The sequence below is a fragment of the Mus caroli genome, unplaced genomic scaffold (genome assembly GCF_978045245.1).
Source record: "Mus caroli unplaced genomic scaffold, Mus_caroli_1 scaffold_7, whole genome shotgun sequence".
Classification (NCBI taxonomy): domain Eukaryota; kingdom Metazoa; phylum Chordata; class Mammalia; order Rodentia; family Muridae; genus Mus; species Mus caroli.
Genome location: NW_028227262.1, coordinates 4995 through 293352, shown reverse-complemented (window position 1 = coordinate 293352; position 288358 = coordinate 4995). Strand labels below are relative to the sequence as shown.

General features: G+C 39.2%; 2 protein-coding genes and 3 pseudogenes across 10 annotated transcripts; all 5 read left to right on the top strand.

The window, feature by feature from the left end:
- Positions 1 to 10591: 10591 nt before the first annotated feature.
- On the top strand, positions 10592 to 11450 carry LOC147003761 (large ribosomal subunit protein eL8 pseudogene; annotated as a pseudogene).
- A 16147-nt stretch (positions 11451 to 27597) lies between these two features.
- Positions 27598 to 54683, top strand: Resf1 (retroelement silencing factor 1). Of its 4 annotated transcripts, XM_085839750.1 has the most exons (6): positions 27599 to 28150; positions 28569 to 28628; positions 38642 to 38676; positions 44189 to 48535; positions 50149 to 50229; positions 53592 to 54683. In XM_085839750.1, exons 4-6 carry the CDS (start codon positions 44242 to 44244, stop codon positions 53747 to 53749), a joined length of 4533 nt encoding a protein of 1510 aa, XP_085695876.1. In that variant the 5' UTR covers positions 27599 to 28150; positions 28569 to 28628; positions 38642 to 38676; positions 44189 to 44241; the 3' UTR covers positions 53750 to 54683. The 4 variants fall into 4 exon arrangements, with proteins under 4 accessions (XP_029334437.1, XP_085695876.1, XP_021021112.1 ...); XM_029478577.2 differs by lacking the exon at positions 38642 to 38676 and having other exon boundaries at positions 27598 to 28150; positions 53596 to 54683; XM_021165453.3 differs by lacking the exon at positions 38642 to 38676 and having other exon boundaries at positions 28569 to 28610.
- Positions 54684 to 115096: 60413 nt separating this feature from the next.
- LOC110297080 (AP-1 complex subunit sigma-3-like) lies at positions 115097 to 115949 on the top strand (annotated as a pseudogene).
- Positions 115950 to 122988: 7039 nt separating this feature from the next.
- On the top strand, positions 122989 to 254917 carry Bicd1 (BICD cargo adaptor 1). 5 transcript variants are annotated; one of them, XM_021165153.3, is made up of 10 exons: positions 122989 to 123731; positions 182683 to 182895; positions 192785 to 192937; positions 210148 to 210573; positions 211240 to 212334; positions 215338 to 215489; positions 217309 to 217626; positions 218544 to 218737; positions 241940 to 242015; positions 248233 to 254917. In XM_021165153.3, the coding sequence occupies exons 1-10, from the start codon at positions 123519 to 123521 to the stop codon at positions 248318 to 248320; spliced, it is 2928 nt and encodes a 975-aa protein (XP_021020812.1). In that variant the 5' UTR covers positions 122989 to 123518; the 3' UTR covers positions 248321 to 254917. The 5 variants fall into 5 exon arrangements, with proteins under 5 accessions (XP_021020812.1, XP_021020809.1, XP_029334443.1 ...); XM_021165150.3 differs by lacking the exon at positions 218544 to 218737 and having other exon boundaries at positions 217309 to 217516; XM_029478583.2 differs by lacking the exon at positions 218544 to 218737 and having other exon boundaries at positions 217309 to 217516; positions 241930 to 242015.
- Positions 254918 to 273623: 18706 nt separating this feature from the next.
- Positions 273624 to 277878, top strand: LOC110295842 (uncharacterized; annotated as a pseudogene). Its single transcript, XR_015047536.1, has 4 exons — positions 273624 to 273786; positions 273978 to 274059; positions 275177 to 275741; positions 276135 to 277878. The product of XR_015047536.1 is annotated as an uncharacterized LOC110295842 (transcript).
- The last annotated feature ends 10480 nt before the right edge of the window (positions 277879 to 288358 follow it).

Here is a 288358-nt window from a genome sequence, read left to right as displayed (position 1 = left end):
TTTAAACATTAACAGAAAGATTACATGTCAGCAAAAGGGCATCAGGACTTTGTTCCTGTGGGCTGGGGGCTTATCTTTGTTCACATAGCAACCAGTTGATGTATGACTTTACCCAGCATCAAGGGGCAATAGACAAAGGGGAGGTTCCGGCCAGATGGTGTTGACTCAGACAAGATAGCCCTGCTTGTGTCCTTGCATTCCTTTTCATCTTTAAGGTCAAGCTTTTCTTAGGAATGTCTTAACAACAGCTCTGCCCTGGCATGCATGACTGGGCCTGTTCTGCTTTGTTCTCAGCTCCAGGCCATGGGATCATAGACAACTTTTTTACATGAATCACAAGTTACAAAATCTCATTTTCCTTCAGTGGTAGTCAAGATTTTAATAGGATTATGCAGAAATTTACTTGTAGATTCAGCTTCCATATTGTCACCAATCTTCTAGGAAACACCTACTTAATAGCTTTTTTTATGCACTATTAAGGAATATATACAGTTATATGAAAATACTGGTGCATTTTTTTTCTATGAAAAAACACTATGTGACTGGAAGGCTGAGACAGGAAGATTGTTGCTACTTCAAAAATAGCCTGGGCTAGGGTGTAACTTCCTGCCCCAATCAAAAGAAAAACTAGAGATGTATATGAAGCCAGATGCAGTCAGCCTGGTTCTGGCTAACTCAGTCTTGTCATTCCCACCTCTGATTAGTAGCTGAATCAAATAATTGATTTGTCTTTTCTTATTTATTTATTTATTTATTTTGGTTTTTCGAGACAGGGTTTCTCTGTGTAGCCTTGGCTGTCCTGGAACTCACTTTGTAGACCAGGCTGGCCTTGAACTCAGAAATCCTCTGCCTCCCAAGTGCGGGGATTAAAGGCGTGCACCACCACACCCAGCTCTTTTTTAATTTTTTAATGTGTTAAGAAATATTAATGTTATTTACCAAGTTTTCACAGCTGAATATTTATTCTATAAAAACTTTACAGAGTATAAAGTTCATATATAGTTCAAGGTACTGAACAAAAGAGTAGGTTCCACAGATACAAAAGTACTGTACCAATTCATCCAAGGTAAAGAGAGATTTACACACTGCACAGCACTCCACATGGCCGGCAAGGCGTCAATTCTGAGTATAAACTTCAAAACTGTTCAAAAATAAGGTTTTGATTTTGTTTCAGTCTTCATACATTCAATATGATTGAAAGCCTACAAGCCTTAGTTGTAATAGGGGTCTGTAGTTAGTCCACACACCATGGAGTACTCATGAACACAAAACCATGAGCAGTACATGGCAGACATAAAAGTAGAGACCATGGAAAATAAATGTCAAATGTAAGATAGTTCTTTCCTGTTTTGAAATGAGTTTATGTACTTCATAGAATGCTAAGGGAATTTTAAATTAAATAAAATATATTCTAAGTGAGCCTAAAAATTATACTTTATAAACATAAAACATACTTTTGTTGTAATACATCATTCACATCTGCAGATAGACAAACAAAGCTATCCAAAGTAGTATTTCTTACCCAGCCACAAGAAGTACTTATATATTTATTTTTCAAAAGGTAAGAAAAACTATTAAAGTATTTAAATCCACTAATGCTAATTCATAATTTAGCAAGTAACACTCAAGCTGTGAAGTGACTCACAGACACTGGACTCTTTCCTCCAGAGACAACTGGGTTCCTCGAAGTGGCTGCGACATTTAAAAAGGTAGAGTTGGTGGGCATCTCAGCACAAAGCCATAGCCATGTGGGATTTCCTACAAGGTTGGTCTTAATTTTGATCAGAACTGTTTTCAGCATTGAGGTACTTGCACCTTCCTTTTCTCCCTAGAGGCATGAGCATGTTTCAAATGTTTCTATATGTTTCAGTAGAGGGAGAAGGTCAAGGCTGGCTCGTATTCTTTAGGGTCCATGATTTAGATTTAAGAAAACAAAAAGGAGTAAAGCAGTCATTATTCCAAACTCTTAAGTCATGATTTGAATCAAGGATCTGTCCTTGTGTGCTGCAATATGAAAATGGAGCTGGAGCAGGTCAATGAGAGAGAATATGACGTGATGAAGAAGATCTAGGGCTCAGCTCGGTGCATGGACTCCATGTTAAAGAAATCAATGAATTTTGATTGGCAGGCTGAGCAGGACACCAGTGACTCCCACTTGCTACAGTCATTCTTAACAGTAGCTTGTGCTTAGAGTCAGAACTAGAAACATCCAAGCTATTTATTGCAGTGGAGTTTTTAAGTACTGTAACTTTAAAATAACTACAAAGCTTCTTTGTCTAAGTGTCTTTATTTTATACACATGTATACACAAGTATAAAAATGTAATTGAGCACTGCTTTTGGAAGCTCTAATTTTCTTGTAAGCTAGTTGTGGATTTTTTTGTTTTTTGTTTTTTTGGTTTTTGTTTTTCGAGACAGGGTTTCTCTGTATAGCCTTGGCTGTCCTCACTCACTTTGTACACCAGGCTGGCCTCAAACTCAGAAATCTGCCTGCCTCTGCCTCCTGAGTGCTGGGATTAAAGGCATGTGCCACCACGCCCACCCCTGTATTTGTTTTTAAAAGGAATTATGTTTTGATTTTTGGTAACAGAAGAGTTTAACTTGTCATTTCTTTTTCCCAAGGTTTGAGTCATTGGCCAGCAGGTCAATTGGGCCCTTACAATTTTAAGTTAATGCCGAATTAGGAGCCTTTTTGACTTAGCATCATATTCTATAAGGTGGGGTAATGGACATTGTATTTTTCTTCTGTAACTGCTTCCTGTTGGCATTAGGACATTGTCAAAGAGGCCCGAGAAAGATGAAATGCTAGTCAAAGGCTAAGGAATGGGGCATTTATTAGAAGCATCTAATTAGGTGATCCAGCTGAAAGACCGGGAAACTCATTTTGATTGTGCTGCTTAATCATCAGCTTTCAGTAATCAGCATTCAGCAGTTTTCAGTCCTCAGGTGGTCCCTGGATATTAGCCAGGTGAAAATCTAAATAAATATAAGCTAGGGTCAGAAGTTAAATTTTGTCTAATAATTGGCAAATGTAAAAAAAAAACTCTTAAGACCAAGGGAAAAAATCTCACTCTCAAGAATAAGACACACCGATTTGAAATCCATCTGGTTTACTGTACATAGATCCAAACCCTAGGACTTCTTGATTACCTGAAGATTATGTGATCTTTAGTTACAAGAAGACATACATTAATATTTATCATTGCACTGAAGTCTGTATATTAGAAAAAGCAGATACCAGGTGTCTGTAAGACATTAGGAGTAGAGTCATGTCTTTGAGACCTAGAAAAAGCAATAGATTTGAGTTAAAAGACACAGAATATTTTGTCTTTTAGTCCAGAGGGCTAGATACAGAGATTGAACTGAGATCTTTTTTCCCTATTTATTTGTTTGCTTTATTTTGTTTTTGTTTTGTTTTTGCATGATAAGAAACACCTTTAAGTCTACATTTAGAAGTCAACTAAAGGGGATTTTATCACACAACTCCTTCCTTTCATTCATCATTTTTTCCCCAGATACTAAGAGCAGCCAGCCAGTAAAATCATTTTCTGATTTTTTCCCCATCTTGTAGAAAGCTTTGTGCACTGAATCACCTAATTCATTAAGAAAATCAAGGGCATTAGCTTCTTTAAGTTTGAAATATAGTTTCAACCATGGGTCTTCAAAATTCTCTGAGCTCCCAGGAGGGAGAGAATCTGGAGAGGTTTCAGTAGTTGAAAGTGCTGGTGGCTCAACAAGCCAATTCCAATATTTTAAAAGATTCATCCTTGTACTTCTGTTACTCTAGAACCACTCCTGGTACCAAATTCTGTATTAGTCAGGGTTCTCTAGAGTCACAGAACTTATGGATAGTCTCTATATAGTAAAAGAATTTATTGATGACTTACAGTCGGCAGCCCAATTCCCAACAATGGTTCAGTCACAGCTGTGAATGGAAGTTCAAGGATCTAGCAGTTACTCAGTCTCACATGGCCAGCAGGCGAAGGAGCAAGAGCTAGACTCCCTTCTTCCAATGTCCTTATATTGTCTCCAGCAGAAGGTGTAGCCCAGATTAAAGGTGTGTTCCACCACACCTTTAATTCCAGATGAAAGGTGTAGCCCAGATTAAATCTCCTTAAACTTGGAGATTTAATCTTCTGGAATCCATAGCCACTATGGCTCAAGATCTCCATACCAAGATCCAGATAAGGATCTCCAAGCCTCCAGATAAGAGTCACTGGTGAGCCTTCCAATTCTGGATTGTAGTTCATTCCAAATATAGTCAAGTTGACAACCAAAAATAGCCACTACAAGTAGACAGCAGGAAATTATCAAACTCAGGGGCAAAATCAACCAAGTGGAAACAAGAAGAACTATTCAAAGAATCAACCAAACGAGGAACTGGTTCTTTGAGAAAATCAACAAGATAGACAAACCCTTAGCCAGACTCATTAGAGGGCACAGGGACAGCATCCTAATTAACAAAATCAGAAATGAAAAGGGAGACATAACAACAGATCCTGAAGAAATCCAAAACACCATCAGATCCTTCTACAAAAGGCTATACTCAACAAAACTGGAAAACCTGGATGAAATGGACTAATTTCTAGACAGATACCAGGTACCAAAGTTAAATCAGGATCAGATTAATGACCTAAACAGTCCCATATCCCCTAAAGAAATAGAAGCAGTCATCAATAGTCTCCCAGCAAAAAAAAAAAAAAAAAAAAAAAAAAAGCCCAGGACCAGATGGGTTTAGTGCAGAGTTCTATCAGACCTTCAAAGAAGATCTAATTCCAGTTCTTCTCAAACATTCCACAAAACAGAAGCAGAAGGTACTCTACCCAATTCACTCTATGAAGCCACAATTACTCTGATACCTAAACCACAGAAAGACCCAACAAAGATAGAGAACTTCAGACCAATTTCCCTTATGAATATCAATGCAAAAATACTCAATAAAATTCTCGCTAACTGAATTCAAGAACACAACAAAACAATCCATCCTGACCAAATAGGTCTCATTCCAGAGATGCAGGGATGGTTTAATATACGGAAAGACATCAATGAAATCCACTATATAAACAATCTCAAAGACAAAAACCACATGGTCATCTCATTAGATGCTGAGAAAGCATTTGACAAAATTCAACACCTATTCATGATAAAAAGTCTTGGAAAGATCAGGAATTCAAGGCCCATACCTAAACATGATAAAAGCAATATACAGCAAACCAGTAGCCAACATCAAACTAAATGGAGAGAAACTTGAAGCAATCCCACTAAAATCAGGGACTAGACAAGGCTGCCCACTTTCTCCCTACCTATTCAATATAGTACTTGAAGTCGTAGCCAGAGCAATTCGACAATAAAAGGAGATCAAGGGGATACAAATTGGAAAGGAAGAAGTCAAAATATCACTATTTGCAGATGATATGATAGTATATATATATAAGTGACCCTAAAAATTCCACCAGAGAACTCCTAAACCTGATAAACAGCTTTGGTGAAGTAGCTGGACATAAAATTAACTCAAACAAGTCAATGGCCTTTCTCTACACAAAGGATAAACAGGTTGAGAAAGAAATTAGGGAAACAATACCCTTCACCATAGTCACAAATATTATAAAATATCTTGGTGTGACTCTAACTAAGGAAGTCAAAGACCTGTATGATAAGAACTTCAAGTCTCTGAAGAAAGAAATTAAAGAAGATCTCAGAAGATAGAAAGATCTCCCATGCTCATGGATTGGCAGGATCAATATAGTAAAAATGGCTATCTTGCCAAAAGCAATCTACAGATTCAATGCAATCCCCATCAAAATTCCAACTCAATTCTTCAACAAATTAGAAAAGGCAATTTGCAAATTCATCTGGAATAACAAAAAACCTAGGATAGCAAAAACTCTTCTCAAGGATAAAAGCACCTCTGGTGGAATTATCATGCCTGATCTAAAGCTGTACTACAGAGCAATTGTGATAAAAACTGCATGGTACTGGTATAGTGACAGACAAGTAGACCAATGGAATAGAATTGAAGACCCAGAAATGAACCCACACACACACACCTATGGTCACTTGATCTTTGGCAAGGGAGCTAAAACCATCCAGTGGAAAAAACAGCATTTTCAACAAATGGTGCTGGCACAACTGGCAGTTATCATGTAGAAGAATGCGAATAGATCCATTCTTATCTCCTTGTACTAAGGTCAAATCTAAGTGGATCCAAGGAACTTCACATAAAACCAGAGACACTGACACTTATAGAGGAGAAAGTGGGGAAAAGCCTCGAAGATATGGGCACAGGGGAAAAATTCCTGAATAGAACAGCAATGGCTTGTCCTGTAAGATCAAGAATCGACAAATGGGATCTCATAAAATTGCAAAGCTTCTGTAAGGCAAAAGACACTGTCAATAAGACAAAAAGGCCACCAACAAATTGGGAAAGGATCTTTACCGAACCTAAATCATATAGGGGACTAATATCCAATATATATAAAGAACTCAAGAAGGTGAACTCCAGAAAATCAAATAACCCCATTAAAAAATGGGGCTCAGAGCTAAACAAAGAATTCTCACCTGAGGAATACCGAATAGCTGAGAAGCACCTGAAAAAATGTTCAGCATCCTTAATCATCAGGGAAATGCAAATCAAAATAACCCTGAGAATCCACCTCACACCAGTCAGAATGGCTAAGATCAAAAATTCAGGTGACAGCAGATGCTGGCGAGGATGTGGAGAAAGAGGAACATTCCTCCATTGTTGGTGGGATTGCAATCTTGGACAACCACTCTGGAAATCAGTCTGGCGATTCCTCAGAAAATTGGACATAGTACTACTGGAGGATCCCGAAATACCTCTCCTGAGCATATATCCAGAAGATGTTCCAACTGGTAATAAGGAAAGATGCTCCACTATGTTCATAGCAGCCTTATTTATAATAGCCAGAAAATGGAAAGAACCCAGATGTCCCTCAACAGAGGAATGGATACAGAAAATGTGGTACATTTACACAATGGAGTACTACTCAGCTATTAAAAAGAATGAATTTATGAAATTCCTAGGCAAATGGATGGAACTGGAGGGTATCATCCTGAGTGAGGTAACCCAATCACAAAAGAACTCACATGATATGTACTCACTGATAAGTGGATATTAACCCAGAAACTTAGAATACCCAAGCTACAAGTTGCAAAACACATGAAACTCAAGAAGAACGAAGACCAAAGTGTCCCTTCTTAGAATTGGGAACAAAACACTCATGGAAGGAGTTACAGAGACAAAGTTTGGAGCTGAGACAAAAGGATGGACCATCTAGAGACTGCCGCACCTGAGGATCCATCCCATAATCAGCCTCCAATCCCAGACACCATAGCATATGCCAGCAAGATTTTGCTGAAAGGACCTTGATATAGCTCTCTCTTGTGAGGCTATGCCAGTGCCTGGCAAACACAGAAGTGGATGCTCACAGTCAGCTACTGGATGGAACACAGGGCCCCCAATGGAGGAGCTAGAGAAAGTACTCAAGGAGCTAAAGGGATCTGCAACCCTATGGTGGAACAACAATATGAACTAACCAGTACCCCCCCCCCCCCCGGAGCTCGTGTCTCTAGATGCATATGTAGCAGAAGATGGCCTAATCAACCATCTTTGGGAAGAGAGGCCCCTTGGTATTGCAAAGTTTATATGCCCCAGTACAGGGGAATGCCAGGGCCAAGAAGTGGGAGTGGGTGGGTAGTTGAGTGTGGCAGGGAGGGTCGGGGGGGGGTACTTTTGGGATAGCATTTGAAATGTAAATGGAGAATATACCTAAATATATATATATATGGTCTTCATCAGAAATCTGAAAGCTTCTTTCAGGGAAAGGGGAGTTAAGAGTTAAGAAGAAAGATTTGATAAAAATTTTTATTTATATAGATCAGACATGCCCCTGGTTTATCATTGATTGGCCAGAGATACACCATAAAAAAATGGCAAAGATTAGGTCGAGAATTAAATGAAAAATTGACCAGTCAGGGCCCCGATGCTGTCCCTGCAATTGTTTTTTCTTACTGGGGACTCATTCATGATGTAGTGGAAGGCACAACTGAAGACCCTGATAAACAGCAACTTTTGTAGGTCACTGAATATTGTCTCTGTCCCTTGTCTCGGGCGGCCTCAGTGACCTCTTTTTCTTCCAAAAGGAACCCTTCAAAACCTTTCTCAGTCATTATAGACATATCTGAGGCCCCACCACTCAATCCCTCAGCTTCTCTTTAACCTCCCCTCCTGATGGGCCCATGCCCTTCTGATATGCCATTAATTAATATGGTCTTTAAGAGATCCCCAGTCAAAGAGCCCTTAGATCCCAGGACACAGCCACCTTGGAGGAAGAGGCATCTCGTTACCATAATCCCGACTGGCTGCCACTTGCTTCAGCCCTTTCATATGTCCCCCCTCCCTATGTGCCACAAATTTGTGCACCCACCTTTCTGCCTCCATCCTTGCCTGCCGCAATTTGTGGGGAACACATCTAGAGTCAACTTTGGCTGACTTCTTGCTTATGATTAATCATGAATAAGTCTGCTGACATCTCTGTTTTTAGGTAAAGCATGTGTTATATCCTGCCAAGTTCCTCCACTTATGCATATGTCCTTGAGAGACTGTCCAAGTCTCAAGGAAATGGCCTTGGTCAAACATAGATACCTTGTACCATAAGCTTGCCATGTAAGCATTTGTGATCATTGTTTAAATTCCATGGAATTGGTCATGTTTTGTGTTGCTTGCCTTTAAAAGTGTGGGAAGCCATTCCGGACTCCCTGGACAGCCAGATGGAAATCTATTCCAGGCAGTAAACAAGCCCATATTTGGTGGATGGCACGCCCCTAATCCCTGATTGGCTGAGCAAGCCTGCCTGGTGAGGTGATGTGACCTGTGGTGATTGGTGGGGGCGTGGTTGTGGCTGGAGTGGAAAAAAACACTTGTAACCAGAGAGGCTGGGGGATTTGAAGAGAGAAGCTGCCTGAGTAAACTGCTTTAAGAAGAACCGGTGGTTGCGTTTTTTTCTTTGCTGGTCGAGTTGGAGGCAACAAGAAGACACTGAGAGAAAAAACTCAGAGCACAGTACTTACTGTTAGCCTTCCCAACTTCTAATCTCTCTGATTCTTCTTTCAAATCCTCACTCCCCCAGTTGTGGATTACCCATTGTCTAACTGGCAGGCTCAGGCACCAGTTGGTCCCCAGAACCTGTGCTAGAGATTGAATTAACTGAGAGATGAAGGCTGGTACATTGTCAGACCCAAGTAGTGTGGGCAAACCATATTTAGGTATAATGTCTTCCAGAAGCATCTTTGCTACTATACTGGCAGTCTCCTTCGTTGTAGGGTAGGCTTCTACCAATTCTGGAAAGGTATTTATAAAAACAAGCAGTTATTTGGTAACCATATATGCCTGGTTTTACCTCTGTGTAGTCTATTTCCCAGTTGGCTCCTGGTGGTTGGCTTCTGATTCTGGTTTTTGAAATTTTGATTGGTGTCAGAGGGGTTCATTGGCCTGACAGGTAGGGCAATTTGAGATTACCTAGTCTATTAATTGACCCATATTAATTATTTTGTATCATGCCTCTCAGAACAGTTCCTTTAGTTTTTAGTGACCCAGGTGTGACACTTGATGAATCTGATAGGTGGGTTGTTTAGCAAACTCCTAGGTAAGTTGGGACAGCCCTTTGCAGTGTGTAGCCATCTATTTCCCTTATCAATCCCTTGACATTTGGCCTGATCCTATTTGTCCTCTGCAGTATATTCAGGGATTGCTGAGAGCACTGTGGATGGTAAAGCTACCAGAATGTTGGCAGTGAATGCTTGCTTGGCCTTCCATGCTGCTTTATCAGCTTGTCTGTTCCATTGAGCTTTATCTGATATTCTTTTTTGATGCCCAGAGAAATAGATTATGGCCACTTTGAAATTAGGCCATAATGTCTCCAGCAAAGCAAGTATGATGATCTTTTCTTCAGCAGTCGATAATTTTCTCTCTTGTAATATGGGCCCCTGTACATGGGCAAAGCTATATCTGTTGTCAGTTTTAATGCTGATTATAGTCCCCTCTGCCAACTTCAAAGCCTAAGTTAAAGCTGTCAACTCAGCCTTTTTGGCTGATATTTCTGGCAGCACAGCAGTTGTCCAAACAACAGAATCCCAATCCACCACCACTCCTGCATACTTGGTTCTGTTCTTGATGAAGCTACTCCCATTGGTGAAGTAGTTGCTGTTCTGTATCTGGCTTTGGTTTAAAAAGCATGAACATTTTTCCTCCGTTCAGAGATCTGAACATACAGATTGAATGGAGATATTTTAGCATGATGAGAAGCACATTTTTGTCTATGTCTCGAAGACAGAGGAAATTTAAAATTGAGCTTGTGACAGAAATAGTAGTTAGTGTGTTATCAGTTTAACATAATTCCATTGATATGGCAGGATTTTCCCTGTCCAATTAATTTAAATATTAGTCCAGCAGGAGGCCTATGATTGGACAGGGAAAAGGGAGGCAGAGCTAAGATAGAGAGGTGGAGCCGGAGGAGACCAGAAGAAGGAGGAAGAAAGTTGGAGCAAGAAGAGGATGATTGCTCTCTCCAGCAGCCGAGCAAGATGCCCAAAGGGAAGAAGGCCAAGGGGAAGAAGGTGGCCCCGGCCCCTGCCGTCGTCAAGAAGCAGGAGGCCAAGAAGGTGGTCAACCCTCTGTTCGAGAAGAGGCCCAAGAACTTCGGCATTGGACAGGACATCCAGCCCAAATGAGATTTAACGCGCTTCGTCAAATGGCCCCGCTACATCAGGCTGCAGCGGCAAAGAGCCATCCTCTACAAGCGGCTCAAAGTCCCTCCTGCCATTAACCAGTTCACCCAGGCGCTGGACAGGCAGACAGCTACTCAGCTGCTTAAGCTTGCCCACAAGTACAGGCCAGAGACAAAGCAAGAGAAGAAGCAAAGGCTACTGGCCCGTGCCGAGAAGAAAGCTGCTGGCAAAGGCGATGTCCCAACTAAGAGACCACCTGTCCTCCGAGCAGGAGTCAATACAGTCACCACCTTGGTGGAGAACAAGAAGGCTCAGCTGGTGGTGATTGCCCATGACGTAGACCCCATTGAGCTGGTGGTTTTCCTACCTGCCCTGTGTCGAAAGATGGGGGTGCCCTACTGCATCATCAAGGGAAAGGCCAGGCTGGGGCACCTGGTCCACAGGAAGACATGCACCACTGTTGCCTTCACGCAGGTTAACTCGGAAGACAAGAGTGCTCTGGCTAAGCTGGTGGAAACTATTAGGACCAATTATAATGACAGATATGACGAGATCCGTCGCCACTGGGGAGGCAACGTCCTGGGTCCTAAGTCTGTGGCTCGCATTGCCAAGATGGAAAAAGCAAAGGCTAAAGAACTCGCCACTAAATTGGGTTAAATGTACACTAAATTTTCTGTACCTAAATATAATTACAAAACTAAAAAAAAAAAAAAAAGAAGAAGAAGAGGATGATTCAGATTCCACGTGGCTGTAAATAGCCACAGGTAGCTATAAATATCATAAAGGACAGAATAATTGGAATAACTTGTCTATTCTAGGTGGGCAGCTTGTATCATTGTCTATTGGCTCTGAAATTATTGTGTGGTAATCTTATGAATTGAGAATTTATAGCCGGGCGTGGTGGTGCACGCCTTTAATCCCAGTACTCAGGAGGCAGAGGCTGGCGGATTTCTGAGATCAAGGCCAGCCTGGTCTACAAAGAGAGTTCCAGGACAGCCAGGGCTATACAGAGAAACCCTGTCTCGAAAAACAAACAAACAAACAAACAAACAAACAAAAATTTAAAAAGAGAATTTATTGATATGTAAATTTGACTGATTAATTATAAGCTTCTAGAGTTTTAATTTACTGGTTTAAGGGGAACTGTGACAACTAGCCACTGGAAGTAAATGGCTGAGAAGGTACCGGTGGCACTGAGACCAGCAAACCTGAGCTGGGAGGACCACAATCAGTTGCTGCTGGGGCTATATAAAGACAGTGGTGGCAAGACTGCCACCGGGCAGAGACTAGCTGGGTGTAGAGTGGGAACTTGCCTTTCTTTTTAATATTTTCCACAACACATTGATCAATATTAAAACTCCAAACCTTCAAAATAGCAGGGTAAGAAATCTGAAACATTTTTCTTACCTTAGATTGCTTTCTTATACCTTTATAACTTGCATTTACATACCTTCAAACACCAAGGTTCACATCCTCAGACACTTTTTTCAGACCCTAAGAACTTACTTAAGCTTACACATTTTTCATCTAACCATTTGCCAGAGATATGAGTAGCTGTTACTGAAATCAGTCATTGCAAAATACATTCCTTTAAATCCTTTTGTTTTGTTTATCCCTTTGTTCTCTATCATAGTCAGGTGGCCCTCCAAATGCAGGACAGATTTTGGAGAAAACCTTTAAACAAATATGTTTGGGTCTAGAGGAGAGGGGGCTGTAACCCAACTCCAGAACCAGCTTCCAAATAAAAAGGAACAGCATAAACCAACTTTAATATTATTTATACTCAAAGACATTTGAATTCTTGCTAAATATAATCCAGAATCCAGTAACCAGAAAGCCCAGAAATAAATTCTGAGTACTGGCCATCAAAGCAGCCAAAGCAAGTGGCATTGGCATTAATGACTGGTCCAGCAGCATCAGACAAAGCAGAAACAAAACCAATAAACAGAGAACCCAGAAAGCTCACACACCCAGAAACCAAACATGTGATGGCTACCATCATTTATACATTCAACTGAGTTTGACCCATTTCTATCTCGAGTCCCATGTTTGCCACAAGAAAAAACAACTTATGTCAGAAAACAAGGACACACCAGAAAATACAGACCCATCTCCACACCCAAAACAGACAGATAAAATTTTCCAAACAACAAGAGCCAGGTGGGTGGGAGACATATCACCATTTTGCTTTCAATAAGAATAAAAGGGTTTTGTAGTTGGATAAGACGGGGATGACATTTGGCCACAGAGGGCTTTTGAGTGCTCCATACTCAGGGATGTACTTGGGAGGGTGGTGTAGTAGTTATTCCTGGTTGTCAACTTGACTATATCTGAAATGAACTACAATCTAGAATTGGAAGGCTCACCAGTGATCCTAATCTGGAGGCTGGGGGATACAAGTTTCAGACCTGGATCTTGGTATGGAGATCTTGAGGCATAGTGGCTATGAATTCCAGAAGATTAAGTCAGGGAGATCTCTGAGTGTGGCACACACCTTTAATCTGGGCTACACCTTCTGCTAGAGACCTAAATAAGGACATTGGAAGAAGACTCTCCTTGGCCTGCTTGCTACTGACCATTTTTGGGAGTTGGACTGCAGACTGTAAGTCATCAATAAATTCCTTTACTATATAGAGACTACCCATAAGTTCTGTGACTCTAGAGAACCCTGACTAATACAGTTGACAAGGAAAAAGATATGTAAGATTGTGTGATTTGGAGGAAAAAGAGGAAGGGAATGGCTGCTGATCCAGAGGTCAAGCTGATGGGGAAAGTAAAACAAATAGAGGCTCCTGCTTTGGCTAGGAGGTCCATCCCCAGCAAGAGGATGGTACAGGTTCGTACCACTAGGAAGAAGTAAGTAATGGAGATACCCTTAAAGAAACAAATAAGTGGTAGAGTTTGGTAAAGTTGATAGGGCTGTCTTTACCATATGTCCTTACATACATCCTTATACAACATAGGAGGGGTAGGTCCATAAAACTCCACAAGGACTGAGTAGGTAGCCCCTCAGAAGGACAGAGGTGGGTTGCCCTGATTCTGTTATAACTATCCAGATTTCTTTGTCAGAGATAATGATGGTTGGGCAAGGGAGCCTATGTCCTCTCAGTTACCCATGGCCATGCCTAAGAGGGTAGCTAGAGGGCAATCTGGGCACCTGGGCCTGCTATGCCTACACTGTGAGCGGCATGGGTGCAGTCAATGCCCAATGTCCCTTTTGATGTCATTTTAGACATTATGGTCTGAATGAAAATAACCCCATAGACTCACAGATGTGGCATTATTAGAGGTGTGGCCTTGGAGTAGATGTGACCTTGTTAGAGGGAATGTGTTACTGGGGGTGAATTTTGAGGTTTCAGATGTTCAAGCTAGTCTCAGAGTCACTCTCATTTCTCAGCTACCTTTCTAGCACCATATCTGCCTACATGCCATCATGTGTCACACCATGATAATTGACAAAACTTCTTAACTAAAAGCCAACCACAATTACATATTTCTTCATAAAAGTTGTTATGGGCTGGGCGTGGTGGCGCACGCCTTTAATCCCAGCAGTTGGGGGGCAGAGGCAGGCGAATTTCTGAGTTTGAGGCCAGTCTGGTCTACAGAGTAAGTTCCAGGACAGCCAGGGCTACACAGAGAAACCCTGTCTCAAAAAACAAAAACAAAAACAAAAAAAGTTGTTATGGTCATGGTGTCTCTTCACAGCAATTGAAACCCTAAGTAAGAAAGACATAGTAGAGGTGGTTTGTAAAAGTAACTTTTATTCACTAAATGTAATTGTCTTAGAGGCTTACTGCTGAATAAGCTCATCCTTTCAAGCTCTTTCTGAACTTTGGCTGACTGTTTAACTCAACTGTTCTGGCTCAAACTTTTCTCCATGCTAACAGATTCAAACTGGCACCTGTCAGCTTCTGACTGAATTGCTCTGCTTGGCCTCAAACTAACTCTAGCAATTTGTTCTAATCTTCTGGCTCCTTCTCATTCTCTGACTCATTCTGTCTTCACCTGTGTTTAGCTTGTTCTTTCTACAACCTGTCTCTATAAAACGGTTCTGGTAAAAACTGCCTTTGAACTCCATGAACTGAAATGCCACCAAATCAACTCCACTGCACTACCTCTCAGCTGAATTCCAACTGACTGATTCAACTGACAAACTGACTTCAACTCCACTGCTCCTCCCTGTGCTCTCTTAAGTAGCCTCCCTTTCCTGTGCTGTTCTTGTGGAAGTTGAGTATATCTTATTCTGTCAAAGCGTTCTCTGATTTGTCACCTTATCTGTCCCTCAATTAGACAATATTGTTTGGGATTGAAGGTGTGTACTAAGGGCAGCTCTGTATTCAAACCAGAGGGATTCAAGGTGTGTGGCATGTGTGCATTCCAGCCAGAGCACACAGACCTAGAAAATCTTTGAATGTGGTTGGAGCAGCTATGTTGCTGGATTAAAATTCCTCTACAGTGGTTTAAAGGGGCTCAGGCCTGCCTAAGCACAGTGACTAGGCCCAGGGTCCTTCAGCTTTGGGAGGCAAGAGAGCCTGGGCAGTTGCTATAGCCAGTTGAAAGGCCTTAGCCAACATCAGGGATTTTTGTTTGGTGGCTTTTTAGTCTCTCCCATGGTACACCTTGAAGGCCACCTCTTTCAGGCTTCTTCTTCATTTAAGTTGGGCTCTAATGTCGGGGAAACTCTGGGAGAAGTAGGTCATGAGGTATTGTTTTCCATCAGGGTTCTTGGGATCCAGATTGCTATTGTTGAGGTTCAAGATATGCTCCATAAACTACTCAGATACTGATGTCACTTAAACAGAGATAGTTTATTGAAAGCATAGCAGGAATTGATTGGTCATGAGTTTCCTTTACTATGAAGAACACAATAACCAAGGCAACTTTTATAAAGGACAACTTTTAATTGGGGCTGGTTTACAGGTTCAGAGGTTACAGGTTCAGTCCATTATCATCATGGCAGGAATCCTGGCAGCATCCAGGCAGGCATGGTGCTGGAGGAACTGAAGGTTCTACATCTTGTTCTTAAGGTAAAGAGGAAAAGACTTGCTTCCAGGCAGCCAGGAGGAGGGTCTCAAAGCCTACTCCACCGTGACACACTTCCTCCAACAAGTCCACATCAACTTAAACAAGCTCACATCTCCAAATAATGCCCCTCAATGGGCCAAGCATATTCAAACCACCACAGAGTGGTCACAGGAACTGAAACTGCAACCCTACGCCAGAATACTACTTATCTTTTAAGCCTGAAATCCACAAACTTCTGTGTCAAATTATCCTGCCAATCAGGATTTAGGGATAGGAGACTTACTTAGGGACAGGTCATTGTGGTATACTTATCCTGCTCCCATTGGTTGGGTTATTCAATTGTGGCAGGGCAACTTGCCTCGAATTCATGTCTTAACTTGCCAAACAGGATGTCAGTTTCCCAGGGAGGTCTTAAGACTTAAACTTTGCCGGGCGTGGTGGCGCACGCCTTTAATCCCAGCACTCGGGAGGCAGAGGCAGGCGGATTTCTGAGTTCGAGGCCAGCCTGGTCTACAAAGTGAGTTCCAGGACAGCCCGGGCTATACAGAGAAACCCTGTCTCGAAAAACCAAAAAAAAAAAAAAAAAAAAAAAAAAAAGACTTAAACTTTACTGTGATTGGTTCTTGTCTTAGTCAGGGTTTCTATTCCTGCACAAACATCATGACCAAGAGAAGGAAAGGGTTTGTTTGGTTTACATTTCTATACTGCTGTTCATCACCAAAGGAAGTCAGGACTGGAACTCAAGCAGGTCAGGAAGCAGGAGCTGATGCAGAGGCTATGGAGAGATGTTCTTTACTGACTTGCTTCCCCTGGCTTGCTCAGCCTGCTCTCTTATAGAACCCAAGACTACTGGCCCGGTGATGGTCCCACCCATAAGGGGCCTTTCCCCCTTGATCACTAATGAGAAAACGCCTTACAGTTGGATCTCATGGAGGCATTTCCTCAACTGAAGCTCCGTTTTCTGTGTCAAGTTGTGTCAAGTTGACACAAATCTAGCCAGTACAATTGACCCCTTGTCAATTTGACATACAAACACATCACTAGTAAGCCTCAACCCTTAATTTCTTATTCATCCCCAAGATCTAAACAACTTTAAAAGTCTCACAGTCTTTACATATTAAATGTCAATCCCTTTAGAATGTCTAATATCTTTTAAAATCCAAAGTCTTTTTTACAATTAAAAGTCTCTTAACTGTGTGATCCACTAAAATAGTTTCTTTCTTCAAGAGGGAAAATATCAGGGCACAGTCACAATCAAAAGCAAAAATCAATCTCCAACTGTCCAATGTCTGGGATCCAACTCACGATCTTCTGGGCTCCTCCACAAGCTTGGGTCACTTCTCCAGCCATGCCCTTTGTAGCACATGCATCATCCTCTAGGCTACAGATGCCTGTACTCCACTGCTGCTGCTGCTCTTGGTGGTCACCTCATGGTACTGGCATCTCCAAAACACTGCATGACCCCTTCAGTCTTGGGCCGTCAATTGCAACTGAGGCTGCACCTTCATCAATGGCCTTCCATGCCCTCTCACAGTGCCGAGCCTCAGCTGCTCTGCATGACCCCTTCATGCCTTCAAAACCAGTACCGCCGGGCGTGGTGGCGCATGCCTTTAATCCCAGCACTCGAGAGGCAGAGGCAGGCGGATTTCTGAGTTCGAGGCCAGCCTGGTCTACAAAGTGAGTTCCAGGACAGCCAGGGCTACACAGAGAAACCCTGTCTCGAAAAACCAAAAAAAAAAAAACCAAAAAAAAAAAAAAAAAAAAAAACAGTACCACCTGGGTGACCCTTACATATTACCAAGTCCCACTGCAGCAGGAGTACAACCTTGGCTATCTCTGGAACACAGCCTCTTTGAGCTTTCAGAAAACACTTCCCAGAAGATGTCACCTCAATGATGCTGGTCTCTTCTTAATCATCGTTAATTTCTTAGCTCCAGCTAACCAGCATCAATAGTCCCAGTAATGCAAAGTTTTTGCTTTAGTAGTTCTGGTATCTTGTTAATCACAGCTGATTCTTCAGCCCCAGCTAACCAGAACCACAGAATAATCAAACTCCAAAATAGCAATGGCCCTGAAAAGAGTCTTTAATTTTCCCTCTGAAATTTCACAAGTCAGGCCTCCATCTTCTGCACTGTTCTCAACATTATCTTCCAAGCTCCTACACAACATCTGACAGAGCTCTTAACACCAAATGGATCTTCTAGCCCAAAGTTCCAAAACCCTTCCACAGTCCTCCCCAAAACATGGTCAGGTTGTCAGAGGAAAACCCCACTTCTGGTACCAATTTGTCTTAGTCAGGGTTTCTATTCCTGCACAAACATCATGACCAAGAAGCAAGTTGGGGAAGGAAAGGGTTTATTTGGTTTACACTTCCATATTGCTGTTCATCACCAAAGGAAGTCAGGACTGGAACTCAAGCAGGTCAGGAAGCAGGAGCTGATGCAGAGGCTATGGAGAGATGTTCTTTACTGACTTGCTTCCCTGGCTTGCTCAGCCTGCTCTCTTATAGAACCCAAGACTACCAGCCCAGGGATGGTCCCACCCATAAGGGGCCTTTCCCCCTTGATCACTAATGAGAAAACGCCTTACAGTTGGATCTCATGGAGGCAGTTCCTCAACTGAAGCTCCTTTCTCTGTGATAACTCCAGCTGTGTCAAGTTGACACAAAAATAGCCGGTACAGTAGCCTACAGTAAAGTAGGACAAGGGTCTGGGGCAGTTTCCAAGATCACCAAAGCATAGAACATAACAGAATGTACAATCAACTCAAGCATGAGAAAGTTTCCTAACAACAGTACATAAGACAGTTCCTCATAACAGCATAAGATGGCTGGCTGCAGACATAAGACAAAATGGGTACAGTAATAACAGATGGCAGCAGTTTCCCAGGCCTTAACAGCATATTAGAAAAGAGCCTTTATAAAGGGGCCTAGGGTTTTTATGATTTGTCCTGGAGGACTTCTTGTATTTTTTCATAATTTACTGCTTTAATCATAGCCTTAGGGAGACCAGCCAAGTGGAAAGTTATACATTGATCCCTAATACCCACACTACCTCCCAGAGTATTGTAGGTCCTTCCAAGGGGACTAAGGGAATGGTTCTGATATCTAGATCAGGAATCTGTATGTGAAAACTGAAGGTCCTGTTCCCTGATTGGTTCAATAAAGATGCTAGCCAATGAGCTGGGCTGAATATGAGGGACTTCCAGTTTTCCTGGAGGCAGGCCAGCAGATGCAGGAAGGAAAAAAATAGTTACTATGCTTCAGAGGAAAAAACAGCCACCAGCCATGTGAGATCTAGGGTGGAGTGGCCATTAGGAACATAACTAAAGCTGAGGGTAGGTTTAGGGTGTTGAACTAGGAGTGAAAAGGGTATGATATCCAAGGAAGGCTTAGAAGAACCCAGCCATTGAGCTAAAGCATATAAAAAATAAGCTAATGTATGTGTGACTTTCATCTGTGGATCCGAGGGAACCTGGGTGGGGCTGGTGGTGAGGTCTGCCTGGAGCTCAAAGCAGGTAGTAAGAAAACTACATTCCAGGGCTGGCGAAATGGCTCAGCAGGTAAGAGAACTGACTGCTCTACTGAAGGTTCTGAGTTCAAATCCCAGCAACCACATGGTGGCTCAAAACCATCTGTAAGCCGGGCGTGGTGGCGCACGCCTTTAATCCCAGCACTCGGGAGGCAGAGGCAGGCGGACTTCTGAGTTCGAGGCCAGCCTGGTCTACAAAGTGAGCGCCAGGACAGCCAGGGCTACACAGAGAAACCCTGTCTGGAAAAACAAAAACAAACAAACAAACAAACAAACAAAAATCTGTAATGAGACCTGATGCCCTCTTCTGGTGTATCTGAAGTCAGCTACAGTGTACTTATTTATAATAATAAATAAATCTTTGGGCTGGAGCAAGTGGGGCCGACCAGAGCAAACAGGGTTGATCAGGGTTAATTGGAGCAACAGAGGTCCTAAAAAAAATTCAATTCCCAACAACTACATAAAGCTACAGTGTACTCATATACATAAAATAAATAAATCTAAAAAAACCAAAAAAACTACATTCTGGAGGGGGTGGGGGGAGGTGAACTGCCTCAGCCCTGATTGGGTGAACAGCATTAGTTTGATGAATTTCATTTGCATATGCCCTAGGCTGGTAGCTGGCTTGCCTTTGAGAAGAAAGTTGTTGGTGAGAATGGCTTAAATGTCATGGAGAATGAGGTTCTAAGATTGAATGATATATTGGAACAGTGTAAGATCACCACCTCTTCCCCCCACCCCCCCTTTTTTTTAGAGAGAGAGATTGAGAGAGAGAGAGAGAGAGAGAGAGAGAGAGAGAGATCAGTAAGAAAGTGCCTGTCCCAGCAACCTCTTGCAAAGGGAAAACTGAGGCTGGGTTAGTCCAGGTAGAGGGAGGCTGAGGGTGGAAGTAGCAGAAGGATTGAAGCATGTCGGTGGGCTAAAAGTGGGTGCCAGAGAGCAATGATTAGGGTGGCCTGTGTCTGGAGAGGGAGGAGGGGCTGGAGGGAGAAAAGGAGCTGAGGGTTGAGGTCAAATATGATTGCAAAAGTGAATAATTTTGGGACCCTTCAGTTGGGTGCCAAGTAGAGAGGCTGGAGGTTTTCTAAGAGGCATTTCAAGGGGTAACAAGAAGGTATAGATGATACAGTTCCCATGGCTGGGGGTGGTGTCGAAGCAGCTATAGGTGGTGGTGTCCTCAGGGAGGACCAAGTCATTCAGTGGGTTGTCACAGCACTCAACAGGGTCAGGTCTAAGAGCCTGAGGAGACTCAGCACCTGGTACCAGGGCTTTTGATGGGGCCGGAAGTCTCTACAGAAGGCAATGAATTGAACTCAGGAAAGAGGTCTCATCCATGAGAAAATAACTGGGAGCAGGATCTCATAGTATCATGAAAGCTGAGGGTATAGAGAAGTTATGGGATTACAGGCAATTCTTGAAGGGGAGAGAGGAGAGGTGGGGCATGAAAGGCTCACAATAATCCTATCAGGTCTAAGGAACCTGTAGAATTTCATCTCTGAGGTTGTATATGTGTGTGTGGTGGTGGGGGGAGTATTGGTTAAGAGGGTCAGCAGTAGCCATAAAGACCTTTGTTGGGGATATCCTTACTTCCAAGAGTACCAGAGGAATTCCAGACACTCAATGGTCATTTCCTCTGACTTAGGGGAAACTTACCAAATGACCCCTGGTGGATGAGGTGCTAACAGAGTGATAGGTGAGCCAGATGGTGCATCTTTCGCATGGTCTGAAGATGAGCGATAGGGTCCTAGGGTGGCTCACACCCTGAGAGGGAGCACAGGCACCCGGAGAGCCTATGACACCAATGTAAGGGCTTTTCTGGAACAAGAGCATCTTGGCAGTCCAAAGGCAATGAATACCACAAATTCACCCCATGGAACAAACCTCACACAAGAGATTTATTCAGGGGAAAAACAGCATGGTGACTGTTGAAAGACCCCCGAAGGGAGACCCTCACTCAAGTCTCGGGACAGCCGCGAACCCAAGAAGACACTGAGACCGAACTCAGAGTATAGGAAGGAAGATTTAATAAAGCAACAACAAGCAAGCACATGAACCAGAGCTCTGGGGCCGAAACTCATACACCAAGCATGGTGTAGAGGAGATTCGACCCCGGCCCAAGTTTTTCTCAGGCTTTTATAGGAAACAGCCAAGGGGGGAGCAGGGCAGGGAAAGTACAAGTTTACGTCACCAAGGGGTTTTGCCAAGAGTTTTTCCAAGGGGCTTTCCATAACCTAGGGGTCGTGTCCTATATTTTGGCAATGTATTCTGAGGTTTGTTCAAACCCTTATCTCAAGAATGTTCCTGGCACAGTCTTCAGTTGGGAGGGGTTGGACTGGGTTTGTTCCAGGAGACCCTTATCTAAAAAATGTTCTCGGAACAGTTTTCATTTGGGAGGGGGTCGGGCTCTGGGGTGAAGAGTTCAGGAATGTACTCTGGGGTGAAAAGTTCAGGGGTGTTCCGGGAACAATCTCCAGATGGGAGGGGTAGCACTCTGAGTTGAAGAGTTCAGGAAGAGTTCAGCAATTTTCCTCTTTCACTGTTTCTGAACAAGAAGAGAAACAGCAGTGTTGGAGTGAGGGGAAGGCTTTTATACTTTGGAGCATACTCAGAAAGTTATATTAAGCCCCTCTGAGCCGCCGCCTCAGCCAGCCGCCGCCCCCGGGCCTGTCCCGCCGGGTGCTCCGGGAGCCCCGAGCCCGGCCCCGAGCCAGGCCCGCGGGCGGCTGCGGGCCGGCGTGAGGCGGCGGTGCGGGCGGGTGCTCTACTGGATCCCGGTGGTGTTCATCAGCTTGCTGCTGGGCTGGTCCTACTACGCCTACGCCATCCAGCTGTGCATAGTGTCCATGGAAAACATTGGTGAACAAGTTGTGTGCCTCATGGCTTATCATCTACTTTTTGCAATGTTTGTCTGGTCATACTGGAAAACCATTTTTACATTGCCCATGAATCCTTCAAAAGAATTCCATCTCTCTATGCAGAGAAAGAATTGCTGGAGAGAGAGCCAAGAGGAGAAGCCCATCAGGAAGTTCTGAGGCGAGCAGCCAAAGACCTTCCCATCTACACCAGGACCATGTCCAGCGGTAAGCCCTGATAATGAGGGCCTTGGAAGAGCACCCAAATGGGGCGTAATGACACTTAGAAAGCATCTTCCTACTCATGAGCTGCCAACCACTCATCTGACAATGCGGTTGCTGTTGCTTAGGTTGCGATTAAATCTTCCCTGCACAGTTCCATAAGACAGAATGGAAACATGAGTCACGCACACAGAGATCCCAGAATCGACTCTCATTCCGTCCCTCCTACTTGGTCGTGACTTGGTGACGACATAAAGGGCTGCTGAAGTCTGCGTCCGTCGTAGAAAATTTACTTTTAACTATAAACCTTCCTATTTGTATTTAAGGAAGCAATATCTCTAGGTGATGTAAAACTAATAGTTTTGCAAATATTTTAATAAGAGTAAAGCAGTAATTGTATGAATTATATAAAACATAATTTAGGCATTGCTCTCTGTCTTTAAAATAGGAACTATTATACAAATAACTTTAGCCTGCTTAACTTATATTTTAAGGTAATTTAACATCTAACTAAGTCATTGTCTTTAAAACAAAAACAAAAAACAAACAACACACATGAACTACAGATAATCACCCAGACATGTTTTGTGGCTTTAAGCTTCTGTATGCATCTTATGACTCATTAGCCCATTTTTCTGTTGAGTACTTAAAATATGGCTAGACGAAGGTGAGAATTCTTAAAGATAAGATACACAATGTCTTAAAAGATTTAGTATAAAAATGTAAAATGCCTCATTAATACTATGTAAATCGCATTTGCTTTTAGCTCACATTAGAACCACACCGAGTCTACCTCTTACACAATTTCCACTGCAATCTGCTGCACGCTGTGAGATTTGTGCAAAGAAATCTCATCTCAGACTCAGCCATTCCAGATAGACTGTGCTCCCTGTGCTATTGAAGAAAAGATGCCGGCATTACCTGCAAGAACTCAAATCCATAACTGGAAATACCTCTTCCAGGACCTGCTTATACTCTTGTATCACAATTAACAGAGATGTGAGGTCATTTCCAATTGTTGCAACCAATAGCATATATTTACACACTCTAGAGAATGTCTCTGTGGTATATCCTCACCCAGTTAGTCACAGGAATAAGTTGATTTAGGTGAGGGAGCCTTTCTGTTGACGAGTAGAAATGAACACATTTTCCCTTTGAGCTGTAGCTACTGAGGATGGAGAACTCCTGAAACAAATTTACCCAGGAGGTCTCCTGCTCTTGGAAAATCTCTCCAGAGAAGTCTGACTCTAGGCAAGCTCATGCTCTGTGTTTAAAATTGGTTGACTATCTTTTTTATTTTTCTCCTTTGAGTCAAATTTAAATCCAGAATGCGTTTTAGAGTTTAAATGTGGGATGATGATAAAAAGCCATTTCATTGTATTTTCAGTGACTTGTTAAGCTTAAGACTAAGTGAACTCTTTGTTCCTAGCCATCCGATACTGTGACAGATGCCAACTTATAAAACCAGACCGCTGTCATTACTGCTCTGTCTGTGATAAGTAAGAAAACCTTTGCATCTCGAGCATCGCCATGATCGTGGGCATGTTGTTTAGGACCGCGCTTCTGCTTTTCAGATTATCACCACAGTCCACACGCAGGCCTTTTATGCCTCTGTTTAGAAACATGAGTGGGGGTGTTCTTTGTATTAGCCGCAGTGTAGACGCAATTAACGCTGTTTCCCCTTGATCCGCTTCACATACTACTGTATATTTAATATGTAACAGAAACAGTAAATCTTGTCCTAAAGATGGATAGTAAAAAAAAAAAAAGAAAAAGAAAGTTATATTAAGATAGAAACATTGTTTGGCGGTTAAGAAGGAGTAACAGGGGATTGGGAATTTCCAAGTCTCTGAGCTTGTGGTCAAACCAGGGGCAGGTGGTTTTTCCTTTGGCTTACTTCTTGGGCTTGGGGTAAAGTCAGGGTTAAGATGTTATTTCCCTGTGTTTTACCCTACAGTTATATCTCTGGCTAGTGGGCTACACTGTGTTGCAGCAGCTGGTCCAAAAGAGGTATATGTGTTTAATTCATTTGGCTAACACATAATTTTGTAGAACTGAAGAGACAAAAAGCAGCCAGCATACCAGGGCCCCCCAACTCCCGCCTCGAAAGCCTGGGCGCTGAAAATTAATGTCCTTGAAGTGATAAGACCCATTGCCCCAAGCTATAGGAAAGAGACAACCAAGCTGTGGAAAAGAGACGTAACAGCTGTGGCCAGCTTGTAACAACAGGAAAGAATGCACTGGTCACTGATAACAGGGCAAGTTATTCCTTCCCAGGTCAAAGAGGTCCTTTTCCAGTTGTATGGTTCCTCCTTGCAGTCTGAACAAATGTTATCAGTTTGAAGGATAACATTCCTTAACCCCTTTACCCAATTATGTAACACCAAGGCTTCAAAGCCCCAGCTTTTTGATTTTCATAGCTGGACCTTGGTGGTCAGCCTCAGGATAAGTCAGACACAAGAAAGTCAATAAGGAAGTCTAGCAGGGGAGTCTAGTGATTTAGCAAAAGGAGAAATGGAAAGGGGCATGACTCATGCTATGTTTGGGCCTGTCAGAATCCCTCAGCATTTTCTAATTTTTTATTTTTCGTTTCTTTGGTTGAGATAGGGTCTCTTTGTTTAACCCTATGTAGGCCAAGATGGAATCATTCACTCACAGAGATCTATCTGCCTGTTTCTCCTTCCCAGATTCTGGGATTAAAGGTGTATGCCACTAAACCCAGCAGAGGGTGCGGTTTTTCTTTCAAGTACTTTGTAGAAGATTTTGCCATTTCATTTGCAGATTGATAATGAGGTCATCAACAGCTTATCTTTGTTGAAGCCTGCTCCCACTAGTTGTAGCCCTTTTTTTCCATGCCTATCAGCAATTTCATATTGTTGCTAATAATATTCCTGCCAGTCATTAACACAAAAAAATAACTTGACTCAGAGCAAGGTCATGCTGAGCACACATCCTGTTATGTTTGTTAATCTTAAGAAATTCCACAAAGCTTTAGGTAGGACCTGCTAAATCAAAGGTCAATATGAACTGTCATGTCTAAAATGGCTTGTCAGAGATGATCACCAAGCAGTGCACCTTCGTGCACCTGAGTTGGAGCTCACTGTGGTTTTTGTGGCTGACATTGAAGAATGCTACTAATAATCCAAAAAGTTATGATTAAAATACTCATCTCAAATTTCACCCGTTTGTAAGACCCCCACCCTCGGTCAGTGGTACTTACCTCAAGACAACTCCAACACTGAGACAGATTGATGCAAAAAGCAAGAGGTTTATTTTCTGGTGCAATGGGATAGACCTTCAATTAGTTTCTCAAGGAGAGTGACTAGAAGGTGACTCTGAACAGCTATTGCAGTTTTTATACTTTTAAGGGGCACAGGTTACATCAGAAAGGTTACAGTTCAAACTTATTGGCTAACCATATTGACCTTTAAATCTATTGGCTAGTAAGCATGGGTAGATCATGACATGCATTTGAACTCTATCTGGGACTTTCCAGAGGGTCAGGTGACTATCAGTCAGTACATTCTGTGGTTTTTCTGAGAATTGTTTACTCAAGAAAGTTCCTGTGGGTGGAGAATGGAATTTGACTTGGTCTTGACCTCTGATGGGAGGGAGAAGCAGAAGTGGGGAGAGGGAGTGTAAGACTGGCAAAAGCCCTTAGGGTCCTTCATGTTCACCACCCATGTACCACCCTCTGTAGAAATATAGTTTTAGGGGTCAAAATGAACCGATTAAGTCTACAGCTGCCGAAACAAGATTAGCAGTTCTCAGAAAAATAACCATAACAAAAAATAACAGTTCTCGGAAAAATTCTCCTGCCCCACCTCGCACTAAATTCCGAGAAAAAATACAAACTGACCTTCTTGCCAGAATTCCCCGAAACATTAGTAGCTGACCAATGAGTTTAAAAATATATTGCTGCTTTGCTGACCCATCATAATATGACTGTTCAACCCTCCACAGAAAGTATAAAAGGACTGTGCTTTCTGAGCTCTGGGGTTGACTCTCCCTGAGAGGTTGAGCAGCAATCGGTTGTCAAGTTGTGTTTTTGGGGTCGCACACTCTTGCGCGTGCCCGACTGGCCAGGAAGAACGATGCTGCAACAGGATCCTTCTGCACACGTTTATTGGGAGAGCTTGATTGCAGAGCGAAGTGACCCCAAGCCCAGAACTGGTGCTGCTTATATAGGCCTAGGAGAGGCGTTCTCTCTCATCTGATTGGTTAACTTGTCTCTCATCTGATTGGTTAACTTGTCTCTCATCTGATTGGTTAACTTTGGTTAATTCTCAAAACCTCATCTTGGAAAAAGAACCTTTACTGCCTATGTATGTGTGGTGGCCAGCAGTAGCCAACTGCCACTCTGCAACTGCCACTCTGCAACTGCCACTCTGTAACTGCCACTCTGCAACGGCTTCCCACAGCACACCCAGGGTAAAGCCTGTGTGTGGGGGGGTCTTACACCTCCATACCTTACCTAGGACCAATCAGCTTAAAGGTTAGCTGATAATACTTTGCCTAGTAAGCCTACTGCTTCCCTTCTTGCCCATAAAATTTTTGTGCCTGTTATTTTCCCTATAAAAAGCCTACCCTGAGAGCAGACTAGGAATATAATTATGTTTCCGAGTTCTTTTTGCATTCCTGAAGGTTCATTAATAGGGTAAGTGTTCAGTAAGTTGTTTAACTGAGATCACTGTTCATATACTTTTGTTAGGGTCCATGAATCTCTTAAGAATGATACCCCAGACTCAAATACTATGCAACAGCAAAGAGCATTTATTGAACAAATTCCTGCACTCAGGAGCCCAATTCCATCAGGCCAATTCACTCTTTTCAGTTTGTGTGGCGATTCCTGAACCCCAACAGTAAATTTCCACTGGCCCTTGACGTTTCACTCCAGAAGCCCTTGTAGAAATATAGTTTTAGCGGTCAAAATGACCAGACCAAGTCTAAAGCTGCGAAAACAAGATTAGCAGTTCTCGAAGAAATAACCATAACAAATAACAGTTCTCCTGCCCCGCCTCCCACTAAATTCCAAGAAAAACCACAAATTGCTCTGACCTTGCTGCCAGAATTCCCCGCGACATTAGTAGTTGACCAATGAGTTTAAAAATATTCTGCTGATTTGCTGACCCATCATAATATGATTGTAAGGCCTGGGGGTCTTACACCCTCAGGTGATTCTCATATAAATTCTAGGTGCAAGGCTGAGCTTTTTTTTCTCCCCTCAGACTGCAGAAGGCACACCTGCCCGGCACTAGGACCGCGGCCCTGTTTGCAAGCGCTCGGGGGCGGAGTGGGGACCCAGCTGGTCCCGCCCCAACGAAAGCTGCCACCAAACCTCTGCGCGCTCTGCGCTTGGCAGAGGCCTCGTCCCTTGCTATTGGCGTGTAAGCGCTTCGGATCGGGCTTTTGTTCGGCCCCCTGGGCTCGGGGCTGGGTTTTCGCCACCTCTGTCCCGGCGGAGGGGCGCCGCCCGGGTCCTCGCTGTACCGCGGGGTCGCTGCGCGCCGGGCGGGCGCAGGCCCGAGGAGCAGGCGGGCTTGTTGCAGCTAAGCGTCCCTTCCGGTTTCGGAAGGAGAAGCAGAGCTTTGTTTTGTTTTTCGGTTTCTTTCTGTCTCGGTCTTCCGCTCCTTGGCCCCCCTGCGACCCAGCGGAATTGCCTCGCGCTCCGCCTTCGAGCGCCCAGGCCTGTGTGAGCGCCGCGGCCCGCAGCATCTCCGAATCTGTTTGCATTTGTGGTACTTAAGAGTGCCTTCCTAGAAAAATGGAAAAACAGGTAAAGTGGGTGAGCTGGCGTGCATTTCAGTAGGCCAGCTACAGAACTTGCGTGGGGATTTAAATTGTCTGCTGGATGTGTTACAGTTAAGGGGAATCTTAAGTTTGTTTCTTGTTACCATGCAGATATACTAAGGTCTTAGTTATTGCTCCACTCAGCCCCAATCAGGTTCTCTTTTATCAGTCCACTAAAATTACCTAAGAAGTATTTTTGCTTTGGTATTACAGGGCAGTAGTGGACTTGGAGAAGCCCGCTTGAATTATAGTGGCAGGGAATATTTTTCAGAGTAGCCTAATTAAGTAGTTTTGTTTTTAGCACACTTGAAATCAATTCAGTAAACTTAGTATGGTCTCAGTGACACTGTAAGGGAAATGTACTAGACCTTAACTCTTGCTTTCTTGTTTCTTGCTTTTCATAGAATTAGAGGCGTGAATATACTCCTTGTGGAAGAGACTAAAAGGTAAAATTGTATTTACAGGTAAGTCTGCCTTTTATAAAGCCTATCCTGGTTCTACTGGATGACTGTTTACATTGTACTGTGGACTAACTTATTTTAGAATAAAGAGTATCATTGAATCAACACTAGTTAAACCTACAGAACTTGGCCTGGCATGTGCTTGCCTTTAATTTTTGCATTTGGGAGACCAAGTCAGGCAGATCTTTGAGTTAAAGGCTAGCCTAGTCTACATACCAAATTTCAGTTTAGCTAGGACTGCATAGTGAAAGACTCAAAAAACTATCACCAAACAAAACTGTCACAGATCCAATGGGACACAGTAGATTGGATGGCAAAGCTTAAGAAATAATCTTGTTGGTATGGTACTTAACAATTTTATTTTTTGCCTTAATGAGATAGAGGAGAGATGATTTTTGCATTTTTTGTTTTGTTTTGAATTTTGGCAGTGTTTGAGATAGAACTCTGAGCCAGATTGCTACCCTGGAAAAGATTATGGTAGCTGGTGAATTAAAGTTACCTAGGCAGAGGCTAGCTCTTACTTTTGGTGGGAATGTAGTACCAGGGATTGTTTCTTATTTATTTTTAACTTGTTTTATTTTATGTGCATAAGTGTTTTGCCCACATGTAAGTGTAGTTTGTGCTTGGTGTGTAGAGCTCAGAAGAAGGCCTGGATCCTCTAGAACTGGAGTTACAGGCAGTTATAGCCACATGTTAGTGCTGGGACCACTTTTAGGGCCACAACTATTGAGTCATGTCTTTAAGCACTTAAACTCAGTGATCTCTAGGGTTCCAGTCCATGACCATAAAACCTGTTAGAAAACCTTTTCTGCCTACGGGGGCTATGGTTCCTACAGTGTAAGGAACAAGATAAGGAAATGATACCATGGATGAATGTAGCCATGGAAACCAAGCCTAGAGTGTGTGCATGAGTATGATAAAGTTGAAGTAAGGTAAACTCCCAATGGAGTACTGTGTGAATGCTTTAATTATTATTGGTTAAGTGTTCCTTAAATACTCCTGTCTGGCCACTGCAACCCACTCTAGGTTTGGTTTCCATGGTTACATTCATCCATTGTATTGATTCCTTATCTTGTTCCTTATATACAGTTATGTTACTTGGATTCAGGTCTTGCTTGACCCCTCCAACTTGGGTCTACCACTTACTGTAAAATCTCAGAAGAATTTTACTTTACTGCTTAGCTTCTCATCTGTAAATGGGATAACAGTAGTACCTACATTATGGAACTGTGGTAAGTTACAAGGGGGAAGCAGAGGCAGGCAAATCTCTTAGTTCCAGGCCAGCCTACTCTACATATTGTGATCCTGTCTAAAAAATCATTCCCAAACAAAACCAGCCAGTCAACCAACCTCTTAGATACTCTTTTTTTTTTTTTTTTTTTTTTAAAGACTTAGTTATATATAAGTACACTGTAGCTGTCTTCAGACACACCAGAAGAGGGCATCAAATCTCATTACAGATGAGCCACCATGTGGTTGCTGGGATTTGAACTAAGGACCTCTGGAAGAGCAGTCAGTGCTCTTAACCGCTGAGTCATCTCTCCAGCCCAGAACCCTCTTAAAATAGCTCCCGGCACATAGTCTATTTTTCACAGCCTTAGACATTTCACAGCTAGGCTGGCCTTGAACTTCTGATGCAGCAAGGATGACCTTCAACTGATTCTTCTGTTCTTCCTCCTGAATTCTGGGATTAGATTTGCAATTCCAAGCTGTCCTCTCTACGGGGTGTTTGTGGCCAAAACCAACCAGTGGCTATCTTGTCCTACCTTTTTCTTTTCCTCTTACCTGTTTGATTAGTTCTGATATCTTGTACATTATCAGTGCTTTGATTTTAGGAATTTAGCTGTTTAGGGAATTGCAATCTTGTTAAACTTTATAATAAAGGTGAATTTCAAGAAGTTTTGGTTTAACACCCTTTCTTTACAATTTCTTTGGAAACTAATCCATGCAAAAACAGTAGTAGGAAGTATTCAGGTTGAGGTAAAGCAAGAGTTTGCACCGACCCTGGCTATAGAAATGCAAACTAAGTGCAAATGGAAAGAAACTTTAGGACCGGGAATTCTGGTTTTTGTTTTTGGAGGCAGGGTACTTAAAATTCTTAGTATGCTAAATTAACTAGTAAATGAAGGGTGTAGTTACTGTGGGCCTAGTGAGGTTGGAACTACCAACAAACAACCCTGAAGATGTGAAAGCTATCTTTGAGCTGTGCTATTTTCTGCCTTGGGTTCTTAGGCAGTCTTAGAGGAGGTTGAGGTTTTTATTTTCATACATACTAAAATGTGCAAATTGGGAAGCTTTTCAATTAGAAATTAAACAAAGGTTGCTTTAAAAGAACTTTTTTTTAAAGACGAACAATGACTTAAAATCACTTGTTTTAAACAATTTTGATTTGCCTTGCTAGTTGCTTAGAATTAATGTATATTGGTGCAAGCAGTCTGCTTATATACTTAGGACTGACCTAACCCTATCCCTAACTCCATCTCCATTCTACAAATACAGTTAGAGTGCTGTACTAGCTGGTTTTGTGTGTCAATTTGACACAAGCTGGAGTTATCACAGAGAAAGGAGTTTCATTTGGGGAAATGCCTCCATGAGATCCAGCTGTGGGGTATTTTCTCAATTAGTGATCAAGTGAGGAGGAACCCTTGTGGGTGGTACCATCTCTATCTAGGCTGGTAGTCTTGGGTTCTATAAGAAAGCAAGCTGGGGGCTGGCAAGATGGCTCGGTGGTTAAGAGCGCCAACTGCTCTTCTGAAGGTTCCCGAGTTCAAATCCCAGCAACCACATGGTGGCTCACAACCATCCGTAACGAAATCTGATGCCCTCTTCTGGAGTATCTGAGGACAGCTACAGTGTACTTACATATAATAAATAAATAGATCTTTAAAAAAAAAAAAAAGAAAAAGAAAGCAAGCTGAGCAAGCCAGGAGAAGCAAGCCAGTAAAGAACATCCCTCCATGGCCTCTGCATCAGCTTCTGCTTCCTGACCTGCTTGAGTTCCAGTCCTGACTTCCTTGTTGATGAACAGCAATATGGAAGTATAAGCTGAATAAACCCTTTCCTCCCCAACTTGCTTCTTGGTCACGATGTTTTGTCCAGGAATGGAAACCCTGAGTAAGACAAGTGCTGAGAAAGAATACTTCTTAAAGCCCCTTCCTGCGAGTGAATGTTAATGCTATGTTACCCTTAGATCACTACTTCAGTTGCTGGCAGAATGAATGACCCTTCTTTTTCCTATCACCCCTTTTTCCTGGTGTCATTCTCTTGGGCCCAAGTTGGAAAGGGAGTTGGGATATTTTAAATAAGCTTTGTCTGTATCTATTGAGATCATCTGATTTTCATCCTTTTTGAATCTTTTTTTTTTTTTTGCATTAGTTTGTGATGTTGCACTATCCTTGAATTACTGGAATATATCTCAGAGTCATGGCATAGAATTTTAGTATGCACTTGGAGTTTACTTGCATTAATATTTCATGAGGGGATTTTTATGTCTGTATTTTGAGAGATTATCTTCATATTGTACAGGATGATATTAGGTTCAAAGAATTCAGTTGAGGTTTTTTTTTTCCTTATCTTGGAACATTCTGTTTAGAGTTGATTTTAAACTTTCAGGGTTTAATGTGACTACTGAAGCCATCTGAGCCCAAACATTTCTTTATGGGTAGTTTTTTGGCTAATTGTTATGGCTTGAATGGGAAATGTTCCCCATGTGATGGTGTATGCCTCTAGTCTCAATACTTGGGAGGCAGAGTTAGGTAGACCTCTGAGTTTGAGAACAATCATACAGTGATATTACTAAGAGAACATCTTTATTCTTTTGACCCAGGGAGTTTTATTGAGCATGGTATCAATGTATAACCCAGAGTCCCTATCTCCTTTATGGCAAATACCGGGTCTGGACAAACAGAGCAATGTAGTAAGGTTCTTCTGTCTCAAACACGTACACACACAGAGGTTTTTGTTTTTGTTGTTTTAGCTGACCATGTTAGCATAGGTCAATAGTATCAGGACTATTAGACTGAGGCTTGTAGGTCACAAATATGAGGTCAACCTCTACTGTGTAATGAGTTCTAAGCCAGCTTGTGCATCATGACTGGAATTTACTGTTTACTATGCCATTAAAAACTAAGTCGTATAAATCCTGACAAGTCTGTGTATTTAAATTTTGCACGACTGACTTGGATCAGCATGTCTTTCTAAAGTGGCAGGTTTCTGAGAGGAGGGAGGATAAGGAGATGAGAAGTAAAGAAGGTAGGAAAGCTAAGGTTTGGAAGTTTATGCTAAGCAAGTTTATTAAGAATAGCATCTTAGGATTTATAGGGGGACAGTGGGACAGAGTCAGCAGAAAGCTATCATACAATGTGATGAAGACATCTGGAAGGTAATCAAACAATGGTACACAAAGAGACACAGGATATCTCAAGTGCATCACAGACTGAGCACCCAACATCCTTGAGACAGATAGCGCCAGTCTTCTTCAGGGGAAAAAGGCATGTTCCCAGAAACTGAAACATCTAACTCCATTGAGGCCCTGGCTCTAACCTGGACCAGACTTTATAATGTCTGCCCCTGGGCAAGGATATAGAACTAGTTAGTTCCCTTTGTCTTTTCATCAGGGCTTATGGTACAGAACACATACCAGTGGACAAATACTGTGATTAGGGTAGCTTAAATTTTGGAGTTCGTTAGTAACTAAGTGAATGAAGTAATTCTGCTTAGTTGGCAGCAAACTTCTTTGCCTCCTGAGACATTTTACCACCTCCAGTTCTGCAAATCTTAAAAAGTGAAACATGGAAATTCTGGGGCTATTACTGTCACTCATTAGCTGCTCCAAGTTCTTCTTGCTGATTACCAAACCCTTGGTAACCTACTAATGAATGGAAATAATCAACTCTGCTTTATTAGTCATGGTTTCCCATGGTCTTCTGGTGCCAAGAAAGTACGCTGTATGACTTTTGGATTGCAGTGTGACTCTGATGGTAGCATCTGTCATACCCTGTTTATTGTGCTGACAAGAAGATAGACTGGCTAATGGGACCATTGGGATGTTTTAAGTCTCTTTTCATCGTTAACTCCAGCCTTCAGTTTGTAAGATCTAGGTTTTACTTCTGAGGCTCATAAAAGCCTGTGTTGAAGTTCTTGTAAACAGCTAACTGAACAGAATCTGAATAATCAGACAGAGTAGACCCTTGAGTGTAGCCTGCATGACCTATAAATAACAGGGAAACAATTCCATCAGGCATCTTAACAGGAATTATTCAGTTGTTCACAAGGAGGTCTCTGTACCCCAAGGGGCATATTCGACTTTTAAGGACTGATACTTAAAATTTTTGTATGTCTAACTCGGTTTTGTATTTTATCAGTCAGTTAACTGCTTGCTTGTATCTGTCTCTCTTATTTTTTATAGAGGGGAACTCAGGGTTTCTTTGAACTTTGATCCTCCTGCCTCCCTCTCCCAAGTTCTGGGATTACATGTGGTAGTTCTTGCAGAAATGTTTCTGAAGGCTTATACTTCCTTACCACACATCAACTTAATATGTATACTTAAAGGTAATTGTTAGGACTTTATAGATATTTAAGACCACTAGCTTATTAGGCATGGTGGTACATGTCTTGATCTCAGCACTCTAGGGAGGTTTCTACTACTTGGATAAGAGGATTTCTTTGAGTTTTAGGCTAGCCTCAGCTACAGATTGAGACCCTCTTTCTAAAGAAAAAAGATCTTCAGGGCTAGAAAAATGGGCTCAGCAGTTAAGGGCAGTTGTTGTACTTTCAGAACCTGAGTTGGTTCCCAACATCCGTATTGTGAAGCTCTGCAACTCCAGTTGCAGAGCTTTCACACCTCCCTCTGACCTGAGGCCACCTGCTCATATATTGCATATGCACAAACACAAATAAATAGTAAATAATCTGTGTAAATAGTCTATCTCTCTAGTGAGTCATATTCCTTGGGATAAATACTAAAACAAGACACTGAGCAAAATTCAAGGAATGATATTTTACTTCTGTAAAATTTAATTCTAGTGATAGAGTAGTAATATAGCCATAAGGGATAGGTTCAACATTGAGTAAAACCACACAGCCTTGTATATATGTAGTCTGCTGTTAACTGAGATGTTGTCTAGTCTGTGGCATTAAGTTATCTGATTGATTGGCCCATGCTTCTGTTTGTTCTTTTTGTTTTGTTTTGTTTTGTTTTTTGTTTTCTGGGGTTTTTTTGTTTGTTTGTTTTTGTTTTTGTTTTTTTGTTTTTTTGTTTTTTTTAGTTTTTCGAGACAGGGTTTCTCTGTATAGCCCTGGCTGTCCTGGAACTCACTTTGTACACCAGGCTGGCCTCGAACTCAGAAATCCTCCTGCCTCTGCCTCCCGAGTGCTGGGATTAAAGGCATGTGTCACCATACCCGGCTCCTTTTGTTTGTTTGTTTGTTTTTTGGCTCATGCTTCTGAATAGAATTTGTATTGTAGTTGAATTCATTAAAAAAAAATAATAGCAATTGCCACGGGGGCTGGCGAGATGGCTCAGTGGTTAAGAGCGCCTACTGCTCTTCTGAAGGTCCCGAGTTCAAATCCCAGCAACTACATGGTGGCCCCCAACTATCCGTAACGAAATCTGATGCCTTCTGGAGTGTGTGAAGACAGCTACAGTGTACTTACATATAATAAATAAATAAATAGATAAATAAATAAATAAATCTTAAAAACAAAACAAACAAACAAACAAAAACAATTGCCACAGTGATTTACTCTTATTAATGATCAACCCAGCTTAGGTCACTTCTTGCATACCTTTTGGGAACTGGAGGCACTGAACTCACTTAGAACCACAAGAATCAGACTTACACAGCCACAGATTGTTCTTCTGTGTCCTAGTTCCCATCAACAGGACCTTTACAGCCTTCCCCTTCATCCGGGTGTAAGAATGACCCACTTCCAAGCTGGCTTTTCAGTAGCCCATGTTTTGACTGATTAATATAATCCTTTCCTCCTTTTCTGGACTATTGTGGAACTATGCCTTCTGTGTTCTACCATTGAGCCCCATTCTCAGTTCTGTATCTAAAAAACTCCTTGAGGTACCAAAACCAGAGTATGCTTACATTTGTAGGTTCTGCTTATTCTCCTGTGTACTTCACGTCATTTCTAGGTTATTTAAAATGCTTAATACAAAGTAAGTGCTATGTAGACCGTTGTTATGCAGTAGTCTTTAGAGAATAGAAACATGACAGAATCAGTACCAACATAATTTCTCTTGTCTTTTGTTTTGGTTTTTCGAAACACGGTTTCTCTGTATAGCCCTGGCTGTTCTGGAGCTTACTTTGTAGACCAGGCTGGCCTTGAACTCAGAAATCCACCGGCCTCTGCCTCCGCCTCCGGAGTACTGGGATTGAAGGTGTGCGCCACCATACCTGGCTCATTTCTCTTGTTTTTAATCTTTGATTAAATTTAGTTTGTATTGTTCTTTGTTCATCTGGTTTTTTTATTAACTTTTATATATTTTGTTTATATGAGTATGCTGTAGCTGTCTTCAGACACAGCAAATAAAGGGCATCTGATCCTATTACAGATGGTTGTGAGCCACCATGTGGTTGCTGGGAATTGACCTCAGGACCTGTGGAAAAGCAGTCATTGCTCTAAACCACTGAGCCATCTCTCCAGCCCCCTCATCTGTTTTTCTTGACAGGATCTTGCTGCATAGGCAAAGCTGGCCTCAAAGCTGTGACCCTCTTTCTCCAGCCTCTGATGCTGGGGTTACACCCACCTTTGTTTTTGCCCACCTATAGTTGTTGGCACATATACATTTCTGATAGGTTAACTTATTTATTATAGACTTGAGTTGTATTATAATGTAAAATTTGGGGAAATTGATTATATAAAACCTATCAGACTAGGAAGCCTATGACTGACCTTTCCCCCACTGTGGTTAAGGATATAGAAGGCTAGAGATACTATAGATGGACTAAATCATACTTTTGGAATTCCTTGAATTGTTGGCATTTGTAATTTTGCAGAGTTTTAGTGGATTTTTTTTTTTTTTGGTGCTTTATTGTAAATTAGAAATACTGGTTTTCACTTTAATCACTTTAGTGTACTGTTTGTACAAACTTCATTTTGTAATGTGAAAGCTTGTTAAGAAGCAGGCTGGCAAGTATATATATATATATATATATATATATATATGTACAGGAAAAGTTTAATATCCTGTGGTAGGAGTTAAGGCAGCATGTGCAAGGGCCACTGAATGGCACTAGCAGGAGGATTTCAGGATTTGTCCCAGGGCAGACAGCAGGAAAGTGCTGTACCTAGACAAGGAATGAAAACAAAATCCCTCACAATGTGAGGTAATACTATGGTCTGTTAACTAATTCTTTCCTACTGTCAGCCTTCCTGGGGACTCAGGACCCAGCTTCAAGTATAGCTCTTTGGCCAGCAGAGTCCTTTGAACGAAAGGAGAAAAGGGACCTCTAATGTCAGTCTCTCTCCACTCTTATCATCTTCCTGTCTCTAAACTCCTTTTCATGAAGCCAACCACAGATGGGGAAAGGCTATTCTGCCCTCTACCCTCTGCTTCTTTGTAAGAACTGGCTATAAGGGTTCCTCTGACCTGACTATAGGATTGCCAGCCTCACTCACAGAGGTTCTTGCCCCAAACCCAGAGGAAAGTACCACAAGGAGACCAAGAAAAAGCAGACAGATAAGTGTGGTTGGATTTTCCATATGTCCACTCACTATTATCTTTTTATCTCATCATTTTTTTAAAAGATGTATTTATTTATTATATGTATGTACACTGTAGCTGTCTTCAGACACTCCAGAAGAGGGCATCAGATCTCATTACGGATGGTTGTGAGCTGCCATGTGGTTGCTGGGATTTGAACTCAGGACCTTCAGAAAAGCAGTCAGTGCTCTTAACTGCTGAGCCATCTCTCCAGCCCCTTATCTCATCATTTTTAAAGTTAAATTAATTTACCCTATGTAGATGGGTGTTTTGTCCACATGCACCATGTGAGGCCAGAAAAATACATTGGATCTCTTGGGACTGGAATAACAGATGGTTTCTGGGAATTGAACTTAGGTACTCTAGAAGACCACCTAGTTCTTAACTGCTGTGCCATCTCTCCAGCCCTCTCTCTAATCACATGTCTACATAACTGCTTATTCTTTAAATCTAAACTTGAAAATGGATAGTTTCCATTAATCTTCGTTCTTTAGAGTCTTCATTTCTGAAGTTTCCTGTCACATAAAAATGTTGGTTACATTTATTATTATTACTATTTTTTTAAATGTTTTTCTTAGTGTTCTGAGATTTCTGATAATATTCACTCAGCAAACATTGACTGGACATTCTTTTACCCTCCTTCAACTCAGCTTGCCATACTTTTATATATTTATTTTTGATAAGTATCTTCTCAGGTTTCTCATGGGAAATGGTGACAGTAGTAATACCCTATAAGATTAAATCCCCTGCAAAACTAAATGGCAGACATTGTCTACTTCTAGGTAGCAGACACTACCCTCACTTCTAGTGTCCACTACCTAGAAGTAGGTACTTTTGGATATTGATGTGTAGTTTGGGCTCCCTAAGATGGACCTTTTATGTCTTTCATATGACTGTTAATAGCACCTGCCCTAGTTTCCTTCCTATTGTTGTGATAATGTGGTGGTATTCAAATCCATGGGAAAGACCAAACATTTCGACTCAATTCAGATTTAGATGAAATGAGTTTATCCTTACAGCTAGCAGAAGGACAATAGCCTTATTGCTGAACAGCATGACGTACAGAAGGTGGGGTAAGGTGAGTTTCAAGGGTGGACATCAGAAAAGTGTGTATTGCAACAATCCATGGAATCCATAGCTGAGCAGAATTGTTTTACTACCCTCAGTTGATTCTTACTTTCCCACTATACAGTAATAAAAAGACCATTTCATCCCTTTTCCGCAGCAATAATCAGGTTTTACAGAAGCAAAGGCAGCTGTTAATACCTCAGGGCCCATTATCCTATTCTTATCTCCCCTGCAGGCCACTAGGACCTCCCAGGCATTCCAGAGAAAAAGGTCAGTGGCCCTTAAGGATTGGATGTCTGGTTCCGTATTAAGTTCCTTTAGTCATCCTGGGGACCTGTGTAAATTATTACACAGATCTGGGCACTCTAATGACTGGAATAGAGAAGTTCATTTTTGGGCAGGCAGAAACACAGTGCCATCGGATTAGGGCTGGCTGTCATCTCTTTACAATCAAATAACTCAACAAAACATGTTTTAAGAGAAAGAAAATTTATAAGACATACAATTCTAGCGTACACTCTATCATTGTGGGGAAGTTGAAGCAGGAATTTGAAGCACCCTGTTCCATCCCCACAGTTAAGAGCAAGAATGAGAGCGTGATGCTGTGTTCAGTTTACTTTCTTAGGAAGTTTCAGACTCAGAACCACCTTAATTAGCATAATCAGGTCACCCACTGGTTAGTTTAATATAGGTAATCCCTCATTTGGCTTATTTTAGGCGATGGATTCTAGGTTGTATGAAGTTGATTGTTAAAACTAACAAGCATCATAGAGTCTTAGTAAAATCTTCATAAAATTTTTGAGTTAAAAATCTTTACCTATTCATCCCCATCCTCTCCACCCTCCTTCAACTCAGCTTTATAACTTCCTACACTTTTTTAAATAATCATCTTCTCATGTTTCTGGTAGGAAATAGTACTAATACCATATAAGATTAAATCTCCTGCAAAACTAAATGGTAGACTTTGTCTGCTTCTAGGTAGTAAGTTTTGTTACTATGTAGTAAGCTATCTGAATACCTCTTTCCTTAGCCTTCCAACTCCAAGTGCAAACTATCATACCTGGTTATTATAAGGGTCCGAAAATCGCTGAAGGAAGACCTGAGATTCAGATAATATGCAAAGACAAAGAGCATTTATTCTGCAGAAACAGGTAGCATGCAAAGGTTACCATTGTTTCCAAAAGGCACACCCTCTAGTCCCCAGACATTTGAGTTCCTTTTATTCAGAGATAAAGCAGACTTCTAAAACTTAGGGCACATTCCAAGGGATCACAGAAACCATTAACTGAAGGTCATAAAGAAGATATATACCTCAGGACCCCAGGTGCAAAACAGGAGATAAGATATTACAGTTAAAGTGTGTTATTGCAAGAGATTAAGGCAAGGACTTTTGAAGTATTCCTGAGAGAATGTATGCATGTGTGCTGATTTCTTTTTTTTTTTTTAAAGATTTATTTATTATGTAAGTACACTGTAGCTGTCTTCAGACACTCCAGAAGAGGGCATCAGATTTTGTTATGGATGGTTGTGAGCCACCATGTGGTTGCTGGGATTTGAACTCTGGACCTTCGGAAGAGCAGTCGGCGCTCTTAACCACTGAGCCATCTCGCCAGACACCCCCCCCCCCCCCCCCCCACACACACACCTTTTTTTTTTTTCCTTGAGACAGGGCTTCTCTGTATATCCTGCCTGTCCTGGAACTCATTCTGTAGACCAGGCTGACCTCAAACTGCCTCTGCTCCCTAAAGGCATGTGCCACCACTGCCCAGCTCTAATTTCTTTTATACTGCTCAGGGTCCAAACTTTTGGAATGGTGCTGCATATAGTAGACTGAGTGGTCACAGTAACAGTTAACATAATGAAAGCAGTCTTACATTGACATGTCCACAGGGCATCCTAATCTAGACAGTTCTTCATTGAGACTAGTTGACCAATACAGCTAACCCTAGCACCCATTGAGCCATCTCCCTAGCTCTTGTGTTTTTGAGACAGGGCCTTGCTGTGCAGTCCACACTGGCCTGGAATTTATGACACACCTGCTTTAGCCTTCCTTCCAGGTGCTATGAATTCAAGCAGTTCCACTATACCCAGCTTATTTCTGATTTGGGCATAGCATAGTAGAGTCATTTAAGTAAAACAGTATTTGATAAACTTAAGCTTTTAGAAATTTTTATGAATGTTTAAAAATAACAAGAAAGTCTTGGGGGCCGGAGAGATGTCTCAGCGCTTAAGAGCACTGACTGCTCTTCCAGAGGTCCTGAGTTCAAATCCCAGCAATTACATGGTGGCTCACAAACATCTGTTAATGGGATCTGATGCTCTCTTCTGGTGCATCTGAAGACAGTGACAGTGTACTCATATAAATAAAATTAATTAATTAATTTAAAAAAAGTTGGCCTCCAAGATTTAAAAAAAAGAAGTCTCTCTCCAAAATAATGATTAAAATTTAAACAGGTGGAAGTGCTTACTGCCTCATTTAACCTTTAACCATTGTGCATTGAGAACATGTATCAAATTATATTATGCCCCTCAATATGTAAAATATACTTCAGTAGATAAATTTTAAGAAAATCCTATATTTTGGCTCCAAAAACCAATTTATGCTCTTAGTAATTTTCTATTGCTGTGTAGACAAGACACCATGACTAAGACAATTTAAGCAGTAGCTGAGAGCTTTTATCTTGGTCCATCAACATGAGGCATAGAGAGCTAACTTGGAACGGTGTGGCTTTAAAAACCACTTCTATTAATAATACCCCCATTTTTAAAACCTCAAAAGTCCATCCCCATTAACATCACCCCCAAAAAGCCACATTTCCTCATCCCATTCAAATAGTACCACCAAATGGTGGGAACTAAGTACTCATATATATGAGCCTACATTGAACCATTCTCATCCAAATCACTAAATGCTCCTATGAAATAACCAAAATATATAGGATGTAAGAGTGTTTACTATTTAACCAAGTAGACCCAAATTTAAGTTCCCAACACCCATGTAAGAGCCAGGAATGGACATTTCATATAGGCTAGCTGGCCAAAGAATTCCCAGATCCAGTGGTTTCTATTCTCCAACCTCTATCATGGGGTTACCTGTATAGCTGTTTTCAGTTGGTCATGGTTGAACATACTTTGTAATTACAGCACTTGAGAAGTAGAGAGGCAGGAGGATTACCTCAAGTTAATAGTCAGATAAGACAAAATAGTGAGACCCAGTCTCAAATCTGTTGGTATTTGGGGAGCTTTGTCCAGAACTGGAACAGTGGTAAAGTACTGATAACATTTTGTACTGTGTACACACACACACAAATACGCACACATAAAACATAGCAAAATGTTCTGCCAACGTTCTTGATTCTGCAGCCTTGAAGTCCAGAATTTTTGTGTATCTTAAAGTTTATCTTCAGGGTATGCTCCTTGCAGGTTCCTTTGGTTTGCCAGCAACTCTAGTGTGTCTTAACATAATCCACATGGTTTTAATGCCTTTTTCTCATATTCATATAACACTTGTGACAACAGGGAGTTTTCTTCCTGCCAACTTATTCTCTAGTGTTTTTTGTGTGTGTATACATTCTGGGTATCCTGCCCTCCCATCCAATCCTGTATCATCAAATTCTACTAGTTAAATGGCTCAGTTCCACAAGACAGTCCCAGTTCCCATTCCTGGGAGTCTTGCATTTCTGATGACAATTGTAAAATTAAGGGGTATCTTCCCCCCCCACCCCCAACACAGGGTTTCTCTGTATAGTCCTGGTTGTCCTGGAACTCACTCTGTAGACCAGGCTGGCCTCGAACTGAGAAATCCTCCTGCCTCTGCCTCCCAAGTGCTGGGATTAAAGGCGTGCGCCACCACTGCCCGGCAAGGGGTGTCTTATGACAGTCCTTTCCTTTTATACTCAATAAAACTGAAGGATGAGGTGGCTATGGCAAGCCTTTTTTTTTAATGGCTTAGGTGGGGTTTTCATTTCTAGTCAGAACACACTACCCTCTCAATACTACCTTGCATCACATCTCACTCAATAGTGGTGTTTGTAGAGTTAAGCTCTGCTGCTCTTTCTTTCTAAAGCTATGGGTGGGGTTGAAAGTTCTATCCTTTTGGTGCTGACTGCCTCCTGGGTGGTTCTTCCTCTTACCTCAGTAGTGTACACTCAGATATGTAAGCAAAAGAAGGTCTTGACAAAAGGAAGGAAAAGAAGGTGCTCCTGTCAGCCAGTGCATTGCAAGTGATGTAGTTTTGCACTAGGAATCAAATATGTTTTTCCTTTTTTGTCTTTATGACTAGGCTAGTACAGCCCCAGACAGCACAGGGTCCTGGAAGCGGGGCAGTGCTAGACAGACCTCTGGCTTCACTTCAAGAATGATTAGGTTTTCTTTTTCCACAGCTGTTCCTACAGCAGTTTAGCTATCTACTAAAGATAGAATTGAATGTAAGGCTTCTTTGCCCTGTTCTCTGAGTTCCTCTTCCATACTTCTCTAGTCTTGTGGTCTTGTTTGTGCTAGAGGATATTTCTACTTAGACATCATCTCATGCCTGCAGTGTTCTGAAGTCATGTAGTCACACTTTAGTCAGAGTTTGTGCTTAAGAAAGAAACTGCAGACCATCTGGACCCCCATAGTTTTAACTTTTTACTTTGAGATTGGGAGGGGGGTTCACTGAGTTGCCCAGGTAAGCTTCCTTAAACTTGCTGTCTGCCTGCTTTAGCTTCTTAATTATAGACATGTACAACCAGTGCTGTCTCAAGTACACTTCTTGGTATGTCAGGAGTGATATAGCCACAAGTAGAATGTTATGTAAGTAGATAACATTTTTAGTGAAATAAAATAAAATAACCTGCCTGTGTATGATAATGAAATACAAACAGTAGATTGAGTTTGGTACGATTCCATTTGTCTTAAAAGATGTTTTAGGCTGGGCAGTGGTGGCGCATGCCTTTAATCCCAGCACTTGGGAGGCAGAGGCAGCCGGATTTCTGAGTTCAAGGCCAATCCTGGTCTACAGAGTAAGTTCCAGGACAGCCAGGGCTACACAGAGAAACCCTGTCTTGGGGGGGGGGGGTGTTTTAGATTTTGTTTGATTTTTTTTTTTTTTTCCAGATAGGGTCTCTCCACATTATCCAGACATTTTCACAATCTTGTTTAGCTTCTTCAGTAGCTGAGAGTAAGGTGGGAAGTTTTATTTATTAATTTTTGTTTATGCTTAGAAATTTTATGAGAAGATAGTATTGTGTACTTCAATATAATTATGTGTTGGGGATGTTCAGTAAGAAATTTTTATGTAAGCTTTGCTTTACAACTAGCATGGATTGCATGGACTAAAGAAATTATCAAAATAAGTGGAAACAGGTTAACATACCTAGTTAGTGTTAGAATGAATGTTTAGCATGCCTGAGACTCTAGTCCATCACCTACACCTCAAAAATAATAAAAGTAGAAAAGTACCACTTAAATGTAACGGAGTGATAGCATCTTTCTTCAGAGTGGATCTTTATCATTGATCTTGACATTTTTCTCAATTATTGTTGCAGCTCGCTATACTAATTCTCTTTCTAGATTAAGTGTACAGCTTATTAATTTGAGGTCCTTCTTTAGTTACCATAGACATGGTTTACTTCTATTTTTTTTTCCCCAAATTTTGTCTAGGCAGTGTGATTATTATAAGTTTGAAGCCAATCTGGTCTACAGAAGAAGTTCTAGGCCAGAAAGGTTGTCTGGGGGGCGGGGGAGGGGGGGGAGGTGGAGAGAAAAGTTTTTAATAAAAGATCTTTATTTGTATTTCTTGCAGATCTATGACATTCAAAACCACAGACTTTACAATACTGCTAAGTCAGATCAACTATGAATTGGAATACAAAACAAGAGAATGTTGCCAAACCCCCACCATATTCTAAAACCCAGTCATCTATCTTGCAGCATTTTTTAATGACTTCTACAACATCTCAAAGTTCTTTCAACTATTCTCCCCATAACCAAGAAGCATCTCAAAGTTCTTTCAACTATTCTCCCCATAACCAAGAAGCATGCATGTATTCTGGGAATTCAAATTCAGTTTCACAGCCACTTCTGAGTGGCAGAAATTATATAACTCCTCAGACTCAGATCTCTGTTTCTAATATGCCTAGCAGAACAATTGTGGCCTCGCAGTCTTCAATGGAAAGAGTTGTATCTACAAATGGTAAAGGACCACAACAACCAAACCACAATTTGCAAACAGTGTCTTCAGGAGTGATGCAGAATGTCTGGTTGCCTTCCCATACAGAAGCAACCATATCTCATAATCCCAACGGGGGGACTAATATGCCTTACGTGCATCCACCACAGAATCAGCTTGTCACATCAGATACCTATTCTGTGCAACTACAAATGACTCCTTTACATTCTGGAAAAGTACCTATGACACATCAAGGAAGTCAGGGACTTAATCACTTTATACCAGATCAGCTCGTTGACTGGACACAGTATACATCCAACGAACTTACTTATCCTGAATACAGGCCACCTCCAAAGCAATACTCCTACATACTGCCAGCTACTACATCATTACAAGTTAAAAATAATCAGCTCCCAACTTATACACAGAGCTTACAGTCAAAGCATTCTGTACCTTTGTCATCACATCAGTATGCTGCAGAAGCCAGCAAAAGACTCTCTGCCCTTCCTTACAGCTGTAGATATGGAAACCAACATGTGCAGAATGCTCAGCCTGGTTCTAAACACTTGCCTATGGAAGTTCCTCAGAGTTCAGAAGTGCACTCATCTGAAAAAAAGAAAGATACTTATAGAGGCTTTAAGCAGCAGTGGCAGAACCCTAATGAGAAAGTCAGCATTGGACAATTCTCTGAGGTGAAAATAAATACCAAGCAGCCTTACAGTGAATCTGTTAGACCTTCTGGGGATGGTGTTCAGGCACTTGTTCAAAATAATCAAGAAAAAAGAAAATATACCTACAATCCAAATACAAATCAAGTAATAGATACAAATGCCACAAAAGAAAAGCTGGCGAGGGATATTAAAACTCTAGTAGAAATCAAAAAGAAGTTTTCAGAACTTGCAAGAAAAATTAAAATTAATAAAAGTCTTTTGATGGCAGCTGGTTGTAGTAAAACAGCTAATACTTCTTATACTGAACCAATTCAGCATTCTGAATTTTCAGCAAAAGAAATGTCTGCTAAAAATGGCAATGACTGTTCCATGGAATTGCTAGCAACATGTCTTTCTCTTTGGAAAAACCAACCTTCAAAAACCACAGAAGAAAATGTTCCAAAACCTTTAGAAGAAAAACAGTGTAACACATCAAGAATCAGTACAACAGTAGTGGGCAGTTCCAATCCCACAAATGAAGTTCATGTTGAGAGTTTTTGTTCCGGTGCTGGAAATTCTCAGAAAATGAGCTCATCACAAACAGTATTGCCAGTTCTCACACCGAGCTGTGAGTCTTCCTGTGTAGCTGTTGGAAAAGGAACAGAGCTTCAGATTGCTGTGGTGTCGCCTTTAGTTCTTTTAGATACTAATACCTTACCTGGAAAAGAGTCAGTGCCTGAAGTTTTACCTGAAACACTGTATCCAGTTGTTAAGGAAGGTAGTGTTTGTAGCTTACAAACCCAACAGACAGAAGCTGTTGCTTTACCTTTTGATGTTATAGGAGCTGTAGCAGGTAATAACATATCAGCAGAGATTCCTCTGCCTGTTCATAAGGAAAAGCAGCACAAACCAATACAGGGTGATTCAGACATAGCTGATAGCAACTTAGGAAAACACTCTCCCCTGGGCACTGAAGTTCTGCCTAAGCCTATGGACAGCACCATTGTGAGTGGACCTATGTTACAAATTGAAAGTATCTGTTCTCTTGCAGAAGGGGATGTATCTTACAATTCCCAGATAGCTAAGATATTCAACTCTGTACAAACTGAGCCCCAGAAACCTTCACCTAATCAGGTAATTAATAGTCAACAAGAACAAGTATATGATACCACTGAAAATAAAGACTTTAGCTTACAGAAAGATAAGTGTGTACAGTGCACAGATGTTCCTCATGAGGTCCTTGAGCAGCCAGAGCCTCTGCAGCCTGAAGAGCCAGCATCTAGTGAGTATGTGGAAGCAAACAGAGAAGCCATAGAGGAAAGCAGTAGGGAGTACACTGGTAGAAAAGAAAGTACAGCTGCTATTCAGCAGGATCCTCACCCTCGGGAAACTGATATGTTCAATAAGTCAGACCATGGTCTTCCTGCAATAAATGAGATTAATGATGAAAGTGAACCTATCTCATACCTACATGACCAACTGTCAGAGCTTTTAAAAGAGTTCCCTTATGGCATTGAAACTTTTAACAGACATGAAGTGTCTTTGGACCAACAAAAGACACATAAAATCTTAGAAAATCAAACTGGTGGTAAAACTAGTAATATGTCTGGGGATAGCACAGACCAAATAAAAATTACAGTATTAAACTCTGAACAAATCAAAGAACTATTTCCTGAAGATGGTCAGCCCTGTGACAAGTTGGCAGAACCTGAGAATAAAGAAATTGTTGAGGAAGTAAAGAGCCCATCTGACTCACAGGTCCCTAGAGAAGAAAGTCATGACCTTGGAATGTTGGACCCAGAGAAAGACAAAATCCATTGCTGTGCCTTGGGTTGGCTCTCAATGGTTTATGAAGGCGTGCCACAGTGTCATTGCAGTTCCACAGAAAAGAAGGGGAAAGACCAGTGTTTGGACATCAACAGCAGCAAACAAGGAGAGCAGCCCTGCAATAGTGGAATCACTATTTTTGAAATTAACCCTGTTTCTGATAACTCAAAAACTCCTTTGACACAAGCAACTGAGGAAGGCCATTTTTCTGCAGTGCATGGTGAAAAGACCAAAGCATCTAAAACAAAAGACAGCAGGGAGGGACAGGAATTAGCCTGTCATTTTTCAGCTAAATGTTACAAAAAAGATAAAAAAGGTAATTTTAAAATAAGGCATGATAGCTCACTGAAAATGGAGCAAAAACTAAAAAATATTTCATCTAAACATGACATACCAAACCCCTCAAAAAGCAATAAGATAGCAGCCCCTGAAATACTTCACGTAACAACTTCTAACTCTGCTAAAAATATGCCATTTTCTAAACAAGCCTCTCAGGAAAGCCTACAGAGAAAACACACATCCCAAGACTTGGGTCCAGTAAAAGCACCTATAGAACTTTCGTCAAACACAGATCCGTGCAGGAGTAATACCTCTTCAGTACAGTCAGTATCACCAGAAAAGAAAAAACTAAAATTCAAAGCAGGTGGCTCCAGGTTGAAATATTTTGAAAAAAGAAAGACGGACCACGTGATTATTCCAGATGTAGAAGTAAAAAAGAAGAAATATGAAAAGCAAGAACAGAACAAAAATGCTGGAGACACACTCAAATTGTGCAGTATTCTTACAGAGTCAAATGAAAGAGCCAGTGTTCAAGAAAAGACTGTCCCAAGTCCTGAGTCCTCAGACCCAAAGGGTAGCTCCTCTAAGAGTACTAGAGTTATAACAGTGCAGGAATATTTACAACGGCAGAAAGACAAACATGTAACTGGGAATAATGCTTCCAGAAACCTCTGTGTAGAAAGTGTGTTATGTGACTCAGGGCACACGAAGATCAGTAAGCATTCTGCAGCAGTAAGCTGGAGAAAGTTAGTTGAGGGGCAGAGTATCAGTGCAGAGACCGCAAAAGAACTGGAACATAATTCTAGCAGCAATGGTAAAGACTTCAAGATCCAGCACTCTGAGGCGTCTAGAACACACAGTGTGTCAGATAATAATAAAGGAAAGTTTGATGGGAAGCAGCCTGACAAAATGTTTAATAAGACCAGAAAGAGTAATGAGTCCAACCAGATGCCTCTCCAGCTAAAAGAACAAAGGAAACAGTACCTGAATCGAGTTGCATTTAAATGCACAGAACGGGAAAGCATATGTCTCACCAAATTGGATAGTGCATCCAAGAAGCTTAGTACAGAGAAAAAGAGTGGGGAATATACACCCAAGACAAAAGACATAGACAAACCTAGTATGCTGGAGTTTAAATTATGTCCAGATGTGCTATTGAAGAATACAAGCACTGTTGACAAGCAGGATGATCCTGGTCCTGAGAAAGAGCAAGCACCTGTGCAAGGTCCAGTATAATTTTTTTCTCTCCCTTTTTTTCATGGAGGAATGGGGGAAGTTCCACATAGTTCAAACTGGTATTAAACCATCATCAAGGTTGGTTTAATTCTGGTCATTTTGTTTTCATCTCCCAAGTGTGTAAGCCACGTGCCCAACTATTGGATTACAGTAGAAGTGTAATCCTAGGAGTGACTGAGTAAATAGGGCAGTATTTTTTTTAATGTTTGTTGCTTTTTATTTTAAATTATAGTAAGTTAGTGCTGACAATATTTTCAACTTTAACATTTACTGAATACAAATATTTAGTCCCAAAGAGACTACACTATGAAAAGCATTTTATTTATTTATTTATTTTTGTGGTGAAAGTTTTAAAAGTATCAAGTGTACATTTATTTCAAGAAGTTTTGAGTCTTGATGTATTGGTGGTCAAACCACTGGTATTAGACCCTGAACCACAGCCAGAGTCTAGGTTTTAGTTTCCTTTTGTACTTGTAATTTCAAAGAGGCTCCTGTGTGAAACTTTGTTCCAAATATTGGAAGGTACTGTACTTGTTAATAGTGGGTCAGTTTGTTACTTTTGTTACTTTGACACTGAGGATGAAGTTATCCCCAAAGTTAAAAGGTAGCATCTATTTTACCTATTAAATAGAAGGCCTGAGAGCTGTATGTGCTTGGAACAAGTTAATCTCAAATTAGTCACAAAGGTCTAAATGGTGACTGGGCAGAGTAGCACATGTGGAATGCTGGTGGCAGAAGAATCTAGGGAATTTAAGTCCAGCTTTGGCTATAAGACTTTGTTTTAAAAACTAAAAACAATGAAACCAAAATAGCAATTATGAGTCATAGGTAGCATCTCTGTGAAAGGCAGAACTAAAGGGGTATATGGATGAGTAGTTGTGATCATAAGAGGTTGTGAAATTGTAGGTATTATAGCTAATACGTTGTATAATAAAACTCTAGATTGGAAAAATATGGGATTTTAGTTGAAGTTTTAATCTGGTATTTTTTTCCCCTCTGGTTATGTCTGTTGGGGTGAATAAAACTATAGCATAAATGGTATTTTTTGTGGAAGGTTATAGGTATAGAATACAAAAATAATTTTGTTTAAAATAGCTGATTTCAAGGCCAGGCAAGATGACACATACCAACACTTAGGAGGCAAAGGCAGGTGGATCTCTGTGTAGTTGAGACGAGCTTGGTTTACATCAAGAGATACATAATGGGATCCTGTCAACAACAAATAAAACTAAAACCAAAAAAGGTTGATTTCAGTAGGCATTTTGTATTAGGTTTTTAGAATCTGAGAACTTGGGTGTAAATAGAAATTTGGAATTGAGCAGGGGCAGTAGCTTCCTCTCTCATACCTGTAAATGCCCTGAGAAATGTTGATGATTCAGCCAAGAAAATGTTTTCTTAATGTGACAATTAAAAACTTCATTTTCTTATAAAATACACACACGGGGAAAATGATTTTCAAGCCCTTTAAAGTTTGAATTACCTATGGAATATAGGTATGGCATATCATCAGTATTATATACATTTAGGTGAGGTTTTGATTGTTTTCATTAAGCTAAAATGGAGGAGTAAAAGTTATATATCTGAAAACAAGTATTTAAACAGTTTCAGGAATAAAAAGTACAAAAGAAGACTGGTTAAAATGCATCCCTACAAGGACAAAGATGCCTGAATCAAGTCAAAGAGGTAAGCCATCATCTGTTTCCTTTTTTTGTTTTGTTTTTAAGTTGCTAGACTGTGTATGAATAACATGGGTATAATTACAATATTATCACAATGCACAGTTTTATTGATAATCATTTTTTAGTCATTTGGTTTGTTTTTGTTTTGTTTAGTTTTGTTTTTTTGTTTTGAGACAGGGTTTCTCTGTGTAGCTCTGGCTGTCCTGAAACTCACTCTGTAGACCAGGCTGGCCTTGAACTCAGAAATTCGCTTGCCTCTGTCTCCCAAGTGCTGACAGGTATTTTTTTCTGAAGGTAAAATAGCATTGTTTTCTCTGTCAGGATGGAGCAGGAAGCCAGGATCTAGTTCCTTTTAACAGGAAAATAATACTATCACACTGAATTAGGTAAGGGAGTTTTGAATCTTTTCCCTGAGTAGGGCTAGAATTAATGATTTTCTAAATCTGATCTGACCTCAATTCTGACATTGTATCAAGTGATATCTAAATAAGAATATTGTAATGATTAAACTCTTCACTAAGATCTGGGGCAAGCTGGATTGGCCTCCATTTAATTTTTTGCAGGCTCATTCATTCAGTTCCCTGAACAAGGTAGGCAAGTACATTCCCATTTGTCGTTTGGCTTATTACATTGCTAGAATAGGGACTTGGACCTGGACTCTTTCTTCAAAATTTATTGAGGATAATGGTGTAAGTATTTAAAGTACAGAAAGTTAGTTATCATGGTAGCTTTTATTCGTTTGTTGGAGATTAGGCTTAACAACTATCTGGTAGGCTAGCCTTGTACTCACCATGAACTGATCCTCTTGCCTCTACCTCCCACATATTGAAGGTTTATGTGCTGCTGGGAGTAGAGTCCAGGGCTCTGTGCATGCTAAACAAAAACTGTATTAACTGAATCCTCATTATCTGTTTAGCTAAAAGTGGAATGAATGTACTGTCTTTGGTTTGTGCATTGAGAATTAGAAGGTAGAACTGAGGAGTTGTGTCTGAAATTTTGCTTAGTTTAAAAGTGTTTCAGAGTCTTAAAATTGGAAACAAACAATTTTACTAGGAACAATGATATAATGTTTTTAGAAGATACTTAAATTTAAAAGATTTTTAATAAGTAGGTCTATGGGTCTGTGCACATGAGTGCCATTAAGGTGTAAGGTCCCCTGGGGCTGGATTTATAACAGTTTCGAGCCACCAACATGGGTGCTGGGATTACATCTTGTGTCCACTCCAAGAGGGATATGCACTCTTAATCACTGAGTCATCTCTCTCTAGCTCCAAATTTAACAAAGATGAGAATAGAGATTCAAATGTGTATAAGTAAGTATGTACAGATTGAGTCATAGAAATATCAAGATAATGCTTATATGAAAGAGTTTAGCTAGTGATGCTGTTTGATGCTTGTCAACCCTGTACTTGAGGGGATGAGGCAGGAGGATTACAGAGCCAGAGACTAACCTGGGTTATAGAATTTAGTACTATCTCAAGGAATAAAAGATGAGCTGGGATATAGCTCAGTAGGTTGAGTGCTTGCTTTGCATTCATGAGGCTCTGGGTTCACACTCAGTGCTGAAGGGATTAAAGTATAAATTCCAGTTTGGTTTTTCAGACTCCGTTTTTTTTTTTTTTTTTTTTTTTTTTTTAATGTTTTTCCTATCTTTTTTTTTTTTTTTTTAAGATTTATTTATTTATTATATGTAAGTACACTGTAGCTGTCTTCAGACACTCCAGAAGAGGGCGCCAGATCTCGTTATGGATGGTTGTGAGCCACCATGTGGTTGCTGGGATTTGAACTCTGGACCTTCGGAAGAGCAGTCGGGTGCTCTTACCCACTGAGCCATCTCACCAGCCCCCAGACTCCGTTTTAAATTAACTTGTCCTCAGAGTGTCTTGACCCCCACCCTTGAGTTCTGAGAAAAAAACACGATATTCTTGGCAGTTACAAAATAGACATAACAGGTGTGGCTAGCCAATAATAACAGGGTAGGCTAAGAAAACATGAGTTGTTCCCAAGTCAAGATGTTCCCTTTAGGTGTGTGGTCCCTCCTTGTGGTTTGACCAGATGCTGTGAACCAATCAGCTTAAAGGCCAACATTCTTTTACCCTCTTACCCAATCATGTAACGCCAAGGCTTGGAAATCCCTGCTTCCAGGTTTTTTTACCTTTATAAACCCCATTTCCTTTGACCTTGAGCTGTTCTCAATCCTGTTATATCAGAAGGGTTTGTGGTCCAGGCTCAAGCCTGAATAAAGACTATCTTGTGCTTGCATCGGAGTTGTGGTCTCTTTGGGGCTCCCGTGATGTGGGCATAGCAGGATCGAAAGTGTGCAGGTATAGTGACTAGGATAATGAGGCCCCTGAGGTGAGAGAGTTCCATCTAAATGTTTAGAAGGTAGAGAAGCAAAGCTAGAATATCAAAATTACACCCTTTCCATTCACTGTTTGGAAATGGCCACACTTTTTATTGCTCATTTTTCTGCTTTTTTCTTAAAGATGGTGTCTTATATAGCCCAGGCTGGACTTGAACTTTGTATATAGTTGATACTATGAGCTTGCACTCTGATCATCTTACCTCCACCTTCTAAGTTCTGGGTCACAGTCCTGTGCCTGGCTACCTTTCTATATTTTCTCCATTTTGTTTGGCCATTTGTTTGTTTTTGAGATAGGGTTTCTCTGTGTAGACCTAGCTGTCTTAGAACTTGCTCTGTAGACTAGGCTGGCTTGAACTCACAGAGGCCCATCTACCTCTGCCTCCCAAGTGCTGGGATTAAAGGTGTGCACCACCACTGCCCAGCTTGTTTTTATTTTTAATTATGTGTATATATGGCAGGGGAGGGGGTGATGTGCATGTGGATGTTAGCCCTTAGAATCCAGAAGAGGACATTGAATTCCGTAGCGCTAATAGGCAGTTGTGTGCCCTTAGGATGTAAGTACTGGAAAACAAAACCAAATAGCTTGCTTTTTGTTTTTTTTTTTTCTTTTTTTTTTTTTTTTTTTTTTTTGAGACAAGTTTTCACTATGTTGTCTTAGCTGGCTTGGAACTCTCCTTTTAGATAGACCAGGCTGGCCTCAAACTCAGATCTAAATGCCTCTGTTTCCCAAGTGCTGAGGCTAAAGATAGCCACCACTAAACTATCTCTCTAGGTCCTCCTTTGGTTTTTTGAGGCAAATTTTTGCTGTGAAACTCAGACTGGCCTTGAGTTGAAGATTCTCCTTCCCCAACCTTGAAAATGCTGAGATTATAGGCATGCACTGCCATTTCAGCTATCTGGCTTTGTTTTCTGTTCCCACACAGATACTGTACATTTTGTCTCACTTCTGATTGTTGTATATTTGTTGTACTGAACATTAAGTATCATTTTTGTTTTCTCAGATAGTGCTGACTCAAGACTTTCTAAGAGAAGCCTCAGTGCGGATGAATTTGAAATACTACAAAACCCAGTAAAAGAATCAAATATCATGTTCCGGACCTACAAAAAGATGTATCTTGAGAAGAGAAGCAGAAGCCTCGGGAGTAGTCCAGTTAAATAGTCCCAGGAAGTCGTGGTTTTGTTTTTACCAACAGAACACCCCTAGTCTTTTCTTTTCAGGCTCCCTTGCAGAAAATACCTCAGGACGGTCACATTGGGATTTCTCAGCCAAGGAAGTTCCTGTATAGCTTTTCACTGATGCTATGTGACTGAAATGTTGGAGGATTAGCTGCTGGTGAGCAGGCAAAAAGAAAGATTGCATTTGTCTGGGAACTACAAAGTGTATGCTAATGATGCAGTGATCTGCATTGTTGAACTGTGTTTACTGGGTTTTTTGTTTTGTTTTGCTTTCGTTTTTTTTTTTGTTTGTTTTTTTGTTTGTTTTTTCCGAGACAGGGTTTCTCTGTAGCCCTTGCTGTCCTGGAACTCACTCTGTAGTCCAAGCTGGCCTTGAACTCAGAGATTCACCTGCCTCTGCCTCCCGAGTGCTGGGATTAAAGGCCTGCACCACCACACCTAGCTCACGTTTACTGTTTTAAATCTTGCTGGCACAGTGGTGCATACCTATGACCCTAACATTTGACTCGTGGACACAAGAGGATCAAGAATTCAGGGTCATTCTCAACAGAATAGTGAGTCTGGTGAAGTCAGCTTAGGCTACATGGGAGCCTCTCTCTAAAAGCAAAACAACAGCAACCAAAAAAGGGGAATGAGGGTGGCTTATACAAACCTTATTTTGAAATGCTGTCATCCTGAGGTAACTTGGTTGTTTGACTGGGGCTGTAAATAGATTCTTGTTTCTAAGCACATTAGCAAATTTATTTTTCAGAAAGTGCCCATTGTGAATGTCAAAGTATATTCCAAGTATTTTGTACCTCATTGTAAAGGTTTTTTCAGAAGTCTTGTTTTATACTTTTGTTAAACTGAATGGAGTTTTTGGAAGATGTCTTAACATTACTTTTCATACTTGAAATAAACTTTTATTTTTTAAATGAGTTTAAGTCTTCATGGTTCTGTAAGGGCCTGTGATTCCTGAAGAATGATACCCTAGATTCAAACAGTATGCAACAACAAAGAGCATTTATTCTGCAGAGAGCCAGCATGGAAGGGTCTACCACACGTCGGGATGAAAGACAGATATGGACCTTGCAGGATCAATTTAAAGCCTGTTAGGGTAGTAGTGGTGATGGTTATCTTTCTTCCCCTTGATCGGTTAGATATATCTCCAGGGATATGGTTGCCTTTGTGATTGGTTTAAGCTCTGGGAGATTTGGGGGACTTTTGCTGATTAACTATCAGCTCAGGCTAGGTAGTGGGGCAGCTTCTGACTACTCGATTGGCTGTGCATGAGGGGTGGGTTTTTCTGGAGTTGACTTGTTTTGGACTTTTCCAGTTCTGGGAAACAGAAACTTAGGCCTAGTCTCCCAAACTGCCAGTTTGCAGCCTGTCATGGAGTCAGCCTGACTCAGGCTAACTCAGTCCTCTCAGTTCCATTTCTCTATGGTTTTGTATCCTCACTAATAGACACATGTGGATAAGTCAGATATGATGGCACACCCCCTGGGAGACTAAGGCAGCCTGTGCTACACTGGGCACAGAATGTTTGCTTCTAGGAGAGCATTGGTTAGTTTTAGAAAACTCTTGCCTCTGCAGTAGTGGAAATGGAATAATACCTTAACATGTAGGACCCAAAGAGCCTTATGTCCGGGATGTCCCACTCACAGAAACACAGAGACAGAGATTAATGCAACAAGAGGTTTTGTAAGACTCCGGGAGCCTTAGCTTACTGGGGACCCCCTGAGTGAACCACGTGGAACTGTGATCTATGCAAAAAGCAAGAGGAATTTATTGTACCAGTGCACTGGGGTTGCCCCAGACTAGAAGGAGAGGTGGCGACCCCTAGCACCCCTTCGGTGAGTTTTTATATGGTTTCTAGGGGCAGAATAGAGCATCAGCAACTAGGCACAATATGATTGGCAGAACAGTGCACCCTTTAAACTGATTGGTCTTTAGGGAATGAGGTGACAAGGACTTCCCTTGTCTGAAAGTGGGCAATAGTCCTATGGAATGTGTCCCCAACCACAGGTTGGTTCCTGCCCTGTGATCTGAGAATTGTTAATTAGCCTCTTCCGAGGGGCAAGTGTTTCATGACCTTCCCAAAGTTCCTAAGCTGACCTTTTCATTACTATCTTATATGTCAAAAAGAAAATAATTTTTTTCACCATTATATGTTCATTTCCACCTCTTGTTTTCTTTTTCCTCCCTGCCTCCCTTAAGGGTTTCACTCAGACCTTGCTGACTTGGAATTAACTATATAGCCCAACTTGGCTTCAACTCAGTGCTATGTTCCTCCCCTCTCCCCCCAACACACACACACCATTGTTTGTTTGCCTTAAAAAGATATGTGTGTGTGTGTGTGTGTGTGTGTGTGTGTGTGTGTGTGTACCCACCTATATGATGGCCTGCAGAGTTCAGAGCACAGTTTTAGGGAGATGGTTCCCTCCTTCTACCATTGTAGATTCTGGGGAGTTGAACTCAGGTTTTCAGACATGGCTTCAAGTGCTGTTACCCACTGAGTCATGGCTCTTGTTTATGTGATTTTTATTTGGTTGGGCTTTTGGTTGGTTGGTTGGTTTTGGGTTTTTTTTGAAACATGGTCACTCTATGTAGTTCATTCAGTCCTTCAGCATCCTGAGTGCTGGTATCACAGGTGGATATCATAGCACCTGGCCTTTCCCCATGATCTGCTAGTCATTTCTATTGCCTTTTTGCACTGCGCCAGTTTGTAGCTGTTGAAAGATGAACAACCAAGGTAGATATGATACTGTGTAGTACTCAGGAGGCTGAAACAAGATCTTGAGTTTGAGGTTAACTTCGGTCATGTGGTATATTCCTGACTTTAAAACATAGAAGAAAGTGGCTGAGGAAATGGCTTAATGGGAAGAGGAGAGCTTGGTATGAAAGCAAGAAGATTTGAGCTCAAAACTGCCAGTGCCCAAATAAAAGAATGGCAGCATGTATATCTAACCCCAGTGTTGAAGGGTAGCGATAGCATACATATTCTGATAGTTCCAGGCCAAGATGTCTGAACTTTAGGTTCAGTGAGTGGCCTTGTCTCAACCAAAAATGTGGAGACTGATAAAAATACCAACTGCCTCTGGCCTACATATACACAGATGTGGGCACCTAAATGCACGTGCACAAGGAATACACCCTGACAGAAAAAAAGCTAAAACCCAAACAACTAAAACCACACTGGAGAAAGAAGTAAGTTTTTTAAAAGGAGAGTATGTGTTAGAAATTTGACAGCTCTTGAGAAACTTTGTTGGCTACTCAAAATCTGGCTTGGGCTACTCCAATTTTGCTTAAACTCTACTTCTATAGCACTATAAGGCCCTTTCCTCTGGGTTGAGGAGGATTATTGCCATCTTGCAGCAATGCATTTGTTATTTCCAAGCCATTTTCATGACAGTGGGCCTATTAACATTTCCATTTGGAGCCAGAGGCAGGTTCATGAGGCTGCTCCCCTCCAAGGTTATATAAATGTTAAACAGTTCCTAGAAGACTCTTATGTATAGCTAGCTATTGAGTTGCCTGTATTCCTGTAAGTAACCCCAATAAGCTCATGTATAGTTCTAGGTCAGTACTGGCTATTGCTATAAATGAGGCTAAAGAGTCTAAAGGAGTTTTGACAAGGCCCAGAGGCAGCTGGGAAACTAAGAGACATGTAAAAGAATCAATGTTTTATTTTGTGTGTATGTGGGTAGATAACTAACTCTGCTGGAGGTTTGAAGAGAGGCATGTCATGTGTTAATACCCAACTGAAAGGTTGGGAGATTTTCAGAGGAATTTGGCAACCTAAGAACTTGGTAAGTGCCAGGCAGTGGTGGTGCACGCCTTTAATCCCAGCTCTTGGGAGGCAGAGGCAGGTGGATTTCTGAGTTCGAGGCCAGCCTGGTCTACAAAGTGAGTTCCAGGACAGCCAGGACTACACAGAGAAACCCTGTCTCAAAAAACCAAAAATGAAGAAAAAAAAAAAAAAAAGGACTTGGTAAGTAAAAATATAGAAGCTGATAGCAATTTAGGATTTCTTTGCAGAACATCTTATCTCATAAGAATAGAGGCCAGTATAAGGTAGAATGTGAGTCAAATTCCGAAGGGTGTAGAATATGTCAAATTTCAAAATGGGTCTAATGCTAGTGTGGTGGTTTGAATGAAATGCTTGTCATGTGATTATTAGTGTTCACTCTTTTTTCTTTTTTTTTTTTTTTTTTTTGGTTTTACGAGACAGGGTTTCTCTGTATAGCCCTGGCTGTCCTGGAGCTCACTTTGTAGACCAGGCTGGCCTCGAACTCAGAAATCCGCCTGCCTCTGCCTCCCGAGTGCTGGGATTAAAGGCGTGCACCACCACGCCCGGCTTAGTGTTCACTCTTATGCAGATCTGTAATGAAAAGAAGCAGGTTGGGCAAGAAAAAATAGGAAATGTATAGTTTGAGGAGAAGGGGGTGCACCAGGAAGTGAAATTTAAGTCAAGGAGATAGATTTAAGAAATGCCTGATGTTAAGTGCAACAAAGGGAGTGGTGATCTGAAGACGAGATCCCACCCAGCTAAGCTTCCAACTTGTGAAAGGAGGCTTTTTTTTTTTGGTGGGGGGGGGGGTAGCTGAGGTGTGGTGGTAGGTATGTGCCTTTAATCCCAGCACTCAGGAGGTAGAGGTAGGTATATCTCTGAGTTCGTGACAACTTGGTCTACAGAGCAAGTTACAGGACAGCCAAGTTTAGGAAGCAAAGGAAACCATCAAAACCAGAAAGCTGATGTAAATGTATTTCAATGAGGGGGCATGTTTGAGTTCAAGCAAGCATCAGAACTTGGCAGCTTCGGCAATGTGGTTCTGGCTTTAGAGTCAAGGATAGAAGAAAGGGGTTAAGAAATCTCTCTTCATGACTAAGAAAAGCTGCTGAGATGTCCCTGCATGGAGGCCTACAGAAGCCATCATGTACAACTGTGAAGGCGAAGCCTGGATTGTGTTGGAGACAAGATGTTGGAGATGCCAGAGCCAACGTCTACCTGAAGAGGAAAACTGCTAACAGAAGGGAACTGGTCCAAGAGAAGTGTGGTGCAGTCAACAAGGCTGAAAGGAATTGGAGATCTGAGGAGTGTTTTGACATCCAACATGGAGATGCAGAGTTTGCCTAATAGGTTTTGGGACTTGTTTCAGTCTGGTATTTCCTCACTGTGCTTTTTTTTTTTTATTATTATTTTATTTTATGATTTTTCGAGACAGGGTTTCTCTGTATAGCCCTAGCTGTCCTGGAACTCACTTTGTAGACCAGACTGGCCTTGAACTCAGAAATCTGCCTGCCTCTGCCTCCCCAGTGCTGGGATTAAAGTTGTGTGCCACCACGCCCAGCCTCTTTATGCTTTCTTTTCTCCCTTTTGGAATGGTTATATATATTCTATGCTGTTGTATGTTGGAAGTATGTGATCTGCTTTAGTTTGATTTTACAGGGGTTACAGTTAAGAAATTGCTACAAGTCTCTGAAGAAACTTGGACTTTTAAACAAGGTTGAAACTGTTAAAGACTATGGGTCTTTTGAAGTACTAAATGCATTTTGCATTATGGTATGGCTTTAATTTTGACAGCCAGGGAGTGGAATGCCATTGTTTGAGTGAAAATGGCCCCCATAGACTCATAGGGAGTGGCATTATTGGAGGTTTAACCTTGTTGGTATGGGTGTAGCCTTGTTGGAAGAAGTGTGTCACAGGGTGAGGTATTAGAAGCTCAAGCCAGACTCAGTGTCACTCTCTTTCTGCTACCTACTGATTTAAATGTAGAACTTGCCGGGTGGTGGTGGCATACACCTTTAATGCACTTGGGAGGCAGAGGCAGCCGGATTTCTGAGTTCCAGGCCAGCCTGGTCTACAGAGTGAATTCCAGGACAGCCAGGGCTACACAGAGAAACCCTGTCTCGAAACCCCCCGCCCCCCCCCCAAAAAAGATAAATGTAGAACTTTCAGATACCTCTCAAGAATCATGTCTGCTTGCATGACACCATGCTTCCCTCCTTGGTGATAATGACATCTAAATGAAGGGCAGAAAATGTGATGAATCAAAGATTTGACAGAACAAGTCAAAGATAGGATATGCCCAGCTCACATGAGACCAGCAGAGGAAGATAGGCTACTTAGCATTGAGAGAGAAAAAGCACGTGGTAGTGTGGTTTGTGCTTATGGCAGTTTTACTGGGACAGTTTTACAGAGAGAGGTGAAGACAAATGAGCCAAAGAATGAAAAAGCCAGAAGATTAGAACATTATTGCCAAAGTCAGTATGAGGCCAGGCAGAGCAATTCAGTCAGAAGCAGAGAGAAACTGGGTTGTGTAATTGTAAAAAAAAAAATATGTAATTTTCAGTAGCAGCGTATTCCTTGCTACCAGCTCCTGTGTTCTGGGTTTCCAAATGAAAGACAGATAAAGAGCCTTTATATTTTTTTTTTAGACTTTTTTTTTTATATTGTTTTGTTTTGTTTGTTTTTTCGAGACAGGGTTTCTCTGTGCAACCCTGGCTGTCCTGGAACTCACTTTGTAGACCAGGCTGGCCTCGAACTCAGAAATCCGCCTGCCTCTGCCTCCCGAGTGCTGGGATTAAAGGCGTGCGCCACCACGCCCGGCGAGCCTTTATATTTTGATATGCCTTAATCATCTCAATGGCTGGGCTACTTCCTAAACTCCATGGGGTTAATCTGCCTTCAGCCTTCTGGCTCAGAACTCTGATAGACCATAAGTGAAGCAGGAATTATAAAGGACTAGCTTATACTGTCTTGGTAGAGCTTAGCAGTCTGTGCCCTTTCCTGGTCAGTATTGTTTTTGTCTGCAGATGAATTAGAACAATTCATGCCCAACTTCTTCCTTGCCATAATTGGAGCAACTCTATATGGAGGTAATGATGCTCAGTATCTTCTTTGAAGTAGGAAGGGGGTACAGTCAGGAGCAGACATCTCTCCTAGTCAAAATTCTATTAATAATGAAGTGATTTTAAAAGCCACATTCTGTGATCTCTGATGCTTTTATAGACTATCTATATATAATATATCTGAATTGTTAAACCTTGACTACTCTTAGATATTTGCTATTTGAATAATGTTGAAAACACTTTATTATAATTAGATCAAAAGCTAATATTACCAGAGTTTACTATCCGACCTTTGTATTTATCATCCTAAAGAGTTTGTAATAGTAGCAATTAGAAGGGCTGGGTCTAAACCTTGTATTCTTAAATGAGTTGCATAGGTACAATGTCTATCTAAGAGTAACAAAATTAATTTTAAAATTTGTATCAATATACAACAATTTATCTCAATGAAAACCTTAAATCTGTATCAGTATATAAATTCTGTACCAATATAAGAATAAATAACTTTAATTCTGCAACAAAATGTAAAGATTTCTACCAATGTAAGATTATAGCTATAAAATGTTTTATTTAAGAATAAATTTAGTAATCCATTCCCATATATCTAATTTCTTATATTATTCTATCCCCCTTTTTCTTTATTTTCTAACCCCTCTCCCTTTACCTAGGAAAGAAAGGATATAGAAGAAAAAGGAAAAAACAAAAACAAAACAAAACACCAAGTCTAAGCTCTCTATTTAGATTCTTCTCTGTTCAAAATTATGACCATTTCCAAATTATCCCTTAAAATGACAGTCGATCTATAATTTATAAAATAACCTTAACCCAAACCCAAAGAATCAGGATGACAACTCTCCATAGCTTCTTCCTGTTGATTGGAGTGATGATTTTTTTTTGTTGTTGTTTTTGGTTTTTTTTTTTGTTTTTGTTTTTTTCAAGACAGGGTTTCTCTGTGCAACCCTGGCTGTCCTGGAACTCACTTTGTAGACCAGGCTGGCCTCGAACTCAGAAATCCGCCTGCCTCTGCCTCCCGAGTGCTGGGATTAAAGGCGTGCGCCACCACGCCCAGCTGATTTTTTTTTTTTTTAAGAGGAAGAGAGGGATAGGAAATTTGGAAAATTTTGTTTATACTTTAAAAAGCTAGCTTTAAAGCTGGGCGTGGTGGCACATGCTTTTAATCCCAGCACTCCGGAGGCAGAGGCAGGCGGATTTCTGAGTTCGAGGCCAGCCTGGTCTACAAGGTGAGTTCCAGGACAGCCAGAGCTACACAGAAAAATCCTGTCTCGAAAAACCAAAAAAAAAAAAAAAAAAAAAAAAAAAAAAAAAAAGCTAGCTTTAGTATTTGTTATCTAGTCTCTGTACATTTAGAAAGTTTAGGGCTTAACTGAAATTTTGATTGGATCTGTCTGAAAGGCTGGATTAAACCAAGGTCATTGTGAATCAGCAGTTATTTCTGATGCTGTTCTGGGAGCAGGTCTCTGGAAATAGCTTCAGGTGAGGCAGGAAGCTGGAACAGCAGGTCATTTTAGTATTCCCAGGATGAACCTTGTGAGAGCTGCATCTTGTTTTTTTTGTTTTTGTTTTCTGTCTGTCATATATGGATCTTATAATCATGCTTCATGCCTGGCCTCAGAGGCTTTCCTTAATTTCAGAGAGATATTCCATAACCCCTTTATTTTTAGAACTCTATTCTGGGACACCCCTGCCACACACCTTGCCTCAGTGACTTTCATTAGTCACAGAGGGAATTTCCATAACCCCTTTTTTATACTCTTGACTCTAAATCCAGAACCAAGTGGCTGAAGCTGCCAAGTTCTGCTGCTTGCTGGGGATGGAACATGGCCCCTTTATTCTATTACATCTGTACCAGTTTTTTGTTTTTGATTTTCTTCACTGCCTAAGCTTAGCTTTCATGGAGCTTGCTTTATAGACTGATCTTGAACTTGTAGATCTGCATGTCTTTGTCTCTAGAGTGCTGGGATCAAAGGCATATACCACTATGCCTGGACCTAAGATTTTCTTTAATTCAGTTTTACAAGATGGAAGCTTAGCTGGATGGGATCTTGCCCCAAATTCACCATTCCCTTAATTCCATTTAATATCTTTAATCTGTTTATCTCCTTGAATACAGGATTTAGTTCCATTCCACTTTTTTGGTGCTTCTTTAATCTTGAACCATACATTTTGTATTTTTAATTTCTCAGCTTGCTCTGTTTTATCAAAGTGCTCTTTATAATAATGAACCACAGGATAATGTCTATGAGAGGCTGTTTTGAGATTTCCTTTGCCAGTGTAACTAATCTAAGTCTCTTCACCTTAGCCTCAGGCAGACTCTTTAGATAGGGGCAAAAAGCAGCTGTGTTCTTCTCTGAAACCTCTTTAATCAGGCTCCCATATTTCAAATCACCCTCAGCACTACTACTGTCTTCCATGCTTCTACTAGTATGGCTACTAAGCAGAGCTTAAAGCATTCAACTGCTTTCCTAACCTAAAGTCTCAAAATCCACATATCTCAAACAAAAGCATAGTTAGGCCTATCACAGCAATATCTCAGTCCCTGGTTTGTTTCTAGTGACCAGCATTACAGCAGGGTTGTGGAACTATGGAGGATGTATGGCAACAGCGAGAAAGAAGATTGACTATCAGTTGACATTCAAGCAAGTGGCCCTAGTAGCTTGAACCATCTTTATTTATACAATCATAAGTCTGCTAACCTGAGCAATGTTGTTATTGTTTGTTTGTGTTCAAAGAAATCATAACATCAGCACTACAAAGCCTCTTATGTTCCCCTAATACTTTCACTTCCTCCTCCCCCTTCCCCCTGTGCCAATCACCCCCTAACCTTATTTTGTACTACAAAGTACAGTTGGAGCAGACCAAAAATAGATGTGTCTAGCCAAGCATATCCTGTGGACGTGAGCACATGCCCAGCTGGCAGCAAATGCGGCTACACAGTTATGCAAGGTGAGAGACATATTAACCTTTGTGGGTATAAGCCCATTCCCCTCCATCCTTGAAATTACAAAATAAAGTTAGTCTTTTTTTTTTTTTTTTGAGACAGGGTTTCTCTGTGTAGCCCTGGCTGTCCTGGAACTCACTTTGTAGACCAGGCTGGCCTCGAACTCAGAGACCTGCCTGCCTCTGCCTCCTGAGTGCTGGGATTAAAGGTATGCGCCACCATGCCCAGCCTTAAAGTTAGTCTTTTCTGGCCTGGAGAGATGGTTCAGGGGTTAAAAGCAATGGCTGCTTTTCTAGATGTCCTGAGTTCAATTCCCAGCAACCACATGGTAGCTCATAACCACCTGTAATGACATCTGATGCCTTTTTCTGGTATGTCAGAAGATAGCAACAGGGTACTCACATACATAAAATAAATAAATCTTTAAAAAAAAAAAAAGTTAGTCTTTCCCCCAGCAATCAAATAGCATTCCTCTGTCATAATAGTTTTTAATTGCAAACAGAGACATGCTCATTGTACCAAACAACCTTTCCTAATATGCATCCATCAATTCCTGATACTGTCTTTCCAAGAACCATTTTTTAGGTGTCTGTTTGTCAGATACAACTTCCCTTGAACAATTATGCAAGCAGAACCCATTGCTCTCCACAACTATTACATGCTTACTCAGCCTGACTGTAGCTGTTTCTCTAGGGACATGGTCATGTGTCCCAAAATGCCCAGGATTAATGGCCACATCTGGAGGATTGATAGAAGTAGAGGAAAGAGAGGAGGGTTTTACCTCTTGAAACAGTTTTGAGCCGGGCAGTGGTGGCACACGCCTTTAATCCCAGTACTTGGGAGGCAGAGGCAGGCAGATTTATGAGTTCCAGGACAGCCAGGGCTACACAGAGAAACCCTGTCTAGAAAAAAAAAACCCAACCAAACAAACAAAAAACAAACAAAAACCAAACAGAAAGGAAAGGAAAGAAGGAAAGGAAAGGAAAGGAAAGGAAAGGAAAGGAAAGGAAAGGAAAGGAAAGGAAAGGAAAGGAAAGGAAAAAGGAAAGGAAAAAGGAAAGGAAAAAGGAAAGGAAAAAGGAAAGGAAAAAGGAAAGGAAAAAGGAAAGGAAAAAGGAAAGGAAAAAGGAAAGGAAAAAGGAAAGGAAAAAGGAAAGAAAAAGGAAAGGAAAAAGGAAAGAGGAAAGGAAAGGAAAGGAAAGGAAACAGAACCATCCACCAGGCTTTCAGCTTACATGATCCTTGCCTTGCCCACGACTGACAAAATGAAACTAAATATTTCTATAAGTATAAATAGCATAGCAAAAGCAAGGAGCATAGCACACATGATCTAGGTAGTAAGCATAGAGGGTACCAAAATTCACCCACAGATCCTTGCTTTGTGGGGAGGGGTTTCCATGGATCTTGCTGAATGGAGTGAGTACCATCATCAAAGCCCTCATATGCTGTTCCCTGCAGATGCTACATAGCCACTGCCACTTGGTACCAACCTCTGTCTTAGGGTTTCATTGTGAAGGAAGAAAATTACTGAACTCTTCCTGAACTCTTCAACTCAGAGTCCTCCTACCCCTCCCATCTAGAGATTGTTCCCGGAACACTCCTGAACTCTTCACCCCAAAGTCCAACCCCCTCCCAAATGAAAACTGTTCCAAGAACATTTTTTAGATAAGGGTCTCCTGGAACAAACCTAGTCCACCCCTCCCAACTGAGGACTGTGCCAGGAACATTCTTGAGATAAGGGTTTGAACAAACCTCAGAATGTTCCAATAGATTGGGTACATTGCCAAAATATAGGACACGACCCCTTGGTTACGGAAAGCCCCTTAGAAAGCCCCTTGGAAAAACCCTTGGCAAAACCCCTTAATGACGTAAACTTGTACTTTCCCTGCCCTGCTCCCCCCCTGGCTTTTTCTTATATAAGCCTGTGAAAAATTTAGGTCGGGGTCGAATCTCCTCTTCACCATGCTTGGTGTATGAGTTTCGGCCCCAGAGCTCTGGTTTATGTGCTTGCTTATTGTTGCTTTATTAAATCTTGCTCTCTACATCTTAAAGTTCGGTCTCAGTGTCTTCTTGGGTTCACGGCTGTCCTGAGACTTGAGTAAAGGTCTCCCTTCGGGGGTCTTTCAATTGCTATGACCAAGGAAAAGTTTTATAAAGAAAAATATTCAATTGAGGCTGGATTACAGTTTCAGATCTAAACTTACTTTTCATTTCTGTTTCCTGATGACCACTTATCTAAGTCAGATTAAAGTGACAGTGTAGTATGGATCTAGAGAGCCAAGAAGAAAAACAAAAAAACAGCTAGTGTCTTTGAATGTACATATAACTTGATCAAATTTCTCAGTAACTTAAAGTACCCAATCCATATGTAATTTACCCAATACAGGAGATAAAGAAGACAAAGATGTATAAAAAGTTCGCTTTGGGATATTCATATCTCTGCCTTTGAAGAAAAATCCCTTAGGGAAGGTGCTGGCACACAAAAGACACTGCATCCTATAAAAAGAGCCTTGGGTTCCATTTCTCTGGTTAGAAAGTCTGTAACAGCAAAATTAACTTTGTGTCTATGTGGTGGTTGTTGGGTGTGGGGACAAATGGACTAAAGTTAGAGCCTTGTTGCATGACAGGCATGTGCTGTTCTATTATTGAACTACATCTTTTCACTTTAACATTTTAAAAATCGATTGATTTATTTATATTTCTCAGGCTTTGGTGACCCTTGCCTTTAATTCAGCACTTGGGAGGCAACGGCAGAGGCAAGTTGGGAAGGTTATGGAATCTTTAGGAGGTGAAACCTTGCTGGATGTGTATAGATGCCATGTCAGCCTCTTGATCTTCCTGTCATGCCTTCCTTGACCTGTCAGACTATACCTCTCAGAACTGTAAGCCAAAGTAAGCTCTTTCTCCTTTCTAAATGCTTTTGGTCATATTATTGTATCACAGCAATAGAAAAGTTAACAAATACATATAGCCTTGCCCAGGGGTTCAGAACAAAAACAGATATGAATTGAGTCATCTTGTAAGAGATGTTTTCTTTTCTTAAAAAAAGATTTTATTTATTTTTTTATTTTTATGAGTACACTGCAGCTGTCTTCAGACACACCAGAAGAGAGAATCAGATCCCATTACAGATGGTTGTGAGTTACTATGTGGTTGCTGGGAAATGAACTTAGGACCTCTGAAAGAGCAGTCAGTGCTCTTAACTGCTAAGTCATCTCTCTAGCCCAGAAGTTGACCTTTTAAAAATGTCTGTGTTAATAAATTAAAGTGACTATGTCGTTCACATAGCTTCTTCCAATGTGGACTACCTCATTCCAAGTAACTTGAATATGAAATCCTGGGCTATGGTCACTTATTTTTGCCTCAGCACATGTTATCATTTATTGTCGTTGAAAATATTCTTTTAATTAGACAATTAAAAATTGTAATCATTATGAAAAAAATGTAATTATCTCTTACTTAAAATCAACAATCTAGGGCTGGTGAGATGGCTCAGTGGGTAAGAACACCCGACTGCTCTTCCGAAGGTCCGGAGTTCAAATCCCAGCAACCACATGGTGGCTCACAAACCATCCGTAACGAGATCTGACTCCCTCTTCTAGAGTGTCTGAAGACAGCTACAGTGTACTTACATATAATCAATAAATAAATTTAAAAAAAAATCAACAATCTATGACTGAAAATTTGTTCTGCAATAAAATACTAACCTTAAATCCTCTCTCTCTCTCTCTCTCTCTCTCACACACACACACACACACACACACACACACACACACCTGTGTGACACCTGTGTGTGTGTGTGTGTGTGTGTGTGTGTGTGTGTGTGTATGTGTAGTCTTCACTGTCCTGGAACTAGCTCTGGCCTCTAAGAATTCACAGAGATCTGCTTGCCTCTACCTCCCAAGTGCTGGGATTAAAGGTGTGTACCACCAACACCTGGGCCTATTTTTCATCTTATTTGATTTTTTTTTAATTTTAATGTTCAACAGTAAGAATTGTACTGTTGTCAAATGTCAATACAAAGTACTCAGACAATTCTTTTTTAAAAATATATTAAAGATTTTTTTAAAAGATTTATTTATTTATTTATATGAGTACTACAGTGTGCTGTACAGATGGTTGTAAGCCTTCATGTGGTTGTTGGGAATTGAATTTTAGGATCTCTGCTCGCTCAGTCCCTGCTCCCTCTGGCCCAAAGATTTATTTATTATTATACATAAGAACTCTGTATCTGTCTTCAGATACACCAGAAGAGGGAGTCAGATCTCATTACGGGTGGTTGTGAGCCACCATGTGGTTGCTGGGGTTTGAACTCAAGACCTTTGGAAGAGCAGTCAGTGCACTTACCCGCTGAGCCATCTCACCAGTCCCAAAGATTTATTTTTAATTGTGTGTGTGTGTGTCTGTCTGTGCGCGCGTGTGTGCTGTAGCAGCACTGTGATGGTTTGTATATACTTAGCACAGGGAATGGCACTATTGGGAGGTGTGGCCTTGTTGGAATAGATGTGGCCTTGTGAGTGTGGGCTTTAATACCCTTTTCCTAGCTGCCTGGAAGTCAGTATCCTGCTAGCAGCCTTTAGAAGAAGGCTCGGCTCCTGTAGTATGCCTGCCTGGATGCTGCCATGTTCCTGCCTTGATGAAAAGGACTGAACTTCTGAACCTGTAAGCCAGCCCCAATTACATGTTGTCTTTTAAAACTTGCCTTGATCATGGTGTCTGTTTAGAGCAGTAAAACTCTAAGACAATGTCTGTCTCATTATTTACATTATAATAATCTCTGCAAACCCTTTTTTTATTTAAACAAGTGCACTTTCACAGCTGCTAGGGTTATCATAGAGGATACATGGTCCTGTGCTCACAGATAAACACCAGGGAAACAGGAATATTAAACAGGCAGGTGTGTCTTTCCAACAAAAAGGATGTATACCTGTTTCCACAGATGGGAATGGATTTAATTAAAAACTGGTGATCTTTGCAATCTGTAGGCCATGCCACCCTTGAATCCCCCTGACTATTACGCTTAGCCCAGACTCTTTCTCCCTAGACTTTATCCTGAGCATTGTTTCTGTCAGTAGAACCCATTCTTATGGATGAGGTCACATGTATTTTGCAAAAGTCATGTACTTTGTAAAGGAGTTTTGATATTTTAAGCATTATTGTGATAATTGTCACCAAGAAACTTTTCCCCAAAGTTGTACTATACTTAAATATATGTAAACTAAACTGCCCAGGGTCAGTCTCGAGAAGTTTGAACCAACACTGGTTAAGTAAGTCATGTTGAATGATTTCCTTTTTCCAGTATATGGATCATTACTCTGCTGCATTTGAAGGGACCCCCATAGATTATGACCTCAACATGTCTGCAGAGAGATACAGTGCAACTAAAGAAATTTCAGTAGTGCTCGGAAAAATTCTCCTCCCATTTTATACTTTATTTTATTAAAAACACTGTCTTGGGATATCACGTGTTCTCTCTCATTGGAGGAGGCTAGCTCCAAATCTTCAGTTGTGAATACACAGCCTGTAGTAGCTATAAAATCTAAGCAATAAAAATGGGACTGTTGCTAGGATGTGGGTGAGTGGGAGAAAGACTAGCAGGGTACAAGTGATATAACCAGGAAAATGGGAAAGGGAAGGAAGGTAAATACAGAAGAAGGCGGAAAGAGGACAAAGGGAAATAACAAGATACAAGTTATCTGATAGGGGAAATGGGAAAGGTAGGGCTCTATTTAGAGAGAGGGAGGGAGGTAAATATAGAAGAAAGAGAGGGATGGGTGAAGTAACTATAAGGATATCTGAAAAAGACACAAGAAATTATACTATTAACTATTTACCTAAGAAACCCTATAATACATTATAATCCTGTATATTTAAATTAACTTTTCTCATCTAGGTTGAAGGTGCTCACCTAACAAACTTTAATACTAGACAATAGACACTCTTTTATGAGTTGCTGGCCAGGACTGCTCAAGAATTGCTGAATGATACCCAAGACTCAAATAGTATGCAAAAGCAAAGAACATTTATTGAACAAGTTCCTGAATACAGGGACCCAATTCTACTGAGATGAAAAGACCCTGACTGAATCCACAGATTCAATTTTAAAGCCAAAAGGAGGGCCATTAAGGAGGGGTAGGATCTATATCTTGATTGGTGGAATCTATCTCTGGGGGTCTGGGTAATGCTATGATTGGTTAGGGTCTTGCTCCAAGCATACTTGACTATTCTTGCTTCATGTCAAGGAGGGGTAGTTCTTGACCTCTTGGTCATATAGTATACACACCATTTCTGTATGTGCATATTTACTGGAAGCATTATACTCAAAGGTATACGTCTTCTGTGAAGTTAGGTATTAAAAATAAGGAGGTATTTACTAGTGGGGAAGAGGACTTTGCTGTGAGATACTGTGCAGGATGAGTAGCAACCCATTTATCTCAATAGATCTCAACCTTCCTAATTCTGAGACCCTTTAGTACAGTTCCTCATGTTGTGGTGATCACCCAACCATGAAATTATTTCTTTGCTACTTCATTACTATGATTTTGCTACTGTTTTGAATTGTAGTATAAATATTTGACATGCAGGATATCTGTCTGATATGTGACCCCCCCAAAGGGGTCATGACCTATAGGTTAGAACCACTGATATCTGAACAGCACACTTGGGTTTTCGTGAAGGTGAAGCTTCCTCAAAAAAAGAATCAAGGAATGTGTTAAAAACAAACATAAAAGCATAAGGTGTATCTTAGTGATGTAGCATCAAGTTTTGGCTATACTGCTTTGGATCCTGGAAGATTACATGTGTACACCTGTGAATGAAAAAATAAATACACACATTAGCTTCTCTTTAAAATGCCTTGACTGCCTCAAAGGCTGGGCACTCCTAAACCTTCCCCTGCTACCCTAGGCCACTGGCCACTTCCCCAAAGTCTCACATGACTGGTTGGCTTTATTTTCTGCCACTCCTTTGTCCCATCCTTCTACCCCAAGTCATCATGATTCTCTCTGGATCCTCTCTCTTGTAATGCTAATGGTTCCACTCCATGCCTAGCTATTGGCTGCTGGCATTTTATTGATCAATCAAAAACCAATTGGGGACAAAGATTTTTAACATTTGGACAAGCAAATTCCAGATTGAATCAAAGCATTAGAACCAATATCCAACACCTCACCTTTTCTGTCCAAATTAAAAACAACCAAAACCAAAACCAAAACCAAAACCCAAAAACCAAAACCAAACCAAACCAAACCAACCAACCAACCAACCAAAAAACAAAAAGCAAAACCCCCCCTCTTCTCTCAGACATAAATTTAGAAAACCCACAATTATATAAATCAAAGAGTATGATATACAATTAACATTCAGTTCATCATATTCGCTCGTCAGTTAGATAAAGTACTCTACCATCGTTCCTAACTTAAAGAGTTTATGATTCTATACCTGAACTATGTTTTGATTTCAACCTGTAACACCATATGAAAACTATGTTTTTAGTAAATCTTTTTTTTTTAAAGATTTATTTATTGATTATAAGCTGTCTTCAGACATTCCAGAAGAGGGAGTCAGATCTCGTTACGGATGGTTGTGAGCCACCATGTGGTTGCTGGGATTTGAACTCTGGACCTTTAGGAAGAGCAGTCGGGTGCTCTTACCCACTGAGCCATCTCACCAGCCCGAAAACTATGTTTTTAATTCTGTATCATATCTTTTAATGTTAAACAACTTAAGTTTGCTCATGGACTAATTTCTTAACGTCATCAGAAACCTGAGAACAAATTAAATATTAACTGAGCATATAGGAAGCACCAACCTCAAACTTAAATAATTGTAGAGAAAGCTGACTACCTGGACAGTCCCCTAATTTCTTATAACATTGGAGCATCTGTCTTCAGCCTTTTGGACCAGAGCCATCTGGCAGACCCAGCAACGAAGTAGGAATATAAAGGACTAGATTACCTTGTCTTGGAAGAGATTAGTAGTCGACTATCCCACATCTGTTTGTCCTTTTTGACAGTATTTTAGCATCTGTTATCCAGCCTCTGTATGCTTAGAATGCTCAAGAATTGACTAAAGTTCTGACTGGTTTCATCTGAAAGGTTGGATGAGGCAAGATCATCTGGAATCAGTAGCATTTCCTGAAGCTGCTCTGGAAGCAAGTTTCTGGACAGCATTAGGAAGCAGGGCCTTGGAACAGCAGGTCAGTGCAGCATCTCTGAAGATGAATCTTGTCAAAGCTGTATATTCTGTAATATATGAATCTCACAACCAAAATTTTAGTACCATTAAGATGTTGTATGGAGCCAGGTGTGGTGGTGCACGCCTTTAATCCCAGCACTCGGGAGGCAGAGGCAGGTGGATTTCTGAGTTCCAGGACAGCCTGGTCTACAAAGTGAGTTCCAGAACAGCCAGGGCTACACAGAGAAACCCTGTCTTGAATAACAAAACAAAACAAAACAAAACAAAACAAAACAAAACAAAACAAAACAAAACAAAACAAAACAAAAGATATTGTATGGGTTGTGCAGAGTGCACAGATAAATTAAGGATGAAATTTTGCTCCTTGTTTAAGCAGGTGCTCCTTGTTTAAGCAGGTGAAAGACACCTTTTTTTTTTTTTTGATGTGTTATTTTTTTTCAATAACCAATTGTAATACATCTTCATTCATGTCATATAAAGGAGGACACAAAGAATCTTAAGGATTATTGTTCCATTTTAGCTGAAGTTTTGGCTAGAGACATTTTTATGTCTAAACCAGTCACTGTACTGTTCCCGTATTGAGGAATCAAAATATCAATTTACCTGTCTTGTTTGATTTTCTTAAACTTTTCAAGATTTTCAGGTGGTCTTCCCCTGTCATATCTGATCCATATCACTTTGGAAGGGGTTCAATGCCTTTTCTCCTTTCCTGTAAAAACACAAATACAGAGCCTCTCTCCCAAAATAGCATGTCCTTGGTCCAGTAACCAGAAATCATTAAAAGTATAGCTTAACTTCTCTCCCATGGCAATTTTAATATAACCACCAATCTCATAACCATACACATTTTAATAATTAAAACAATTCAAAGCAATTGAAGCAATCTAAACAAATATTCTCTGTCGAGACAGTGCTTCTTTGCTGTCTCCTGCCCTGACCTACATGAGATCAAGGCCTAAATTATCTATACATCTATATGTACTTAAATCCTCCCTACTATGGAGATTAATATCTCCGTGGATACATATTATAGTATGCCCCTTTCTCAGGGTTTCTCAAGGCCAAAGCTTCTACTGTCTGAGATCGGTTAGTCTGAGATCGGTTAGGCTTCTTATTCCCTGTTTTCGGTCTTTTTTTTTTTTTTTTTTTTAAAGGTTGAATGCCTCAATATTTATACATCTCTGTATTTAACTTTAATTAAATTCTTTTTAGTTGCTGTATAAGCCTATTTACAGGCTCTATTTTTGTCGTACCATGGTAGGCAATCCCAGAAATCCCATATGGTCTCATTTGAGAATTTGCCCTGGCAAGACTTTTAAATATCTTTAAAGCATTTATTCATTCATTCTCCCTACCTTCTCCCTTCTGTGGAGCTTAATATCTGCTGTGCCTACCATCTGGCTTTCTGCCTCTCCTTGAATTCCTTCTAGCAGCTGGCCTGGCTCTTTGCACAGCAGGGGCTTCCAGCTTCTCAGCTTACACTCTTAGTATCAGTTTCAAAAGGCAGAAAGAAATCCCCACATGACTGGGGCAAAATCTATATAAAACCTTCTATCATTAAAAACAATTAAATCACACTTAAAAATCTCTATCCTTTATTTATCTGCTGTCTGGAGGCAGGCAGTTTTTACTGTCTGCTTCTTACTGTCTTCCTCCTGTTAGGTGGCCCAGGGTAAATCCCTGCTGGTGGCTGTGTTCCTTTATTCTAGTTTCATGTGACTCAGCTCTGCTCACTGAGAAACCAGTTCTCCCCCCTCCTAGACTTATATAATTTGCATGTGTTTATTCCACCCTGGATTGCTTGAATTATTTTTAATAGTGGGTTCTCAACCATAGTGGTAGACACTTCTGAACAGGAACATACCTTATATAAGAACACCAGCTCTCTGTAAAACAAATTTAAAAAATGTAGACAAGCAAGAATGTTGATTTTTATCTGATCTACAATGACAGGACTCTATCCCAGGTCTGAAGATCAGATATCCTCTTCAGAATGCTTTTGCCATAGATGTATAGAGAGAAATTCATAAACTAGAGATAAGATAATGAATAGTGGAGTTGGTTTACAAGTAGAAATCTTAGTCAGCTGAACAAGTACTATATATTGTAGTTAGCTAGTTTGGAGAGTACAAATAGTTTTAATTTTAGCTAGTCAACTATAACAATGAATAGAGAGTTGGGTGTCCCATGTTTGACTTTGTCATAATAGGGGGGGAATGTTTTCATGATTGATGGAATTTACCTAAATCCCATGGAGAAGAACGATTCATCGAGTAAGCTGTTTCTTAAAATATAAAATAATAGAGGATTTTAAACTGTGGGCTTTCCTTTAGCATCTGGGTTAAATCTCACTGCTTTTACTCATTACAGTACTGCAAGTTTTAGCCAGAGGAAGCATTCAGGTCAAAGAAATAAAAGGTACAGAACTGTGAAGAAAGGATGGACCATCTAAAGACTGCCATATCCAGGGATCCATCCCATAATCAGCTTCCAAACGCTGACACCATTGCATACACTAGCAAGATTTTGCTGAAAGGACCCAGATATAGCTGTCTCTTGTGAGACATTGCCGGGGCCTAGCAAACACAGAAGTGGATACTCACAGTCAGCTATTGGATGGATCACAGGGCCCCCAATGGAGGAGCTAGAGAAAGTACCCAAGGAGCTAAAGGGAACTGCAACCCCATAGGTGGATCATTATTATGAACTAACCAGTACCCCAGAGCTCTTGTCTCTAGCTGCATTTGTATCAAAAGATGGCCTAGTAGGCCATCACTGGAAAGAGAGGCCCATTGGACTTGCCAACTTTATATGCCCCAGTACAGGGGAATGCCAGGGCCAAGGGGTGGGGGTGGGTGGGTGGGGGACTGGGGGGCGGGGAGTGTATTGGGGACTTTTTGGATAGCATTGGAAATGTAATTGAGGAAATTACCTAATTAAAAAAAAAAAGGAAAAAAAAAAGGTACAGAAATAGGGAGAAAGGAAGTCAAATTTCCTTATTTATAAATATGATTCTTGATTCTTATTTGTGTATTTGTGTGTGTGTGTGTGTGTTTGTACGTATTTGTGTGTTTGTGAGTATATGTATGTATGTGTGTGTGAGTGTATGTGTATGTTTGTATGTTTATGTATGTGTGTGTGTGTGTAAGTGACAAAGCTTGCTCAGTCAGTCAACAGGTTCTCCAGCCCAGGAGTGAGGATTAAAAAGAAATCAGACAGACAACATTGTAGCATGACCCCAGTCAATTCTGAGACTGAAGGCAAATTTAATTTTCCCAATCCACTTTTTAATACCATTTTAATTACATGCAAGTATTTAGGGTGAGTAGTACAATGAGGAACTAGCAAGACAATAGTCAGGAACAAGCTAGACAATAAACACAAAGCCCCATGATCACTCCAGTGATAACTGTTTCTAAGGATGATCAAGATATCTGAGCCTACTTCCTTGTTCTACCCTAAAACCAGATTCTTACTTCCTTGTCCTTGGCCAATGTCAGGTTCCTGCCTAAGCTTACTTCTTTGTCATGCTCTAGTGTCAAATTCCTGCCAAAACCATTGGCCCATTTCCTTGTCCTTGGCCAATGTCAACATTCCAAAGGGCTCTCTGCATGTATGTTTGTGCATGTGTATGTTGAGTCAGGGTTTCTTATGTAAAAGCTCTGGCTGTCCTGAAACTTGCTTTGTAGACCAAGATGGCCTTGAATTCACAGAGATCCACCTGTTTATGCCTGGGATTAAAAAATGTGTGCCTGCCGGGAGTGGTGGCACACTCCTTTAATCCGAGCACTCCTCGGGAGGCAGAGGCAGACGGATTTCTGAGTTCGAGGCCAGCCAGGTCTACAAAGTGAGCTCCAGGACAGCCAGGGCTACACAGAGAAACCCTGTCTCGAAAAACCAAAAAAAAAAAAAACCTGTGCCATCATGCCTGGCCCTAAATATGATTCTACACATTGAAACTATAAAGAATCCATCAAAAGACCATTAGTATTGACAAAAAGATTCAGTAAAGTTGCAAGATAAAAAAAAAAATTCCACATACCAAAAATCATTATTTTGTTTCTCACACCTTTCTCTTTCTGGCTCCCCCCCCCATGCCCCCAAAAACAGGATCTCTAGCATAGGTTGTAGCTGAAGAAGACCTTTCTGATTTTTCAGCTTCCATTCCACAAGAGCTATGATTACAGTGGTGCATAACTGTTTTATGAAGTGCTGGAGACTGAACTCAGGGCCTCCTACATGCTAGACATGCACGCATACCAATTGAGATATGCTCCCAGCTAGAGTAGTTATGTTTTTATGTACTAATTATTTAATTGCTGAGAGATTTTAATAAACCCATTCATAATAGCTACAAAAAATTAAATTTCAAAGAATAAATTTAACCAGGAAACTGAAAACCTTTATAATGCAAAGTATACCCTGATGAAAGGAATTGAAGATATACACTCACACACACACACACACACACACACACACACACAAATATGAAGACCTAATAGGATTTATAGCGTCAATATAAACAATGCCTTATAGAACTAGAAAAAATAATTCTAAAATTTCCAAAGCAATATTTAATTGAAAAAGAATGGGGAAGTGTCTGGAGAGATGGCTCAGTGGTCAAAAGTGTTAACTGCTATTGACTTTTGTTGACTTGTGCAGATCTTGTGTGTGGGACTTGGATCTGAGAACTTCTGAGAAGTGGGCAGACTAGTTTAATGCTTTAGACAACCCTATTTCAGTGTGTGTGAATGTACATGATATGTATATGAACGTAACAAAGAAAGCAACGATCCAATGAAGGTTGTTTGAGTTCAGAAAAACATGTAAATAAATGTCAGTAAGCACAAACTAAATATTATCAAAATTTTCCAGAACTTTCTCAGGACAGACCAATTTAAACACAGTTGCATGTATTATAGATTATGTTTGAGAAAGGTCAAAAGCGAGGCAGAAGGCCATATCTAGATTCAGCTTAAACTGGCCAGATTGAATTCTATAGCTATGTTGTGACATCCAACAAGAATAAACATATTTTATAAATTGAATGTAAATGTTTGTTATGTGAAGCATGAAATCACATCCAAGAACAATCTAGCGAACACAATGTACCTGAGGTAAAAGGCCCTCAGCCTTTTTTCCTAGAGGCTCTCACAGTTCCCCAAGCCATTGTTTACCATGCATCATTCTTCTGACCATGTTCTAACAACTGTTCTTCCAGAGGACAGGAGTTCTATACCAACATCCAAGTCATATGACTCACAGCTGCCTATAACTCCAGATCCAGAGTAATCCAATGTCCTTTTCTGGCTTTCATGGACACACACACACACACACACACACACACACACACACACACACAAATGTAAAAAAAGAAAAGAAAACAAAAAGAATGAAGTTGGAGTTATCATAATACTTGATTTGGAGAGCCATAGTAACCAAACCAATATGGTATTTGTTGTGGGGTATATACCAGAGAAGACTATCCAGACATGGATTTAAGACAATAGAAAGTTTTTAATAGCCATTTGGTGACTACACTGGATATTTAAGATTCCAGTGTAGCCCTGAGCCTTTCTCAGGGGAGTTTTTAAGCACAAGACCAATGTTCTGGGTTGACATACTTAAAGAATCAACTCTAAGTAAATAAAAAACTTATATGACACTAGGTGTGGTGGTATATGCCTTTGATCCAAACACTTGAATTTTAGAGACAGGTGGATCTCTGTGAGTTCAAGGTCTTCCAAGGCTACACAGTGAGACTTTATTTCAAAAAACAAAACAATAAATAAAAAAATCTTATATGTAAGCAATGAAACTACAATCCAACTAGAAATCACAGCAGAAACACCTCAGACATCAGTATAGAAAATACTTTTTTAGATTAAGACCTCAGAGACACAAATAACAAAGACAAAACAGAAAACTAGCATTATATTAAATTAAGAAGTATCTGTACAGCAAAAATAATCGACAGAGTGAAACAACAGCAATTAGAATTAGAGACAATATTTACACTCTATTTATTTGAGAGAGGATTCGTACATATGTCGGGAACTCAAAAATCAGCAATAACAAAATAAATAATCCAATTTTAAATGGACACATGATCTGGATAGATATCTCTTTAAAAAAAAAAAGAAAAGAAAAAACAGATGTGAGAAAATGTTCAACACCATTAGTCATCAAAGGAATTCAAAGAAAACCACAATAGGCAGAGTAGTAGAACACATCCTTAGCATGTGTACAAACCTAGGTTCAGTTCTCAACACCAAACCAAACCACAGTGAGATACCATCTCACCTACTCAGAATGGCTGTTCTAAGAACAAGGCAGAACAAAAACAAAAGCATTTTGGTGAAGAGGTTGAGAAAATGGAACTCTCATACCTTGTTGGTGTGAATAAAAATTAATCATAGCTGTTGTAGATTATGGCATTTCCTCAAAGTACAGATATTCTTCAAAGAACTAAAAATAAGTGATATGACCAGTTCTCCCACCGCTGGATGTATCTATCCAAATAAAACAAAATTAACACATTGAAGAGACTCATGTTAATTAGCAGCACTATTCACAACAGCCACAATTTGGAACTAATCCAGGTGCCTCCTAACAGGTGGCTGGGTAAAGATATGTGATATAGATACACAATGAAATATTATTCAGATATAAAATCAATAAAATTCTTTTACTTGAAGCAAAATGGAATTGGAGATATTAAGTTTGGTGATGTAGCTGGCTACTAAACGATTATTATGCAATCTTGTGAAGTATTTTGTTTTATTTATTTATTTATTTATTTCACCCCAATCACTGCCCCTTCCCAGTCGCCCCTCACAGAGTCTCCCCACTTCTCCTCTGAGAGGGTGAGGCCCCTGAATATTCCCCGTGAATTAAGTCTCTGCAGGGTTTAGGCACAACACTCCCAATGAGGCCAGGCATGTCGGGTGGGACATAGTTTTGAACATGTCTGCATGACACCGTTTTGGCTGCAGGAGCACCATCAAGCTGAATCTTTGGCTTTTTGGTATAGACATGGAGTTGCTCTTTCTTGTATGCTTGTCTGTTTTGCCTTTTTCTATACAGTATTTGTCCTTAAATACAACTTTGGTAAAAATTTCTGGGAATGGGATTGAGGGCATTACTAGAGAAGGGAATGACTCTGATGTCTACTAGGAACAAACTGTTCTGGTTATTCAAGCAGCCAACCCAGGCATGTTGGGACAAGGATTTTGCATGTGGAAGCTGACTGCCTTAATTTTTCTCTGGGAAATTTTAGTCAACTCATGATGATTAAGTTATATCAGGAAATATTTAAAGCAGAAAATGTTTCTGAGAAACCTGAAGTTTTAGTAGTTAAGAAAAGTAAAGACCCCAAGGAAAAGAAACACTGGGCCTGGATCACTAAGGACAAGGATGTCCATAGAAAACACAGGGACAAGATAAAGGAAATAATAGCTGCATCTACTGGATTAATTAGTGAGCAATGGTGAGAGCCCCTGTGAGGAGGGATCTCTAATAATAAAAAGATTGACCCAGGAATGTTATTGGAGAAAACTGGAATATATAAGTATAATAAAAAAGATAAAAGAATGGATAGAAGAGTTTGGACCCCACAAGGGGGCCATTAGATTAGTGAGCTGACCTTCCTGAAAAGACTAGAACATACTGATTTGACCCCCTAGCATCACCTGCCTAAGGAAATTAGGGTACACATTCTAAGAGATAGAATTCGAGCTTGTGAAGGAGCGCCCTGGGGAAGCTGCAAAGGCAATTAATACTGCGTATAGAAAAGAGTTTGAAAAGCACTGGAGAAATAGATATTCAGATGAGCTTAATAAACTGGAGAAAGAGATTCTGCAAATTTAGACAAGCTAAGATATTAACATTATTCTGACCTGCTCAGCACCTTTATGTTTTCATGGGGCCTGTTCTCAGTCCCAGGCTTCAAAGCTCACAAACAACTCTTTGGGCTATTACATGAATCACAGGTCTCAAGTTTTATTTTCTTTCACTATCTCTTGAATTTTTGATCTTTATAGAAAAGAGTCTGGGGCTGGAGGAGGAATTGGCGCGGTTTCACACGATTGGTTCATTTAAACATCAGCAGACTGTATGTGCAGATCGAGGTAACAGCAGAGCATCTGGTTAACATTTAACCCATGGGAGGCGCTGGGCCAGTCTGGACATGTCTTTGCATTCGCTTTATCTTTATGGCCAAACAGCCTCAGGAATGTCTGAACGACGGGCCTGCCCCGGCATGTCCTGGCCTGTTTTGCCATGTTCTCAGTCTCAGGCTTCAAAGCTCACAAACAACTCTTTGGGCTACTTATTACATGAGTCACAGGTCTCAAGTTTTTTTTTTTTTTTTTTTTTTTTGTTTTGTTTTTGGTTTTTCGAGACAGGGTTTCTCTTTATAGCTCTGGCTGTCCTGGAGCTCACTTTGTAGACCAGGCTGGCCTCGAACTCAGAAATCCGCCTGCCTCTGCCTCCCGAGTGCTGGGACTAAAGGCGTGCGCCACCACGCCCGGCTAGGTCTCAAGTTTTATTTTCTTTCACTATCACTTGAATTTTTGACCTTAGCTATTCTGACAGATGTAAGATGGAATTTCAGAGTTGTTTTGATTTGCATTTCCCTGATGGCTAAGGATGTTAAACATTTCTTTAGGTGCTTCATGGCCATTTGAGATTCTTCTGTTGAGACTTCTTTGTTTAGATCTGTACCCCATTTTGTAATGCAATTATTTGGTTTGTCAATGTCTAGTTTCTTGAGTTCTTTATATATTTTTGCATATCAACTGTCTGCTAGAAGTGGGGTTGGTTGGGGAGGACCTGCCCCATCAGGTTAACAGATTCCAGACAGGAGGTAAGGAGAAGGTGAGGAAGAATTGAATCAGGCACAGTGATCAAGAGAATCTTGCAGCCTTGACTGACTAGTAGTCTGGATGCTTCTTTATTTATACAGAATTTAGTAAGCAGGGATAAATTTATGCTGTTCCAAGAAATATAGATCATATCATTTCTGTCCCCATACACATGTTTAATTTCCTCTTACATGTCTGGGATCATAAGTTTAGTCATCATTAATAAACCATGATAAAGTTAGCTTGTATAATCATTTTCACTCATCAACCCCATAACTCAATGGTCCTGCTTTTTTTTTTAAGATTTTTGTTTATTTATTATTATAAGTAAGTACACTGTAGCTGTCTTCAGACGCACCAGAAGAGGACATCAGATTCCATTATGAGTGGTTGTGAGCCACCATGTGGTTGTTGGGATTTGAACTCAGGACCTCTCGAAGAGCAGTCAGTGCTCTTACCCGCTGAGCCATCTCACCTGCCCCCATAACTCAAGTTTTAAGAATCCGGAGGCATATTTTGCTAAAGCATGGATATATGTTAAATAACAGCCTGTTCTCAGGCTGGCAACTCTTGCAGTTTCAAAGGTGCTAAATAGAAAGAAAATCTCCAAGCCAGCCCAGGCAGATCACCATGTCCTGAGCAGTGCATTATTAACTTTTAGTGATCAGAGTACCAGTTGTCAATAGGCCCAAGAAAAATCTTCAGACTGAAGCTGCTGCAGTTATTATTCACTTTCTGACATAATACAATGTTTATATTTTATATCTTTGTAAGACATATATGTCTAATCTTGGTATTCTTTTGTTCCTTGGTTATATGATACCACAGTGGTCCTGTGCAAGCTAACTCTTCGAAGAAAGGGAGGTCATTATACTTCATTCTTTTGCCAATTTTTCACACCATTCTTTATACATCAATATAAGCCCCCAATGTATGAGGTAACTCCAGCCAATCTAACGTTGTTGCTGTATTTTTTTCTTGAGGGTCCTACCATTCGTGGCCCACAATCTTATATGCCATATGTCTTAGTCAGGGTTTCTATTCCTGCACAAACATCATGACCAAGAAGCAAGTTGGGGAGGAAAGGGTTTATTCAGCTTACACTTCCACACTGCTGTTCATCACCAAGGGAAGTCAGGACTAGAACTCAAGCAGGTCAGAAAGCAGGACCTAATGCAGAGGCCATGGAAGGATGTTCCTTATTGGCTTACTTCCCCTGGCTTGTTCAGCTTGCTTTCTTATAGAACCCAAGACCACCAGCCCAGAGATGGTACCACCCACAAGGAGCCCTCCCCATGATCGCTAATTGAGAAAATGCCTTACCGCTGGATCTTATGGAGGTACTTCCCCAACTGAAGCTCCTTTCTCTGTGATAACTCCAGCCTGTGTCAAGTTGACACATAAAACCAGCCAGTATACTACATAGTCACCTGAGTCTAAATAGTAGGAACTCCTCTAGTCCTCTGAGTCTGGTTGACCATTTTAAATTTATTTTGTTCTGATTATTTTGTTCCAGAGTAAGTACAGGAGCAGATGTTCCAAGAGTATCTTGGAGCCAGGGCCTCATAAAGAGATCTGACATGTTTGTGTGCATCACAATCTCCAGAACATAAGGAAGACCTTTTAAAAAAAATTAGATATTTTCTTTATTTACATTTCAAATGTTATCCCCTTTCCTAGTTTCCCCTCCGAAAACCCCTATCCTCTCTCCCTGCTTATCTATCCACCCACTCCCACTTCCTGGCCCTGGCATTCCCCTACACTGGGGCATAGAGCTTTCACAGGACCAAGGACCTCTCCCCCATTGATGATTGACAAGGCCATCCTCTGCTACATATGCAGCTAGAGCCATGAGTCCCACCATGTGTATGCTTTGGTTGGTGGTTTAGTCCCTGGGAGTTCTGGCGGTACTGGTTAGTTCATATTTTTGTTTCTCCTAGGGGGCTGCAAACCCCTTTGGCTCCTTGGGTCCTTTCTCTAACTCCTCCATTGGGGACCTTGTGCTCAGTCCAATGGTTGGCTGCGAGCATCCACCTCTGCATTTGTCAGGCACTGGTAGAGTCTCTCATGAGACAGCTATAACAGGCTTCTGTCAGCAAGCACTTGTTGGCATCCACAATAGTGTCTGGGTTTGGTGACTGTATATGGGATGGATACCCAGGTGGGGTAGTCTATGGATGGTCATTCCTTCAGTCTCTGTTCCACACTTTGTCTCTGTAACTCCTTCCATGGGTATTTTGTTCCCTCTTATAAGAAGGAATGAAGTATCCATACTTTGGTCTTCCTTCTTCTTGAGTTTCATGTGTTTTGTGAATTAGGTATTCCAAGCTTCTGGGCTAATATCCACTTATCAGTAAGTTCATACCATGTGTGTTCTTTTGTGATTGGGTTACCTCACCCAGGATGATATTTTCTAGTTCCATCCATTTGCCTAAGAATTTCATTAAGTCATTGTTTTTAATAGCTGAGTAGTACTCCATTGTGTAAATGTACCACATTTTCTGTATCCATTCCTCTGTTGAGGGACATCTGGGTTCTTTCCAGCCTCTTGCTATTATAATGAGGCTGCTATGAACATAATGGAGCATGTGTCCTTGTTAAATGTTGGCGCATCTTCTGGGTATATGCCCAGGAGTGGTATTGCTGAGTCCTCAGGTAGTACTATGTTTAATTTTCTGAGGAACTGTCAAACTGATTTCCAGAGTGGTTGTACCAGCTTGCAATCCCACCAAGAATGGAGGAGTGTTCTTCCTCGCCAGTATCTACTGTTGAAAGAAGAAAAGCTGAACTCTTCATGAACTCTTCAGCTCAGGGTCTTCTTACCCCTCCCATCTGGAGATTGTTCCCGGAACACACCTGAACTTTTTACCTCAGAGTACATTCTTGAACTCTTCACCCCAGGGTCCGACCCCTCCCAAGTGAGAACGGTTCCAGGAGCATTTCTGAGATAAGGGTCTCCTGGAGCGAACTCAGTCCAACCCCTCCCAACTAAAGACTATGCCAAGAACATTTTTGAGATAGGGGCCTCCTGGTACTACCCCAGAATGTTCCAATAGATCGAGTACATTGCCAAAATATAGGACACGACCCCTTAGTGACGTAAAACTTGTACTTTTCCCCTTACCCTTCTCCTATAAAGGCCTGTGACAAGTCTGGGCCAATTGTCGATTCTCCTCTGCACCTTGCTGGCTGCATGAGTTTCGACCCCAGATATCTGGTATATGTGCTTTTTATGTGCTTTCTTGTCATTGCTGTATTAAATCTTACTCTCTATACATCTTAAGTTCGGTCTCAGTGTCTTCTTGGGTGCGCGGCTGCCCCGAGGCTTGAGTGAGTGTCTCCCTTTGGGAGTCTTAGAGTCTTTCACTGTCACCTGAGTTTTTTAACTTAGCCATTATGACTGGTGTGAGGTAGAATCTCAGGGTTATTTTGATTTGGATTTTGCTGATGACTAAGGATGTTGAACATTTCTTTAGGTGCTTCTCAGCCATTCAGTATTCCTCAGTTAAGAATTCTTTGTTTAGCTCTGTACCCCATTTTTAATAGGGTTATTTGGTTCTTTGGAGTCTAACTTTTAGAGTTCTTTGTATATATTGCATATTAGGCCTCTATCAGATGTAGGATTGGTAAAGATCTTTTCCCAATCTGTTGGTTGCTGCTTTGTCCTATTGACAGTGTCCTTTGCCTTACAATTTATTGCTTTGCAATTTTATGAGGTCCCATTTGTCAATTCTTGATCTTAGAGCTTAAGCTAATGGTGTTTTGTCCAGGAAATTTTCCCCTGTGCCCATGTGTTCAAGGCTCTTCCCCACTTTCTCTCCTATTAGTTTCAGTGTATTTATGTGGAGGTCCTTGATCCACTTGAACTTGAGCTTTGTACAGGGAGATAAGAATGGATCGATTTGCATTGTTCTATATGCTAACTGCAAGTTGAGCCAGCACCATTTGTTGAAAATGCTGTCTTTTTTCCACTGAATGGTTTTAGCTCCTTTGTCAAAAATCAAGTGTCCATAGGTGTGTGGGTTCATTTCTGGATCTTCAATTCTAGTCCATTGATCTACCTGTCACAGTACCAATACCATGCAGTTTGTTTTTGTTTGTTTGTTTGTTTGTTTGTTTGCTTTTTTGTTGTTGTTGTTTTTGGCTTTGAGACACAGTTTCTCTGTGCAGCTCTGGCTGTCCTGGAACTCACTCTGTAGAGCAGGCTGGCCTCGAACTCAGAAATCTGCCTGCCTCTGCCTCTTGAGTGCTTTTTTAAAGGTGTGCGCCACCATGCCTGGCTTTTTTTTTTTTTTTTTTTTTATCACAATTGCTCTGTAGAAAACATTGAAGTCAAGCCGGGCAGTGGTGGCGCATGCCTGTAATCCCAGCAGGTGGGAAACAGAGGCAGGCGTATTTCTGAGTTCAAGGCCAGCCTGGTCTGCAGAGTGAGCTCCAGGACAGCCAGGACTGCACAGAGAAACCCTGTCTTGAAATAAATTAAAAAAAAAAAAAAAAGAAAAGAAAAGCTTGAAGTCGGGGATGGAGATTCCCCCAGAAGTTCTTTTATTGTTGAGAATAGTTTTCTCTATCCTAGGTTTTTTGTTTTTCCAGATGAATTTGCAAATTGCTCTTTCTACCTCTGTCAAGAATTAGTTGGAATTTTGATGGGGATTGGATTGAATTTGTAGATTGCTTTTGGCAAGATGGCCATTTTTACTATATTAATCCTGCCAATCCCTGAGCAAGGGAGATTTTCCATCTTCTGAGATCTTTGACTTCTTTCTTCAGAGACTTGAAGTTCTTGTCATACAGATCTTTGACACAGTTGATTAGAGTAACGCCAAGGTATGTAATATTATTTGTGACTATTGTGAAGGGTGTTGTTTCCCTAATTTCTCTTTCAGCCTGTTTATCCTTTGTGTAGAGGAAGGCCACTGATTTGTTTGAGTTAATTTTATATCCAGCTACTTTGCTGAAGTTGTTTATCAGGTTTAGGAGTTCTCTGGTGGAATTTTTGGGGTCACTTAAGTATACTATCATATCATCTGCAAATAGTGATATTTTGACTTCTTTCTTTCCAATTTGTATCCCTTTGATCTCCTTGTGTTGTCTAACTGCTCTGGCTAGGATTTTGAGTACTATATTGAATAGATAGGGACAGAGTGGGCAGCCTTGTCTAGTCCCTAATTTTAGTGGGGTTGCTTCAAGTTTCTCTCCATTTAGTTTGGTGTTGTCTACTGGTTTGCTGTATATTGCTTTTACTATTTTTATGTATGGGCCTTGAATTCCTGATCTTTCCAAGACTTTTATCATGAAGGGGTGTTGGATTTTGTCAAATGCTTTCTCAACATCTAATGAAATGATCATATGATTTTTTTCCTTGAGTTTGTTTATGTAGTGGTTTATGTTGATGGATTTCTGTATATTAAATCATCCCTGAATCCCTGGGATGAAGCCTTCTAGTATTTTTTTTGAGTATTTTTGCATCAATGCTTATGATGGAATTTGATCTGTAATTCTTTTGCTTTGTTGAGTCTTTGTGTGGTTTGAGTATCAGAGTGGCTGTGGCCTCATAAAATACAATTGGCAGTGTTCCTTCTGTTTCTATTTTGTGGAATAATTTGAGGAGTATTGGTACTAGCTCTTCTTTGAACCTCATATGGCCTTGGGCTTTTTTTGCTTGAGAGACTTTTCATTACTATTTCTATTTCCTTAGTAGTTATAGGTCTATTTAAATTATTTATCCAATCTTGGTTTAATTTTGGTAAGTGGTATATATCTAGAAAATTGACAATTTCTTTTAGATTTTCTAATTTTGTGGAGTACAGGGTATGACCTAATGATTCTTTAGATGTCTTTGGTATCTGTTGTTATGTCCTCCTTTTTATTTCTGCTTTTGTTAATTTAGATATTCTTTCTCTGCCTTTTAATTAGTTTGGTTAAGAGTGGCACACACCTTTAATCCTAGCACTTGGGAGGCAGAGTCAGGTGGATTTCTGAGTTCGAGGCCAGCCTGGTCTACAGAGTGAGTTCCAGGACAGCCAGGGCTACACACAGGAACCCTGTCTCGAAAACCAAAACCAAAATCAAAACCAAAACCAGAACCAAAACAAACAAAGTTTGTCTATCTTGTTGATTTTGTCAAAGAATTAATTCTTTGTTTCATTGATTTTTTTTTTCCCGAATTGTTCCGTTTCTATTTTATTGACTTCAGTTTGATTATTTTTTGCCTTCTACTCCTCTTAGGTATGTTTGCTTCTTTTTGTTCTAGAGCTTTCTGGTGTGCTTTAAGTTGCTAGTATGAGATCTCTCTAATTTCTATATGAAGGCGCTTAGTGCTTTGAACTTTCCATTTAGCACTTTTTTCATTGTGTCCCATAAGTTTCAGAATGTTGTGCTTTCATTTTCCATTGAATTCTAGGAAGTCATTAATTTCTTCCTTTATTTTGTTCTTGAACTAATGGTCATTCAGTAGAGAGCTGTTGGGAGCTATTAAGACAACACTATTGTCCTGATTGTTGCGGCCTGCCCGCAGTCCACAACACGAACGGTTCAACTGAGAATGGCAGTTCGAGCTGAAAAGAGAGGAATCTAGACGGGGCAGAAGAAAGAATGGGGCTAAGACGATTTCATGTTCAAAGCCCGCCTTTTTAATTCCAACATTCAGTTATAAAGGAAGGGGGAGGGAACCCAATTTCCCGCCAAGTAACTCGGGATCCAGTAGCAGGACGAACATGTGTGTGCCTCCAGGCAGCAAAGCCGACAGGGTCCAGCAGTGGGCGTGGCAGAACGAATGAGCGGGAAACTCCACCCTTGAGCAAGCAGGTTCAAGCAGGTGGGGGAAGGGAGACCACACTGATCTCTAAATTGGGCCTCTCCCCCCCCCAGAAGAAAAGGGGGTCAAAAGTGGGCCACCGACACACCGATTCCAAGAATGTTCCAGCCCTAAGTCATGTCCTGACCACACCCTGATACCACCAAGTTCCTGCTTCCCCATGTAGCTGCCAAAAGAAAGAATTTCTATTGCCCCCCCTCCCATAAGTACTTCTTTTGCTTGTATTGCCCCACCCCTCCCACTGATAAGTATCTGTACTTCCGCTTTTGCTTGTGCATTTAAGCCTTGGACCTTTTCAATAGATTTGGGGCCTTGATACAACCTCAGAACGGTTTCCGTGTCATTATTCGTACAAGGCCCTCATCTCTCTCTACCCCCCATTTCGTTCTTAGGAGGAGGTCCCCTCGTGACCCTCGAATAACTGGACCTGCTGGACGGGTCAGAGAGCTGTTTAGTTTCCATGAATTTGTAGGCTTTCTGTTGTTTCTTCTGTTGTTGAAGTTCAGCTTTCTATAGATCCTGTTCACTTAACTAAATTTTCCATCTCTAGGAATTGCTCAGTTTGTGTTTTCTTTATTGCTTCCATTTGCATTTTCAAGTCTTGAACAGAACAGCCAAGTGTTTGGGCTGTTATTAGAACAGCCCAAACACTTGGTTGCTATTTTTCTGCTTCTGTAAACATGCTTGCTTCCTTCATATGGCCACAACTGCCTTTCTGTATGTGTCACTCAATTGTAGTTTTTACTTTAAAAGCTGAAGCAAATTGGAGATTGGGCTTCTCCTCATTACTCTGAATGGAATATTCCTGTCAGTGGAGAATAAAGACTCCATATCATTTGCCTTATTCAGGCCTCTCAGGTGCTCTCTTCAGACATCTCATAACAGTGAAAGAAGTCAGAACCTAAAAACAAATGTTTTATGCTTGTTTTTATAGTTAGAAACTTTTAAAATAGTGATTTCTTAAGATTGGGGAAGGTGGAGAAGGGTTAGAAGAAGAGACTGACTATTGTCTGCTCAACAGAGATGGAAATAATAAGTTCTAATATTCATAGTACAGTGCTGTAACTTCTATTACTAGACTGGTATTCGACTGCCTACCCCATAAAAGGCCAATGATTTCTGAGTTCGAGGCCAGCCTGGTCTACACACTGAGTTTCAGGACACCCAGGGCTATACAGAGAAACCCTGTCTCGAAAAACAAACAAACAAACAAACAAGACAAAGTGTTGAGGCAAGGAAAATGATTTTATTCAGAAAGACTGGGCCAGTAATAGCCCAGTGTATAAAATTGCTTGCTGCCAGAGTGCGCCCGATGGTCTGATATAACTCCAGGAACACACTTTGTGTGAGGAGAGAACCAACTCCTGAGAGTTGTTCTCTGACAGTCACACTCAGGTTTTTTTCTTTTTAAAATTTTATTATTTTATGTGTATGAATGTCTACTTGCATGCATGTCTGTGTACCACATGTGTGCCTGGTGCCTACAGATGCCGTCAGAGAATATCAAGTTCCTGTAAGTCAAATTACAAACAGTTGTGAGCTACAATGTGAGTGCTGGGAATTGAAGGGGCCTATTCATTCCATTTTGTCTCCACTCAGAAATTAGGCCATAGGTCATCTGCTCCAGGAGCAGACCATGCAACTAGGCCATAAGCCACCTGCTCCAGGAATAGACTCCAAAGTCTAGAAACAACACAATAAAGTTCCCCACTTGAGGAATAGCCTGAAGACAGCCACATAAATAGGAGATATCTTATCTCATGATAGACCACCTGTGCTGGGCAGTCCATCCTATGATACAGGAATGCAGTCCACTTGGGGCATCCTGGCACCCACCAATGAGGTTTTAGATTACATAACCCTAACATAGTAGCCAATCAAAATTGTACTAATGTCAGGGCTTTGGCCCCTACTCACATTAGAGATTACCCAATCCTTCTGGAAAATATCCCCAATTCCCTATGGGGAAGGCCTGAGTATCTTTGTCTGGGTCACTATCTTGATGCAGTGGTGACCCCTGCATACTGGTTGTTTCTGCAGAATAAATGCTCTTTGTTCTTTCATTCTATTTGAATCTGGGGTCTTCCTTCAGTGATTCCCAAGCCCTAAAAGCAATCAAACCCAGGTCCTCTGGAAGAGTAGCCAATGCTCTTCATCATTGAGCTATCTCTTTAGCCCCTAACCTCCACATTCCACACCTGCAATCCTCAATCTCTCAGGTATTAGAATTATAGGTATGTGTCCCCACAACCTACTTACAAAGTCCTTAGTGAAGGAAGGCTGATTTGAGGGTGGTTTATATAGGTACCTGTGTAAGACTCCAGGGAGCCTTAGCTTACTGGGGACCCCTTGAGTGAACCACATGGAGCTGGGATAGTTACAAAAAGCAAGAGGAATTTATTGTTTCAGTGCACTGGGGTCATCCCAGACCCGAAGGAGAGGCAGCAACCCCCAGCACCAGTTCAGTGAGTTTTTATGTGGTTTCCAAGGGCAGAACAGAGCATCAGCAACTAGACACAATATGATTGGCAGAACAGTTCACCCTTTAAACTGATTGGTCTTTAGGGAATGAGGTGACAAGGCCTTCTCTTGTCTGAAGGTGAGCAAAGGTCAGTCCTGCGGAATGTATCCCTACACACATATCCATTCCTGCCCAGTGGTCTGAAAAATGCTAATTAGCCTCTCCCTTCCGGAGGGTTGAGTGTTTCCCAAAGTTCCTATGCTGACCTTTTCATCCCCACCCCCTTTCTTTGTGCATGCTTCAATCTTTTTTTTTTTTTTTTTTTTTTTTTTGAGACAGGGTTTCTCTGTGTAGCTCTGGCTGTCCTGGAACTCAGGCTGTAGACCAGGCTGGCCTCAAACTCAGAAATCCGCCTGCCTCTGCCTCGCAAGTGCTGGGATTAAAGGCGTGCACCACCATGCCCGGCGCATGCTTCAATCTCGAAGCTATTGTGGATAGTTATGTAGCTCATATCCCTGGTCCTCTGCAATTAGATCTTGATCTTTGTCTCAGGACCATCAACTGTACCATCACCTATGACAGCTTTAATAAAAGCAACCAAGTGATTTAGAATGTAAAGGCCAAAGGTCAGAATAAGGAACAAAATGATCAGAAGTCCTAACAATGCAGAAATCAAAGTAGTAAACCAGGGGGAGCTGTTAAACCAAGACTCAAACCAGCTCTGTCTCTCTTCTCTCTTCTGTCTAACCCTTCTCTCACCTTGGCCATTGAATCTTTATCCCTGGAATGGTCTCCAGTATGTGCTTCCAGATGTTTCACACCCTCAGGTAGTAAAGAAATTATTGGCCCCCTAACACTGATAGGCCTGATACTGGCTTCTCCCATCTGGGGGATACACATATATGGGGGTTTCTCACAGGACACTTCAATTTTGGGTGTCTGTACCCTAAGCCCCACCCTCTGTGGCCACTTCTGGGACGAAGTTTAGATTTACAAGTCCCTAGTCCCCCAAATTCAGGCAATCCCTCTCCCTGTGTCTCCAGGGCAGCAACACCCCTGAAGTCAAGGCCTACCACTAAATCAGGGATCAAAGTCAGGGTCCAGCCACCAGATACAATGTGGGTAGTGGACCAAGCCACATCACCAGTGGCTGGGAGCACCTGCCAAGTCACCCTGGTAGGGTTGTTGGGGCTGCCTAGACTCAGTGCCAGAAGACACACCATAGCCTCTCATAGTTTCTCTGGCCTTGCAGAAGGGCATTGCTTGGGTGTCTGGCTGCTATCTAGTTGGCGTCAGGCACAGGTGCTGATCTAATGTGAACCCAGGCAGTTTACTCCATCCACTTTAACGGAGGTCGGGGTAGTCAGCAACACCAGGAATTGTTCTTTGCTTCTGAGTGTTCAGCACAGTCTCTTAACATATACCCAATCTCCACCTTGGAACTTGTGTGGAACCTGCATCATACAGGGCACTAAGTTTAGGCCACAGTTCCAGATGGCTGATCTGGAAAGCTTGCAATCAAGCCATAAGATCCTTGTCAGCCTGAAAAATCACGGGGGGCGGGGGGATCAAGAGCCAGGGTCAAGGGAGTGGGTATCCCATGCAGGATCTCAAAAGGGGTCAGGTTAAAATGGTAGGGCCAAGGGGAGGGGCACCAACCAGTGAAAGCCAGTCTCCAAGGTCAACTTAGTCAAGGACTCTTGTAGGGGTTCTGTTCATTTTCTCTATCTGCTTTGAGCTCTGGGGACAATACACACAATGGGGCTTCCAATTAGTCCCCAATATCTCTGCCAATCCCTGACTTACCTTAAGAGACAAAAGCAGGACCATTGTCCAATCCAATTACCTTGGGCACTCCGAACCTCTGGAAATTTTTCTTCTAATATCTTCTTAGATACCACGGTAGCTGTTTCCTGCTTGGTGGGGAATGTTTCAACCCATCCAGGGAAAACTACACCTGATGGGTGTTCCCAGACTGGTATAGGTTTCTTTACAATGAGGGTCATCAGATCATACAATTGATGCATGATGCATCTTTGTAATCTAGTCTTAAGACACGGCAGTTATGTAAATCTCAAGAAATGTAATTTCTTGGGTCTATTTTTATGACTAGTTACACATTACAATAAATAAGCTAAGCTACATGAGACTCCTTGCTGATTGCCAAACTACCAGTACAGAATGACCACAAATTCTTCACAAGAAACTTCCATAAAGCTTAGTTTCAATAGTCCCCAACAACTTATTATGTGTGTTAAGATGAACTAGAAGAGAAAATCCTGAAGGTTTTAAACAGTGATAAGCAAGCAAAAATATTAATTACTTTGATAGATTTGTACAGACTGTAAACCTACAGAATTTTAAAACCTCAGCTGTGTCATGCAATGTTTTCTTGGAAGTTGTCTTGTGAGAAGGTCATATGATGTTTTTCTGGAAGCTGTCTTGTGAAAGGTCATGTGATATTTTGCTGAAAACAGATACTTGAGAGGGCGGTGGGCGGTGGTGATGTTCAGAAAGAATATAAGTAGAACCCTGAAGATAGTGAAAGGAAAAGCATCATGTACCCTCCCCCAAGACAGCGTCCAGAAAAACATCATGTGACACAACTGAGGTTTTTTTTTTTTTTTTTTTTTTTTTTTTTTTTTTAAAGAAACCAGAAACTTTCACTTCAATTCTGTGCTTTGTAAATGTGTATAATTGTTTAAAATTTTCAGATAACAAAGATTGGGGCTAACAGGATCTTTTTACTTCTGCTTTCCATTGGCTCAGTATGTGGTCAGGAGTAGGGATCTACATGTCACTTCTTGCCTAGTGTTATGGTTGAAGTGACCTCTCAGTTGTGGGACACTGCTGCCATCAGGTGGTGATAGTCACTTAATGACTTCTGGTGTGAAGAAACAAATCCTTTATCAGATTCCAGAGACTGACTACCAGTCAGAGGTGTGCACAAAAACCATGAAGGCTCAGCATGGTGGCACACACCTTTAACCCCAGTGCTTAAGAGTTCAGAGACAAGTAGATTTCTATGAGTTCAAGGCCAGCCTGGTCTACACAGTGAGTTCCAGGATAGCCAGGACTACATAGTGAGACTCTGCCACAAAGAAAGAAAAGAAAAGAAAGAAAGAAAGAAAGAAAGAAAGAAAGAAAGAAAGAAAGAAAGAAAGAAAGAAGGAAAGAAATAATATGGAGAAGCAAAATATCAGAATTTCTACTTCCTTTCATTTTTATAAAAAAAAGTCAAGAAATTGTACTAATATTGAATATATCAGTTGTGTTCAGAATTCTTCATCCTGAATGAATTCTAGGTATTCTGCTCAGTATCACCTTCTCAGGGAAAAGTTGAAGCCTCAAGCTGTTATCAAGCTTAGAGGTCACAGCCTGTACCCCAACCAGGTTCAGTTATCTGTCCTCAGTGGGCCAATTAAATGAGTCAAATTAATAGCGGAAGTCAGTAAGAGAAGATTTATTCAATATGGTCAAATTGGAAAGATAGACAGAGACTCTGTAATTCTATGTCTTAGGGTAACTATTGGTGCTAAAAACACAATGACCAAAGCAACTTGGAGAGGATATGCTTCTATATAACTGTTCATCATTGAAGGAAGTCAGGACAGGAACTCAATCAGGGCAGGAACTTGGAGGCAGGAGCTGATGCAGCAGCCATGGAGTCATGCTACTCACTGGTTTGCTTCCCCTAGCTTGCTCAGCCTGCTTTTTTTGGTTTGTTTGTTTTTGTTTTTTGTTTGTTATAGGACTGGACCCTCCAACATCAATCACTAGTTAGGAAAATGTTCTACACACTTGCCAGAAGCTTGAGCTTATGGAAGCATTTCCTCAGTTGAGGCTCCTTCCTCTCCCATGACTCTGCATTGTGTCAGGTTGACTTAAAACTAGCCAGCACACCCCCTAAATCTTTGGGGTCCTGAAATGAGATTAAAGTTAAAATAATGAACCAGGGATATACAAATCAAGGTATGGTTCTGTCTACTTCAAATATAATAATGTGGCCTCATCTCATGCCTACAAATAATTCTCCCCAGAAATAGCATTGCTCTCCACGCGTAGGGGACAGTTTTATATTTCTGGAATTCTATTCTGGTTAAGGTGGAGGGAATGGGCAGATTTGCATGAACAACTTTGTCATTTGGTAGGTAGGATTTGGGGATACTAAAAAATAATAGAGCAGTTTCACAGTACAAAACTGTTCCCCAGTCTAAGTAGTTATTCTAGTGCCCTTTTCATATTTGTGGAAATTAAAGATCTGGTTTTAATCATAACTTTTTGCTGAGTGTTAATAAAATATTTTCATAGTTTTACTAAATGTTGAATTCTGGAAATCTGACTATTGTGAATGCATAGGAAAAAATAACTCATGGTTCAGGATTGTGCTTAGTTCACATTAATCTAGAAAGTCATTATTCTGGGCAAGGGTGATAGTGAGTATTTATAATATACACCAATGTTATTAGCCCTCAAGAGGGTGAGACTGGGGATAAGAGATTTTGAGGACAGCCTGGGTTTCAAAAGTCCCCAAACTAGAAACAACAGCAGCAGCAGCAACAACAAAATAATTTCCCTGAAGGAAACTCTTATCATGGCAGGGAGGGCATGAGGCAGCAGCTGGTCAGACACATGTGCAGTCAGGAAGGAGAGAGAGAGAGAGAGAGAGAGAGAGAGAGAGAGAGAGAGAGAGAGAGAGAGAGAGAGAGAGAAACACTGGTGCTTAGCTTTCCCTTTGTTTCTTTTCATTCAGTTCAAGAATCCACTGGATGTTGTTGCCTACAGGGTTGATATTCTCTCCTCTTTTAAACTTGTCTGGAAATACCCTCACAGTCACACCCCATGATGTTTTCTTCAAGGTGATTTCAAGTATATTTAAGTTGACAATGAAGATTAATCACAGTGTGTTTGTCTCTCTCAATCTAAATAAAATAAAAATATAGAATATTTTGATAAGACATTTTATAATACTGACCTAAACAGCTTCTCACTGCCTGAGGCATATACATTCCAAAAATAGGACATTGTTTTTAATTTTCCATAAATAGAAGACCCGTTGAGTAATTTTCTTAAAACCAAAGAAACCCAAGGTCAGTTCAAATTATTCCTTCTAACAACTATTTGTGTATCCCTGTATTCGTGTATTATTTTCATGCCTTCAGTCTTCAAATATCTAGGATACTATTCTCAAAATCAATGAAAATAACCTTTACAAGAACAACTCTTAGGGCTGGAGAGTTATTTCAGCAGTAAGAACACTGGGTATTCTTCTTGAGAACCCAAGTTCAGTTCCCAGTACCATGTTGGGTAGCTCAAAACTGCCTATAAAGCTAGCTCTAGGGAGATCTAACATCCTTTTATGGCCCCCTAATCCAGGGTACCAGGTGTGCAAGTAATTCACAGACATACATGCAGGCAAACACCCATACACATAAAATAAAATTTAATTAAAAAAGAAAGAGAGAGAGAGAAAGAGAGAGAGAGAGAGAACAATTATTATTGCCACATCTTTGGTTTCCTCAGTAAATAATCTAAGTGGCACTTTCATGACTGCTCAGTGACCAAGCCAGCACAGTCAGTCAACAGGGTCTCAAGGGAGAGAATAAGAATTGAAAATAAAAAGACAATTAGACAACATTATAACATGAGTCCAGTCAGTGCTGAGGCTGAAGCAGGTTTATTTTTCTCCTGTCCACTTTTATACCATTCTAAGTACATGCAAAGGATAAAGGAACAAACAAGGCAATAAACAAAGCCCCTTAGTACTCAGGAACTTATCAAGATGATCAAGATCTTGATCCTACTTCTTTGTCCTAACCAAAAGTCAAATTCCTGCCTGAGCCTACTTCCATATCCATGCCCAATGTCAAATTCCTGCCAAATTTCTAGAAGCAGGCCCAAGAGCTCTCCACAGCTCAGACTAATTAAGATTCATTTCCTAGTCTGTGATTCCCAAAAGGATTTACTTGAACAAAATCTGATTTGGGAAGGATAATTGTGATGTGTGTAACACTCACTTTTTTTTCCTTTTCAAATGGAGGATAACCTACTATGAATGGTTGCTTGAGTATAAAACTGAATATATGTGAAATCTCTTAAGCCTAAACCTGGCATATATGTTGTATATTTCCTTACTTTCTTCTTAAGATTTTCTACTGTTTAGTCAAAAGATGGCAGCAGTGGCTACAGTATTTACTTGGACATTATTTGCTAGTAGCTCCCTCTCAGAGACTACTGCTTTCTGCTTTTTTAGTGGAGCAGAGTTTGTTCCTGGCACCTATGTCAAGCAGATCACAGTTGCCCGTAGCTTCAGGTTAAGGGGATCTGGCCTCTGAGGCCATGGTATATATTTGGTATGCATTCACATAAATGTACTGAAAGACTCTAAGACTCCCAAAGGGAGACACTCACTCAAGCCCCGGGACAGCCGCGCACCCAAGAAGACACTGAGACCGAACTCAGGATGTAGAGAGTAAGATTTTATAAAGAGCAGCAACAAGCAAGCACATGGACCAGAGGCTCTGGGGTCGAAACTCATACACCAAGCAAGGTGCAGAGGAGATTCGACAACCGGTCCAAATTTTTCACAGGCTTTTATAGGAGAAGGGCAAGGGCGGGGGAGCAGGGCAGGGAAAGTACAAATTTGCGTCACTAAGGGGTTCTGCCAAGGGTTATTCCAAGGGACTTTCCAAGGGGCTTTACGTAACCAAGGGGTCGTGTCCTATATCTTGGCAATGTACTTGATTTATTGGAACATTCTGAGGTTTGTTCAAACCCTTATCTTGAAAATGTTCCTGGCACAGTCCTAAGTTGGGAGGGTTTGGACTGGGTTTGTTCCAGGAGACCCTTATCTAAAAATGTTCTTGGAACAGCTTTCATTTGGGAGGGGGTCGGACTCGGGGTGAGAAGTTCAGGAGTGTTCCGGGAATAGTCTCTGGATGGGAGGGGTAAGAGGACTAGAGGACTTTGAGTTGAAGAGTTCAGGAAGAGTTCAGTTTTTCCTCTTTCAGTACAAATACATGCATAAATTTTAAAAAACTAAAAAAATGAGTAGATGGCAAGAAATAATTGAACTTGAGGCTGAAATGAATAAAAATAATACAAAGAATTAATGAAATGAACAGTTGGTACTTTGAGAAAAACAGTAAGATTGATAAACCCTTAGCCAAATTAATTAAAAGATGGAGAGAGAAGACCAAACTAATAATACTAGAAATGAAAAGGAGCATATCACAACTGGGACACATAAGAAATCCAGAGAATAACAAGGACATACTTTAAAAATCTGTACTCTACCAAATTGAAAAACCTACAAAAGATGGATAAATCTCTTGATATATATGACCTACCAAAGTTAAATAAAGATCAGGTAAGTAATTTAAACACACAGCCTCTAGTGAAATAAAAGCAGTAATTAAAAGTCTCCCAACACCAAAAAAAAAAAAAAAATGCTGGGCGTGGTGGTGCATGCCTTTAATCCCAGCACTTGGGAGGCAGAGGCAGGCAGATTTCTGAGTTCGAGGCCAGCCTGGTCTACAAAGTGAGTTCCAGGACAGCCAGGGCTATACAGAAAAACCCTGTCTTGAAAAAAAAAAAAAACAAACAAACAAGCAAACAAACAAAAAGAGATTAAAGATAGATATTAGAGAAGATACCAGAAGATGGAAAGATTATCCATGCTCATGAATTAGTACGATTAGTATAGTAAAAAATGCTATTTTAGCAAAAGCAGTCTACAGATTCAGAGTAAAATGCCCATCAAAATTCCAAGACAATTATTTCCAGAAATTGAAAAGACAATTTTCAGCCTCTTATATGCCAAAGCCAGCTTTGACAGGTTAGTACACTGAGGAGGGGCATGGGTGATTTATCATTCAACATACTTTCAATATACTTTTCTCTGAGGGGAAAAAAAGACTTAATTTCTGGGGCCAACAAAAAAAGGGGGAAAAGACACACACACACACACACACACGAAGCAAGGCTCCAACAAGCTCCAACAATTTTATTTTTTCCTAACAGCTTCTATATCCCAGCAAAATCTTTCAAGTAACAATGTTACATTCTATTTTTCTTTAAGTGACATATTCCGAGGAGTAAAAAAGGTATCATGTTCCTTAATACCTTTATATGATTAAATATTTTACATAATACAGGTAAAAGACAAATTATTTCCAAGAACCCACATACAATCATATATAAGCAACTTGTTACAGATTAACAAAATGTAAACAAGCAAAATATTTTTTTTCTCAGCCAGTTTCTTTTTTTTTTTGGTTTACAGTCTTTATTTACATGTAACATGTAGAGTCCTTCAATAAATACTATTTTCTTATTACTTATATATATTTATAAACTATTTGAGAATTTCATACATTGTATTTTGGTCATATTAATGCCCCTTCCCCAACTCATCCCACATCCAACCTTTTCTTGTCCTCCAACTTTTTGTTCTCACTCTCTCTTTTTTCTTTTTAAAAAACCCATTGAGTCCAATCTGTACTGATCATATAGTCTTGCGTGTGTATCCATCCACTGGAGCACAATTGATCGTACCCTTAATGAAAACTAACTCTCCCTCTCCTGGCAGCTATCAGTTAGCAATGACTCTTCTGTAGAAGTCCCAAATGGAACATCTATATCAAAAAATCTCCTACCAAGTCAAAGTGATTATCATGGAAGAGGGTGAAGAAGGAGCATAAGGGCCAGAATTGGAAGACAACTAACACCACCACCAGTAGCAGCACCAAAAACAATCCAGTATTTTATGGACACAACAGTCTTAGCCAGTTTCTTTTTCTGGAAGACTGCAATTTGTGGTTACAAAGAAAGGTCCAATTATTTTATTTATCTTGAAAAGCAATTTTATAAAAAACCTAAACTTTTATATACAAACAGTCACGTCTACTTTAAATTCTCAGGATGTACATCTACTCATTAATTTTTTTATTAAATCATATAAGGAAGCTAAAAGCAAAAATGGGTGCAAGAAATTAGTCATCATCTTGATCATAAGCCCAACTTTAGCAAGAAAGGCACGTCATCTAGTACTAGTCAGGCTGCCACTGTTCTTGTTCCCTGACCTCAGAAAAACCCTGGCTCAACTAGAGATGGCCTTTCTGAACTCTAAACAGTTCCTTAAAATTTTCGACATCAAAGCTACTAACAAAACATCGTAACCTAACTTTACTAACAATCTACATCTCTGAGGGTAGTGGTTGAATCATTAATCTACTCAGGGAGCAATGCTTATTATTATTATTGTGAATGCCAATGACACTGCCCAGTGAGGCTGGAACCCCCTTAGAGTTTCCATACAACTCACAGATTATGAGGGATGTGATGACTGGGAGGGCAACAAGCAGACAAACTCCACAGCAGCATGAAGTCCTCCGGACAGACACATAGTTCTCAGGACCATGCCTCTTGGAGGCACACCCATCGTATTTGTGCTAACCAAGGGGCTACATTCCATTTTGCTGTTTCTCTTGCATAGGCCCCCAGCTCTTATGGAAACATTAAAAAATTCAAGATAGCTAAAATAATACTGAATAAAAAAGAATTCCCAGAGGTACCATCATTCCCAAATTCAAATTGTACCACAGAGCTATAGTAATAAAAACAACATGTTATTCAAAACAAAAACAAAAACAAAACAGACAAACAAAAAACCCAAACCAATCAACCAACCAACCAAACCAAAACCCAAAACAACCCCTCTACCCCACAACCATACACAAAACCAACCAAACAAAAACAGATGCCTTGATTGATCTCATCAGACTGAAGATCAAGATTTAAGTCTACCCCCATATAAACACCTGATATTTGACAAAGAAGCCAGAAATACACATTGGAAAAAGAGTATCTTCAATGAATGGAGCTGTCAAAGTGGCTGGCTTCATATAGAGGGATGCAAATAGATTCATATTTGCCATTCTGCACAAAACTCAACTCCAAATTGATAAAGGGCTTCAATATAAGGCCATATACCCTGCATCTGATAGAAGAGAAAGTGGAGAATAGCCTTGAAGTCATTGGCACAGGAAAAGACTATCCGAACAGGACATTGTGTAGCTTTCATAAAATTGATTATAAAGTTACTTTAAACGGAATATAATGCACATTTTATTGGCACATTGTCGCGGTCTATTTGTTTAAAGTGGACGATGGCCCTCCTGTTCTAGACTTCAATGTGTTCAAATGTCCTCTAAAACACATTTTCCTGGAACACCAATTCCTGGCTCTGTAATTGGGAAGGGAAAAACTAGCAAACAGCTAAGAGTATTGAAAACATAGTGTCTCCTCCCAAGCCTCAGGAATTGTGGAAAGGATGTAAGAGTTAGGGGTGACCACAGTGAAACTGTTTTCTAGACATAGCCAGTGTAGTTGCACATATAGCAGCTGTGTCAGAATGCACAAAGACTGTGTAAAGTTAAGACAGACAAAATCCCAACATGGAGTGGGGTGGGGTGGATGTGAAATTCCATCCCTAGATAAGAAGGTTATTGGTAACTCATAGTTTTTGAGAAAGGGATAGTAAACTTTCTTTGAGAGTGTATCTCCTGATAGATTAATTCACCATGCTCCAGTAAAAGGCCATATATTCCAGAGTGAATGAGCAGCACTGAGTTTCATTAAAAAAAAAATTACTCCACGTTATGTGTATGAGTGTTTTGCTTTGCTTTTACATATGTATGTGTATCATGCGCATGTCTGGTGCCTAAGGAAGTCAGTAGAGAGTGTCTGTTTTCCTGAAATTGGAGTTACAGACACTCCTGAGCCACCATGAGGATGCTAAGAGCTGAACCTGGCCCTCTTTAAGAACAAAAAGTGCTCTTAACCATAGAGACACTGTCTAGCTCAGACTTGATGGGGAGGAAAAAACAAAAAAAAAACAAAAACAAGAAAGAAGAAGAGGACACAAAATGGGGTAGAGAGGTGTCTTAGCAGTTTAGATCACTGGCTGCTCTTTTAGAGGACCAAAGTTTGGTTCTCTCTCTCTCTCTCTCTCTTTTTTTTTTGGTTTTTCGACACAGGGTTTCTCTGTGTAGCCCTGGCTGTCCTGGAACTCACTTTGTAGACCAGGCTGGCCTCGAACTCAGAAATCCGCCTGCCTCTGCCTCCGGAGTGCTGGGATTAAAGGCGTGTGCCACCACACCCGGCTCCCAAGGTTTGGTTCTTAACCACTAACTTGGTGGTTTACAACCATCTCTAACTCCATTCTCAGGTGATTCTCTGACTTAATCTCCACGGGCACCAGGGATACACATGCCACACAAACAGATGTTCAGGAAAGACACCTACATTCATTAAAAAGTACATCATATAAAATTCTCAAACAAAAACCAAACCCATAGTATCTTTGAGTTAGCTAGAAGACTATTTTCAACTGAGTTCACTTTTTCTTTTCTTTTCTTTTTAGAAAAGATTTATTTATTATTATAATATCCAAGTACACTGTAGCTGTCTTTAGACACACCAGAAGAGGGCGTCAGCTCTCATGATTGGATGGTTGTGAGCCACCATGTGGTTGCTAGGATTTGAACTCTAGACCTTTGGAAGAGCAGTCGGTGCTCTTAATCGCTGAGCCATCTCTCCAGCCCTGAGTTCACTTTTTCTTATCCCAAATATAAAAATGCTGAATGCTGATAGTGAGAACAAGAAGCTGGAAGTTCAGCCATAGTGTGTGTTTGCGGGGTTCGGGGGCTGGTAAGGGAAGAGGGTATTCAATTGGAAATTCCAGTTGTTTGCCTCAACTTCTCTAGTCCACTTCTGCTAGGCGTTTATTAACTCAAAATTTTATGATATTATCTTTGTTTGCTTTCTTTATCAAGTGATACCATTTGTCTCTGATGGATGTTGTATAATCTTGACTTCATTATGTTTTTTTTTTTCTTCTGTTGATTCTCTCTATCCTATTTATTTATATTGTTATTTGTTCTTTTATTTTGATTGCTATATATTTATTATATACTCACTCATTTGAAATGAAAAGCATAACCATTGTAGATTATTTCATTATCTGGACTATACAGAATACTGAAACTTACTTTAAAAAAATATGTATTTATGTTATTTGAGTACACTGTGTCTGTGTTCAGATCAACAGAAGAGATTACAGGTCCTATTACAGATGATTATGAGCCACCATGTGGTTGCTGGGAATTGGTTGCAGGACCTCTGGACGATCAGTCAGTGCTCTTAACTGCTGAGCCATCTCTCCAACCCCTGAAACGTACTTTTTTTTTAAAGATCTATTTATTATATGTAAGTACACTGTAGCTGTCTTCAGACACTCCAGAAGAGGGTGCCAGATCTCGTTGCGGATGGTTGTGAGCCACCATGTGGTTGCTGGGATTTGAACTCTGGACCTCCGGAAGAGCAGTCGGGTGCTCTTACCCACTGAGCCATCTCACCAGCCCGAAACGTACTTTTTATTGGAGGGAAGGGTAGAGGGCGGGAGAAGAGGATGCTGTATATGTTCCTGGTATATGCTGACAAGTGTGTGCAAGGTTTGCATAGAGCAGAGGAGAATGCTGGGTGTCCTGCTCTATCACTCTCCACTGTGCTTTTTTGAGGCAGTGTCTCTTACTGAATCTGAAGCATGGCTGACACCTTAGCCATGGAGCCTCTGTAACCCTCCTGTGTCTACCTGTCACAGTGATGAGGTTACAGGGGTACACTGACACCACCAGTTTTTCAGGAGAATGCTAGAGATTCCAACACAGGTCTTTATGCTTACACAGTAAGAGCTCTTGCTCACTGAACCATCTTTCCAGTCCCATGCCTTTCTTTCGTTTTCAAAACAAACAAACAAACAAACTCATTTTTGTGTATTGGTATTTTGCTTGTATGAACATTACATTATTACATTATTACTTGTATGCCTGGTGCCTGGTGCCTGTGGTGACCAGAAGAAGGCACTGGACCTTCTAGGACTGGAGTTACAGATACTTGTGAGCTTCAGTGGGGTTCAGGGAACTGAACTCAGGTCCTCTGGTAGAGTGGTCAGGGCTTTAATTAATGAGCCATCTCTCTAGTCCCTCCACCTCTTGCTTTTCTTATCACTGTAATTTTATAAAACCAAAAAATTATCTTCTTAAAACATTCACCAGAATATGACAAATTAAGGGAAAAATTTAAAGAAAGAAGGAGTATTAGTAATGATTTTAGCACAGATATTAGATTTAAAGTTTGCTTTCAACAATAAAGAAATCATATCAACTAAAGATCTAGTGTTTGTTACTAGGTAACTCTTCTAACAGCACAAGGCTGGAGGGATGGACTCAGCATTTGCTGCTCTTAACAGAGAGAAGAGAGAGGTGAGTTCAGTTCCCAGGACTCCTGTTACAACCACTTGCAACTCTGACTCCAAAGGAATCTCATGCCCTCTTCTGGACTCTGTGGGCACTTCACTCACACCTACTTGTAAGTGGTGACACATGCCTTTAATCCCAGCACTCGGGAGGCAGAGGTAGGCAGATTTCTGAGTTCGAGGCCAGCCTGGTCTACAAAGTGAGTTCCAGGACAGCCAGGGCTATACAGAGAAACCCTGTCTCAAAAAACCCAATAAATAAATAAATAAAATAATAGCAATAAAAAAATAAAATTATGAGTCTATTACTTTTAGGCATTTGTCATAAATTAACATGGATTTTGTTATTTGTTGACCAATTTGGTTTATTTTATTAAAGATTTTTGTTTTTACTGCAGATCTCATTACTTTCAGAATATCTGCTAGGTAAATGTCTCATAAGGATTTTATGCCATCATTGACACAGAATCTTTCTTGTTTGTTTGTTTTCCATTGCTGGAGATAAAAACTAGAGCTGCTAGGAAAATGGTCTACCACTTAACAACATCCTTAACCTCTTATTTTGTTCTACTGAGACACAGTCTTGTTATCTGGATCAGGCTTACCTAGAACCTGCGATTGCCTGCTTTAACTTTCCAATTACCACAATTTACAGGTGTGTGATACCATGCCAACAGTCACTAAATTTTACTTCTATAACTATTTTCTTATATCCTATTGCCAGAATAAGTTAATTAACCTATAATTTCCATGTGCTATGAAAAAATTCATCAACCTATTTTTTTTTCCTATTTTTGTAAGTCTTCACAGCAGCATGGAAGGTTGTATTTATCTATTTGTGGTACTGGGGATGCTAGACAAGTGCTGTGCCACTGAATCAGTCCCTAAGAGTTCTTATTTGATAATGGTTAATATGTAGGAATTGGTACACTCCTATAATCCCAGCTCTCAGGAGGTAGAGGCAGGACAATTACAAATTCAAGGCTACAGCATAAGCCCTTATCTTTAAAAACAAAACAAAATAAAACACAAGCCAAAGAAGGAAATACAACAAGATAAAAAAAAAAGATAGGTTACTGAGAAGTAAAGTCAGAGAAGACTGAATAATAAGAATGTTTTCTCAAACAATAGCTATAGTTGGAGTTAATTTAGAACAAGGGTCAACAAACTCTTATAAATTGATCAATTCTGGCCTGATGTCTGTTTCAATACAGCAAATGAATCAAAAGTCTTTATACTTTTAAAGTTTTTACATTTTTCAATGGTTTAAATAAAAACCAAAAGAAGACTAATATTTTGCCTGGCATGGTGGCACACAGCTTAGTTTGAGGCCATCCTGGTCTACAGAATGAGTTCCAGGACATTCGGGGTTACATAGAGAAACCCTGTTTTGGAAAACAAAAAACAAAAAAACAAACAAACTCCAAACCAAAACCAAAGCCAAACCAAAACAACAACAAACAAAATCAAAACAAACAAACAAAATACTTGTATTTTATATCATATGAAACTGTAAGATTCAAATTTCTGTGTCCATACATCAGGTTTTTGGCTTTTTTTTTTTTTCTAAACTGCTGCTCTATTTGTTTAAGTAGTGTTCTGGTAATTGGAAAGTTAAAGCAGGCAATCACAAGTTCTAGGTAAGCCTGAACCAGATAACAAGACCATGATTCAATAGAACAAATATCTGAATATTTGCAGTATCTGAATCAAATATTTGTGAAATGATAATGTGTTTTTCAAAACTTACTATCTGGTCTTGTACAGTAAAAGGCTCTGAGTTTAAATTTTGATACATTTCTCTTCATTTTTTTCTATCCTATATCAACTCTGTAATTTTGTTTGTTTATATTTAGTTATTTATTTCTGTGTGTATGGGTTTTTTGCCAGCACATATGTCTATGTACCATGAACACACACTACCTGCAGAGGCTAAAAGAGGGTGGTACATTCCCTGGAACTGGAGTTACAAATAGTTATGCGTTGCCATGTGGGTGCTAGGAATGGAATTTATGTCCTCTGTAAAAGCAGCTGGTGCTTTTAACTGAAGAGCCATCTCTCCAGCCCCTAAAATAGGATCTTAGGATACATGTGGGGTTAGAAGCTTTAAGAAATGGGCATTAGAGATAAGTACTGGCTCATTGTTAGAGTGTCCATGTTAGAGTTAGGGAATAGTAGATCTCCTGTCCTTTCATTTTCTTTCTTCTCTTTATTGGTCATGAGGTAGGTGTTTCTATTCCACTCTATACTGCTGCCATGATGTGCTGCCATAAAGACTAGTAAGAACTCAATATTACAAAGTATAGCTGTAGATATTGTTTGGTAGATTACCAAAATTTCTCACTCAACATCCCTTGTCATAGGCTGAGTTTATTTATTTATTTTTTAAATATTTATTTTATTTATTTTATGTATATGATACACTGTAGCTGTATAGATAGTTGTGAGCCATCATGTGGTTGCTGGGAATGGAACTCAGGTTCTCTGCTCACTCCGGCCTCACTTGTTCCAGCCCAATGTAAGTACGCTGTAGCTGTCTTCAGACACACCAGAAGATGGCGTCAGATCTTATTACAGATGGTTGTGAGCCACCATGTGGTTGCTGGAATTTGAACTCAGGACCTTCAGAAGAGCAGTCAGTGCTCTTAACTGCCCAGCCATCTTGCCAACCCATAAGCTGAGTTTATATATGGAAAAATTATAGCTTTTTCTTTAAGGAAAAGTCCAAAGTAAGCGAAACTTGTTTGACCTTTGTGACTCAAATTTCTCCCACCAGCTTCCTTTGTTCTCATTAGCAATCCTTCTTAGTATGGACCTTTGTCTTTGCAGAAGGAAAGGACCCTGAGTGCTCTTCTGCCATTGTTCTCAGCCGTATTTGAAGGGTGTAACAAGTAGTTCCTGAGAAAGAGAATGCTTTTCATGTAGTCAGACAGATGAAGAAAGCATCAGCCTTACCTCAGCCATATGTAGAGCCACTCTAACATATTCCCTCTGAATTTTGTCACATTCTTGTAAAAATTCAAAGGAGGCTGGAATTTCTTCATTTTTGACTTAGTGATGAGGAAAAGAATTTTTGATCCTGAAGTGGAAAAGTGCTTTCAAAAATTAGTTGGGGTTGGGAAGATGGTCCAATCAGTAAATTGCCTGCTGTGAATGCACAAGAGTATATGAGTTTGGATTCCTACAGTCTATGTAAAAGCTGGATATGGCAGTGTGTTCCTGTAACTGTTGGGCTATAGTCAGGTAGATCCATGAAGCTCACTGGCCAGCCAGTCTAGATGAATCAAAGACGTTCAGTAAAACAAAAAATAAAAGTGAAGGGCTATGTAGAGAAAACTCTTGATGTCAGTCTTGTCCTCCACATCCGTACTCATGTGTATGCACACGTGTATACTAACATCCACACACATCCAACCTGAACATTGTGATATCTTTTTTAAAGTTATATCTTTATTGGTACCCTATCATCATCTTATCAACTATTATCTTCACAGTCCTGTGTGCTCAGCCTCATTCTATCCGTTCAGGGTTGCTAAGCTCACCCCTCATGCCCTCACTACTAACCCTGATTTCTGAAGTGATTGCTTCACTTTCATTCTAGTTTTCAGTTGAAGTATTTGCTTCAAGAGTGTGATTTGGAAGGATAAGAATATATCAGTGGAATTGGACAGATGGTTCAGCAGTTAATAGTAATTGCAGCTCTTACAAAGGACTGGGGTTTGGTTTCAAGCACCAATATATGATGATAAATCACAACCATCTGTAACTCCAGTTCTATAGGATCTAATTCTCTACTATGGCCTCTCTGGGTACCTGGTGCATACATTCCTTTTCTCAATGATTCCTCTTGCTACCAAAGAATAAAGGTCAGCTTGGTTGTAGGCCTATGTTGTGGACTATACACCAACCATGTGGCCTAAAACCTTACCCTTCCACCAAGACTTACAATAAAGGGTCTCCACTCTGCCTTATGGATTGTCTTGAGCCCTCCCTCTTCAGAGCCCCTGACATGTTGCTGTCTGTTTATATGCCCATGGTATTATTAACTCTTTTAGTGAATCTCTTACCCCAAAGGACAATCCCCATCATGTTCCTCTTGAATCCAAATCTGAAACCTTTCACTTAGTGTATTGGCTAGTTGTGTCAACTTGACACAGCTGGAGTTATCACAGAGAAAGGAGCTTCAGTTGAGGAAATGCCTCCATGTGATCCAACTGTAAGGCATTTTCTCAATTAGTGATCAAGGGGGAAAGGCCCCTTGTGGGTGGGACAATCTCTGGGCTGGTAGTCTTGGGTTCTATAAGAGAGCAGGCTGAGCAAGCCAGGGGAAGCAAGCCAGTAAAGAACATCCCTCCATCGCCTCTGCATCAGCTCTTGCTTTCTGAGCTGCTTGAGTTCCAGTCCTGACTTCCTTGGTGATGAACATCAATGTGGAAAGTGTAAGCTGAATAAACCCTTTCCTCCCCAACTTGCTTCTTGGTCATGATGTTTGTGTAGGAATAGAAACCCTGTCTAAGACACTTAGTTTGTTATGTAAGTCAGGGGTATTTTGGGGGGGAGGCAGTATATGTTTCTAGCCTTTTTATTGAGGTCTTTCATTTTGTTCTGTAGCCTGAACAAACCAGAATAATTTTGTAAAACAGTTAAGAAAAGCTGGGCAGTGGTGGTGCATGCCTTTAACCATTGGGAGGCAGAGATAGGCAGATTTCTGAGTTCGAGGCCAGCCTGGTCTACAGAGTGAGTTCCAGGACTGCCAGGGTTATACAGAGAAACCCTGTACCCTGTATCAAAAGACACACACACACACACACACACACACACACACACACACACACAATGGTTAAGAAAAACTTTCTAAGTCTCCCAGTGCAGTGAGAATAGTCCAATTTAACTTGCCTGGTGAGTGAAGTGGAAACTTCTAGTTCTTTGGAAAGTTAGTTATATCAAATGATGTTTTGCTGGGACACACAGGTGAAAAGATGTCTTGCTAAAGCAAATATGTGAAAGCATATTTTCCTGAAGCAGACACAGGTGAAAGGATATTTTGATATTGCAAACATGTGGAAGGACCTGTGATGAAGGAACATAAATATGACCCCACAGACAGTGGGAGATGAACCCTCAGCATTGGTTTGCTTTGCCTCCTATTCTTTGCTAAAGACACAAATGTATAGGTTTGCCTTACATAGTGTTGTTGAGCTCAACTTATGATAGTGCCACCATTGAGAGAAACTTGTCTAAGAACTGCTCTTTCGTTTCCTGTGGCAGCTTGCTAATTCTGAGGGCCTTGCCTCAGACCAGTTGGCAAGCCTGGCAGTTTCTTTAGGATTGAACTACAACTGCCTGGTGTCTGCTTGCTGAAAGGACTAGACTGTAGCTGCTGGTTTGTGCCTGGTATCTGCTTGCCTAGAGGACTGGTCTGCAGCTGCGGAGTCATATTTGGTGTTTGCTATGGGACTGAACTGCCAAAGAAGATTGAGCTTGCCCCAAAGAACTATTACTGAACAGGTCCACTTCCCCCATATCTTAGTAACTTTTCTCTCCCACTACCTCTGCTGGGAGAGATTAAACCCTTATTAAAAGTGGGTTGTAAAAGAATTTGTGCCTGAGTATTCCTAGATTATACTTTTTTTTTTTTTTTTTTTTTTTGGATTTTCAAGGCAGAGTTTCTTTGTATAGCCCTGGCTGTCCTGGAACTCACTGTGTAGACCAGGCTGGCCTTGTACTCAGAAATCCACCTGCCTCTGCCTTTCAAGTGCTGGGATTAAAAACAAGCGCTACTACTGTCTGGCAGATTATGCATTCTTGAAGTGTGGCCTCTGATCAAGGAAATTGTTCTGGCTCTGTCTTTATTGTCCTCCTCTGGGTATGTCTTGGGCTCCTATAATGACTGATTGTTATGGCTATGTGTTCCAGAGCAAGTAGAGTTAGGCAGGAAGCTGCCCCTACTCCTACTGTTCTCAATTTTGAATTTCATGGGGTAAGGTTCACTCAACCTTACCAGTTCTTCTGTCTGGTGGCATGGTCCACTTGCCCCAGAGGGCCCTAGTGAGCAGTAAGTGCTTTTCAGCAAAAGTAGTTTCTGCATTCCTATTAGAACACAGCTAACCTAATTTTGACTCATGCTAATAAACTTTTCTATCAGCAGGAGGGGAGGGCCCACTTGAATGAATCTGTGGGTTTATAATAAACATTAAATGAGATAATAAATATACCACTCAGCACAGAGACTAGAACATTTGTCACTAAATTCTCACTAAATGTAGTCTCTGGTTATGTTAGAACACATTCCTCCTTGATACTTGGCTCAACCTGTCTTCTTTTGGGAAAACTTCCTGTTAATCTATTCAAGTACAAATATATTTAAGTTTGCACTACAAAGACTTTGCAGCCTGACTTTCTTTCTTGATTTTTATGACTACCTTGTAAGCTTTGATAGGTCATTACTATTATTCTTATCAGATATAAGTCAAAACTGAAACCCAGTGAGGTTAAGTTATTTTATCAAAGTTACATGAGGTACTGTTTTGTCCACAACAACATTCGATTAGAGAATGTGACTTGTAATTTGTAGATTCTCATTGGGCGGAAAAAATTGAAGCAATAGAGGAATATTTGGTATAGGAAAAAAGATTAGATTAATAAATGATTAGCATAAATTCAGTTGCTCAACTGTGAGGCCTTGGGCAAGAACCTAACCTCTCTTTGCCGTTATTTTCTTATCTGTAGGATGAAACATTATGTTGTTGTTATCATTATTATTATTGTTATTACTATTATTGTTATTATCATCATCATCATCATTACTCCATCTTCTGGGAATGTTGGAAGGTTTAAATTAATTAGCATATTTAAAACATTTAGAACAGTGTCTAGACAGAGTACTATTCAAGCCATTCTATCTAAAGCAACAACAAAAATAGTTGGGCCATGTCTGGATAGAGGATTTCAAGCTCAGGACCAGCAAGATTTCATATTTAAAAAGTGTATATAGTTTTAAAAAAAGAAAAGAAAAGAAGAGTTGATGATAAGCAAGTGAATGAAACCTTTAAATCTGTTCATTAAATGAAACACCAGGAACTTATAACAAGATTCTTTTCAGTTACTCAAGGATTCTAGTTTCACATTAAATAATCCAATATGAAGTTTATGAAATTCTATGTATAGCATATGGTCTGGCAAAGAGTGCCTTTGAGGACTGCTTTTTCACAAAAATAGATTGCTGTATTATGAGAAGAAATTAGAAGGAAAATTTAAGAACTATTATGGCATGTGTTTTATAATTACTAAAATTTTCTTAAAAAGAACAAAAGCTGAAGTATCAAAAATAAAAGTTAATAGTTGAGTTAGCCACACAGTGGCAGCACATTTGACTTTCCTGTTATCAGCATTGAAAGAACGCATTTTAAAAATAACCTTAGGAAAAACTGATTATTTTGACTTGGTTTACTATAAATAATCAGTACAAGCTTGTTGTGGAGTCATGGCATCTGTCTGGTTTCCATGGTTGAAAATGGTGTAGGCTGCATGGTGACCATTGCTGCTTGACAAAGTTCCAGTATATCTCCATCTCAAATCACTATTTTCTATCATTATATGTTATGGAAGTTTCCTTACACCTTTTTCCTTTGGGAAATTTTGTATGGGCTTTCACAGAAGATGTGAATGTATACAATGACAGTCTCTCTAAACAAATAATTCTTTGAAAAAAATCTCTGCCATCATGGAACAACCATATTGCATGATACCTCTGCCTACTCCTATACAAGAATCTACCTTGTGCTCTCCAGTTTGCACTAAGAATAGAGAAGTTAAAAATTTATTGACTGTAAGATGGTTCCAGGAACTCTTAGGCACTTACACCTGGTCCCAAATATGGAAGCATACAATTGAGAGAAACAATGGACCCAGTGTCTGAGGCCTTGGCAATTGAGGGCAAGAGTTCAGTTAATAAGTATAAAGCAGTGCTCATGATTGATTCTCTGAGTTCATGACTGGATGTATAGGATGAATGGCAAGATCTGGTATATACCATAAGTAGCAGATTCTGTTAAGAAGTTAGACTGGCTTGAGCCCCTTCTGCCATATTCAGGAGCATACATTAAAGGAATTAGAATGGTATGGTGTAAAGAAAGAAGAGTAAGATATCAGGACCTTCCCTTTGGGCAAGGCACATATTATAAGACTAAGGCACATAGGAATGCAATTATGAAACAGCTCTATGCTTATTATGCTACATGGTACAAACACTGGATCATGCCCTTTGAGAATGAAAATTGCTCTTATGGGTTTGTTTCTTAGGACTCAATGTCTGGTATTGTAATATCCAAAGTGAATTCAAGACCACCCAGTACCTCCCCCCCTTTGAAAAGGACTTTCCAAACTGTACTAGCAGGCCAAGTGCAGAGCCAGATAAGGAAACTGGCTGACTAAACAAATGTAAAAACATAGTTTTAGCGGTCAAAAATTAAGCCTGCAGCTGCCAAAATAATATTAGCTGTTCTCATGAGAAATAACCATAACAAGATTAGCAATTCTCCTATCCCCGCCTCACACTGAATTCTGAGAAAAAAACACAAACCACCCTGACCTTGCTAGGATTCCCTGTGATGTTAATAGCTGACCCATAAGTTTAAAATGTACTATTGCTTTGCTATGTACTATATGTACTATAACCCACCATGGGGGCAAGCAAAGTGAGTCACTAGGCCAGAGGAAGTCACTATGCAAACCAACCAATGCCTAAAAATGTTACTTGCTACACCAATGAAAATAAGCCAGTTACCCTGTTGTCCAAATCTGTCTCTTACAAAGGTATAAAAAGTGTGTTCTTTCTTTGTTCTGGGTCTCTCCTCTGGCCCGAGTGCTGAGACGGGAGTCCCCAACATGTTGGATCAATAAAAAATTCTTTTGTGGTTTGCAGCAATGACAGTCTGTGTGGTTTTTGTGAATGAGGGTCTTTTGACAAACTACAACAGTATCTACAGACCATAAAGGCTGAGAGCATAAAGGGGAAAATGAACAGAGGCACCCAGTGAGGTTGTTGAATGTTGAATGTTGGAAAACAATGGGACTTATATGCTTGCTGAACTTATTGCTTTTGCTTCAAAGAAAAATATCGCAATAAAGTTGATTACCTCTTCTATTCTAGATGTTGAAAATAGGGCTAAATTAGGTTTAAAACAATCTGAAAAGGTCACACATGTCTTGGTATCATTAAGTCTGCTTTAGGTATCAGCTGTGGCTAAACTATTGTGCAAATACAGCATGTAAAGGGTGTAGCTTTTCTTTTCATTGAACAAACTATCCTGATTGATCCTCAGATCACATCAGCCTCCTTCCCTCCTAATTTAACACCTCTTCTTTAGGAACTGAATCCCACTAGAGCTGGAAAAAGACATAATTATCTCTTTGCAAAAGTTTCCACAACAGAAAAAATGTTTATATTCTTAAAATTACTTTGTAATATAAGGAATTTTATTTTAATTAAGGATTAATGTTTTTGGAACTAATGTACCTTAGGAGAAAAGGAGAGGTAGATTAAGCAGATGTTCTATATTCAGTGTATTTTACATTTAGAAAGTGCATCCATTCACATATAATTACATGGCAACTCACGCTGCAAGACCACACATTGACCTGACCATCTGTTTATGTTATTTATGCTCCTGCCATGATCTCTAGGACAATTACTCCTCTCACACTCCTATTCCTTGATTTCCTCTCAGCAGATGAGTTGTGACAGAAAAAAATAAGGGGACATCATCTTATTTAGATAAATTCAAGGAGGACACTAAGCTAGCTTACTAGCTCTTAAAAAAGATGTTGCTATTCCTTTTCTGTTGCTGTTTGTTTTTTTGAGACTGGGTTACACTTTGTAGTCTAGCTTTGTAGCTCAGCCTAGCCTAGTCTTCAACTTGTGATCTTCCTGTCTCAGCTTCTTGAGTGCTGGGACACTTGAATGCTTAATGACAAATTTATGATATATGGAGAGAATGAATATTAATCATAAAAACATGAAATGTTTTTGGTTAAAAGGCTCAGTCTCATGAGCTGTCAATAGAATGCACATAGCAATGACAATGAGGCAATACTCCTTCCTCATATATCAGATTAGCAAGGAGTTTTAAAAGTAACAGCAACTGACCCTGATAAAAGGTCTACTTAAACTAGAGCTCATTTCCACTTCAAATGATATGGAAATTAGTACACAGCTTTCAACACATTCATGCTCTTTGACCCAGTAATTCTTCTTGGAGTTAATTTTGTACAAGGGCAGACTCCAACAAAGTAGGATGACTGCAATGACTTAATTCTTTAAAATTTATTTCAAAGTACTTAGCAGTAAGTCAGTTATAAGTCTGAGGTCATTACACATATTTTGCCTTTTAATCCTTACTAGCTCTTCAAGAAAGATATAGCTGCTGGGCAGTGGTGGCGCACGCCTTTAATCCCAGCTCTTGGGAGGCAGAGGCAGGTGGATTTCTGAGTTTGAGGACAGCCTGGTCTACTGAGTAAGTTCCAGGATAGCCAGGGTTACACAGAGAAACCCTGTCTCGAGAAAAAAAAAAAAAAGCTATTGCTATTCCTTTTCTGTTGCTGTTTTTTGTTTTTTTTTTTTTTTGTTTTTTTTTTTTTTGAGACTGGGTTTCACTTTGTAGTCTAGCTTTGTAGCTCAGCCTAGCCTACTGATCTTCCTGTCTCAGCTTCTTGAGTGCTAGGATTACAGGTGTATATCAGTATGCTTAGCTTTCAAATGGTTGATCCTTCAATTGTTACATATAATACTTAAGTATTTGATGGTATGAAAGTGTCATTTTAATTTTTAAAAATCTGTTATTTCTTTTCTTTCTCATCCCCTCCCTTTCTTTTCTTCCTTTCTGAGACAAGGTCTCACTATGTAACTCTACCTGGTCTGGAACCAGGCTGGCCTCAAATTTACAGAGATACAATTGGCTCTGCCTTCTGTGTGCTGGGATTAAAGGAGTATGTTCTGAATGGGTTGGAATATGTTAAAAAGAAGTGTCAGTGTTCAATTGCTTATTACTTGGGTCCTGATTACACTTGACTGGCTTTCAAGAGCAAAAAAAGAAACAAGTTTTGTTTTTATTTTATTTGCTTGTAGGGCAAGACTGTATGTGAAAGAACAGAGACCTCCTTTGTGGGAGGAATGGATTAGGAAGAAAGATAGCAATCTGCAGAATTTGCAGAGAGGACTTCAGAAGCTTAAATATGATCCCTGATGTTGCATTGTAAAGAGAAAGGGCTTGGGGAAAGAGTTTCCAGGCCCTGGAGAAGCTCTAGAGCTAAGTTTTCATTTATCAGATAGATCTCATCTGAACATAAAATGCTCATTACCAGTACTTCAGGTTAGTACCCGAATGTCACCTTACCCCCACCCTGAGGTATAGAAAGAGTGGCCTTGCTTCTTCTTGCACATGGAAAACTGTAAGACTCTGCTAGATCACATTTCCCTACTTCAAAATACTGAAAAATAACCAAAATTAAGACACTTTGGAACTAACATGAAGATAGTTTTATTTATGATTTGTCTACCTCCAAAATTCATTTGGAACTTACCTTCCAAGGTGAGGCCTTCAGGAGGTTATTAGAACATGAGAATTTTGACTTCTTGGATAGTTTATCAAATAGTTGGTTGGAATTAGCTAGTACCCCATTCCTTTTACTACCTTCTCCTCCTGTTCTTCCTTCTCTTCCCCCTTCTTCCAAATGAGAATCTAATAAGAAGGTACCACCTGGGTGGAAAGTAGCCATGGTCTGAGGCTAGTGCCTCACCTGTCAGCTGCCCAGGCTGCTACAGTCTCTTCTGGCCCTTGCATCCCGGGAGATCGCTGCCGGGACCCAGGCAGCTGCGACCACCATGATACGTTTCATCTTGCTCTTCAGTCGACAAGGGAATCTGTGGCTGCAGAAATGGTACACCACACTCTCTGACAAGGAAGAAGATCACCCGGGACATCATCCAGACCGTCCTCTCTCGTGGGCACAGGACCAGCAGCTTCATTGACAGGAAGTAGCTGAAACTTGTTTATAAAAGGAGTGCTAGTTTATATTTTTGCTGTGCAATAGAAAATCAAGACAATGAGCTCTTGACACTAGAGATTGTTCATCGTTATGTGGAATTGCTGGATAAATGTTACCTCCTTCCAGCCTAGCAAGGCCACTTAAGCAGAGCCACCTGCTGTGCTGCTTCTCATCCCTCTCCTTTGATGTGCCACTACCTGCCTGAGGCCGAACCTACCTGAGGCCGAACCAGTTCTTCTCCAAGATTTTCCACCGAACTGTTATCTTCGAGAGTTTCCACTAGAAGGCTGATCTGTCTACTTCAAAGGAACTTTGCATGGCTAGGGATGGGCCTCCCCTCTTCTTTATAAAGCGTGTTCGCTGACATTAAAATGGAGCTTTGATCAGAATTTTGTCTTAGCTTCATCTTTCTCTCGTCCACCTAGCTCTCTCTTCTCTTCCAGATTCCAGGATGCCTTTCCAGACTAGAACCCAGACATGTAAGCCGCTGGCTGGACACAACAGATAAATACTTTGGAAATGTCTGTGAGCTGGATATTATCTTTAATTTTGAAAAGGCATATTTTATCCTTGATGAGTTTATAATAGGTGGAGAAATTCAGGAAACATCTAAGAAAACAGCAGTCAAGGCCATTGAAGACTCTGATATGTTACAAGAGACAATGGAAGAATACATAAATACATTTTAAGTGTATAGTCTACCTGAAAATTCTGAGTGCTCCATGCTGTGAACCTACAAACAAGCAACTTCTTGCATCCAGTCTCCTCACAGCCTCTGGCACCACGCCAAAAATGAGTTAAAGGTATTCTGTTAGCTAGCAAAACTTAAAGTTGTTAGCATATATCCTTATGGTTGCTACATATCTGTATTATACTGTGTACCAATACTCACTGTGGCTCTAGGTGTTTCACATAATTGTTGCAGATTGAATAGTTGCTTGCTGTGTTTTAAGTCCTTGTGGTATTTTAAAGATAATTTTAAATATTGGTTGCAATATTGTGGGACGCCTGACTCGCCAGCAAGTAAGACACCACAATAGGATCCTTCTGCACACGTTTATTGGGCTGCGCATTGACTGTATAGGCGAAAGACAACCCCGAGCCCTGGGCCTCTCACTCTTATATACTATCAGTTCCCATCCACTCACAGCAGGCCACATCACCTCACCAGGTATGCAGCTTCAGCTAATCAGGGCAGCAGGGGCATATCTCCACCAAAATGGCTTTGCCAGTAACCTGGTACACCTGCGCAGCTCTCACGATGTTTGTGGTTAATATGAGGAAGTCAGGTGCAAGTCATACAACTTAGCTGCAGTCCCTGGTGCCTTTGGGACTGCCACCACACCCGCTCCCCACACAATATGATCATTTTTGTTGCCATTTGCACAAACTTTACACATACACACATAGTTGATGGATAGGATAGACAATGTTTCAGCCACACTATACTTAATTCTTTCTTCCATAGCTTATATATCCCAACAATATCTTTCAAGCAGTATACAATTATAATGTGATTACATCTTAGTTTTCTTCTAGTGAATGATTATGAAAAAAAAAAACCCAGGCAAATAAGTAGGCAAGATAGTGTTCTCAGACAGTTTCTCTTACTGGCAGGCAGCAATTTGTGGTTACAAAGAACAAAGTAATTATTTTATTATTTATTATTTCTCCCTTTCCTTCTCTGTCTCCCTCTCCCTCTCTCTGTCCCTCTCCGTCTCCCTGTCCCTCTCCCTCTCCCTTTCCCCTTTCTCTTTCTCTGTCTCTGTGTAAGACAGGGTCTGCCTATATAGTCCTAGTTGACTTCAAACTCACAATTTTCCTACTTCTGACTCTTGAGTTCAGGGATTATAAGGATTCATCACCATGTTCAGCCTTCATTTTTATATCCCTTAAAACCTGATTATTAGCATATAATAATCATGCAACATAATGTGTTTATGAAGTTTTCTTTATGTATACAAGGTATTTTGATCAAATTCACCCCTCCATATCCTCTTCTGTATGGCTAAATCTTGAAAACATTATGCTAAGCAAAAGAAATTAGTCCCAAAAGAGTACACATTATATAACTTCTGTTGCCAGAATTTTCTTCTTGGGGGTAGATTAGGTAGTGTCTATTAAACTAAACTTCAATTACATCAGTGTTCACTCTGTGGAACCAATAAGTTTATTAGGCTTACTTGTAGGGCATGAGTGAAGGTTTACAGCCACATTGGAAGGTCTGCACTCAGAATGGGTAATAGCTTCCCCATTGCTGTACAGATGGAGTATCCTTCCCACTATGGCCCCTTCCAAAGACACTAAGGCCACATGTGATTAGGCATATCTGTACAGAACTGGTTGGAAAAAGTAATTGGATTCTAAGACAAGTGTCCAATGACCCTTCTTATCCCCTTCTTTTATAAAGGAATGTCAATAGTCAACAGGCCTGGGTTTCTATTGCTGTAAAGAGACACCATGACCACTGTAACTCTTAGAAGAAAACATTTATTTGGGACTGGCTTACAGTTCCAAAGGTTTAGACCACTATTGACACAGTAGGAAGCATAGTGGAGCATAGGAAGAAAGGGTGCTGAAAAAGGATCCAAGAGTTCCACATCTAGATCAGCAGGCAGCAAGAAGAATGAGAGACACTGGGCCTGGCCTAAGTATTTGAAACCTCAAAGCCCACCCCTAGTATCACACTTCTTCCAACAAGGTCATACCTACTCCTCCAAGGCTAAACCTCATAATATTGTCACTCCCTGGTGATCAAGCATTCAAATATATGAGCCTATGTGGTCATTCCTATTTAAATCATCATATAAACCATAATAGAATTGACAAGGCCAGCTTTCCCAGTAGTCTTCCTGTCAAGGTAGAAATATCCAAGTCCCTTTGTATTATTATTGAATAGATTTGATTTTCATTATCAAAATTATATTACAGGGGCTGAGAATATGGCTCAGCAGGTATGAGTGGTTGTTGTAGACTCATGAAGACCTGAGTTCAAATGTCTAGAGCCCACATTTAAAAAACAATCTGGGTGTGGCTGTGCATATATGTACCTGTAATTCCAAAACTGTGCAGGAGGGAATGGAGGGGGGAGGATCACTAGTACATCACTCATTTCTTTCTTTCTCTGTGTGTTATGTGTATTTGATGTGTGGGGGCACATGTATGTGGATACACAACTAGTGTCCATGAATGTGGATGTCAGAGGTTAATGTTGGGTTAATTAATCACTATTAATCCTCAATTAACATTTACTTTAACTCTAACCCTAACCCTAGTCAGCTTGCCCTAGGAATATTCTAGCTCTGTCTCCTGAGTTCTGGAATTATAGGTGGGTCACCATGCCTGTAAGTGTTTATATAGGTGCTGAGGATCAGAACTCTAGTCCTTCTTGCAGTGCTAATGATAGAATTGCAAGTATGCACTTCCATGTTCAGTTCAACTTCTGGGTTTTTGACCTAGCTATTTATAGAAATGTACTCAAAATAATCTGTATATTCTGTGATTTGTAGTACATGTATTACTTTAGCTGATAGAGTATAGTTTTGATCATCAAAGTGGTCCTTAAAATGATATTTATGAAAACTTAAAAACATCTTTCTCAGATCAAGAGAATCAAGGCTGACCACTGGACAGATTCAAAGAGAATAATAGATAGTAGCCTGATTTGTTTTTAAAGAAAGAATAATGTTATGTTATATTGTGTACTGAAGTGGTCTATAAATTCTTTTGTTGTTGTTATTTTTTCATAAAAAATATGATAGTTTTATTATAGAAGAAAGAATTAATGAGATAGGAGATTGTTTTTTGAGTAAATACATGCAGATGAGAACTCTGAATTGTTGATTGTAGTAGTACATGTCCATAATTACTGCCTCAGTGTGGGCTGTATAGTGAGTTCCAGGCCAACTTGAGCAAGACGTCACCTCAAAAAAACAAAACAAAATAACCAACCCAACAAACAAAAACAGAAAAAGTAGGGGCTAGAAAGATTGCTCAGTAGTTAAGAACATTTGTTGTTTTTGCAGAGGACCTGGGTTTGGTTTCTAGTACCCATGTAGCTCACAGTCATCCCAAACTCCAGTTCTAGGGTACTCAGCACTCTCTTATGACATCTGCTGGCATTGGGTATACACTCAGTGTACATGCATACACGCAGGGAGAGCACTCATACACATAAAAAATGTTTAAAAACAAACCAAATTTACATATGGAGATATAGAAATCTAATCGTGACACGAAAGTGCTTTTTTGTTTGTTTTGTTTTTTAATGAAAACCGCTGAGAAAGAACTGGCACGGAAACAGAACCTGATAGAAGAATTTTGGAAATGTGTGGAAACATACATTGGTAGGCATTGGTGGCACACACCTGTAATTCTAGCACTCAGGAGGCAGAGGCAGGTAGATCTCTGAGTTTGAGGTCAGCTTGGTCTACACAGCAAGTTCAAGGATAGCTAGGAATACACAGAGAAAACCTGTCTTGAAAAAAACAAAACAGAAAAACAAAACAAAAAGGAGGAAAAAAAAAAAGAACCCTTTTTTTTTTAATCTTCTCTGTTGACCCGTCCAGCAAGTCCAGTTATTCGAGGGTCTCGAGGGGACCTTCACCTAAGAACCAAATGGGGGGAGGGAGAGACAAGAACCTTGTGCAATGAACGATACATGGAAGCAGTCTGAGTAGCATCAAGGTCTCACTGTATTTAGCAAGGCTCAAGGCTTAAATGCACAAACAAAAGGGGAAGTACTTTTCAGCAAGAGGAATGGGGCAGCGGAAATTTTTCTTTTGACAATTACATGGGGAAGCAGGAACTTGGTGGTATCAGGGTACATCTTGTGGTCAGGACATCCAGCGCTGACTTAGGGCTGGAACAATCTGTGGTTGTTCATTGGCCCGCTTTTGACCCCCTTTTCTTCTCAGGGGGAGAGGCCCAATTCAGAGATCAGGACAATTATGTTGTCTTAATAGCTCCCAACACTCTGTAGCCAGAACAGCAGTCTTAAGGACATCCACAATGTGTGGAAACACAGCTAGATGCTCTTTGACAAAATCACAGTGATGATTATGAGATTATGTTGAAGTTCTTTTGACAAGTGCCACCCAGTCAGGAAGAATTTGAGGAGTAGAATAGATGAAGGAGTGGTTCAAAAAGTACATGGAAAGAGACTTTGCCTGAGACAGGAACAAAGCACTATTTACTGTGAGCCTGGATCTGAGTCCCTGGAACAGTTTTCCCTTCCCTGATGCCATAGCTGAGTGTGTCCATTGCTCTCAAGGGGGATATGGTGAGCCTGCTATCCAACTAAAAAGTATGCAAGTAGGGTGATGCGGATTGCAGAAAAGGCCCAAATCCTCCTAATGCCTTTTGGTTAGGAGGTGACTTATTCAAAGTGACCATCAAATACATATAGGATGTACAGTCAGGAGGATTCTGGCAGATGAATCGTGACCTGCCACAGAGTGCACCTGAGTCTAAAGAAGAGTCAAAAGAGGATAGTGATAACTGACTTGGAGACTCAGGACTGAGGTCTACCCATTTTCGATCTCTTCCCTGAACCATACAGGACTGCTTCCACCCCTCTCTAGGGAGCAGTTATGTTACTTTGTTGCAAATGAAGACAAGACAGGGTGATGGGAAATGACTGATTCTATAAAGAATATTTTTTTTCATAGAATGTGTCCCTGTAGACAGAAAGAAAAGAAAAACAATTTTTGTTGAGATTTACAGACAAAATAAAAAAGATAGAGAATTGTAATTTCTTATGTATAACTTTATCATACTGTACCCCATAAATATGTACAATTATTATATGTTTTTTTAAAGATTTATTTATTATATGTAAGTACACTGTAGCTGTCTTCAGACACTCCAGAAGAGGGCGCCAGATCTCGTTGCGGATGGTTGTGAGCCACCATGTGGTTGCTGGGATTTGAACTCTGGACCTTCGGAAGAGCAGTCGGGTGCTCTTACCCACTGAGCCATCTCACCAGCCCTTATTATATGTTGATAAAAAAGAAAAATAAAACAAAAAGTTACATTGAGTCTTTGGAGAATATAGTACCTTTCTAGTAGGGAAGTGCCAAGGATGTGTCTATGGCTAAGAAATAACCCAGCAATCACAGAGAAACTGTTAGCCACTGATTTTGGAGATGCAATCCTTTTTCAACACCTATAAGTGGGAGATAGTGGTTTCTATATCAGGGTTGTCATGATGTATCTAATATGCTTTGAAGAATGCATGACTCACTATCTCAAGAACTTTACTCTTATTTACAGGGTGCATTTTTTTTCTTAGTAGAATATCATAAATACCTTCTAAGAGAAATTACAGACTCATTTCCTTTATTGAAGAATCCATGTAGTAAGGCCTATATAGAACTATCTGGAAGAAATACAGTGCCCAATATTTCAACCTTCCTAATGCTGTGACCCTTTAATTCAGTACCACATGTTGTGGTGACCCCCAACCACTAAATTATTTTTGTTGCTACTTGATAACTGCAATTTTTTACTGTTATGACTTGTAATGTAAATGTCTGATATGAGACCTTTGTGAAAGGATTGTTCAAGCCCTGAAGGGGTTTCTACCCACAGTTTGAGAACCACTGGCCTAGAGACTTACTGAGCACCTGCAGATTTTATATAACAATTTCCTCCCAGATAGAACAGTTCATCTTAACAGAATTTCAATATACAGGATATTCTAAAGAGAAGTAAAACATTCCATCCTTCTAGGAAGCTCTTAAACCCAGGAAGTAAACAACTCAAAGGCTTCCGTAAATTCATGAAACTAAGGAGATTCACTCCTTCCCCAAGAATATATAATCAGGAAAGCAGGCCGAGAGTTGGGACAGACATGCTTAGCTGCCTAGGAGAGACACAAATCACCAGAGCTATATGAAACAGACAGTCTTCAACCTACTGAGCTGCTTTCAAGTTGTGTAGTATGGTTCAGGTTTTCCGGTGTCTATGATCTGTCACCACTGGGGTGGGCTTTTGGTGATGTAGATATTTTTGAGTCATTTCTGTTCCTGTAAATAACCCCTCACTTATATTCCTTTAAATATTATTTCAGTAAAACCCGTTGGTTCATCAAGTTGGACTGTGGTGGTAGCCTTATTGGGGTGAATAGATATTTGTTCACATCTTTCCAGTAATAACGTTATGCAGTAAGGTAGTATGATGAACTAAGTGCACAGAGGCTTAGGTTGGGGGACAGCAAAGTTCTTTGGTAGAGTGTTAGGTGGACTAGACCAAATTAGACAGAGTCTGAGAAAGGAGGAAGGACTCCCAAGGTACGTCTATCAAGCTTTGGAAAAGCAGTGTTCTTTCAGGTATTGAAAGCTGAGACCTCACAGCACTAGCTCTGTTTGTTTTCTGTGGGCTCCCTGCACTCCAGTAGGATTCGAATTCCCACCTCAGCAAAGTTAGCTTGTTGGAGGCCTTCTTAGTGTTCTGATCTTTCAGACACCAATCACCCTTTCCAACACCCTTGCCGTTTCTTCAGCTGCCCTGGCTTCCTCAGTCTAGCATCTCTTCTCAGATGCAGTCCCCTTCCATCCCCCAACCTCCGTCACCTCTTTAGCCTCCACTTCTCTTTAAGACACCCATTTCCCTCAGCCTTCATTCCGCCTCAGCGCGGTTCCCTCTCCTCAGCCCTCCGTAGTCTCCCATCATTCCTCAGCTAGTTCTGGGTCCCTCTACCCTCATCCCTCTTCAGCTGTCCGCTGTAATGCGCTGCGAGGCTCGGTGGGGTTTTGGATTTGCTCCTCCCCTTCCCTACCTCCCTGCATTCTGAGTGGCTGAGAGGAAGAGGACCAGTTGGAGTCCGCATCCGTGTGCACTGGCTGCTGCAGGGCCCAGCAAGCAGGTGGAGCTCAGCCTCCCACGGAGCATTGGGCGGTGGACCGCAGTGACGCGGCCTGAGACATGGCGGCCACGCGCCTCTGAGGCCGCAGAACCGGAGTCTCTTGCTGCGCGAGTTGCCCCTTGGCCATGCAGCTTGGCTGCTGACTGCCGGGGCGCGTGGCCCGGAGGATCCCGGCTGCGGTCATCACCTTGCAGTCTCCATGCTGCAGGGTGTATTCCTCCCATATTCCATGTATTCCTCCTCAGTGCTTCCGGCCGTGTAGCTGCAGCTGCCGGCCGGGCCTCAGGGCGCTCTGCCTATTCATCAGGCACTTTTCTTTTCCATTTTAATTTTCATTCCTATTTGCTTCTCCTTTTCCCTTCTGCTTTGCGTCTATCTCCACCACCCCGCTATGGCCGCAGAAGAGGCGCTGAAGACTGTAGACCAATATAAGACTGAAATAGAGAGACTGACCAAGGAGCTTACAGAAACGACCCATGAGAAGATCCAGGCTGCGGAGTATGGGCTGGTGGTGCTGGAGGAGAAACTGACTCTCAAGCAACAGTATGACGAGCTGGAGGCCGAGTATGACGGCCTCAAACAAGAGCTGGAGCAGCTCAGAGAGGTGAGCAACCCGTCTCCTATTTCCCTCTCCAGGTTTGGCATTTCTCAGTGCCAGTCATCACTGTAAAGAAGTCAGAAGGGATATGGCCAGAAGGACTTCATCTTAGAGCCCTTTGTTGATAAGAGAACATTGAAAGAGTCCATTGTTTTCACCAATAGAAAAATTACCCAAGAAATGAATGCATAAGCTGGAATTGGGAATCTCTTTATTATGTGGGGGAGGGAGAGTCACAAGAAGTCTTCAGGCATCCGTGCTGGCAGGTAACATTGAACTGGGTTGAAATGCATAAATCAAACTTCTCAAACTGCTGTTATTTCAAACCCAGATATCAGTGACCATTGCATAATCCATTCCAATTGATGAGGAGGTTTGTGCCTGAGGAACTACAATTTCAGGATGGTAGAATTTGGTTCTTCAGTCGTCTGCTGAGTAATTGCTCCTTGGTGAAATAGGAACTAGTTATTAGGACTCACCAATCCCGTTTGACGTTGGCTTTAGTCCTTGTCATGGGGCTGTAGGAGCAAAACAACTTTGCTGGGTGGTTTTGCTGCCCTTAATTTCACCTCTGAGCAAGGCTGGTCTATGCTTATGTCTTATAGAAGGCACCCTGAGACTGAGGAAAATCAAATTCATCTCCATATGGTGAGACATGAGAAAGAAATGTAAAATGTATGGATATCTATGCCTTGCCTATTGGCCCTTCAGGTTGAAATTACTGTATTTATAAAACCAGAATATCACCAATGTTCTGTGAATAACATTTCCCCCCCTATTTTTATATTTCCTTCTTCTAAGGGTAATGTACTGAAATGTCCAACCAAATATTCATAAGGATTATACATACTATTTAAGACACTGGGAGTAGCAAGCAGTCGTGTATAAATGTTAGTATACATAAACACTGCTTTTCTGTGTGACAAGTCTTTATTTTTAGGTGCATACTAACATTTTAAATGTTAGGCATATCATACATAAATAGAAATACTTTTCTTATAATCTAAGCTTATTTTAGGGAAAGGGAAGGCCCAGTTTTGTATTGTCACAGTTAAAAAAAATGAGTATGACATTCTAATCAACCCACCTAACTTATAAATATTTAAACCTTCAATTATGCTATTTTATTTAGATGCTTAAATACCAAAATATGTAAATAGATATAGTTGAAAACAATAGATAGAGATATGATTTTTATATACCGGGCTATAAATTCTAGTTCATGCTTTTCTTGCTATATTCATATCTGGATTTAATGGTATCTGTACTTATATTTTCTAAATATGTCTTAGATTATGTCTTAGACTGACATGTTTTAGATGCTAAATCTTAGGAAGTAAGGAAATAGATGATTATTGTAATTCTCAGAGATGTTTCTATGATGTCTTTATTTATTGACTGTGCTTTGCCAAGGTGGAGAAATGCAAACCAATGTTATGTCATCACTTTCTTGATAAAAGAGGTGGACTTATTTGATGATATAAAATATGATTATTAATAGACCTTTCTTCTTGAGCTAAACAACACTTTCAGGGATATTTATGTGTTGTACTTAACACACTAAACCTTAATACAGTTGCCTTTTGTCTTTAGTAAACAATACTTAATGAGTTTGTCTTTTATTTATTTAAAGTTGATAGATAAAATTGTATGTATTTATTATGTGCAGAATTATGTTTTTCAGTGTACATATGTTATACCTTTTTGAGCATTATATTGCTTCATATAATTATCTTTTTTGTGATAACTCAACATTCATTCTGTATTTTTAAAGAGTAAATATGTTGGCATTCTAATCATCATGGTGCACAGTGAATTTCTTAAACTTATTCTTTTTATCTAACTGTAATAATGACCTTTTTATCAATATCTCTCCTTTCAAGCAATCAACGCTTCTAGTAACTATCACTTACATCTCTGATTCCTTATATGAATGAGATAATGAAATGTTTGTTTCCTGTGCCTGGCTTTAAAATAATACAAAGTCTTAACACAGAGCTTAGCACATAATACAAATAAAAATAAATATTTTATAAAATAAATTTATATTAGAAGAATTTACACCTTTAGCAAGTGTTCAGAAGTCAATATTGCTTAGTGTCAGAGAAAGACTGAGAAAATTGAAGAGTGTAGAAAGTGACCACTCGTTTTAGTCTTATTGTCAGTCAAGAGAAAAGGGGGAAATGTTTTATAAGAATGATAAAGTTCTTAACAAAATAATTAACTACCAATTATAGTTTTTAAAATAAAAGATTTAAGAAATTTTGTTCTATATAGCAAGAAAAAAAATATAAGGAGTTTTTCTTTTTATCAAATGACACTTGCTATTATACATATTTTGATTTACATTTAGCATAAAGAAAACTCAAAGCTGGGCAGTGGTGGTGCATGCCTTTAATCCCAGTTTAATCTGAGTTTGAGGCTAGCCAGGGCTACACAGAGAAACCCTGTCTCAAAAAAAAAAAAAAAAAAAGAAAAGAAAAGAAAAGAAAGAAAACTCAAATGAGGAATCCTAGTAAACAGGATTTTAGCTATACAGAAGTGTATTTTAAGGTAGTAAAAATAGTTATATGCTATTATTAGATAATAATACTTATTTTATCTTTTAAATATGTTTTATTTTCATTGAGATTATTACTTTAATGAATTGAGTCATGTTTTGAATTAAATACAAAACAACAGTGTAAAACTAATCTAATGATGATGTCACATACAAGCCATTGTGTGTGTGTGTGTGTGTGTGTGTGTGTGTGTGTGTGTAGGTCAGAGGACACTCAAATGTTATTCCTTAGACTACTTGTCTTTTGAGACAGTATCTCTTACTGGCCTGAAACTTGCTGAGTATGCTAAATTAGCTGGTCAGTGAACTCTAGGGACCCACCTGTATCTGCCTCTCCAGTGCTGAGGTTACAAGTGTGTACTGCCATGCTATGCTTTTTAAAGCATTGAATTTAGGTCCTAATGCTTGTACAATAGATTTTTTTTTTTTTAACCAAATAAGCCTTTTCTCAACCCTGGAAGTCATTGCTTTAAAACATTCTGGGGGGAAGTGGCAGATGGCTCAGAGGGTAAGGGGTTTTGTTGCCAGGCTTGATGAACCTGAGTTCAATTACTCTCCCTCCACCCTGTTTCTACATGGTGGAGAAAGAGAGCCCACTCTTGCAAGTTGTCTCCCTATCTCACATGAGTGGTACACACACACACACACACACACACACACACACACACACACATGATGTAATTAAAATTTTCATAGTAACAGAAAGTAAACTAGGCCAACAACATAGTACATTTTCTTCTATGTGTTCTCCCTTCTGACTACCATTGCTTCTTTGGTAAATACTCTTTGTACTACTTTAAATGTCTTTGAACATATGAATCTAAATGTAGGATTTTCTTTTTATTCTTTATTTTTATAAAGTCAGTTGTGAAGAATATGGTACTATTTAGGGAGGATTGATAAGGCGGCTCAAGTTCTGTCCTGATAGTTTGGAAGGTTGTCAGAAAGGAAAAATGAGTAGTTGTGTATAGAAGAGACTGAGATTTGCTTTGATGGCCCTAAAGCAGCCTTGTGTGTTGATATCAAGGGAATATAGATGGATGGTTCTGTTGGTGAATTATTGGTGATTTTGCTTCCTTGCCTCATTGGCTGATGATGGGAATATGTGCATCAGCATAATGCCTGGCTGTTTTCCACAGCTAGAGGAGCCAGTCCTGCACTGTGACCACATCCTGCCCACTCTATATCTTGGTGTGAAGCCAAGGATGATTCAGGCAGTTGGACATTATTAGTACATTACTCCTTATTTCTTCTCTGACAGTTGAATTTTGATGTAGACAACTAGTATCTTATAAGCACTTCAGATCTTGTACAGCATCTCATAAGATAGGGAGAAAAGAGTAGAAACATGAATCTGTCAGCAAATATCTTAGTCATTAAAATGGAGAGGAAAGAAAGGATGGCTATTGGTGCCTTTTCCTCCTGGAATCTAGTCACGTTGGCTATAAAACCCAGTGACTGAATAATCTCAAAATATTTACTGTAATATACCTGGCCCGCTGTGTTTTACCTGGTTTGCTTATTTGTCTATCTGCTTTTTCCTTTTCAAATTCCTTCTACTTTTTCCAAAATATAAAATAATCTTGCTTGGTTGTATTAACTTTCATCCAGCCATTTTCTATATTTTCTTTCAGTTATGCTCATTCAGTTCTAGCCATAGTATTTCACTGTTTGATAGCCTTTTCTAAAGTAATTAATAGTTCTCATATGAATATCTGGCCCATACACGTTTCCCTCTGAACTCATTTACTTTTTAAATTTTCCATATTTTATTTTAGAACTGATTCATGGAGTTTGTTATTGAAATACCTGCACCTGGCTTCATAGAAGGAGGGAGAGAGACAATGAATATGAATATAAACATGGAGTGAGATTATACTCCAGAACCATTGTAAAAAACTTTTGACTCCTAATGTTATCCCCTTTCCTGGTTTCCCCTCAAGAACCCTCCTACCGCATCCCCACTCCCCCTGCTTCTATGAGGGTACTCCCCCTCCCACCTCACCACCCTGGCATTCCCCTATACTGGGGAATTGAACCTTCATAGGACCAAGGGCCTCTCCTCCCATTGATGCCCATGTGGCTGGAGCCATGGGTCCCTCCATGGCTCCAACCAAACCCTCTTTGGTTGGTGGTTTAGTCCCTGGCAGCTCTAGGGGGTCTGGTTGGTTGACACTGTTGCTCCCCACCATGGGGCTGCAATCCCCTCAGCTCCTTCAGTCCCTTCTCCAACTCCTCCATTGGGGTCCCCAAGCTCAGTCTAATGGTTGGCTTCAAGCATCCGCCTCTGTATTTGTCAGGCTCTGGCAGAGCTTCTCAGGAGACAGCTATAACAGGCTCCTGTCAGCAAGCACTTCTAAGCATCTGCAATAGTGTTTGGATTTGGTGTCTGTATATGGGATGGATTCCCCAGGTGGGGCAGTCTCTGGATGGCCTTTCCTTCAGTCTCTGCTCCACACTTTGTTCCTGTATTTCCTTTAGACAGGAGCCATTCTGGGTTAAAAATCTGGAGATGAGTGGGTGGTCCCATCACCCAACGGGGGGCTTTGCCTAACCTCTAGAAGTAGTCCCTACAGGTTCTCTCTCCCCTTTGTTAGGCATTTCAGCTAATCTCATTCCTGTTGGGTCCTGGGAGCCTCTTGCTTTCCTGGCATCTGGGACTTGCTGGTGGCTATCTCTAGTTCCCCATCCCCCATTGCTACATACCTCTGTTCAAATATCATTTCTGTCTCTTTCCATACCTGATCCTGCCCCTACTTTTCCCTCTTCCCCTCCTCTCTTCCTCCCAAGTCCCTCCCACCCTCTACCTCCCCTGAGTATTTTGTTCTCCCTTCTAAGAGTGACCGAAGCATCCACATTTTGTTCTTCCTTCTTGAGCTTCATATGGTCTATGAATTGTATCTTGGGTATTCTGAGCTAATATCAGTGAGTGTATACCATGTGTGTTCTTCTGTGACTAGGTTACCTCACTCAGGATGATATTTTCTAGTTCCATCCATTTGCCTAAGAATTTCATTAAGTCATTGTTTTTAATAGCTGAGTAGTACTCCATTGTGTAAATGTACCACACTTTCTGTATCCATTACTCTGTTGAGGGACATCTGGGTTCTTTCCAGCTTTTGGCTAATACAAATATGACTGCTATGAACATAGTGGAGCGTGTGTCCTTATTACATGTTGGAGCATCTTCTGGGTATATGCCCAGGAGTGGTCTAGCTATGTCCTAAGGTCCAATTTTCTGAGAAACTGCCAGACTGATTTCCAGAGTGGTTTTACCAGCTTGCAATTCCAACAATGGAGGAGTGTTCCTCTTTCTCCCACATCCTCGCCAGCATCTGCTGTCACCTGAGTTTTTGATCTTAGCCATTCTGACTGGTGTGAGATGGAATCTCAGGGTTGTTTTGATTTGCACTTCCCTGTTGAACATTTCTTTAGGTGCTTCTTGGCCATTCGATATTCTTCAGTTGAGAATTCTTTAGCTCTGTACTCCATTTTTTAAATAGAGTTATTTGGTTCTCTGGAGTCTAACTTCTTGAGTTCTTTGTATATATTGGGTATTAACCCTCTATTGGATATAGAATTGGTAAAGATCTTTCCCCAATCTGTTGGTTGCCATTTTGTCCTATTAACAGTGTCCTTTGCCTTACATAAGCTTTAGTTTATTGTTTTTAAAGGTTACATAAATTCTTAGAAATTAACTTTTTTATTTTTTATTTTTTTGTGTGTGTTTGAGTGTTTTGCCTGGATGAATCCATATCATGTGTATACCTGGTGCCTGTGGAAGTTTGAAGTGGAAAATAGTATCAGATTTCTTGTAACTGGGGTCATAAATAACACCATGTGGGTGCTGGGAATTGAACTGAAATCCTCTGTAAGAGTGACAAGTGCTGTCAGCAACTAAGTCATCTCTCTAGCCCCGAAATTATCTGGTTAAGTGATCTGGTGATCAGAATTATAAGAAGGTAATTTTTGTTAATATTTTAAAATAATTTAGAACTACAAATCTTTCTTAAGTGAATCCTCAGGCATTCTATATTAACCACTGTAGTTATTTCTAATCTAGTCTTATATTCAAGAAGGTTTTTCATTGCAGCACAGGGAAATGGTTTATCTTTGCAATAAGATATACAACTTATAAAAGAAAACATTTGGGTCTGGAGATGGCTCAGGGGTTAAGAGCACTGACTGCTCTTCTGAAGGTCCTGAGTTCAAATCCCAGCAGCCCCATGGTGGCTCACAACCATCTGTAATGAGATCTGATGTCCTCTTCTGGTGTGTCTGAAGACAACTACAGTGTACTTATTTATAATAATACAAAAATCTTAAAAAAAAATAAAACATTTGATTGGAGACTTGTTTATAGTTTCAGAATGTTAATCTATGATCATCTCCATGGAGAGCATGGTGGTTGGCAAGTAGGCCTGGCACTTGAGTAGTAACTAAGAGCTTACATTCTGATCCAGGGGTAGTAGAGATAGATGATAGATGATAGATGATGGATAGATAGATAGATAGATAGATAGATAGATAGATAGATAGATAGGTGATAGTTAGATCCTGAGCCTGGCTTGGCCTTTTGAAACCTCAGGTCCCCTTCCCTGCCAGTGACACACCTTCTTCAACAAGGTCACACCTTCTAATCCTTCCCAAACAGTTCCACTAATTGGGGATGACACATTCAAACATATGAGCTTATGGGGTCATTCTCATTCAAATGAAACCACCACAGGCTTCAAAACTAACAATTACATTTTTAGAGAATAGTCATGGTAAAGTATTTCAGAAAAATACAATGAAAGCAAAAGAAATCTAGACAGATAATATTTTAGTTATCATCTACCACTTCCAAATTTAAAAAAATGTGATGCTAATATGATTTCGAAATTTGAAAATGGCTATAAAAGAAGTGCTGTAAATAAATAGATTTTCACATAAAAATAAATGATTGTTCATTCATTTCTGCAATAACATTAATGTATTTAATATTTCTACTATGTGAGAGTTAGAGATCTGGGTGTTGAAGATACAGCAATGAACAAGGAGAAAGCTCTATGTTCATGAAGTTTGTATTCTGTGTGAGAAGAAAGAAAATAGTAAAAATGAACAAGAAAACTAGATACAATATTAAATGGTCCTTAATGTTGCAGAGACAATAACAAAACAAAAGGATGGCATGTAACATCTGTGCTGTTGAGGTGAGCAGTAGATTGAAAAAAAAAATGGAGTGAGAGGTGAGAGATGGGACTGGAGAGATGATTTTAGCCAGATGGTAAAGGTCGTTTCAGTCAGCCTTTGCTAGCAAATGCCTCATCATAGCTGGTTATAAGGACATTGGCTACAGGAAGGATCTCCCCCTAACAAAGAGTCTGGAAATAGCTGTCAGTCTATTTCCTAATAAGCGTCCTTGAACATCTGGGGCTCTTGTAAATTAGAAAGTGGCTATGCCTCACTCTTGTGATGGTGTATTAGGAAATTTGGAATTTTGCATTTTTCTTTGTGCTACACAAATGTGAACATTTTGTAATGTAAAACTAACTTCTGTGGCTGTGGGTATAGCTTAGTACAAGTATTTGCCTAACATATGCTAGACCCTGGGTTCTATTGTCAGTATAGAAAGAACCAAACTAAATGAAACTAATGAACAAACTAAATGAAAACAAAGAAGTCAAAGCAACTCCATTGCAAAAATGTAGCTTGACAGAGGAAAAAGCAACTAGAGATGTTGGTTACTTTAAGATGAAAGAAATCTTAATCTTAAATAAGAAAAAGTATTCTAGATATTTATTCATTACACATATTATGACTAACCATTATATTGTAGAGACTGTTAGGTGCTGCAGATACATTATTTCTTGTCTTTGGAGAATATAATTAACATTTATTTGTTTATTTATTTATTTTATGTGTATGAGTATTTTGTCTGCATATATGTCTATGTACCACAGGCATGTCTGATGCCTGCAGAAGCCAGAGGAGGACATTCTCTGGAACTGGAGTTTTAGATGCTCATGAGCTGCCTTGTGGATGCTGAGAATTGAATCTTGGTTCTATGGAAGAACAGCCAGTGCTCTTACCTGCTGAACAGTCTTTCCAGCCCCCTTGGAGAGTTTATTTTTGACAGAGGAAGAAAAGTAACAAAAGAGTAGGCAATAAATAATTTTGTATAGGGATATGTGCTTAAAAACAAAGCAAGGTTATGGAATAATAAACCTATCAGGAGCTAGTGGGAGAGGTAATATTAGAAATGAGAGTCAGGCAAAGTCTTTTTGAGAGATTGATATTTAAGCTAAGTCCCAGGTGATGAGAATTAACAAGCCAGGAAGGGATTGTCCTGGGCTGAAAGCACCAGCAATGTAGAAATCATTTGGTGGGAACAAGCTTTGTGTTTGTGAAAACTGCATAGCTTTACTGGCATTTGATATGCAATGACCCTATGTAGTATAGAACTCTGCTGTGCATTTTGGTTCTCTGTGTAATGATTAGGATCCTGGCCCTGCCTTCTAACAGCCCGTGGCGGCACTTTCCCCAAGTCAATGTAATAATAAAACACTGTCACATATTCTAAACATACTTTTTCTGTTCTTCCATGAGGCAGTACTGCCATTTATTGAGGACCTCAAAAGACTTTAGTCATGACTGGAGTGGGAGGGGTGGATACGGGAGGAAATGATAGTGAATTAGACTGGAACTAGACTTTTGAGCCCTGAGATGTGTCTCCTAGGTGACTATAAATCCAGTCAAGTTGACATGAATATTGAGTATCATAGCAGGTCACCCTCTGTGGCCTTTTGGGAACCCAAGGTAACTGTAATATTCCACTAATCTGTGATTGCTGAATTTTATGTGTCTTTTTTGTCCTGTTCAACTTTGAATTATTAAATACCAGAATAACATTCTGATTAATAAGAGGAGGAGAGAAAAGGGAGATGTCTGGGCATTTCTTGTCTTCTCTTTCCACAGGTCCTTAATCTCCTAATATGAACTTTCTATATCACTAGGAAGACATCTATCTATATCACTTTTGGGCCAGGCCTGACCATTTTAAAGAAATAAGGATATAGTCCTTTGCTAAATATAACCCAGTTCTTTTAGAACTTTTAATTAGCTTTGTTTACATCTCTAGAAATAGCTATTAGTACTTGTAGCTAAAACATTGAATTAACATAAATCTTGTTTTCACCTAATACTTTTATGTGTTTTAAAGTTAGTATTGCTAACACATTTGTCCATTTATGTATTTATTTGTGTATATTTGTTTGTTTATTTATTTATGGTTTTTTGAGACAGTTTCTCTGTGTAGCCCTGGCTGTCCTAGAACTCATGCTATAGACCAGGCTGGACTCAAACTCAAGAGATCTACCTGCCTCTACCTCCTGAGTGCTGTGATTAAAGGTGTGCATCATCTCGGGATGTAAAGTGCATAAATAAATTAATTAATGGGAAAAAAGATGTGAATCATCACTGCCCAGATATTTTTTAAAAAGATGTATTTATTATTATATGTAAGTACACTGTAGGAGAGCAAGCCAAACATCAAAATTGAAAAAAAAAAAAAACCAGCTAAATTGTGTTCTTCACTTAGCATATACCAGCTATTGGGCTGAATACTTTATACATTAAGGTACAGCCTTAGCAGAATATGAAAATAGATATTACCATCCTCCCACCTCTCTTTCTCCCACCCAAGACAGGGCCTTGATATGTATGACCTTGAACTCACAGAGGTCTTTTGGAGCCTGTCTTCTAAGTGCTGGGATTAAAGGCATGCATCATTATGCTTAGCTTGAAAGTAGGAATTATTATTATTTACATTATATGGATTAAAAAAATTGAAGCACAGATAGATTATATATAATCTGCCTAGTTACTGAGAAAACCAAAACTTGAGCCAAGCAATGTAATGCCAATGCTTGGTGGTTTGTTTTGTTTGTTTGTTTGTTTTTTGTTTGTTTGTTTGTTTGTTTTCTAGACAGGGCTTCTCTATATAGCCCTGTATGTCCTGGAACTCAATTTGTAGACCAGGCTGGCCTCAACTCAGAAATCCGCCTTCCTCTGCCTCCCAAGTGCTGGAATTAAAGGTGTGCGCCATCACCGCCCGGCTCTTTTTTTCTTGAGACAAAAATCTTACTATGTAGCCCTCCTTGTCTTGTTTCAAAACTTCTTATATAGATCAGATTGGTTTTAACTCACAGAGATATGCCAGCCTCTTTCCACAACAACACTAACAACATCAATAACAATAATTTCTCTGGGGTGGGGTGCGATGAAGGAAGATGAGGGGAGCAGAGAGAAGCAGGATGTGGGGCCTTGCCAGGGTTTTAAAAGAGTGGTATAGTTATGAAAGGGAGGGAGGAGTGGAATCTGGAACAGCCTGGAAGTTAGGGTAGAAAGGAAGGAATTTGCCAGTGGCTTTGATATTACACATTACAGGGGTGTGTTAATAGGGACCAAAGGAGCCTGGGGGTTATTGTGGGCTTTGATTTGTGTTACAGGTATAATATGCCTTATCTGCAGTAATTGGTTGTAGGAAAGAGGTGAGAAGTGATGGCTTCTACCTGAGTTTCTGAGGAATGTTGTGTGTAGGCTTTTATCTCTTTGCCAGCAATACTTTTCTGTTTAACTTGTCAGTTGAGTGAGCTGAGTCCCGACTCTCATTTTAGGACATAGTGGCACTGCCTTTTTTGGGAGGTTTGGGATTTAACAAAATTATGTGAATATGTGTGTTTCTGTATACATGTGTGAGGGAGCATATAGATCCAGAGGTATTAGAACTTCTGGGACTGCAATTATAAGGGATTGTGAACAATCTAGCATGGATTTAGTTTCATGTTGGAACTCCAGTCCTCTGAAAGAGCAGCAACTATTAACTACTGAGCCAACATCCAGCCTTCATTGTTTTGAAAGATGGAATTTCCATATCACCTAAAATCTGTATTATCATTTCATAATTTGGGGTCCTAATTGTCCATTTGTGCTCTGACCCATGTGGTTGCTATAGTAGCTGCTTTAAAAAGATTCAGTTAGCTTTGTTAGTGTTTTAGATTTCAATGTACTAATGTGTCTAAAGCCAGATTTTTATGTAGATTTACTTTTTTTGTTACTGTCTCTTAGCATTTCCAAAGCAGTGGCTTTGTTTACTTATTTATTGCAAAGCACTATAACATGTTGGAAAACACTCCAACAGTTCTTAAGTTAAATCAGTTTAGTTTATGCTCTTAGCCTAGATGATAAGCTCATTTAAACTTTTCTCTTGTCCGTTGCTCAGTCACAGGTTAGTAAAATTGTTAACTGGCTCCCCCATTAAGGATAACTTTCAGAGTATCATGTAATGCCATGGAACTTATAAAAAACAAACAAACAAACAAACAAAAAAACAACTGGTACCAAAAAACTTCTTGGGATGTGTCTATTTTTAGACTTTTCTGGAAGGTGTCATACCCCAGAAGACGCAGCAGAGTCATCTGTGTCTGTATCTAGGATAGATGTCAGTAGCCTTGAGCACTGCAATTGTAGTGGATTCTGTCCCCGTGCTGTAATTAAGTCAGCCACAGAAGTCCCTATATTAAAGGGGCCTCTTCCTGCTGTATAGTGCTGCTGACTCTGTATTATAGGCCATGTTATTATGGACTGGGTAATTATTTTCCTGCATGGGTCTTGGTTTAACAGACTGATCTTCTGAGCCTCTTCCAGAAAGTGTTGTGTTTCCTTGAAAATGAGTGGTGGAAAAGATTTTTCTTGAAATTATGAAAATTTTTTAGATAAAAAGTCTTTCATTTTTCATACTCAAAACAATGCTAACATTTGAAGTATACTTCAAGTGAATGATCTGTTTTACCAACTTCTTTTATCTGACAAAGATAGATTTTGTTTCATAGCAGAGAAACATAAAAGTGAATTATTTTAGATTATATCTTGTGCTTGTTTAGGCGGCACTTGTGCTAAAGTCAGAGTGAGGCAGATACATGTAGCCATTGTCTTCCTTGACTTGTCCTTTTGAAGTCTGTTATTATTTCTAGAATGTATGAAAAATAACAAAGGGTTCCAAATGTAAATTAAGGGACTGAAGAGATGGCTCAGTGGTTAAGAGCACTGGCAGCTCTTCCGGGGCACCCAAGTTTGATTCCCAGTACTCACATAACAGCTTGCAACTGCTGGTCCTGGTATACTTCCGCCTTTGGGGTATCCAGACACCAATGCACACCAGGCTGGGCTGGAAGGAATGGAGTTTATCCAGCAGGTGGTTTACACAGGACCTTGGTTGGCAATGAGTGTAAGGAGAAACAGCTTTCTCCAAGACTGTTTTCAGTGAAATAGCTCTCTTTATTGGGGGTGAATAAGAGCTATATAAACCTTGGGGAGTGGGTAGGGGGTTTTGGGGTGAGTGTACATCATTGGCATGGCTGAGGTGGTGTGAATGCTTCATTTGCATGAAGAGGAATGCTAGGTGCTAGCTGGACATATCTTTAAAGGGAGAGAGGAATTTAAACCTGTAATTTGCCCCTAGGCTATATGACTTCCTCAAGGGTAGTGGAGGTGGGACATGTAATCCTAGAGCAAGAAGGGAACAGTCCTACTCCTGTCAGTCTCAGGATGAGATTTTTCAGGTTTGAACACTTATCAACCTCACTCTTGCTCTGGACTGGCACCCCCAGTCACATGACTTTCTGGCCACACACACAACTGTCTATAACTGGAGTCTCAGGGGATCTGATACCTTCTGGTCACTGTGGACAAAGGCATGTATGCAGGCAAAATCATTCATACACATATGAAATGACAGTGTTGGAATATTTTTAAAATAGAAATATTGTAAGAATATGCTTTCATTTTAATCCCAGGTGTAGGGATGTGAGGCTGCTTTGGACTGTCTGCAGCAGATGACTATGATTTGTTTCATGCTCTAGCAAGAGCATAGTTTTGCCAGCTGTAGATAATTTCTGTGATTGTATGACATTTGGAATTCTGGCAACTTTTCAAGGGTATATAAATACAAGGGCCCCAAGAGGCCGTGTGGGTCATTTGGGTAGGTTGGTTTCAGTTTGTTAGTAGCCATGGTCAAAGAAGAAACAAAGGGAAAATAATTAGGCTCAAATTCTGCTTCCCCCTCTAACCTTGTTGCTGTCCTATCTAGTGTTAATGGGTAAAACCAGGGCACTGGAAGGGGGGTAAAGTGTGGGTAAAAGAAGAATCTACAAAGTATCGAAGGCCAGCTACACATAAGATAAGAGGAAAGATAAATTAAGACAAATGCTGGAATTTACCTGTAGTCTTCAGTTTTGTTGACCTGTGTACGATATATAGAAATGTATTATCTTTTCACTCAAAATATCTTTCTTATAGGTAAAACATAGTATATCATACCTTTAAACTTGGTACATACTAGAGGAAATAATATGCCTTTATGTCTGATTAGAAACAGTCTTTCTACAAAACTAAAATCTTCCTCAGAACATGCATGTTTTCTTCACTGAGAAAGGAAAGCATACTGGAGAATGTTACCCTGGATATTTTATAATTCTGTGAAAGCCTTTTGAATTCAATTATCTACTAACCTTCCAGGGGCACAACAGTTTAGAACCCTTTCTTTTGACTTACCCTCTTTTCTGTGATTAAGCTACCTTTCTAAGCACTTGGCTTTCCTCTTGTGAACATAAGGTGCTCCATCTGCCAGTTTATCATGGAGACTTAAAATGGAAACAAGACTAGTTTAATGACTTCTGTATACTCACTTAATAAAAGACAAGCTTAAAATGAAGAGAATAGAATTATTTAAGACTTTATCTAGCTTATTCCCAATTTTTAGTTATTTTTATTCTGATGTCCAATTTTGAACAATGTTGTATTTTTATTATTAAATTAAAATATGTAATGTGGCAGAAATGAAATCCTGTACTTTGAATGCCCATGAAAAAGTTGAATCAAACTGACCTGTGTATCCTGGATATATTGGTTTTCTTTCCTTTTTATTCACCCTTCTTGTAAATTTTTGAAGCCAGTGACCCTTGTCTTGATCCCTCCTCTCCCCAAACCTGGGCCTAGCAACTTAAGTGATCAACACATGCCTATTAAATATATGAGCTAAGAATGATTTAGCACATCTACATATCTCATCAGTGTTTAACATTTTGTAGTTCAGAAACAATAGAATGGGAATTCCACATGGTTCAAACTAACACATTAAGTAGTTAGTGTAATGTGAGGGCATAGAACCTAATCCATTTTGAAAATTTTTATTATCTGAGAACAACTGACATATAGAAAAAGTCGAAGGTAAACGAATAAACTTAAACTGGGGACTAGTTTGTTTAGTAGGTAGGAAAAAAGTGCTGGCTAGAACATTTTATTAAAATATGTATACATATAAAATCATATTGGTCAAAATAAGTTAACTAATTGTTTGCATTAAAATGCTTTATTGCCGTTTGTGGCATGATTTTATTTTTCTGTTTAAAAGGACTCCTTATAATAGTCTTCATTTTATGTCTGATCTTTAACCATATTAGTTATTTTTTCTGTCCTTTAAGAAAGCACTTTATCATTGAACTTGAAGCAATTGTACTATACACAGCCTTTCCTATTTTCTTTAACTGTTAACTTTAACAATTGCTAGCCATATGAATCGACCTCAAAGTGAAGATACTGAATAGGCAATTTCAGGTACACTTCAATCTCAGGACTGATAAGTGAAAAAGCAAGAACATTAATGAGGAGCCATTGATATGTGATGCTCTAGTTACACACTTGGTCTGGTACAAATACTTGTATATGAGTAGATTTTGGAGTCATAAAGATGAGTGAGATTTGGTAGAGGAAGAAGAAAATGGGTGTGAAAGAACTCTCATTCACCAGCACCTCAGGGCAGGCAGAGGAAGAAAACTCAGAGAATGCTGAGAGGTGCAGTTAAAGCCCCTGTGAAGGATAAGAGGTTTATACAAACCAATGCTGGAAGTTCAGAATCAAAGCAGCCAGAGTGAGATAAGGCTTAGAAAACATCTGTATTGAGAAACTGATTAGTGTCACAGTAGAAACTTCTGGATCCTGACTCTGTAACTCATTTCACTAACAGGTAAGTTGGGTGTTACCTTTCTGTTAGCTGTCAGACAGTTAAATGTCCTTCTTGGTAGTTAAGATTTAGCAAAAAGAATTTCTATGCTATTAAAAGCCAAATGATATGTGATTATAAAATCATTCAAATTGTTTTGGGATTCAGTGGCCAGCTGGGAGGTAGGTTATTTCCTTGAAGGTCATTTCCTTCTGAGAAACTCATTCATAAATATCAGTCTCTTCTCAGCTTTATCTGGAATAAGGACATAATATACTGAGGTGGAAATAGGAGAATGTTGAACTTGTAGCTAGTCTGGGCTATGTAGTGACACTCTGTTTCAGAACAAAACAAAACAGAAGAAGAGGTAGAAGAAGAAAGAAAGTCTTTAATTGGCTAATCAAAAAATATGAAAAAGGTTTTGAAATATACCTTCATGTAATTGTAATTCTATATGGATTCAGATCTTACAATGTCTTTCTTGACCCAAAGTTTATGAAAGAAAAACAAATTTCACAGTTCAAACACACTCTTCCCTTGAAGGTGTGAAGATGGTCTGGACTTTAAGTGTACAATATTCTGTGAGGAGACTGAGAATATAGTTTATATCCTCCCTGGAAATGCTACTGTGATCACGATTGGTACTTCTATTGATATACTTGTGACAGTGACTGTTTGACATTTAAGTTTTTCATTTCCAGTTTTATTTCAGTTTGGGTTTTTTTTTTTAAGTGGTTCTATTTCTTTGTTAAATTTCATGTTCATTTCTTGAATTGTTTTCATTATTTCACTCCACTGTTTAGGTTTTTATGGTCTTAGTTAAGGCATCTATTCATATCCTCTTTAATATTGTTTGCTATTTTGAAGTCCCTGTTTTGTGCTTAAGCTAAATTACTTTTCTCAGAGCCTTTTGCAACAAGGTTGCTGGCTCCTGGAGGAGACATATTGTCTTGATTGTTTATGTTTGTGGTTAGGACCTTGAAGTGAGGGAAACAAAAGTATACTGTAAAGATGCAGGAGCAGGCTAAACTGAGAAATTGGCAGCAATGAGAGATCTTAGGCATATTTGTTTATTTATATATTACTTTAAAATTAAAATATAGTTACATTACTTCCCTCTCCCTCTCCTCCCATTCCCATGCCTCTCCCTCCCCTACTCCCTTTCAAATGGATGGCCTCTTATTCTTTTATTACTATCATTACATATATATGTAATTATGTGAATAAATATAAATATAACCTGATAAGTCTGTTTAGTATTGCTTGTATGTATATGCTTTTAGGGCTGGATATTTGGTATTGGATAACAAATTAGGGCTTATTTATTTATTTATATATATTATCTATTTATATTATTTCATTTTATGTGTTATGGGTGTTTTACTTGCATGTATGTCTATACCCCCCTTGTATACATAGTTCTCACAAAGAACTATACTAGAAGAGGGCATTGGATTTCCTGCAACTGGAGTTATGGATGGTTGTGAGCCACTTTGTGGTGCTGAAAATCAAACCCAAGTTCTCAAGAAATGCAACCAGTACACTTAAACTTAAGTTCCTAACCTTCTTACCAGTCCCATAGAGACATGGCAAATCAATCTATCCTTTTGTCTGAGCAATTCCTTATCATTTCCATTATAGTTATTCCTTGTAACCATAATATAAACATAAATTTTCTTAGAAAGTCTGGCAAATTTTTGTATTTTAGTCAACAATTGAAAAATATAGGATATACTGCATTATAACTTCATGTAGATATCAAAAAATGGTTCTGGGATTGTGGGAAAGGTGGTAGTAGACATTTTGTTGAATATAGGACTTCATTGATATCAAAGAGTGTTTGAGATTTATATAACAGAAATTTCAGTAAAAAGCAGGAGACAATGCATGTTCCCAGACTGAAGTGCAGGTCCTCAGTTCCTTCATACAGAACTGCATACTGGTGACTGGGTCCACATAGATACCACCAGTAGACAGGCACTTGCCTTTCTTGGACTATCTATGCCTTTAAAACCCTTCTGGCTATTCTAGAACCCCTAGCTGAGTAGTATCTGCTTACCAGATGCAGTTCATTCAATACTTATAGACTAAGTCTATTGGATTATGGCACAACTTTGTTCAAAGTCCTTAATGTTTCATTTTTATTAAGTTGAAGATATTGCATGACACCACAAGCACAATAAATTGAACAGTATTTATTTCAAGAGTAGAAGAATTAAAGGTTAGGTTCCCAGGCACTCCTATGCTTCCTGTTGGACATGGTGGTGAATTCAGTCCAACCACTGGACTGAGTGAGGGGTCCCCGATGGAGGAGTTGGAGAAGGGACTGAAAGAGCTGAGGGAGTTTGCAGCCCCATGGGGGGAGCAACAGTGTCAACTGGCCAAACCCCTTGGAGCTCCTGGGGACTGGACCACCAATGAAAGAGTACACATGGAGGGACCCATGGCTCTGGCCGCATATGTGGCAGAGGATGGCCTTGATGGACATAAGTGGGAGGAGCAGCCCTTGGGCCTGAGGGGTTCGATGCCCCAGTGTAGGGGAATGCCAGGGCGGGAAGGCAGGGAGTGGGTGGGTGAGTGGTGGAGAGGCAGGGGGAGTGGGGATGGGATAGGGGGTTCCGGAGGGTAGACCTGGAAAGGGGATAACATTAGAAAATACCCAATAAAAGAAAAGGAAAAAACAAACAAACATTGACTCTTCCTCTGGGACTTTGTTAGACTCCCAGAGAATATCATAGAGGATCAAAAATGCCAGAGTTGGTGGCAGAAACAGCAGAAAAAGGAGTATCAGACACAGGAGTAACTAGGACACCCCTCAGAACAATATCTGAGTAGTATCTGAGTTTGGATAACATCCTTACCTCTGACTACATCCTGCTCTGTCTCCAGTTTGGCTTTGTTCTCTTTCTTTGACTCTCGGAAAATAAACTCTTTAGAGTCCTCAGGTTGTTTTGTTGAGTTAAAAAAAATATTTAAAATTTTTTTATTTGCCTAAGAATGTTTTAATGAATATATATTTGCACTATGTGTGTACCAGGTATTACCAGAGGTTAGAAGGTGTTTAGTAGAAGGCACCAGATCCCTTGGAACCAGAGTAATGGATGGTTGTGCACAATCATGTGGGTGCAGGGAATTGAACTTGGGTTCTCTGCAAGAGCAAAAAGTACTCTTAACTGTGGAGCCATCTCTGCAGCCCTGTCCTAAGTGCTAAGCAGGAAAGTCCTCCTGCCTTTACCTCATCCTACTGTGATGCTGGGGATACAGATATTCTACCAATGAACTGTATTCTTAGCCAATGAACTATATAGTATTAGCCTAGCTGATGACAAGTTCCAGCTACCATGGAGGGAGAAATTAATTGACCCACCTGGGATCAGTTGTTTGCTGGCAATCTGTTCTCCTATATCAAGGATAAAGGTTTGAATACATAAACATACTCTCTAAGCCAAACCTTGAAACAATAAGAAATTGAAGTATATAACTGAGGAAAATATGTAATAAAAATATTAAAAATTAAAAAAAAAAGAAATTGAAGCATATAGTGATAATGTAGTTAGAGAAATACATAGTTGTGTATAGCCAGATGTGTTTTGTTTTACTGTCTTGAAGATTAAACTCTAGTGCCTGAACATGCCATGTTGTGTTCTACCAATGAGTTACATTCTTGACCCCTAAATGGCTAAATTTGATCTCTTCTTTAACACTTGGATATGAGAGGATTGTTCAGTTACATTCCAGAAGTTTCAGTAGCAAAACTTTTCTTATTAAGTGCATTTTCAAGGTCTACTTGACAGATGGAGGAAATTTAAGAATATTCAATCAGCTAGGCGGTTGTGGTGCACACCTTTATTCCCAGCACTTGGGAGGCAGAGACAGGCGGATTTCTGAGTTTGAGGCCACCCTGGTCTACAAAGTGAGCTCCAGGACAGCCAGGACTATACAGAGAAACCCTGTCTTGATAAAAACAAAAAACAAAACAAAAGAATATTCAATCAATGAAGGTGATTTTTTTAGATGTCAAGTGTTGGAAATCAGGGAGTAAATTTAAGATTTAGCCAGTTGTAAAATTTTGGTAAGTTTCTCCAAAGTTCATTATACTCTTTTCTTAAAGCGGATTTATTTATTTATGTATTTTACGTATATGAGTGCTCTGTTTGTATGTACATCTGCATGCCAGAAGAGGGCATTGGATCCCATTGTAGTTGTTTGCGAACCACCATGTGGCTGCTGGAAATTGAACTGAAGACCTCTAGAAGAGCAGCCAGTACTCTTAACTGCTGAGACGTCTCTCTAGCTTCCATTATAACTGTGTCTTTAAAGTTCATCAATAATTTTCTTCAGCATTAAATATTCTGGACTTAGTGATTTATTTAAATACTGAGGCTTATTTATTTCATTAATTTCTTTATTCACTTTGTGTCCCTATCACAGCTCCACTCTCTCCTCCTGGTCCCACCCCACAAGAGTCTCTCCTCCATCCCCCTTTCCTTTCTTCTCTGAGAAGGGGGAGTTCCTTGACCCCACCCCTGTACCAACCCACTCTGGCATATCAAATCACTACAGGACTAGGCAATCCTCTCCTAATGAGGCCAGTCAGGAGGCCCAGCTCAGAGGAATGAGATCCACAGGCAGGCAAAATAGTCAGGGACAGCCCCTACTCCAGTTGTTGGGGGACTTGCATGAAGGCCAAGCTGTACATCTACTACATATGTTCAGGAGGTCTAGTTTCACCCCATGCTTGCATTTTGATTGGTGGTTCAGTTTCTGGGAGGCCTCAAAACTCAGGTTAGTTGAATCTGTTGGTCTTCTAGTAGACCTCCTATCCTCTTCTGATCCCTCAGTCCTTCCCCCAACTCTTCCACAAGACTTCCCAAGCTCTGTCTAATGTTTGGTCTTGGGTTTCTGCATGTTTCTATCAACTGCTGGGTGGAACCCCTCAGAAGACAGCAATGCTAGGCTCCTGTCTGCAAGCAAAACAGAGTATCATTAATAATGTCAGGGATTGGTTTTTGCCCATGGGATGGGTCTCAAGTTGGGCCAGTCATTGGTTTGCTATTTCCTCAGTCTCTACTCCATCTTTGTCCCTGCACACCTTGTAGGTAGGACACATTTTGAGTTGAAAGTTTTGTGGGTGGGTTAGTGTTCTTATCCCTCCACTGGGAGTCTAGCTACAGGAGGTGACCACTTCAGGCTCCTTATCTCCTACTGCTAGGAGTCTTAGCTATAGTCACCCCCAGAAACTTCCTAGAGCCTCCCCATCCCAGGTCTCTGGCATCATCCTAGAGATGCCCACCTTCGTTCTCTCTCCTCTGCTCTCCTGAGCCAGCTGTCCCATTCCCCTTCCCAGCCCCTCTTCTACCTACTCAGTTCCCTCCATCCATCCACCTCCAATGACTATTTTATTTCCCTTTCTGAGAATGCAAGCATCCTCCCTTGAGCCCTCCTTGTTATTCGGCTTCTTTGCATCTGTGGATTATATTGTGGTTATCCTATGCTTATGACTGAATAGTTTGAGGAGTATTGGTATTAGCTCTTCTTTGAAAGGCTGGTAGAATTCTGTGATAAAACCATTTGGCCCTGGGCTTTTTTTGATTGGGAGACTTTTAATGACTGCTTCTATTTCCTTAGGGGTTATAGGACTATTAAGATTGTTTACCTGATCTTGATTTAAGTTTGGTAAGTGGAATCTATCCTGAAAAATCATCCATTTAGTTTAGATTTTCTAATTTTGTGGAGTAAAGGCTTTTGAAGTAAGACTTAATGATTCTTTGAATTTCCCAAGTGTCTGTTGTTATGATGCCTTTTCATTTCTGGTTTTGTTAATTTGGATATTAACGAACTGCCTTTTGGTTAGTTTGGCTAAGAATTTGTCTATCTTGTTGATTTTCTCACAGAAGCAGTTCTTGGTTTTGTTGAATCCTTGTTTCTTGTTGTTTCTAACTAGACTTTGTTTCTAATCAGTTAAAAAGTCCAGGACCAGGTGGTTTTAGCACAGGATTCTACCAGACTTTTGAAGAAGAGTTAGTACCAATACTTCTCAAACTATTCCACAAAATAAAGCCAGAAGGAACATTGCCAAACTCATTCTATGAGGCCACAATTCTATCAGTTACCCTGATACCAACACCACACATACTCAACAAAGAAAGAATTTCAGACCTATTTCCCTTATGAACATTGATGTAAAAATGTTGCAATTTGATCCCTGAGTTTGATTATTTCCTGTGGTCTACTCCTCTAGGGTGTGTTTGCTTCCTTTTGTTTTAGGTGTGTTATTAAGTTGCTAGCATGGTATCTCTCCAATTTCTTTATGAAGGAAATTAGTGGTAGGGATTTTCCTTTTAGCACTGCTTTCATTGTGTCCCATAAATTTTGATATGTTATGCCTTCATTATTCTTTGAATCCTAGGAAGTCTTTCATTTCTTTCTTTATTTCTTCTTTGATCCAGTGGTCATTGAGTAAAGCATTGTTCAGTTTCCATGAGTTTGTAGGCGTTCTCTTATTTCTGATGTTGAAGCCCATGGTGGAATGATAAGATGCATGGGGTTATTTCAATCTTTTCAATCTTTTTGTATCATTGAGGCTTGCTTCCTGACTAGGTATATGGTCAATTTTGGAGAAGGTTCCATGAGGTGCTGAAAGTATATTCTTTTGTGTCCTGGTGAAACGTTCTATAGATATCTGTTAAGTCCATTTGATTCATAATGTTAGTTTCATTATTTCTCTGTTTAGTTTCTGTCTTGATAACCTGTCCATTGGTGAGAGTCGATGTTGAAGTCTCCCATTATTAAATTGTAGGGTTTGATGTGTGATTTAAACTTTAGTAATGTTTCATCTACAAGAGTGGGTGCCCTAGAATTAAGGGTATAGATGATCAGAATTGAGATGTAATCTTGGTGGATTTTTCCTTTGATGAGTGTGAAGTGTCCTTCCACATCTCTTTTAATTACTTTTGGTTGAAAGTCTATTTTATTAGGCATTAGAATGGTTACTCCAGCTAGTTTCTTGTGTCTGTTTGCTTGGAAGACATTTTTCTAGCCCTTTACTCTGAGGATTGCCTATCCTTGTTGCTGAGGTTGCTTGTATGCAGCAGAGTGATAGATCCTGTTTACTCATCCACTCTGTTAGCCTGTGTCTTTTAGTTGGTACATTGTGTCCATTGATGTTGAGAGATATTAATGACCAATGATTGTTAATTTCTGTTATTTTGATGTTGGTGATGGTCGTTTGTGTGAGTTTCTCATTTTTTGGTTTTGCTGGTGTGGAATTATTTCTTGTGTTTTCATGGGTGTAGTTACCCTCCTTGTGTTGAAGTTTTTCTTCTGGTATCCTTTGTAGAGCTGGATTAGTGGAAAGATATTGCTTAAATTTGGTCTTGTCATGAAATACCTTGTTTTCTCCATCTATGGTGATTGAAAGTTTTGCTGGGTATAGTAGTCTGATCTGGCATTTGTGATCTCTTAGAGTCTGTAGTAGATCTGTCCAGGCCCTTCTGGCTTTTAGAGTCTCTGTTGAGAATTAAGATGTAATTTTAATAAGTCTGCTTTTATATTTTACTTGGCCTTTATCCTTTGCAGCTTTTAATATATTTTCTTTGTTCAGTACATTTAATGTTTTGATTATTATGTGGTAAGAGTTTTCTCTTTTGGTTCAATCTATTTGGTATCCTGTAAGCTTCTTGTATTTTTAAGGTTAGAGAAATTTGTTTCTATGATTTTGTTAAATATATTTTCTGGGCCACTGAGCTGGGAATCTTCTTCTATTCCTATTATTCTTAGGTTTGATATTTTCTTAGTGTCCCAAATTTCTTGGATGTTTGTGTTTAGAAAACTTTTAGATTTAGCATTTTCTTTGACCAATGTGTCAATTTGTTCTATTGTATCTTCTACCTCTGAGATTCTCTCTTCCATGTCTTGTATTCTGTTGGCGATGCTTGCACCTATACTTTCTGTTCTTTTTCCTAGGTTTTTCGTTTCCAGGATTGCCTCAGTTTTTTGTTTTCTTTGTTTCTATTTCCATTTTCAAGTCTTGAACAGTTTTTTGTTCATTTCCTTCACTTATTTGATTGTATTTTCCTCTTTTTCTTTATATTTATTTGTTTCTGCTTTAAGGACCTTTGCCTGTTTGATTGGTTCCCCCCTCCATGTTTCTTTAATTGATTTATTTGTTTTCTCTCCAAAAGTCCTCTATTATCTTCATAAGATAAGATTTAAGGTCATTTTCTTGCACTTCAGGTGTGTTAGGATATCCAGGGCTTGCTGTAGCAGGGTAGCTAGGTTCTTGTGGTGCCATATTGCCCTGGCTTGTGTGGATTGAGTTTTTATTCTAGCCTTTAGGCATTTGCTTGTCCATTGTATTGGCAGGCCTTGTAGTCCCAGATGGCAGCAGTCCTCCAGAGATGTAGGCAGAGCTTTAACCCGAGAAATGGAGTGTTTCAGGTTTATTTTTATTTTATTTAGTTTTTTTGTGTATGGGTATTTTACTTTCATGTGTACTATTTGTGTACTTGGTGCCTAGAGAGACCAGAAGAGAGCATCAGATTCCCTGGAACAGAAGTTACAGAAAGTTGAGCTACTAGGTAGAAACTGGGAATAAAACCTAAGTCCTCTGAAAAGCAGCCAGTGCTCTTAAGTGCTAAGCTATCTCTTGTTACAATTTTCAGTTTTTTAAATATTTCTTTTATGTGAGTGTTTGTGTGGGAGTGTGTGTGTGTGTGTGTGTGTGAGTGTGTGTGTGTGTGAGTGTGTGTGTGTGAGTGTACACACATCACGTATATATATGCATACAAAGGGTGAGTGTGAACAATAATCCTTGGGAATTTGTTTCTCTTTCTGGGAATTGAACTCAGTTTGCCAGGCTTGGCTGTACAAGCCTTTGTCTTCTGAGCCACCTAAGTGTCCACTTAATGCTTTAAAAAAAAAATTTCTCCTATTTCAGAATCACAAATTCTCTGTTCTCTTTATTCTCCTCTGATTGCTATTCCTCCTGTTTTCTGATTTCTCTTTATTCATCCTGCTATGCAGTGGGTTGAGGATCATAACTTGACCTCTGCTTTTTGTTTTTACTGAATTTCATAGATTTTCCAGAATCACCAACTGGATAACTTAACATCCTATAATGAGTATCATTCCAATGAAATTACCAGTATCAGCAGTATTCTTGGTTTACCTAGGGTCGATACAATGAACTTTTCTTTGACACTTTGAGTCTCTGATCAAGTTGAGAGAAGTTTTTCTTTGTGGAGATTCTAGAAATATTTCTTTTCCTTAATTCCCATTGTCATGACTGCATACCACTGGAAACGCTTCTTCAATCATCTCTTACAGTTTTACTGCAGTTTTTTTTAAATATTATTTTTTAATTCTTTTATTTTTCAATTTATTTATTGACTTTTAATTATTATTATTATTTATTTATATATTATATGTAAGTACACTCTAGTTGTCTTCAGACACTCCAGAAAAGGGAGTCAGATCTCGTTACGGATGGTTGTGAGCCACCATGTAGTTGCTGGGATTTGAACTCCGGACCTTTGGAAGAGCAGTTGGGTGCTCTTACCTACTGAACCATCTCACCAGCCCTTTACTGCAGTTTTTTAAGGCTTACATTCAGTGGTTCACAGCCAGGAATCACACCTGAATTATGAATGCTGCAGGCTCCATTAAAATTGGTATCTTTGCAGTTGTGTGAAGGATAAAAGCAAGGTCTATTGTAGATATGAGGGAGAGTACAGCCAGAGGCATCTGGAAGACTTCAGTGCAGGGAGAAAAAGTGACAGACTGAACATGGCCACTAGACTGAACTGGGCCATGGGTGGAGGGACATAAAAGTGAAAGAGCAGCGAGAGGGGGCTGAGAGCCAAGAGCAGAAGACCAAGAGACCTCTTTCCTATATAGCCTAAAATGGCAGGGTGTATTAGTCAGGGTTCTCTAGAGTCACAGAACTTATGGGTAGTCTCTATATAGAAAAGGAATTTATTGATGACTTACAGTCTGCAGTCCAATTCCCCACAATGGTTCAGTAGTAGCTGTGAAGTCCAAGGATCTAGCAGTTACTCAGTCCCACACAGCAAGCAGGTGAAGGAGCAAGAGCACGACTCCCTTCTTCCAATGTCCTTATATGGTCTCCAGCAGAAGATGTAGCCCAGATTAAAGGTGTGTGCCATCACATCTTTAATCCCAGATGATCTTGCACTCGGAGATCTCCCTGTCTTCAAGATCTCCATACCAAGATCCAGGTCAGAAACTTCTATCTCCCAGCCTGCAGATTAGGGTCACTGGTGACCCTTCCAATTCTGGATTGTAGTTCATTCCAAATGTAGTCAAGCTGACAACCAGGAATAGCCACTACACAGGGTTATATAGGAAAGAGAAGCTGGGGGAAGGGAAATGAAGCTCCTGAGCTGAAGATGTTTAGGGTTGGTGTGGGGTGAGAAGATGTGAGAGGAGGCACAGGAACTCAGTGAGCCTAAAGACCAGCTTGTGCTTTGGTAATGCTAATAGGCACCAGTTAGCCATTTGTTCTGAGTTTCTTCGGGACCTGACATGGGCCACATTTGTGTTATTTACCTCTACCCTTACCCCCCTCCCAACCACCTTTTAAAGACAGGGTCTCCCTACCAAGCCCTGGTTAGTTTAGAATGCACTATGTAGACCAGGCTTACCTCATCTCACAGAGATTCATCTACCTCCCAAGTGACAGGAGAAAGCTGTATGCCACCATACCCAGCCATTCATGCTCATTTTTGTGATTTTTGCTGGTTTTATTAAAATAGGTCTTATTTATGTTTTCCCAAGAACTACTTTCTCCATCAAGTATTCTCAACATGTGTGGCTTATGTTCTTTCTGCTCCAAATTTATTTACTTTTATCATTTATATTGCTTGAATTACATTATAATATTTAATTATATACTATTTAAAACATGTTTATTAGCATCTATTACATATAATAGTGGGTTTTATTATGACATTTTAATAAATGTGTATAGTGCACTGATTATGTACTATCTTATAATAATTGAATATTTTTTCATAAAAGGAGATTTTTTAGTATATTGAATGATGGAACTAGGTGGCAGGTTCTTACATGGGAGGTTTATTAAGGAAGGGGACACAGAGGTTGCCCTCTGGGAAAGGGAGGAAAGGAGAGATGGGGAGGAAAAACACAGCTCTTTTATAGGGACCCTGGTGCCGTGGGGGAACTTGCAACAGAGGTAACAGTGAGAATTTGCTGCCTCTGGGAAGCTAATGATGGTATGTCTTGTCCCTGGGTTGTCTGATGGCCCCATTGCTGCCAGGTGGGGCTGGCTGCAGAAGTTGCCTGATTGCTAACATTGAGAGTAAGAAATGCCTGACAAGGTGACACATACCTGTAATTTTAGCATTTGAGAAATGGGGAAGGAGGATCAGGATGATGCTGTCTCAAAAAAGGAAAATAAAACAAAATGAAAATATAGGAAAGACTTGGGTGTCCTATACACAATCTGGCATAGCCTAATATTTCATATTAACTATACTGTTTTACCCAGCTTCAAGTTTTCTTTCTATTAACATGTTCTACCCTATATTACTTCTGCAATGAGGCAGAAAAATGAGGATTTGTGAAGCCAATGATTTTGCTTTTCTTTCCCAGAAACATTACTACATTTGTGTTAAGCTATAGTTTATTAAGATATAAGAAAAAAAATCACTAACTTGAATGGCACTTATTTTTAATCAGCATATTTTAAACTTTCATTAATCCACAATATAAATAAGGAAGATCCTTCAAGCAGAGGTACACTTTGCTCACAGCTGCACTTCATCAGCTACTGACAGCTTCAGTGCCGTGTTTCAAAGGCACAGCCTGTCATTTACACTCTTCATTACCCAGGGGCATTTCAAACTGTTACCGAGAGTCATCCATCCCTGGAGTAACCATCTGGCGTTAGTAACACCATAAGGTAGAAAGACTGAATCTAATTGATATGCAGAAAGGAGAATTTCAGCTGTCCAGCAATGGAAATGAAAATTGAACCTCATTGGTTTAGGATTTTAGATAATTAAAAAAAAAAAAAAAGAAATCATGATATCTAACTTGAAAACTCATTGTTTTGAGATTTTGAATACAGAAACATAGCCCTTTTCCCTGCTGTGAACATCTCAAAGTTAAAGGATTATCTATAATATGTTTATAGTAAAAACTATAGGGAAAGACAAGTCCTTATAAAATGCAAGGACTTTATAGTTGTTTCTCTAGCACAACAGATCATCAGTGTGTTTTGTTTGTGTATACATTTACATGCTTCTCAAATTTCCCTGAAATAAAAGAGAATGCCTTGTTTTAACATTTCTTCTTCTAGAGTCTGGGGCCACACCCAGGGTCTTGAGCATGGTAGGTGATCACTCTACAACTGAGCTACATTCTCAACCTCAATAATGTCTTATTTTAACATCTCAGCTACATTACAACAAAATGAACGATACTGGGAGCAACACTTACTGATATATTAAGATTTATTCAATATGTGAAGTACAGTTTCTAAAGTGGCATAAAAAATTTAAAAGTTTATTATGACATACAACCCTGAAAGCATTATTTATATGTACATCTTAGCAAGATGTGTGACTCCTCAGTGATTTATAATTTGTCTAACTAGACAAACACTTTTAAAGTATAGTGAAGTCTTGAAATATTTATGCTGTTGTGCTTTGAGAGAGAACTGTTTTCTTGAATTCTTCCCCTGAAGTAAAATAGCTGGAAAAAAAAAGCAACTTCTTTCCATTTGTGACAAAAGCAGATTATCAGACACTTGGAAAAAGACAACAGTAGACTTGGGCCCTTCTGCAATAAAATTGTGCTTAAAAATGATCTCCCTTCCAGTGGATTTGTATGCAGTATTAAGGCTACAGTCAAGCAGCTTCTTTTGAATGTCAGGGGAGAATATAATTACCATATTCCTGCTTTGCATTGTGTCTCAGTCCTCCGTCTTGGATTAATTAATAAGGAGACCCAGCCAAGGCAGTCATAGCTGGGGATCAAGTTTCTAGCTATCGTATTGTTTAGATCTAAGGGTGTCCTAATCAAAATTAAAGTAAAGCACAGCCAACTTTTTCTGGCTTACGATGGGGTACTCTGGGAGATATTGTGACAACTGTCTGGAAAAATTTAGACTGGAAACCAAGATAATTTCAGTTTCCTTTTGGTGCATGTCTTCTGTGTTCTTGTTTATCTTTTCTTAAAAGCCATTAACCATCTTTACATTTTTCAACAGTACATTTTGAAATGTCATGATGATATCATTGAATGTTTTTTGAAACTACCTACTATAAGCACATCTATATATTGCAGAACACTCATGTTCAGATTAATCAAAGGAACTGCTTATGATATAGTCCTTGGGTGGTCAAGGAAACTTTCTGTATTCTTTACAGATTACTTGAAAATTACATGTGGTTAAAGAAATTCTGGCTAGGACAAGTTCTGTAAAATTGTTTATATACATCATATTCATATATATATATATATATATATATATATATATATATACCATGAGATGTCTTAGCAGGTAAAAGGTTCTTGCCTCCAAATCTGACAATCTAATTTCAATCCTCCAGATCCACATGGTAGAAAGAGAATCAACTTCTCCAAGTTGTCCTCTGACCTTCACACATCATGCAGCATACATGTAACCCTGCATATACATGTAAATAAATGTAATTTAAAATGTATATAATTTTAGTAATGCATACATATGAAGTCATGTATGAGAGAAACATTTTGCTTATTACTTTGTAGTATATGATACTGTGTTTTTTTATGTAAGGTACTGTTTATTGAGGTATGCATAATTATATTTCTTTACGATTATGCCCTTCAAACAGTATTAAAACATTAGTAAAGCTCTGGAAATTTTAAATTTTTAACTCTCAAAACAACTGCTCATAAAAAGAGATGATATTGAAAGAAAATACAGTATTTTTTTTTACATTCAATAATGAAACTACCTATTATAGAAACAATAATTTTAACATTTACACTCTGAGAATATTTTTTGTGTGTATGTGTGCACATTCATTGTTGGGCACTGGGTGTGGGGGAATAAAAGGAGTGGGAGAAAACCCGTGTCTTGTCAGAGTTCTGGTGCTCTGGGCAGGCGGATGTGGGAGGACTGCTGCATGCATGTGGCCCCGGGTGGGCGTCTGGCTGTGGGAAGCCACAGAACTCCAGCTTGGTGGAGGGTGGACAAGGGGCAGTCCTAGGTCTCTGGGCCTCACAGAAGCCAGAGATAACAGGTTCTCAGTCTCGGACATCCCAGACACCTCTGGACACCTCAGAAGAGCTGAGAACAAAATGGGGGCCCTGGGGGTGGCTCAGTCAGCCCCAGGGCCGAAGGGAGGAGAGGTCAGGGTGAGAGGGGGCGCTGGGTGGTTCCCACATGGGCGAGAGTCCTTGGTCCAGTGGCAGGAGTGCAGGAAGGCCCTCCGGCAGGAGGTTAGATGTGGCTCTTTAGAGGAAAGCCTATCCCATCATTCAAGCACAGCAGGCCTTGATGGTTTTAGAGCTTTATTGTAGAAAGGCAGAGAGAAAGAGAGAAAGTAGAAAGAGGGAGAGAGGCCAGCCATGGCCACGTGGAGAGAGAGAGAGAGAGAGAGAGAGAGAGAGAGAGAGAGAGAGAGAGAGAGAGAGAGAGAGAAGGAGGGCTAGAGACAGAGTAAGAAAAGTGAGAGCTTAAAGAGAGAGAGGAGGGGCCTAGCAGGCCCTTTTATAGTGGGCTGGGCAATCTTGTAGTTGCAGGGTAGCTGTGGGGAGGAGCATACCTGGCTATGGTCAGGTAACTGCAGGGTGGAGTCTAGCCAGAATGCCAGAAGCTTGGGACATTGTCTGCGTGACTTATAGTCACAGAATTATGGAGTTGGGAGCTCTGTGGTGTCAGGCACCTGTCTCTGGGAACATGGCTCACTGTTCTGTCCCTTGTAGTTTCCTACTGTGTCTCTACTGGCTCACTGGAGCAAGCCTCATTCAACCAAAATAGGCTGCCTTTCACAGCCCCATAATTCATGTCTGTGAATATGAACATGTGTGTGTGATAGTGTGAGTGTGGAAGTCAGGACAACCTTGGGGATTAATTTCCAGCTTGTTTGAGGCAGTCTTTGTTGGTTTTCCACTATGTATGCAAGACTAGCTGGCTCAAGAACTTCTGGGAATTCTCCTGTCTGTGATTTATCTTCTGGTAGAAACACTGGAATTTCAGAGGCTTTTGCTTTGCTTCTGGCTTTTATGTGATTTGGGAGAGTGGTTAAAGTCAAGTCTTCCTATTTGTGTATTTAGTGCTTTTTCCCAATGAGTTATTTTTCCAATCCTTATTCTGTTTATAGTTCTATAAATCAAACCAATGGCCCCATGCATGCTAGATATATATTCTACAATTGACTTACATCTCCAGACCAAGAAATATTTTTGTAGATGTGCTAAGTCTTTGACTCTCAGATAACTTTTCACTATGATATGCATCATTTAATCTTTACAGCTATCTTGAAGCATAACTATTATCCCTGTGTTAAGAAATTTGTAAGTAAATAATATTTGTGTAAGGAACACAAAAGCCAGCATTAGGGTAGAATACCCCGATAGAGTACCCAAAATCTCTGCCATCAAATATGGTTTCTTTTCTTTAAAATCTATTGTGCATGTGTGTGTGTGTGTATATTGTGAGGCTGCAGGGGTGGGGTATGGTGGGAATTTGTACTCACACATATTGTGTGACAGTGCATTTGTGGAAGTTGGTTCTCTTCTTCTACTATGTGATCTCAGAGATTTTAGTTTTTTTTTTGCTTGGTGGAATGTACTCTTACCCACTAAGCCATCTTGCTCCTCCAATTGCAATTCTTATACCATGTTATGTTACAAGAAAGAAATGGGTAGTTTCTAATTTATACTTTTGAATTGTGATTCCCTGAACAGTTGAATGTTTAAGAACATTGTTTCTAGAGTATAATTTTATTTATTTGCATGAACTTGGATAAATTGCTTAACATTTCTGTTCCTCAGTTTTCTCATTTATGAAATACATAATTAATAATATATACATTTGGTTTAATGTATTTATTTGTCTACATAGCATGTAGTGTGTCTTGAAGGTGGGATACCTCCCAGACATTTATGTGTTTGGACATTTAATCTCCAGTTGATAGCATTGATTGAGAAGGTTATGAAAAACTTTTCAGGAGTCTTGCTGGAGGACATGGGTCACTTGAGATTTTATAGCTTGTTCTCACTTCCTATTCCTTCTCTGCTTCCTGGTTATAGATGCAATGTGACTAAGTGCTTCTTGGTTCTACTGTTATGCCATCTCCATCAATATTGGAATATATCTCTTTGAACTGTAAACCTAATAACCTTTCCTCTCTTAAGTTGCTTCTTGTAAGGAATTTTGCCACAGGATCATGAAAAGCATCTAACTAACATATTGTACTATCAGGATCTACTGTGTAAAGGCCATAGATGCCACTGAATGCCCAACAGTGCACAGTCAAAATGTAAAATGTAAACAGTGCTGATATTTATTATCTCTGGACTACTATAGATCAAATTTTATCAATGTAAGTATGTGACTATGTGTATATAACTTGACATGTTTGTATGTATACATATCTATATACAATAATATTTATGTATTTATCCATCTGCCTTCACATAGTTATACACAATTTTTCTTTTTGCTGTCTCAAAATGTATAATAGAATAATAAAGTACATACACACATCCTACTACATATAAACACATACACATGTAAAGATAATTAGCATTTGTCAGTTTTCTTTAGCTAGGATTAATTTGCCCTTACCTCCCAATTCCTGGATAAGTTTGGTTGTCACATCTGGGGGACTATCGGGATCTAGTGTGTAGAAGACATGGATGCCACTGAATGTCCAACTATCAGGATTAGGGCTAGGGTTAGGGCAGAGACAAAATGTAAAATGTAAATAGTGCTGATATTTATTTTCCCTGGACTAGTATATATCAAATTTTATCAATCTAAGTATGTGACTATGTGTATATAATTTTACATCTTTGTATGCATACATATCTATATACAGAGAGAGACAGATATGCTAAGTTAATGAGTATAAAATATCTTGAATGTTGCTTGGAATGTAATTGCTGACATCTGTGCTAATTAACATAGTTTTAAACCAAGGTCTGATTTTCATAGGCTTTATACCAGTGGTTCTCAACTTGTAAGTTGTGACTGCCTTGGAGGTTGTATATCAGATATCCTGTATATTAGGTATTTCTATTAAAATTTATAACAGTAGCACAATTATAGTTATGAAATAGCACCGAAGTAATTGTTGAGGTTACCACAACACGAGGAACTAGATTAAAGGGTTGCAGCATTAGGAAGGTTGAGTATTGATGATTTAGACTAAACCAAGCAGTCATTTTTGGCATACGTTTTGAAGACACTAGAAACTGATTTAGCACATGAAATTTATTAGAAACTGCTTTTGTCAGTTATAACTACTCTTTTTGTTTTTTTCTCCTTCCTTCCTTTCCTTTTTTTTTTATTTTCAAGACAGGGTTTCTCTTTGTAGCCCTGGATGCCCTGAAACTCACTCTGTGGAACAGGCTGGCCTCAGAATTAAGAGATCTGTTGAATGACCCTATTGGCCCTTCAACCAAAAATAAAGACAAAGACTGTTTTGTTTTGTTTTAAATTTCAAACCTTAAGCCTTAGCTAGCAGACTGTCAACTAGCTCATATAAGTTTACCCAACAATCTAGCCCCATCCTGCCACATAGCTAGGTGTACCTTTCAGGCCTCAAATCATTGGTCTACTCTCCTATCTCCTGGTGAAAAGTCATACTCTTTCTTCTTCATGGTGTCCCTTTCTCCCTACCAGGAAGTTCTGCCTTCCATGGAGTACCCAGATATTGGCCATCAGATCTTTATTAAAGCCAATCAGAGAGGATAGAGAACATTCCTTATATATTAATACAGGAGATGGTTTGATAATTATGACAGTACCAATGTCCTGACTGTAACCAGATCTCTGGTACTGAAATCAGCATCTGAATACACAGTGCATAAAACTAACCCCCAATAGACATCTGCCTGAACCTGCTTCTTGACTGCTGGAAATAAAGATATAGAGGAAATTTAATCCAGCAACATGGCTACTCTGGTAAGGATCACATCCAAAGAACTAGGTCCATGTGATCTGGGTGAAATACAGATATGCCCTGAGTAGACATTTTTAATCCCTTTGAGTGGAATGCACACCCTTAATCCCTCTGGAATTTAGTGCACCTTTAATTCCAGACAATGACTTTAATTGAGGGGTAGACAAAGTGACGAATCAGAGAAAGCTTTTACAGAATGAGTCAGAGATAGGATATGCCTAACTCTCACAAGTACAGGCAGGAAGGAGAGTTTACTTAAGAGCAGTGCAGGGAGAAAGAAGGGGGACTTGAGTTTGGTGCAGTTTAGTTGACTACAGTTGAGTTTAAGCAATTCTGTTCTGTTTGTGCAGTCAGTGAAGTTCAGTTTGTGGAGCACACAGGCAATTTTTCCAAGCAGAGCAATTCAGTGAGCAGCTGAGAGAAGCTAGTTTGAATCAGTCATCTGGGAGAGGAGTTTTGAGCAAGAACAGCTGAGTTGAACTAGTCAGAGTTCAGAAAGAACTAGAAAGAATAAGCTTAATTCAGCAATAAGTCTTGGAGGCTGAAAATATTCTAGGCTTAGATAAGATTGTATGGAGGCTGGAAATTGAAGTCTTCAAGGTCTTACAGAAGATTAGATTGTATGGAGGCTAGAAGCTTCCAGGCCTAGCAGAGAACAGAGGTAGATATGCTCTGGGCTCAGCCCAAACCATGTATTCATAAAGCTTGGGTGTGGCTCTCATCTCATCCACTCACCAGAGGAAATAAAAATACTTACATTTTCTGATCTCAGAAGATAGTCACCTTGATTACTCCCTTTATATAGGGAAATATTGAACTTTTTACAGTGGGAAACCATCATTCTGCTACTTTTATGGATGAGGCTTTCATCTGTTCACCTTTCCATTGGTATAATGCTGTTAGAACCTTTGCTACATCTTGTGGTGGAATGTTGTTTTTTCCCCAGGCTCTCTATCACACTGGTATCAAAAGCAGGTATGACTGTCTTTGTTTTGATTTCCTGTGGCCTTGCACATTTTTTGCACTCTTGATTCAGAATGCTGAAGAAATGTATACCAAGTAAGTGAATGAAAGAATGAGACCAAAAGTTTATAGGCTATTTATACACTATCATACAAATTTGGCTTATGTTAGCATATTGACTAGCTGCCAAGATGCATAGATCTTAATGTGTTTTTTGAGAAACTTGTCAGGGACAGTGAGGGAGGCAGAATTTGCTTTCAGTCACATGGACAGAAAAAAAAACAAAAACAGAAAAACCAACAAAACAAAACCCCAACAACTAGTAGGGTTGCTAGGGAAGAAAGAAAGACAAGCTATAAAAAGCATAATGGTAAAAGTTATTTAGCATAACTACAGTCATGCTTACACTCCAGTAGCTCACTCAGGCAACTTTGTACATTATGGTGAAATAACTTTCCTAGTCTTGCTTAGCTGTCAGTGATGTATAAGTCATGTGAATGCTAGAAGCCTGCAGGAGGATTGAGGGGGAAACCAGTTCACCAACCTTGGGATCGAAAATAGTCTTTCAGCAGAGACTAGTTATTACAGGTGCTTCCATTATCACTTGGCATCTATATCTCTGTGTGTAAATTTTCATGTTCACTCTCTCCATGCCTGGGGCTCTAGATTGAATTTCACCTTTGCCTGGACTTTGACCTTCTACTCAGCTTATTTTGCTAACTCCCTTTCTAGAGAGGAAAGAGTAATCTTTTTTAAAAAGGATGCACAGAGACATTTGTTTGCTTACACCTTCTCTTTAGAATGATTTATACCTGATACCCTGAAGTTTGAGTTCAAACTCCACCAGTTTTTAGTTCTATCACCCTCAGCAAATAATGCATTTTCTGAGTCTCATATTTTAAAAAATTATTATTATAAAATGGTGATGATGCTCAGTTTTTACAAGTTCAGATAACATTCATGAGTCTAATATGTAGTTAGCATGTATGTTTGTCTGCATCATACTTGGTGTTTGGCAAAAAGAGATAGCTACTATCTCTTTCCTGGACACATCCTACCTACTAGATCAGTTCACTCTGGACATTTTTCTTTTCTGGAAGCAAGCCCACCTTTCCTAGGCAGTTTTGGCTAATTTCTTAAGAGAGGAACCACAGCAAGAAGGCTCTCTGCTAACACTTAATACTATCCCTTTCAACAACATTTTTATGATTCTCTGGATTGTTAAGAGGTGTTAGCTTTAAAAAGCTAGGTGGTGGCAAGCTAAACTAGCGTTAGAAATCATATAGTTTTATACTTTGACAAATTTGGCTAAAACTAGCTACTCTGGGAGAGTGTTTGTTAGTTATTTAGGTTTTGAGACAGCCAGGCTGGCCTCAAATTTGCAGTCCTCTTGTCTCAGCCTCCTGAGGTGCATCCCTGGCTTTCATTTATCTTGAAATTATAAATATATATCTCTTTTAAAAATTGAGCCTTTGTACAGATTATTAGAAATTAGGTAGAAAATGTGAGTTTTTCAGTATCAAGTTTATATAAGAGCTATCTGATTCAAATTATTTTTGATCCTTGTAATGAAGTATAAAATGTGAATCATCTTGAAAACTGCTTTTGTATTTAGTATTTTTACTGGCTAGTTTTGTGTCAACTTGACACAGCTGGAGTTATCACAGAGAAAGGAGCTTCAGTTGAGGAAATGCCTCCATGAGATCCAACTGTAAGGCATTTTCTCAATTAGTGATCAAGGGGGAAAGGCAGTAGCTCGAAGATAGATTATAACATATCCAAAGATAACACTGCTTCAACCCAAACTTGATTTTTTTTTTCTCCTTTTATGGAGTATCAAGCTTGGGTGCCACTGTAATTTTCTTCTTGGAAAAAATTATTCAAATGTATGTAGTTATCAGATGTATTTACCTAAAGTGTCCTAAGAACTTACATACGTTTATATACTTTCTTGAAATAAGTATTGCTGGGATAAATGAATGTAAAATTTTCAGGAACTGTTTATTCCACAAGTCTTAACCAAAACTTCCAGAGACTATTTTCATATGAAAACAGAAAACAGAAGTCTAGTGTACTTATTCCCACAGAGCCTTCACATTCTGAACATATTTTAATCTTGTTTATGGCATAAATAAAAATGCATCATCACATTTCTTTTCTTTTGGTTGTTCTTTGTTTCCCCTATGACTTCACAGAAGTTCTTTGTTATAGACTTCACTGTAGTTTTCCTCACAGAAAAGTTATTTAAATATAGATAATTACCAGATAAATTTACCTAAAATTTCCTAAGAACTTGCATAGTTTTACATTACTTGAAATAAATATTGATTGGATAAGTGGATGTGATTCTTCAGGAATTTTTTATTTCACAAATTGTCTCAATACCAAGAGATCATTATCCCCTTGTTTGTCTTGAAAATAGCTTTGCTTTCTATACCTTTAAATTTTTTTTATACCTTTAAATTTTTAAATGTTTTCAACTAAAATGTACAAGTGAATTTAATTTTTTATCTCCAATCTATTTTATGACAGGAACTAAATTAAATGTAAACTCTTGAATTGTATTTACTAGTTAAATTTACTGTAAATTATGGTTTATTTTCTGAAATTATGGTTTATTTTCTTCTAATTTAATAACCAATTATATCATAAAAGTATCCTACCATTTGAAATCTGATGACTTACCATGTCTGTCTATTCACATCTTTCCCTAGATTTCTTTCTGCTCCACTGATTTATTTATTGTAGAGTATCATATTTAAAAACAATGATTCTGATAGAAAATTTTAAAATAGCAAAGATTTTATTTTTCTTGTTTTAAATATAATTATCTAGTTATTTTCAAAATTTTGTTTTAAAAAATTTTTAATTATTATTTATGAGTGTTTTGCCTGCATATATATATGTGCACCACATGTATTCCCGGTGCCTGCTGAAGTCAGAGAGGGAATTGGATATCTTGGGACTGGAGTTATAGACACTTATGAGCCACCATGTGGGTGCTGGGAATCAAACACGAGTTCTTTTCAAGAGATGCTCTTAACCTTTGAGTCATCTCTCTAGTCCCCAGATTTTTGTTTTTGATATGTGAAATTATGAATCATGTTATTGAAAGTCTAAATAAATGAAATCTGATTCAAAAATGTAGAATTTACTTTCACTTATCCAAATCCCATGTTTCTCCCTTTCTTTCTTTCTTTCTTTTCTTTTCTTTCTTTCTTTCTTTCTTTCTTTCTTTTCTTTTCTTTCTTTCTTTCTTTCTTTCTTTCTTTCTTTCTTTCTTTCTTTCTTTCTTTCTTTCTTCTTTCTGGTTTTCTATGTATTCCCAGCTGGTCTAGAACTCACTATGTAGATCAGGCTGGCCTTGAACTCACATATATCTGTTTACCTGCTCTGTCAGATTAATGGCATGCACCACCATGTTGGGTCTTTTAAAAAAAATGAGTTTTATGGATTTTGAAAATGTAGAACATATATATTACTATATATTATTATATATATAATGCTTAATGTATATACAAAGTGCTTGATATATAATATATACTAATATATACAAAACATATTATATATAATATATTAAGCATTTTGTATTTTTATGTCAACAGGACTGAAGACAGTTTTATTTCTACCTGTTCTTAATATAATAAGAATACATTTTTCTAACCTTTAACTTTACTGCATTTATTACTGCAATTGGACAAACTTTCTGTCATTAAGCTATATTCCTTCTCTAAGATGACCATTTGAAACACTGTATTTCTGTTTGGTGGCATGAAACTGATTAAGGAGACACAGAACAGGTGAATTTTTAAAAAAGGAAGCAATTCATTAACTGATTATAGATATTTGCATAGAACAATAGTTGTTGGAAAGATTTATAGGGCTGGAGAGATGTCTTAGTGGTTAAGAGCACTGTCTGTTCTTCCAGAGCTCCTGAGTTCAACTCCCAGCAACTACATGGTGGCTCACAACCATCTGTAATGGGATCTGATGCCCTCTTCTGGTGTGTCTGAGGACAGCTACAGTGTACTTATATATAAAAAGTAAATAAATCTTTAAAAAAAGAAAAGATTTATAATGATGAAATATTTGGAAACAGCATAAAAACAAATCAAATGAAAGTATTTGAAGCTGTTAAAGATAACATTATATACATGTTTAGAATGTGTTTTAACTGAAAATTAGCAAGTCTTTTTATCTCAAGCTGGATTATTTTATATTCATATGATTTTGTGATTATAGACCGTTTTATTTTGTTTTATAACCATAAAGGAGAAATGTGAAGTTATTTCTACCAGTTAAAAGCACAGTTACAGGGTTCCTCTGTGTAGCCCTGGCTGTCCTGGAACTCACTCTGTAGACCAGGCTGGCCTCGAACTCAGAAATCCACCTGCCTCTGCCTCCCAAGTGCTGGGATTAAAGGCATGCACCACCACTGCCCTGTTGCAGTATATCTCCTCCCAGATAGGCCCCGGCAATGAAAACACAACACAGTTAACATGATTACATGCTGTGCGCCCACTGCTACATTACCATCTTCCACAGTTTATGAGACCCCTTAGAACTTGCAGTTTCTCCAAGCCATGTGTTTCTGCTCTGCTTTTCTTCATCTTCCTCCTCCTCTGCATCCTCTCCCTTTACTATTTTCTCCTTCTTCTCTCTCCCACCATCTGTTCCACCTTCCCTTTTATCTGCCCAATCATCAGCTCTCCTTTATTTTACAAATTTAGGTGGGAAGCAGGTTTTCAGGAAATTACCTAAATGCTGACTCCTTCCTTGTTCACAACCCTTCACAGGAATTAACATCAAATATAATAAGCCCCAGGGCTATCCACAACACTGCCCAGCCAGTTTTAAAAAATATTTTTATTTTTTTGAAAATATCATACTTGTATACAATGTATTTTTTATCATATTTCCCAACCAGTCCTCCCCCTAATTTTTCCTTGATCTACCTCCCACTTCCTTCTCCAGCTTAGTGTCCTTTTAAAAAAGTACTTGCCATGCTTAGTTTGTGTTGCTATGTACGCAGGGCTACTGAGCCATCCACTGGAGCATGGTTGACCAGGAGCCATACCCTTCAAGAAAACTAATTCCCTCCCCTAGAAGCTACCAACTATTAATAGTTCCTTAACTAGGGATTAGGACTTGTGAGTACATATGCCTTCCATGGCTGATCTTGTACCTGTCTTGTGTAGACAAACTTAGCTGCTGTGAATTCAGGAGTGTAACAGTCCTGCGATGTCTAGAAGATACTGTTTCACTCCAGTCCTTCCCAACCTCTGGCTCTTAGAATCTTTCTGCCCCCTCTTCCTAGACGATTCCTGAGTTGTGTGTGTGTGTGTGTGTGTGTGTGTGTGTGTGCGCGCGTGCTCTCGATATAGATGTCCCATTTGTGGCTGAGCACTCCACACACACTTTCTCTTCACTGACCAGTGTGAGTTTCTGAAGTAACCACTGTCCACTGATCAAAGAAACTTCTCAGATGAGGTCTGTGAGCACCCTAGTCATGAGTTCTTGGCCAGATTTACAGTACCAGGCATGTTTTTTCTCCCACAGAGCAGGCCCTAAACCCAGATTTGTGGCGCTGTTGCACCCATGCATGTATCTTGCCACTCTGGTTGTTATTCTGTCTCACACAGTTCATACCTGGGCAAGAATATTGATGACTTTTTTCAACTAGTAGCATGCAGAGCACTTTCTGGTACTATAAAAGCTAGCCGACAGAAAGAAGCTTTGAGGTCAATAACAACTTGATGTGGTGCCTTCACCAATAGGGCCTCAAAGTTCTGTTGGGAAAAGGAATAGCCTGTATTATTTTGGGATCTTTGGTATCAACTACTTGAGGGAAAATAGCCTACATCTGCCACTGGGCTTTATTTTGCAACATAAGCTCCGAGCATTATACTCTTTGTAAGGTAACTCAAATTAAGTTTTTTAATAATAGGTTTCAGTATGCCTTTTTAAATTTCTCTAGCATTAGCTATCTCTCCCCTCACTCCCTCTTTTAACAGAGGGGAGCTCCTTTTATTTTCTTTTCCCTTTCCACCTTTCTCTTAGACAGCGTCTCATTATGTAGCCCTTGTTGATATGGGACTCGATATGTAGACCAGGCTGATTATGAACTCACAAAGATCCATCTGCTTCTGCCTCCTGAGTGCTGGGATTAAAGGCCTACACCACCACACCTGACTTTTTTTTTCCCGTGTAAAGTAGGACACATATGGAAAATATACGATATTAACTAAAAAGAACATTGTGTTTTCATAGTTTTGTAAAGGTCACCGAAACATAAATAAATCTGAAAGAATAGACCCTTTTTAAACGGCACATTCCCCACAGAGAAGACACTTTGCTTAGCAGTTTTCTGTGTAAAGTTTTCTGTAGAGGGTTAAAAAGGCCTCGTGCACACAGATATTCATTAAACACACAGTTTATCTCTTCAATGAAATGAGGTGTGTAGCTGCTCTTCTTGGAATGCTAGGAATGATATAGTTTTACAACCCAGTGATCCTTTGTTGTCTGATGAGATAGGTTCTGCCTGTATTTCCCAGAATGTGTTCTTACTTATCCTAGACCCTTTCCACCTAAGTCCTGAGCATTGCTTCTAGGCCATAAAACCATCCTTCTGAGTGATGTCACTTGAACTTTACAACAGCCTAAATGACTTTTATGTTATCTTAGGTCCTGGGCAATCTTAATACCCACAGGCATTACATTTATCACAGTTAAGCTCCCTAGAGCCTAATTCTTGGGCATTATCTTTGAGTAAATAGTACCCATTTTGTGAAAGAAGCCAGATACACTTTGTACAGAATCTCAATGTAAACATGTTTTAAATTGTGTACTTGGGATTGAGTTCATTATTATCAGAAAACCCCTTTTTCAAAATTGTGCTGTGCTTAAATATGGCTAAAGTAAAATGATCTGAGTCAGTCTCTAGAAGTGCTGATTACAACAAAATTGGACTGAGTTTCATTCTTGTCTTTTCTGTGAATCTTTTTTCGCCTGGCGTGCTGTGAAGCCTGCAGGGAACCAAGACAGACATCTGCATGTGTCTTTGTAGAAAGCAGGCTGTGTTTTGTACCAAGCCTGGATGCTGCTTTTGCCAGAAACAATTCCAAGATCTTATTCATATTTTAAATACATTGCAAAATCAATTTCTAGATGAGTTTCACATTATAAAGTAAAAGTTTTGTGTTATTGATATATTTATGATTCAGTATTAACTAAAGTTGAAACTGACAGAAAATTAGTGATTCCCTCTTAAAATAGATAGTATACATTTTGAAGTAAACTGTTTTTCTTCCTACCCAGTACTTAAAATCTGATAATGTGATAGGTTGAATATTTAAAGAATATATATGTTGTTTTGTTTTTTGTTTTTTTTGGAGACAGGGTTTCTCTGTGCAGCCCTGGCTGTCCTGGAACTCACTTTGTAGACCAGGCTGGCCTCGAACTCAGAAATCCGCCTGCCTCTGCCTCTCGAGTGCTGGGATTAAAGGTGTGCGCCACCACAGCCTGGCAAGAATATAAATTTTTGCTTCCTTATTTCCCAGTGTGTTAATTTTACTAAAATTGGGATGATAAAATACTTTTCATAGTGATCATACTATTAGTTAAAAGATTGTGGTAATTGTATATTGGGTGAGGTAATTAATATCTCTGGAATAGGATGGAAAGTATTTATTTTACTTTTGTTTTGGAACACTCTCACTTTGTAGCCTAGGTTGCTCTTAACTCTTTATCTTTCTGCCTCAGCTTCCTGAGTGTTGAGGTTACAGGTATGTGCCTCCACTCCTGGTTCTAAGGAGCATTTAAAGTGGAGGACTTCTTTTTACACTAGGTAAAGAAGTAGAGACATACTTAATCACAGCCCAAGTCCAGACTTGATTCTCATTTGCTCATTCATGCCTTTTATAAAGTGGCAGAGCCCATTAAGTATACAGACTTCTATCTCTGAAACTTCAGTGTTTGGCTTTATTGCTCCCCTCCATAAACTAAGTGAATTCCCTTACTAGACCTTGCAGTCACATACACAAGGTCTTTTTCCTGATTCTGTTTTTCTGCCAGGTTCATGATTGATGTCTTCTTCTCTTAGGCCTCTAAGGAATCTCAGCCTGCTGTCTATACAGGCACCAGGTATACAGCCTGCTTAGAATTATGTCTTGTGACTTTTGGCTTCGTGTTTTTACTTTGTCAGATTTTTAAAAATGTTATTCCTTGGCTGTTTTCATGTCTTCAACAGAGGATTTCCTAGGCAAGTTATTCTAGTTCTGGAATTCCAACTTTCTGGAAGAGTCTGAAATAGAGTCTAACCTTTTTCTTTAGGTAGTTATTCATCATTCCAAGATTACCCATTTATAAACATTTTATCAGTAACAAAAGCAAACATTAATTGATAGTGAGTTTATAATATTTCAATTAATCTTAGAATAGTATAATTATGTAAGTTACTGTACTTTCTCAGGTTACTCTCTGTCTTGACTTTTGAACTGTTGTGATTGATATTTACACTCTTTTTGGCATTGAAGTTTTCTTTATCAATTTTGCTATAGTTTTAGAGGGGAGAGTAAAAATAAAGATACTTTCAAACCATGTTTCCTCAGAAGTTAGAACAAGTAGAACCAAAATGAACCTGGGAATACTTTTATCATTTGAAGAAATGCACAAAGATACTAACAAAGTATTTATAGAAGGTTCTATTTAAATTTCTTTTTAGATTTATTTTATTTTATGAGTATGATGCTTTGCTTACATGTAAGACTGTGTGCCATGTGGAAGATTAAGGCAGACACATCAAAGACCTAAATAAGGTCTATGCCCCAGTATAGGGGAATGCCAGGGTCAGGAAGTGGGAATGGGTGAGTTGGGGAGCAAGGGGAGAGGGGAGGATTTAGGAGATTTTCGGAGAGGAAACTAGGAAAGGGGATAGCATTTGAAATGTAAATGAAGAAAATATCTAATAATAAATAAAAATAAGTTATAGCAGAAAATAGTAAAATGTGGGTTAATCAGAAGCAAGAGTCTATTGCTATGGAAGTGTAGAATTCTATTGTGTTACTTAGATTTCAGGGTTTTGCATCTTTATAGGTCTAGAAAAGTATTTGTAGCTAAATTATAAAGAGGAATGATGAAATTCAAGATGTTCTATCGTCTTCTTCCTTCCATCCTTCTTCCCTCTCATATTCCTCCCTCCTTCATTCCTGCTTACTTCTGCCATTGGTGGGGTGGATTTAGAAAAGCCTGTTTTTCCAAATCTAGTGTCCAAGAGACCAGAAACACCACTTTGAACATGGACTGGAACAAACACAGCAAAGTGTTAAGACACTGAAATTTTGTGGTTCATTGTTGTTGTGCTACTATATATGTCCTGACCTTGCTTTGTTGTTATTAGCATTTACTGGGGTGTTATATATTTAGTAGTTAAATGCCCAATTATAGACCTAAACATTTCTGAAAGTAGAAGTTATATTTTTACTCTAAAACTATAAAAATATGACTGAAGAATTAATTTTTAATTTTCTTTTTTAAATTAATTGTAACTTAAATGGTCATATGTGGCTAGTAGTTACTGCTTTGAACCACAGAATTTTAGGTAGTAAGTGACCAAGCCAGTTAGTCCGTCAACAGGTTCTCAGGGCAGGAGTGAGGATTGAAAAGAACAAAGACAATGAGACAGCACTGTAGCTTCACCCCAGCCAGTTCTGGGGCTGAAGAGGGCTTATTGTTTTCCAGTCCGCCTTTATACCACTTCACGCAAAATGATAAGATCAGTTCTGGGTCAAGGAACAAGCAAAGCAATAAAAAAAAAATCCAGTAAACAACTTTCTAGGGGCTAGTCAGGACACATGCCTCAGCTGAGCCTGCTCTGAGCTTTGCCTCAACTCAAATGTAAATGTTCTTTTTTTTTTTTTTTTTTTGGTTTTTTGAGACAGGGTTTCTCTGTGTAGCCCTGGCTGTCCTGGCACTCACTTTGTAGACCAGGGTAAATGTTCTTAATCTGAGCCTATTTCCTGAGTCCTGGCACTATTACTGTGAGTGCCAATGATACTGCCCAGTGAGGGTCTGGAAACCCTCTCAGAGTTTTCATACAATTCTTAGGTCAGGATGGATGTGAAGGCAACAAGCTGAGCAGAACTCCACAACAGCATGAAGTCCTCAGGACATGGAATCCTCAGGGCAATACTTCTCTGAGGGGCACCAATCCTGATTATGCTAACCAGTAGGCCATGAGTTCTAAAGCCATTTGTTGTTCCTCCTGCATGGCCCTCCACACTTTGCAAAATGTCAGAAATCTAAAATCAAAATCTGTTATTGGGATTTTTTTTTTTTTTTTTTTTTTTGGTTTTTCGAGACAGGGTTTCTCTGTATAGCCCTGGCTATCCTGGAACTCACTCTGTAGACCAGGCTGGCTGCAAACTCAGAAATCCATCTGCCTCTGCCTCCCAAGTGCTGGGATTAAAGGCATGTTTCACCACCACCCGGCAGGATTTAATTTTTTATATTTACAACTATTACAAAGCTGGAGCTAAGTGTATAAAATATTGAATTAGGAAACAAAACTACCTGAGTTATTGTATCTACTCTCTTATTGATATATATTTGAGCAGATTATGAACTGTATGTATCTCAGTTTATTCTAAAGCAAACCTGTAAGTTTAGGTAACTTACACTCCTTACAAATCTGTGGTTGAAAATTCTATTTCAATCAGACTTTTCCTCCTTAACCATCTTGTAATCACACATGCAATGTGAGGTATCAGACTGTGTATATTTGTGTCAATATAATCTAATTCTTTATCCCAAAAAGTACTTGCCTAGGAAGATAAGACAGTAAGTTAATAAATAATTCCAATACTTACTTTAGGAAACTCTTACAAATCAATTTATCAAGACAAACAGTTTTGTCTTTTGGGCAAACAACTTTCATATTAGAACACGGGGTTATTCACTTGGGCAAACAGTTTGATAAGTATGTGGAAGAATAATAATTGTGAATTGTGTTAAAAGTGAATCTGGTGCACATGCGTGTGTGTGTGTGTGTGTGTGTGTGTGTGTGTGTGTGTGTGTGTTTGAGACAGGACTTAATGCAGTCCAGTTTGACCTCAAATTTACCATGTTACAGAGGATGGCCTATTGATCCTTCTTTTTCTACCTCCTAAGTTCTAGAGTTATAGAACACATTTAGCTTATAAGTGAAGTTTAGAGTAGTAAATATTTAGATTAAAAAAGAACAAAAGAATTTAGGTTCTTTAGCAGACATGTTAAATACAAAGAGTGGGGGTACAGAGCTAAACAAAGAATTTTCAACTGAGGAATATCCAATGGCCAAGAATCACCTAAAGAAACTAAAGAAACTAAATCCTTAGTCATCAGGGAAATGCAAATCAAAACAACCCTGAGATTCCACCTCACCAGTCAGAATGGCTAAGATAAAAAACTCAGGTGACAGCAGATGCTGGTGAAGATGTGGAGAAAGATGAACACTCCTCCATTGTTGATGGGATTGTAAGCTGGTACAACCACTCTGGAAATCAGTCTGGAAGTTCCTCAGAAAATTGGACATAGTATTACCTGAGGACCCAGCTATACAAGTCCTGGGCATATACCCAAAAGATTCTCCAACATATAACAAGAACACATGCTCCACTATGTTCATAGCAGCCTTACTTATAATAGCCAGAAGGTGGAAAGAACCCAGATGTCCTTCAACAGAGGAATGGATACAGAAAATGTGGTACATTTAATGATGAATTCATGAAATGCTTAGGCAAATGGATGGAACTAGAAAATGTCATCCTGAGTGAGGTAAGCCAATCAAAAAAGAACACACATGGTATGCACTCACTGATAGATGGATATTAGTCCAAGATACAATTCACAGACCACATGAAGCTCAAGAAGAAGAAACAGCAGAGTGTGGGTATTTTGGTCCTTCTTAGAAAGGGGAACAAAATACTCATGGGAGCAAATATGGAGACAAAGTATAGAGCAGAGACTGAAGGAAAGGCCATCCAGAGACTTTCCCATCTGGGGATTCATCCCATATACAGTCACCAAACCAAACACTATTGTGGATGCCAAGAAGTGCTTGCTGAAAGGAGCCTGATATAGCTGTCTCCTGAGAGGCCTTGCCAGAGCCTTATAAATACAGAGGCGGATGCTCGCAGCCAACCATTAGACTGAGTGTGAGATCCCCAATGGAGGAGTTAGAGAAAGGACTGAAGGAGCTGAAGGGGTTTGCAACCCCATAGGAAGAACAACAATATCAACCACCCAGATCCCCCAGAGCTCCCAGGGACTAAGCCACCAACCAAGGAGTACACATGGCTCCAACTGCATATATAGCAGAGGATGGCCTTGTCAGGCATAAATGGGAGGAGAGGTCCTTGGTTCTATGAAGGCTCGATGGATGCCCCACAGTATAGGGGAATTGATGGGGGGGGCGGGGGGGAGGTGGGAGTGAGTGGGTGGGTGGGTGGAGTAACATCCTCATAGAAGCAGGGGGAAGGGAATGGGAGATGGGATAGGGGGTTTCTGGGAGGGGGGAAACCGGGAAAGGGGATAGCATTTGAAATGTGAATAAAGAAAAAAATATATATATATTACAAAGGGTGGAAGACATTTTCCTTGACGATCAGGCAGCTTTAAGGTTAAAGATTATATTGCATAAGAAATAGGATCAGCCAGGCAGTGGTGGCACACACCTTTAATCCCAGCACTTGGGAGGCAGAGGCAGGCGGATTTCTGAGTTCAAGGCCAGCCAGCACTACACAGAGGAACCCTGTCTCGAAAAACCAAAAAGAAAAAAAGAAAAAAGAAAAGAAAAGAAAGAGAGGGAGGGAGGGAGGGAGGGAGGGAGGAAGAGAGAGAGAGAGAGAGAGAGAGAGAGAGAGAGAGAGAGAGAGAGAGAGAGAGAGGAAAGAAAGAAAGAAAGAAAGAAAGAAAGAAAGAAAGAAAGAAAGAAAGAAAGAAAGAAAGAAAGAAAGAAAGAAGATTACGACCATTTATCTCAAAAGTTTCCTTAGGCTTCAAAAAAATTCTTACGGAGTTGGGTGTAATGGCACATACTTTTAATCCCAGCACTGGGAAGCAGAGGTAGTAGATCTGTGTTTGAAAAACCAAAACCAACCCACCCCCCCAACTCCCTATCAAAATCTAATCAAGCCAATCCAAAATCCAAAGAAATTCTTATGGGGGGGAATGATAGGATGCTTATAAAGCATTCTTGGCAAAAAAAAAAAGTTCCAAAATACTGTCAAACATAATGAGGAACCTGAATAATTACCATACAGTTCAAGTAAGCCATGAATGTCTCATTGATAATAAACATCAGCAGTTGTCTAGTTTGATGGATTGCCAGAATGTTCACATTCTGGTGCTGGATATTCTTTTTTTGTAAATTTGCTCTGCATGCACATACACAGTTTTTTTTTTTGTTGTTGTTTTTTTTTTTTTTTGGATATATGATTGACTGATCCTCTATACCTACTTACTTCATTATTTCATGTTTCCTTTTGAGTCCTTTAAACTGTAAAAGGACTTTTTTATGGTCCCTAACTTCCAAGTAGCCTGATTACTATTAGGCTAGCTGAGCAAAGCTTTATAGAATAAAAAAGATCTTGTACTGGATGGCAGCAGTTTGCAGTAACTGTGTGCAGACTTTTGTTTTTGTTTTATTCTACAAAGCTTTGCTGAGTTAGCCTAATTAACCATCTACTTTCTTTTTTCCTACTCATATTAGGGTAATTTTTTTCCTCTTACAACTCTGTTTTCTTGAAGTGCTTTAACAATAGTAATACTATTGCTATTACTTATTTCCTTCTTTCTCCAAGCCCTTTGTAAACTTGTCACTCTCAGCTAAAAGCTTTTTCCTCCTTCTCTTTCTTCCTCTTTCCTCCTCTTCCTCTTCCTCCTTCCTCATCTGCAGTTTATTGTCAGTTATAAACCATATCAAAATTGACTTGAATCTGAGCCCTGGTGTCACCAATTAATTGCCCATGATTTTTTTTCTTCTTCAGAATTTCAGGCCCAGTTTGTTTGTTTGTTTGTTTGTCTGTTTGTTTGTTTTTTGGCTTTTATTTTCAAGACAGGGTTTCTCTGTATAGCCCTGGCTGTCCTGGAACTCACTTTGTAGACCAGGCTGGCCTCGAACTCAGAAATCGGCCTGCCTCTGCCTCCCAAGTGCTGAGATCAAGGGCGTGCGCCACCCCCACCCCAACTCCCCGGCCAGGCCCAGTTTTTAACTTTCACATCCATTGATTATTTAGATCTTTATTGATATTCTCTTTCTTTCTGTTAACAATGTGTGCTCTGAACCTTAACACCATACTTTTATGTAGGACAGAGAGATAAAGATGTATGAATATATGAGGTCAGTGGAGGTGAATTGTAGAGAATAAAAATATGTGTTAGAAAAGAATGAGAACAATGTTTTTAAGAGTTCTTGTAAATTTCTGGCAAGAAGCTATCCCAGAGTTCAGCTTCAGCAGCTCAGGGATTCCAAGGAGGAAATGTAGAATCGACTACAAGAAGACGCAGAGACATGTTATGGATTTAGGAAGCTCTAATTTTCTCTGATTTTATTTTTTCTTTTATCCCTCATATACTACTCAGAACAAAAGTCTTTATGCAGAAAAAAAAATCACCTCATAGTCACAAGACATATATTAAAAATAATTTCCTCAGAAACCCACATGTGGTTAAACAACTCCCCCATTTTCCCCCATAATTACATCTTGACCCCAAAGCAATAATTCTTTCATTATTGATTGACAAAGTTAATGCAAGCCAAGTATATTTCAGCCAGTTTTCTTGTACTGGATGGCAGCAGTTTGCAGTAACTGTATGCAGACTTTTGGTTTTGTTTTATTCTACAAAGCTTTGCTCAGCTAGCCTAATTAACCATCTACTTTCTTTTTTCCTACTCATATTAGGGTAATTTTTTTCTTCTTACAACTCTGTTTTCTTGAGGTGCATAACAAAAACTTGTAATTACGTTTGTAAGCTACATAGCTAGAAGACACAGACCTAGCCATAGTTACAGTTGATTGCTTTCTTTGATCACTGGCCTATCTCCCACAGGCAAGACTTGTGGGCTTACAATGCCTGAAACTTCCTTGTTCTTATTTTCTATTCCCAATAAGTCTTGCATCCAGCTGGGGGAAGGTATTATCTAGGCTTACTGCTATCTTCTATATATTCCTCATTAGAAGCCCTAACCACCCGTCTTTAAACTATTCCCAGAGTTCAAATGAATCATCATCATTCAGTCTAAACATTACCCTGGAGATATCATCACTTTTATTATTATATACTACAGTAAATTGAACAGAGGAGAATGGGGATCTTCCATGAAGTAATCACACCATGCTAAATACAAAAAGAACACGATAGCACCAGGCATGATGAGGCAGCAAGTGCCATTCTAGGCAATCATTTCTCCTACTTATCTTGGCTTTGCCTCTGTAAGGTACACTCATCACAGCTCTGCTAACAGGTGAGCCATACTACACAAGCTTCATCAGTGACTGTGGTTCCTCCAGCATGCCCATTACCATAGTTACTGACAATAATTAGGAGTTCAAAGATTATGTAAGATATAACATTATTTGTAGTTAGGATTAGGTCGTATATTATAAGAGATTCACAGACAAAAAATTCCAAGATAAGTAGTTTGGGTTTTCTGTGGCAATTCTACAATCACAAACTTTCAGATTTATTTTTCCTCTCCCATTTGTAGGACTGGCTTACATGACAAAAAAATTATGTTTCCAAATGCTTCTGTGCTCTAGCCATTATGTTTGTATCCTACACTGGAAGAAAGTAGATACCTCAAATGAATTGGTTCATTTTACACAGCTTCTCTGCCTTCTATCCACTAACTTCTGTTTACCCCCAGAAAACAGCAAAGTTAGGGAAAGTAGCTTTGTAGCTTGGGAACTTGTTATCCCAAGGGGCATCAACATTATTGAATAAGAGGTGGGAAAATAATATGTCAACAACTTACAATCCTATTCACCATGGCTGACAAGGCTAGAGATAAAGGAGTAATGGGTTAACTTTAGTCAAGCCTATTTCTTACGTTGCCTGCCGTTTGTTTGTTTGTTTGTTTGTTTGTTTATACTCTTCTCATTGGACCTGAGAAAAAGTTTTATGCATATATTTTTGTGGTTTTTGTTTTGTCAGACAGAATCTCACTATGCAGCGTAGGCTAGCCTGGAACTTATTACAGTCTTCTGAGTGTCTCACACTTGCTTATCTTTTGCATTTACTTGAAGTGGAAACTTCTAGTTCTTTGAAAAGTTAGTTATGTCAAATGATATTTTGCTGGGCACACAGGTGAAATGATGTCTTGCTAAAGCAAATGTGAAAGAATCTTTTCCTGAAGCAGACATAGGTGAAAGGATGTTTGGATATAGCAAACACATGAAAGGACCCAGAATGAACAAATATAAATATGACCTCACAGACAATGGAGCACTGAACTTTGGTTTGATTTGCCCCACCTCACTATTCTTCGCTAAAGACATGCATGTGTTGGTTTGCCTTACATATCGTTGTGGAACTCAACTTGTGATAACTCCAACATTGAGAGAAACTCACCCAAGAACTGCTTTCGAAGTTCCTGCGGCAGTTGCTGCTTCTGCAGCTTTGCCTCAGGCTGGTTGGCAAGCCTGGTAGTTTCTTCAGAATTGAATTACAGCTGTCTGGTGTCTGCTTGCTGAAAGGACTGGATGGTAGCTGCTGGTTTGTGCCTGGGGTCTGCCTGCCTAGAGGACTGGTCTGCGGCTGCTGAATCATATTTGATGTTTGCTATGGGATTGAACTCACCACCCCCCCACCCCCCACCCCCGCAAAGAACTATTGCTGAACAGGTCCACTTTCCCCATGTCCTAATAACTTCTCTCTTCCTCTGCTGGGTGGAGGGCTAGAGAAGAGTTGAACCCTTGTTATAAGTAGGTTGCAAAAAATTTATGCCTCCATTTACTGGGTTCTTTTACTTGACACAGGTCTGTCATAGACAGACAACATGGTGTAGTTGGTAGGTAGATTCTGCTACTTAGCTTTGAATACTGTCTGTGCTACTTTATTCACTCACAGGCAACTAAACCTGTTGAATACCAAATTAAAATAATACTCTCTCTTACTATAAGACGTTACTTTGGGCCTAGGCAGCTTTTAAAAATTGAAGTAATGAAGTAAAACATCCTGTTTTATGAGAACAATAAGAAACACTCAAAACATATAGCCAGTGCATATTATTAACCAATAAGAATGCAAATGCCTAAATTCAGAAGAAAACAATAAAACCAAGAATGCTTCATTTCCTTCTTCTTCTTCTTCTTCTTCTTCTTCTTCTTCTTCTTCTTCTTCTTCTTCTTCTTCCTCCAACTCCTCCTCTTCCTCTTCCTCTTCCTCTTCTTCTTCTTCTTCTTTCTTCTTTCTTCTTTCTTCTTTCTTCTTTCTTCTTTCTTCTTTCTTCTTCTTCCTTTTTTCTCTTCCTCCTTCTCTTCTTCCTCCTCTTCTTCAAACATTTGTGTGTGTGTGTATCTGTACATGTGTGTGCGTGCTGAGGTTAGAGGTCAACAATAGGGTTACTTTATTTGGGGGAAGGGTCTTTCAGTGAGCCTCAATCTCAGATTGAGACAGACTGATTATCCATCAAACCTCAGGAATTCTTCCATTTCTGCCTACCCCTTCCATTCCCATGTAGAGGAATTTTAATCCAGCAATTTGGCTACTCTGGCAAGGAATCATATCCAAAGACCCAAGTCTTGTATGATTTGGCTGGAATACAGCCATACCCTTAGTGTACACTTTTAATCTCTCTGGTTGAAATATACATGTGCCTTTAGTACACACCTTTAATCCCAAACATTGGCATCTAATTGAGGGACAGACAAAGTGATAAACCAGAGATTTGACAGAATGAGTCAAAGATAACACACACCCAACTCTCACAAGAGAGTACACAAGCAGTGCAGAGAGAGAATAAGACAGTTTGTGGAGACCGTACAGTAGAGTTTGGAAGTATAGTACAGTTCAGCACAGTTGAGTTTGTCAGTTCAGAGGCAGTTTTTCCAAACTGAGCAATTCAGAGAGAAGCTGAGAGAAGCCAGTTTGCTTGGAGAGGAGTTTTGAGCCAGAACAGCTTAGTTGAACCAGCCAGTCAGAATGCAGAAAGATTTAGAAAGGGCAAGCTTATTCAGCAGTAAGTCTCGGAGGCTGAGAACATTCTAGACCTAGGTTAGCAGATGGAGACTGGAAACTGAAGCCTTCAAGGTCTGGGCTTGCAGAAGATTTGATTGTATGGATACTAGAAGCTTCCAGGCTTATGCCTGGATAGATAGAAATGCTCTGGGCTCAGCCTATGCCATGCATTTGTAAAGCCTGTGTACAGCTCTCATCTCATCTCCTCTTCTGAGGAAATAAAAACATTTACACCCTTAGTGTTGGGATTGCAGATGTGTGCTGCTTTGCCTGACATTTTTTACACAGGTACTGAGGATTGAATTCAAGTTTAATATATGTGTGGAAAGCACTTACCCATTAAGCCATCTTTGTAACCCTCTTTTTTGTATTTGATGAAAATGACTTTATTTGTTCTACATTGTCAAAAGTGAATTATAAAAAAATACACTTCACCTTGATAATTCAACATCAATACTAATTACTGTTAATAAGGGAAGTTCAAACATTCCCTCATTATTTTCTTGTTTGGGTTTTCACAAAAGACTTTTTTTTTCTCCCTGGAATAGTTTGAAATAGCTGTTTTCCAGAAAACAAAACAAAACAAACCTCTTTTCTATGGTTCTATCTTCGGGAAAGAAGCTTTCCTTTTCTGAGTCTTAAGCTAGAATAACTCCCTTTGAGACAAACTTTTTGTGTAGGCAGACTATAGTAAAGGCTGATTCCAGTATGATTTCTCAGCTGAGTGGAATGAATGGTTTAATAAGTTCTCCAAAGAGATAGGCTTGATTTAACATAAAATTTGCATATAAATAAAACATCTAGATTTCTTCATACAGTTTAATGAAGCCAGCAATTTTGTGTTCTAGTGAATATGCATTCAACGAATACCTATTAGCAAGAAAGATGGAAGAAAGAAAGTGCAGGAAAACTAGGGAAAAATGTAATTGGGGATAAACACTTGATTTTTAATTGGGAAAAGGAACATGAAATATTCCTGTTATAGTTAGAGCATCAGGAAATAACACAATGATCTAAAAAGTAGTTTCTTTTTAATGTGCATTTAATAACCAAGATATTCACTGGAGAAGACAGAAAAAATAGCCACCCGATAACAACCCTAACCCTAACCCTGATATATATATATATATATATATATATATATATATATATTTGCTTTTAAAACTGGATGTTGGTTCGGCACTGACTGCTCTTCCAGAGGACTCAGGTTTAATTCCCAGCACCCACTGAGTGGCTTACAACCATCTGTAACTCTATTTCCAGAGGAATCAGACACCCTCTTCTGGCTTCTGTGGGCACCAGACCTATAAGTGATGCACAGGTATACATGTAGACAAAATGCCCTTATACATAAAATAATAAAATAAAAAATTAAAACATGACTCTATAAGATATCTAGAGAATTTCCTTCTAGTTATAATACTATGAAGTATGTGTATTTCACTTTTATTTCTAGATAGATATGTTTTGCTAAGCAAGCAGGGTTTTTTTTTTTTGGATTTCTTGTTACGCATATGTTTTTCCATGTATTGATTATTAAAGTTTATGTATTTGGATGGCATCAGTAGTAGTAAAAGTCTAGGTTCTAATGTAATGGAAAGAAGCTGATATAGAGCCTCAGAAATACACCAGCCATATAATTATGGGATTATAGCCATCTGTATTTTAATATCAAGATTTATTGATGAATAACACTGCCAGAAAAGATAAGAACTGGAAATTTCAAGAGGGATTAAGGAAAGAAAGCTTCGAATATCTGTCAGAGGCACTTTACTAGGTTAGATTACAGATTCTACTTTGAGACCCATAGTTGGGCAACAATGAATGTTCAGGACTGAGCAAGTGATTTCAGGCAAAGATTTGGAAATCTTGAGTTTATCTGTTTTCAAGGTAGAAGATGACACAAGTGGGAGCTTTTTTATTACCCACATATTCTTTAATTACTTTATAAGTATAAAATAAATACATAAATATATAAAAATCTAAAAACAAATAAATATAAAAATACTATTTTATATATAAAAATACAAAAGTTGTAAATATTTTATAAGTATAAATTATAAATGTAAATATACATTACTCTCAGAAAGAAAAATTCTAAGATTTGTAGTCATATTTTTCCTTTAATAGTACATATATTTAAAAATATGTATATATTACAGAAAGAAAATACTTCTATGTTCATTAAATTCAACATGAGAACAAGTTTACTCTTGTACAAATGTTGCCATCTGTAGATTGCCACTTGTATGTCTTAAAAGAGACTTTCAGTTAGATACTGAAAATTAAAAATATTAAAGAACTTAGTGAATAAATATAGTTATGTCAGATTCCTCTTCCTTCTCAGTGGAACTCTCCTAACTTCAGTACCTTCTGAATACCAGTGAGATATCATGGGATATCCTTGAAGCAGACACACACCATTATGATTTATGGCTGACTTGGAAAGGAGTGGCATTAAAGAGATTGAGAGAAATTGATGTTTTATACAGAAAATAATTAGAATCTGTATTTTATGTCATCAGCAGAAATAAATTTCAGGTAGATTAGAAGATTTAAACATTAGGTTATAGCAGTGAAAGATGCAATATTGTAAGCAAAAGGAATAGATTTTGCAAATTTGTAATACAAAAGCAAACTGCAACAGGATACATAAGGAAGATTTCTAACATATAAATTTAAAAGTAATATACAATATATTTTAACATGTATACACATGCAATGAAGAATAAATAAAATGAAAAATGTGATATTTGGATTGTGTTAATTTGGGCAGAAGCTGGGAGTACAATGAGGGAGATAGCAATAAAATGTGGACAGACTTTTGGGGCTAACAAAGTCTGCTGTGGTTGCTGGGATTTGAACTCAGGACCTTCAGAAGAGCAGTCAGTGCTCTTAACTGCTGAGTCATCTCCCCAGCCCTGTTTTTTTTTTTAAGTTATAAATATTTGTTTATTTTTGTTTAGTTTGTCATAAGTTTTCTTTTATGTGTATCTAGCATATAATGAAGTTCTGAAATATCTCAGATAGTTAAAAAGGGAATTTGTTGAACAAGTCAGAGGTACCCTTTACAAACTATCAAGGAAAGGAAAAAAATTTCTTGTGGCTTGAGAGATGGTTCAGCTGTCAAAAGTGCTTCATGCTCTTTCAGAGGGTTCGAGTTAAATTCCCAGCATCCATACTGGGTAGCCCACAGCTTCCTGTAATTTTAGCTTCAGGATATTTTATGCCCTTTTCCAGACTCTGAAGGCACCTACACTCACATATGCACAGACAACTGTCTAATAGACACAATTAAAAATAAAGCTTAATTTTAAAAAACCAACCAACCAAACAAACAAACAAACAAACAAAAAACAAGCTTGTCCAGATTCAGAAAGATAAATGGCACATATTTACTTGTGGAACCTGTATTTCAAATTTGTGTGTGTCTGTGTGTGTGAGAGAGACAGAGAGACAGAGACACAAATACACGCACACGCATACAGAGAGAGAGAGAGAGAGAGAGAGAGAGAGAGAGAGAGAGAGAAAGAACTAGATGTGATCATGAAAGATGAAAGGGAAGGAAAAGGATCTTAAGGGGTAGGAAATAAAGAAGATAGTGGAATCCATATGACATATGAGTAGTAGGACTGAGTGAAGGAAGAGAAAGAACCACTGGGAGGAAGGGTAAGAGAGCTCAGGAGAGGGAAGTGGGGAAAAGGAACAAATGAAAACAAAGAAAATAATTCACATATAAAGATGCACAATGAAACCCGATTACTTTACATGGTAACCTAAAAATTAATAGCAAAAATGAAAAAAATTAGGCCTTAAATTGACATATTTAATCAAGAAGCTATTGGGTATTGAATTGGGATAAAAATTTCAGGAGTGCTAAATTAACTTAGAGGCTATTTAAGAAGTAATGAAAGTATGGTCCATGCTATCGTTGGCTGTTATGGACAGGGCAGCTTCTTTTGTAGTGTTATAGATGAGTGCAGACTCACAATTGAGAATTAAAGACATTAAAGGCTTCAGTGGCAATGCCCCACCCCCACCCCAGGAAGAAAGAAAGAAAGAAAGAAAGGAAGGAAGGAAGGAAGGGAGGGAGGGAGGGAGGGAGGGAGGGAGGGAGGGAGGGAGGGAGGGAGGGAGGGAGGGAGGGAGAGAGAGAGAGAGAGAGAGAGAGAGAGAGAGAGAGAGAGAGAGAGAAAGAAAGAAAGAAAGAAAGAAAGAAAGAAAGAAAGAAAGAAAGAAAGAAACTGTTTAGTCAGGAAGCTATTGAAGAGAGGTTTGTTGGTTTGTTGGTTTGTTTGTTGGTTTGTTTGTTTGTTTTGAGACAGGGTTTCTCTGTGTAGCCCTGGCTGTCCTGGAACTCACTCTGTAGACCAGGCTGGCCTCGAACTCAGAAATCCGCCTGCCTCTGCCTCCCAAGTGCTGGGATTAAAGGCATGCGCACCACGTTTGGCTTGAGAGTTTTTAAAAATTGTGATAAAATGCTTAAGTGTAGCTCTTCACAGATTATGGCTTCTGACAGGGGTGTTGTAGGGAAGGACTCAGTTATTTTAAGTGGCTGGCCACTGGGAGTTTGACCATGAGTCATGGTCATGAGTATATGGGTAACACAAATTGAATGTGATTTGTTTGTTTGCTGGTTTGTTTGTTTGTTTGTGAGAGCGAACACAAGGATGGGAGGATGTCAAAGGATAAGCAATCCACAAACACAGAGAAGCTAAGTAACAGGGGGGAGGGATCTAGTGGGGAACACACTGATCTCCTTGAAAATCTCCCTGGGGAAATAGAATAGATTTTATGTGTGCAGTGGTGGTGGGGACTGGAACAGGAGGATCAGGTGGGCAGGGGGAAGGAATGCAGGGAGAGACAGCTAGAATTGAGGGGTGGCATGGTAACCCAGTACAATGGAAGCTTTCTAAAATTTATGGAAGCAATCCTAAAGAAACTTCCTAGGAAGAACAACAATATCAACCAACCAGACCTCCCCAGAGCTCCCACTGACTAAGCCACCAATCAAGGAGTACACATGGCTTGTGAGGCATAAATGGGAGGAGAGGTCCTTGGTCTTATGAAGGCTCAATGGATACCCCAGTATAGGGGAATTGATGGCTGGGATGTGGGAGTGGGTGGGTAGGTGGAGGAACACCCTCATAGAAGCAGGGGGAGGAGGATGGGAGATAGGACAGGGGGTTTTGGGGGTGGGGGGTACTCGGAAAGGGGATAACATTTGAAATGTAAATAAAGAAAATATCCAATTTAAAAAAATAAAAGAAACCTCCAAAAAACAGGGGATACTGAGTCCCTGTGAGTTTTTTTTTTTTCTTTTCAGTCTATCACCCATTATTGGTCTAGCATTATTGCCAATGTACTAACAAATTGATGCAATTATTATTTTCTTTCTTGGAAAATTATTTGTGGGTGTTTTCTAGAAAGAAAACAATAACATAAAATTTGATGAGCTACAGGATGTGTCTAAACAATGTAGCATAAAGAACCTAAGAATGTTTCTAAGTTTTCTTTGACTCATTTTTGCAAGATATATACTTTTTTTTTTCTTTTTTTCTTTTTGGTTTTTTGAGACAAGGTTTTTCTGTGTAGCCCTGGCTGTCCTGGAACTCACTCTGTAGACCAGGCTGGCCTCGAACTCAGAAATCCGCCTGCCTCTGCCTCCCAAGTGCTGGAATTAAAGGCATGTGCCACCACGCCCGGCTGATATTTACATTTTTTTGTTTACCTTACAATTGCATTTGAAGAGGTTAGAGGTATAACTTTTAACATGTACTTAGTCTAAGTGAGAGCCAGGTTTCAATCCTCCCAGACTGGGTATGCGTTATTAGAAGCATTAGCTATGATAGACTGTTACACATTTGCGTTTGTATATTCATTTATTATTTTTTTAATCTAGCAGTATTTCAGAATAGCTTTTCTTATATGAAAAACCAAATTTGCCTCAGTTTGTTCAATAATCTTGAGGTGTCTCTTATTGTGCACTCTCTCTTTCCAAATTTGCAGGCATTTGGGCAGTCCTTCTCTATCCACCGTAAAGTAGCTGAGGATGGAGAGACTCGGGAGGAAACACTTCTTCAGGAGTCTGCATCTAAAGAAGCTTACTATCTAAACAAGATCTTGGAGATGCAGAATGAGTTGAAGCAGAGCCGGGCTGTGGTTACAAATGTCCAGGCAGAAAATGAGAGGCTCTCGGCCGTCGTACAGGAACTGAAAGAGGTAAACAAGACAGTTCCCTTTAAGATTTGTCTTTCAAGATCTAATTGTCTTTAGAAATCCCCTTACAGAAACATGTGTTTCACCAACACTAGATGTTTTTAATCCAGTTAGGTTAACAATCAAACTAACCAATAGTGCCAAACTATAGACCAACTCTTTAACATATGGGTTATAGTATTTTTTAAATTAATTTATTTTATTTATATGAGTACACTGTTGCTGTCTTCAGACACATCAGAAGAGGGCATAGGATTCTATTACAGATGGTTGTAAGCCACCATGTGGTTGCTGGGAATTGAACTCAGGACCTCTGGAAGAACAGTCAGTGCTCTTAACCACTGAGCCATCTCTCCAACCCCCACATAGGTTATAGTATTAAGTAAGCTTCTTTCTATTCAGCATGAAGATGATATTCCATCACCACAACCAGAGAGAGAGAGAGAGAGAGAGAGAGAACAGTCTTGCAGTCTTGTCAGGAAGCCATTAAAAAGAACTCTTAAAAACTGTGAGAAGGATGAAGTGTTGCTCCTCACAATTGATGGCTTTTGACAGGGGTGAGGTAAGGTGGGAGGGACACAGAAGACCTCAGTTTTCTTTAAGCAACTGGCCACTGGGAGTGTGATCATGCTCCAGTGAACAAGGGCAACACAAATGAACTTGCTTTCTTTTCTTCTTTTTTTTGGGGGGGGGGGGCGGGAGGAGGATCACAAAGGGAGAGGATGGTCCTGGGAAAGAGAGTGTGATTGGATGAATTATGTGAAATTTCCAGTCAGTAAAAATACTATATTGGGAAAAGTATAGTTCTTATTTTTATATCTCCTGCTTCCCTCCAAGGTTCCCATACTAGTGTTTGGCCAGTCTACTTGTTATTTTTTGGTTAAATGAAGAATTGATTCCCTTTGTTTTGCTAACTGTGTTTCTAGTTTTTCAATATATAAAGAATAATTTCTTGAGTTTTCTATTTGTCTGGACTGGTTTAGCCTACCACTAACAATTTTATTTTAACAAAACTGTCTTACATTTCCTTCTTAGAGTGTGGTCTGAGGCCAGACCCTGGACATTCTTCTTTAGTTTGACTTGCATCATCTGTGTAGTGAAATGTGTAATAAAGCTTTTGTGTCTGGCTTTAAATGAAATGTATAGTAAAGCCTTTGCTATGTTTGGGTTAATCAATAGAGGCTAAGAAATTGTTATGAGACTGTTTGAACCTTGAAGAAATGTTATCTTTATAGAGGTCTGCACTTGGTGCTAAATGAGAGCTTACAGCTGCACTAATCCTAGTCCTAAGACACTCCTGGCAAACTTGAAATTTTTATTTTTGATTATGACTAGCCATAGTCAAAAGGGACTGAGATTTGTGTGGGTTGTCTGCTCTTATGAGCAGCAAGGGCAAGATCACTTTGGCAGTTGGAACATTTCCAAGTCCCCGTTAACTTTATGATGTTTGAATAAAGTAACTGGAGTGAGCTAACCAGGTGTCAGTCTTCCCTGAGTGACTGCACCCCTCTCCACCTTCGGAAAATGAAGGCTTAGCATCTTGGTGAGTTTTCTCTCTACTGACAATATGATCTATGGCCAATATCAGTCAATACATGTGTTTACAATGTGTTAAAAAAGAGGAAGAAGGGGTAGAAAAAGAGGAGGAAGGAGGAGAAAGAGAAAGAGGAGGAGGAGGAGGAGGAGGAGGAGGAGGAAGTCGTCCTTAGTCACTACTGACTACTACCAACCTTTACCATTGTTGGAAATCCTTAAAAATGCAAACCATTGGGTCTATATATTGGTTTTCTCCTTAAATGTTCAACTCAGTTTTAATTTTTCAGTTTCAATTTTTAATTTGTTTATTCATTATCTTTAATACCTATAGTAACCTAGGAAGATGCCTTTAAAACAAATAATATGTGCTCTTCTACTAGAGCTTTTATTTTCTTTTTCAAGAAGTGCACAAAAGTGAAATCGTTTAGCATGTAGTTTTTGAGACTGAATCCTTTTTTCCTGTCGTAATGCATTTGAGATTCATCTTTGTTGGATATTTCAACCTCAAATTTGTTCCTTTTTATAGCTGGATATTATTCTACTATATTAACATATTACAGTTTCTTTAACTGATTGCCCTGGCTTTGATTCCCAACATCCACATGATGTCTGGCAAGCATCTGTAACTCTAATTCTAGTGCCCTCTTCTGGCCTCTCTGGGCACCAGGCATGTAAGTGATGCACATATATGCATGCAGGCAAAATACACATGCATATAATAAACATGAAATAAAACTAAAACACACATGCATATAATAAACATGAAATAAAACTATCATTTGCCAGTGTGTAATGCTGTGCTTTTTATTACTATAATAAGGTACCTGAGATAAGCTATTTTGCAAAGAAAAGAGAATGATTTAGTTTATAGTTCTGGAGATTCAGGGATATCCACTCAGCTCTAGTGAGGACCCTGTGGTGATGGTAGGAATGTCTGTACGAGAGAGGGATCACATCATCAAAGAGGAAGCCAGAGACATTTTGATTCCATAATACCTTCTAAGGGTACACCTCCAGCTAACCTAAGAATCTCATGCTATGCCTACCTCTTAAATGTTCTACTTCCCTAGACTGTCACATGGAGGACCAAGCTCCCAACACATGCCCTTGAGAAACAAACCATATTCAAACTGTAGCATAGAGTAAAATAATTTTTCATTGTAATGAAGCCTAACATATAAAAAGTAAGTCTAGATAGAAAAATGAAGTCCAAGCACTGAGCTTTGGGCTACGTCAGCATGGAAAGATTGGATAAGAGAAGGGGAAGTAGTGGAATAAACTAAAATAATAGTGGGGTAGAAGGAAAATAAAGGGAGAATGGTTCCTTGACAGCAAATGAAAAAGGTAATTTTTAGGAAGAGAGTGATCAACAGTACAGTGATATTAAAGGGACAAAGAAGAATCTGAATTGACCATTGGATTTAGCAACATGTTGCTATTGGTTACCTTAATGAGAGAATTACAAAATACCTTGATTAGAGTTGACCTAAAAGGAAATACAGGAGTCCTATTATAAAAGATCTTAATAATCACTAATATTAATAATAATATTAATAATTTTAGGAGATCTTATAGAGTCATCATTAATAATTAAGAATTCATCTATTTGTCTATATAGCATCACTACAAGACATCTTTGTTGTTCTGCAGAAATCTGCTCAAAGGGGTGGGCTAATACCTAGTGATTATTGTATCTATTTATTAATAACAGGAAAAGCATACTAATAGCAGGAATCTTTCCTAAAATGAAGTTCTTTTCGGCCTTGCCTAGAGAATCAAATCCATCATTAACTTTACAGTCCATGGTGGAACCATGTCAGGATGATCACTTGCTAGTTTTTAACTTCTCCTTGATGGCTCCTGGCAGAATAAATTTCCTTTCTTTATAAAGTACCTAATCTTGGGCATTCTGTTATAGCATAAAAAGGGTCCATAATCATTATAGAAATTGAATTCAACAAGTATTTTTTGAAATCAAAGTAGATTGTTGATGTGCTGATTTAACTACTGTTAGACTTGAATTTTCTTTAATATATTCTACCAAGTTGCAAGCTAAAACCATTTTATTTGACCTATTCTTGGTCTTGGCTGCCCATAATTTATCTTAAGCTACAATATCAGGAAATTTGTTAAAGCTATAAACATACCATTTCATATTAAGTAAGAATAATGTATTTACTAAAACTTGTTTATGTTTCTTACTTAAAACTTTTCAAATAATTGAAATTAGAAGTTTAGTGCAAACTTTATAAGTAGGTTCACCTCCATATTAGCATTTAATCATCACATATTAGCTGAGTAACCTCAGGCAGGTGGTTTATCTTGAACCTCAGTATTGTTGTCTAACAAATGAGACTAGTGGCAGCACCTGCTGTATGAGACTGTTGTATTAGTAAGTGTATTACTCAGTGGGAAGCACTTGGAACAGTAACTATTGCAAAGCTAACTTTAGTTGTTATGTTATCTGAATGCTGTTTGTGTGCGTTTATTAGATATATTTAAGATTTTCTTCAATATATCACTCTAAAGTAGAGTTGCTATATCAGATCAAAAACTTTTAAAAGAAGACCTGTAGAAAGTTAAATCACTTTTATAAACGATCAAACAACTTTATGTTTCTATTAGTAAGAGAAAAAAGTTTTCCATTCCTGGCAGCCTGTGGTTCATGATTGGACTCCTAGCAACTTGGAATGTTGAGGCATCACTAACAAGTTTGAAGCTAGCTTGGGTACATTGTGAAATCCTATCTTTAAAAAAAGAAAAGGGAAAAATATCTATAAAAAGAAAGCTATCCAGGTATAATGATTGCAGAATTTAAGAGGTGGAAGCAGGAGATAAGACATCAAAGGTCCTCTACAGTTACATAGGGAGTTTCAGGCTCTTCTGAGTACATGAGTCTTTAGAAAATTATCCCCATTTCACCAAACCCCACGTATTAATCAGCTTTCTGTCACTGACAAAATACCTGACTCAAATACCTTTTAAGAAAGAAAAGGTCATTTTAGAGCATGATTTTAAAGATTTATGTCCATGGCCAGTGTTTCTCTTCCTTCTGGGCCTGTGGCAAGGTGGCCCCACATAGGAGAGCTTATAGCAGAACAAAATGCTCAAAACATAGTGTCTGGGAGACAAAGGAAAACAGAGAAGTGGGATTAGAATCCAGTATTCTCCTAAAGGATGTGCCCCAGTAAACTAACTTCTTCAGTCTTCTAAAGGTTTCACCACTTCCCAAAGCCCTCAAGATATGAGTTATTAGGGGACATATAAGGTCCAAATAAGATGCCTGACATGCACTAAGCATTATAATTTTTTTAGGTTACTTATTTCATAGATAAACAGTGAATTTGTTTTAAAGAGATGGAGTCTCATTTTAGCCTGGACTGGCCTTAAACTGGCTACATAATTTTAATTCTTGATCTTCCTGATCCTATGCCCTGAATGCTGGGCTTAGAGGTATGTACCATCATGCCTGGCTCAATAATGATTTTTTAAAAGATTTATTTATTTATTTATTTTATGTATATGAGTACACTGTGACTGTTTAGATGGTTGTGAGTCATCATGTGGTTGCTGGGAATTGAATGCAGGACCTCTGCTTGCTCCAAGCCCGCTCGCTCCAGCCCAAAGATTTATTTATTATTATATCTAAGTACACTGTAGCTGTCCTCAGACACACCAGAAGAGGGAGTCAGATCTCATTATGGATGGTTGTGAGCTACCATATGGTTGCTGGGATTTGAACTCAGGACCTTCAGAAGAGCAGTCAGTGCTCTTAACCACTGAGCCATCTCTCCAGCCCTCAATAATGATATTTTGAAATGAGTTTTTGAGATTATTGTTGCACAAAGGTTGGCATGCGGTAGATATCCAGAAAAGAAAAAGAGCCAAAGAATAAGAAGCATACCACTTTTATTCATGTGTAGAGTAAATATCATAAATTAAATATGAACTTAAGGAATAATTTATGCCTTAAAGTTTACACCTTTATTGGATTTTAGTGTTATACTATTAGTGTGTGCTAAATGCTAATTGAGTTTTCCTAATGTTTTGGTATGAGTTTTCCATTCTGCCTATCATTTGCCTGTTGGATTTGTTTTTCTCATTGAGGTTTTGGTGATTTTGTTTTTAAATTTACTGACTATTTCCTATTGACTATGTTTTAGCAATTTTAAATTAGTATCTTACCCTGTCTTTTTCTTTTGACCCTTCTCAAATTACAGAAATTCACTGCCCATTGTTATATTCTAATTTTCACTTTTGAGTTCTTCATCATTCTGTTGTGTTTTTATATTCTGGACTTCTGTCTTTGAGAGATATCTCCCTATTTCTATTCTGTTTTGTTGTTATTTGTATCTACTTTGACATCAAGGAACACTATTTAATTATTACTATATCATAATGTGTATTAAGTTTATAAGTGTTTTTTTTCTTTTTTTTTTTTTTTTTTTTTTTTTTGGTTTTTCGAGACAGGGTTTCTCTGTGTAGCCCTGGCTGTCCTGGAACTCACTTTGTAGACCAGGCTGGCCTCGAACTCGGAAATCCGCCTGCCTCTGCCTCCCGAGTGCTGGGATTAAAGGCGTGCGCCACCACGCCCGGCTGTTTTTTTTCTTATGTTTCAGTTAATTGGTAGCTCATGTATCCTTAATGCATCTCTAAATGGTCTGATTTAGTTTTTACGTTATCAGTGCCCATGTGTTCTTGATAGACTAGTTTCAAAGACAGGTTCAAGTTTTTTGTTTCAAACTGCTATTGTTAGTATCTTGATAGTCATAGCTTTAAGAAAGTGGGTACATCTATGAATCACTTCCTGCACCTAAGGCTAAGAGATCATTTCAGAAGAGAAGGCAGGAAATACTATAGGAGTTAGAGGATCAGGGAGTTTGCTGTGAGACTGTGTCTTCTAGTAATATCAGAAACTACATTCGTTAAGACTCACCAACATGAATGCCTAAACAGAAGCTGAACATAGACAACGATAGACATAATAAAGTGGATGGGGGGAAGACCCTGAAGCTTCAGTCCTACACAAAGAACTACAGACCACTAAGGAATGCTGAGAGTGGAAGAAATACCCTTTTCTAGAGAAGAGCCTACCACTTGGTTATCTTGTACCATATGGTCATCCCTGAAAACACACATAAAAGTAGCATTGTACAGACTGAGCTTGTGGTATTTATATATTTAAGTATGTGTGTGTGTGTATGTGTGTGTGTGTGTGTGTGTGTGTGTGTAATAAAAATTAATGAAAAAGAGCCTGTAAGTTTGCAGGAGAGTAAGGAAAGGTATATGGGAGGGTATAAAGGAAGGAAAGGGAAGGGGGACATGATGTAATTATACTATAATCTCAAAAATAAAAAATAATTAAAAAAGAAATATTTGTTTCAGTTGTCTAAAGGAAAGAATTATGTTTATCACCTGCTCCAAATTAAATTAATTGCTTTTCATATGAATTTTCTAAAATAAAATATGGAAACCAATGATTTTTTTAAATTTTTATTTATTTTTATTTTATGTGCATTCATGTTTTACCCACATGTATAGCTGTGTAGATCCTGGAGTTACACACAGCTGTGAACTGCCATGTGGGTGCTGGGAATTGAACTTTGATCCTCTGGAAGAGTGCTCTTAACCACGGTGTCATCTCTTTAGCCCCTAGTTTATAGCCAGATATTGAAAATAAAATATGAAGATTCTTTAGTATTTTAAATATAGAAAGCTAACAATACCTAAATATTCCAGTCTTACCTTTTTTGTTGGTTTTGTTTTTTGGGACAGGTCACACTATGTATTCTTTACTGGCCTGGAACTTGCTATGTAGACCAGGCTGGCCTCAAACTCATAGAGCTTTTCCTGCCTCTGCCTTTGCTGAAGTTTGTAACCCAGTGAATTGTGGGAAATTAGACTTATCTTAGAAGCTTGCTTGTATAAACCCATTTCAGCATGATTTTTGTCTCTAATGATAAGAATGTTCTTCTCCCATATAGAAGGATAAGACTTTTCTCTACTGGACACTTTAGGTTGAAAAGGAAGGGCAGGAAGACCTTGCTGAGTCTGTTGGTTCTCTAGTGCTTTCAACTGAAAATAATCAAGGTGTGAACATGACATGTACTGATTCCTACACAGGCCCTGATCATCTTGTCTAACCTTTTTACATTTTACTTAGTTTTTTGCTTTTTAATTCTATGTCACATTTAAATCATGGTTGGCTAACTGTGGTTTATGTCATCCACCCTGTTTTTAAGGAGAGAGAGGGAAAAAGAGGAAAGGAAAGGGTGAGGGAGAAAGACAAGCGGTGAGAGGGAGGAAGGGAAGGGGGGGCTATAAGTCGAACTGTCCTTTAGGCAAGAGGGTTATTAACATCATTGACACGAAAAACACAGCTTGTTGTAACCCCCGAATTACTGATACTAGAGAGACTTTAGTGTTGTACAGTTTGCCTCTGCGTCCCCCGCTAGAGGCTCCCATCCTCCCTCCCCACCCCCCAGCTGCAAGCAGGATATGCAGAGAGCTGGTTTCTGTGCTGTGTCCTCCTGCAGTAGCCCCTTCCCCTCCCCCACTACCCATAAAACTCCCCCTTAATGAGGACATTCTGAGGAGACCACACTTCTCCCCGCCTTAGTGTCTCCAAAACCCAACACTCCTCCTGGTTACTCTCCAGGTGCCTGTCCTGGAGACCTTAGAGAAATAACAAGGGAGACCTTGGAAAAAGTAAAAAGTAAACAGAGGTCAGGTCACAGACAGTTATGACTGACCATAAAATTAGTCCTTGAACAATACTATTCCACCCTCTACTCTCCTTTTCTGTGAATATTCACACTATTCCTCCTAACTATGCTGTATATAAACCCAATGCTTTCTGGACTCAGGGTCGCTTGCCAGCATTCATGCAGTGAATGATCGCTAGGTGAGCGATCCAACTTGAACCTCTTTTTATTTGAGGATGTCTATTTATCTTTCAAGCTATGGGACACGAAGCTGTGTTTCTCCCTCTCTCATTAACTGCACTCATTCTTTTCTTTTTTTTTTTTTTTAAGATTTATTTATTATATGTAAGTACACTGTAGCTGTCTTCAGACACTCCAGAAGAGGGCGCCAGATCTTGTTACGGATGGTTGTGAACCACCATGTGGTTGTCGGGAATTGAACTCGGACTTTCGGAAGAGCAGTCAGTGCTCTTAACCGCTGAGCCATCTCTCCAGCCCCAACTGCACTCATTCTTAAGAGCGATGCCCAATCAATCATAAATTAGCATGGGTGAATCATTAGTGCATGTTTCTACAGAGGTGGAAACTGAATAAAGAATGAAGATATGTGGAGTGGAGGTCAACAATAAAGAGTTTTTAAACAATGGAGAATTTTACGTAGGGCTTCCATAGGTTATAAAATTAATTGGCCCTCTTCTAATTGCTATGATCTGCCTAGCCCTACCCCTGCTAAATAATCACTATTGACAGTTTGGGGAGAATTTTCACAAATATATTTAAATAACACGAAAGTGAAGTGTTTTTATGTGCATGTACACATGTATGCACTTCTTTAATTTTATTCATTTTTACTGTTTTGTTTTTTTAAATAGGGTGCTATATAGCCCAACCTGTGCATGAGTCCTTGATCCTCCTCCTTCTGCCCTCTATGTCCTGGAAATCCAGATGTGTACCATAATACCCAGACCTTCCCCCTTATTAATTTATTTTTAAATATAAATTTTTACTTTACAAATATTTATTTGTTTTTATTTTATGAGTATGGATATCTGAGTTGCATGCCTGTTGCCTGTGGAGACTGAAGACAGCATGGAATATGCTGAATTGGAGTTACGGATGGTTGCGAGCTGTCTTGTGAGTTCTAGAAATCCAATCCATGTCCTCTGGAAGAGCAGCAAATGCTCTTAACCACTGAGCCATGTCTCCACACATGAGATCCTACTGTGCATACTAGTGTACAGCTTACTTTCACATGTAATGATATACTGTAGCTATACTTCTCTTTTAATACATTAAAGTTTCTTCTGATTTTTAAATAATTTTGCAATTTAAAGAAAATAATTTATTTCAGCATTCTCCAAATAGCAAAAACTATAGCCTATTTCCCATTCTTTGTGTGAATGAACATGAATTTGCTTAGCTTTCTATATATTTCTTTGAAAATATGTTTAAGAATAATTTTTAAATGTCAGATTGCTGGGTCAGGTATTTGTGATTTAAAAGTTTTAATAGATATCATTAAATTGTCATATTAAAAGGCAGTACCAATTTAAATGTAGGAAATCATTCTATTATTTAACTGCCAGGTTTTTGTGTACATTTACCGAAACCTAGAATAGGGAAGCTTTATTCTGATTTTTGTATTGTTTCAGAACAACGAGATGGTGGAGCTACAGAGAATACGAATGAAAGATGAAATCCGAGAATATAAATTCCGGGAGGCCCGACTCCTTCAGGACTATACGGAATTGGAAGAAGAAAATATCACATTGCAGAAACTAGTGTCCACATTGAAGCAGAACCAGGTGAGACTTAAGATTTTTAAAAAATTATACCACAGATGGATTCACATGTTCAAGTAAATGAGGTTCACTCTTACCTTTCTTTTTTTCAAAAGATTTGTCTTTACTATTTGTGGTCTGTGTATGAGCACACACAGAAGTCCCCTTAACTGCTGAGTCATCTCTTCAGCTCTATTCATTATTTCTTAAGAAAGAGCCTGCCAGGCTTTTTTCTTATACTCCTTTAATTTGTATACTGGAATTTCTCAATTTTCCTTTGTCAGCTAAATTGTATAAGAAAAAAAAAGCCATATAAGTAATATACTTTATAATACTGTTTATAAGTAAGAAGAATGCTCATTTATTTTAGCTCCATGCTAATTTGTTTTATAAGTAAGAAGAATGCTCATTTATTTTAGCTCCATGCTAATTTGTTTTAGTAGTAAGTCAAATTCATGATAATAAATTTAACTTAGCAACTTCTCATTGTTGCTGGGTATACTCACTTGTTTTACATGGCATCCTCAAGATCTTCCTATAAATACTTGTCTTCCTCCTCTTCTCCTTCCTTTCCTTTTCCTTCTCTGTACCCCTCCACTCTCTTCTGAAAGACTCCAAAACTCCCAAAGGGAGGCACTTACTCAAGCCTCGGGTCAGCCGCGCACCCAAGAAGACACTGAGACCGAACTTAAGATGTATAGAGAGTAAGATTTAATACTACAGCAATGACAAGAAAGAACATAAAAAGCACATATACCAGATATCTGGGGTCGAAACTCGCAGAGGAGATTCGGCAATTAGCCCAAACTTTTCACAAGCTTTTATAGGAAATAGCCAGGTAAAAAGTACAAGTTTTACGTCACCAAGGTGTTCTGCCAAGGGGCTTTACATAACCAAGGGGTCGTGTCCTATATTTTGGCAATGTACTCGATCTATTGGAACATTCTGGGACAGTACCAGGAGGCCCCTATCTCAAAAATGTTCTTGGCATAATCTTCAGTTAGGAGGGGTAGGACTAGGTTTTTTTCAGGAGACCCCTTATCTAAAAAATGTTCCTGGAGCAGTTTCCAATTGGGAGGGGGGTACCTTGGGGTAAAAAGTTCAGGAGTGCTCCGGGAACTATCTCTGGATGGGAGGGGTAAGAGAACTCTGAGCTGAAGAGTTCATGGAGAGTTCAGGTGTCCAGTCATTAACTCTTTCATTCCCCCCTTCTTTTAGGGACAAGCTCTAATCTTAGAGCTGGGTACCGGCTTCCTGAAGGACCCGATATTGTTGCCTTAATATCATAACCTGCACTGCATTTATTCTTTTTCTGATAAAAGCCACTAACTTATTAAGAATGCAGGGGCCAAAAATAAGCAAAAGCATAAGTATAATTAAGGGTCCTGCTATGGTGGAGAGGAGAGTGGTAAGCCAAGGGGACTTATTAAACCAGCTTTCGAACCATCCTTGTTGGCTTTCTCTCTCTCTCTTACGCATATCTAGGCGTTCTCTAAGTCTGGCCATAGAGTCTTTGATTACTCCTGAATGATCAACATAAAAACAACATTCTTCTTTTAGGGCAGCACAAAGTCCTCCTTCTTTAAGGAACAATAAGTCTAATCCCCTCCTATTTTGCAGCACTACTTCAGACAGGGAAGTTAAAGATTCTTCTAATTTAGTTATAGACTGTTCTATAGTTCTAATATCAATGTCCATAGCTGTACGTAATTCTTCATAGTATTGGGGGGTCTGAATTAAGGCAGCGGTCCCTGTACTTACTCCTGCTGCTACTCCCAATCCCAAAAGTACTGCCAGGGTTAAGGTAATGGGCTCTCTTCTCCAACGGACCCGATGATCAAACTTATCTAAAAAGGAGCTATCATCATGATACAGGAGTCTAGGAATAAGCTGAACTAAAATGCAGAAGTCTTTGGAACTATTAAAAACAGATATAGATACACAAGGAGTGAGACCGGTATTGCAAGCCCATACTGTGTCTATGGGAGGCACCAGATACTGACCACTTTTGCTAGGCTGGATGTTCTAGGTCTGATTACAAAGGTGCCGTTTATCCTGAGGTGCCTGGCCTAAACAGAGTCTACTTCCTGAAACTGCTTCCAGAGTCAGCTTTCTGTTTTCTCCCCAAAGGCATTGAGAATGATCTGAAGTAGTATTATAAGTCCTGATCTGAGCAATTCCTTCATAATAAGGGGGCCTAGAGTCATAGCATAACCAACATGATTGAGTCATATTAGGATTAGTCCTATTCAACACCAAAAAAGCTCCTTGAACTAGACTGACCAGACGGCTTTTTGTATCTAGGGGCGGTGGGGAAACTAAGGTCGATAGGGAAGGTCTCACTGTTCTGGGCTGTGGAGTTGGTGGAGCTGGTACAGCCGGGACTTGTGGGGGAGCTGGTACTATTGGGGGACCCTGTTCTGTCACAGTCAGCCTGATTGTAAAAATGAACCCAGGGTCTCTCGGTGGACTGGATACACGCCAACCCCACTTATTTCCTTTAAGCCAACTTAAACGATTTTGTTTTCCTTTTTCAGTGAATTTTATAAGTAGGGGGTTGCAGTATTTACCTTTGCATGGTCCTGGGGGGCTGTTTTCAGTAGCACACCCATAAGCTCCTATGGCGGCCTCATTTGGATGGAGGTCGCCATAGTTTGGATATTTATGGGGATCTCTTTCTCCTTGATATGGCTTATCATAACCACTACCTCGTTTTACCGTGATTAGATCCCAGTCAGAGGAAGGCTTCCAGTAGGCATCCCCTGTCGTTTCACATGTCCATTTGCCACAGAAGTAATCTGATGCCCCCCCACATTTTTGTTGAAGCTCTTTGTTTTGACCCTGACCAGGGCAAACATAAAACTGTGCAGCTCTAAGATTAGCCCGGTAGAACTGCCCTGAACACCCATACATGTTCCCTATTCCACCTGAAACACACCGCTGTTCAGGGGGTGGGTTACTAAGATCAGTATGGTCAGGGAGGTCCCAATTGGGAGATCCTGCTACTAACTTACAAATGTCAGGTGTGAGATCAGGCCACCAAGTCCAAGGGGGATGTGCTGCAGTGATTGCCCATACAATGTTTCCCTCCCCATTAAGCACTTCCCATGACTGTTGAATCGGGGCAAGAGGGTTGTCGTTCCCTAGGCTTAGGGTGGCCCCCACGACACAAACGAAGTTTAAGAGGATTGTCAGTAGTTGCCACCGTCCAGTTGTCTTCATGGTTGCCTCTACCCTGGCTAGGAGCCTTCTTGACGTGGGAGGCGTGGAGTTGTTAACAGTATCAGATATGGTCCTTTCCACCGAGGCTCAAGAGTGCCGGTGCGATGTCATCTGACAAGGACCGAACTGCTGTAGTCTCAGGTGCATGAGCTTCTTTGATCTGGTCCCAGATCTGTGTTCTGACAACCTCCAAGGCCTTTAAATGGGTAAACAGAGCAGAGGGTGAGAAAGAGTCAACACAGGGATCCAATATCCTGCTAGACTCAGTCAAAGAAGTAAAACGTCCAGGTGTGTTTCGGACTCTGAGAAGCACAAAGGGAAGGAGGGTCACCCAGTCTTTACCGCCAGTCTCAATAACTAATTTAGTTAGGGTCTGGGCATGACGCAGGTGCACGTAGATCAGATCTCTGGCTGGAACTGGTGAGATGTCCTTGGGATATCCAGCTCGTTCACTGTAACCAGTTGTGACCAGACTTTTTTTCTGTACCACCTGCAAGCCCTTTTAACTTAGCATACAGAGCATTATTAACAACATAGGTTTAAACACATCATTTGAGACTATGATGGGCATAGGAGTTTCATAAAGGATCTTAAACAGAGTAAAACTGAATCAAGAGATAGGACATAGGGAAGGAACACCAAGTCCATGCCAGTCTCCACGATTAATTTTGTCAAGGTCCGTCTTAGAGTTTTAAACTAATTTTTATCTATCCTGAGCTCTGAGGTCTATACACACAATGTAATTTTTATTTGACCTCTAAATGCTTGGCCACACCCTGACTTACCTGGGCAACTATTGCTTTTGGCACTCTGAACCTTGGAAAAAAAATTTTCTTTAATAGTCTTCTTGATGACTATGTGAGCAGTATCATTTATCCATATTGAGAACGTCTTTTTCTGCAGATGTCAACAGCTTTCTTTTGTCTGCATATTGTTCCATACAGTGGCAAAAGCATACCCGCTGTCAGTGTCATTTATAAAGCTTGTATTAAAACCACAAGTTCAGCTTTTTGGGCTGAAGTCTCTTTAGGGAAGCTGCTGGCCTAGATCACCTGCTTTTTGTCCACTGCTGCACTGCTGTCCCCGCCTTCCGCTTACCTTTAACCATGAGGCTACTGCCATCCGTGTAGGGTAAAAGGCTTAGTCAGATCTGGCAAAGCCAGAGCGGGGGCTGCAAGCAAGGCTGCCTTTATGCTGTCAAAGGCTTTTTGGTGTTCCTCAGTCCAGGTGAATGGGACTTTTTCTTTAGTCCAGAATCTGCAAAAGCCCACCGTTCCCAGAAACTCACGTGGCGCGGGGTGGTGGGGGTTGGGATCAGCATCACAGCCTTTTCCTTGGCTTCGGTGAGCCACCGCTTTCCGTCGTCGGCACCTTGGTACGACATAGCTGAGCTTTCTTAGCCGATACCCGGTACCCCAACTCACCCGGCTCATTCAGGAGCTTCTAGGAGGGCCAGAATTTTTTCTTTGTCTTTGATGTCTCTGCCTTCAGCCAACCGCAGGGCTTGGGTTAGCGCCAGGAGTTCAACCTTCTGAGCCAAAGTTCCTTCTGCCAGAATGTCAGAGTGATGAGTAGGTCTTATTCTGTCAACAAAAAGCTCTAATAATGTGTCCATCAGCCAGGGAAACAATTGAATCATGTGTCTCTGACCAGAAGCCACTATGTGCAGACAAGCAGGCCATCCCTCAGTCACCAGGTCTAATTTTTCAAGTGCCACTGGTCTTTTAGGGTCCCAATTTCTGAGTAAGAACCTCTTTAGCAATACTTTTGTTCTCAGTCACATTTAGGAGTCCCAAAGTTGGGGACAACATTAGGGCAGTCTCAATAGCATCTAAGGCCATCCAAGGTTGTTCTTTATTTCTTATACGAAGGGCTGTTTATCTTTTTAATGCAGCAAAACCTGGGATCCACAGTTTGCAAGGACCTGTAGTGTCCAGGAACCTTTTAAACTTGCTTTGCATTGGTTAGTGGAGGAATATGAAAACACAGTCTCTTTTAAGGACTCAGCTTCTGTGTTAGCACCCCTTCTGTTATTTCTTTATTTTTAGCCACGAACAGGTGAAGGGTTTTGTCTTGAGGAGGGGGGGGGGCTCCTCTTCTTTTTGTTAGGACAGTCTCTCACCCAGTGTTCTTCTTTTTCAACAGCAAACACTCTGATCTTTAGCCAAAAGCTTTCTTTTTTTGTTGCCAGGTACTAAGTTTTCTAGTCTCCCTGACTTTTGTGACCAGCAATTCATTTCTCTTATCTTTTTTGAAAATTTTCTGGCTCCCTATTTCTTACAGATCATCTCTAAGTGCTAGTATTATTAGCAAGTGTCACTTTGCTAGGTTCTAGTCTTTGTCATTTATCTCTCTTTGCTCCTGTTTCTTAACTGTAATGGATCTAATTATTACATCTATATTCTGTCACTTAACTTTTTTCATAGTTTACCTCTTTTTACTGTTAGGTCAGATTGTCGGGGCACTAGTCCCACAGAGACAAGACCCTCAACAGAGCCTGGCAGTCAGGTGCTCCTTACCTTGTATGTCTCCCTCACCGGAGCTTAAAACAGATTCACTGCCAGCAACTCAGGGCAGTGCCTGAGAAGAGAAAACACATGGGGCAGAGAAGGGAGTGCAGTTTTCACATCAGACCACTGATATTTCAAAATGAACACAATTTTTTCTGTTAACAGTTAACAAGAGACAGGATACAGGGGACAGGGAAATGAGAAGCAACCAGGGAACCTTGTGGCGTCCTCAGATCAGACGCAGCAACCCGCTGAACTCGAGCATACTAGTCAGTGGAGGGAAAGAAACTAACCAGGATTTTCTCAGTAACGGCGAATGGACAGGGAAGAGCCAAGCGCCGAGTCGTCTCCGCCGGCGGCGGAAATGTGGGAGTGGCAAACAAACACTGGCAGGCAGAGGCAGCAATTTAACTATTTAACTACCTGATAAACGCCCTGTGCTCTCTGCACTGTCTTTGGGGAGGGAGCACGCAGCCATGCAGGCACAAGGGAGTGCGGGCAGACTCTGGGGGGGCCAAAGGAGGGACGGCGGCTGTAGTCGGCCCCTCCCCAGCTGTGGCAGGCTTCACGGCCACTCCGGGACCGGCAGGCGGCCGCACTCACCACCAGCATCTCACAACTCGGGGCGCAGACAGCCTCTACCTCTGCCGTGCCTGCAGAAGCCAGAACCTCAGCGCCACTGCTGCTATCAAAGCCCCAACTGCGCCACCAAAGCCAGAAATTTTTAGCCCAGCTCTGCATTTCAGAGCTCTTTTGAACAGCCTGGGGCTCCCCAGCCGAGTGCGGACCGTGCGCTGCCCCTGTCGGCCAGTGGCAGCTGGTCTTGCCCCACGATGGCCCCGCAGCCAGGCTGGCCGGCGCTGCCCGCCCGCTGCGAGCCGCTGGCACTGCCTCGCCGAGAGCGCGGTGGGCAAGACCGGCCTGATGGTTCTTTTTTCTCTTTTTTTTCCTTTTTAAAACCATTGCTGACAAATTCTGTCCTGACGTCAGTCCAAGTCTACAGTCGACAAAGGGTTAACACACACACACACACTCTGCCAGGCAACAGCCAGGTCTTTTGACTGTTCTGTACCCTGGGCACTCCTTCCAGGGTCTCCCTTGGAACATCTCTTTTGGGGTGCGGACCTTGAGGCCATAGACAGTCGTCCTCTCACAGCCACTGCCAGAATAAACCCACAATCTCAGAATACACAAATGCAGCAGTTCCACACCTACACACCCAGCAGATTGTCCCATTTCTAGAATAATAGCAGACACGAGAGCAGACACGAGACTTAGACAAAAGAAAAAACCAAAGCACGAGGTGGGACTCGAACCCACGATCTCGCAACCTGGAGCACGAGGTGGGACTCGAACCCACCCGGTCTCCAGAGGGGTCCACTAAGCGTCCTTAGTCCTCCCCTTGTCCTCCTGGGACATCTCCCAGGGCGCACAGACGGTGGACACCTCCTGGACACGTCTGTCTTTTGTCCACACCCTACGCTCCTACCCGGAGCGCGGTCTCACTGTGCACATTGCACACTGAGCGTCTGCAAAACCGAAACAGCGATCGCTCATACAGAATGGCCTTCCTGGCCTTTCAGAAATTAACAGAACACAGACACCAGACCAAAGCAGAACAGTAAATCTTACTTCTGAGTGGGTCCAGGACCTCTGGGTAGACGCGCTGATTCCCGGCCAATGCACCAAATGAAAGACTCCAAAACTCCCAAAGGGAGGCACTTACTCAAGCCTCGGGTCAGCCGCGCACCCAAGAAGACACTGAGACCGAACTTAAGATGTATAGAGAGTAAGATTTAATACTACAGCAATGACAAGAAAGAACATAAAAAGCACATATACCAGATATCTGGGGTCGAAACTCGCAGAGGAGATTCGGCAATTAGCCCAAACTTTTCACAAGCTTTTATAGGAAATAGCCAGGTAAAAAGTACAAGTTTTACGTCACCAAGGTGTTCTGCCAAGGGGCTTTACATAACCAAGGGGTCGTGTCCTATATTTTGGCAATGTACTCGATCTATTGGAACATTCTGGGACAGTACCAGGAGGCCCCTATCTCAAAAATGTTCTTGGCATAATCTTCAGTTAGGAGGGGTAGGACTAGGTTTTTTTCAGGAGACCCCTTATCTAAAAAATGTTCCTGGAGCAGTTTCCAATTGGGAGGGGGGTACCTTGGGGTAAAAAGTTCAGGAGTGCTCCGGGAACTATCTCTGGATGGGAGGGGTAAGAGAACTCTGAGCTGAAGAGTTCATGGAGAGTTCAGGTGTCCAGTCATTAACTCTTTCACTTCCCTTTACTTTCATGCCTCCTCCCCATTCTCCCTTCCTTTACCCAATTCCTTCTTCCTTTCCTTTCCTTCCTTTCTCTCTTCCCTCTTTCTTTCATTTCTTTCCTTTTTTGTCTCCTTTGCCTTTCTCTCATCATCTCTCCTCCCCCTCCTTCCTTCCCTTCTTTTTCTTTGTTTTCTTTCCATTTCCTTCATCTCTCCTTCTTTTCTTCCTTATCATCCTCCTCCTTGTCTGTCTGCCTGTCTCATTTTTGGGACAAATTGTTCTCAGTGCATATAGAAAAGTATAAATTAATAGGAAGAAAATTGTGAGAAAAAATGTTCAATTTGTTTTTCAGCTGTAACTTCATTATAAAAGTCCCTTGTAATTTACATTTTTTTCCCCTGGAATGAGGCCTAGATGGTGTCTTAGTTTCTTTTTGTTGCTGTAATACAATGTCCTTTGTAAGGCAAAAACAACTTAAAGGAGAAAGGATTTGTTTTGGTTTACAGTTCCTGGGGACATAGTCCATAATGGGAGAGAATGCATAGTAACAATCAGGAAGACATGGCAACAGAAACACGAGGTTGAATGGTCATATTACATTTGTCTCTGGAAAGCAGAGAGTGATCAGGTAGTAAGCCTGGTCTATAACGCCTCAAGGTATACCCCCAGTGACCAACTTCTACCATCAAGACTATCTTCTAAAAGTTCCACAACCTTCCCAAGCAGAACCACTAGGTAGGAGTCATGAATTCAAACATGTGACCATGTAGGGTGCATTTAACATTCAAACCACAACATTCTGGCTCCTCTAGGCTCATGATCATCTCTTGGTGCAAAATGTATTTAGTCTAACTAAATCCTGCAGCCTCATGTCTGCCATCTGGAGCTTGTGGTGAAATTGGCTGGGCCCCATTCTTCTAGCTCTGCCTTCTGCAGCACACACAGCCTACAGCTTTCCTTAGCAGATGTCTCCTGGTCCTGGTATCTTCAATATTCTGAGTCTCCGCTATAACTTAGTATTCACCTTCACAGCTTCACACAAGAATCTCTCAAGGCCTTCTTTCTGGAACTTTATTCACAGCACATACTGTTTTGTCTCAGTAGTTCTTTGAAACTGTGGAAGGAGACTTTATGAACCTTTCAGTATTGCATCTCTCATGCCTGCAAAGCCAGTGCCACATGGTACTAGCAGACACTAGTAAGTTCTGGTGCCACTTTGGATGGAATCTGGCTCCTTCATATCACAGTTGTTATCAGATTCTGTGTGCTGACCCTTGGGAAGTATTTCCCTATGTAATTGCTTTCCAGAAGCTGAAGATCACATGAACCGTGGCGCTTAGGCCTTCTCCTTTTGAAAAGAACACTTTTTTAAAACACCCCTTTACCTCAATTATTATTCTTTATCACTCCAGACCTACACAAAAAAAGTAATAGCCATGCCACATGTAGAATTCTGACATGCCTACTTAACTCACTAACAAAACACAGCAGTTCATTGCATTTTAATTCAGGCCTAAACAAATTCTCAGGACATAGGCAGAACGTCACTAGATGCTTTCTAGAATATCACATGAATAGCCTGCTGCCTAGTTCCTGATAGACTCTGTTCCCCTCTGAAATATCATAAGCCAACTCACCACTATCAGCATTTCTCTCTTTATTTGGTTTTCCAAATTCCCACCAAAACAACCCATTAAGCTTTGTTTACACCATTCAAGAGCTTTTGTAGCCCAAAGTTCCAAATACTTCCAGATTCTCCCAACAAACCAGTTCCCAATGCTTAAGAATTTCATGGTCAGGTTTATGACAACAGTAACCTTACTTCTTGGTGCCAAATTCTGTCTTATCTACTTTCTTTTTGCTGTGATTAAAATACTCTGTAAAAAAGCAACTTTGTGGAAAGAAGGTTTGTTTTGTCTTTTAGAACTTGGAGCTAACAGTCCATCACAATGGAGAAGGCATGGTTGCAGATAGAGAAGGCATAAAAGCCAGAGCATGAAGCTAGCCAGATTATAAGTACTTAAGGTCTATCCCTAGTAACTCACTTTTCCACCTCCCAATGGTTCCATAAACTTTCCAAATAACACCTCCATCAGGTGACTAAGTGTTCAAACATATGAGCATATTGGGAGATATTTCACATTCAAATCACAATAGATGGTTTAGTGTTCCTAATTGGTTTGCACTGTGAGTTTTCACAATTACTGTTGTTTGTATTCTTGAATCTGCAATATGATAATTTGTCTAGTTTATCAAAGATGAACTAAAAGTTCAAATCTTTCAGAGGGTCTTGCTCTATAAAACAAATTTAAAGCTATTTACATCTAGTTTAAACTTATTATAGTCACTCAGTCAGGACATCAACCAAGTACCAGACACAATATTAAGCCAGTGAGATATGGGAATCTATAGAGTATGACTCTTGACTTTGGTAAATTTGGAAACAACCCACAATGCAGGATTCTACTTTTCTCCCTTTGTAGTTTGGTACCTAGGTCTAAAATGTTGAGTTTTATAAAAGTAGGGGTCAACGGAGGAATGGAAAAACTCAAAAGAGAAAATAAATCCATAGGCTGACAAAATTGAAAATTGATTTCTGATCATAGCCTTTACCCTCTTCCCTTTCTCCCTGCCTCCAGCTTTTGAGTGTTGCAGAAATAAGATGTCTTCTTAGGAATGTGAGGGAAGGCTTTTCAGCCAATCAAGAGGGTTACTAGGATACCCCATGTATATTCACATCATTCTTTCCACTATGTGTACTGAGTTTCCTATGCAATAGCTGATAGACAACCCCACACACAAGGCACTTAGGTCTGATGTGGCTGGAATAAGTAAGTTCTAATGGAGAAATTTAGACTTGAGAAATGCATTTTTTAAAATAGAATCCTCATATACTTAAAAACTATAAGGATATATTTGTTGGTATGTATATTTGTGTGTGGAGCACTTAGTGATAAAGAACACAGAAGATTTTAAGACAAGTTCACTTAAATTAGTAGTGTTTTAAGTGGTTATTCCATTGACTTCTATGGTCCTAATGGCACCTCTGCACAGGCAGGAATGAACAAACAGTGTATGGAGTATCTGAAACTGCATGTAATTTGCCTAGACAGTTAATTAGGCCACTGTTAGGTATCCTTAGAAGAGTGCCAAGATGCCTGGGAGTGTTTATTAGCCCAGATGATAGTTGAAACATGAGAACTCAGTTTTAAGATAAATTTATCCCATATATAGACACCAAACCCAGACACTATTGCGATGCCAGGAAGTGATTGCTGACAGGAGCCTGATATAGCTGTCTCCAGAGAGGCTCTGCCAGAGCCTGACAAATCAGAGGCATATGCTCACAGCCAGGGGTTGGGGGAAGATCCTAAATAGCATTGATCAGTATACAGATGTAAAGAAGAAACAATCACTGTTTAGCTAGTAGTGACTTTTGTTCTTTGGAAAGATGGCCTGACATTGTCTGAATTCTTTCCTTTCTTTTTATTTTTAATGAGAAATTACATGTTTTAAAAAATGTTTGGTCATTCAATTTCTAAATATTGCCAACCAAGGAAAATAATCAATATTTTGCAGGTCAAATATCTAACATTTATTTATAGGCTACATTGTCTATGGCTACCATTTTGTATTCACTACTTGAAATCATTTGATATCCAAAGGGACAATACAATATGTACCTTCTTGGCCCACTATAGTACAGAATGCAAATAAAGGACTATGTTAATTTGGCAAATTGGTCCAGGATCATCCAGGTTATTGGATGCTCCAGACTAGGTACTAATGTTTTTTAGAGAACAGTTTGTCTGCACATTGTTATAGCTGTGCTGCATTGTTTAAAACGATCTGTTATGTGTTTTCTCCAAAGAGCTATTTATTATTCTGCAATCTTTTTTCCATTTTTTATTGGTTATATTATTTATTTACATTTCAAATGTTATCCCCCTTCCAGGTTTCCTCTCTGCAAAGCTCCTAGTTCATCCCCCATTCCCCCTGCTTCCATGAGAGAGCGCCTCTGCAATCTTTTAAAAATTATTTATTATTATATGTATATGTACATTGTGTGTGTGCACACACGTGTGTGTGTGCTACAGTGTGCAAATAGGGGTCAGTTTTCTTTTTTTTAATTTTTTTTTCAGTTTTCTATTTCCAACTTTGCAAACATTTTAGGGATTAGACTCAAGTTACCAGGCTTGCATGGCATGTACATTTACCCATTGAGCAACTCATTGACCAAATACTTATAACCTTACATAATAATGTGTAACACAAAAATTCCTCCTTTAAATACAATTATGTACCAGTCCAGGGGGAGTGAGGATTATAGGAAGAATGAAAGACTCAGAGACAAAGGTTAGAAACTGGGAAGGCTGTCCAGTGAATATTTGGACAGCACCAAATATATTTCTCATAGCCTTAAATACTTTACAGTATTGTGGGAAACAAAGTTACAAGCCAACAGAGACCATGGCTAACGTACATTCAATATCTGTACCCATCTGGGGCCCCTCTATTGCTCCCCGTTCCTTCCTCGAAGATTAACAGAACATTCAGCCCCTCAACTTGAGTTTCAAGTGTATCCCACCCCCTCTTATTGTTCCATGCGTCAGCAGGCCAGGAAACCTCCAAGTAGACCCTGGCCTGACTTGACTCTTTCTGAAATGCAAGCTTTCACAGAAGCAGGCAAAAATGGCTCCTGACACATTAGAAGGCAATTATTGGTAGTATGCAGTGAGAAGATTGTTTGTTTTTTTTTTTTTATATTTACTCAAATCTACATTTAGGGTAAAACATTAGCATGATAATTGACATGTGTGGTGGTTTAAATGAGAATGCCCTTCAGAGGCTCATATATTTGAACGTTTGATTCCTAGTGGGTGGAACTATTTGAAAAGAATTATGGGGTGTGGCTTTGTTGAAGGAGATGTGCCACTGGAGGCATGCTTTGAGATTTCAAAAGCCCACACTATTTCCAGTTAGTTCTCTCTCTCTCTCTCTCTCTCTCTCTCTCTCTCTCTCTCTCTCTCTCTCTCTCTCTCTCTCTCTCTCTCTCTCTCCCTCTCTCTCTCCTTAGTGCTTGTGGATAAAGATGTAAGCTCTTAGTTACCACTCCATCATCATGCCTGCCTACCTGGCACTGCCACACTCTCCACCATAATTGTTACAAACTCTTAACTCTTTGAAACTATAAGCTCCAATAAATTATTTCTTCTGTAAATTGCCTTGGTCATTATATCTTGTTCACAGCAACAGAAAAGTAACTAAGACAGAAGTCAGTACCAGGGAGTAAGCTATTTCTGTAAAGGGCATGGCCATGCTATTTATTAGAGAAATGTGGAAGATTTGGGGGATTTAGGCTAAGAAAGTGATTGAATATTTTAAATGAGACATAATGGGCCATCTTTAATAGGAGCTTCAGAGCTTCAAAGGCAGTAGTGTTGAGGTCAATGTGGACTATAGAGACCCAACTTAAGAAATTTCAGAGGAGAACAATATTAACAACTAGACTAAAAGCAATTGTGATAATTCAGGCAAAGAATGTGGCTGCTTTTTGGCTTTGTCCTAAGAATCTACCTGAAGCTAAATTGAAAAGTTTGGGAATATTTTTGTTGACAGAAGAAATTTCAAGACAACCTAATATTGACTCATCATGTGGTTATTAGTGATTACTCTTATGCAAGACCTCAATGAAAAACAGCAATCAGGGAAAAAATACAAAATGTACAGTTTGGGGAGAAAAAAGAACACCTAGAAATTTAGTATTGGAGCAAGGCTTGTTCTGAAAGCAATTAAGGAGAGAGATCTGATGCAAAATGGAGTAAAGGAAGTTGTATCCTTAGGGCAAGGCCCCACCAAACTAACACTGCAGCTTGTGAAAGGAAGGTGTTCATGTAAAGAGGCCTTTATGTCAAGTTGTGAAAGTGACACAGCCTGGGTTGTGTTGGAGACCCAAAGATGTTAAAAATGTTATAGTCTTGTGATATCTGCCAAGGAAACCTGTAGGCAGGGAATGAGAAAGCTTGAAAGATAAGTGTGTTACAGTCAGCAAAAGCTAGAAGTGTGAAGGTATCTACACCCTTTGGCATCAGACATGGACTTAGAGGGTTTGAAGTTTTCTCTGCTAGGTTTTGGTCTGACTTTGGTCCAGTATATCCTTACTATGCCTCCTTCTTTTTGGAATGGTATGTATAGTTTGTGCCATCATATTATGAAAGTATGCAATTTTTTATTTTTGCTTTGATTTTACTGAGGATTATAGTTAAGAGATTTCCTTGATTCTCAGAAGAGACTTTGGACTTTTAAACTGTATTGAGACTGTAAAAGATTGTGGGGACTTTTTAAGTTGGACTAAATGCATGAGCCTATGGGAGTGGAAGACAATGGTTTGAAAGAGAATGACTTTGAGGGGTTCACATGCTTGATTACTTGGACTCTAGTTGGTAAAACAGTTTGGGAAGGATTAGGAGGTATGACCTTATTGGAGGAGGTATGCCACTGTAGTAGGCTTTAAGGTTCCAAAGCCCAGACAATTCCCAGTTAGCTCTCTCTTTGCCTCACATTTGTGGATCAAGATGCAAGCTCTCAGCTACTGCTTCAGTGTCATTCTTACTTGCCTGCTACCATGCTCACCACTGTAGTGGTCATAAACCCTAATCCTCTGAAATTGTAACCCCTCAACAAACCCTTCCTTCTATAAGTGTTCTTGGTCATTGTGCCTTTCACAGCAACAAAAAAGTAACTAAGACAACACATTTTTTTCTACTTAACTTTTTTGAGTAATTCTGTTATGGAAATGTTGAAATTATAATGACATTTGTTTTTTCTTTAGAAGTATTTTTGCTGTATTTTTATATAATGTATCCTCTGCCTCACAGTGTGATAAGGACATTCTTTTTTTTTTAAGATTTATTTATTTATTATATGTAAGTATACTGTCACTGTCTTCAAACACTCCAGAAGAGGGAGTCAGATCTCGTTAAAGATGGTTGTGAGCCACCGTGTGGTTGCTGGGATTTGAACTCCGGACCTTTGGAAGAGCAGTCGCTCTTACCCACTGAGCCATCTCACCAGCCCCCGATAAAGACATTCTTACAAACATTATTTATTTATATGCCTTACAGAGTTTATTACAAGCTGTAGGGTGGTGAACATTCTGTTAAGAGTTAATACTCTTGGAGCTGGGAGTGGTGGCGCACGCCTTTAATCCCAGCACTCAAGAGGCAGAGGCAGGTGGATTTCTGAGTTCGAGGCCAGCCTGGTCTACAAAGTGAGTTCCAGGACAGACAGAGAAACCCTGTATCGGGAAAAAAAAAAGAATTAATACTCTCCTCATTCCCATATGTAATTAAGTCTTAGAAACACACTATGGATCTTCCATAGTGTGTTCCATGAACCAGTGGTCTAGTGACCTTCTATAACACTTAGTGCTGCTTCTTTCATAACTGTGCAAGCCTTACCCTAGTAGAGATTAATTACATTTTCACTTTCCTTACAGCAGAATGTTATATGTATGTGAAGAAAAGCAATATGGGAAACTTTAAGACATCCTTAAAAGGAAAGGATATATACTTTCCTTCAATCTTCTGGTGACATAATCAAAATGGCATGCCTACTACTACCTGCTGTATTGCATGAACTATAGTAGGAGGTTATGTAGCAAGAGACAAGCCTTGTTCACAGACAAACTCATTAAGCTGAGATTCCAAGCTTGCCTTGGCTATCTGTCCTTATTCTGTTACATAGGGTAAAATCCTTTTATCTCAACTAAGGAACTTTTAAATAGGTCTTGTTTATATCAGTCAAATCTACATCCCAACTAAACTGATGCCTCAAAGTTTTTCAAAATAAGCAATTATGTTAAGAAAAGAGAGGAGGGGGAGTAAAATGTATATAAAAGTGATAATGGTCTATGATATTGGTTTCGATTTAAACAATGAAAATACAAATACATATAAAACTAAATGCACAATTTATGTTAGTATCTAATAGTATGTTTGTTATTTATTCTAGTTTTTTCAGAGTAGCTATTTATTAATCAAATTCCTTATTGAAGAGCAGAATTTGGTTTTAAACTTTACAGAGGGAGCATTGGCATACTGAGGGATATTTAAGAGAATAAAAAAAGTACTTTTGGTTTGTTTGTTTGTTTTGTGACAGGGTCTCACTATATAACTCTTACTGACCTGTAAACTTACTATGTAGTCAAAGCTGGCCTCAATCTCACAGAGATCTGCTTGCCTCTGCCTCCAGAGTGCTGGGATTAAAGGTACATACCACTATGTGTGGCCCAGATAAAATGCTTTGTTTGTTTGTTTGTTTGTTTCTTTGTTTGTTTGCTTCTTTTTGTTTGTTTGTTTGTTTGTTTGTTTTTTCAAGACAAGGTTTCTCTATGTAGCCCTAGGTCGCCTGGAACTCACTTTGTAGATCAGGCTGACCTTAAACTCAGAGGTCCACCTGTCTCTGTCTTCTGAAAGCTGAGATTAAAGGCATGTGCCACCATACCCAGCCAGATAACATATTTTTAAAGGGTGGCATCTGGTTAGTACAATGGAAAAGTCTCCAGGAAGGCATACCAGCTCACAGTGACACTATCATCAATGGTTCTTATGACCAAAGGTTGTTTGAGCAGGCTCTTGTTTATTATAATTCAAAAGAATATTACATTACTAATACTATATATAGATATTTATTATTTGGGATTAATTATTTGGGGATTTTTTAATCTTAATCTCAAACATATTTTATTGAAATTTTGCTTTTATTATGATCTTTTGAACAAATGTTTGTATGCATACTAAAATCTCCTTTTCATTAATGAAGTAAAAGTAATGGTAAAAAATTTTTTCTTGGGTTGCGAATATTGAAAATTTTGATAAAATATTACCAAATATATTTTATCATTATTTGTTAGGAAAACAACTCTGTCTTCTTCATTGGCTCTTTAAAAATTTCCTAATACAGTAAAAACCGTTTCTTTTCTTTTAAGTGTTAAATTATATATTTTTATTTTTTAAAATATGGCTAATTGTATATATATTTATATAGAGATATATAGATAGGTGTGTATATGTACATTTGTAACTGTCTAACTATTGTGTATTGCCATAAGAATATGATATATACTTTTTATTATTTATTTTGTAGACTGTTATACTTTTCTTATGTTTAATAGGAGTTTTATAAGGCTCAAATTTTAGTTTTATCAATCTTCTTTAACTTGATTTAGGTTGAATACGAAGGCTTAAAGCATGAAATTAAGCGATTTGAAGAAGAAACAGTATTACTGAATAGCCAACTAGAAGATGCCATTCGACTGAAAGAGATTGCAGAGCATCAGTTGGAAGAAGCCCTTGAGACACTGAAGAATGAAAGAGAGCAAAAGAACAACCTGAGGAAGGAGCTGTCCCAGTACATCAACCTCAGTGATAGCCACATCAGCATCTCAGTAGATGGGCTCAAGTTTGCTGAGGATGGAAGTGAGCCAAATAACGATGACAAGATGAATGGACATATCCATGGGCCTCTTGGGAAACTGAATGGAGACTATCGTACTCCCACTACCAGGAAAGGAGAGTCCCTACACCCTGTGTCTGACTTATTCAGTGAGTTGAACATTTCAGAAATACAGAAATTGAAGCAGCAGCTTATTCAGGTAAGAGCTTCATTCATGTTGATGATATGTAACATGTTATGGAATTTTTGACACACAAAGGGGAGAACATGTTCTGTTGATTTTTTTTTCTGTAGTTACTATAATGAAGAAACTGATAGAATTTTAGAAAATATCATATTAAATTCAAACAAATTACAAAATAGACCCCAAACTGTTTTAAATATATCATCTCATTTATCAAGGTATTCTATCTCTATAATAAGCTTGAGAGAGATCTAGTATTTTTTGTTTTGATTAAAATTTATAAAAAGTCTTTTTTAGAAGAAAAAGCTAGTTGGAAAAAGCTTCAGTTTGTTTTAATAGTGCTTAAACTTTAGAGGGTATTCATTTAGTTTTCAAAGGAAAAAGAACACAGAAGTCCCCAAATTCACCATATATATATTTGCTGAGATCATAATCCCAACAATAGAAGATTGTTTTCCATTTTCTTCATGAAAAATTCAAGTGGCTTGGCTTCCATAAAATTCCATATTATGAATTAGGTATTTTTAGATTGACCTACCAGAGCTCAAACAAGGAAACATTTGAATTTAATTTTAAATAATGGGAGTGTTGGCTCTGCTGTATACATGTCTGTCCAACTGCATTGAGTTCATTATTGGCTTTTCCCTGAAGTTATTCAGACATTGTCTTCTGTCATTACAGGTAGAGAGGGAAAAAGCTATTCTTCTGGCCAACCTCCAGGAGTCACAAACCCAGCTAGAACACACCAAGGGGGCACTGACAGAGCAGCATGAGCGAGTGCACCGGCTCACAGAACATGTCAATGCTATGAGGGGCTTGCAAAACAGTAAAGAGATCAAGGCTGAGCTAGATTGTGAGAAGGGCCGGAACTCAGCGGAGGAAGCTCACGACTATGAGGTGGACATCAATGGCTTAGAGATCCTTGAGTGCAAATATAGAGTGGCCGTCACAGAAGTCATTGATTTGAAAGCAGAAATTAAGGCCTTAAAGGAAAAATATAATAAATCTGTAGAAAATTATACAGAAGAAAAGACCAAATATGAGAGTAAGATCCAAATGTATGACGAACAAGTGACAAACCTTGAGAAGACATCTAAGGAGAGTGGTGAGAAGATGGCGCACATGGAGAAGGAGTTGCAAAAGATGACTGGCATAGCCAACGAAAATCACAACACCCTCAATACAGCCCAGGATGAGTTGGTGACATTTAGTGAGGAACTAGCCCAGCTTTACCACCATGTGTGTCTATGTAATAATGAAACTCCCAATAGAGTCATGTTGGACTACTATAGACAAAGCAGAGTTACTCGAAGTGGCAGCCTCAAGGGGCCTGATGATCCCAGAGGGCTTTTATCACCAAGATTATCCAGGAGGGGTGTGTCATCCCCTGTAGAATCAAGGACATCATCTGAACCAGTTTCAAAGGAAAATACAGAGACTAGTAAAGAGCCAAGTCCAACTAAGACTCCCACAATCTCTCCTGTTATTACTGCCCCACCATCATCTCCAGTTTTGGATACAAGTGATATTCGCAAAGAGCCAATGAATATCTACAACCTCAATGCCATAATCCGGGACCAAATCAAGCATCTGCAAAAAGCAGTGGACAGGTCCTTACAGCTGTCTCGTCAAAGAGCAGCAGCCCGAGAGTTGGCCCCCATGATTGATAAGGACAAGGAAGCCTTAATGGAAGAGATTCTCAAATTGAAGTCCTTGCTGAGCACCAAGCGGGAGCAGATTGCAACACTGAGGGCAGTGTTGAAAGCCAATAAGCAGGTAATACGATTTTGTTTTAGTTTGAAAGCATACTAGTAAAAGCTTTCTTAATTTATTTCCTTAATTTTGTTGAAATTTTAGTTCAAAGGTAAGTGTTCAAATTCCTGGGCAATAGAGCAACAAAATACATTCCAATATCAATTAAAATGTAGTTTTATTTTAAAGTGTGTAAGGGACCAAGGAGATAGCTTGTGATAAAGGTGCATTGCTGCCAAGCCTAATGGCCTGAGTTTTATAGTTAGTTAGTTAGTTAGTTAGTTAGTTAGTTAGTTAGTTAGTTGTGTTATTAGTGTACTTGAGTCAAAACTGAAGCACTAGGAAGTTTTTCTTAAATACCAGTCATTTCCCTCTGGAATAGGATAATTCAATATAAATCTACCTGACAAATTCTTTGATGACTGATTTCTTTTCCCTTCTTGAGTTTTACTTGAGTGTGAGTATCCAGATATATATATATGTGTGTGTGTGTTTGTGTGTGTGTGTGTGTGTGAAAATAAAACTGTTTATCTGAAACCCATTTAAGTGGAGTGTTGAACAAATATTGGTATTGATGAAAAGCAGCAGCAACATATGAACACCTTTTTTTTGCAAACACAGGCAATGTCAACAAATAGAGTATGCGTGTGTATGCTCTTTAGAGAATGAAGATTCATTACCTTTTTAGAGTGTCTTCTTCTTTTACTCAAATCTGAGTGAAACTATACCAATATGTCATCTACTTTCTATTTGTCATCTGTTTCCATTAATCCATTGATAGAAATTGGATGTCTGTACACAAGCAGAAATATTTTCACAATATAAACACGCTTTATATAAATTTAAGGGGAAAATCACTTAAAATCATCACATTAGAGAGGTAGAAAATGTTAAGGTGAATGAAGAAATTATGAGAAATCTGATTTTACTTTGAAATTAGAAAAAAAGATTATTGATATACTGCTATAATTCAAAAACTATACAATGTAGAGTAGTAACTTTTATGCTAGATCTGACTCATATAACTTATTTTGGAGAATTCTCAGCCAAGACATTCAGATAACTTTCCTAACCTCTTTCTGAAGGAAAAATCTAATAGGAATAGAAATAGAAATCTAGTTTGTTTGTTTGTTTGTTTGTTTGTTTTAAATGTGAAGAGGCTTAATTGAAAAGGCAAGTCCTGCCAGGTGTGGTGGCGCACGCCTTTAATCCCAGCACTTGGGAGGCAGAGGCAGGCGGATTTCTGAGTTCGAGGCCAGCCTGGTCTACAAAGTGAGTTCCAGGACAACCAGAGCTATACAGAAAAACCCTGGCTCAAAAAAACAAAAAACAAACAAACAGAAAAGGCAAGTCCTAACTTATAAATAAGCATTCATATGGGGGTACAAAACAGGACATAAGAATGTTATTAGTAATCTATTGTGAATTTAATTCATGTCTTTCTGTACTTACAAGACAGAATATATAAAATATTTTAGATTGCTATAAACTGTGCTATAGGAATTAAGAAGAGAACAGAGCATTCCTAAAGGAGTGTGTATTTTCACTGTACACTACAATCGAGCCATAACTTGTAATGGCTTAGCAAATTTTATAAAAATATTTCTTGCTATATATTTGGTACCCATTTAAATAATGTTGAACAACTGCCATGGATTGATATAGTGCTTATGAGCCATTAATAATTTCAAGTATCAAAAGATGACATCAGTTAGATACAGGCCTTGTGGAGTGTTAATTATTAAGTCTAATGTGAAAATGATGTGGTTTAGGAAAAGTGGGAATCATCTTGTTTTACAACAAACATGATATATTCTCTATGAGCCTTGTTTTATAATTTAGGATTTTTTCCCCAGAAGCATGGTGTCTTCAGATGGAGTAATATAGTTGTTATAAAGTATCAGCTATGTACTTAATTGTGTCAGGTGTGAAGATTCCACAATATATACATGGTCCCTACCTTTCAGAAGAGGACTCACATCCCCTTGGGACGAGCAAATAATTAGTGTGATGTTACATATTTTTGTATTCAAGTTGTGGGAATATTGCCTTCAAACAACTAACATTGCCTATAGGAATTAACAAAAGTTTTCCAAAGCAATTTTAATTGGGTTTGTTCTTAAGGGGTAAGAAGTATTCTCCCATGGGAAGAAGAAATAATTTCACACAAAAGAACAGTAAATAGAGGGGGGCAGGTGTGTTAGAAAGAGGGTGTTCTATGCACCTATCTTGTGCTGTATAAACAGGCTGTTTTTAGACATTTGCCAATGGCACCTACTGATTCAGTTTATGCTTTTCTTTAATCTCCTACTGTGCTAGGCTAGCTTTTGATTTGAAACAATATTCATTCAAGGAACTTCAGAAATGCCTCAATCCCAAATTCAGACAACTATGTTAATCCATTAAACATTTCCACACTTTCTTTTTTTCTCTGTCACAAACACACAAAGAAATAATTTGACCACAATTCATTGTTTTGAGCAAGTTTTATTTAAAAATTTAGAAAATTCTTGATTTCTTGTTACTTCTTTGACTTGAACATATAGTTCATTATATACTCATGTCATAAGTGGCTTATATCTTTTACTCTATGTTTTGGACCCCCAGAATAATATGGGTGACATAAAGTATTTGATTTTTCACATACTTCACTTGGAATTGGTATTTTTTTCAAAGAGAATAGCTTCTTGATAACATCCAGTATGTTTAAAGTTTCATTTTGGCTCTCTAAATCTCTGAAAATCATACACTGTCAACAACCAGCATGAACTGTTTACTAAAGTACTGTCACCACACTGAATTCTGATACTGACTCATACCAGGCTTTAAAGACAATTATTGAATCATGACATGATTTGACATTAAAGGAAAATGTCTCTATGTCCAATGTATGCATATGCTTATGCAAAATCCAACCTAATCAGTTTGTTTCCTTTTATAAGAGCAAAGAATAGATTTGATATAAAGAAGTGTGTGGGCCAGTTGTTTCTAATGTGAGGTGGTAAGCACTGTGATTTTATGCTTCAGACAGCTGAAGTGGCTTTAGCTAACCTGAAGAACAAATATGAAAACGAAAAGGCAATGGTTACTGAAACAATGACAAAACTGAGGAATGAACTAAAGGCTTTGAAAGAAGATGCTGCAACCTTCTCATCCCTGAGAGCAATGTTTGCAACAAGGTAACTTTTTTCTCCCTAAAATTAAGTATTCCACATGGGAAGAGCATTGTCAATACTCATGAATAAATATATTTAATTTGCATGAAGAAAATGATGAGATATCACGTTGACAAATCTAAGATTAGAATTATGGTTTTGGAGCTCAAGGTCACATGAAACTGAATCTCATGGAGATGACAAAGAGAAACCTTAGACTGCAAGGCTGCAGGTATTGGTTTCTGGGTTTCCCACAAGACTCATTGGCATTTAGTAATATATATATATAGTATATATATATATACACACTATGGAGGCAGGACAAAGAATGGAAAGGGAGGCAAGATCCCATTTTTTATGAAAGAAATTAGGGTAATATTCAGAATTAAGAAAACACACATTTCTTCTTTGGGAAAGAAATTTAAAGGGATATTTAAATGCTCAGTTTAGATCATATTTTAAGTATTATTCCCTTGTAGTCCATTTTCACAGACATTAGTTTGTTTCAGGTAACAATTGCCTTACTTTATACTTTAAAAATATTTTCATGTTACCAAAAAGAATTAATCCAAGGTCCTAGACTTCATTTTATTTTTCAGTAAGCTCTGATTTTTCTCATAATCCACATAGCCCCCATAGTCTTGACATTAAAGGTTTGTGGAAATGGGTGCCCTGTGAACCTAATGTATTTTAATCATAGATCCTGTTTTGGTTTTTTTTTTTTGTTGTTTTGTTTTGTTTTTCTGTATAATACCTCAAGCATATGCTGATTTCAGTTTGTATAATATATTTTGGATAATTCTCTGAGCTCATCAGCTATCTGGTAGAACATGAAAAATAACTTACCAGTATCTTAAACTCAGCAGAAATTCAGTGTGAGTTTTCTTCTCATCCAACTTTTTCCAAATGTGTGGACTCAGGTTTTAATTTCAGTTGGGAAATAGCACAGAGCTTGTCTTTGTGCTTCAGTATAAAAATGAAGCTGAATGAAGATGTCCCCAATGGCCTGCTGTACCTGAATCAAACAAAAATCTTCATTTTTTTTTGACAATTCACTGTTTTATTATTTGATTGAAAACTCACTGAAATTTTGATTTTTTTTTAACTTGGAGGAAATCTGCCATATTGAAAACACATTTGCTGCCATTTAAAATAAAACCTGTAAATACATATAAAAGGGAAAATGTTCTTTTTATTAATATTATCACTTTTGATATAGTATATATACTATAGGTATAACATATAACAAACTTTTTGCAAAGGATACAATGTTATACAATAGAGACAATGATTGTAATATACCTAAAGTAGTGGTGGATATTATGTGACATTGTATTATCACCCCAAGCTGCTATAATAACTATCTTTGAGGTTTATGCTGCTTATTTAGAATGTCCCCTTACAGATTCCATTGTGAGGCTGAATCACCAATTACTAATCATGATCTACTGTTTCCAATTGTCTGTTATTATAGAGTATTTCCAATTTATTGCTAGGAAGATCAGTGTTCTACATTCCAGTCAAATTTATTATAATTCCTTTATCTATGGGAAATATTCTCAAGACCCCCAGTGGATTTCTGAAACTAGTACCAAACTCTATAGACCACTATGTTCCCCTTATATGTAGATGTCTCTGATGAGGCTTAAATGATATTATTGACTATAATAATATAATATATAATGTTGCTATATAACCATTCTAACAGTATTGCATAATAAAAGTTTTGAGACTACAGTGGACATCAATATCTGGGTTGAAGGTAAGAGAGGAATACCTTTCTAATTAAGTTCTAGTTTAGCTTTGCCAGGATTCCTTCCTCACCTCTTTGCTTGGGTTCCAGATGCGATGAATATGTCACACAGTTGGATGAGATGCAGAGACAGTTAGCAGCTGCAGAAGATGAGAAGAAGACTCTAAACACTTTATTGCGAATGGCTATCCAGCAAAAACTCGCCCTGACACAGAGGCTGGAGGACTTAGAGTTTGACCACGAGCAGTCCCGACGCAGCAAAGGCAAACTTGGAAAGAGCAAGATCGGCAGCCCTAAAGTAAGTGGGGAGGCGCCAGACACCGTGCCTACCATAGACACTTACCTCCTGCATAGTCAGGGCCCACAGATCCCTACCATTCGGGTCAGCAGTGGCACTCAGAGGAAAAGGTATGCATGCAGCTATTGTCATAGTGTGGTACAGTGCACAGGCTTTAGTTGACTGTAAAAAATTATGTGCTTTTACTGTGTAGGATGGAGAAAAGAAAAGAAAAAGGAAAAAATTAAAGCTGTTAAGAGCTTTGCTAATGCTGGTCTTTCTGCTACCCCATCCACACATACTGATTAACCATAACATAATTTTCAACATCTGTTAATGTTTTTGCTGCTGTTTGTGTACATAAATATGTCTCTTCCTAGCCTCCAACCTAAAAACGGATAGATAAAGTGGATATTAAAAGTGAATATCAGTGAACATGGACTGTAACCATATCTCTGGAAATTATGCTATTTGTCATTTTTTTATGTAATTGGGCAAAGATATGAGTTTGTTCTCTTAGGGAACACTTGTCCATAAGACTAAACTTGATGACTAATTGAAAGGTCGTGGTTATATTTCATAAAATAGAATAGAATATGTATAGTCCTTTTCTTAAAAGCAAGTTTTTGTGCCTTTTTTCATTAGTCAGGTTAGTATTGCTCAAAAACCACTTTTAAGGATTTTAGTGACTTGACCTTGTGACCTCTTGCCAAGTTCTGGTTGTTGAGTTACTTGCCCTGTGTTTAGTTACTATAGTTAAAGTTGTTCATTTGAGGAGCTTTCATTTAAGAATCAAATAATACATATATTTTCTATTTGTGGTTCAAAATGTCTATAATAAACTTCTATTCCAGTATTCAGAGTAGTTTTCAAAAATGGGTTGTATCCTGATATGAAAACTAAAGAATTACAAAAAAACTTGATTTTTCATATTTAAAAAATAATTAAATGCCAATATAACTAATGTTGTCATTGGTGAGGTGCTGAAAGGTAATTAAAGTCAAACTTTTTTGTTTCCTGTATGTATTTTTCTTGGATCTCCTGCAAGACAATTTTCACCTTCCCTTTGTGATCAGAGTCGTCCCAGGACTTCAGGGGCTTCCTACCTACAGAATTTATTAAGAGTTCCCCCTGATCCCACCTCCACAGAATCATTTCTTCTGAAGGGTTCCCCTTCCATGAGTGAACTCATCCAAGGGCATCGGCTCAGCAAGGAAAAAAGGTTAACCGTGGCTCCACCAGGTAAACACTTTTTCCTTGGGTGCATGTGATGCAAATGACAGTTAAGTCAACAGATCTCCTCTTCTCTAGCCCACAGTTGGACTGTGACATGGGACTTCCACCACTGAAGTGAAAGCTCCCTTATAGTTAGCTTCCTGTTTTCTCTTTCCATAGTCAGAACTCAGGCATGTCTTGGGATTCTTCAGTTTTCCAGTAGCTTAGGAAGGAGAAAGAGGGTTGGATAATGGGATAGGCAGAGAGAATGAACAGTAGATACAACACAGAACATGTGTGCACCTGTCTACAGTTCTGTTGTTCATGGCTGTTCCATCTTGGTAGTTTTGTTTTCTCTTAACATTAAAATTAATTTAGAAAAGAAGCCATACTTATAACACATTTTTAGGGATAATTTCTTTTTTTGTAGTAACCAGAATGTACAAATCCTTGACAATTCTACTCCTTGGGAACATTCATATTTTCATATCATACTCTCATGGTGACATTTGATTGATGTTTACCAGTGTGCCCCCGTTTACTTTAGCTTCACTGTTTTGTACTTTTCTACTTTCCCTCATGAAAAGGCCTAATGTGGGTAATGCAGACTATCCCTTATGAAGTCCCTGCACAGATCAAAGGTGGAAAACAAGTCCATAAAGCAAAATAAGCACAAGGACAGACATTAGTTTTCTGCTGCAGTGAACATAAAATTAAAATGAGTTAAAATAGTTGTTAGCATTTACAAGATCAGGAATGCCACATAAACATCTGTATTTCTGGCCTCTTTTGCAAGATTTTTGGATGTGTGGCAGCTCCTGGCTGGATCTGTATTTGAGCCTGTCAGCTGTGCTGTTAGACACAGCAGGTTCTACCCTTGGCTGTAGTCCCTATCACTTCCTATTGGTTATAACCATCTTTCTGTACTTGCTCCTCCACTTAGCCTCTGTGAGTGCCACCTTTGCCAAATTTTACTTGATTTTTTTTTAAACTTCAAACTTATTTTAATTCCTTTTTGAAACCCCAGCCTTTGAATCTCTTTTTTTCTTATTGATTTATGCTGTTGGCATACTAATCAGGATTAGATATGTGGTCAACAAGGCTGGAGAGATGGCTCAGTGGTTAAGAGCATTTGTTGGTCTTGCAGAGAACCTGATTTTGTTTCCCAGTACCCATATAGTAGGTAGGTGCAGATCCAGGGAACCAGACCCCTTCTTCTGACCTTCATGAACACTAAGCACACACATGGTTCACATACATATATGCTGACAAAAGATACATAAAAATAAAATAAATACACTTAATATAAAAAAATTTTAAATGTGGTCTTATTGTGCAGCATATGTTTAATGTTCTAAGAATTTTTTGAGGGAATGAGTAATGCTGATTAAAATTTTTTTAAAAATAGCTAGAATTTATACACTCATGCATAAATTACATGCATATACACATGTACACACCTATACATAATGTACATCTATACACATAGACGCACACACACATATACATACACACACACACACACACACACACACATATATATATATATATATATATATATATATATATATATATAAAACCTATACATAAACTTATCCATATACATCTCTATATACATAATTACTAACCTGGATATATTTACTCTCATATCTTACTTCCTACTGTTCTAGATTCTTTTAAAAAGCACCTAAGTAATCTGTGAACCACCAAAGTAGTAATGATTTACCAGGGAACCTAATATGGGTAAAACTCATAAAAACCTTTCTAGCTTTTTAAATGGATTTAGTAGTACTGCCTTCTTAGAAAACAACTAGTATGATTAATAAGTAGTTCTGTTGTATTTAAATATTAGACAACATATTAATAAGATTAAAGTTAATGAATATTAGCAATAACTATTTCCATCATTGTATGTCCGTTCGGTCCTTATACCCATGAATATGTATTTATATTATTATCATTACATTGTGGAAGCTATTAACATTATGTCATAAACTTTTTCATGTTGCTACTTAGTTTTACTTTTAAGATTATTATCTCCAAGCTTTATTTTTATTATTTTAAAATTATGTGTATATGTGCACATGAGTGTAGGTGCCCTTGGAGGTTAGAAGAGGGCATTGGATCCCCTGGAGCTGGAGTTACTGATGATTGTGAGCCTCCCAACATGGATGCTGGGAACTGAACTTAGGTACTCTGAAAGAGCAGTATGCACTCTTTAATTGCTGAGCAATCTCTCCATTCCTTTGTAGTTTATTTGTATTTCATATGCTATTATCCTATCAATCATTCTCTCCACTTCTATCCATTTTCTTGTATGTGTAGGACCCTGCTTGGCTTAACTTCATGCTTTCCACTTCTCATCTTTTTGGTCTTGGGCTCAGAAGTAAGATGATGGGCTAAAAGTTGAATGTGTTTATGGTTTTTGCTCCATTTTGGTGTTGCTTCAGAAAAAAATCATATTATACTCTCTACCCTACGAAACTATTCACACATTCTAAATATTTCTAATAATTTACATACTCTATAATTTCTTCAGTTTTAAGATACCATACATGGGTAAAAGTACCATTACATGGTCTAAAAATTCCTTAGTTTTGAGAAACTATAAAATATCATTCGATATGAGTATTATACACAGGATCAGAGGTATAAATACCATAAGATTCATAATCATAAATAGATCTAAAAGTTGTTTTCATGATAACTTAACATTTTTATCAACTCTGTGTTTCTAGCTATTTATTTGAAGTTAAAGTGAGTAAGAGACAGGGTTGCAGATGCAGACGGATCTCTGTGAGTTCGAGAGTTCCAGGACATCCAGAGCTGTGACACAAAGAAACCCTGTCTCAGAAAAAACAAACAACAAAAAGAAAACAAGAGAGAGCGTGTGTCTTAGTCGGGGTCTCTATTCTTGTACAAAACATCATGACCAAGAAACAAGTTGGGGAGGAAAGGGTTTATTCAGCTTACACTTCCTTACTGCTGTTCATCACCAAAGGAAGTCAGGACTGGAACTCAAGCAGGTCAGGAAGCAGGAGCTGATGCAGAGGTCATAGAAGGATATTACTTACTGACTTGCTCCCCTGGTTTGTAGACCAGGCTGTCCTCGAACTCAGAAATCCACCTGCCTCTGCCTCCCAAGTGCTGGGATTAAAGGCATACGCCACCATGCCTGGCTTCAGCTTCCTTTCTAATAGAATGCAGGACTACCAGCCAGGGATGACACCACCCACAGTGGGCCCTCCCCACTTGATCACTAACTGAGAAAATGCCTTGCAGCTCGATCTCGTGGAGGTGTTTCTCCAAGGGAGGCTCATTTCTCTGTGATAACTCTAGCTTGTGTCAAGATGACACACAAAACCAGCCAGGAGAGGGAGAGAGGGAGGGAGAGAGAGAGAGAGAGAGAGAGAGAGAGAGAGAGAGAGAGAGAGAGAAAGAGAGAGCTGTTATAGCCCAAGGAATAATTTCTATTACATATTATTAAATCAATCAATGTATTTATTTATTAATAATATTAATAATTTCTCATTTATGTGTATGAATGTTTCACCTGCATTTATGTCTATGTACTACAGGCATGCCTAGTATAAGCCTTGAAGCTAGGAGAGGAAGTCAGATCCCCTGTTACTGGGGTTACAGACAGTTGTGAGCTACCAAGTGAATGCAGGGGATCAAGCCCTGGTCCTATAGAAGAGCAGACATCTACTTAGCCCCAATAACAACCAGTTTAAGCCTTAATAAATTCTTATCAGATCAATATTTTCTAAAGAATTCTAGTTAGGAGGATTACTATAGAAATTGATTAATCACACACACCAAGCGTAGTTTCCAGAAATACCTACTTTATTGACTACATATATTAATTTTGTTAATGTGAAATATTGTTTGAGACATATTTAGTTTTATTCATGTTTTTAATATGTTATTGACTACTATAAAAATTCTGACAGCAATATATATTAATTATTTTTAAGAAGCAGTCCCTTATTTTAGAATTTTTGATAAATTTTGTAAAATAAATATTTAACAAATTTTATTTTAATAAACAGATACGGATATTTATTTTTCTGTTTTGGGGGAGAATTCTGGTCTTGCCTGTGGCTCTGGTTCATTCTTTACTGAGTTATCCCCTGAAATCTTTTTTTTAAAGATTTATTTATGTATTATTATATGTAAGTACACTGTAGCTGTCTTAAGACACGCCAGAAGAGGGAGTCAGATCTCATTACAGATGGTTGTGAGCCACCATGTGGTTGCTGGGATTTGAACTCAGGACCTTTGGAAGAGCAGTCAGTGCTCTTAACTGCTGAGCCATCTCACCAGCCCCCTTTTTGGTTTTTCGAGACGGGGTTTCTCTGTGTAGCCCTGGCTTTCATGGAACTCACTCTGTAGACCAGACTTGCCTCGAACTCAGAAATCTGCCTGTCTCTGCCTCCCAAATGCTGGGATTAAAGGTATGTGCCACCACTGCCCGGCTATCCCCTGAAATCTTATAACTTCTTGTAGTGGCAGTTGATTTATGTGTTAATTTCTTATATATTCTGGTGGGCTAATTTTGGTTAATAATTGGATTCTAAGATAGTAGATATAATTAATATATATGCCTCATTAGTAGGGCATCAATATGAAATAACTGGTAATACAACCTGCTGATTATAAACTCCTTTGTCACAACAGAATCCATTTCTATTAGATCTCATCAGGGTTGAGAATCATATCTCAGCTTAGCTGATAACACATCAGAGTGTATGCCAGGAGATTCATAGGGTCAAGAACAAGAAATTAAAGAGCTGGGGAGAAGGATTCAGCAGTTCATACTAGTTGCTGCTCTTGAATCTGAATTCCATTCCCAGCAACCATCTGGCAGCTCATAACAGTCTGTAACTCCTATTCCAGAACATTCTATTGTAGCCTCCTCAGGTACTGCATACTTATGGTGCACTTGTATATATGCAAGCAAAACACCTATGCACATAAAATGATAATAAATATAAAAACTGTAATATCCAAAATGAATTCAAGATCACCTAGTCCCTTCCCCCTTCGAAAAGGACTTTCCAAACTGTACTAGCAGGCCAAGTGCACAGCCAGATAAGAAAGCCAGCTGACTAAACAAATGTAAAAACATAGTTTTGGCGGTCAAAATGATTAAGTTTGCAACTAACCAAAACAATATTAGCTGTTCTCAGAGAAATAATCATAACAAGATCAGCAATTCCCTTACCCCACCCCATCCCACACTGAATTCTGAAAAAGACCACAAACCACCCTTGACCTTGTTGCTAGAATCCCCCTGACGTTGATAGCTGTGACGTTAATAGCTGTGACGTTAATAGTTGACCCATAAGTTCAAAATGTACTATTACTTTGCTGACCAAATCATAATAACCCACCATGGGGCAAGCAAAGTGAGGGACTAGGCCAAAGGATTACTTAGTCACTATACAAGCCAAACAATGCCTGAAAGGGTTACTTGCTACACCAATGAGAACCCTGTTGCTCAAATCTGCCCCTTACAAAGGTATAAAAAGTGTGTTCTTTTTTTTGTTCTGGGTCTCTCCTCTGGCCTGCGTGCTGAGAGGGGAGTCCCCAACATGTTGGATCAATAAGAATCCTCATGTGGTTGCAGCAATGGCGGTCTCTGTGGTCCTTGTGAGTAAGGGTCTTTTGACGAACTCAAACATCACAAGTAAAAGATATTATTTTTGTACTAAATATCTGATTTTGTAGTACTTTTGCAAAATGAACAACAAATTTCAAACTTAAAAATTAAATTTTCACTTTGGACTTGAATTGATAACCTAAGAAGTTTCTTTTTTATTTTTAATTTTTTTAAGATTTATTTATTTATTATATGTGAGCACACTGTAGCTGTCTTCAGACACTCCAGAAGAGGGCGTTAGATCTTGTTATAGATGGTTGTGAGCCACCATGTGGTTGCTGGGATTTGAACTCAGGATATTTGAAAGAGCAGTCGGTGCTCTTAACCACTGAGCCATCTCACCAACCCCAGAAGTTTCTTTTTTATATTGTGTTTTCCACATAAGAATTTTTCCCTTAGTTCCCTTTTCTATCTATCTTTTAAATTTTTTTACAGTCCAGTCATTATGCTCCTCCCATTCTACTCTCTGACAGTTTCTCAGTCTCCAAGAGGATATCTCACCCCATACCCCCCCACATCCCTCCAGGCCTCCCCATTCTCTGGGGCCTCAAGTCCCTGAAGGATTAGGTGCAGTCTTTTCTCACTGAGGCCTGACCATGCAGTCATCTGTTATGTATGTGTCATGGGTCTTGGACCAGCTAGTGTATGCCGCCTGATTGGTGGCTCAGTGTCTGAAAGATCTTGGGGTGAAGGTTTGTTGAGACTGCAGGTCTTCCTATGGGGTTGCCCTCCTCAAATTCTTCCAGCCTTTCCCTAATTCATCTACAGGGGCCATGTCTTCAGTTCATTGCTTGGACCTAATATCTGCTTCTGTCTCAGTTAACTGCTTGTTGGGTCTCTCAGAGGGCAGACATTCCTTTTTACATTGTTTTGACTATCTTCATTGCTTTTCCCTCCCTCTCCATCTTGTCTTTCTCTTGCTTCTTTATGATGTTTCTGAGCTAATGTGAGAGAATGCTATTGTTCTGAAATCTTATTTTTGTTCTTTAATACTTTGAATTTTGCTGATTTGAAAAATCAGCTCACCAAAATGTTACCCTTAGACATGCAGCCACTGTATTAGATCTGTACTCAACACATGCACAGTTTTCACTGAAAAATTGCCTTTTACATTTCACTATGTCCAAATAATTAGTCCATTTTTCTGTTGTGTTGCAGACCTTATATGATTAAATTTGTTTCAAAACCATATTTCTTTTATTAACAAATTGCTCACTCATTCTTCAGAATTTAACAAAATTATCTGGTATGTGTCGGGCACTTTTTTTGAATAGCCATTACCATGTTCTTCATGAAAATGAAAATATATTAAGAAAGATAGACAGTTAAACAAATGATGTTAACAGACATTCTTGTTACAAAAAGGAAAACTAGGACTATTAGGGATATTTTCCCACGAGAGACACATGAATTGACTATAAAAGGTGCCTAGACTTTATTAGGGAGAGAAAAGGGTTATAGTAGCAAGAAGCGAAGGATGAAGATGTGGGTAGTGAGAATGTAAAGATGTGGGAGTGTGCAGTGAACAGATGAGGTGCAGATACAGATAAAAGAAGTTGTGGGTGCTGATGTGGGCAGTGAGAACGTAGGCAGTGTGTAGGCATGAGTGCAGATCAGTGAGGAAGGAAAGGGGCTCAATTTGTACAAAGTATTTAGTTAGAACTTGGTCAGGAGTTGAATGATGGAAAGGAAAGGAAGAGACTAGAGAACAGAGGTCTTTATGGAGGTAAACAGACTATCCACCCTGAACTTAGCTAGTAAGCTTATTTTTATTGTTTAGGTTTTCTTTTTAAAAACATATATTTTTATTCTATACATGTGGGTGTTCTGCCTGCCCATATATCTGTATACCATGTGAATGACGTTCCCACAGAGACCAGAAGTTTTTTACTTCCCCAGGACTAGATATACAGAGAGTTTTGAGCCATTTTTTGGTTATTGGTAATCAAACCTACGTCCTCTGGAGGAGCACCCAGTGCTCTTAACCATGTAGCCATCTCTCCAGCTCCACAGCTAACAGTTTAAGTACTAGGATCATATGTTCATTATGCAAAGCAATCAGGATGCCATCTGGGTGATGAACAGGTTAAATATGTGTAACACCTGACAAGATACTAGGGATTATGAAAGTGAAATTTAGTGAGTCCTTTGTGCGCACAGCTTGTTTTTATTATCTCTGCCTCTTTATCTTTCTTAGTTTGTATGTGGAAAGACTTTAGTAAATGTTATTTAAATCTATTTCCTCAACTAACAGTCTCAGTAATTTGTTCCTCTTCACACATTTTATTTTTCTATAGAACCTTTTCTATTTATGTGTGTTCCACTTCATCATATCACTGTCCTGCATTTTTTTTGACTTAATAGAAACAATGTTCTGTTTAAATTTGTGGTCTTTCCAAAACTTCTCTCTGAAGGAGTGAATTCCGGACCTAGTGCATGTTAAATGCGTATTCTCTTGTTAAACTACACTCTCAGCTCAAACGTATAATTTTTTAGTCTGTGTTTTTCTTTAGCTTGCACAGAATTCTTCTTATAGGAGATGGGTTAGGCATTGCGTGTCTATGGTTTGGCATCTGCCAAAACAAAAGTGAATTCAAATACTACTTCACTCATGGTATAGTACAGTTGTGGAACACTTGTCTAACATTCTCAAGGCTTCATTGATCACTACAAAATTACCAGCCATATTTCCTTCCATCTTGTCCCAACATAGTACACATAAAATCAATTCAGATTTCAAATTGTAGTGAATCATGAATGTTGTATACCATATTTTCTTCCACTTTAAGGGCTAATGATGAGATTTTTTAAAAAGATGTATTTATTTTATGTATGTGAGTACACTGTCACTGTCTTCAGACACACCAGAAGAGAGCATCAGATCCCATTATAGACGATTGTGAGCCATCATGTGATTGCTGGGAATTGAATTCAGAACCTCTGGAAGAGCAGTCAGTACTCTTAACTGCTGAGCTATCTCTCCACCCCCATGATGAGAGTATAATACTTTTAAATATCTTCTTTCTTTAAGTTTTTCTTTGGAAAATTTACTTCTACAGGATACCCTTTAGCATAGAATGATCTTGAATTGAGATATGCAGTATTAAGTAAGATTGCTGACAGATTCTGTTTCTCATTCTAATAACAGACAACTAATTGAATACTGAAAAATACCATAATTTTTTTCTAGACACTTTTTTTCCTTTTGTTTTGTTGTGTTTTTGTTTTTGTTTTGAGACAGGGTTTCTCTGTATAGCCCTGGCTGTCCTGGAACTCACTCTGTAGACCAGGCCGGCCTCGAACTCAGAAATCCGCCTGCCCCTTCCTCTGCCTCCCAAGTGCTGGGATTAAAGGCGTGTGCCACCACACCTGGCCCTTTATGGTCTTATAAAAGCATATGGTCAGTTTTACCATCATATACATAAGTGTAAACATTATGTATATTATTATTATTAAGTCTTTCTAATATCATCTCCACTGGGGAGAAACAGCAACTTTGTCCTTTGTGCTCACAGCAGACAGAGTTTGGTGCTTGATTTCTCTTGTAAGCTCCTTATAGATCCAAACCTCTTTGGTCTTTGAATCTCAGGATCACACAAATAGCTGGCACACAGTACCAGTCACACAGCAGGTACTCACTGTATTGAATAATATGGGTATAAATTGTGTACAGTATCTCAACTTTATTAGCTACACATCTAGTTCTTCTGGTATATAATATAATGTGTTGCAGATGTGACTTAAGATAGATAATGCATTAAAAGCTATTTGGCAATTTTTGAATTTTATTTCTCTTTATAGAAAGTAGACCTCTGCCATAACTGTATCCACTCAACTTTTGTATCATTCTAAAAGCATTCTATACATATGCAAGCAATTACATATAAATATCTACATATATGAATACGTACTTACATATTTATTATTAGTAGCACTGATATAATCATAAACATAGATATGAATGCTGTTTTTCATATTATAGCTCCCTCTTTCCTAGCAACTCATCTTTTTTGTTTATTTTTAGCCATGGGAAACCATCCAACTGAAGAAAAATCTTGATGAAAGTTTGAAATACTTCTCTGTAAAATTGGAGTATTTCTTCACAGATAACAAGAATTATAGCTGTCAGACTGTGTAATGTTTAGACTAGGGCTACTAAAATTAGCAGCACATATACTTTAAAACTCTGTAGTAGGTACATTAGAAAAAATAAAAAGTTACTCATCTTTAACAGTATATTTTATTTACTATAGTCATAATAGTATCTCAGTAGGAGGTTCCAGTATTTCTGTTTCTTGATTTTGAGCTGTAGTATCTCCTACACAGCAAGCACATTTTGATTTGAACCAGTCATGTGCCAACTCACCAGTAGCATCGCATACCATTCAAGACCTTACTTCTAGTAGTTTTGATTAATAGAATTTCTGAATGTAAAACTTTTGTTTTTCACCATGTTTTCCTGGCTGGCCTATAACTGACTACGTACACTAGGCTGAACCCATAGAAATCCACCTGCCTGTGCTTCCAGAGTGCTAGGAATCTAAGCCCAGCTAATTGTAACTTTTGATAACTAATTTCTAATTTTTAAAGTAAGAATTAAAATGGTATATAATTTTAAAAAATTGAACCATTAATTATTTGCTGCTGTATATTGATTCTTGTTTTTCCTCTGACTTACAGTATTGCTCTTCTAAACACATTAAATGTTTGCAATGAAAGAAAAGACAAGAACAATACTTTTGGGTATTATATAGCCTAGGCTAGCCTCAAAATTACTATAAAGCCAAGAGGGATTATCTTGAACTTCTGATCCTCCTGCCTCCACCTCCTTAATTATGAAATTACAGATGTAAGCCACCATGTCTGGTTTATGCTGTGCTGGGGATCAAACCCAAGACTTTGAGCATATTAGACAAGCTTTATACCAATTAAGCTGTGTTATGTTTCTAAAAACGTGTAAAATATTTCAGTACTTGATAGCATAGTTCCCAAGAAGAGGGATTATTCTCATTGAAAAAGGGGAAACGCTCATTTCCTAGGATATGTCTATAATTGCAGCATTTAGGAAACAGGCAGGAATTCAAGTTCAAGACCAGCCTGGCGTACATAATGAGTAGAATTCAACCTAGGTTATATAGCAAGTCTCAAAAGTTTCAAAAAACTAACATCATGAACTGAATATACAAAAAGATCAGTGTTTCTGGATTCACTATGAATTCTTACAGTGTGTTAGATTTTATTTTTTCTCAGGACATTTATTACTTTAAAATATAACTACATTTGAAATTGTATGCAAAGGCTTACAATCTAATTCATTAATACTTTGTAGTATTTATCAATACAGCAGGCATCCAAAGTCCTCTGAATCATCATAGTGGGGAATGGACTTTTCTACATTCCAATTCTTGATTTAAAGTCCTTTCTGAGTTTATAGTGAGTTGTGTATGGGCTACAGGCAAAGTCTGAGGTCTTCTATAACCATGGTGCAAATTGTGTATAGCTGTGATGTTCCTGGAAGGCTTATTATAGCTATTTTTTATTCTTTGATTTTTAACAATATAGTGAAAATACAGTTACATAGCATTTTTAGATAGACAATTTAAGGTGACCTGTGATTTCAAATTGTATTTCTTTTTTCTTTTTTTCTTTTTTCTTTTTTTTTTTTTTTTTTGGATTTTTGGATTTTTTGGCTTTTTTCGAGATAGGGTTTCTCTGTGTAGCCCTGGCTGTCCTGGAACTCACTCTGTAGACCAGGCTGGCCTCGAACTCAGAAATCCGCTTGTCTCTGCCTCCTGAGTGCTGGGATTAAAGGTGTGCGCCACCACGCCCATCAAATTGTATTTCTAATCAACTAAAAAAGATTCATTGTGTAATGTAGTCATTAAAGGGCTTTGTAGCACTCCTTCAACTCGGCGGGTTTCCTCTAGTATAACTGTATGTTCCTCTTCCACATACTTTCTCTTTAATCATCTATTAACCTTGTTAAGATTTTTGTGGTTTATGTTAAGACTAAAAGGTATGAGATGAAGAAGAAAAGCACAATTCAAATGGTTGATTTTATTCCTTTATTTGCTGGCTTTAAAAATTCTTAAGTTGGGCTTGGGAAATTGCTCAGTTGACAAAGTCTCTGCCAGGCAAGATTGAGGATCTGATTTGGGTTCACAGATCAGGGCAAGGTTATGTATGACTTTAATCTCAGCTTTGGGAGGGGAGAGGAATAGACACAGGTAAATAAATCCCTAGTACTGATTGGTCACACAGCCTAGCCAAATCAATAAGCTTCAAATTCAGTGAGAGAAACTACCCCCTCAACCGCTACAAAAGTATAAAGTCATAAAGATATGGAATAGTCATGTTATTCATTGTCTCTTGGTAATCACCTTTTAGCTAAAAATAAGGTCAGTGGTACACACTTAGATTTCTAATGTAAGGATTTTGTAAAAAGTCCCAAAAATTCATTTGTCTTGCCTTTAGTCACTACCAGAGCCCAGACATTTTCTCATTTATTTTTTAAATTTAGATTATGTATATCCCTTTAGTAATGCAATCAACAAACTAGGATCACCTGTCTGTGGGCTGCCTCTAGAATTGCCCTCATGTGATCACCTCAGTTAGTAAATATTCTTTTTAAAATCTGCTAGATTCTCTGTTACTCTTAAACAGTTATTTAATTTTTCATTTAAATATTTATATAAAATATGTACATATATTTTGTAGGAGAATGACTTAGAAATGACTGTCATCTTAACTGGATTTGTTTTTAGTGAATGTAAAAATTGAAGGAGCTTTGTTAGCTTTTTTTTAGCTGAAAAGGGCATGCTTTCCTCATGCTAAGAACTTGTTTACTGTTCTATTGCCCACATCTTCCAGTTTTTAAATTCTAAACTGCTCCCCAGTTTTTAATCACATTTAAAAATTAAAATTTTGTCTTACTACTAATACAAACACAGTCTCTGACCAGTTTGGTCATGAAGATTGGAATTAGAATAAGAACATGTACCATCTTTGTCTGGTCCTTGGTACATGTATCCTAGTGAGTACACTGTTTAGTTCATCTTAAATACTTGGTTTTGGCAGTCCAAGCAGTCTGTTCTTTACTTCATTTCATAAGATACTTTGGAAAACAGTATAGTCCTTTAGTCTGAGTAGGTACTTATGGAATAAGCCATACATAATGACATTAGAATCAGTTAAACATGATTTTTTTCTCTTTTTATGCACTACTTGACATCCAAAGCAAAAAGAGGTAAGTTGGTTATAAACATCTAGGTGAACCATATTTTCCATAATAGATTTATTCTTGACTAGCTTTGCTTGAACTAAATTTCCATAAATCAAATACTTTTACATCAAGAAGCTTATCATTGTAAATTCCTTTAAAAATTTGTAAGTACCTTCTGTAAAATTGTATTTTTAAAAATACTATTTAAACATATTGCTTTTCCTGTAAATTCTGATCTAATTTAATCTTAGGACATTTGGAAACACTTCATTTAGTTTGGATTAGTGTTTGCCTGATAATGTGTATTGCACATTATATGAACTCCTTTCTTAATATAAGAAAAAGAAAAACACAGAACAAAAGAACACCACAACAAACCAAACCAAGAAACAACCGATACTGGGAAAGTCTTTAATTTTGAGATACATTGATTTGCTGAAGAGGACGTCCAATCTTCTCAGAATATTCTCCAGTGTGATTTTTCTGCAGTGATTTAAAATGAAAATTATGAAATAAAATCAAACACATTTTATTGAGTGGTATCTCATAGATTTTTCTTGACTGATATATATCTTTATAACTGAACTTTTTAGTGAAGTCCCATAATTTGTTTAACTTATTTCTCCTGTGTCTTTGTTGATTAATTAGGACATGAAAAGATGATCTGGATTTGATGCATGCGTCTTAACTTTGCCTACCAAGGATTAACTGCCTTAGTATCTTGAGTTAACTGTACCAAGTTGCATTGCTCTTGAGAAGGTTATTTCTAAACAAAGGGTCATATTTGAAAAGGTGTTTGATTGGTATGAGAATCTGGCAACACAGTATACTTTTACCTCTTGGTGCCACTGTAAATAATTATTCTCTATCCCTTTATCATCCATTTCTGTCATGCTCATTATTTATTCCTAAATTGTCCAGAAGCAAAAAGGTGCAATTTATATATTTCCCTTTGTAAGATTTGTATAAAATGAATTTTTCTATAAACATTGTTTTGTTTTATTGACTAGCCATATGATATCATGATATCATATGGCAAGTTAAATAAGTTTTTTTCTAATTTGTAAACAGAAAAATGTTTTTCTCTGCTTAGCAAATAGTTTTAATACTTTTCAGAGTGCATTAAACCTATATGCTATTGTCAGTTAGGAAAGGTAGAACCAAATGCCTTTTAAAGGTTTGTTATTTTTGCCTGAATTATATTAATATTTTTTGATATTTCAACAAGTCTGTAGTTTTGTTCCCTGAAGAATTTTAATGCATAAAGACTATTTCAAACTATCAAGGATAGAAAGATTTAATGGAGTTTGCTGTGTTGAACACTGAGTGTCTGGTGATATAAATTAGCAGATTATACCCCAGAGAAGTTGGAAATGATGCTATCATTTTATCAGTGGTTGCTTTCAGAGAAACTAAAGTGTTTCTAGGACATGTGATACAATTGGCAAAAAGGGATGAGATAGCCAACTCGATGTGTTTGATTATAAATGAAAGTTGAATTGTGACCAACCAAATGTTGGTCACAGCTACCTATTTTTATTAGTGTCAATGTCTCATTCCACTCATTACTGGAATTTTGAAAATATCTTACTGACTACAATTAGTATTTATGTGTTTCTATCATGTCCTTTTATTTTTCTTTCTATAGTATTTCTATTTCAAGTTTTTCTCATGTTTTCCTGTTATTTCAGTTGATGTACTTGGGAGTCCTTAAGTCTACTTAAGAAGTGTACTTGACATTTCTTTCTGTTAGTTCATGAATACACTATTAATAACTTGTAGATTTAGTGAGGAATAATTTAGTATTGTTATTGATATATTTTAAATGATAATTTAAATTTTATTTTTCTGATTTAAAGCCTCCAATTATCAAAAAATAATATTACTATATTAACTTTCATATTTGTATTAGACATCATTCCCCTTTTCTTATTCTTTTGTTAGAAACATTTTGATCACAGAAATGCTTGATTCACAAACTTCCTTCCTCAAACGAATCTGTTAAACATTTACAAAATATACATAGAGAAAAAAATTCACAAATCCATTAAGGGAAGTGGAATCAGTACATTAGCAAATATTTTTGCACCACATTGAAAATTCCCTACACAAACTACTGTGAGGAAATAAGTAGCCTTAATAGACATTCTTCAAGCAAAGTTGCCAACAAAGGCCGATGGAGGTGAGTTTTGACAAAGCTTAAAGAAGTTAGGCATTTTCTTCTGGGATGATGGGTAATACTGCCCAGACTAGATAGCTCTGAAAGAGAAAGAACATGTCAAATAAACATACAGATAGGAGCAAAGGCTTTTGGAAACCAATTCTGTATATTGTTTATTTTGACCTTTCTTACTTCACTCCAGCTAGTCCCTTTACTTACTTCTTGAAGTAAAAAAAAATCATTCGTAACCAGACCTTCCTTTCCTTTGTCCTGTTGTCTAATCAGTGGACTCTGGGCTGCATGTTTTCACAAAAATTCTCTCACCTGATCTTCATGGAAATCCTGCAAGACTTGATTAATTGATTAATGTCAACACTTATTGAGTAAGTGAGGGTTAAAATTACTTCTTTTGTCAGCTGGGCAGTGGTGACGCTTGCCTTTAATCCCAGCACTTGGGAGGCAAAGGCAGGTGGATTTCTGAGTTTGAGGCCAGCATGGTCTACAGAGTGAGTTCCAGGACAGAGAAACCCTGTCTCAAAAAACAAACAAACAAAAAAATTACTTCTTTTGCCACTTAGTTACTGTTCCACAAAGCAGGAAGCCAAACACAAAGTCTTTTGAAGTGTGTGACTCTGTGGTAGAGTCCAGGCGTAACGTTTTTGAGGACTAAACATACCAGAGATAAATCCATACTGTATTAGTTACTTTTATGTTGCTATGATACAATCTCATGACAAAAAGAAATATATAGAAGAGTTTATTTTGGTGTACAATTACAAAGGGAGAGTCTATGATGATAAGAAAGGCATGGCAGCAGGTGGTTGGGTCAGGAAGTTTGCTGACAACATTTCAGTACAACACATGAAGCAGAGAAAGCCAACAGGAAGTTTCATTAAGCTATAAAGTCTTCCCACAACAATGTAGTTCCTAAAACTTCCCAAACAGCACTAAAAATGGAGGACCAAGGGTTTAAATATATAAGCTTATGGAGACTTTGTCCCCCAAGCCACAACAAATGCTTATTTCTTTCTGGTAGACTCTGAATACCAGTCTGAAAAGGAGAGTTGAGCAGCATAAGATAGAGAAGGCAGTAGAAAGATGTCAGGAGCCATCATAGGACAAGCTAATAACTAGCAAGTGATCTTCCTGAAGTGACTTCACTTTGTTTTATATCTACGATGAAGCTCTGACAGTCAAGGCCCAAGAGAAAATCATTTTAGGAAAGATCCTGCTATTAATATGCCTTTCCTTTATTATTAAACATACATAACAATCACTAGGTTCCTTTTGAGCACATCTCTACAGATCTACAAAAATGTTTTGTCTTGTAGTGATACTATGTAGATAAATAGAAGACGTCTTTATTCTTAATGATGATCCTATAAGAATTTCTAAAGTTAAATTAGTGATTAATAAGCTCTTTTATAGTGGGACTGCTATTAGATCCTTCTCTGCTAGTCAAAACTGCAATGAGAACTGTCAGTCTCCCAGGTGTCACCAGTTAATTGCCTCTTAGGTACTAACCAGACTTTCTACTACTCAGAGTACCTTCCAAGAGGTTGTAAAACAATTAACCAAAGGTCATAAAAAAGGGAACTAATGATTTATTGTAGGTGCTAGGACAGAAGATAAAATGTTGACTGGGTTTATCTATACAAACCTTTACTAGTATCTTAGTTATGGTTAACTTTCAATGAACCTGTGGAGCTGTGGCAGGTGATAGATGTTTAGTCAGTTAATTACTCCTAATGGATATGCATTTAACATTCTCTATTGTAAACTTCTATTTCAATTTATGATTTTATTTTATGTGTGAACTTGTGATGAACTTTTTAACATGTGATCATGTATTCTGAAAGATGTATAAGTGCTGAGAACAAAAGAGTCAGAACTGAGCTGAGGAGAACTTTTTTGTACAGAACACTTCTTAGACAAAGAGGAGAAGCAAGAAAAGAACTTTTTCCTTGCCCCACTTAGAATCTTTCCACTTTCCCCTTTTCTTAGGTAGCTTTCATAGGAAACTTTTTACAACCTAGTAATAAACTCTATAATCATTTTTCAAAGTGTCTTTTTTTTTTTTCTTCCTGTGACTTCTACTGAAAGCTACAGCTGTGTAGTTCCTGGTGAAATAGAACAAAGGCCACATTACTTAATCCCCTGTTGTTAGGCTAAAGGAGTCAATTGCCTAAACCAGCAGGTTTTACCCTCAGAAAGAGCAAGAAAGTTTTTAGGACCTTTTAGAAGTTATCATCAGCATTTCAGTATAGTTAGAGAGTTAGAATGTCTGGAGACCCTCAGACTTTCAAGCCACAGAAGAGTCCTACTCTGTGCCCAGCCTCTACCCTTTCCAGGCTAGGAAGCTCCTGCACGAAAGAATGCCAGGAAATGGTGACAGAAGCTTTACTGGGTAGAGGCAGGAAATACCTTGTGGAATGCTCATCACCTATCATGATAGGTCTACATTATCTTCCTCAAGTACCTGAGTGTGTCTCTACTACGTGAAGAGTGTTTTTGTGTTATTATCCACAAACAGCAAACTCCTGTGTTTGTAAGCAGTGGTTGTAATGATTCTTTTTTTTTTATCTTCACACACAGTGCATAGAAGTTTATACTTTTCTAATAATGTAATTACCCAGATTTTATACTCTATCATCAGTTTAGTTGTCCCTAATAACACTGATTTGGTAGATGTTTTTTTTGTTTGATTGTTTTTAGAGACAGGGTTTCTCTGTGTAGCTCTGGCTGTCCTGGAACTCACTTTGTAGACCAGGCTGGCCTTGAACTCAGAAATCCACCTGCCTCTGCCTCCCAAGTGCTGGAATTAAAGGCGTGCACCACCACGCCTAACAGATTTGGTAGATTTTGCTTCTAATATACATACATGCATACATGCATACATATATACATGTATATATAAAACAACATATATAAAATATATTGCTAAAAAACAAGTGTGGATTTTCATTTATAATTTGTTGTGTCCCCTTATATATATTGTTGGGATTTGAGTTTTCTTTGAGTCTTCTTAAAATGTATTTATTTATTTCTATGCTTGAACAACTTTAAAGGTGAAGAAATGTAAGAGTTATGATTATATTGGATACATATTATGGATTATATTGGACTGATGATGGTAGAAAGTTGGTGTTACCATTGCATCTACTTTAGAACACATTTTCATTTTCTTGGACTGTGGTTACAAAATACCACAGACCAAGCAACTTAAACAAAAAATTTTGTTTATTTGTTTGTTTATCTATTTTCCCACATTAAAATCTTAAATTCAAGGTCAAGGTGCCTACAGGAGGACTCCTTGCTTTCAGGTAGCCACACTCTTACTGCATCCTTGTTTGGTCCTTCCTCTGAGTTATATACATTTTTGTGTCTCTCTGATGTCTTCTCAGCACAAGGATATGCATCAGATGGAGTAGGACCAAACTCCATAACATCATTTTAACTTAATCACCTCTCTGAAGGTCTCATCTCCAATTACAATCCTATTCAGAGGTCCTGGGTTGAGAATTTAACTTTGAAAGGATACAATTCAGGAAGCTATCATACTCCATGGGGCATTATACTAAAAGAACATATGAAGACAGTCAGTAACTTGGGCCAATGGGACCACAGAACAAGTTACTGTCTTGAAAGGAGTGAGAAGAGCAGTGAAGGGAAGGGTACTTATCTTTTTCTTTTTAATTTCATTGCTGAAGGAAAGATACTAAAAAGTCATGCAACATAAATGAAGAGGTGCCAGGGGAAAAAGAGAATATGAAAGCAATAGGATAGATACTTAAATGTGTCAGAGAATGTGGAAATAAAATTCTTATACAGAAGAAAGAAAAGATTTTCTAAACTTGAGCCTCAAATTCAAGCCTGATCTTTGACAAATTTCAGGAAATGGATGCATTCATCTGCTTGATATACAGTGGTGGCAGCTAAAAGCCAGTTCATTAAAAATGCCTTCTGTTAGACTAAACTTCTTTTTCATACATAAAGCCAGGGTAAGTGCTATGTCTGAATCTTGACAAACAACCAGCTGTTTAAAATTTTTTAAGGCAAATAGAGAATTAGTTATACAATTTTTTACATTCATAACTGGTTAAAAAAATTGAAAATCATCCATTAAGATTTATGAAATAGCCTTGTTGTTACCAGTCTAAAATGAAGATATCAAAGTAAAATTGCCATATTTTTTAACTGATGTATAAAAATAGGAGAGAGGCTTACATATTAAATGAGTAGAATTCAAAAGATACATTAAGTAGAAAAAGGCTAAAAATGCATCAGGGATAAACATATAATGTTTAAAAAGTAGAAGTCAGAGTTGCAACTCAGTGGTAGAATGAATGCTTAGCACGCACAAGGCCCTAGGTTCAATTCCCAAAGCACAAATTATATAAACTATTTCATTAGAATTATAAACATATTAATAATGGCTATATATGTATATGATAAGTATGCCCATATTTTATTGGCATTTAAACATATATCCATAAGCACAGGGTAGAAGAAACATGACTTGTTATCACCACCTATAAACAAAGAAAGATTGGCATAAAATAGCAGTGAAATGTGGTTTCCTTTAAATGTCATACAGATTATATTTTCATAGAATTTTGATGATTTTGATGAGGCAGGTCTTCTGAGCTACTCTTCTATAGTCATGCCAGACTACATATGATTTCATTGTCACACACCTCAGGGTTAAAAAGATGTCCCTGGACTATGTTCTCCAGGGTAAGGGAGCTACGTGATAGGAGAATGAGAGAAGTTGCCACCATGTCTCATAAGAAGAGTTTGGATTATTTGGCATTAAGGAAACTCAGAGGTCCAGATGGTTATTATGGACATTTGAGTAGTACTGGATATAGCTTATGGTGCTAAGAGAAGGAGATATGTATGAAAGATACATTTCCACTAAGAACCATGGCTGGATTAGATCTTCCACCTTGGAAATAGGCTTTAATAAGTAATGCTATATGAGACTTGTGTGACACTGTTCTTTTTACAGAGTATGTGGTAATCAAGGAAACCTCTCCTAGAGCCTCATCCTGGCAGGCTGTATACTCCACAGCTCAGATTGTACTCATATTCTAAATGATATCCATAGTGTCTTGTGGGATGATGGAAGAGCCAAAACCTAATGTTCAAACTCATTCCATTCAGGTTACTCTCACTGTTCTCAAGCAGCCATTACTCGGTTTCTGGACTTCCAAAGGCATTGGTCTTTAGGAAATTAATGAATTTTCTAAATTGCATCAAAAAGGTTAAAAGTAGTAATAACCTGAAAGAAAACTTTAAAGCAAGACCTCTTCTTTTCTTTCAGGGAAATATATTGTTTCCAGCCACCAAAACCAACCAACCAACCAATCAAAAAACTAACTAAACCAAAACCAAAACCAACAAAACCACAAAACATTATTCCTGTTCTTGGATGCTATATCTTATTCTGTGCTTTTGATGTATTTGATTCTCTTCAAATCAGTGTCTCAACTGTATAGTGATATTCCCTCACTATATAACCTTGATACTTTTGGAGGTAACTGATAGAACTTTAAGTAGCCAGAAAATACAGTGCCCAACACATGGTAAGCAAGAAATGAGTTTCAGATGCAGTCACTTCTTCCTCATCATCACCATCTCCATGGCATGTTAGTGTTAAGTGCTCACTGAATATGTTTGTCTTTCTCAATAAAGCAGATATGTTATCTTTGTATTTTTGTCCCCACTGTCTCCAACATAAAGTTAGTAATTTGATTATTGAATAGTTGAAACTATCTTAATTAGTAAATCACAGTATCAACTGCCACATAATTGTGTCTTTCATGCTTTAAAAATAATAAGATTCTGCTACAGTTGCCTCGAGAGTCTGTCTGACCTAGAAGATCATAGTCAGAGCTGAAAGATCAGGAACTGAAATCTGAGAAAGATCTTTTCTATCTCCCAGAACACCTGCTTTACCTTGCAGAGTGTATGTTAAAATATTGTGGTTCAGTTTAGCGTAAAGTGGGCATAACTAAAGGTGTGTGGACCCAAGAGGAGAGATTTTAGAGACAATGGAGTCAGAACAATGTAGCTTTTAAAGTTTTATTCACATCAATAAATGGTGTTTTGTGCATTTGGATTCTGCTTTTTTCTCTTAAGAACAGCACTTAGAGGCTGGGCATGATGGTGAATGCCTTTAATCCCAGCACTTGGGAGGCAGAGGCAGGCAGATTTCTGAGTTCGAGGCCAGCCTGGTCTACAAAGTGAGTTCCAGAAACCCTGTCTCGAAAACAAACAAACAAACAAAAAACAGCACTTAGTTAAATATTTATAAATGTAAAATATTAACAATAACAAGAGGTGGTTTCTATATTTTTTATTTACTTATTATTATTTTAAACAGTCTTATTATACAGTTTTGGCTGGCTTGGAACTCACTATGTAAAACAGGATGGCCTTGAAGCCAAAAGATCTGTCTTATTTTGCCTCCCAAGTACTGGGATTAGACATATACCACCATGCTCAGCAAAGTGATTTCTTTTCAAAAGAGAATATAGGACTGGAGAGATGTCTCAGTGATTTCTTAATTTGTTGCTCTTAGAGAAGACCTAAATCACTTCTACTTACATGGTTCACAACTGCCTGTAACTGTAGTTCCAGGGGGATCTGATACCCTCTTCTGACCTCTGTGGGTACCAAGCACGCACATGATACACATACTATATGTACATGTAGGCAAATACTCATATACATAAAATAAAAACAAATCAACCTTTAAAAAGGTAAGAGAACATAATGTTCACTATAAATGTAAAGAGCTACCAATTCACACAGCTTATTAAGGGAGTGCTTTGTGGTCTTGATCATCTGCTTCCTAATTATTATCAGAAGGAGTATTTTCAATGTATGATAAGCCATGACTGCATTGGCAGAGAAATTATTTCTGGCATACAGAAGATTTGAAAAATAATAATTTTGATACTCCAATTGAGTTTAAGGATTGCTATTCAACAAAGGCTAACTCTGCTTTGGAAATGTTTCATTTATCCCTTACTGACAAACATAAAGATTACAGAGTACATGTCCAGGCCATTTTTCCTCCCACTGTACTTAAAGAAGGGCAGCATGGACCTGGTTAACTTAAAATTTGCCTATCTGGTGGCTCAATTAAAATTCAGTAGCTTTCTAAATTTGTCAATAGAGTTTTAACTCAAGCCTGTAAATCTAGAATTTGAGATGACATGGCTTTATATTTTCACATATCTAAACTGTTCACCAAAGAAAATGCTTTAAGAGTAACTTTCAAGTCAACTCTTATTTTTACTTTTTTTTAAAGATTTTTTTGCAAAAATATTATGTATGCATTTCCAAATAGCCTCTTGCATGTTTTTAATATTATGAACCCAGTGCCAGAGAGCAGACTGATTTCTGATGGTTTATATACCTATTTTCTTGGAATTGTTGATTAACATAATAACAAGTTATAAAATTTATTTAATCTAATGTGAGTTATAGTATCTGATTTTAAAGTAATAAAAACAAAACAAAGAGCACCATTAATAAGGCTGGTTTCCTTCATCAGTCCTGTTTATTAAAATTTTATTATATAATGAATCATCTAAGATTTCTGCTAGCAATTCTTTTCAACACATACAATCAATTTCCAGAAAACTGTAAATATAATTTTCTTGTTTAATATCTTGTTAATAAAATATTATTTGGCTTTCTCAAAATATCTATGAGTTTAACAATATTACTATATGCTCTGACAATAAAATCTATTTCCTGAATATATTTCATTTTAGAACAGCATATCTGTTTGTTAATTAAATAATCAGCATTATGTTCAAGTTCAGAAATTAGAATTTTTAATATTAATAGATTCTGATTTTAGAGGAATCAAAACACCAAATATGAATGGCCATAGGACATAATGTACTATTAAAATCTTGCTACTAATTTTATGTCATTAGTTTTTTTCTAAGACATTAATTAAAAATTCAATCTTTTCTATTGGCATTAGTCAAGGAAAAAAAAACACACCCAAGAAAGAAAGAAAAACAACACACTTAATCTAGATGTTTCTAAGTAAATGTTCCATTCCTCACTAAATCTCAGGCAGCTGATTTAGTTACTGTTGCTAACACCGTTGTGTCATCTCTTTGTATACATGTCTAATTTATTAGTTTCTTGTAGATTGTCAGCAGCCTGCTGCCTCCGTACCGCCACAGTGCTCACAACTAGCTGGGAGGCAAGACTACCCAACGGTCAGGTAAATTCACAGGTCCTTCCTTCTCCCACCAGATGCATGTCAGCTCCCCTTCCCAAGACCATAACTACCTATGCATCTTTATGTTATTGCATGTTTTTCATGAATTGGCTACATGACTTCACCCTTATTCATATTTCCAATGAGCATGCACAGGAGTTAGTGCTATGTCATCAACCACTAGTTGATAGAATAGAGGCTGGTTCATTTCCCCTTTGTGAGAAAATATTTGAGTTATTCCAGTGTTTCATTGCCTCCAATCTTAAACATGTAATTGTTAAGTTATTTGACCTACTTTTCTTTTACCTTTTTGTCCTTCAAATACATTTCTCAGGTAAACAAACAGGGAAAATATATGAAATTGTATATAAAACTTATCTGATGTCCATTCTAGGACAGTTTTAATGGTTTCCATTTTCTGTTTACTCAGTCCCATTGTTAAAACTGAATTGAAAAGCCATTTGTGATAGTACATACCTGTAATCCAAGCAGTTTAGAGGCTATGGTAAGAGGTGGAGTTTGAATCAGAATGAGGTATATAGTGAGTTCAAGGCCAGCTTTTGATACAGAATAGCTGTCTTCAAAATCTATAAAAGAAAAAGAGGAAAGGAGGAAAATGGAGAGAAAAACTCAAATCTGAATTCCCAAAAGAATATTTGCAGTGATTATTTTCCCTTTATCTGAAATGAAGTGTTTTAAAGGCATGTTTAAAACATCCTTGAGCCAGGCAGTGGTGGCACATGCCATTAATCCCAGCACTTGGGAGGCAGAGGCAAGCAGATTTCTGAGTTCGACGCCAGCCTGGTCTACAGAGTGAGTTCCAGGACAGCCAGGGCTATACAGAGAAACCCTGACTCAACAAAACAAAACAAAACAAAACAAACAAACAAACAGGAAAAAAAACTTGCTTGAGTTCCTAGGCACTGAGAGGAGAGTTTGCTGACAGTTCATATTTGATTTTTAAGCTGTCCAAAACAGTTACTAGTTCCCTCCATCCTAAGTGACTACCCACAGCCTAGAATCATCCCATCAGAACTTTCTCATCTCCACAGTGTCTTTCATCCTCATTTACTTGGTTTCTGTTGGTACCAAGCCTCTGGAGTCTGGATATGATCTTTAGAGTCTACTTACTAATATACATTAATGTATCTTTTGTTCTCCTACCAGAGGAGGGCTTGTATCAAGCAAGGACCAGCTCAAACATGATTCCATGTGTGTGTCTAAGATGAGTAGCTGTTAGTTGCAGACTATATATATTCATGCCTTTGCTGGATAATCACCAATACAGAAGCAATATATCCAAAGCTAGTATGTTATGTGGTCTATTGCCTAAGTAAGTAGAACACTGCCTCCAGTGTTGTAGACTGAACCTGTGCTCTCTCATATGTTAGGTCAAAGGGTCTACTACTGAGCTGCATTCCCAGCCCTCAAAGTACATTGATAAATAGTCACTAGACAGTGTCTTCTGATTAATGTCTCTTAGAAAGCTGATCAATACCACTTCAAGTAAGAGGATATTTATCTCAGAACTATTTTCTTTTCTTTTTTTAGATTTATTGACTTTATTTTTTATGTGTATTCTGTTTGTTTATATTTATGTATACCACATGTATGCTTGGTACTTGGGGAGGTCTGGAGAGGGCATTGGATCTCCTGGAAGCAGAGTTAGAATGGTTGTGAAGTACCATGTGGGTGCTGAGAATTGAACCTAGGTCCTCTGCAAGAATAACATATACTCTTAATTACTGAACCATCTCCCCAGCCCCTCAGAAATGTTCTTTACTAATGTATTGATGGAATTTATAGTAGTAGCCAGTTCTGGATAATTTCAATTATAAGTAACTGAATATTAGTATGAATACTCAAGTTGATCTGAGAGGGATTCTATAGTATAGTATAGTATAGTATAGTATAGTATAGTATAGTATAGTATAGTATAGTATAGTGTTTGGAGACCCGGAAACCTGTAGTCTAGATTCCACAAAGCAGCCTCCCTCAATTGGGGCACTAGGGTAGTGTCAATGCAGTACAGATGCTCCATCAATGCAGACTACATGTGTGAGTAAATGGGCTTTGGAGTCAGACTTCTAGCTTGTAATTCTACCTCTTACATTCCTACATGTGTCATCTTGGAAAACTGCTTCTGTTGGCAATGATGATGATGATGATTTACAAAATAAGGAAGAAAATGGACATTGGAGGAATTCAATGATGAAGGGCCTGACATGTCTGCCCTGTCTGCTGTTAGCACTAACACTTTGTACATTGCCATCCCTGACCAAAATTTTGTTTATTTTGTGACAAATCAATTTTTTTTGGACAGAGTTGTAATACTACTGCTTTAAGAATTTCCATGGGCTGGCGAGATGGCTCAGCAGATAAGAGCACTGACTGCTCTTTCAATGGTTCTGAGTTCAAATCCCAGCAACCACATGGTGGCTCACAACCATCCGTAATGAGATCTAACGCCCTCTTCTGGAATGTCTGAAGACAGCTACAGTGTACTTACATATAATAAATAAATAAATCTTAAAAAAAAAAAGAATTTCCATAAGGCAGTAGTGCAGATGTATTCCTTCTGTTCTAAGATTACTAAATTTAGGTGCTTCGTGTCTCCTTGGGGGGGGGGGGTGATTTGTTGAAAAAAAAAACAATTTAGAGAATTACAGACACCCTAGTTTCTATCCAAGTAGACATAGCATATCCAAAGCAGACTTTTCTTTCTTTTTATAGTTCACTCAAAGAAATTATTAATGCATAGAGGTTTGAAAGGAGTCCTCTTCAGGGTGGCTTGGGTTCTGAATGGTTTCTGCTGTAAGAGGATCAGAGTCAGTTCTGCACTGCCCTCTTACTCCTTCTGGGCAAGAAGGGCAATATACAACCAACATTAGAACTCTTACTGGGTACCAGGCAAGGGTAAATTCTTCGCATGTGTTAGTCATTGTGATTCCTGTATAGGTTAAACAGCTATTATACTTTTCTAAAGGAGGAAGTCTAGGTTTAGGCATTCAAAACAACTGTCAGATGCCACATATTTTTTAATACAATTGAGCCAAGTGACCTAACACCTATTTCCTGTCCATTGTAGAGCATGGCTGCACCTCAGATAAGGAACCAGTCATTGTACCTACAGTTGGTAAAAGAAAGCCTGTTTAAGTTATGCTGACTCAGTTTCTTTCAATTGAAAAGTGAATACTCAGTGAAACATGAGAAAATTTTCTAGGAATGCTGAGTTCAGATCAGGTGTTCTCTGAGTTTCTCATTTTGAAAAAAAAAGTTTACTTCCCTCCTGTTTATATGTATATATTTATGCAATTTTTGTAACTTTTTTTAGTACCACAGATCAAATTCAGGGCTATACATATGTAATCTACTCACATAATTTTTAAGGTGTATAATTTCTTAATAGTGTTCTTACACTCAAAATGTAGAACTTTTCCACATATGGTTTTGTTTTTTGAAACATAGTCTTCCTATGTGGTTTAGGCTTATCATGAATTCCTTGAATTCTAGGCTTCAAGTGATCCTCCTGCCCCAACCATCCAAATAGCTTTAACTATAGGTGTATGCCACCATATCGAACATTTATGTACTTTGTTTTTTAGCATTGATTAGAATTTTTATTTGAATTATCATTCACAATCTATATAAGTAATATACAAGGTATGGAGATGGAAAACACCACAAAATAACATTGAAATATAAGGTAAGAGCACAGTATGTCATGTTTCAATAAATATAATTCAAAATTTTTGGACTTTTTGCAGGCTGATTCTATTCTAAGTTATTTAAATCTTTATATATAATGATGTAATGGAAATGATGTTGTAACCTTGGACATAATATATTAAATATATAAATTAAATATATAAAAATGTTTACTATTTATCACATCTGCACATCTGCTAAGTTGTGTTTACCAGGAAGAAGACAAAAAAAAAATAAGCGTTTTGAAGATTTACCAAACTTCCTGAAGATATGTCCAACTTAATACCTGAAAACCTCAGTAATGAAGTGTTAACCTCGGGGCTGGAGAGATGGCTCAGCAATTAAGAGCACTGACTGCTCTTCCAGAGGTCCTGAGTTCAAATTCCAGAAACAAAATAGTGGCTCACAACCATCTGTAATGGGATCTTATGCCCTCTTCTGGTGTGGCTGAAGACAGCAACAGTGTATTCCTATAAATAAAATAAGTAAATCTTAAAAAAGAAAGAACATGAAGTGTTAAGCTCACTGTTCCATCATCTTCCAGTGAAAAGTTAACATATTTGTGGTAAAAGCTGAATAATAAATCTTTTAAAGATATTTAGCACTCAAAATTGAAACTAAATTTATAAAATTTTCTAGTAAATAATATATCAAATGTTTATTTTAAAAATAATTCATTAACCTGTCAGTCAAGAATATGTTTCTTACAAGTTAGTATATAGACATAAAATATACATGACATTACTGCATTTTATGCAAACTTCAAATGCTAATACTATGGTTTAAAATATTCTTTCACTTTATAAGAAATTTGAAATAATGAAAATAATTTTATGTCATCATGAATGACCATCAAGATGTTGGGCCAGCTGAACTATAACCCTTGCTCAGGCTATTGCCATATTCCTCAGCTAGCCTTGCAAAAACACTCTAGGAAGAAGAGTACTGAATCGTACAAGGTCCTTCATGCATAACATGACTACCATAATACTTACTGCTTGCTATAACTTGCGCTGTGTTTTATGTTTAATTCCATAGAAAGAACTATTTTCTAACTTACAACAATTTACAGAAAGAAACACAAGGTCTGAGGAATGTCTTTCTAAATTATTGTTAACTTGTTATCTCCTTTATCATTGACTACTGGGAAGATCAAGTTTAACCTAACCCAATATTGTTTTTCTTTTATCATTAATTAGATAAATCATACACTATCTTCTTGTTCCTTGTTCTACCATTTCATATTTGCTACATTTTAACCATATAGGTTGGGCTTAGTCACAGAGTGCTTGCCCAAACTGTATGAAATCTTGGTTTCATTGCAAGCATCACCAAAAGGAAAAAAAATAGGAAAGATAATTCTTATCATTGATCATCCTCATCAATATAGAACAGCAGTTTCCTTTTAAACTAAATTTACAGTGGGTCAAAGAGTAGGAAAGGATGTAATGTCTAGCTAATTATTTACATAATTATGATTTTATACTAATGTTCAACAGATATATCTGATTGACAATTTCACTACCAAATCTTCAAAAGTATTTGTTTAATACAAATTTTAATTAACACATCCAAAACATTACCTTGAAATATTTAAATGAATAATATTATATTGTGTATATATACATATATATATAATAAGTTATATAAAATACTCCCTATAGAAATTAATTATATGATACTAAAATTCACAATATATGGGGAATTGCAATTTAAAAAATATTCTCACTGTGCCCTTTCCCTTTTGCTAGTCACATTTTAAAACATGTAAGCCCAGATATGTCTTATAATTTTACCCTAGGAAATCTAATTTTACTACTTTATTTGTCAATTATTCATCAATACATTGAATGACCAGGTTCATTACAATTTGAGGCTCTCAGATGTGGCCTATTGGTTAGAAAACAACATCATTCACTTAACAAAATGTCATAAAAATTATCAGTTCTTTTTTTTTTCACACCATCAAGCCAAAGTGGAGGACTCCTTAGAGCAAACTTGGCTTCACAAGCAAATGAACTATCTTCTTGAGTCTCTACTAGTAAACTCTAGTCTCGTCTAAACTCTGATGTCTTAGCCCATTGGCTAGCACATTACAAATGCAGACTCTAGAGTCCTTTCCTGGCCCTGCTAACTCAAAGTCTCCTTTACCAAGATCTTTGGGTGACTTGTACCCACTATAAAGTTTGATAAGGACTGATCTAATGACACTTTACTGCCAACTCAGAGATCTAGGAGTTGGAAACTGCAAAATCTGAATACTTGACTTGGGGACAAGTTCATGTATCTGTTCTCAACGTTTCTTTTTACTTTCTTACCCCTGCCCCCATGCTTTGCTTTTAAAACCTTCATTTTTACTTATTTATTTTTTTGGCATGCTTTGGTTTTAAACTATTTTCTTCACAAAATTTCTGTTCATGTGTTTAAAATGTATAGGACAATAATTTGACTGTCAGTGGACTTGGTTGTTTACCAGCTTGTTTTTACTAACGGCCTTCTCTCTCATTTTCAGTCCGGACATTGCCCTCAGTAAGGAACAGCCACATTCCAGCTCACAGTGTGCACCTCTTCATTGTCTCGCCAAGCCTCCTTACCCCTAGTCTTCATCTCTCATGGATGAATATCTGGACTGAAGGTTTTTTAGTCACAGTGAGGGCACTGCTTAAGATCTAGCGGGTGTTTTCTTCTTGGATGTTAGATGTACATGTGGATTCCAGTCCATCATTTTTGAAGAGTAAAGAGAGTTCAGAAGAATAAAATGATGCATAGACCTTCGTGTGATCAATTTCTGGTTTCTCTGAATCACAGATGACCTGCAATCAAATGGCAACAGTTCACTTGAAACTGAAATGAAACATGTATTTCAGATAGTTGGCTTCACCTCCATAGCATAAAAAAGAACCAAGACAATGTAAAATAGATATGCTGTAAAATCATCTTTCCCTATACTCCAAAGTCAGCTATAGATGATGATTCTAATAATTTTCATTGAAACTTACTTTATATTTTATTTTCTGTATGGTTTATGTTTATAAAGATTATTTCTGTAAGCAGAATTCATTTATTTTTAAAGAGTCATAGTTTACTTAGTTATTTAAAGTTTTAATTTAGTTTAAAATCTGAAACCAGACAGATTCTGGTCCTTTTTCTTGCAGAAAATTACAAATGAGGTGCATCAGAATGTTAACAATAACTGTTTTGCTGCTACATGAATATTCTTTATGCAGTTATTTTCTAATCAGTAACTCATTAATTGTCAGTTATTTTTTTAACTAGGTTTCTTCACTAAACATTTATTAAGTAAATCTAAGAAAGAGGCAAAGCTATGATTCATTGATTTAATCAAGTTTTGAGGGTATCTTTAATTTTTAAAAATTGCAGTTGAGTAGATAGATATATTGGTGCTGCTCCTGTGTGTGTGTGTGTGTGTGTGTGTGTGTGTGTGTGGTCGTATTAAAGAAGGACAAATTACTTGAAGGAAAGAAATGGTGTGCTTATTTAATGACCACAAATTTTTTAAACTTTTCCAAATTTAGGGTCTTACTATGGGTTTCCCACTAAAAGGGATCACAATAAATGCAAAAATATATACATATATAACTGTAAGGTAGCCTTGGATAGTTATTTTATGCAGAAAGTGTATGTTTTGTTGTTTGTTTTCTTTTTCCGCAATGAATCTTCCTTGCCAAAAAAAAAAAAAAAATAGATAGTAAACCTTAGCTCATTGTCTACTTTTAACAAACACTCAGGTGCCTACAGTCATATTATATTGAGATAAGACATGTTCCTACTTAATTTACAGATTCTGCTGGGTAATTTTATGACTTTATTTAAGGCAATAGAATTTCATAGAAAAATTTAGTTTTTGCATTATTGAGAAAACAAGGACAACAGCTGGTTGAGCTGTAAGGTCTAACTTGGATTCCTCAGTTCTCAAGTGCTGCCCACATAATTGCGCCTAACCCTGACTCCTTGTCTTTGTCAGGTAGCCTTAACTTACATAAAACCATAAAGGTTTTATTTTTTCATGTAACAGTATCTTTAACTTTTCTTCAAAACAGAACTAGTCCTCACTGTTAGCAAAAAGATGACTAGTGTTGTAGGACACCAACAATGGCGATTTTAGAGCTACCCATCTTGTGGAGGGAAAGATGTGCATGTTTATGGAGTGACCTAAGGTCAGCTGTCAGCCACAAAGCACATTACAGAAATATTTTTTGTTTGTTATGTTCCTGTTGAGTACCAGTCATAGTTACCAAAACAACCCAAAGATTTTGTGTTCTTTATCGGATTAATAATAGATCCTATGGAACTTCTCATCAATCAGAATCTCCACATAGTTGTCCCACCTGTATTACTTGGTTGTTCCTATACATTTTCCTCATTTATTGGTGTTAAGTCTACCTGGTGCCAATCTTAGTGAGACAGTACAGATTTTTGTCAGAGTTCAATTAAAGACAACTTCCTCTGTTCTTTCTTTTCTTTTCCCCCTTTGCTAAGCGTGATTCGAAACCCAAGAAGTGTCAGAATTACTAAGTTAATTTTGTACCTGAGGAAATTAGTACCTCAAAGCAAGTTGTGTCTTTGGGCTGGGAACTCAACAGTGGATCTCTTCTCTGTGTAACCACTGTTGACATAGCTGCATTGTGTTTGTGAATAGAGTTGACTTCTTCCAATATGAAATTTATCACTGTCTGTTATAAACTATTTTATTATAGTTGTTTATTTGAATATAGTGGAAATTTTTGTTTTGAAATATTAATTCTATAAAATATTAATTTTAACAACTTTAATAAGAAGATACAGAAATTTTGAAACAAATTTCTCATTTTCAGCACAAAAGTAGGTAGTTATTGCTAAGCAGTAAGAGACTATCATGTATTTATGTAGTAACATCATTTAGTGCAGTTTAAACTGAGCTGTATTTATTTTTATTTATTTACGGACCCTTTCAATGAATAAATGTAGAGTGCTGATAAAAATGAGTACCTGTAAAGATAATATCAGAATGTAAAAAGTGAAAACTGGTGAAACAAAAAACCCATGAATCTCAATAAGAGAATTGAAGGTGCATTTGATATTAAAATATAAAGTAAAGAAATTCTACAAATGCTAATTGTTGTAGACACTTTGAACGAAGGTGAGAGGTGATGTTTAAGATCAGTTATCAAAGTAACCAACTACTGTTATAAAATTTCATTACATTGTAGTGCGTGCATGTGTGTGTGTGTGCTCACGCACAACTACTGTTATACATTTCATTACATTGTAGTGTGTGTATGTGTGTGTGTACACGCGCGCACACACACACACACACTGTCCACAGCATGTGTGGGAAAGTCAGAGGAAAACCTACAGAAGTTGCTTCTCTCCCACAACTGTATGGATGGATCCCAGGGATTGAACTAAGATTATCAGGCCTAGTGGAAAACATCTTAACCTGCTGAGCCATCTTATTGGTTGCCACGGGTTTTTGTTTTTGTTTTTTGTTTTTTTAATGTAAGCACAATTACAAAGCTGAATAGATGAATTAGTATGCAAAAAATGCTTTTTCACTAAGGATTTTCATTAAAACATAATAGTAAAATAAAAAGAAGCAATAAATTGCTTTTGGCCTAAGTGCTTAGGAGCATGAACAAAACTTTGGATGTATAAACCTTTTGCATATCTAATTCTGGATTTAAAAGAAGGGGGAGGAGGAAAAATGAATTTTGAAAACTTCTAGAGAATATAAATCTATAAAGGAATGAAGAAAAGACTTATTTGGAAATTATACTTTATATTTGCCTAAAGGAGAAGAGGTACAATAATGAAATCCAACAAAAAGAACTTAACAAATGACAGAGAGTAGCTACAGAGCCTATATGACTAAATGAGAAGGGTTAATAGTACCTATAGGAAAGAGATATTTTAAAGTGGAAAATTAATCATTGGATAACTATAAAGATTTGTTTTTAAAAACTGAAATGATACTGGTAGTCTTGTGAGTATAGACAATTTACAATAATATATAATCCTAGGAGTCCACAATTCTATGATTCCTTTGTTTTAAAATTTAAAATATATTGAATTTTTACTGATTGGTCATAGAAAATTTTTACTTTTAAACTAGGATAACAATATTAATTTTCTAAGATATTTATTATTTTTAAGAGGATTTCTTTAAAGGTATCTGAAGTGTAGCAACTCCATTTAAAGAAGCTTCGGTGTCAGAGTCTAAAAAACAAATATACCCAAGAAAACTTCATAAATACAGTGTATGCAATCTCATAGAGGAGACAAATACTTTTTAAATTTTATTCACACACAAAGATCTTCTGTCCTTAACATTTGCTTTATCTATGCTGTAGAACATGTTCTTATACAGATAAGCCCTTCTCTATTAGGTAAGCATGAACAATTGGTCTACTAAACTAGTTAAGAATTTGGATGTTCCCTCATATACTATATTGAATGAAATCCTCTCCAGTAACCAAGCACAGGTTACAAATAATTATATGAATAAATCAAATATATTTTCTACTGTGATAAATGTCAACTTTTATTGTATAATTCAGACAAAAGATTTAATCTTTCTTACAAAGAAATCAGTGGGCAGGAGTAGGGAGTAACTCAGCCATGGGGTGTTTGCTGAACCTGTGTGAGAGGATAGCACCCACTGCACTGCAAAATAAACAACAAAACAAACACTGATATTTCCCTGAATAAAATCCTGTTCATTCAATCCAAGGATGTCACAAATGAATTAATATTGTACATATAATGAAATTTGTAAAACCCATAATGTTTAAAACTTTTGTTTTTAGTAAATCAGAGTGATTTAAATAATAGTGCATTAATGCTTCAAAATTTAAATAAATTTCAAATAAAGCAGAAAGCTACCGAAGTCATGCTAGTCAGCATGGCCAGTGCCAAGGTTGAAAAGTACTTACTTCAAAATCAGTGTCCTAGCTCCTGAGTTACCATATCTATTTTCTGTACTAATAACCCAAGATGAGTTTTTTGAAAATAAATTTATCTTTAAATGTTATTTTAACCACCATAGTCCCTAATATCTTGTAACCTGTTTTTATTTTAATACCCAAAAGATTTCAAATAAGATATCTTGTTTATTACTCAAGATATAAATTAATGAGATAATTAGTATTAAAATTTAAAATGTTCTTAAATTTGGGATTTTTCAGAAATGGCAATCTGTTTATGAGGAGCAAAATTAACCTTCATTAGTGTAAAGCAAGAGTATAAGACGTTTGCATGAAATATTTCATATTATGTAAGCTTTCCCATATCCATAACATTGACTCTATATAGAAATCTTACTTGCTGTATGATCTCGCCATTAGGAATGAAGGAGGCTGTTACATGCACTGGGTCTCCTTTCCATACTGAAGCGCATGGCTTTATTCCTCAAGTTTATTTTTACATCTCTCAGATGGAGTTATTTAATAATCTGCCACAATTGAACTGAAGCTTAAATGACCTGCTGATTCGGATAATTTCTTTAATTGCTCTACATTTGCTGAGAATTTATTTTTATTTTAACTTCTGTACATAATCAGTCTCTGCTCAATATACCTCTCTAATGAGACCGTTGAGAAGTAAATTTGATGCTTCTTAGTGTGGATGTATGCTTTTTTTTTTTCAAAAAAATAATTTTTTACATCTTATTTTATTTATTTATTGTTATTTTCTTAGACAGAGTTTCTCTGTATACTCCTGGCTGTCCTGAAACTCACTGTGTAGAACAGGCTGGCCTCAAACTTGCAGAGATCCACCTGCCTCTCCAAAAAAGTCTTTATCAGAGAACTATGAAGTTAAGGGAAATGATACTGTTGTGTTGACAAATCTTTATCTTGTAAAGGAGAAACAGAAGGAATCATTGGGTTCATAGCTATGACTATGTGTCATATCAGAGGAAATACTTTTTAATTTTCTTGCCACAAAACTTTTAAGCTCAATGGTTTGACTGTTAGAGTCAATTAACAATTTTTGAAAATATTTTATGACTTTTTTGTAATATATTCAGTGTCTTTATTTGCATGGCTATGCATATATGAAGATGAGATTCTGACGTTGTGCTTCTTTCCCATGTTAAAATTTGTGTTGTGTGTGGTCAAACCTAATTTTTACACTGTATGATTACCCTTGTAATGATTCAGTTATTCCAGCCTTTGTTATTATGCCTTCGGGGAGTAAACAATGTGAAGTGTTTCTATCTAATAATAACAATACCATGAAAACATGACTGAAAAACTAATTTAAGAAATGCCTTTCTTGCTAATTATTTTTGAAATCCAAACATCAGCGACATTATCAAAGACACATGCATTTAAGTACAAAAAGTTCTTATAAATTTATTGTTTGCTGTTCTTTTTACTTTTTTGTAGATAATCCCAAGTGAACTTCTCAAGGGAGAATCCTTATGTCATATGTTTGTTTCTGTGCACTCAATATTTGTGAAAGGCACCCCACTGCTAAGGAAATAACTAGATACTAATACTTATTATCTTGGTTAATCTTACCAATTGACCATACTGTATTGCAAAACTTTTTCCAGTAAATAAACTGATTATCTTTTGTTTATTTCATCAATGTTAAATTTTTATTAGTTTACAATTTTTCTGTTTGCCATTTTTATTTATACCTACAAGAAATAAAAAGTATAGGAATCACTATATGATTATATATTTTTATCCAATATAAGATCTTATTTGTCTTAACATTTCTGCATACTTTTGTGATGTGTATCAACTTCATTTTCCATTTTCCAAACTCATAATGTTTCCTTAAAGGGTATTTTGGCAGGAAAATGCACTTAGCTAAATTAAACTAGAAATGTATTAATACAGGAAACACTGTTTTAATGAAAGGAAAATGACACTTTATTATGGAGATGGTTCTTTTTTTCTTTTACATAGGAAAGAGCTAAGCCAGCAAACTCGAGGGAGGTCGCTTTTACTGGACCCTTCTACAATATAAATCATAGTAGACCAGCTTCTCTGGGGATCATCTGTTTTGATTCTGTTTTATTTTACAGTGGTGCAGGGTTAAGGAGGAAACAGGCAAGTATGGGTTTATGTGAAGTGCTAATGAACAAAAATGAAACCCTTATAACTGATCCAATTTATGGGCCTGGTTAAAGTTGCCTCTTCTTCTTTGGCACAGAAAACATTAAAAATAAAGTGTCTTAAAAATCATTCCCTTTTCTAAAAACTACTGTTTTTGTTGTTTTTGCTTTTGTTCTAGGAGGTTTGACCTACAAATCTATTTGATACTTGGCCTTTTCTTATACAGTAATACCAATAGTTTTTTACATTCCTAAAGCTTAAGAATTGACCAGCCTTCAGAAACATCAAAAAAGTCTCTTTTAATCCAGTTACATTGACACTTCTCTGACATAGTTACTGGAAATACGGAGACAGGAGGATGGGAAAGATCACTTGAGCTCACAAGTTAAGGCCAGGAAGATTTTGCCTCAAGAACAAAAAAAGAAGAAAAGAAAGGCTTTGCTGGTGGCCCAGCCCCCTACAGTCAAGTACTGAGGCAGGAAGAAGGCCAAAGGCTGATGACCTCTGACCTTTAACTCTCTCTTACTGTTCTGGAAGGCAGAAGCTAATGGCTTCTGGCAATTTAACTCTCTTCATATATATATATATCTTTCTCATTTTGGGGGTATGAAGCTTTTTAGTGGTTCTCTGCTATATCTTAGGCTTTTAGGTTAATATCTAGTATGCATAACTGTTCCCTCCAAGATTAAATCATTCAATCCTGCAGGAAACTCCTTAAAGCAGGAAGGTAAACAACTCAAAATAGAGGTCATCTCCCATCAGAAGAGCGGGGCTCCAAGAGATAACAACCAAACATGACAACATAAAACATAAAAGACAAAGCAACAGCCTTCACACCAAAACAGACAAGGCAACCTAACATGAGAGAAAGTGTGCCAAAAGCAGACAAAATAGAGACACGCCTGCTCCCACAATTATTGAGAACCGAGGCTTCATGGCCAGAAACCACGTAATAGCTCACCATTTGCTGATTCTCCAGTCCCAAGAATCTCCTGCCTTTTTTTGGTCTTTGTTGGTACTGCATATAGATACATGCAAGCTATATATATATAGCTTGATATATATATATTAAGGCTTAAAAATACAATTCTATATAATGATATTATAGCCCTGAGACAGACAGTAGTCAGATATAGTTAAAATGAGGTCTTTCTGGTCCTGCATGGAAGCCAGCCTACTCAGAGGCTAAAGCAGCCCTATTGTGAAATTAAAATAGCTCAGCAAAGCTGTTCCTCTAAGAAAGGTATCCACAGTTCTGATAGGTGACTTTGCTTGATGTTTTCTGAATTTGTGGCATGGATACATTTATCTGTTAGATCACACATCATAATCAACAGGAAGCATTGTCTCCTGAGCAATCTACTTTCACATTGTCATTTACTGGATTTTCATCTTAGATCTTATAAGGTGAACATCCCTGTATATCATTTTTATAGTTTACATATGTTTCTACTGACTTTGAGCTAAGAATAACCTTAAATAGCTCAGCTTTGACATTGTGACCACATTCAGGAGAGGATTTTACTTATCATTTATAAAAGTAGGAAAACCTGTATGTGAACATGTTGAATTAACTAAAACTGAAAGAGTTTCGGTACTATGTGTGATTTTTCTTAATTATAGCTTTTGGAGTGGGAAACCCCTTCTTTAATTTAGATTTTATGAGGTGATAAGATCCACCTTTAATCTAGGCCACAGCTTCTGGTGACAGCCTATAATATATAAAGGACATTGAAGATGGTAGCTCTTTCTCTTTGTCTGCTTGCCCTACCTCTGGCTAGCAAGTTTTTGTTTTTGTAGTGGTGGTGGTGGAAGTGGTGGTGGTTTGGTTTTGTTTTTTCCTGGTCTAAAGCCTTCTTCTCTGGAATTCTGGTATATACTGTAGATCAACTAGGATATCCAGCCACATGGTCTGAACACTACTGGATTCTCCAACTTTCCATTGGTTGACAGCCATTGTCAGACTAGTTGGACCACAGCTTGTGAGCCATTCTAATAAATCCACTTTCTGCATACATGGAGAGATTCCTTCTACCAGTTCTGTTCATCTAGAGAACCTTCACTAATACTCCTGTGGGTTTTGTTGTTGTTGTTGTTGTTTTGGTTTTTTGTTTGTTTGTTTGTTTTTGTTTTTGTTTTTAACCTTCCCATTGAGGACGATGTGCCAGATAACAATAGTGTTCTACAGTGTTTGTCATCTGTTTCCTGCTTTGTTTCATACCTACCAGGTGAGAAGTAGCTGCAGTTTACCTGAACCCAGCATGAAGCCACGAAGCTCTTGTTTCCTAAAATCCTTCTTTGTTAATATTCTGGGCACCCTTCCACTTGTGGGGCAGATTAATAACTCCACTGCAAGTTGAGTAACGGGTTATGCATGCTATCTACCTTGATTCCAGGAGGAAGAAGGGGAAATGCCTACCGAGTGCTGTGAGGGGAGCTCAGTCAATCTCTGAAGTCGGTACCTGGTGAGCCAGGGTCACTACCCACAAAGGGGAGGAGCACATGGCTGAGTAGCAGGAACTAAGTGCTGGGTCCTCCCTGGAGATGGGTGGAAGACAGATGAGTAGGCTATTGGAGGATAGGCACAAAATCTACTGAAATGCAAATCCTTGCAGAACTGGAAAAAGTCTGACTCTGGACTGGAAGTTTTGGGCCAGGAACCACGGTGCTGAATCCCTAAGGGTTAGAGTGTAATCATGTCACTTAAGACTCACTGGCCAATCAGAGCCTTAGGCAGATCTGCCAATCAGAAGGGGAGGAGGGTTCTTTCGGGTGCTATGCGACTGGTTCCGCTTACCTTCTGAGCATACTTGAATGATTTGGTGTGATGTGCTCTGAGCCCTGCTTCTGGGTCCTGCGAGGTGTTCTGAGGCAAGCTCCGAAGTTGCGACATGGTGAGCACAGGGTTACTGCCAACAACTGGAAGGAGCAGGGGGCTGAGCAGCGGGAGCTGGTGTGGTGGGTCTTTCCCCCGGCTGGGTGGGAACCTGCGGCCACCAGTGTGGTCCCTTGATGTCCTAACCAATCGCTGCACCTGAGGGTAGCCTCTGCATAACTTTACTATGTCAGCTGTATCTGCTCAAGAGCATTTGGAACAGTGGGTTGTGCGTAGAAAGATCCCTGGCAGAATGAGAAACTCGGAGAACCCTAGTTTCTACAAGTTCTGCCCTCGGCATTTAACATTAAGATGTTTGATCCATTTGGAATTAATTTTGTGGAGGTTGGAAAAGACATCTCATGTTTTCGGTAGCAATGCAATATTAAGCTGTAGTGTAAAGGAGTAGAATTGGTGATGTGAAGGATTTACTAATGCTTAGTGTCGGAGGCCAGCTCGGGCGATCTAAGGTAGCCAATGGGGAAGAGCGTCAGCAGGGGCAAGACTTGGACTTGGGGGATATTTAGGGTTACTTTTTAATAACACGACGTTTACCTGTCTTAAATCTCAGTGAATTTGTAGTAGCCTGAGTTCCCCTGAGGCCAGAAACTGCAGTCTCTGACGTCTAGCACCTCATAGTAAAACGGAGATTAAGTAAAGTAGGCTTTGTCCTTATCTCCACCTGCTAGTTAAAGACTCAGGAAGAAAAAGAGACACTTTGAAAAGTGATTTTAATCTTTACTTCTAAGTTCTTTTTCTCAAAAAAAAAAAAAAAGAAAGAAAGAAAGAAAGAAAAGAAAAAGAAAGAAAAGAAAAAAATTCCAAAAAGTTCTCTCCTATTTCTAAGCTTTCTTTTTAATTTCTAAGTTATTCTACTCCGCAGTCATTCTTCCTGTCTTGCTCTCTCCTCCTGCTCTGATGTAACAATGCCCTTGTAATGTCTTCATTTCTAGTTTTTTATACCTTTTCTAAGGAAATAGATTACATGGTTTTTCCAAGCATCCTTTTTTTTTTTACAAAAGTTCACCAAAAGTTCAAACATAAATTCAAATCATAACTCGAATAAGACATTTACAACAGAGAATGTTTACATATGTATCCATTAAGACTAGACATTCATTATCTGTCACTAGCTTTACAGGTTCATGGGGAGTTAAAAACCATAACTAAGTTATCATTGAAATTTTGTATAGATAAACCCAGGCAATATTTTATCTTCTGTCCTTGTACCTACAATAAATCGTTAGTTCACTTTTTATGACCTTAGGTTAATTGTTTTACAACCTCTTGGAATGTGTTCTAAGTTTTAGATGCCTGCTTCCTATCTCAGAAGCAATTAACTTAGACTTCATAGTTTCTTCATACATTTCTGCTGACTTGATAGATGTCTCCCATTTCCTTCCACTTACCCCATATAAGGACTGTACAAGGTGTTATTCTTCTTAAGCTTACTTAGCATAAGACATAGCTTGTACAAGAGTTCCCCACCCCAGCATTTATATTTTCTATCTTCTCATTTTCCTATGTTTTTCACCATCCGGGACCTTCCACTTAGGATACTATTACTGAAGAATAACATTCTGTTTTAGGGCACTGGTGTACTTAAGAAATAATTCTGGGAATATTTTTGCTGTGTAAATCTTCCATCTGTCTATGTGGCTAGACTTGTCGTCTCCAATCCATATTTAAATTGTTCAAAACATAACCTGGGACCTGAACCTAAAAGAGACTTAAGGGTTATAGAATATGTGGAATGAGAAATTTGTTCTAGGCTGGCTTCTGTTTTAGCAATAACCAGTGCAGCTGGTCTTTGCTATTTTGTGGTTTCTTCTTTTCCTACCCTTTATCCACCGTTCTCACCAGATAGTAGAGAAACAAGGATAGAGGAGAAAGAGATCCTTGAATCTAATTTCTTTCCTTTTGTTTCTTCTTTAACCACAGCTACAAATAAACCTTAACCAACCTTCCTAAAACACCAATAACCCCCACCACCACCCTGTCTCTCAGGGCCCTCACATTTATGTACCTTCCACAATGTTCCTGGAATTCCAGATGTAACACCATCACAGAAATCTGTAGCTGACCAAACCATGCTTCCGCTAGAGCATGAAGCAACTCATGGTCAGTGGCTGCAACAGTCAGAAGCAGCCACACATCACTACACCTGGGATTAAAATGAAAGCACATTCTTGTAATATTTCTGCATTTTTAAAAGAAACCAAAATTCTAGAATTCTCAAAAATGTTACTACAAACCAGAATTGGATGCAAGCTATTATTAAAAAGATTTTTAAAAATTAATCTTTTAATTGTGTTTGGAGTGATTTCTCCCTGGGAAGGCATATTAATTCTAAAACAGCTGCATCTTCAGCCTTTCAAAAAAAAACTGTTTCTGAGACAAACTATGTTGACTTGGGGTCCCCTTGATCCTAGTCTCTTGCTTCCCAGGGCTTTCCTCTTGATTAAACATCCTAAATCCTTAAGTTAAAGGAATATATCATAACAGAGTTTTTAAATTACTCATTTGAGTCGTGTAATTAACTGTCCATTACAGGAAAAGAATTGCATGTGGAGCATGGCTTCTGCCTTCATATCATAACAGGAGGAACAGTTTACTGTGTACACTGCAGGGTGAAACAGGGTAGGCAATAGCTAGATCACAGACTAAAGTTTAAGGGAGTCAGCTGTAGGAGTCACCATTATGAAGAAGGACCTTACTCAGGCGGGGTGATGATTTTGTAATTTCACAGCATGTTAATTCATGGATATGACTGAAAACAGACCAGATCGATGAGTGTACAATTTGGGGAGGTTGTGTTGAGCCAATGAATGTTGAATTTCCAGTTAGGGGACTGTCCTATGGAGATATATACAATCTTCGTTAACATAGTTAAATCACCTCAGAGGGTTGACACACAGGCCTTTGGCTGTAGCTGTATGTCAGATTACAGGTCTCAGCAGTTAACATAGAACAAGGGGGTCAAGGTCAGACAGTACCTTTTTTTTTTAATCTTTTATTTATTTATTTTAAATTCCAGATTTTATTCCCCTCCTGGTCCTCTGACTATTCCACATCCCATACCTCCTCCCCTGCCCCGCTGTTTCCACAAGGCTGTCCCAACCCTCCACCCCACACCCCACCAGACCTTGAGGGTTAGGTGCATCTTCTCTGGCTAAACCCAGACCTAGCAGTCCTCTGTTGTGTTTGTGTTGGGGGCCTTATATCAGCTCGTGTATGCTGCCTGGTTGGTGGTCCAGTGTCTGAGAGATCTTTGGGGGGTCCAGGTTAATTGAGACTGCTGGTCCCACAGGGTTGCCATCCTCCTCAGCTTCTTCAAGCTTTCCCCTAATTCAACCACAGGGGTCAGCAGCTTCTGTCCATTGGTTGGGTGCAAACATCTGCATCTGACTCTTTCAGATGCTTGTTGGGTCTTTTGAGGGTCAGTCATGATAGGTCCTTTTTTGTGAGCACTCCATAGCCTCAGTAATAGTGTCAGGTCTTAGGGCCTCTCCTTGATCTAGAACCTACTTTGGGCCTGTCACTGGATCTTCTTTTCCTCAGGTTCCTCTCCATTTCCATCCCTGAAGTTCTTTCAGACAGGAACAATTATGGGTCAGAGTTTTGACTGTGGGATGGCAACCCCATCCCTCACTTGATGCCCTGTCCTTCTTCTGGAGGTGAGCTCTCTAAGTTCCCTTTCCCCAATGTAGGGCATTTTATCTAAGGTCCCTCCCTTTGAGTCCTGAGAGTCGTCACCTCCCAGGTCTCTGGGACATTCTGGAGGGTCCCCCCAACCTCCTACCTCCCGAGGTTGCCTGTTTCCATTCTTTCTGCTGTCCCTCGGGGCTACAGTCCTTTTCTGAAGACAGAACCTTATTAATGCCATTTCATCTACCAAGGAATGGCCTGGTTTTTGTTTTGTTTTGTTTTGTTTTAAAGATTTATTTATTTGTTTGTTTGTTTATTTTATATGAGTGTGCTGCTGCTGTCTTCAGACACACCAGAAGAGGGCATCGAATCCCATTACAGATGGTTGTGAGCCACCATGTGGTTGTTGGGAATTGAACTCAAGATCTCTGAGAGAACAGTCAGTACTCTTAACCACTGAGCCATCTCTACAGCCCCCCTAGCCTGTTCTTTTTTTTTTTTTTTTAAGTTGGTATAGCTTTTTTTTTCCAATTAGATTTATCTTTTTAAGAAATCAATTTTTGGTATTACCTTTTAAATTTAATGTTCTTAATTCATCAATGCCCTAATCTCTTATTTGCTTCTATTCTCCAATGTCTCTGGGTCATTAAGAATTTTATTCTTTTTTCTCAAGTGTTTTGATTTTTGTTTCTTCTGAGAACAATATCTTCTGTAGCTCAGGATTGCTTCATGCTATATAGTTAAGACTTGCTTTCAACACCTAATCTTGCCTCTGCTGTCCAGTGCCTAGAAGACAGTCCTGCAGCTCCTTTCAGGCTAGTCCCTGACTGGTCAGTGAGAAGGAAGAGAGACCAGTGAATGGGTGTCCCTCCTACCTCCCTGACTTTTTTAGGGTAATTAGAAATAAAGAAGGACCTGTGTAAGAATTGAGTTCACTGAGCACCTTTGAAGCTGGTGTATTCATAGCACAGAAAGAGATGTGGAGAAAAGAAAGTGAGAGCTTTCCTGCTTTGAGAGTAGTTGCCAATAGTCAGGTCATCAATTTTATATGATCAATAAAAGTCCAAAATGATCATTTTTGTAGGTTCACAGACCAAGGTAATCAAGAATCTAAATAAGGATCTTAACTTATTTTTAAATAACAAATTACTGTAGTTACACTAGTTCAACCAACACAGAAGATCTAGACTACTTGGTGTGGCTGTGCCTGACAGGCATGTAATTTTTTTCCTGGTTGAAAGTGCACAGCTTGAGAGAAGAGATGTAAATACTTGCTGTGCTCTAGTATACCTGTTTAGTCCCTGGAGAATACTGGACCATAAAGCCTGTTTCAACTTTTTAAAATAATTTTTGAGATTATATGTAAATCATTTCAGCCCCCTCATTTGTCCCTATTGTTAAGTATCAAACCCTGGGACAAATAGCTTAAGTGCCTGTCTAACAAATCAGAGTGGGCCTGACTGTCAGGTTCTCCCAGCATCCCTCAGTCCCTACCTGTGACAGGGTATGGGTAGCATATCCACCTTCTAGCTTAGGGATTAGGCTGCCTTTCTCCCAGCTGCCCTTCCTTATGTAATCCAACCATTTTGGGGACCTGGACCTTTTCATCTATCATTTACCCTCCTGGCCTTAGTCTGGCTTTCTCCCTCTCCCTTTCACTCTTCCCTTACATGACTCATGGTCAAGTCTACTCTGGACTCCCCCTTATGTCCCCTGTGTCTGGAGCTATGCTCTCCCTTTTATCTATAATAAACTTTCTACCATACCTAGGAGCAGCTGTGTCCTTTCCTTTTTTATTTCTTTTTTCATTCATCTTCCATTTACTGTTCCTTGATTTCAAATTCATAGCCACCTTTTGCTTATGTTGTTGTTACCTTTTGAGTTTGACTGAAGTTTGGCTACAGGACTTCCCAGATGTGAAGCAAAGGGTTTGCTGCCCTGGATGTTGAATGTGTAATGGAATGTACAAAGGACCCTGTGTCTTGGTACCCTGGGAGAGTGGAAGATTCTACTGAAATACAAATTTATCAGACCAGGGCTCTGTCTGCCCATGGCGTGGAAGGCAGAGCTGGGAAGGCCTGTGCTGTCTGAGTCATTCAATCTCTAATCCTCCAGTAGGAGAACTGCTACTATCCTCTGTGCAGGTTAGCAATCGGGAGGAGCACCAGTGGGAGGTAGCTTGCAGGTTCTTTCCATATCTCCTCTGATGCATCAGACTGCTGTGAGGGAGACCCCAAGTCATGTAATGGTGATTGTGGCAGCCACTGGGAAGAGCAGGTTGACTCTATCAGAGTCCAATCTGATTGGATTTGAATAGACTTCGAATCAGACTGTGGTTCTGTTGTTACATGTGGTGACCTGGTCAGAGGAGCTTGTCCTGTGAGCCTGGCTAAGTGTGGATTCCCTGGGAAGGATGAGGCTCTGCAGCTCTGGCAATAGGAAGCTGTGTTTCTTATAACCTCACTGCCCAGTGTGCACACACAAGCATTGTTTTTGGTATGCAGTGGGAAGACAGATGTCAAAACAAAAGCTCTGGTTTCAGGAATGGAGAGATGGCTAAGTGGCTAAGTGCACTGACTGTTCTTCCGAAGGTTCTGAGTTCAAATGCCAGCAATCACATGGTGGCTCACAACCACCCATAATGAGATCTGATGCCCTCTTCTGGGGTGTCTGAAGACAGCTGCAGTGTACTTACATATGATAAATACATATAATAAATAAATAAATACTTTTTCTAGAAGTTCTGAACATTGCATTGCACATTCGGTTTTGTGTGATAAATTTTACAAACAGTTTAAAAATTGTTAGAAAGGAGGTGATGGGAATTATCCTTCAGCAACATTTGATTAAAATCCTTTTACCTTTCTACTACCACCAGCCACAGTGGTAAGACTGAGGGAAATTCAAGGATACAAAAGGAGTTTCTGAGATGCAGAGGTTTCTTTGCATGAGATGCATGGTGCTTTGCAGGTGGGTAGGGCAGATTCCACATGGCAGGAAACAGACATTAAATTATTATTATAAATGGTTTGTGTGTGAGCTCAGTGAGACTGGGTTTGTGTGAGATCACAATGAGGCATAGGGGACTGCTGAGCATAGCCCACCTTTCTGATCACGTTCATACAAAGAGAGCCATAGAACATTGGACCTCTCTGGAAGTGAGATCAGTAGTGGCTGGAGGGTCCAAATATAACAGTTTAGGGGTCACTTTGAGTTATTTTTGTGGAAGTCGTGAAGTCTGTGTTTATTTAAATTGTATACACATGCAGTCATAGGTAACATTTCACATTTTTCGTGACTAAGTTTCCATCAGTCTTTTGATTAAAAGTTGACTATAATTTGGGGCTTACATTCTTGACTCTTTCTTTGCATCCCCTTATTCTTTCACAAATGTTGTAAACCTTTTGATTATTGTAGCTCTTTGGTAAGTACAGACTGAATTCACATTATGCCAAAATGTGCACTATTACTTCATAATTCCATTGGCGGCTCTGAGTTTTTTCACATGGCACATAGCTTTCCTATTATAAATTGTCAGGAATTTTCTTTGGATTGTTTTGAATTTATGCTGCAAATTGAACATACCCAATTTTTTTCTTTTTTCCTTTTGACAACACATCACTTTAATGTTGTTTGCAGTTGTATAAATGGGTAAAACCATTCATTTAGCAAATTTCAGTCAGTGTGTGAAACTGAAACTGATGTGAAATTAAATGCAAAGCCATAGATGAGGGCTTTATTTTAGATTTTGGTGACACAGAATACATTGTTAGGGTCACATAAATGATACCTTACTAAGTATGATTTAATTGAGAAAACAAAAAGAATGAAATAAACATGGTCCAGAATTTAACAATGAATCTGGATGTGACACAGGATTGTGTGTTAGCCTGCAAAATAAAATCTGATAGCAGTAGGTTGGGATTTTCCACAGATACTAAAATTAGTTAAAATTGTGTTGTTATATTTGATGTAAAATTGCACATATTTAATGGATGTATTCTGATACATTTAAACATAATACCTACACCTAAGTAACCCCCTCATACAGAGTTCTCATAAAAATTACAGAATTGCCATGGATCCCAGCAATCTTCTCAGTATATTTTCCACAAACTTGAAACTATCATTGAGATGTATCAGAATTGTCATGTTCATTGCAGTTGTATTCATGGTTGCCTAATTTTGAGAATAACTTCAATGTTCATTTGTTGAGGACAAGGTGGGTGCTTCAGGAGAACATTGTACTAAAGGAAGGAAGACAATAGCAATGGTTAAAGGATTATGCACTTGTAAAGACTCTCACAGTCAGTGCTGTCTTGGTCATAAAACAGCATGTTAAGCAGTGTCAATCCACTTCCATCTCCTATCTGATTTTAATCTTCAGTGCACCCTTATTTGTCAGATGAATATGAGAGCTTGAGCTATCTTGTCTATACTGCATGTAGCAATAGAAAATGAAGGGCAGAAAGCACAGAATCTAACAGAAGTAATCTCCTTCAAAGGGTTTTGCTAATGTTCTTTTTGGTGGTATGTGAAAGAGAAATGAAATCGTAAGTTTTTTTGTACTAAGAGTTGTTATAGAGATGAGCAGCAAACGTGCTATTATAGTATACTGTAAAAATGCAGAAAGTGGCTTTATTTGGATGGTATGAGAGCTTTCTACCAATGAGTCATACTGCATGAAAAAGTTAAAATGAGGTTAAGAAACAGTTGAACAAAAATGTAATAGTTTTAGGTAAGTGACTCATCTCTGTTTCCTCTGCATTAAATAACCTATCTTAGATGGTAACACTTTCATTTTTACTTTGGATAATGTTTAAACATGTAATATTTCTCTACATCAGTCTTTATATTTAATGCATTATATAATTAACACAGCAATTCTGTATAACATCATATATTTATTTCTATTATTTGAGTAGTTTTTCAAACATTAGTTTTCCTTAAAAAGAAGCAAGAGTATCCTTTGGAATGAAATGAGTAAAAAATGCTATAATTCCACATGCCTAACTAGTGGAAGAAAATGGACTGCTTTTGCTTCCTGAATGATATATATCTCACATTGCTGAGAGCAAAACGTCTGATTTCACACATAAAGACTGGACCTAAGAATGAGCTTGTGATGAACTCCTATGTTGCAGGGTATTTGATCACATTGTGACAAACAAACTAACTAACACCTGTTTCTAGATGTGGTGTGGCTCAGTCCTTAGCACACACCTTTAATCTCAAACAATAATGGTAAAGTTAGTTTTGAAAGTGATGTCTAATTGAGTAGTAGACAAAGTGATGAATCAGGGAAAGATCTGTCAGAATAGTATATGTCCAACTCTCACAAGAACAGAGAGGAAAGAGAGGCAACATAAGAGGGAATAGCACAGAGGGAGAGAGGAGGAAGCAGTTTTACTGAGAGTTTTACAGAGACAGGTTGTAGAGAGAGAACAAGCTAGACACACGTGAAGATAGAATGAGCCAGAGAATGAGAAGGAGGCAGAAGATGAGAACAAATTGCTAGAGTTCGTTTGAGGCCAAGCGCAGCAATTCATTCAGAAGTGAAAGAAGCCAGTTTGAATCAGTTAGCATGAAGAGGAGTTTGTGCCAGAACATCTGAATTGACCAGCTAACCAGAGTTCAGAAAGAAAAGGAAAAGGTAAGTTAATTCAGTAGTAAGTCTCAGAGGCCAAAAACATACTAGACCTATATAAGATTGTACAGAGGCTAGAAGCTTCCAGGGCTAGGCTTGGGCTAGCAGATGAAGGAAGTAAGCTGACAATTACATCAGGCAAATAAAAGATATTTTTACACTCCTGTGTGATGGTCACCCTCCACACAAACAGAATGAGAACTGTATCTGTCACAATCATGCTGTCTCTGTTTTCACTATTTCACATTTCTGTGTTCATTATTGCTTTCCTTCTTTGCACTTTTATTTAAGCTATATTGAATTAATTTTTAAATTAAAAACAAATTATTCTCTCATACAATGTATCCCAACCACTGTTTCCCCTCTCTCAACTCCTTCCAGCTAACCCCCTCCTCTCCCCAAGATGCACACCCCTTCCTCTGTTTCCTCTTCAGAAAGGAGCAGACCTCCAAAAGAGGACAGCCAAACAAGACAACACAAGATAGAAAAAGACAAGGTAAAAGCTTTCATATTGAGGCTGGACAAGGCAACCTAGGAGGAAAAGAATTTCAAGATCAAGCAAAAGAATCAGAGCTACACCTGCTCCCACTGTTAAGAGTCCCACTAAAATACCAAGCTAACAGCCATAACGTATAAGCAGAGGACCAGGCACAGACCCATGCTGACTCCATGCTTGCCACTTAAGTCTCTGTAAGGTTCCTAGAAATTCAGGCAGTGTTAGTCATAGGTTCTCTCCCATGTCCTGGGCCTCAAGTTGAACCAAACATTGGTTGGCCATTCAAACAAGTTTATTACCATCATGCCCCAGTACATCTTTCAGGAAGGACTAATTGTAGATGGAGGGTTTTGTAGCTAGGTTGGTGTACTGTCTAGTTTTGTATCAACTTGACACAGCTGGAGTTATCACCAAAAAAAGGAGCTTCAGTTGAGGAAATGCCTCCATGAGATCCAACTGTAAGGCATTTTCTCAATTAGTGATCAAGGGGGAAAGGCCCCTTGTGGGTGGGACCATCTCTGGGCTGGTAGTCTTGGTTCTATAAGAGAGCGGGCTGAGCAAGCCAGGGGAAGCACGCCAGTAAGGAACATCCTTCCATGGCTTCTGCATCAGCTCCTGCTTCCTGACCTGCTTGAGTTCCAGTCCTGACTTCCTTGGTGATAAACATCAGTATGGAATTGTAAGCTGAATAAACCCTTTCCTCCCCAACTTGCTTCTTGGTCATGATGTTTGTGCAGGAATAGAAACCCTGACTAAGACAGTTGGTGTCCAGGTTTTTCTTTTTGTAGCCTGTAGAGTACTTTCTCTCCCCAAACAGGCTAAAATATAGGAGTGAAGGCTCCAAGCCTTCACCCACTTGACCTCTACATTCAGAGAACTGTGTAGAATTTGTCTTTAGTGATGAGGCCCTGCTGTCAGTTTTCCTTAGGTTTACTGAGGGAAACTGTTAGATTTCAGTTTTGTCCTAGGGACCTCCTTGGCCTACAACTCAACCAAATGTAATGTCTTCCCAACACTGAAGCCCTGCCTGCCTACAAAGAATGGCCAGTTCAGACTTCATTACTGTGAGTCCTCATTAGGGTCACCCTCATAGATTCCAGGAAGTTGCCATTGCACTGATTAACCCTCAGATGTCCCCTAATTCCAGCTGTTTCTTCCTATACTGTACTCTCCCTTCATCCTCCCCCCAACTGATCCTTCCCACTCCTGATCTCATCAAACCCCAGTCTACTCACCAAAACTATTCTATTTCCCCTCTAGAGGGAGATCCATGCTTCCCCCTATATAGCCCTACTCTCTGGGTTTGTGGAGTATAACTTGATTATTATTTACCTAATAGGTAATATCCACTTATAAGTGAATGTATACCATATCTGTCATTCTGGGTCTGGGTCACCTCACCTAGGGTGATTTTTTTTTTCTACATGCATTTACTTGCCTGTAAATTCATGATGTCATTTTGTTTAAAACAACTGAGTGATATTCCATTGTTTTCCATTCTTCATTTGAGGGACATCTAGGTTGTTTCCAGTTTCTGGCTAGTATGAATAATTATGCCATAAACATAGTTGAGCAAACATAGTCCTTGTGGTAGGATGGAACACCTTTTGGATAAATGCCCAAGAGTAGTATAGCTGGGTCGTGAGGTAGATAGATTATTGGTTTTCTTAGGAACCATGATTCTGAGGAAATACTGATTTCCATAGTGGCTGTATTAGTTTGCACTCCCATAAGCAATGGAGGATTGTTGTCCTTTCTCCACATCCTTGCCAGCATTTGCTGTCACTTGTATTATTGATCTTAGCCATTCTGACAGGTGTAAGATGAATTCTCCAAGTAGTTTTGATTTACATTTCCCTGATGGCTAAGATGGTAAAGATTTCTTTAAGTGTTTCTCAGCTATTTGAGTTTCCTCTGTTGAGAATTCTCTGTATATATATATATATATATATATATATATATATATCCCATTTTAATTGGATTTTTTTTCCTTTGAAAAATCTAGTTTCTTGAAGTCTTTATATATTTTGTATGTTGGTCCTCATTAGATGTGGATTTGAAGAAGAAGAAAAAAACTTTTCTCATTCTTTGTCCAATTAACTGGGGTTTTGCCACTTTCCATGTATTTTCTATTATTGGCAAAGAGGAGAAACAGAGTGCATGAGAAGAGTGCTGTCCTGTAATATCTTTAATTTTTTTTAAAGATTTATTTATTATATGTAAGTACACTGTAGCTGTCCTCAGATACTCCAGAAGAGGGCATCAGATTTTGTTACCAATGGTTGTGAGCCACCATGTGGTTGCTGGGATTTGAACTTAGGACCTTCGGAAGAGCAGTCGGCGCTCTTAACCACTGAGCCATCTCTCCAGCCCTAATTTTTTATTATAATCTTGTAGTTGTTGTTTAAAAGACTTATAGATCTGTCTTTCTGTCTCTTTTTATTTGTGGTGCCATCTATATTGTGTGATTTTATTTATTACTATCTAATTATATTGTTATTCTTTGAAAAATGATAGACCTTCACCTATTTTTTTCTTCTGAAAATCTATTATATTGTTATGAGTTTCTTAAGTTTTTGATAGTTTGCGGACTTTCTGTGGAGAAACAGTTTTAGTTTCCTCTTTTTGGTCCTAAAGGCTTGCTTCTCCTCATCTCTTGGCAAATCTGTGTTTTCCAGTTGTTGCAATCATCGTTTTGCATTTTTCTACCTGAGTGATATGGTTAGCACATTGGATTTGGATTTTTAAAATTTTTAGTATATTATTGTCTCTGTGTGTCCTAAGTAGCTTCAATTGTTAACATTTTAGAGCCTACAGTCATCTAAGGGAGCCTTACTTGAGAGCATGCCCTCATCAAAATGGCTGAATGTGGTGTCAGTGAGAAATTGTGTTGAGTGATGATTGATGTGGGAAATCTCTTCCACTGAGGGTGGTAGGATCCCTAAGCAAGTGGACCTTGGCTGAATAAGGGGGCTAACTGAGCACAAGACAGTGACCAAGCAAGAGGGCAAACCAGGAAACAATGTCATGGTTTTTGCCTTCATTTACTTGAAGCTTGAGCTTGTATCCTAAGCTCCAAAAATGATAAACTGTGATCTAACAGGACCAAACAAGTAAACTATTCATTACCTGAGATGCCTTTGGTTAGAGGATTCAATCACAGCAGCAGAGTAGCAAGTTAGAATAAAAAAAAAAGTGGTACGCAAAAAGTGATTTTGCTTCTGGATAGAACCTGGGAATGTTCTCTTTTGGAGGAATGTAGAAACTATCAGGACTTGAGATGGCAAACAGAATAGAAAACTGTACTCAGAGCTTAATCAGCTGTTCCTGTAGCACCTGGAAGATTGGAGTATTGCCAGTAATGCAGACAGAAGTTGAGTTCATAGGATTTCAGTAGAAAATAAACTCCATGAAAAATTTAGCTAAAGGTCATTTGTGTGGTATTTTGACCCAAAATCTTTCTTATTCTGCCCATACCTTGAAAATTGAGTAATGCAGAATTAAAAAGTAATGATCTGAATTTTTAGATAGACCATTGAATCTGATAGATGACTATTACTAGTGACTCCTTCAGGACTACAATGGAAACGAAAAGCAACAAGTGGGGCAGAAATAAATGCAAAGTCTGTAGTTTGTGGAAGAAAACAGCAGTGCATACTTTCAAACGGCAATCAAATTCGGAAACAGAAGCATGAATTTTCAAAGAAAATATCACCATTAAAGAAAAGGTCCCTTTGCTCAGGATCAGAGGCCTAAAAGTTGCCCTTACTTCCTCCTGCTAAGCCTTCAATTAATGGAAAGAGTAGGCAAAATGATTCCTAGACCCAGGAAGGAACTTCATACAAAACCTGCTAAATCTGTGGTCCAAGTGTGGCAGGGTCCATCCCAATTTAGAATCCAAGCCTTAGAGGATCACCCAAGTTCTGGAAATAAGAAAGATGTAAAGTTTAAGGTCTCAATTCTTTCCCTGTGGTTTCAGTTCAGCACTGTTCCACCCGGCTGTTTGGCAGAGTCAGAGCCCCAGTGAGGGAGGATACTGTGAGAGTGCATTGCATGAAACTGTGAGCATGAAACCTGAGTTGCATTGTGAGACCATAAGATGTTGAGATACCTAAGCTATGAGACACCTGCCATGGAGAGCTGCATATTGAGAGAGTGCAAGTAACTAAACTGAGAGATGTATGAGAAGTTTCAGGGATAGGACCATCTAAGCCTTTTGAAACTGAGGCCCCGCATGTCTGAGACAGAGCTATAGGATTTGTTGTTTGCCCTGGTGGGTTTCTTCCCTCACAATGTACACATACTTCTCTATTGTAATAGGAAGGGGTATGTGTCATTGTATATAGGAAAGATATAACTTGCTTTCTAATTTTACAAGATGTTGCAATTCAGAGATAGTCTTGAAAGTCAGAAGAGACTTTGGACATTTGAACAGTATACAAGCTCTTGCAGACTATTAGGATCACTGAAGTTAGACTAATTGCATTATGGGATGACCATGAGCCTATAATGACAGAGTCAGAATGTAGTTGATTGAGTCAATCAAAGTTTCCAGATAGAATGATGTCTTTGAACACTTGTCTCTCCTTTGTGGCTTTCTTTGGGGGAAGTTATAGAAGCTTTTGAAGAAGGAGCCTTTCTAGATTCCATATCAGGGATGAGATTTGAATGTCTATAGACTCAACCCATTGCCTGATTTGTGTGTGTGTGTGTGTGTGTGTGTGTGTGTGTGTGTGTGTGTGTACTGTGTGGTGGTTGAAACTGATCTGTGAGCTTCCTTCTCATGCTATCATACATTCACCATTATAGACTATCCCTAAATTATGTAAGATGCAGTAGAAACAATTGCTATTCAGTGCTAAGCTACCTTGTGAGCCTGGTGTTTTTATATTTTTAATTTTGTTGGTTTTGTTTTTGAAGACAAAGTTTCTCTGTGTATCCCTGGCTGTCCTGGTATGTAGGACATACAGGCATCAAACTTAATCAGGTCCACCTGACTGTCTCCAAAGTGCTGGGATTGAATGTGGGCCAACATGCCTGGCTTTTTCTTTGTTTGTTTTTGAATTATTGACTGATTGGCCTAGAATGTAGGTTTTGATACATGTCAAGCATATGCTGTTGTGTTGAATCCACATTGTGAATTTTGAAATTTGGCGGAGAGAATATTCTGTTTCTCAGGATAGCATGTATTCATGACATTAATACTGCCTGGGTTTTACTGCCTGAGTTTTACTGCCTGAGCTTTCTGAGTCACTGAATTGCAGATGCATGACATTCTTCCTACCTGTTGTATTTGTTTTGATTTTTTAAAATAAATATGAGTATTTTGCCTGTATGCATGAATATGCATCTCATGTGTGCCTGGTCCTCATAGTAGTCAGAGGATGGCTTCAGACTTCCTTAATTTGGAGAAATCGATAGTTGTGAGCACCCTTGTAAGTACTGGCAATTGAGCCCAATTACTTGCAAGAGCAACAAGAGCTCTTCACTGCTGAGCCATCTCTCCTGCCCTATGTTTCTTATCAACAATTAGGATCAACATTTACATTGCTAATATTTTCATATGTCCATTTGTAACTGTTTAAACATGCATCCCCTTTTAATATCATTAATGTTACAGCTTAAACTTGAGCACTTCATGATTTTAGAAGGTGAATACAGAACTGGAGTGAATGTATAATTCTTTGTAGGAACTTCAGTAAAAACCTCTGAGTTCTATCTTCCTTGATTGTTTGTTTTTACAAGGGAAACAGGGACTTAATATATACCTTTGGCTGTCCTGGATAGACCATGCTGGTGTCCAACTCAATAAGATACAGCTTCCTCTGATTCCTGCTTGCTGGGATTAAAAGCATGAGCCAGTACACCCAATCTACTCATTATTTTTTGTAGTTAGTAATTGCTCATACAGTATCTCTGATGTGTGCTCAGTACTGTTTGCTTCTTTCTTTCTCTCTTTCTTTCTTTATATCAGTTAATTGGCATTTCTCTTGCAAGGCTATATCCTATTCAAAAAGCAAAGAAATGACAGAGGTGAATTTCATTTATTCAGTTTCCTTCTAAAATGACATTAGAACTTCTAGGTCAAGAAATAAGTGGGGGAAGCACCAAAATTATATAAATATATTGTCAATGAAGCATACATTTATTTTACAATGATGTCAGTATCATGCTTTGTGTTGTACACATGTATGGGATATTTTAGGATGCGGTGACCTATGATGATGTACATGTGAATTTCACTTGGGAAGAATGGGCTTTGCTGGCTCCTTCACAGAAGAGTCTCTACAAAGATGTGATGCTGGAGACCTACAGCAACCTCACTGCTATAGGTAAGTCAGTGAATTTTCCTTCACTTTTTAAAATAAGGGAACGATGGTTTCTTTGTTACTGATGCTCTTCTATACCTTCAGTTGAGAATGAGGAAGAATGGGGCGAATAAATCAGATTCACTGATGATAGTAACTTAAAATCTGACTAATTTTCAATAATAAATCATACATTTTCTGGTACTGTATTTTAGGCTGCAATTGGGAAGAGCATAATATTGAAGAATATTGTCAAAGTTCTAGAAGACATGGAAGATAATATTCATGTGCAAGTTAGTATGAATATACCTCTGAAGAAGTTTTAATATGTCCTGGACAGTTTTTAAAAAATAGCAACATTGTAAAAAAAAAAAGCATGTCTTTAAGTATATTGATGATTATTAAATTCTCACAAATCCATGTACCTCAATGTCAGGTTTCTGATTTGTGTTTGCAAGGCATTCTTCTATGAAAGAAGACAAGTAAACAATGCCTTAACAGTCATTGCCATTTGAATCATAGCCACATTACAGCTACTCTGTAGAACTGCCAATCTATTTAGTCTCATACAACTCACATATTGCAATATATAGAGATAGATAGATAGATAGATAAGTATATGTTTCTAATAAGCAAATATTCTATAGTATAGATGGTGTTGCTCATATACTTGTACCAACACTGCTAAGTTTAAGTGAGAGGGGCAGTTTATGAGAGTCAAGAATCCGTTAACCACAGGTCTATGATAAACAAAAAGTCAAACTGTGTGAATGCAATGTGGAAATCTTTAATTTGTTATTCTTTTAATAGGTATATCATGTAATATACCTATTAAATGGATAGAAGCATTGTACCCCTCTTCCAGAACAATTAGAAGATATGTAGTATTCCCCATTTAAGTAGACTTTCTCAATGTGATACAACCTTATAATTAGTTGGTTTTCCAACTTCATTGGCAATGCATCCATAAACTCACACTGCAGAAAATCCCTATGAGTACTAGTAATGTGGAAATTCTTCTCTGTTTGTCCTAGTTCACTTTGCAAATGTAGTGTATTTCACAATATAGGAAAATTTATTAATGCACCCAGTGTGTTAAAGCTCTGAGCTTTTCCAGTTCTCTTCAAATATGTGAAAAATTTCATAGAGAAAAAGGATACTACAAATGTGAGCCATGTAATAAACACTCTTACAATTACAGGTATCTTAAAAGACACAAAACAACCCATAATGAAGGGGAAACCATGAATGTAAACAAAGTGATAAAACTTATGATGTAATTCTTCTTTACAATTAGATCAAATTGTAAAACTGATTCCTACAGATAAAATTATAAAATTAATTCCTACAGATAAAATGATCCCTTGTTGTAGTGATTGTGGTAAAGCTTCACATGTGTCAATTATCTTTGCAGGCATGAAAGAAGTCTTACTGGAGAGAAACCCTCTGAATATACTCAATGTGTTAAAGCCTTAGTATGTCATAGTTATCCTCAAAAGCATGAAAGAATTCATTCTGGAGAGAAACTCTATGAAGGTATTCAATATGGTGAAACCTTTGTATCTCACAGTAGTCTCCAAAAACATAAAAGAACATATACTATAGAGAAACTCTATAAATGCAATCTATGTGATAAAGCTTTTACACATCATGGTAAACTTCAAAAGCATGAAAGAATTCATACTAGAAAGAAACCTTACCAATGTAATCAATGTGGTATAGCCTTTGCATATCTTAGTATTATCCAAATGCATAAAAGAACACATACTGGAGAGAAAGCTTACAAATGTAATCAATGTGGTAAAGCCTTTGCATATCTTAATAGTTTCCAAATACATAAAAGAACACATACTAGAGAGAAACCTTACAAATGTAATCAATGTGGTAAAGCCTTTGCATATCTTAGTAGTTTCCGAATGCATAAAAGAACACATACTGGAGAGAAACCTTACAAATGTAATCAATGTGGTAAAGCCTTTTCTTTTTTTTTTTTTTTTTTTTTTTTTTTTTTTTTTTTTTTGGTTTTTCGAGACAGGGTTTCTCTGTATAGCCCTGGCTGTCCTGGAACTCACTTTGTAGACCAGGCTGGCCTCGAACTCAGAAATCCGCCTGCCTCTGCCTCCCGAGTGCTGGGATTAAAGGCGTGCGCCACCACGCCCAGCTTTTTTTTTTTTTAAAGATTTATTTATTTTATTTATATGAGTACACTGTCGCTGTCTTCAGACACACCAGAAGGCATCAGATCCCATTACAGATGGTTGTGAGCCATCATGTGGTTGCTGGGAATTGAACTCAGGACCTCTGGAAGAGCAGTCGGACCTCTGGAAGAGCAGTCATTGCTCTTAACCATTGAGCCATCTCTCTGGCCCTAAGCCTTTTCACATTATAGTACTCTCCACAAACATAAAATAATACACACTGGAGAGAAACCCTATGTATGTAATCAATGTGGTAAAGCCTTTGCACGACTAAGTTATCTCCATGGACATAAAATAACACACACTGGAGAGAAACCCTATGAATGTAATCAATGTGGTAAAGCCTTTGCCCAACAAAGTCATCTCCAAGTGCATAAAAGAACACATACTGGAGAGAAACCTTACAAATGCAATCAATGTGGTAAAGCCTATAAATGTCGTAGTAGTCTCAAAAACCATAAAATAATATCAGATACTGCAGAGAAGCCCTATGAATGTAACCAATGTGATAAAGTTTTTGCGTATCACTGTATTCTCCAAAAACATAAAAGAGCACATACTAGAGAGAAGCTTTACAAATTTAATCAATGTGGTAAAGCCTATAAATGCCGTAGTAGTCTCAAAAATCATAAAATAATAACAAATACTGGAGAGAAACCCTATGAATGTAACCAATGTGGTAAAGCTTTTCCACATCTTCATAGACTTAAAAGACATGAAAAAATCCATACTGGAGAGAAGCCTTATAAATGTAATGAATGTGGTAAAGCCTTTGCCTATCGCAGTTCTCTCCCAAAACATAAAAGAACACATACTGGAGAGAAACCCTATAAATGTAATCAATGTGGTAAAGCCTATTCCCAACACAGTAATCTTAAAACACATAAAAGAATACATACTGGAAAGAAACCCTATGAATGTTATCACTGTGGTAAAGCCTTTAGACTACAAAGTCATCTGCAAGTGCATAAAAGAACACATACTGGAGAGAAACCTTACAAATGTAATCAATGTGGTAAAGCCTTTGCACAACAAAGTTATCTACAAGGGCATAAAAGAATACATACTGGAGAGAAACCCTATGAATGTAATCAATGTGGTAAAGTTTTTGCATACCCTGGTTATCTACAAGTACATGAAAGGAAACATACTGGAGAGAAACCTTACAAATGTAATCAGTGTGGTAAAGCCTTTCCATGCATTCGTGAATGTAAAAGACATGAAAGAATTCATACTGGAGAGAAGCCTTACAAATGTAATCAGTGTGGTAAAGCCTTTGGGTATTACACCAGTCTCCATATACACAAAGCAACACACACTGGAGAGAAACCTTATGAATGTAAGCAATGTAATAAAGCCTTTGCACATCATAGTCAACTTCAAAGACATGGGAGAATTCACACTGGCGAGAAGCCTTACAAATGTAATCAATGTGGTAAAGCCTTTGCACAACACAATTCTCTTCAAATCCATAAAATAATACATACTGGAGAGAAACCCTATGAATGTAATCATTGTGGTAAAGCCTTTGCATATTCTGGTTATCTTCAAGTACATAAAAGAATACATACTGGAGAGAAACCCTATGAATGTAATCAATGTGGTAAAGCCTTTACATGTCAGAGTGATCTTAAAAAACATGAAAGAATTCATACTGGAGAGAAGCCTTACAAATGTTAATAAATGTGGTAAAGCCTTTGTGTGTAACACCAGTCTCCGAAAACATAAAGCAACTCATACTGGAGAGAAACCTTATCAATAAAGGTGGTGTAGTAAATCCTTCGCCTCTTGTGGTAAACTTCAAACTCATGAAAGAATTCATACTGGAGAAGACCCTTACAAATGTAGTCAATGTAGTAAAGCCTATTCACAATCAGGTCACCTCCAAGTACATAAAAGAACACATATTAGAGCGTAACCCTATGACTGTAACCAATATGGTAAAGCCTTTACAGATCACAGTGATCTTCCAATCCAAGTGGTGGTTTGAATATGCTTGGCCCATAGCAAGTGGCACTGTTAGGAGGTGTGGGCTTTCTGGAGTAAGTGTGGCCTTTGAGGAAGTATGTCACTGTGGGGATGGGTTTTGAGATCCTATGCTTAAGCTCCACCCAGGGCAGAAGAGTCTTCTGTCTGCCTTCTGAGCAAGATATAGAACTCTTGGCTCCTCCAGCACCATGTCTGCTTGGACATTGCCATTCTTTCTGCCTTGATAATAGACTGAACCTCAACTCCCAATTAAATGTTGTAAATTATAAGAGTTGCCTTGGTCATGGTATTTTTTCACAGCAATAAAACTCAAATTAAGACAAAAGGCATAAAGGATATCACAGTGGAGAGAAACCCTATGAATATTGAATATGGAGAAGCTATGGTGGCACACACCTTTAATCCCAGCACTCTGGAGGCAGAGGCAGGCAGATTTCTGAGTTCGAGGCCAGCCTGGTCTACAGAGTGAGTTCCAGGACAGCTAGGGCTACACAGAGAAACCCTGTCTCGAAAAAAAAAAAAGTTTGCATTATTACAAAAGCATTCATACTTCCAACCTCTGACACCCTATGAATGGAAGCTTTGCCCTTCAGAGTTATCTCTGAATAAAAAAAAAAAAAAAAAAAAAAAAAAAAAAAAAAAAAAAAACAGATACATGAGAAAAGACTTATGAATGTACACAGTATGCTAAAGTCATTTTGTATTGAAATGTCCATAGAATCCTAACAATTCAAACACCAGGTCAAATTAAAAGTTAGCAGTTTATTGTGAAGAAGATGTTTGAGTTAGAAGGATGGAGAATAGGAATAGGAGTAAGGGTCATATAAAAGGTTAAAAGACTAGGAGGTTTATGTTAGGATCAGGTTGAGGTTCAGTGTCAGGGTATTAGGGTTAGGGTTTAGGGGTTATGGTCAGAGTCAGGGTATTAGGATCAGGGTCAGGGTTTAGGGGTAACAGTCAGAGTAATGGGAATCAGGGTCAGGGCTTGGATATAGAGGTTAGGGTCAGTATTAGGATATTGTTAGGGTTAGAGGGTTAGGTTAGCGGTTAGGGTCAGGGTCAGGGTTAGGGTTGGGGGGGTTAGGTTAGGGTTAGGGTTTTAGGGTTAGGGTTAGGGTTTTAGGGTTAGGGTTAGGGTTAGGGTTAGGGTTAGGGTTAGGGTTAGGGTTAGGGTTAGGGTTAGGGTTTTAGGGTTAGGGTTAGGGTTAGGGTTAGGGTTAGGGTTAGGGTTAGGGTTAGGGTTAGGGTTAGGGTTAGGGTTAGGGTTAGGGTTGTTAGGGTTAGGGTTAGGGTTAGGGTTAGGGTTAGGGTTAGGGTTAGGGTTAGGGTTAGGGTTAGGGTTGTTAGGGTTAGGGTTAGGGTTGTTAGGGTTAGGGTTAGGGTTAGGGTTAGGGTTAGGGTTAGGGTTAGGGTTAGGGTTAGGGTTAGGGTTAGGGTTAGGGTTAGGGTTAGGGTTAGGGTTAGGGTTAGGGTTAGGGTTAGGGTTAGGGTTAGGGTTAGGGTTAGGGTTAGGGTTAGGGTTAGGGTTAGGGTTAGGGTTAGGGTTAGGGTTAGGGTTAGGGTTAGGGTTAGGGTTAGGGTTAGGGTTAGGGTTAGGGTTAGGGTTAGGGTTAGGGTTAGGGTTAGGGTTAGGGTTAGGGTTAGGGTTAGGGTTAGGGTTAGGGTTAGGGTTAGGGTTAGGGTTAGGGTTAGGGTTAGGGTTAGGGTTAGGGTTAGGGTTAGGGTTAGGGTTAGGGTTAGGGTTAGGGTTAGGGTTAGGGTTAGGGTTAGGGTTAGGGTTAGGGTTAGGGTTAGGGTTAGGGTTAGGGTTAGGGTTAGGGTTAGGGTTAGGGTTAGGGTTAGGGTTAGGGTTAGGGTTAGGGTTAGGGTTAGGGTTAGGGTTAGGGTTAGGGTTAGGGTTAGGGTTAGGGTTAGGGTTAGGGTTAGGGTTAGGGTTAGGGTTAGGGTTAGGGTTAGGGTTAGGGTTAGGGTTAGGGTTAGGGTTAGGGTTAGGGTTAGGGTTAGGGTTAGGGTTAGGGTTAGGGTTAGGGTTAGGGTTAGGGTTAGGGTTAGGGTTAGGGTTAGGGTTAGGGTTAGGGTTAGGGTTAGGGTTAGGGTTAGGGTTAGGGTTAGGGTTAGGGTTAGGGTTAGGGTTAGGGTTAGGGTTAGGGTTAGGGTTAGGGTTAGGGTTAGGGTTAGGGTTAGGGTTAGGGTTAGGGTTAGGGTTAGGGTTAGGGTTAGGGTTAGGGTTAGGGTTAGGGTTAGGGTTAGGGTTAGGGTTAGGGTTAGGGTTAGGGTTAGGGTTAGGGTTAGGGTTAGGGTTAGGGTTAGGGTTAGGGTTAGGGTTAGGGTTAGGGTTAGGGTTAGGGTTAGGGTTAGGGTTAGGGTTAGGGTTAGGGTTAGGGTTAGGGTTAGGGTTAGGGTTAGGGTTAGGGTTAGGGTTAGGGTTAGGGTTAGGGTTAGGGTTAGGGTTAGGGTTAGGGTTAGGGTTAGGGTTAGGGTTAGGGTTAGGGTTAGGGTTAGGGTTAGGGTTAGGGTTAGGGTTAGGGTTAGGGTTAGGGTTAGGGTTAGGGTTAGGGTTAGGGTTAGGGTTAGGGTTAGGGTTAGGGTTAGGGTTAGGGTTAGGGTTAGGGTTAGGGTTAGGGTTAGGGTTAGGGTTAGGGTTAGGGTTAGGGTTAGGGTTAGGGTTAGGGTTAGGGTTAGGGTTAGGGTTAGGGTTAGGGTTAGGGTTAGGGTTAGGGTTAGGGTTAGGGTTAGGGTTAGGGTTAGGGTTAGGGTTAGGGTTAGGGTTAGGGTTAGGGTTAGGGTTAGGGTTAGGGTTAGGGTTAGGGTTAGGGTTAGGGTTAGGGTTAGGGTTAGGGTTAGGGTTAGGGTTAGGGTTAGGGTTAGGGTTAGGGTTAGGGTTAGGGTTAGGGTTAGGGTTAGGGTTAGGGTTAGGGTTAGGGTTAGGGTTAGGGTTAGGGTTAGGGTTAGGGTTAGGGTTAGGGTTAGGGTTAGGGTTAGGGTTAGGGTTAGGGTTAGGGTTAGGGTTAGGGTTAGGGTTAGGGTTAGGGTTAGGGTTAGGGTTAGGGTTAGGGTTAGGGTTAGGGTTAGGGTTAGGGTTAGGGTTAGGGTTAGGGTTAGGGTTAGGGTTAGGGTTAGGGTTAGGGTTAGGGTTAGGGTTAGGGTTAGGGTTAGGGTTAGGGTTAGGGTTAGGGTTAGGGTTAGGGTTAGGGTTAGGGTTAGGGTTAGGGTTAGGGTTAGGGTTAGGGTTAGGGTTAGGGTTAGGGTTAGGGTTAGGGTTAGGGTTAGGGTTAGGGTTAGGGTTAGGGTTAGGGTTAGGGTTAGGGTTAGGGTTAGGGTTAGGGTTAGGGTTAGGGTTAGGGTTAGGGTTAGGGTTAGGGTTAGGGTTAGGGTTAGGGTTAGGGTTAGGGTTAGGGTTAGGGTTAGGGTTAGGGTTAGGGTTAGGGTTAGGGTTAGGGTTAGGGTTAGGGTTAGGGTTAGGGTTAGGGTTAGGGTTAGGGTTAGGGTTAGGGTTAGGGTTAGGGTTAGGGTTAGGGTTAGGGTTAGGGTTAGGGTTAGGGTTAGGGTTAGGGTTAGGGTTAGGGTTAGGGTTAGGGTTAGGGTTAGGGTTAGGGTTAGGGTTAGGGTTAGGGTTAGGGTTAGGGTTAGGGTTAGGGTTAGGGTTAGGGTTAGGGTTAGGGTTAGGGTTAGGGTTAGGGTTAGGGTTAGGGTTAGGGTTAGGGTTAGGGTTAGGGTTAGGGTTAGGGTTAGGGTTAGGGTTAGGGTTAGGGTTAGGGTTAGGGTTAGGGTTAGGGTTAGGGTTAGGGTTAGGGTTAGGGTTAGGGTTAGGGTTAGGGTTAGGGTTAGGGTTAGGGTTAGGGTTAGGGTTAGGGTTAGGGTTAGGGTTAGGGTTAGGGTTAGGGTTAGGGTTAGGGTTAGGGTTAGGGTTAGGGTTAGGGTTAGGGTTAGGGTTAGGGTTAGGGTTAGGGTTAGGGTTAGGGTTAGGGTTAGGGTTAGGGTTAGGGTTAGGGTTAGGGTTAGGGTTAGGGTTAGGGTTAGGGTTAGGGTTAGGGTTAGGGTTAGGGTTAGGGTTAGGGTTAGGGTTAGGGTTAGGGTTAGGGTTAGGGTTAGGGTTAGGGTTAGGGTTAGGGTTAGGGTTAGGGTTAGGGTTAGGGTTAGGGTTAGGGTTAGGGTTAGGGTTAGGGTTAGGGTTAGGGTTAGGGTTAGGGTTAGGGTTAGGGTTAGGGTTAGGGTTAGGGTTAGGGTTAGGGTTAGGGTTAGGGTTAGGGTTAGGGTTAGGGTTAGGGTTAGGGTTAGGGTTAGGGTTAGGGTTAGGGTTAGGGTTAGGGTTAGGGTTAGGGTTAGGGTTAGGGTTAGGGTTAGGGTTAGGGTTAGGGTTAGGGTTAGGGTTAGGGTTAGGGTTAGGGTTAGGGTTAGGGTTAGGGTTAGGGTTAGGGTTAGGGTTAGGGTTAGGGTTAGGGTTAGGGTTAGGGTTAGGGTTAGGGTTAGGGTTAGGGTTAGGGTTAGGGTTAGGGTTAGGGTTAGGGTTAGGGTTAGGGTTAGGGTTAGGGTTAGGGTTAGGGTTAGGGTTAGGGTTAGGGTTAGGGTTAGGGTTAGGGTTAGGGTTAGGGTTAGGGTTAGGGTTAGGGTTAGGGTTAGGGTTAGGGTTAGGGTTAGGGTTAGGGTTAGGGTTAGGGTTAGGGTTAGGGTTAGGGTTAGGGTTAGGGTTAGGGTTAGGGTTAGGGTTAGGGTTAGGGTTAGGGTTAGGGTTAGGGTTAGGGTTAGGGTTAGGGTTAGGGTTAGGGTTAGGGTTAGGGTTAGGGTTAGGGTTAGGGTTAGGGTTAGGGTTAGGGTTAGGGTTAGGGTTAGGGTTAGGGTTAGGGTTAGGGTTAGGGTTAGGGTTAGGGTTAGGGTTAGGGTTAGGGTTAGGGTTAGGGTTAGGGTTAGGGTTAGGGTTAGGGTTAGGGTTAGGGTTAGGGTTAGGGTTAGGGTTAGGGTTAGGGTTAGGGTTAGGGTTAGGGTTAGGGTTAGGGTTAGGGTTAGGGTTAGGGTTAGGGTTAGGGTTAGGGTTAGGGTTAGGGTTAGGGTTAGGGTTAGGGTTAGGGTTAGGGTTAGGGTTAGGGTTAGGGTTAGGGTTAGGGTTAGGGTTAGGGTTAGGGTTAGGGTTAGGGTTAGGGTTAGGGTTAGGGTTAGGGTTAGGGTTAGGGTTAGGGTTAGGGTTAGGGTTAGGGTTAGGGTTAGGGTTAGGGTTAGGGTTAGGGTTAGGGTTAGGGTTAGGGTTAGGGTTAGGGTTAGGGTTAGGGTTAGGGTTAGGGTTAGGGTTAGGGTTAGGGTTAGGGTTAGGGTTAGGGTTAGGGTTAGGGTTAGGGTTAGGGTTAGGGTTAGGGTTAGGGTTAGGGTTAGGGTTAGGGTTAGGGTTAGGGTTAGGGTTAGGGTTAGGGTTAGGGTTAGGGTTAGGGTTAGGGTTAGGGTTAGGGTTAGGGTTAGGGTTAGGGTTAGGGTTAGGGTTAGGGTTAGGGTTAGGGTTAGGGTTAGGGTTAGGGTTAGGGTTAGGGTTAGGGTTAGGGTTAGGGTTAGGGTTAGGGTTAGGGTTAGGGTTAGGGTTAGGGTTAGGGTTAGGGTTAGGGTTAGGGTTAGGGTTAGGGTTAGGGTTAGGGTTAGGGTTAGGGTTAGGGTTAGGGTTAGGGTTAGGGTTAGGGTTAGGGTTAGGGTTAGGGTTAGGGTTAGGGTTAGGGTTAGGGTTAGGGTTAGGGTTAGGGTTAGGGTTAGGGTTAGGGTTAGGGTTAGGGTTAGGGTTAGGGTTAGGGTTAGGGTTAGGGTTAGGGTTAGGGTTAGGGTTAGGGTTAGGGTTAGGGTTAGGGTTAGGGTTAGGGTTAGGGTTAGGGTTAGGGTTAGGGTTAGGGTTAGGGTTAGGGTTAGGGTTAGGGTTAGGGTTAGGGTTAGGGTTAGGGTTAGGGTTAGGGTTAGGGTTAGGGTTAGGGTTAGGGTTAGGGTTAGGGTTAGGGTTAGGGTTAGGGTTAGGGTTAGGGTTAGGGTTAGGGTTAGGGTTAGGGTTAGGGTTAGGGTTAGGGTTAGGGTTAGGGTTAGGGTTAGGGTTAGGGTTAGGGTTAGGGTTAGGGTTAGGGTTAGGGTTAGGGTTAGGGTTAGGGTTAGGGTTAGGGTTAGGGTTAGGGTTAGGGTTAGGGTTAGGGTTAGGGTTAGGGTTAGGGTTAGGGTTAGGGTTAGGGTTAGGGTTAGGGTTAGGGTTAGGGTTAGGGTTAGGGTTAGGGTTAGGGTTAGGGTTAGGGTTAGGGTTAGGGTTAGGGTTAGGGTTAGGGTTAGGGTTAGGGTTAGGGTTAGGGTTAGGGTTAGGGTTAGGGTTAGGGTTAGGGTTAGGGTTAGGGTTAGGGTTAGGGTTAGGGTTAGGGTTAGGGTTAGGGTTAGGGTTAGGGTTAGGGTTAGGGTTAGGGTTAGGGTTAGGGTTAGGGTTAGGGTTAGGGTTAGGGTTAGGGTTAGGGTTAGGGTTAGGGTTAGGGTTAGGGTTAGGGTTAGGGTTAGGGTTAGGGTTAGGGTTAGGGTTAGGGTTAGGGTTAGGGTTAGGGTTAGGGTTAGGGTTAGGGTTAGGGTTAGGGTTAGGGTTAGGGTTAGGGTTAGGGTTAGGGTTAGGGTTAGGGTTAGGGTTAGGGTTAGGGTTAGGGTTAGGGTTAGGGTTAGGGTTAGGGTTAGGGTTAGGGTTAGGGTTAGGGTTAGGGTTAGGGTTAGGGTTAGGGTTAGGGTTAGGGTTAGGGTTAGGGTTAGGGTTAGGGTTAGGGTTAGGGTTAGGGTTAGGGTTAGGGTTAGGGTTAGGGTTAGGGTTAGGGTTAGGGTTAGGGTTAGGGTTAGGGTTAGGGTTAGGGTTAGGGTTAGGGTTAGGGTTAGGGTTAGGGTTAGGGTTAGGGTTAGGGTTAGGGTTAGGGTTAGGGTTAGGGTTAGGGTTAGGGTTAGGGTTAGGGTTAGGGTTAGGGTTAGGGTTAGGGTTAGGGTTAGGGTTAGGGTTAGGGTTAGGGTTAGGGTTAGGGTTAGGGTTAGGGTTAGGGTTAGGGTTAGGGTTAGGGTTAGGGTTAGGGTTAGGGTTAGGGTTAGGGTTAGGGTTAGGGTTAGGGTTAGGGTTAGGGTTAGGGTTAGGGTTAGGGTTAGGGTTAGGGTTAGGGTTAGGGTTAGGGTTAGGGTTAGGGTTAGGGTTAGGGTTAGGGTTAGGGTTAGGGTTAGGGTTAGGGTTAGGGTTAGGGTTAGGGTTAGGGTTAGGGTTAGGGTTAGGGTTAGGGTTAGGGTTAGGGTTAGGGTTAGGGTTAGGGTTAGGGTTAGGGTTAGGGTTAGGGTTAGGGTTAGGGTTAGGGTTAGGGTTAGGGTTAGGGTTAGGGTTAGGGTTAGGGTTAGGGTTAGGGTTAGGGTTAGGGTTAGGGTTAGGGTTAGGGTTAGGGTTAGGGTTAGGGTTAGGGTTAGGGTTAGGGTTAGGGTTAGGGTTAGGGTTAGGGTTAGGGTTAGGGTTAGGGTTAGGGTTAGGGTTAGGGTTAGGGTTAGGGTTAGGGTTAGGGTTAGGGTTAGGGTTAGGGTTAGGGTTAGGGTTAGGGTTAGGGTTAGGGTTAGGGTTAGGGTTAGGGTTAGGGTTAGGGTTAGGGTTAGGGTTAGGGTTAGGGTTAGGGTTAGGGTTAGGGTTAGGGTTAGGGTTAGGGTTAGGGTTAGGGTTAGGGTTAGGGTTAGGGTTAGGGTTAGGGTTAGGGTTAGGGTTAGGGTTAGGGTTAGGGTTAGGGTTAGGGTTAGGGTTAGGGTTAGGGTTAGGGTTAGGGTTAGGGTTAGGGTTAGGGTTAGGGTTAGGGTTAGGGTTAGGGTTAGGGTTAGGGTTAGGGTTAGGGTTAGGGTTAGGGTTAGGGTTAGGGTTAGGGTTAGGGTTAGGGTTAGGGTTAGGGTTAGGGTTAGGGTTAGGGTTAGGGTTAGGGTTAGGGTTAGGGTTAGGGTTAGGGTTAGGGTTAGGGTTAGGGTTAGGGTTAGGGTTAGGGTTAGGGTTAGGGTTAGGGTTAGGGTTAGGGTTAGGGTTAGGGTTAGGGTTAGGGTTAGGGTTAGGGTTAGGGTTAGGGTTAGGGTTAGGGTTAGGGTTAGGGTTAGGGTTAGGGTTAGGGTTAGGGTTAGGGTTAGGGTTAGGGTTAGGGTTAGGGTTAGGGTTAGGGTTAGGGTTAGGGTTAGGGTTAGGGTTAGGGTTAGGGTTAGGGTTAGGGTTAGGGTTAGGGTTAGGGTTAGGGTTAGGGTTAGGGTTAGGGTTAGGGTTAGGGTTAGGGTTAGGGTTAGGGTTAGGGTTAGGGTTAGGGTTAGGGTTAGGGTTAGGGTTAGGGTTAGGGTTAGGGTTAGGGTTAGGGTTAGGGTTAGGGTTAGGGTTAGGGTTAGGGTTAGGGTTAGGGTTAGGGTTAGGGTTAGGGTTAGGGTTAGGGTTAGGGTTAGGGTTAGGGTTAGGGTTAGGGTTAGGGTTAGGGTTAGGGTTAGGGTTAGGGTTAGGGTTAGGGTTAGGGTTAGGGTTAGGGTTAGGGTTAGGGTTAGGGTTAGGGTTAGGGTTAGGGTTAGGGTTAGGGTTAGGGTTAGGGTTAGGGTTAGGGTTAGGGTTAGGGTTAGGGTTAGGGTTAGGGTTAGGGTTAGGGTTAGGGTTAGGGTTAGGGTTAGGGTTAGGGTTAGGGTTAGGGTTAGGGTTAGGGTTAGGGTTAGGGTTAGGGTTAGGGTTAGGGTTAGGGTTAGGGTTAGGGTTAGGGTTAGGGTTAGGGTTAGGGTTAGGGTTAGGGTTAGGGTTAGGGTTAGGGTTAGGGTTAGGGTTAGGGTTAGGGTTAGGGTTAGGGTTAGGGTTAGGGTTAGGGTTAGGGTTAGGGTTAGGGTTAGGGTTAGGGTTAGGGTTAGGGTTAGGGTTAGGGTTAGGGTTAGGGTTAGGGTTAGGGTTAGGGTTAGGGTTAGGGTTAGGGTTAGGGTTAGGGTTAGGGTTAGGGTTAGGGTTAGGGTTAGGGTTAGGGTTAGGGTTAGGGTTAGGGTTAGGGTTAGGGTTAGGGTTAGGGTTAGGGTTAGGGTTAGGGTTAGGGTTAGGGTTAGGGTTAGGGTTAGGGTTAGGGTTAGGGTTAGGGTTAGGGTTAGGGTTAGGGTTAGGGTTAGGGTTAGGGTTAGGGTTAGGGTTAGGGTTAGGGTTAGGGTTAGGGTTAGGGTTAGGGTTAGGGTTAGGGTTAGGGTTAGGGTTAGGGTTAGGGTTAGGGTTAGGGTTAGGGTTAGGGTTAGGGTTAGGGTTAGGGTTAGGGTTAGGGTTAGGGTTAGGGTTAGGGTTAGGGTTAGGGTTAGGGTTAGGGTTAGGGTTAGGGTTAGGGTTAGGGTTAGGGTTAGGGTTAGGGTTAGGGTTAGGGTTAGGGTTAGGGTTAGGGTTAGGGTTAGGGTTAGGGTTAGGGTTAGGGTTAGGGTTAGGGTTAGGGTTAGGGTTAGGGTTAGGGTTAGGGTTAGGGTTAGGGTTAGGGTTAGGGTTAGGGTTAGGGTTAGGGTTAGGGTTAGGGTTAGGGTTAGGGTTAGGGTTAGGGTTAGGGTTAGGGTTAGGGTTAGGGTTAGGGTTAGGGTTAGGGTTAGGGTTAGGGTTAGGGTTAGGGTTAGGGTTAGGGTTAGGGTTAGGGTTAGGGTTAGGGTTAGGGTTAGGGTTAGGGTTAGGGTTAGGGTTAGGGTTAGGGTTAGGGTTAGGGTTAGGGTTAGGGTTAGGGTTAGGGTTAGGGTTAGGGTTAGGGTTAGGGTTAGGGTTAGGGTTAGGGTTAGGGTTAGGGTTAGGGTTAGGGTTAGGGTTAGGGTTAGGGTTAGGGTTAGGGTTAGGGTTAGGGTTAGGGTTAGGGTTAGGGTTAGGGTTAGGGTTAGGGTTAGGGTTAGGGTTAGGGTTAGGGTTAGGGTTAGGGTTAGGGTTAGGGTTAGGGTTAGGGTTAGGGTTAGGGTTAGGGTTAGGGTTAGGGTTAGGGTTAGGGTTAGGGTTAGGGTTAGGGTTAGGGTTAGGGTTAGGGTTAGGGTTAGGGTTAGGGTTAGGGTTAGGGTTAGGGTTAGGGTTAGGGTTAGGGTTAGGGTTAGGGTTAGGGTTAGGGTTAGGGTTAGGGTTAGGGTTAGGGTTAGGGTTAGGGTTAGGGTTAGGGTTAGGGTTAGGGTTAGGGTTAGGGTTAGGGTTAGGGTTAGGGTTAGGGTTAGGGTTAGGGTTAGGGTTAGGGTTAGGGTTAGGGTTAGGGTTAGGGTTAGGGTTAGGGTTAGGGTTAGGGTTAGGGTTAGGGTTAGGGTTAGGGTTAGGGTTAGGGTTAGGGTTAGGGTTAGGGTTAGGGTTAGGGTTAGGGTTAGGGTTAGGGTTAGGGTTAGGGTTAGGGTTAGGGTTAGGGTTAGGGTTAGGGTTAGGGTTAGGGTTAGGGTTAGGGTTAGGGTTAGGGTTAGGGTTAGGGTTAGGGTTAGGGTTA

What these genes read in the sequence shown, in the direction of transcription:
- Resf1 (XM_021165453.3), top strand. Translation starts at nt 44,242, where the DNA reads ATGAATTGGAATACAAAACAAGAGAATGTTGCCAAACCCCCACCATAT. An exon ending in AGAGCAAGCACCTGTGCAAG is followed by an intron (nt 48,536 to 50,148) that starts GTCCAGTATAAT and finishes GTATTTAAACAG; the next exon opens with TTTCAGGAATAAAAAGTACA. An exon ending in GCCTGAATCAAGTCAAAGAG is followed by an intron (nt 50,230 to 53,591) that starts GTAAGCCATCAT and finishes TTGTTTTCTCAG; the next exon opens with ATAGTGCTGACTCAAGACTT.
- Bicd1 (XM_021165153.3), top strand. Translation starts at nt 123,519, where the DNA reads ATGGCCGCAGAAGAGGCGCTGAAGACTGTAGACCAATATAAGACTGAA. An exon ending in TGTTGAAAGCCAATAAGCAG is followed by an intron (nt 212,335 to 215,337) that starts GTAATACGATTT and finishes TTTATGCTTCAG; the next exon opens with ACAGCTGAAGTGGCTTTAGC. An exon ending in CAAGACTACCCAACGGTCAG is followed by an intron (nt 242,016 to 248,232) that starts GTAAATTCACAG and finishes TCTCATTTTCAG; the next exon opens with TCCGGACATTGCCCTCAGTA.